The sequence below is a fragment of the Thunnus albacares genome, chromosome 2 (assembly GCF_914725855.1).
Source record: "Thunnus albacares chromosome 2, fThuAlb1.1, whole genome shotgun sequence".
Taxonomy (NCBI): Eukaryota; Metazoa; Chordata; class Actinopteri; order Scombriformes; family Scombridae; genus Thunnus; species Thunnus albacares.
Window position 1 is genome coordinate 24581056 of NC_058107.1, and position 228799 is coordinate 24809854.

The window sequence follows — 228799 nt, forward strand, 5'->3', positions numbered from 1 at the left end:
AGGGTGTATGCATAGGCTATGTACGGACAGCCGTGTACCTCCAATTTGCTGTGACCGCACGGACTTGTCCGCATCGGTCCGCGTGGTCACAAGGCTGTCTTCCTGTAGATGCCAATCTACTGCACATGTGTGAAACGCGTCCTCCAAGCGGACTCTAGAAGGTAGTATAAACAGAACAACTACGTGTCTGTGGTTTCGTAGCTGTCTGTGTACGCATCCACTTGGGAGTATAAATTAAGCTTCAGTGGTGAGATTTGGGGCCCTCGCAGTATTGCTAAAAAGGACAAGAAACATGAGTATTCAGACAATCATAGAGGTTTTATACAAACCTCCAGGTTGGCCAAATGTCTTTGGAAGAGAAAACAAAAATAAATTATTACCCAAACTGTCCTTAGTAAACATCAACAAATGACAACTTCCTGGTTCACTGTTGACCTACAGGACTTACCGAAGCCTCACAAAAGTTCAATCAGGAGGACTTTCTTCATGCTTACTGATTTAGATTTTCTCCTATCCAACTCTAATCACCTGACTGAGGGTGTTCACACTGTCACGTCAATCAGATTTTTCCAATCACCTGTCAGCCAATCACATTGTTGATGTCAAACTTTAAACACTGTTCTTTCGTGTCAGATTGATCCATTTCCAACCCATTCACCTCCAGTTTCATAAGAACCAGTTGTCCAAAAGGTCCTTCCTCTGAGCTCATATGGAATCCCACTCCACATCATGTCCATCCAGATTCTCAGCTATTGTTCTTCACTCCTTCATTACAACCAGTGTATATACTCAGGACACGGGGGAGGAGGGGATTCCGCTACCACTGTTGATATGAGTATAGCTGTGTAATATGACATCACAGTTGGGTCTAATCACCAAAGACTCCTCACATATCTCTTTAACTTTTTCCTGTATTGCACAGTTTTCCTGTGGAAACATTTAAGATGCACTCATTCTATGTTTTACCTCAAAATAAAATGGTTTAGAGAATCTGGTTAGATGGCTGGCTTGTTTAGAACATGCTACAACTTTATTGTAGCAATGTTGCATTGTTCCCAGATCTCAGCAATTATTATAGTGAGTACAATATAATTATAACTCACAGAAATGATTGCTAGAAGTACAAAAAAGTAAGAGCCGAGTTGTAATGAACCAGAATTATCCTTTAAGGTGTGTGTCTGTTTATGAGGCAGCACATTCATATAATCACAAGAAAATCTCCCTCTGAGTGCACCTCCACGGTATCCCCCTTTGTAAGCCACATACAGGTACCATTTCCAATATTTCTGCCAAGTCATAAAACTATCCCCTCCTCCTCAATCTTGACCCAGCTGTTGGCTCCCCTTGGTCCATCATGGCTGCCTGTGAAGCAGTAGGGACTGAGCATGCAAGGGGAGTGCCTGCTGGGATGTTTATGTTCCAGCTCAAGGTTGTCTTCAATCATACACAGAGCTGTTTGACAGCTTGCAGCACCGCCTGGCCTCTGTTTACGTCTCCCAATTTCCGACTGGCTTTGTGTGCACAATCAGAGCAGCTCAGAGGGGATCCAAGAGGGCAATTCCACCTTTCTCCAACCAGCAGCAAGACTCTCCGTCTTGCTGCTAGTGGACCAAAGGCATCATAACATGATGCAGAAATGCTTTCTGGCTTAATCAGAGTAGGTAAACAGTCCAGTGAAAAAAGCAGCCCGCGGTCATTTACAAAACATGTTTGAAGTTATTTTAGTTGATTTTGTGTGAAAACTGTTCAGTTCAGTACACAAATCCATGGAAATTATATTCTTACAGCAAAGAAATGCAGATGTATTGAGAGTAAGTACTCAGTATTTTAAGTAGCAGTTAAAGGATTTGATTTTTCAGGGCTTCAGATATGTGTGTGTGTATGTGTATGTTTCATATGATATATTGTAACATATTTGTGATATATATATATATATATATACCTTGTGGCCATGTTTCACAAAAAAAGTAAGTTGGCAGTGTAAGTGAAAATGGAGAGATGAGGGGAAAAGTTGGCTGGAAAGGTTATGGATAAATATTAATTTTGATTTGAGGGCATTTGAGCACTTTTAAGTCCTATTAGTCTCAATTGGACTCTGTGTAGCTGTCCACTTCTCTGTTTGGCCGATATTTACTTTGAGATCTGGGATAGACAATGTTGGAACTGGTTGATATTTAGACAAGGCAGTGGTCTGTTCTGCAGAACTGGCCTGAGAAGATGTAATTTTTGGAAGTGAGTTCAGCCTCCAACGTTAACAGGAAACGTGTGCTGCTCTGAATGTATACACATGGCCTCAACAAATAAGCAGTATAATACAATATCAACGCTGTGGCTCCACAGTAAGACAGGCGAAAAGAAAGAAAGTCAGAAAACCTGAAATAAGCAAAGAGAGTGGTCAAGCAGATGGAGCTGAAAATTTAACCAATTCCTTTTCATAAATTCTTATAAAAGTTTTTTAAAAAAATGAAACTTTGACTCAGACATAAACTCACAAACAAATATATTTGTTATATCTGCAGTGTTGTACAGTTTGATAGCACACGCTCACCTAGGGAGAAGGTTTGCCTACTTCCATTTGAACTGAGGTGGGTCTCTGTGGGAGGCCCACTGGAAAAAGTGACACATTTAAAGGTAAGAACCTCATAAGCTGTCCAGACCTCTGTTTACTCACCCAGACCTCCTGTTCAGTTGATTCTTAACAACAGCGGGAACTGTTACCTGTCTCAATGGAATTCAAGCCCATAAACAAGCAGCATCAAACATCATTAAGAGAAATTATTCTAACAGCACAGAGAACAGACCCATACTCCTGTAATGAATAAACAAAGTATCTACCACATCATAATAATGTTCCACATTAACTGTCATTTATCATAACTTTCTTACAAACAAAGCTGTAGTCTGGTGTGTGAAAAAGGAACCGTCTCTTTTCATGGGTGGATGTTTGCATTTTTGGAGTAAGACCTGTATTAATGGGGATGAAATGGCATTAAGTGCTGTTTGGAATACCAGACCTATTCTGAGGTGTGCCTAATAGCGCAATAAACCTATAATCACAGGATTTTGTGCCTGTTCAAACGTTTGTCTGATGAAAATGAGGTGCACGTTGAAATTAAAATTCCATCCCCAGTAAAAGTGATACTTTGAATCCCTCAATACATAAAAAAGCTACATGAGATTATTATTTAAAACGATATAAACACCTTTAAAAAAGCTGCCATATTTGTATTTGACAAAGTCCTTTGAAACTAACCCCAAAACCCTGAATAAAAGTGTAACAAATGAAAATCACATTTTCTTCACCAAGACACAAGAAAATACACAGTGGACTAAATCAGACAGATGGACATAAACACTCTCATTCATTACAGAGATGTAATATGTTTTAATTATGATGCCTTTTCATCAGTTGTGATGGAATTTGGGCATCCTGACAGTATGACATTATTATGTGCTGGAAAATGCACTTTTGTGCGGCCACAGTGGACTCTGGATTTGTGGGTTGTTTTGACCATCTCCTGACATTACAAACAAAAGCTAACGAGGACACATCAGCCTTGAAATAATGGAACTTGGATCAGATTTTGTTTTATAAATTGTTGCTCCCTGGTTGAAATATTTAAATACAAAAGGGGAACATTAATTTTCACAGTTATGGCTCTTCTCCAAGTAATGTTTGGGCCTCATATTCACAAGTGTTGTGCATCTTTATAACTCCCTAATGGAGTAGAGGAAAAACAGGGAATGAATAAGTTAGTGGGTGAAACAGAAGAGAAGGAGGGTGGCGAAGAGAAGGATTCATTAATTTCAATATCACTTGATGTGTTGACAGCACCTGCAGCCAAACCGCTGCGTTTACATCAATTCTCCTCTGGCTCATCAATGTACCGTCACAGTCATCATCTGCTTGTTTTCCCCACAGTACAATGAGGTCATAGCTTAAGTGGCCAATTAACCCAAACACAGCTCAATCTGGGGCATCTCCAGAGATAGCAAGAGCGGGATGACAAATGGAATTTATGGTTGGTTTACAGGACATACTGTAAGTGAATGGAGGATTGTGAAGCTTACCTAGCAATACCCCTGTCATCTCACTATCACACCTACATTTCTGTGTGTGTGTGACTGCATTTCTGATTCACGTCTGCAGGTGTCTGGGCTTTTTTGGTTAAACGTCTGGTGGGCTTACTGTGAGGTCTGACTTGAGCAGCGGAACATAGCTGTCATAATTACCCACGCCTGTATCTTTCAGCTAAAATCCCTGTTTTCTAATTACCGCCTGCTAACAATCTTCTTGCCTAATTTAGGCTTGTTGGTCAAGATGTGTGCACCCACTGCACTCGCACAGTCCAGCCAAAATTGTTAGTGGTGAATATTCAACCATAATCTCTGCTGAAAACTCGAAACAACTACGCATTGGGCCACAGTATCGCAGATGATGTGCAACAGGGTTTCTCTGTTGTTCAGAAAGAGGAAGAGGGGACCATTTCTTAGCCAGGTGTGCATGAATGTGGAAACAGGTGATAGAGATAAAATGAGATTAAAGAAGGGGAAGAAGTGGTGACAGTGAGAAAGTCAGTAGAAGAGAGAGACTGACTTGATATTTCCAAATGGGATGGTTGAATGTAAACACAGCTGGATGTAATAGAAGAGCATTGGCTGCATTTTAATTATTGCTTTGACTTTCCATAGACTGCCAAGGACTATTGTGTATACACAGAATGTACCGTTGACAGCTTATCTGAATCCAGCCTCGCTTTTCACAGAGAAGGTGCTAGCTCAGAAGTCTTGGCAATGCAGAGAAATGTGTCTGCTGAATTCAAAAGCGGCATTGTTTGAGATTTTCGAGGTGAAGTCAAGTGTGATGTAATTGGTGCCGGGTACATGTCTTTCCAACATATCATTTCATGATATGCTGGAAAAATAATGAGAAGAGACTGATTATGAGTTGAAGGATGAAAAGGTTAGATCTCAGATAATAGCAGATATAATAGCTGATTGTTGAAATAAAAGAATGAAATTGTCTTTTAATGATGTGGTTAGTGTTTTTAGGTTCAAGTTTGGCTGGGGGCATCAGACGAACACACACAAACACAGCACATTCATCCGTCACCATCTGTCACCACCATGCTGGTGCGAAGCAAAGCAATGTCAATTGAATGAATAATAATATGATAATGAAATGAAACAAAGTCACTGGTGTTTGTATACTGAACAGTTCTTTTAAACACACTTACAAATCTTTGTGGATAATGGAAGACTGAAAAGTGTTCCCGGTTTTATCTGTAGTTACAAAACATGCAGACTCAGAAACACTTCAGAAAGTACAGTTTAGGAACTTTAATTACTTCATTCAAATGAAAAATGTTGCAGCTTTCATTTCTGTCCTCATATCATAACATTTTGATGAAAAAGTGGAGACGCCCTGATCCTGATACACACTGTGGAACCCTAGGCCTATGTGTAAACAAGCTTTAAAGACACAAAAACCCAAGAATATTCTGTTTGGTGAAATCCAACCAAGATGAATGGTTTCCCTCAAACATTTGGACATAAATGTCATGTCCAAATGTCATGAAGTCATTTGGAAAAAAAAAAACAAACAAAAAACAAAAAACAGAAATTAGCTGATGTGTGGGTCTGGATTGAGCTGTAAACTAAATAGAACTATGTGTGTGTATACATTCTTGCATCTGTATGTGTATATGCATGTGTGGTCATGTAACAACATAAATCGCCTTTGGACTAATAGTAACATTCATCAAAAAAATGTAGCCCAATACACATGACAAAATTTCCATGGGTTTTGTTCAAGGGCTTGAGTCAAAGGAACAGATAATCAGTCATAAACCCAGAATAATATGGTTGTACTTCAATACCTCAGAGCTCTTGCTAACAATTAAGAACCAACCCTTAAAATAGCCTGATTTTTGAATGGAGATTGGTGACGCACCCATTTATCCATTCATCTTATGAATGATGGTGTGTGATATGGTTAACAATGAATTGTAGGGGTGCCCTGGTGGCCTAATGGTTAAGACGCATACCACATAACCACAATGTCCACGGCTCAACTCCCAGCCAGCATCATGTCTTTACCCCCCCTGTCTCTCTCTCCCTGCATTGTCTCTCTACACTGTTTGTCAAATAATGGCAAAAAAGACAGAAAAAATGATCATAAAAAAAAAAACAGAATTGTGGCATCATTTCAGTGTCACCTAATGGGAATTAGTGGCATTGTCATTTTTCTGGCTTCCCTTTTTGCACAGAGTGGATACCTGTTAAGTCTGTGTTTTTATCTCAGGTTGTGAGGTGTGTCATAGGCAGGTTAAATTCACAATGTTTCTACTGTTTTGCATCAGAATAATAAACACTGTTTCTCATTAAACCTGGCATAAATGCTCAGATGGCTATTTTTGGCAAGACGCTAGGTTGATGAAAGATAAAAGAAAAAATCATGCTTATTCCCAGAATCAACAGTTAGTTATACTGTATAAAGTTACTCAATTGTTCTCAGACACACACATGCACTCTAAAGAGAGGGGGAAAGAAAGGCACATCCGTTTTGAAGGCAAGGTCTTCCAGTAACTATCAGTGACTGGATGAATGAAGTGGCCTCGCTCCGTCCTTGTTTTGAGTGGTCATTCCAAACAAGGTCATGCGTGACTTTAAAGGAAATGCGGAAGGTCTAATCACACACTCAAAACCCGTACCCCCTCCAGCACACACACACACACACACAGACACCGAGTCACACAACACAGACCAATGATCAAAAGTGTACTGATGTCTCCACCTGCCCAAGGAGATACACACACGCTTTAAAAACAAAACATATTTGCACACACACAGTTTTACATGCCTGACATACCACAGAATCACTCACACAAATACATGAGTCGCTCAAACTGTCCACCACTGACAATTGATCAGAGACTTCCCTCACGCATATTTCAAACACACACATTCTGACTCCCTCATGACTCCGTTGACCTTTGACCTGAGGTGAAGGGGGTTGTTGTCTTGATGGTGTGGGTTCATTCTCTGTGTGTGAGGTCATTTCCTGCTGGAGTGACTGTGAGGGGTGAAAGGGGCCATATTGGTTGACAAATGGGGGGCACAGTGAGGGGGGGCTGACAATATAGGATTGACCCAGCAAGGCAACACAGTATTTTGATTTTGTAAGAAAGATATAAATATGCATAAACTCCTATTCATAAATCTCTATAAATCTCTAGGGTATCACCACATGTCATCAAATTTAAACACAAAAATTGAGAAATACATACATATATAAAACTTTTAAGAGGTATACCACTTAGTGTAGATGACTAAAGTACAAACATAGAAAGTTCAGCTTGATTTTATCAACTTGTCTCCTCTCTGCCTCCTTACTTGTGAAATGACCTTAAACTCAGGAATTTGTGTCTCTCTGTCCTCTTGGGAGTAGATGACATTATGGGAAATAGTGTCATCTCCACTTTTAACTGTCACTCAGAGATTTCTGGAGCACTTTTTCTCCCGAGTAAACAAGAGATATGAGCAGGCTAACACAAGCATCCCTTTTGCTGCACTGATGCCATGAGCCGTGGCCCTGAGCGACATTTTCTAACAAACAGAACCTCTTATACGACTGAACCAAAATGCTCTTTGTTTGCACTTTATGTCAGAGTGAGAGCCTGTGTATATAGATCCGAGGAAGAGAAAAAAAAAAGCAAGAAAATGAGGAATCTGCTTTGAGCTGCGTTTGTAAACAAGACAAACATAATCAGCATCTCGAGAGCCACATCTGGCTCTGGTCGAGCAGAGCCTGGACTCTGATTGAGGGGCCCGGCAGGCTCCATTGTTTCCTCAGAGTTGTTTTGTAGCATGTCACAGGAGAAAAACAAAACGGATGGTATGTAAAACATTGCCATTCTGTGGAACAAAGACTTAAACACAGAAACCGTCATCAGCTGTCTAAAGGCCACGTTAAAACATCATTATCATGTTCATATTACAGTCCATATGTAATGTTTAATAACGTGCCTGAGGATATTGGCAAAGACGGATTTGTAGTTTCAATTTCCTGCACTCACAGATATGTGTATCAGGTCTATTGTTTTCCTGGCGGTTTGATTTGTAGACCATTATGGTAATGTCATAGATTTAAGCAGTTATAAAGATTTTTTTTAAAAAAAAAAAAGCAAAGATGAGTCGATTATTTAGAGTACATTTGACATCAGATCACAATATAAAAATGACCATAGTATAAGATATGCTGACCAGAGCGTTAATATATCTTTTAATCTCTAAGACCAATCACATTCATCCATAATGCAAGCATTTGTGGACTGTTGCAGTAAATTACTTTTAGATTTAAATGTTTAAAGAAATTATCATCTCACCAAAACACATTGTCTGTGTTGTCACTAAACAGACAGTTTCCCAACAATTATTCATTGGCATAACTTTTGGAGTATAGAGAAGAGAATATTGATGAATGTTTTTTTATTTTATTTTAATTTTGAATATTTTAATTTTTCACTCGCTGGTCACTTTGAATGACAAGAATTAAATTCAAGGTGTCACTAATCTCTCTAAAATGATGGCAAAGCTGGCAAAACACAGAGATCTCTTACACCGCTTAATATTAAACTGAGTTAAAAAAAAAAAAAAAAAGAAAAAGGGCAAATGCAGTTATCAATGACCGCACACATGTTCTTTATGACTACTTTAAACTAATGCCATCAGGAACATGCTTTAGACTGCCTGTACTGTATATAAAACAAACAGAAGAAAGTTTCCAGAAGCCGTATGACTTGTGAACAGCCGAGGCAAAAGAGACAGTCAGTTTACACTGTGTATAAATTGTTAAAAGCCGTTAGCTCTTTTTGACATAGTTCTGTGGTGCTGGATGCTGGAGGCCAGTTATGGATTATTAGTCACTGCCATTATCCCTGGTGTGTTTAAAAACTTTGATCTTTATCATATTTTGTATTTTTAGATTGTCACGTGTGAATTAATTGTGTTTTTATGTTTGCAAACCTACTCGCCTAAGATTGCCCCGTAAAAGACTAATGAAGTATTTTAAATTGAATTTAATTAAGGGGGAGTAACACAATGTGAATCAGTGATGTCAATTCATTTGTCCAACAGTGGAGTTTCATGCATCTGTTGAGAAACATGCATACTGTGTAGTAACATGTTTGTACAATCAGTCATGGTGAGACAGGAGTAACTTTTACTGTCTTCTGTTATTTTCAGAAGCATGGTTGTACAAAAACCCGCCACCACGCCCTTTTAAAGAGAAATGAAGCAGAACAGAACCAGTATTTAAACTTTTTACAATAAAAGACCTAGCAAATGTGTGACTTGTATTTAGCAGACAGTGTGAAGTCACAGCATATATGCAGAGCACAGTTATTGCTCTCCAGAACTGTGTGTAAAAGCCATTGTGCTGCAAGAAGAGAGCCCCAAACATGCCCCAGGGGAACCCTCCTTTTCTTCTTTTTATAGGAAAGGCCTTAATTCATGGAGACAAACCGAGCCATCATTATATTTAACAGAGTATCATAAACATTCCTGCCTGCTGGATGTAAATGGTAAATGTGTCTGGTTAGATGGACGGGTGGGTAAACACAGGGACGTGACCTTACAACACACATACACATGGGTCTCCCACGCAGACACACCTGTATGAATCATAGTCATAGGTGGGAATGTACCTTGGGCTATGACCTAGCCTTGTAAAACAACACTCTCTGTTTATCTATGATGATTTGTTCAAAACACAACCATAGTGGTACAGTATTTGGCACAGCATGAGTCAGACAACCAACTTTATCTTGTCTGACTGATATTTCATAATCAAGAAGTCAAGTTCAGGATCATTTCAAGATTGACTGAGTCCAAATGGGCTCAAGATAGTGTTAAGACCAAGACCAACATGAATCCAGTTCTCTCTCCATGAGGTCTGAATTAGGATTTAACCAACACCCATTCAATATTCATTAATGTCATTTGAGACTCAAATAAAATATTACCTCAATATTTGGATTTACATGTAGGATCAGGAAAACAGTTGTGGTGTAGTCTATTTTAAAGCAGTGGTAGTGGGCAGACTGTAAATGACATTACTCTAAATTACATACTTTAAAAAGTTAGAAAATAACAGTAAATCACACACTTAGATAGTTTAGCTCAGTGGTTAAGGACATATTTCCACAAGCCATTCTTGCATTTTAACTGTCCATGAAACCTACAGGCTACAGCAGCTTAGTGGTCTGCAATTTCAAAAGTCTGCTCCCCATTTAAAACAGCAGCAAAATGTACTACAATCTAATAAATTACCTGAGATTTGAATCAAAACTTCTCTGACACGGTGTGAACAAAACTGAATATTACAGGATTTATTGCAGTGCTTTTTTGCTGGACTAAATTAGTTACAGGTGTACCTAATAAACTGATAACTGTTACCACAGAACTGTCACCTAGTGAGATGATGTTGCCAATGTTTAAGAGCTAGTTGAGTGAACAACAGCACCCATGCAGATCAACTCACTGACCCATCACTACCCTGTACATCTCCATGGGTTACTGCAGTAAAGGTGAGGCCCTGCAGGAGCTTGTGTGTGTGTGTGTGTGTGTGTGTGTGTGTGTGTGTGTGTGTGTGTGTGTATGTGTGTGTGTGTGTGTGTGTGTGTGTATAACTGTGATATGTGTTTTCAACAAGAGCATGTGTGGATGTTTATGTTTGTCACAGAATGGCACAGCATCCATAGCTCTTTTAACATTCCAGACAGCCACTTCGTAGTCGCTCTCTTCTCCTTTTAGCAAATACTGGCTTAACCAACTAAAGGGAAGTCACAAAAATGAACATTTTCTAAAACACATTTTGTGCACAGCTCCTGCAAACAAAACCTCATCATCAGGTTTATATACTTGCGGGAATTGGAGGGAAAAGAGGAAGGCTGAAGGCTTGGTTTTGGATTGAAAAATAAATAGAGCATGTGTGGTATAAAAAAGTAGGCTTTGTCTGAAGGGAAGGGGAAATTGAAGGGTATTGACCCAGAGCATTTGTACAAGTGTGTGTGTAGTCATTCTGGTGTCTTTTCCTCTGGTGGGTGTATGTGTGCCTGTTTCTTTGCAGCTTTGTGTGTCTTTGAGGCAGATTGACTAATGAAGCTGATTATTTTTAGCTGTCAGACAGGACATCCTGCTTGCTCTAAGGGCCATGTGGGCTGCTGCTGATGACCTCAACACATGCTGCAATTCTTAAGAAAAATTCTAACTTAATAAACACTTCATGCAAGGTCTGGCTGCAGATGCATGTCAACTTAATGTGTTTCAATCCACCCACTGTTGAAAGAGGCTGATATATGCAATATAGAATACATGTATATGGTAAATGATCTGTAAGTGTTGCAAGTGCATTCATCTGACTATGAAACCAAACCATTAGAAATACAGTCATTTGTGAACATTTGAAGCTATAGAAAATATCCAAGGAAACTACAGTAATACTTCAGGTGCACCACTAACACCAGACAAACTCGTTAAAGTGGTAAAACAGATGCCAAATAAGAAATTAGCCACATCCCAAAGTTTCCTTCCTGAATTCTACAAATTTTGGGACATATTATCTTCTCCATTTTACAGACTGACAGCACAAATAAGAAATATAACCCAAATCCTTCACACAAAAATAAAGCTATTATATCAGTTCAACCAAAACTACAGAAAGACCTAACACAACCCTCCAGCTGCCACCCTCTTCAAAATTATTGCTCAGGCCCTGCTTACCACTTTAGAAATAGTCACTCCTATTTAAATGTATTCCAATCAGACAGATTTTATCAAGAGAACGTATGCATCTCATAACGTTCACAGAATATTTCATCTTTTTACTTCGATAACAGACTCAGACGAGACAATAATCACATCAATGATTGCTGAGTCATTTCAGCATTGGATAAGAATCAGGTCAGGTCACATAGGCTACTTTCTATGTTAGCAGAAGCACTCTTTCTAAGCAATACAACTAAAAATTAAAAGGAATTCATATCACAAGTTCATAGAATAAAAAATTACTTTTATGCAGATGACTTCTTTCTATACTTGCAAGATCATCTCAGATACTCTTACATCAAGAAAACAACTCAACAATTAAATAATAATAATAATGAAATAATAATAATTGTTTATTCATTAGATTCACTAACCTGTGTTTGATTCTTCTGCAATTGATAGTAAAAAGTTTTTAATTTTGTCATATTAACAACTAGTGCACTATGCCTGGATTTTATTTGGGGGAGGGGGGTGTGAATGTATCTATTTTCAAAGAGGGCTTAAAATAAGAGTTAAGCTTAATGATCCTAAATGCTCAATAATGCTCTAATCTACTCCTGAAGTGGTTTGTGTGAGTGTGCATGTGTATGTGTGTGTGTGTGTGTGTGTGTGTGTGTGTGTGTGTGTGTGTGTGTGTGTGTGTGTGTGTGTGTGTGTGTGTGTGTGTGTGTATTGTGTATGTATGCTGACATCTGTTCCACTCTAGGTTGAAGGTGGAAAAACCTCTGCTTCAACCCCAACAGATGACTGATGGAGTCCAATCAGAGTCATTTATTTGAAGAAAGGTATATGGGTCTCTGTATTTGGGGCACACAGCAGTGGACTCATATGTAACCCTGCCTGTTCAAGACCAGACTTCCCCATTCCTTGGCTCTGCAGTCCCCTACACTGAGACACACCCCACATTTCACTGGTGGGGCACAAAATGTCTCTGGAAATGGTTTCAGGGTTTGAGGCCTCACTGAGTGTTGATTTTAATTGAGCACAAATATGTGTGTCTTTGATGTAAATGGGTGTGTGCACTCCGTTTGGGTTTGTGAGCCAGTATGTATGTGTGAATGTGTGTGTATTTCTACAAATGTTGTAGCTTTCTATCCAACAGTCTCATCGTCACATTAGGATTATGTACTCCAGCTCTCTCCTAACTTGCATGCTGTTAAATAATGTATTAAACAGTTCATTGATATATTAATCTGTGACAGAAAATGTTCATTGTAGTGTTGTTGCAGATTAATTACAAAGTTGCAAGATACATTGGTGAAAGTTTCACTTACTGATTGATAATAACAAGACTTTCCCAAAGGTAAATCATGAAAAAATCAGTGCATTTTGTAAGCATAGTTCATATAATAGACAATAGTTATACTATGGAACCACTTCCATTAACAACATTGTAAACAATGCAATATATAATTGTATAAATCTTCTGCTTTCAGAAGTATTCAGTCACGGTTTTGCTCAACACACACCGCCCCAGGTGCAAAAGTGTTTTGAAAATCTTATGACAATATATGTCAAGGAGAAAACTTAGCCTTCATTCTCATTGGATGATGGCCAGTAGGTATACTCTTTGGGGAGCTATCTGATATATTTGCAAATAACATGGTAATCTCCCCATGGCAGGCCAAACATGCCAGTGTTTGCTTGCTTATTCCACATAAAAGAACAGCTCACTCATTTGCTCTCATACACAAGCAAAGGCAAACATTCCCTTTATTGTGCAGACTTCTCTCTTTCTCCTTCTTTTATTTTTCCCCCTTCCTCTCTGAGCCCAGGAAGGGCGCACTCATACACTCACCCCGGAACAAGCCTGGAGGTCTTCAGACCACACACAGAGTAGTGTGAGGATCTCTCATTGACTCTCTTTCTTTTTCCTTTTTCTCCTTCCTTTCCTCCCTCCCTACCTCATATCTTATTCCCACTGTTTATACAGTCACTCTCTCTGTATCACTCCATCTGTCACTTTCTTCCTCCCTATCTCTTTCCACATTTCACCCTCTCTCTGCCCAGCCTGCCCGAGGCAGAGTAGAGGCTGTGTGCCCACTGTTGCATGTCTCTACTGCCACTCTAGCAGTGTGTTCTGCCCCTATGTTTGTTTGAACATGCTGATGTGAACTGTAGAGAGGATGGTCACTTAGTAAGATATTTGTGCCTGTGAGACCACCCAGCCAGCCAGGGCAACGGACATGGGGAGTTTAGGCTTTATTTTTCAACGCCTCCGCTGTTCCCAGGGCCTCAGAGCTGAATGAGATTAATCCCTCTCTGTCACACTATGTGTGATTATGACACTGGATAGTAGTCAGTTGAGCAACATCCAGGTGAAAGACAGGATGTGCTAACACGATCTGTCTTTATATTGATTAAGCAAGGAGAAGGAAAGAAAATTCATATGAGATAGGATTTGTTAAAGTGATTCCCTCTAGTGGCTTTGGATGAAAAGTCAAGGTAAAAAAAAAATCACCTAAGCTCCTTGAGAATTTCTAAGGCAGTGAACCTTAACCAGGAGTTGGCTACCTGTGCCCCCAGGGGTAGCTACTTGCCAGGGGACACATGGAAAACTCAACTCATTTGAAGAAATTAAAATTAGGATTTAAAAAAAGTATATATATATCCACATATTATGAAAATAAACAGCCAAATAGGATTAACCAGTAGGCTAAGCTACCAGTCACACAGGTGAACTGCACAGTAGGCTACATACCTCCATCAACCCAAGTCACACAACGTTGCTGCCAATGGAAAAATGGTTGAAATAGATACAGTAGTTAAAAGTAACAGGTAAAGTGATAATAGCTAAATGTAGGCTAATGGATAAACAATTGAAATAATTAGCTAAAAGTATGTAAATGCTTGAAATAGATTGTTAGAAGTAATGGACATACAGTTGAAAAAAAGTAAAAAAAAGTTGAGTAAAAAAGTTGAAATACAGTTTGCTTAATGTAGCTAATGAATGAACAGCTGAAATAGTTAGCTAAAAGTAATGGATAAATAGTTGAAAGTTGAAATTGTTAGCTAAATAACCAATTTAAATAGCTAATCTAAATGCAAAAAAGTCAAACTTCTGCCACTCCAAGTGGCAGCATGTCTATACTTGACCATGGTAACTCAGTTCAACTGTATAAAAAAAATGTATAAAAACTTTGTACAATACCTACTTTTAGTGTTAAATAACATTCAAAAATCTACTCAAAGGAAGATATCTGGAATATTATGGGCAGAGTCAAATGGGTACTTCAGCTTATTTGATAGAATGGTGGGGTACTTGAGAGGATCACAACAAAGGCTGGGGACCACTGGCGGACTCCCTAATTTCAACAGTATCTCTTATGCTACTTTACAATCCACAGTCAATTCAGGACAGCCACAAACCACTTGAAGATAGAGCATCAGTTTCACAAAGGGTGGGAATACATAAGTTAATAGTTATCACATATCAAAGTGGTTAGATATTGTCTTTTTATGTGGAAAGAGTTCATTAAGGCTTCTTTGAGGAAGTATAAAGGCATAAATGGCCTTGACCCGGTTGGGCTGACATGGTAGCTGATACTGTGGATAAGGAGGACTGAGCATCGCGTTGGGTGGCACCATGTGTGAGCTGGCGATTTACAGTGTCTCCGGACCACACACAGACAGAGAGGGAGGGATGGACGAAGGGAGGGAGGATATGGAGAATTGAAGCAAAAATGAAGAAGAGAAAGAGGGAGATGGAAGGAGAGCGATGGGGGAGTTATGGGGAGCTGCTGATATACTGTGACTGAAGGTCAGGATTATAACTTGTGTATGTGTGGGTGTGTGTATGTGTAGGTACTCATAACCGAGACCCTTATTCCAGCTAAATTATACTTCATTTTCTCTAGAAAAGCCTACATTTTCTGACCTAATTTATTTTGTGTCGTGCATCACTAGCATATGGAGCTCTCATTTTTTCAAAAAACAAAGTTCAAACAAATGAGAACAAGCATGTAATTTGTTCACATTATTTCAAACAAAACACAACTAGGCTGTTGTTTCGTTCATTCTCTGTGCCTCGGTGCCTCACTTGAGTAACAAGCTAATGTTACTGTAAGGCAAAGTCAATAAACAGCCTTACTATTATCTACAATTTATCTATCTATGGTGTAGAATCCAAGATGCTTCCTAACATTACGTCTGGTTTAGTGTCATGGTTACCTGTTCAGCGTGGCTTGTCAGTTTTCTGTATTTTGTGTTAGCAAAGACAACAACAGCCAAGCCTTGTTTAAATGGTAGTTTGAATTTCAAATAGAAACAGCCTATTGCTGATGACCTGCTGGGTGGTCACATTTTCAGCTGAACATGTTGACATAAAATATCAACAGTACTCAAATTAAATGAGTTGCAGCAGTTCAAATACTCTAAATATATCTGATGACTGAAAGTCAAAAAGTCTTGTCACTTGGATGTTTACATTTTAGTAAAAAAGATGCATAGCTGAATAGTACCCACTCACATCAGTTGTGGGATCATGTACAGTGTATGTAGAACTGGAGTAGCAGGACAAAATAAGAGTGTACAGAGGGAGACAAAGTATGTGATAGATAGTATTATCAATGTACATTATTCAGCAAGAACTCTGAGTTAAAACATGCAGCTACGTCTATTTAGAAGCCATATTTCTCTAAACTGAATGTATGGTTGTATTTCACAATAGTGTATTTTGACAGGCCACAATACACACTGCAATACCACTGACAGATTCAAATAGATTATATCGTGCAATATCAAAGAAATAACATAATGGAAAATGGAAAAATGGACCAAAATGCCAATAAACACAGATTTGTATATCCTTCGAGTTAGATCCTCTGTGCCTTGTGGGGCCTTTTCTCAGTAACTCACTGTAAAGTTTTCCAGCTCAGACTTGTGTATAAGGGGGAGCATAGTACAGCCATGAAGGAGAAAGCAATGTGTGCTAAATGGTCCATAAGCATGGCTTGGCCTGGCCCTGTAAGCCCCTCTGGACCCCATATGGTGAATGTGTGTGCACTACATGCATGGACGCATGGCCTAGCCCTCAGCAGGACTGCTCCCCACTGGATAACATCCCATAAAACACAGACACACATATGCAAACACACACACATATGAGGAGCATCAAGCATACCAGTGGTGAAAAAAAAGCTCCATATACATTTCAGCAACTTACTGTATGTGGCATCTATCAGCATATTGTCAGGTTTTTTATTCTGGTTCCTGTGTTTTTTCTTAACGCACTTCATGAGTGGCGTTAAAATGTACGCATGCAAAAACACACCTGTGCATGGAATTGTAGGGTCACACACAAACACAGTATCATCTCCAAGCCTAACAAATACACGCTCTCATGCTATCTACACATTCACCCATGCACACACATTCAACTTTTATCTCCCCTCACTCACAACAACTCCTGCAAACAAAATCCTTCCAAACTAGACAGCAATGTACCCTTGTCTCCACATCTCCCCCGTAGGAGCTGAACTACTACAGACACCATGTTGTACTCCCCCGATCCTGATTGTGAAGTGGGGAGTGGAGGGGAACATAATTGCATGCTTAAACGCCTGAGAAACGGACGTCCAGTTCTGCTGAGTTGGTGCTTTTTGTGTGGCCTCATTGTTGGGACGTGCAGTCATGCAGCTCTTTGAGTCCCTGTCGGTGTTCGTGTTGGGTTAGGGGTGGTTCAGAAGAGTGGAAGAAGGGGAAATATTGTCTAGCGGCCAGATATTTCAATCCAAGACCAAGCACTTTGTGCCTATCCACCATGCCTGTTAGGAGGAGGGTGGCTGTATCCAGAATGGAGTAAAACAGACAGAAATCAGAGGCTCTTTATGTTGCATTTCTGTTCCATGGTCTAACACTTATGTTGTCAGCCATTTAATCAGATGTTATAAAGGGCCTGTGGAGCCTTTGATAAAAAGACACAAACTATACAAACACAAGGATGCACACATCGTATGCACATACACACGCATGCTCAGACGCCACAGTCAGTTACACTTTCTGGTTGATGTGCTTAGTATGGCCCAAGTAGACAAACAAAAGGCTCCTCTATGGGGTTGCAGTGTAATGAGAGGCGGTTTGATCGTAAATATGTTGCTCTACAGAGTTTTCCATCTCACTGCAGGACAAAAAAGACAAGCCATCAAATTCGGGTCATCAGAGGCTTCTACGTTGTAACTCAATTCAGTGAGCAGAATCAGTTGTGTCATCATGACTGTCTGTGGCCCCAAAGTGGTCAACAGAGGCAGCAGGATTCCCCGATCACAGGTGACAGTTGCAGCAACAATAGTGACAGAAATGAGCGAGCGATAATCATGTCACAGGGCTCTGTGACATTTAGAGAGAATTCAAGCATCAATACTTGGAGGTTATCTTTAAAGTACACCTTGTGTGTAACTGGGTACACAGAGAGCATGTGATAGAAAGAGGTGCGGGGGGTGAGACAAACTGATTAATGTTCAAAGCTGCTTGGAAGAGATTCATGGTTTGTACAACTTGAGGCATTGCAGCACTTATACTGTCTTGCTAAATAGACAGTATAGCAGATATTTACAGTAACTACCATTTCCTTTAACGTCCCTTGAATTGTTGAGGATGATATATTACACAACTTTAAGACAATACTTGCCTTTTACTAATTATTAATCTTCCAGCAAAAGTCAAAGGGATTTACACTGTTTCTCTGTGTGGCTTGTGCTTCACTGGGCTTGAACTGGCCTGATCTCTTAGTAGAGATATGATGCAAGATACTCTAATTATGGCATTAAAAGGTTTATAGATACTCATTAAATTGTTAAAAAAATAGGAGGACATGCCTTTAAAATCTACATCATGTCTCAAAATTAATCTCAAGCCAGCATGATACCTCAAATACAGCAGATTCAATTGCAGTGAACTGAAAGCAGTTAATCCTATAAAGGAAATATCGTTAGGTGCATAAATTAGATAAAACATTAAAGAAACCACCTAATTGCTTCTTTTGTAACTCACTTCAAAATCATCACATTTAATCAAATCCAATTTAGTACAGTGACTACTGTAGTTGAGTCAGATGGCGAGAGATGAGAGGAGGTACAAGAAGCCAAAAAGTCATGACTTATATGATTTAGCCCTTTTGATTAAAAACCATGAGGGATATGTTGATTTTTGACATGTGACATCATATTTGTCCAACTGTTTTCCATTTCTTTAAGTGGAGACACACTCACACCATGAATGAATTATTAAGAAACTAATGAAGTGGATAAGAAAGCAAGTGAATGGGAAAACCAGAGAAGACAAATGAGAAACAAAAGAAAGCATGAATTATCAACCTAATTTTCCATCTCTGCAATCAATGCTTATGAAGCTGAAACTGTCATTTTTGGCATGGTTGTAAATTGCTTTTGGCCCGTGGTAGACCCTCTGGCTCAAGAGAGAGGTGGTGGAAGACAGATGGAGTGTTTCCTAAGCTCCTGAGAACACGACAAGACCTCCATTCAGGTCTTCCTCTCCAACCACTGATTATGACCAACAACAGAAGTTTGGTAAACGTCTGGGCCAACACTTTGTTTTATTCAAATCAAACCTTGATTCAGCCAAGTTAATCTGGTTGAGATGAAAGCTGTAGCCGCAGGAAACACCTAGTCCAGAGAATAAGTTTGTTTAAATCAATCCACGTGGGTTTCAGGAAAGCCAGTGGGGAAATTCCATCACTGATGCAAGAGAAAGCACCTTCCTGACCTGATTAGAATAAATTATGAAACGGGTCCCTTTCAGTCTTTAGAGATTATGTGATGTATGTGGTATAAAACGTGATGATATTGCCCTTAGTTAAAGAGGCACCTCAAAAACTACAAAGCTAATATAGCTTTTATGTACACTGTCTTTTGTATCACATTACTAAATAGCAGTGGTGGAAAGTAACTAAGTACATTTACTTATGTATTGTACTTCAAAGATTCTTGTAATATGTCCATTTTATATCACTCTATATATCTACTCCACCACATTTAAGAGGAAACTAATATATATATATAAAACAAATAAATCAACACAAACAAATAAGGTATGGCGAATTGTTAGAGTATTAATTACCCAACAGTATATATAGTAGTTAACTCCACCTCAACCAGCTAAAACATTAAAATGCTGCTTACATATTAATATATCAATTACAACAAAAATGTGACATATATACAATAATATATCACTCTGACTGGGGCTATTCTGCATCATGAGTACTTTTACTTTTGACACTTTAAGTACATTTTGCTGATAATACTTATAATGTACTTTTACTTAAAATTCTGAATGCAGGACTTTTACTTATGAGAGTATTTTTACATAGTGATGTTACTAAGATCTTTCTTCCACCACTTTAAAGAGTTTATGAAAACTTTTGAATGGTGTATTATTTTATTGATCTTTACTCATTAAAAACAACAGGGGGAAAAATCAATATAGTTTTATTCAAATTCTGGGTCTGTTGTAGGTGTTTCATGGTTTATGAGACAGAGAGCAGTCAGTCTTGCGTCACTTCATCAATCAAAAATCAAAAATGCTTTACATTTTTAATAACATGCCTCATATTAGTCATTCTCTTTCAACCTAACACTTCATTTCAGAAAATAAAACCACAGCCCAATATGGCCCACTTGACACAGTCACTCAACAAAATCAAATAGTCATGTATGAAAATGACTGTTGATGAGAACATCTTATCTGAAGCCAATGATCTATTTATCCCAACTCCATCTGCTTGAGTGGTAATGTAAGTAAATGAGGCCAGGGAAGGCCCTTGCGGTTCAGTGAGAGAACAAGTGTGTGTGAGATCTTGTGCAGTATGTAAACCCTTTGACATCAGTGTTTGGGCTTTCTTTATGAGAACATCTGCGGCAGCTGCCCTATAAATTCCCAGTGTTGAGAAAACATGAACAAAAAGTTCCATTTTTGTATGGCAGTGTACCATGGCGAGAAGCGGACCTAGTCGTGCCTCATCTGGAGCGCCACGGTCAACGTTTAGGGAAAGTCAAATCGGGGATGGAGAACTGAGACAGTGTTACTGTGTGTTTACAATTCTGTTCTACATAGCAACAGACATGCTTAAAGTGAGCTTAATCATGGCCATCGTATCAATCCCAGAGGACAGACAAACATACTGTATCTCTTCTTCTTGATTTTATTGCATTTGTAAAGACCACCAAGTCTAAGGTCTTTCATGTGTGTTTACGGAACTCCTCCCTTACTTTCATGCTCTGTCAAGGCTTGATTCTTGGATTATTCTCTTGACTATTAGATAAAAATATGCCACTGTTTTTCCACTCTAAAAAAAAAAAAAAATGTCAGCATGCTGTTACAGCATTCACACTTGTCTTTACATTTTTTTTTTTTTTTTTTTACAGAAGTCAGATTATTAAAACTTGCCTCAGGTTTGTGGGTAAATATAACAACCACTTGAATATTCTTGCTACCAGATTTCTGTTTGAACTTTTAGATAATCATCTTAGCATTTCTGAAAGTCCCAAAGTCAAGTAAAATGTAAAATAGTGTCTTTATGAGACCAGGCATTATGCACATATATTGATTGACAGCCTATTTTATTCAATGACAAAGTTTTAAGTTCAAAAGGGCATTATTTGTTATCTACTCAGAGTAACAACTGTACAATTAAATTCTTGCGACAAGACTAACTGCTATCCATAATAAACACAACAGCAATGATTGCATTGTATAAGACTGAATATATAAATTAACAATATAAAAATAAATACAAAATAAATAAACACTTAAAGGTATAAAAAGTACAAAAGCACTATGTGTAAAAATTGAAATATGCAAATGGCACCAGTATTGTACAGCTCCCATATGGTGAAGCATGAAAGTACCAAAGAAAGTATTGTATTTGGATATATTTTAGCTCCTGATCAGAGCACTGACTAGTCACAGACCATTTCACATTTTATATTATTGAAAAAAAAGTATTCAATATGTTCTGAGGGGCAGACATAATTTAATTCAGCCGAATGCCCATTAGACTTTATTTCATTTTTTTAAAGATTAAATTAAATTAACTTTCATTTCATTTTATATTATTTATTATTATATTTTTTTCTTCAACAAAATTAATTTAAATCCGGTGCGGCACTTTCAACACAATCCCCCGACAGTGAGAACTGTGTGGCGAAAAATCGATCCAAATAATGGAGACATCATTATTTAAAAATATGTATTATACCGGTTTGTAATTTTTAAAGCAGCTTTTCTATAATTTATTTGAACTCGGTGAAATGTGTGGAAAGTGCCGGAGTCTTTGTGAAAATAGATAAACATGCAGCAAGCTAACGTTACAGTGGAGCTGCTGCTGGTCATGTTTAGTGTCTTGTCGACAGATAACTGTCCACTAACGGAAGACAAAATATGAGGGATTTAACATAACTCAGGACGACGCTATACGAGAGCAGTATTTTGTTACTTCTGTTGCACTAACTTTGTTGTAAATGTTAGATAAGCTAATCAAGCTAAGTTAGCTAGCAAGCTACAGTGACTTTTCCTCTAAAAGAAGAAGACGAGAGGAAATACTTGCAATGTATCCTGATGGCTTCAACTTCTGCAGTAGAAAAAGGTTTGTAAGACATGTTTTTACTTATCCCTGCTACATTCCTGTTGGTCACTGAAGTTTACAAAACCATAGTTATGTAAAGCTCTGCACTGCAGCTGGCAGTAACGTTAAAAGTTAACGTTACTGTTTAGTGTGATGTATGCTGATGAATGATACGATTATTAGTTATTAGATGGGAAAAGGATTTAATATTAGAGCATAATAGAGGGAAAACCGTCCTTGATTCTCACCTGAAAGAATATTTCCTCTATATAAGACAAAAGACAGGACAAGAACACATTTAGATGCCTTTTAAACTCCACTAATATCCCTACTATCTGTTTACCTTTGGTAAACTATGTATCAGTATTGATTAAAAAAGCACAGTTCCCTAATAAAATGTTGACATTTCACAGCAACATGGCATGAAGGTGACAGGTGTCTAGCTTCTGACCCTAGAGATGGCACCCTGCGAGAAGCCACCATCCAAAGACTGACCTCCACCTCTTGCAGTAATGATACCACCGCATGGGTGGTGTTCACTGATCGTAGTAAAGATGTGGAGAGGGAAGAAGAAGAGGAGGAAGAAGAGGAAGCTGTGCCTGTTTCAAAACTCATGAGATCAGGCTTAAATCACTTTAACCGGGAGAAACCTGTGTTTGCCAGAAGCGTCACACATTCCAGGGCATGTGTCCCTTTAGAGCTGGGTGATGGGGACAAAGTCCCCTACACCATCAACAGATACCTGAGGGATTACCAGAGAGAAGGTATCAGGTTTATTTACAAGAACTTCATCCATTCCAGAGGTTGTATCCTGGGGGATGACATGGGCCTGGGCAAGACTGTACAGGTAAAAAGTATAAACAGCTGTGAGACCATTGTTTTCAGCAATTGCTAAAATGCGTGCTGTTTATTTATTCTTCATATTGCTGTCTCTTTCTCCTTCTCTGTCCTGTGTGCTGTTTATATATTCTTCATATTGCTGTCTCTTTCTCCTTGTCTTTCTTCACTTCTTTTATCTTATCTTAGGTCATTGGCTTCCTTGCTGCAGTGTTGCACAAAACAGGAACGTGGGAGGACATTGAGAACAACAAACCTCAGTTTCTGCAGAGTCAGATTCCCTCCAAGCAGAGTAAACCCAAGAAAGTGGGTACTGAAATAAGATGCTAACATAAAGCATTAAAAAAGTTTTAAAAAATCCTATAATGTCTTGATAGGAGAAATAGATTTTAAGGTGGTGCAGGTGTGTTCATTCAGACTAAGACTGCAACAGTGAAAAGCTGCAAGTATCAGAATGAACATGTCATCAATATGATTTTGGTATATTTTGTGATCAACTCTAGGTATTCCTGATTGTAGCCCCGCTGTCAGTGCTTTATAACTGGAAAGATGAACTGGACACATGGGGTCACTTCCAGTGTGTGGTGGTCCACGGGCTGAGGAAAGAGGAGGAGCTGGCTCGCATCAAGAAGGGACGCATTGAGATCGCTCTCACCACCTACGAGACTCTTCGACTTTGTCTGGACCAGTTTAATAAGTAAGAAGAAACATTCTCAGCACACAAAAGCATCATATATCATAAATGATACATTTTCTGTGTGTATGCATGTTAAACCATGATGTTATTTTGCTAAAGTCTTGATGAATTAGTTTCTGTTGTAGTAATGGATTTTTGTTACCTCTGCCCTCCTCGCAGCATAGACTGGTCTGCTGTGATTGTGGACGAGGCTCACAAGATAAAGAATCCAAATTCCCAGATCACTCAGGCCATGAAGGATCTGAAATGTCAGGTCTGAGAGCTTTGTGTTTATGTTTGTATTGTAGGGGGGACACTATAACTAGTGTGTAACTAGTAATGACTAGAGTGTGTGGATCTTCTGGAGTGTGCTGATGATGGAGGAAGGAAGTCAACAAGACTGGCGCCCTTTTCTCTGCGATTTCTTTCAAGTGTAGAGTCTGTACTCAGGCTCTTCTTATTTTCACTGTATTGAAAAGGAATTGAAATATGCCACCATTATAGTGTATTCAACTGCTCACTGCTTATTTTTACATTTAGGCTTTGGTTTTCATGGTAGCTTCTTACTTATATTTCTGTCAGATCAGAGTTGGCCTCACTGGTACCATCTTACAGAACAACCTTGAGGAACTGTGGTGCGTCATGGACTGGTGAGTCCAGAGACTTTTGCTTCAATTGTACATTTAAAAGCATATTTCAGACATGTCTTTCTCTGCTATGGAAGCAATGTTCAAAGCCAAATCATCCCTATTAGCTTTTAATGTATATATATTTTTTTTATTTGTTAAGCATTGTGTTTGTTATTCTGTGCAGGGCCATACCTAGTTGTCTTGGCAGCTTAGGACATTTTAAGAGCAAGTTTTCAGATCCCATTGAACAAGGGCAGAGACACAATGCAACAAAACGTGCCCTAGCCATAGGGAGGAAGACTGTCAAAGCCCTGGTGAAGAAGATTTCTCACAGGTTCCTCAGAAGGACTAAATCTCTGATCAAGGAACAACTGCCTAAGAAGGATGACAGGGTAGGATTGGTTGTTCTCTGGAAACATTCACCATCTACTTTATAGTATTCCATAATGACAATAATCAGGTGAAGGTTTATGTTGCTCTGTTGGGTTTTGTCCTAGGTGGTGTATTGCTCTTTGACCAACTTTCAGCGCACAGTATATCAGACGGTGCTGGACACTGAAGATGTGACATTGCTGCTGAGGTCTTCAGAGAAATGTGACTGTCAAAGTGGACGTACCCGAAGAAGCTGTTGCTATAAAGTTAGTTCACCCCTATTTACCATTTTACAGTCGCAACAGTAGCAACAGAGTAGGCTATGGCGTAGCCTACGATGTAAGGTGTTGACAGTGTTTTTGTAATTACTTTCACTGCCAGAAGGGGGAGACAAAAGTCCTGCACTCCAGCTTTAAGGGTCAAATTACCTAAATCAGACAAAATATACAAAGTATATTCTATACTAATTTACCTAACTTAATTATTTTGTTAATGTTTTGAGCAAGGTAAATAAGGGGGGAATATGCTTTACTGAATTTAGGTGAACTGACCCTTTAAATATCTACTGTACTTGTACTTTTTATACACCAGGTACTATAGTGAAATTCAAAACCCAACACAGGAGTCTGCTACAGTTTCTTTCATTTCATTGCAGGGAGGAACCCATCCAATATCCATTTGAATTTATATCAAAATTATGAGGTAATAGAATAAGGATTGGGCCTTTTTAAATAATACTTTCTTCTCTTCCAGACAAACTCAGAAGGTGTAAAAATTAAGGAGCTATACTTTAGTTACTTGGCCATATTGAGGAAGGTTGCCAACCATGCAGCACTGCTACAGTCCACTGCAGGAACCAGCAAGAAACAGGTATGAACATGTAGTCCTGCAACTCATTTTGTCTTCTAAATCATCAGATCTACAGTATCTCGTTCACTGACACGACTCATTTATTCTTATAGGAAAAGTATGTGAGTGCCATTTGTCAAAAAGTATTCCAGAAGTTTCCAGACTTTGTGCAAAGATGCAAAGATGAAGCATTTGAGGCCCTGTCTGACCCGATGTACAGTGGGAAAATGAAGGTACAGCACAAGAACAAAGGCTCCGTCACCAGTTCTTTACAAGCTGTTTTAGTGTAGATTACCATGTTTATCTTTCTTTTCAGGTTTTGCAGAAGCTGCTCAAATTTTATCTGCAAAAGAGAGATAAAGTGCTTCTTTTTTCTCTCTCAACTAAGGTGAGAGCTGTCTCTGGGTGTTTTGCGTGCATTGGAATCTGAATTTCTTGTGTCAATGAGTTTGCATGTATGATTGCAGAGATATGTTGTTTGAGAGTTGGATGGACAATAGGGTGAGATGTTTTCCCACAGTAAAATGGTTTGATGCTCACAGTGATGTAATCTAAAAGGGATTTTAGATGGTGTCAGAGTTGGAGTATGCTCGTTGGTCTTAGAGCTTTACGCCCATTCACATCCATTTGGCTTTTCAGCAACAGGCTTGATCACACGCACTAGAGCAGATGACATGTTTACAGAAAAAATGGTAGCAGGAGACATGGTTTTCTCACGACATGGATTAATAGGTAAGCCTTTGGGTTTACAAGTGAAAGCAATTGGGAGTTTTTGAGATAATTAGACTTGGCAGTGCAGAGTCTAATGGTTGCTGTCACCTGAGACAGTATGATAACATTTCACACTTCTGAGGTCATATGTTTTGCTTTTCGGGAATCATAGAATCCATACAGTATTGATTGCACGAGGTTCAATGTTAGCTCTGTAATATACCTACAAACCAAGAACATTATGTTGTATGTTTTCAATTCGACTTGTTTGTCTAGCATCTATATTTTATCTTTCATACAAACCATTCAGCCTTGGCGATGACTACATTCACATTATAGATTTACAGAGGATAGACATTGTCAGTTTTTTACACGGTTGATTCATATGTTTTGAACCCTTCAAAACTGTTTGTTTGTGTTTTCAACCTGACAGCTGTTAGATGTACTGGAGAGCTACTGCATGGCTGAAGGGCTAGACTACAGCAGGTTGGATGGAACCACCAAATCCAAAGAGAGAGTCCAGATTGTCAAAGAGTTCAACAGCTCCTCTCACATCAACCTCTGCCTGGTTTCCACCATGTTAGTATGCAAACCAATAATAAATATTTTTTTTTATAAAAGAAATAGCCTTTTGTTGTGCTTTATATGTACATTACAAACCTTAAATGGTGCTTTAATGCAGAATTAAGGCCTTGCAATACCAATTAGGGCTGCTACATTTATTTATATTCCAACAGTAACTGCTTATTTTAATATATTCAAAACCTGCTAACAACTGACTCTTTGTCTTGTCAGGGCGGGTGGTCTTGGTCTAAACTTTGTAGGGGCCAATGTGGTAGTACTGTTTGACCCAACATGGAACCCAGCCAATGATCTCCAGGCTATTGACAGGTACGTTGTTAGCCATGTCTGAACTAACAGTTTTTAATGTTTTAATGTACTGTATCTTCCCTCAGCTAGCTTCAAGAAGCACCAAAGCTGCTAGTATTGCCTTTCTATTCATATTCTTTGCTGATTGTTGTCACATACAGTGTATATCAAAATGTCCAGTCATTGTAATAATAATATTTACGTGTATATGTTTGTGTGTCTTTTCAGGGCTTATCGTATTGGCCAGTGTAAGGATGTGACTGTTCTCAGACTGATCTCACTGGGGACTGTAGAGGAAGTTATCTACCTCAGACAAGTTTACAAACAGGTACCAGACAATTATGACAATTACAATTATGGAAACTGTCTCTGTCTGCATTTGAGTGGCACCTTGAGTTGATTCCACATGTTAGCATGTGACTATTATATGACACAAGATCATTTTATTTTCGGTTAGGCTCAATAATATGCATTCAGTGCTCAGTAATCTTTCTAACTACTTCTTTATGTTTTCCCCCAGCAATTGCAGTGCTCAGTTATGGGCAAGGAGAGTGCGCGGCGGTACTTTGAGGCAGTGCAGGGGCACGGTGTCCATAAGGGGGAGCTGTTTGGGATCAAAAACCTCTTCAGGCTGCAGACCCAAGGGACATGCCTTACTCGCAAGATTTTAGAGGTTAGATTGCCTGTGGGCCTTTTACTACTGCAGGTTTAGGGATTAATGATGTGTTCGACTGAAGTGTACTGCCTCAACTCACAATACAATGTTTCACAAAACAGCCAACAAAACTTTATTTTTATTGTTTAGAATTTACTCTTATGTTGTCATGGTATTTGTCAAGATTATGAGCTGGAGGCCCTTAAATACTAAAAGAAAAAAAAAAGTTTTTTTGGAAAGCATATTGCACTTACTGTTATTTCTGATATTAATACTTCAGATACATGCCTAAAACGCCAAAAATAATGTTTTGTCTCCTCAGAAAGATGAAAACTGAAAGATAAAGTCTGTTGTTGATGATTCTGACATCATTTGTTTGATGTTGTATGATGAAATGTTAATATTTTGTGTGGCTCACTTTGGTTCTTCCTGTTAGCGAGAAGGACAAGTGGAGGCTGGTGTAATGACAACCAGCACACACACAGGCGAGGAGAAGGAGGAGGAGACGAAGAGAGTTAGCGTGAGTAACTCTGCCGTTCTCAGAGACCCAGAACATGGGGCACTCATCTTTCCCATCCCTCACTCCATCTGCCTTCCCAGGCGGCCCACTCATCCTCCCATTCCCACGTGAAAGAGGGGATACCTCAAACTGGGGGCCTTCCTGTCTGTCAGTCAAACAACCCACACACCACCACAATCTCATTTAACTTTGTCTGCCTTAGCTCTGCATTTTCTGATTGTTACTTTCCCCCATAATTCTTCACCCTACAGTCCTCCTACTCTCTTAAAGTGGTCTTTTCCAAAATAGATATGCTCCATTTATAAGAAAAAACAGCTCCTACTCTAAAAAAAATTGTGAAAATTAGATAAATGATGTTACTTTGAAAGAAAGAATAAGTAGAATCTATCTTGTCAATAGTAAATACCCCACTGTAGGCTTTAAAGGTGGCTATAAAGTTTTTAGTTTCCTCAACAGCTGTGGTTAGTTCGAGTTCAGTCAGTTATAATAAATTTATATGGTGAACAAAAAGACCCACAGAAACCTTTTAAACCACTGCTCCTCATTATTTTTCAGCAGTGAAACTAGAAGTGGTGTATTTACTTAAAGTATGAGTATTTGCAACATGCTGAGCGTATGGATGGACAGCGGATTGTTTTCAAAAGTTTCAGTGGACATTTTGATTATTTTTTTCCTGTCATGATAACTTCACATCATTGGAATCTATTGTAACTGACTGACCATGGCTCCTGTTCTCTATCAGTGAGAAAACGTTTTACAACCACCTTCCAAGCTGACAGCAGATGGGTATTTAATACTCTCAAAAGAAAAGAGTATCACTTAAAGGACTTGGCTTAAAAAGAACATTTTTACACTAAACTCTGTATTTTTGTGAAACTCAAGGAAGAGGTTCTCTTTGTCTGCCTCTCTTTTTCTCTCCGATGCCGTGTAAAACAGCTGGATATAATTACCTAGTGTCCTGATGGAAGGAGCAGACCACACTGAAGTCTATCTTCTGCTTTTCAGCTATTTATTTACACAGCGATACCCCTTATCATCCTGTTCCCAGCCAGGGCTGCACTGTGCTGCACACTGTCCTTTTTTACAGGGCTGCTGCTCCACTGAGGCCATTTAGAGTTTTGAAAACATACAGAATACACTGGGGTGTCTTATCACGCACAGAAAGAAGCTTGAGGCGTGTAAGCACCCACTCGCACACAACCTCTGCAGAATTGGGTTGTGAGTCGTGTAGTTCGCAATTTTTGTAAAATTTGGATCTCTGGTGGTGGTCGCTCCCATAAAGACTCATTCATATAACTCCAGGAAATGTTATGACCCATTTGTCTTCTTCATATTACATCATAATGGAGGGCATGTGTCACATTGATGTTTATTATGATTTATTGTTGCAAACATCTGTTTTCTATTACACAATGAATTCTCTCATAGGCTGGTCAATTTAGAGATGGCACGAACAAAGGAGCTGCAAAATTTGTTGCTTTTTGTAGCAATTTCATAGCTAAATGTTTTTTAAACATATTCATTTTTCAATGTAATTTACCTGTTTGTTTATGCTATTTTATTAAAGGAACCTGGAGATTCTTCAACTACAAATGCCGCTACACTGAATAATGAACCAATCAAGGAGAACAGAGATGCATCAAAGATCCCTAGAGGGGTGCTTGACTTCAGCAGTGGTAGCGAAGAGGATGAGGAGCAGCAGGGGCTTAGGAGGAAAGCCTCAGACCATAGTGCAGCGGATGGCACAAGGGGTGGGAACGCTGCCACTGGTCCTGGTCGAATGACTCTCCTCCAGCACGGTTTCTCTAGACTGCTCCAAGCGGTCAAAGAAAAACCAGAGTCAGGAGAAGGGGACAGTAGTCCAGATGTTGAAGAAATCACCTCTGACGAAGACAATAAAGATCAAGGGAACTCAAGAAATAAGGACAGTACCTCCACTGGCACCAATAAGAACTCCAGTGCAAGGAATGGTGCGGTTTGTCTGCCTAAATTGGGAACAAGGGTGGGAGAAAACGGAGATGGTGGGAGACAAGAGAGGATTTCTCTGTTGAAAGAGACTGATGATGCTGTAAGAAAGAGTCTGGTCCAGAAAGGTTGGACATGTAAGAAAATTATAGTGGATGAGGAGAGTGATGAAAACTCCTCACCAGACAGAAAGAAACGTAACAAGCTCAAAACTCTAGTTCCCAAAGTGCACCAATTCAAGGGTTACTCAGATGAATCTGAGGATTTGGACATAGATGCAGTGACATGCCCTAAGAAGGATGCTTTAAGTTCACACAGTAGAGGAGGAAGAGAAGACCACAGCAGAAAGAGGCCAAGTGCTAGTGTGAGGCACAAAGCCAGATCCAAACACACAGAGGACATAGAGACTTTTACATCTTCAGAGGATGAGTACACTCCTATTAAGAAAGGGAGATATAGAGGATGTCACTTTACATCTCCACAGACGGATAGATCCAGATCTGCAACAATAGACAGGACAAGAACAAGGAAGCAAGCAGAGGCGTCCAAAGCTGTTTCATTTACACATCTGAGAAGTCAGAAATCCCCTGCATCCAAAGGAGTGGATGGAACCATTGACAGTGTGCTAGGTCAGATTCAGTGCTTATTTGTCACTTTCATATATGCCAGAAAGTTTTAATGAATCTACTTGCATGCTAATGGTACGTATTTTGGTTTAAAGGCGGTGTACAAGAGGTGGTGTATACCCACTCTAACCAACGTGTTGTGGGCGGGAGCAAAGCGGAGGAACGGATCAGTAGAGCCGCTGTACGAGATGTGTTTGAACGAAAGATGTATTCTCAGCTCCCAGCTAATCACCTTCTCAGCACCCAGGAGGTACAGTTCACACTCATAACACTGGTTTAGCACACTGCTTCTCCAAACATATGATATTGTGGTTATACTGTATCTGTCATCTGTCAGTATTACAATAATCCACAGATCTCACTGTAAACAGTGTCATTAAGACCTGTTTTCTACGCCTATGCCTGGCAACTGGATATGACCGTGCAGAATCAGCTTGCAGTTGAGTAGGTTGCCTATATCAGCATCATAATGCTGCATGATTTCATCCACTTTCATGTCATCACAAGCCTGCAAAGAATGCAACATAACAGAAATACAAAAAGTTCATAGTGAGGTCTGTGGCTTACTGTGAATAACTTCATTAGATTTCTGGGATAGATGTGTTTGAAGTAAATTTTATTTATTTATTTATTTTAAATGTAATTATTTGGTGAGGTACAAATCAAATATCACTCTGCTCTGTTTTATTGAGCTGTTTGCTTACATCTCCACAAAACACATGTCTAAACTCAGCAATCATTATACATTTTGAATGATAACTCCATATAAGAGAAATTAATAGGTTATCGGGTGATTATGGGTAAACAGCCCTTTATGTAATAATGTTTGATGTGTTTTTGCCACTCCTACTGTAAGTTCATCAACATCAGCTGTATGTAAAACAAATTGATTTAGATATTTGATTTTCTTAAAGCAGCTATATATATATTTTTTTCAATCATATATTTTTAAAATAATTTATCAAACCTATAAAGAATTATCACTCGACTGAGCAGCTCCACTCCGTTCCCGAGCTTTATAGCGAGTTGTTCATCGTTAAGCTGTCTGGCCCACAACATGACATGTTTTAGTTCACTCTCACCGCTCTCATTGCGTCATTTTCAGTCGCAGCAGGCAGCTGTTTTCAGAGAAAAAGCTCTAAAAACTAACTCACTGTATGTTCCCTGCTCAGCACCAAAGGCAAATGGACAAAATTAGGGACTAGGGGGTGAACATAAAGTGGGGTATCTAGCTGCTAAAGAGCCAGATGTGTTGTTCAGGACCAAAAACTGAGCCAAAAGAGTGAATATTGGACATACATTTGCCAGGTGTCCAGGAACACAACCCATAATGAATGTTAATGTTGCCTCATAACTGCTGGATGTATAAATGAGCAACTGTTTGCTAAAAGTTCACCATATCAACCTAGAAGGTGATATTGTGTCATTGTTGTGTTCTCAACTTGTTTCCACTGCTATGTCCCAACTATGACACAGAAGACTTTTTCAGAAAAAAAGAAAGAATGCTTTGTGATTATGGAATTTTAGTTTCTCCATGATTAGCTAAGAGGTGTTGTAATGCATAGCCTGAGGTAGAAATAACTCAAACTCACGCTCACTTTTAATAAAACTTGTTTGATTGTACCAGAGCTTGTCGTCAAGCCTGCCAGACAGTCCACCCTGCCCTGCTACTGTCAAACCGGAGGAACCAAGTGTGGACCATTCGATAACCTTCACCAACAAGAGCGTACACCACACCAGACAAACCACTTTCATCATTGGAGAAACTCCCGAGGCCATACGCAGGTACTGAAAGCGTGTCAGAGAGGATGAAGTTAAGAGACAAGAACAGAGCAGAGAAGCTTATAGCAGTGAAGATAAAACAAACAAGCAGAGAGGAAGACAGAAAGGAAAAAAAAGTGTGGTAGTTGAGGATGAAATATGATGGATATCCAATGAGAGAATAAAGCAAAGCTACAAGAGGGTTGGATGGAAAATAATTAAGTGATGGGTAGACTTGGAGAAGTAAAAGGACTTTAGATAAAAGAGTGTGCAACAAAAGATGAAAGAAGAAAAAGTTTGGATCGGAATAAAGTGGGCAAGTGGATGAAAGGAGGAGAAAGTGGTGTAACGAGTGGAGTTGTGGGGAGGGAAGGAAAGAAGAGAGGAATTCCTGGCAGTGTAGGGAAGTGGGCCAAAACTCACCGCAGATATGATGTTGAGCGCCCCCACCTGGGCGTCAAGAGTTGTGTGTTTCCGTGTGTGTGTGTGTTGTGTGTTTAGAGAGAGAGAGACAGACCACCTCTGAGCTCTCCCTTCCACCTATTTCCCAGCATCATGCCAAAGATTACCCAGTTGTGTTCAGGCTCAACAGTGCAGGAGTTTTCCCCTCCACAACCACAGCCCTCCTGAGACGAACCAAAAATGATTGCCCGAGGACTTCCAAACCCACACTGATACACACACACACACACGTCCTAACAAGCATTTACGCACACATACGGACACACTGTACTCAAATACACAGCTCTGTCATGCTGCATCACCTCCGCCCCCTACTTCTCAAAATACACTCATAAACAGACACCTTTGTGTCTCCAATCTCACACCCCAAGGGGAAGACTGTATCTCTGCCCAGAGGCTCACCAGGGAGCGAAAATACACACTAGTTATATTGATATCCCCTCAATTAACCTTGCTGTTTAATGATTTAAATCCACATGCACGTCGGGTTTTACTGCCGTTACTTTTATTTATTGTTTTTCCAGTGAAAGCCACAAATGGTAATAACACCACCATAATGCTCCTGCACCACCAGTGACTTTGAAGTATTTCTGTCCCTGAGTCTGGTTAGACCAAAGTTTTAATGACTGCCTAGGAGCTCAGGAAAAACACCTCATACTGCATGACTGTCTGGATATGAGCCTGAATATGTGGAGAACTATTCATCTTAGGCTAAGCTTGACAGACCCACAGAATATCTGATTAATAGTATGGGCCTTGTGGCTTTTTAAAGACGGTGTAAGTAAGTAGCTTACAGTGCGCTCACATGTGCCAAATTCTAGCCTCAGACTAACTGAACGTGTTGAATAGTTCACAGGATTTTAGCAGGTGATATTAGTTATAAAAACATCTTGTTATCTTCATTATTTGAGAATTTTTCTATGCATTTATGTGTTTTCACATCCCTTTATGTGTCCTTTGTGTGCTTGTGTGTAGGCAGCAGCTGGAGGAGATGGCGGCAAAATTAAAATTTCCCTCAGTCCATCAATTTGCATCGGAGGTTCTGAGAAGCAACTCAACCCAGAGACTGGCCTGGTTACGGCTGTATTACACCTCACTGAACCATCCAGAACTGGCCAACACAGTCACAAACAACTTCCCACATCATGATTCAGCGCTGACTTCCTCTTCTTCAACTGCTACCTCCACACCATCCACCAAAGCAGCACCTCAGACAGCTGCCACAAAGTCTCACACAGAGACCAGAACCCTACAAAAGGATGGTCCTAAACCCAAGAAGAGGTCTAAATACCCTCAGAAGTATCTGGAACCCCAGACCAAGCCTGGAACCCTACAAAGCAATGTTTCTCTGCCTCAGAAAAAGCCAAAAATCCCACAAAATGATGTTCCGGAACCCAAGATAAAGCCTAAAAAAGGTGGTTCAGAACCCCAGAAAAAGCAAACGAACCCACACAAGAATGTTCTAGAAGCTCTAAGTGATGTTCCAAGTCCTGAGTCAGAGGAGCAGGAGGAGACGGTCTGCAGTGCCAGAGGACACAAGAGGACAAAGAGGGGTAGTGTTTCTAGTTCTGGAGCCTTCAGAGCTGGTGGTGGTCTTGGCGTGGATCGGGCCGGCAGCAGTGGTCTGGGGCCCGGGGAGGCTGCTGCTTTCCTGATCCACGAAGACACAGATACTCCTTCTTCTCTGGACCTCAGCCATGACTGGTCCACCACATTGTCTAAACCCACAGCACAGGGAGCGGAGCGAGAGCAAAAATCGTCTTCCACAACTAGTGAAACTTTTCAAGGGAAGAAAGTAAATGTTCAAGCCCTTTCCCCTCCAGAACAGGCCCCATCTATCTCCAGTCACCGTTCCCTCCTCACAGATCTGTTAGGAGACACCTCAATCCTCGACGACTTGTTAAAACCCAAGCTCAGGGGTGCACAGCAGAGCAGATCCCCAAAAACACCAGCTACATCCTCCTCAGTGTCAGCAAACACATGTCTTGCCACACCTCCATCCAGAAATGCTGTTAATACTGATCCTGGTGCACGAGACTCTCTGTCCTCTCAAAGTTCACACACATCACCGCCACCACCTACACACCAGACGGCATCAAAGGGAAGCCGCAAAGACTTCTGGGACATCCTGAATGAGGGTAATGAAGAGAGTATCAACAGGTTGACAGATCTGGCAGAAGTGCAGAGGGTTTGCATCAACACAAACTTTGCAGCTAGAACTCGGTCTATAGGGGAGGGGAGCAAGAGTCTGTGGAAGACTAACGAGAAGTTTCTGTGGAAGAAATAATACAGAAGACATTTTAGATTGTGTTAAATTTGTTCTTAGATGTCTTCTAGTTTTGCAGTTCTAAATGAACGGTTTATAAAGACAAATACTATGAAATAAGATTTTATACTATCATCTGTACCTTTTTAAATGTTTTTTTAAAAAAAGTTTTATTTCTACCATTAATGAAATAATGAAAACATTCTGTGTTAACCCAATTAGTGAGTTACTGGCATAATGTCGAGTGTTACTTGAATAAACAACATGTTCATCACTCTTGGAATGTAAACCTGTGTAGATTGTATGGAAATTATTACCACACACAACCCCTGGTGAAAGACTGTAATTTCTCATCACAGAGACATTTATACATATAAAAATAAGTAGAAACAAGCCAGATGAATCACAGCAGTAAATTCTGAATAAGTAACATATCAGTGTTACAAGAGTGTAACAAATAATTGATATAAATGTGTTCAGGCCTCTTGTGCGCATATGTAGTAAAAGGTCAGTGTCACCGTCTCAACTTCTGCCTCTGATACGATGTTAAGTGGATGTTTTGACAAAGAAAACCCAACCCGCTGTGGGCATTAGCCATTACTGTTATCCGATACCATGTGTGCCACCCCGGGACTGTTGGTGGCCCTGCAGAGTTATCACTTAATACTTCTTAATGGCTGTTACGTCTCCGTCACTCTGAACCCCCTCACTGCCTCCCTCTCCCCACAACAGTGTGTATAGATATTGTGTAGATGGACTACACAGTTCTCTGTGCAGTAATCTGATAGTCTGCGGTGCGGCTCAGTTGTGCCTTAAACGCCCCTCAGAGTGGGAGCTGCTGCGCTATTAGTGAAATAACAACAAGCTTGGAGAGGAGGGAGTAGTAATTACACCCACCTATCCATCCATCCAGTGTCTCAAACTCTGATATGTTGACGGAATTATTTGCACAACCCCAAAAAACCCCCAAAAAAGTAATTAAAATATAAAACTCATAGCTTAGCTCTTAAGTGAAAACAAAGTAAGCTCTTACTGTGTGTGTGTGTGTGTGTGTGCTTGCACATGAGTGCGCATGTGTGCTGAACCCCACAGCTGTGTTTGACCTCTTTCAGCTGTTGCACTGAAGTAAGCAGAACCCCAAAGAGAGCTGCTCTGTTTAAGTGTTATGTTTTGTTTAGCAGAAATGAGAAAGTGCTGATAGCTATCAAAAAACAAGAGAAAGAGTGCATGCCTCAACAGGGCATGCAGCTAGGCAATACTATGTATGTGTGTGTGTGTGGGGATGGGGGTAGGGGGGGGCATGTATTCCTTCTGGGTGGTAGATCATGACTATCTTCACACACACACACACACACACACACACACACATTCAGGCCACACATCCGTCACACCTGTTCAAATCGCAGACAGAAGAGAATAATAAGCCCTTTCTCTCTTCCCTACCCCAAACCCTTCCCTCTCTGTCTTTCTCTTTCTGTTTCACCCGCAACCGAGATTTGCAGATCCCTATCGGCCTTTTTGTAGTCATAGTCTGGTTCAAGTGAGATAGCAGAGAGGCTTAGCGTTTGACTGACAATAGAAAGGCTCACCAACTGACTGACGGTGGTTGGAGGCTAATGGAGGCCAGCTAACATGGCTCAGTGGCAAACAAAGCTCTCTTATCCTTAACTCTTAACTGCAGCATTCTGCTAAGGATCTGGAGTGAGACGTACAACCGCCATGAGTGATCTGTGACAATGTCTGAAGTCAGTCTGATAATTGTATTATTTATATTTCATTACATGCCGTGTGGTGCGGTTTCCCCACACCTAGAAGGGGTCGTGTGAAATACCACCAAAGAGACGTGCGTGTTTTTCCAGGTCTCCCATTAGCGTCTTGTCTCTTTTTGTCAAGGCCAGGGTGAGAAGTCTGTTTACATTTCCTGCCACAATAACGTGGGTGTCTGTGAGTCTGTTATAAACTAGACGTTAAGAAGGAGCGGCAGAGAGACAGCCCTGGCCTTGCGGGTTTATTTGCAGAAGTCAGACTGTGACACCTAGTTTGATTTGATTAGTAAAAAGCTGTGAATGAGTGCTGACCCATGCTGACCTGGAGCCTGTATGGGCCTCGTTTTGTCTCTGGCTCAGGTTTCCATACGATGACTCTGCAACGTGTTAAGAAAATCTGCAAACTGTCACTTATGGAGAACTCCAGTTTTGTGCAAATGCATACATAACATAACAACTCAGGAAACATGTATCATTAGTGTGTAATGATCTCAGGTCATTAAAAAGTTGTATGTAACTCGGCATCATAGGTGTTTATGAGAGAACAGAGTAAATGGTTTGTATCTAAGGCCTGTGAAAAAAAACTTTTAGGTGACTCAGCAAGCAAACAATTATGATAGGGGGGCTCTGAGTCCTCCTGTTGTTACGGTAACAGGCTGAGGAGGTCTCTAAATGCGAAAAAGAAGAACCCCCCCCCATCACCACCACCTTCATTAGGAAATTACACACCATTTGCCCCTCATTCCTATCCAGTTACCCAGGCAACTGTTAGCTGTAATTTGGGTTAATTCACTGGCTCCTGGGCCCTTCCGTTCCCCATTGTGCCCCATCATAAAAGAGATATAACACAGATGCACACACACACACACACACACACACACACAAACTAAGTTTCTAATGCACAAACGCACACAGTAAGAGAGACTAATCCTCATTTTGTTTCCCTCGCAACACGGCTGGAAATAGACCGTGCGTGTGAATTTCAATGAAGGAGAGGCTGTGCAAAACTCACTACTTAAATCTATTCATTCCCAACACCTGTACAGAGCTGTAGGAGTGAGTAAGTGATCGAATTCAACACAGAGTAGATGAAAATAGGAGTCACATTTCCAAATTTTGCTCAAAAAGACACTTGTCCTCTCTGACCCTCTCCTGTCTTGAAGGTGGGAGAGAGAGAGAGAGAGAGATAGAGGGAGGTCCATTCTTTTACTCCTTTCAGAACAAAAGGAATGGAAAATTGTGTGTTTTCCCATGGGGTAAATATTGAGAGAGCAGAGATAAACGTACGGAAGAAAGGCTTTTCTGAGCCGCCTGAGTCTCTGTTGCACTGCCAAAGGCCCGTGCGTCACTTGATCCATTGTTTAGTGTAGAGAGGTCTCAGTAAGCAAGCGGCTGCCTCCCTGCTCCAGCTGCAGCCTCTCTACTGTTTATGTTTGCAGGGCCCTTCGCCTTGAAGTGAGGCTATACAAGCAAAGCCTAGCCATATGTGAGCACTGGGCTGTCGGAGAAGTCACTGGCCTTTTCTTTTCCCCTTTTCGATCCATCTCTCCCCCTGAACCTCTTCTTCTCTTACCTCTCTCTCTCTTCCCTACCTTCCATTCTCCATTCACCTCTCTGCCTCTTCCTCTGTCTTGTTTGCTTTCCCTTGCTGACAGTGCAGCCCGTCCCTGACAGCCAGCTCTTTTGGAGAAGATGAAGGGTCGGAATTATCTTCTTGAGTTTCAAAGACCTCCGTCCTGCATAGGAGAGTGGTGGGTATTATTACTCCTGTGAGAAATAATTACCCCTAAAACTCCTATGTGAGAATGAATCTCCATGTGTTGAGGGACAAAGTTTGAGAGACAAGGTGGTAATTATGTCACATGCATATGTCTGCTAGTATAAATATTGAAATATTTATAGGAGTATATCATAAGGACAAGCACAGCACATTCTTGAGATGGAAAACATTCAGAGAGAGAAAGCCACTGAAGGGAATATGGAAACAAAAATGTGCACTATATGTAATTGGCAATTGGGGTTTTATAGCTTTTAGATGATTAACTCAAATATTTTCATTGGGAGTTCAGCCTTATCCAGTGATGGGGGTAAAATTGCTATCTTGATTTATCATGTTAGATTAGATTTTTTTTTTAAGCATTAAGGTGAATAAGTTCCAGTCTTAAACTCCAACTCCTGGGTCAACCTGGAAAATTATTTGCAGGGCAGGTTCAGTGTACTAGAGTGTGTATGTATCTGAAGGTTAGTGGTCCTGACCTTGGCTCCTGGGTGGGCTGCGGTGGCTGTGTGCTTGTCTTGGATCATCTCTGGACCCTTCTGTTTACTGAAACAACAAGCAAGCAGTGTCCGGGGAGGAGAGAGGAGTCACACAGGGAGCATCCTCAAAGGCAGCACCTCTCTCCTTTTCTTTCCCCTACTCAAACACACACACACACACACACACACACACACACACACACGCAATCTGCATATGGAGACCGTCCTCGGAGCCCTGACCACCCACATGATCCATGGTCATCCAGTGAAATGAAAACGATGACTTTCCATTGACCCCTTCTTTAATGAATCTCTCATCTGCTAGAGGCGTTAGACATGTTGAAGCCACTTTCACTGAATATTTGTGCTAAAATATGATCCCATTGATGGTAAAACCATTATTCTGTGAATGTAGAAGAGAAGCTCTCCCACATTGATGCTCTGTAAAAGAGGAGAGCCCTCTTGGCTGTATAACCTGCTATTATGAAAGAGGTAATATTAACTTACCAACTCTGAGAACCTCATTTGATGTCAGGGAGGCTTTGAAAATAGTAAATTAAAAGGTGTCATAATGTGTTTGCACCACTAAATTGAAGAGCACCCCAGGTGAGGAAAGTCCCAGCTCTTGTGCAACAAGGATAAACAACTTTTAATTTCGGCTGCAGGTGACACACACACACACACACACACACACACACACACACACACACACACACACACACACAAACACAGAGACTGAGGAGGTGCAGCTATACGAACATCACAGACACCTCCTGGAAATTCCCAGTGGTGGAGAGTAGTGACATCACATTAAATTAAACTGGTATTTTTAACACATTTCTCCTTTGTTCAGTGTGATGTAAAGATGTCCCATCAGCTCTACAGGAATATGTTCAGTGCTTGGTCATTAAGTCTCTTCACTTACCAAAGCACAGGGACAGTTTTTGATAGGGTACAGACTTACATCATGAATTGGAAATAGCCTGGTTAAATACAGTGCATGTGTGTGTGTGTGTGTGTGTGTTCTGCCTGCTGCAGATCCAATCCTCTATCAAAAAGAGCTATGAAACCTTTGCATTTTGTGCCCTCTAGTGGCCATATTGAGTGTTAAACTGATTGCAGGAATATAAGAAACCACACAGTGAACATGTATAATTGCATACATGAATACATTTTAATGTCATCATAAACCATGTTTTTATATTATGTTACACAAATTGTATGGACAATTTAAGCTACTCTAGATCTAATTCTAAATCACAGCTGCAATGGCGATACTTACACTACTGATAGCAATTCCAAAAGTAGGTGTTTCAGTTACCTTTGAAAAAGACAATAAAACCATGTTATTTTATGTTAGAGACACAAATAGGAGCTGCTCATGTCAACATCTCAAGTTGAACAGAATGTGAGCACACAGTCTGCTCCATGAAATGTTCAAATACTGATGTTTTCCCAACATATGAGTTTTACAGGTATCAGGCATACACATGCTGTGTACACACACTAACTGACTGAATTATTGGAAGGTCAAACATTAAGCACTTACAGATAAACATTCATCAATTTTAAAAATATATTTGATTTACAATTCACATAAATATCAGTGCCAAAAGACTAAAATAGCTTAGTTAACTTGCCTAAAGAAGGTGAAATATTTAAGTTCACAATTCCATAATACAAACAAACATAAATTATAGTCTTTTTCTTAACTTTAATAAGATCCATGTGTCCATTTATATCTTATTACACCTACAGTGTTACAATAGACTATGATGGTTTGTTGTTTCATTTCTTGTCTATACTTTTGTTTTTATTTTTGCAGGGTTTTAATTGTTGCAAAAGTGCTGTAACTGTTTTATTAGGTATCATATGAGGTAAATAAAAGCTTATCCTCATGTGAAATTAATTCTTTTTTGCATTTAACAAAGTCAGGCCAAGCATGGATCATCTAAGCTCACGGTGACTCTGACCTCCCTCCTTTTTTCTCTCTTTCTCAAGCCACATTTCCTATTCCCTGCACTATCTCTCATGGGGAGGATCATTCATCACGGCTGTCTAAACAGTCCGGTCACCCCATGATTAGTGACTCTTTTAGGTCAGATGTCTCGGTAGCACATACTAATTCAAACGGTCTGTGTGTGTCTGCATCTGCATATGTACTGTACATGGACGGATCTTTATCAGGGAAAGTTTGTGCATGCTTTAAACACTGTACATCATCCTGTAAGCAGCCGGCTATCAAACCCAGGTCTCCTGTGTGTGTATTCCCATTTCTCAGGACCCAGGTAGGAACTCATCAATTCTCTTCCGCCCCAACTGGTTTTGTGGATATCAGAATGGTGACAGACACCACAACTAAGTCGTCTGGTGGTGTATTCATCTGATCAAATGTTTCCTCCATCTGAGAGGGGAGAGGCAGGTTCTAATGAGAGTTACAGGTGTGTTTGTGTTACAGTGGTGTGTGTGTGTGTGGAGGTGAGTAGCAGAACAGGACGGTTCCTCCAGTTAAGCAGATAAGACGCCAGACTCATTATCATTCATATTCTCCTACAAGATCTATGACTATGGGGAACACATTTGTCAGCCAGGGTGTGTAATTTTCATTTCATTGAAGGACAAAAGAATTGAGGCTAATATTAATGAAAATGTATTTTGAAAACATTAACTAGTTTATTACATGTAATACCTGTTGAAAGATGTGGTTTGGAATGTTTATAGTAGTAAAGGTTTGAGGGTGTTTATATATTATTATTATTATTATATATTTGGATATATTTTTTTAATTTTGTATCTGATGTGGGTGTGGTTGGTGAATGAAATTTCAAGATGTGTTATGATCTCATAATTTTTGTCTATCACCAAGAGAAAAAAAAGTTGAAGATGTACCAACATGAAAAACATCTCACAAGCAACTACAGTTGCATTTGACCTAATATTTTCTACTTATTCAACATCTAAATATGTTGAGGGACATACTGTATTCACAAATATATAAAATGACAAAAAGCCAATGATTCATAGCAAAATTCAAAGTAAATCAAACAAAACAACATTTGAGACAAAATTTGCACCTCACTGCCAAGAAGTTGCGATACTGTGCTCTTCTGGGTCTATGATGCCCCTGAATGGGAAATTTCTGTTTCTCTAATGTCAGACAATACTTTATATATATTTGGAATAAAGCAGAGGTTTAAAGAGGAAGCTGAACATTTTTAAAAATAGTGGAGGAGGAAGTATCAATCACTCTAAACCTTAATAATTGCAAAAAAGAATGTTATTCATAAAGGTGCTTCCCTGAGGGTGGCTTACCCAAAACAGAACAAAAAAAACCACATAAAACATAGTACTGTATACTACACTATCTAATAATAATACTATACATTCACAAGTTACAATATTCAGTTCATTACAAAATTTAAATGAGAGAAAACATTTGTCAACAGCTTCAAAATCATAACTTTATTTAAAGACAGATGTTTTTTGAGAAGAAATGTCTTTACATTGCTACTCCAGGTTGTTGATGTGTTGCACTTTCAAAACCTGCACTTCATGCGGAGGTGTATATTTGCTCTGCAGCTTGTTCTTGACATAGTCATGTAGGCCATTTTGCATAGAGTCTGCACAGAGAATCTTGAGAGGAATGCACTGTAGTAACCAGCCCTGTATGCACATAACCATATTAACAAGGACAAATCAGACTTTTGCCATGTTAATTGGCGTCATCAGATGGTTGTGCCATTGAGTCTTACCAGGACTGTGTGACAGATGCTGCCGTGTATTTTGTCTCCAGCTCTGAGATACTGCAGGGAGCTCTTCACAAAGTCCTCCGGTGACAGGGTCAACATGTTGGTTGGCTGGAAACCTGCCATTCGAGTGGAGACCCCAAATGGAGCCACTGCCTGAGAAAACAAGAAGGACAGAGAGAAAGAGAACATTATGAAAAGATTTTGTCAAGATTTTTCTTTTTGATCACTTTTAGGTTAATAAGAAAGCATTTCTTCTTCCTGTGATTTCAAAGACTTAGAGGTGGAGTCTCAAAGAGAAGGAAAGTACCTGTACAATAATTCCTTTATCTTTGTACTCTGCTTGAAGACCTTGAGAAAATCTCTCCACAAACACCTATAAGGAGTAAGGTGATGATGCACACAGTCATAAACAAATGCACATTGCACACACGTCAATATGTGCGTGCTCAAAAGCACTGACACACATTGACAAATTAGAGCATCAGTAATCATACAAAGTGAACCAGGGGAATAAGAGGTGTAATGGTGACTCTCTACTCACCTTAGATGCAGAGTACAGAGAGTACAGGGGGCAAGGAAAAGAAGCAATTCCAGACGAAATATTTACAATCACTCCTTTCCCCCTGTAGAGGAAGAACACACCATTGCACTCACATACCCACAACCAAGAAAGAATTATGTCTTACATTTGTGACTAGAAACCCCTGAAACATGTTTGTAAGATAATTTTTTTGCCTTTATTTGACTGTGGAAAGTACAGAGAGACAGGAAACAGCTAGAAAGACAGGTATGACATGCAACAAGGGTCCATGGCTGGATTCAAGCGGCAGACATTGTGGTTCTGTGGTATATGTTCCAGACAGTATGCTACTGGGGTATCCCACTGATTAACATGTAATGGTTTTATTGTATTATATGTAACAGTTAATGAAAAAAAACATGAGTAGGAAACCTGTTCACCATGCCTGGAAGGATTATTTTGCACATCTGTGGAAAAAAAGAGCATTTTCCGATTTGAGGCAAACATATGGGTTGAGTTAATTTGTTAAAAAAAAGTTTAAGTAAATACAAACTCTTACCCTGACTATAGTTTTCACATTGCAGTTTATCATCCTTGTAATTGTCTGAAAGGATAGATAAACATGAATCACTCTTACAGGAAAGCTGTTTTCATTGATAAGGGAAAGGACATGTTAAAGAGCAGATAAAAAGTAAGATTTAAAAAAAAGGGTTCCTTAACTTCCTAAAAGGTTAAGAGAGTGAAGAGTTTAATTATCTGTGAGCCCTCTGAGGATCAACATTTAGGTGAGGAAACTAGCATTCAGAGTAATTTATTGCTAATGCAAACAGAACAAGTACATATGGGAACAACCCATAGGTTAGTGGTTCTTTATCTATAGTATAAGCTGCTGAGACACTACTGACCTGGTCCAACTCTGTACTCTCAAGGAATTTGCAGGGGATGAAGCTGGGCAGCATGCCTACATTGTTGACTGGAGCAGAAAAGCAAGAAAATCCAGGTTTATTGGGGGACAGACTACAGCGGTAAAGCAGCCGCTATCACTACCCTAAATACTGACTGTTTTCTTGTGTTCAGTCTCTTTGGAGCAAATAATGTTTTGAACATTGCATGAAAGAATGGAAAAATGTCCAACCTAAAACTCCAATGTTCAGGTCCTTCAGCTGATCCTCAACTTCGCTGAAGACATTTTCCTTTGTGAAGTCTGTTACTACCACTTTCACCGTCTGCCCTGTAGCATCACCTATGAAGAACGAGTAAGTGTGAAGTCAGCTGCATACAGTACAGCACTCTTACACACGACAAACAGCACAGTTGTAAATGTAGTTACATATTTAAAAGCAGGCTCAACAAAATAGGTAAATATAGAGAGTAATTATCTTACGTATGTCCTTTGCTACCTGATCCAATGTCACTTTGGTTCGACTCATGATAACCACGTTCATGCCTTGCTCTGCCAGCTACAGGAAGCAGTAGTGACATGGTGGACAGGAGGAGAGAAAAAAAACATACAAATTGCCAAAGAGAGAAATTAGCAGACTTGTACCAAATAAAAGACATTTAAAGGATAGGTTCACAATTTTTCAAGTCTGTCTTAAAGTCAGCAGCCCATGTGAAGACTGGAAGAGGTTTCGCTTGGTGTAATCATTCCTCCCGTTAATAATTTAAGGCTTAAGCCATCCAGGTTAGTCAAATCAAGTGGGTATCTTTCAAAGCAGTTTTTTTAGTACTAAATTCCCTCTCTGTCTTTTCTTGGACAGTGTTTACCTGTTGAGCAGTAGTCGAGGAATACTATCAAAAAGAGGCCTCACTTTAGCTTCAGATAAACATCTGAATACATTTTTGCAAAGAAAATGTTTGTCCCCCATGACTTACACGGAAATCACATTTTGAAGAGATCTCTTGATGGCCAACATGAACAGGAGGAATGATAACAGCAAGAAAAACATGTGTCAGTGTTCATTTGGGAACCTGACTTTTGTTTCAGGAAATACTTGAAAAATGGTGAACCTGTGCTTTAAGCATATGACAATTTATTAAACAAACAACATGAGCCTAGATGATAAACAAACTAAAGTTATTTGCCATATGCTGCCAAGTGCAGAAATGTTTGTCATAAATGCAAAAAAACAACAACAATGACTTACTGCAAATGCATATGCTCTTCCTATGCCCTCTGAAGCACCAGTCACCACTGAAACAGGGATGCAGAATGTTGTAAATTAATGTCATTAGTGCTTACATTTTCCTGCAGTTTCTATTCTAAACACCGGGAGCACTGTGAATCGGTGCTGCACTAGGTCATCCGCTCCTCCTCTGCTGTCAGACTACGTGTCGGACAAATCCCTTGTGTTTACTTGTTTACACTACACCCATCCTGTTCTAACAGACTGTACCGATACATCATGTTCCCCAGTCTTGGTAAATAATTTGCAGAGAACAGGAACTGCTTGTTTCTGAGTGCTCACTACTATCCCATTTCCCCATGACCCTGATTATCAAGATCACAGGCATTTTTCTTCACTGTGTTCAAATAGAAAGTGATGGGCATACATGTTCACCTGAGCTTGCTTTTATGTTTAGCCTCTTTTCATGTGTTCAGTTGAAAAAATAAAATTAATGCTCTTTACAAATGTGTTCACAATCCTTTTTCCTGACATGAGAACAGTGTCAGACTGCAGATCTCTTGGCTCTGCTGTTCTTTTTTTTTTCTTCTTATTTTCCTGTAAAACACTTTGTAACTTTGTTAATTGCTGTATAAACAAAGTTTATTATATTATTATAAAATATTTATAAGGCCCTACATACTAAGAATCCCTTTACATTCTGCATTCACACCAACATGGTGCAGTGTTTTTTCATTCTGGCACTGCACATATATCATTTACAATGACAACTTTGGCAGATTTACCACTCAAAATGTGTGGTAATGTTTTAAACAATGGATCTTTGAATTCAGACAGAAGTAGACAAAAGCTGGTGTTGTGTCTTCCCCCATCAATTGTTTCCCTAATCAATTGGTGTTTTCTCTTTCTCTTATAAATGCCTACCTAATCCCAACCAGATGTTTTACCATAACCCCAAGACACCTATGTAATCATGGCCACACTTAAGACCCCATCTGTGAAGAGCAATGGTACAGGAAACAATATTTGAAGGGGAAACAGACACAAGACCAGCGGCTGGTGATTTTGCCTGCTGAGAATCACTGGCAGATTTTATTAGCTGTAGCTACTAGCTAGCTAATTAACATCAACCCTGTACATTGGTTAAAAATTACATCTCTAGCTGACATTTTAATGCAAAATGGTCTTAAATATGCATTTCATGGCTTTATACATGGACAATTTGACAATTTTTTGAACATTGTAGGACATTTTGGAATATACTGGACATAAAGGGTCAGTTTACCCCAAATTACCAAATAAAATCATATTTTCTCACTTACCTCTAGCAGTACGTAGACATGCTGATAATTTTGGTTTTATTTGCCAAGGTGCTGAGATATATGTTCCTGAGATTTCTAGTGCTATCATCATATCTGCAACAATTAAAAAATTCAACAACAACATGCCTTTCCAGAGTCAATGTCTGAGAGACTGGGACAGTGTTTATAGTCTCTATCCAAGCTGTTGACAGTGTGTTCTTTGGATTGTCCAGAGTAATGGGGACTCTGGTTCTGGAAAGAGAGGTTTCTGTTGATATTTAAGTTGATATTTCTTAAATGCTTGAACACCGCAAAACAATATTACATCCATCCCCACTGAAATGTGTTGGGGTGTTGGCAGAAATCTCCTCCTGTCTATATGGGTAGACACCACCATGAATACAATAACTGAGGTAATACATATATATTTTGTTTGTGATTTGTATGAAACAACCACTTAATTTCCCTGTGACTGTCTCAACAGACCTACAAATCATTCAGCAACATCCACCTCTTGTGTGGCCCCTCAGAATATCAAATAGGTGTGTATTTAGCCTTTTTTAAATGAACCTGGCCTTGATCCAACATTACCTCATAATCCACTTATCCTTTATTCCAAACACTATTGAAAAGTTAAGTTGGTTGCCAAGCAGCTGCAAGTGAGCACTTAAGTATTGGGGACACATTTCACTCTTGTGTTTGCTAACAGTAGAGTAGTGAAACTGCTCCCCTAAGGGTTGCAACAGTGTAGTTTCTCTATTGTAATATTTATATACTATGAGTGCTGCCAGTGATACCACTGATAATACTTTATTGGTGAGGCATTGGATTGGCATACTTGGGACTAGGCCTGCAAGGATTAGTCGATTAATCGATCAGTCAATTGACAAAAAATTAATCAGGCACTATTTTGATAATGGCTTAATCATTTAAATCATTACTCAAGTGAAAATTCCCTAAAACTAGCTTCTCCAATATGATGATTTGCTGCTTTTTTCCTGTTTCATTGTAAATTGAATTTAGAGACATTTGATGATGTCACCTTGGGCTCTGGGAAATTGTGATGGGCATTTCCCCCAATTTTCTGACATTTTATTGGCAAAACAATTAATTGATAAATTGAGAAAATAATAAACAGCATGTGAAGTGGTTGCAATGATGGTCAGTATCTCAAAATCTGAGGCAACTTGAGATTGACAAGCATCTCTGTGTGACATATGAAGTGATATGGATTTACAGGACTGTGATGGTGAAGAGAGAGCTGATTATTATATAGACATTCCTTGGGTATCTTTCTGAAGATTGTTGTGTTGTGTGTAAGTACACACTAAGCCACTAAACCGGAGTCAAATTCCTTTTAATGCGAAAACATAATTGGCCGATAAAGGTGATTCTGATTCTGAAGACTAAGCTCTTAATTCACCAGGTGATCCATGTTCCAACCCTCATGTATGGTCAAGATCTCTGGTCACCAAAAGAATGAAAAATGTGCTTCTTTCACATATTATTTTGGCTCACCCTCAGGGTCAGAGTGAGGAAGTAGTAGCAAAATTGCTTCTCCTTCACATTGAAAAGTTTAACTGTTTGGGCATCCAATCAGGATGCCTCCCCGTGGATGTATGTCCAACTGGAGGGAGATTCTGTGACACACACATAACACAGTGGAGGAATATTCCTTCTGACCCAAAAACACTTCAGTGTTCCCCTGGAAAAGGTTGAAGAAGTGGCTGGGAAGAGGAATATCTGGGTCACTTACTGCCATCAATTCAGACTTAGATAGGAAAAATCTTTCTGGGATTCTTTAGCTGAGACACTAACATAGCTCATAAAGTGTAGCAACTGTTGAGCTTTACTCCTGTACCACCCGTACATCCATCATTTCTGACGTCTGTGGTTAAATATCATTGGAATCAGTAACAAAGATCAAGGCTGCTCAGTAACCAAACAATGCCTCTAATCTTTGTACAATTTGGAGTAATCAGTCCAAACCTCGGGGAGGTTTTCAGTGGCCTCAAATGTTTTTACATTTTCACTCTTCAGACTCTTACACCCAGAGGTCTGAATCAAGAATATGAGATTAAACATTTGTCTCTAAAATATAAAAAATGTTGATAGCTTCATGATGGATTTATAGTTTCATATTTCTAGATCTTGACACACACATTTAAAAATGTTAAAATTTGTAAATTTAACAGGTGTGTCATGTCCTTTATGTTATTTGATCTAACTAACATTTTATAGAAGGGTGTTAAGACCCCATCTCAGTACAAGAATTAAAAGACGTTGATTCTGATATACATGATGATGAATATGATGTAATGTTTATATATAAGAGGTATGTTGTGATATTTGTGATATTTTTGATGTATTGTTTTTTGAAGTATGGCCTTTGTACTCCTGCTTTTTTCTAGGTACTTTGTTGAATTAGTAATTGCTCTGAGGCGTTTATCACATGGACGGTTAACCGCACCCCAACCATCACCTTGGATGGTTAATAATACCTGTCGTCATAGAGCTTATCAGCTTATTGGTGTGCATGAAATATAAATATGGGTGTGTTTTCCATTTGTACAAACATTCTGACCTGATGAAGATCAGAGTAGGATCAAAGTGTTGTCCAGATTAAACTTTTATGGCTTGGAGTAAGTGTGCAGGCACTCCCTTTTTTCATTGATACTGCTTTCTAATAGCCTTGCACCTACATGATATGCATATAATTACTCTCCATGAACTGGTCTTCAATGGCTGCCATTGACAGCTAATGTTGTGCTAATCATGTTTAACAATAACCAGAGCAAATGACCTATTATCACATATTGGGGTTAGAAAAAGACTCATTACTCATCAAATGCTCTTGTGTCAATAGATAAACAGAAAGTATTACAGGAAAAAGTATAATCTGATGATATTAGATTACATAATATTGGGATCTTCTGTGTCAAACAAATAAACAAGTTGATAGCAATAGTCTTCATTCATTGAAAAGAATCTCAGACATGGCTCTGGCATTTTCTCCTACGCAAATGAGTTCTGTGAATAACTACTACAAATCTGTGCACCGACTTGTGTATGCCTGCAGTAACACAAAGATTCATACAGACAACGTTAAGTAAAACTAGCCTTTACCAAGTCTTTACCAAAACCTCAATCTATTTTCTATTTTTTGTTTTAAACAGTGCTTGTTACTTTCCTGTTTATCTAGAACGTCCACAGTGTGCCAGAAAACAGTTTTCATTGTTCCCATGGAAACCATCTTGTATGCTGATCCACAGAGAGATGATTGAGCTCCATTAACAGAATCTTATGATTTCGAGAAGTTTGGAGGGAAATGTGTTAAAAAAGTAAAAAAGATAAAGAAGCTAAGATTGGGATGTGTTGCTGTTTACTGTCTATTTTTTTTTTTGTCCCTCCAGTGGGTGAGACAAAGCAAAACACTTTGAAAATACTCAACATTGAAAGAGATGCAAATGTGGTTTCACATTGTCTAATGAGAAATTAATGGAGAGGGACGGGGTTTATGCAACCCAGAACATACTGTTCTGATGGCTGTTTTTCCTGAATGCTGGAATGGAATGAAAATGGACTTTGGAGTGAGAGGAAAGATTGACTCAGTATTCTATATTTTTTATGAAGCTTTCTTTAGTACCATGGAGGATTGAATCACCTCTTCAGAAGATGCTAATGTAAATACTGTAAACTGATCATTGATCACATTGACACTGTTTATTGGAAGCTTACAAGTTTGAATCATGCACTAGCTGGATAACATCCTTTCCTCATCATCCTTAGTCATTTCTGAGGATTTACCCTGAAGGCACTTTATTGCGCATGTTTTATGATTTGATAGTTCATTCTGTGGATAGTGTTATCTTCTTTGACCAGTGATACTGGTTTTCCCCTCTTGTCATAAATCAATTATTATAATTTAACCCTAACCTCATCTGCAGTGGATATTTTGCAGATCTAAACAGCTGTTCAATATACTTTAAAAGGACAGTCAAAATTTGACACCTAAGGTTCATACATTACACAAGTATACGGTTGCGTAACAGTGAAAAGTCTTAACAAGTCCAGAACAGGAAAAACGAATCCAAAACTTGTCTTCACACAACAGTAAGCTCAGACATGAAAACTATTATAACATTTGTTTTCCTTTCTTGAATGCACAGACACATTCTGACGAGTGAACTTTGACACATATTAATGTAATGTATGTAGCTCAGTAATAATTTAACATACATACAGTATAGAGTATATACGCATATATACACATATAAATACACCGATGTAGTTTTCTATCACAAAAGTATTAAAATAATACCGATTGTGACTGACATATAAATTGATTGTCCTGATGTTTCATATCCCACGCATATAATATTAGTCACAGTGTGATCTACTGTTGGTTTGGCATACAGTACACGCACACACACACACACAGATGTGTTTCCATCACTTCAGAGGACATTATATTGACTTATATTAATTTCCTGGAGACTTACCCTAACCCTAACCATAACCACTACTTCCTTACTTACCTTAACTTTAAACCAAGTCTCCCCCCTAAAATGAATGATTTACATTATGAGGACTTTCTTTTGGTGCCCAAAAGGGAGACGAGTCGCCACATGTGAATGTGTAAATAGATTTATGTCCCCGCAACATGAGGACTACACACATACACACACACATACACAAACACAGAGCTTACCTGCCCACTCTCCCATGAATGTGAAGAAACATTTTGGCAGTGGAAACCACTTCTTTGGATAAAGCATCTTACTGAAAAGCAGCAGTTTCACTCCATAGTAGACAACAACTGCAGCACCGAGGGAAGTGAAAAACAATTCCATTAAATCCATACTTGTCTGGTACAACAAGTTCAGGCTTTAAGATTCTCTGTGTCTGTGTCTGTGGTAGTGATTCTCTAAAATAAAGAATGACAGAAAGTGAGTATAACTCTGCGAGAGGACACTCCCATTTCAAGAACACACACACACACACACACACACACACACACACACACACACTCTCTCACATACCCGCACTCAGACTCTCTCACTACCTCTGACTTGCATGCAAACACACACACACACACACACACACGTACACATACCCGCACTCAGACTCTCACACTATCTCTGACTTGCATACAAACACAGACACACACACACACACACACACACACACACACACACACACACACACACACTCACATACCCGCACTCAGACTCTCTCACTACCTCTGATTTGCATGCAAACACACACACACACACACACACACGTACACATACCCACACTCAGACTCTCACACTATCTCTGACTTGCATACAAACACAGACACACACACACACACACACACACACACACACAAATAGTGGTGCTACTCATATGATTCCTTATAGAGTATGGTCTAGACTTGCTCTATGTGAAAAGTGACCTGAGATAACTTTTGTTATGATTTGGTGCTATATAATTAAAACTGAAATGAAAAATTTAATTGAATTAGAAACTCAACCATTAGAAATTCAGGGGTGATCATTGATGGTCGAGTGAAGTCAATTTCATTTGTAAAGCCCAATCAATCACAAATCACAAATTTCCCTCAAGGGGCTTTACAATCTATACAGAAATACAACATCCTGCGTCCTTAGACCCTTGATTGAAATAAAGAAAAATTCCCTAAAAAACCCTTTAATGGAGAAAAAAAATGGAAGAAACCTCATGAAGGGCAACAGAGGAGAGATCCCTCTCCCAGGACGGACAGACATGAACTATATGTTGTGTGTACAGAATAGAACAAGAAAGACAAAATACAGCATGGAAAACAAGATGGCAAAATTAAAATGGATTTATAATATACATGAAGAATGTGATCAGGAGTGATGCCGAGCAACTTCCAGGTGCTGCCAGAATAGGACCTGAGCCATGACTTTCATCACCATGGAGACCTTGGCAGAGGACAGACTACACATGCACACAGGGAAGACTCACATCACACTATTCAGGCGTGAGAAGACAAGAAACCACATACACAGGAGAGAGTTTGAAAAGAAAGACTCAGCCCAGTTAAAAGCTTCTTTGATAAATGAACGGTTATTTGTCACAAGGTTATTGACCCAGTTGACTCAGCAATTTTATGAGCTGACTTCAGTCCCTTCACTTTGGCCACTTTGTTCCACTGGTGAACTGCAAAGTTTTTGTGTCTTTATTTATTGACCTACCTGGTTAACACTCTATCCCCCTACACTGCAGAGGATATAAAAAAAGAAATTAGATAAAAACTTAATCATAAATAAAAGAAGTGATGTTTCTGCAACCACTGCCCACGGATACATTGAATCTCGACATTTCTGAACCAGAAATACTTTTCATATCAACATTTCTAGATACGCGTATATTAATGTTAGTGTTTTAACCGTTCAGTTCTAATATGTATCTTGATGTGGATGATTTTGCATCGATTCACAAATGATTTTACTTAGCTTTTACTCCAAAGCCAAAGGTACTCATTGCCATAATGACACTGCATCCTGGCAGCAGCTGTAACTTGTTTTGTTTTGTTTTTAGTATAAACTGGGTCCCGCTGGCTAGAGAAAAGCCACTATGACATAATCGTTTCCGTAATGTTTACAGAGCCTCTTTATTGATTTTTGAAGCCAAACTGCAATTGATGCAGTTTAGTTTTAATTAATAAAATACCTATGTAGTTTTGGTAGCCCGGGCAGATTTGGCAGTGACACAGATGATAACTTTGGGTTACGAAATTAAGCTCGGTCCTCTGAAACATGAGTGAGGTATCTCACTATGGGACATGCTCCCTGCGCTGTCCCCAGAAGCTATTTTACAGTTATTAGTTAGTTAGTTACATATAGGTTTTTTTGTATGTGAAATGTTAATGTATATAATGTCATGGTAAACTATTCTTTCTTTATGTTTTTCAATAGATTCTTATATGTCGGCCAATGAAAATTACCATAGCAGTATAAAAAAAAAAAGTAGTACTAAAAAAAGTACTATTTTATATGAATTTATACTGTTTCATATGAGTTTCTATAGTCAAAAACATATGAATCACATATTACAGTGACATGACTTCATTTTTCCCCATACTGATACTGTCTGCAATTGGATCAAACTGAGTTCTGGGTTTTCCCTGGATTTTTCTGAGACAAAAGTGGCAAAGTCTGGAGAACGTGTGTGGTGCTGCGAACAGTTTGTGCGCACACCATTAGAGTGTTGTGCACCTAAGTGAAAAAATCACGATTTGACAGATGAAAGTGTCCACAGGGATTTAAGTTCTATATCAAGATGGAACAAGAAGATGAAGAATAAAGGTTGTGACAAATGACTGATTATTTTGTAGGCCTGGAACGATATGCTTATCTCCTGATTCAATTCTTGGATGCTGATTCGAAACAAAATGATTCTCAATTCAAAACCAATGCTTGATTGAATGAATAGATAAGGGGGCACTATTTTCAGTCTCTTGTTCCAGTATACTATGTGCCAACCATTCACTGGTGTCAATACAATATGAAACATATATAACAGACAAGATAAATGGTCCACAGCCTTTTCATTTTAAAATGTTAATTGCATTAATGAATGAATTAATTCATTTGAAAGCATCTTATAGTCTCCTGCCTGTATGAGAATAAAAAACTGGGGGTGGCAGAGCACTCGGCTGTGTTGTTATTCAAGAGGTACTGCAGGCCAAAACATGTTTTTTGAGCTTTAAACTAAATTATATGACTGGGTGTATGTGATGTGCTGTTGGGTGTAGCTTTGTATTTTATATTTTGTATGGTGTGTTCTGTGTGTTTTTTGCTTTTTACCGTTTGTTGTTGTGCTGTCGTATGTTTTGATTGTGGGGGACTGCAGATGCAAATTAGCTTTGAGCTAACTCCGGTGCAGTGCATCTTTAATGTTTAAAAACTGCAAACTGTCCCAATCAATAAATCAAATCAAATCTGAAATCTTACTGTAATGAATCACATCAATGCTGGTGTTAATATTGACATTGACACCAAATTTATTTAAAAAAAAAAAAAAATCAGCATTTCATGGATTGAAAATGTCTCAACCTGTCATCTGCTGTGTAAAATCAGCCCTGAATAGGCAGGGCCAATGCTGACGTATAGTTGACCGTTTGGTAGTTCTCTACATCATGAAATTTATATAAATGGTAGAATGATAGTGCCCATCTCGCCCAGCCCTGCACTTTAAATATACGCTGATCGAGAGAGACAGTTAAACACATCAGGAGCTAAGCAGCTACAGCAGTGCTGGCCTGTTTGAGGTGATCTCTCTGTCTGTGGCTGTCTGTGGGAGGAAGCTGCTGGCAGCCACAAAAACAACAGAAATCCTCCTTGCATCTCGCCTTGTAGCTCCTCAGCTCTCTGGCTGTCTGTTCCTTTGGTTATCATCTTGTTTTAAACTATTAAATCATGGTGTGACTGGAGTTCTGCCAAAACTGTCTGTCCTGTCTGTCAGCTGAACCTGTCCACTGCAGAGCAGCTACTCCGAAACTGGACATGTCCACTGTGGAGCAGAGCCGCAGTCGGACAGGTTCAGTAACGACTCTGGTTACACCGCAATTTAATGTTTGCCCAGCAAACCCAGAGGCTGACTTGGCTAAGTGACGTCTCCAAGAATCTACTGTGACCTAACTTCAAAGACAGGATGGCCAACTCATGGACAGCCAAATAGTGCATCAGCCTTGTTTCTGCTATTATGTAGACTGTCTAGGTCTTAAAATGTAAATAGAATCTATTTTAGGCTTAAATCTGAAATCACTTCTTTGTTAAATTGTCATAATTTATACATCAGCATATTCAAACAAGGGGCAGGCAAAAGTGGTTTTGCATGTTTGGAGTGTGTTCTTGTTGTAAACAAAGGAGACGTGGACCTCATAACTCCTATAGATTAGCATTTCAACACATCTTACTTTGTTCAGGATGTTTGAGCTGTGAAAATAAATTAACTGAGACCAGCAAATATCCATCTGTTTACATCCAGTCCAGTCAACAAACAGCCAGTAGAATTCACTTTTTTGCAAATCCAACATTTAAAAAAACCCTCTACGCTACAAAATGAATATAAAACATTAATGACTGAGCTTTAAAGTGACATTGTCTGTATAGTAATGTCTATCAAGATGGCTGATGTCAGATCAGCTATAATCATCTTAGCAGGCTGGAAATATATTTGGCAGCTAACCAGCAATGTTGTAGTCACTTCTGGTCAGAGTGACCTGGTACAGTAAGCTGGTCACTCACAATCAACTGCAAACCAGCCAAAGATAAAGTTGGCGCCATGGAATCTGTGTTTGTCCTGACTGTGATGACTTTGGCTACCCTTGGTGCATCTGGTTGGATACTTGCCCACTTGGATCATTATAAAACCCACAACTGATGGATGAAGCTCTGCACGGAAGAGTCACCTACACTTATTAAAACCAGTATGCCTGCTGTTATAACAGTTTTGTTAAAACAATAAACTTAAATTTCTTAAACTCACCTTGTCACTTTTAACTCCTTGGTGTATTTGTTTCTTTGTATGTTACTGTGTTTTTTATGTCAACAAGCTGTTAAAAACTAATTGCCCCTGGTGGGATTAATAACGTTGTTTGTTTATTTATTTATTTAATTATTTGTAGATACTGGTCTCAGATACTGGTACCAGCTCATTGACTCTTTGTTGTGGCTGAAAGTGGAATTGTAGCTCATTTTTGTGAGTGATAATGAGGGTTAAATACCATGTCATCAAGGGTGACCTTGGAAAATAACAAGAGCTTGAAACAACCTGACGGATTTTGTTTCAAACAGAAAAAAAAAAAGTAAACACTACTGGGTGCAGGGCAGCTTCTCTGGATTTCCTCTGTGCCAGACTGACCCTCCAAAATCCATCTCAGAGATTGCTACTAGGATGTAGTACAAGATTCTGATCGAGCAGGCCAGCAAACTGCCCACGTGTGAGGTCAAATTTCCCACTTAAAACATTCATTCTTTATGGAAAAACATTCAGCTGAAATTTGGTCGGGCTGTGTTGAACACAGATTCCAAAATCTGGCACAGAAGGATATTCACGGAGAATGTCCTGCAATAGATAAACAAGGAAGCGTACAACAGGTCATGCACTGTTTGTAATAGCCAGGATGAAACTACAGAGCATATTGTTCCGGAGTGTCCTGCTCTTCGCTGTTCTGGCAGAGAGTCGCAGGACTACTTAAAAGCCACTGCAAAGCCAGCCTGGCACATTGTGCAGGATGGAAACAAGGACTAGACTTTGTTATTTGTCATCACAAGAGCTTGTGCATCTGTGAATGTACGGCTCATTAACACTGTTCTTGCATTCATGAGGCACGATGTGTTTACTTCAAGGAACTTTGAATTACGTGAACAGAAAAACACAAATACCAAGGAGATTCAACTGAACTTTAATTTTTGAACAATTAAGAATGAAGTCAGATTCATATCTTGTGTATTTAAGTTTGAGCTATTTTTATTGGTTTATGAAAAGTGTTATTTATTTTTTTGAATATTATCATCACTTGTACAGGGGTATGGTTTTTCTTTTTGATTTTTGCCTATAATGTACATATGATTTTGTTGTAATTAGGTCTTGTTTTATTTTGTCATACACATGGGGAGTGATTATTTTTGATTTTATTTACACCTGGCATGTCGTGCTAGAGGTTTTTGGATTTTGATTTTAGACATAAGTTTTTGTTTAGGGAGTTTTGATTAGTCAGTTCATACACTGGTGATAACATTCTTAGTCTGTTCATTTTGGATGTATACCTTAGCAATGGTGTAAGCAAACACTGCAGAATAAATCCTGCAGTCGGGCTGAACGCAAGCTAAAGTTTTCTGCCTCTTTGTTTTTACATAAAGGTGGGTTAATATTCCTCAAAATCACATGCATGTACCATGTATAAGGGATAAGAGTGTTGTGAATCATTTGTGATGACATGCAACGTTAGAGTTGGGTGGGTTTGCAGTAATGTGTCGAAATATCGAGATGTTTAGCTATACCTGTTGTTAATGAGTAAGGTAGAATACACAGTACAATAGAAATGCTAATGAAACACGTAAAAGGGGTTTGTTTTGGCTTGTAGTAATAGTTGCTCACTGTGAGGTTGTATATTATTTTTTTATGTGCAATGTGACGAAAGTGTCGAACTTGGGAAAATCTAAGTTGCAGTGACCAAATGAGAACAAATAGTTTTTTTGTGTTCTATTGGTTAATATGTAATTTAAGCGCAACTGCACTGCAGGTAGGGTTATGTCTCCTGCCTGTGGTACTGTGTGGGGCTGCACAGCCATGTTCCTCTTTTATTTTCATTGTTTTTATTGTTTTCATTAATAAATGTGGCTGTGCCCTCGGTTTGGGACCTAGATACGCGCCAGAAAATAATTTTATTAATGATTTCCTTTGGGGGAAGGGACACTGGTGTGGTGGTGGTCCCCTTGCATCTGACAGCACCTTTCTGGGGACACACAGCTGTAGTGCTTTATCTTCTTCTTTTCCTCACAACACCTCTGCATGGTGGCTACTGCTGGGCTGAACAAGCCTTTCGGGTCCACAGGGACGTTGAGGAGCTGAGTCGTCTCCTTCTGGGAAAGACTGGATAGGGGTGGGTGAGATTGACATGTAATTCAGCCTGGTCAGCAGCAGCGACAATGTGTTCAGTGCTGTCACTGACATGGCCACTGCCTTGTAGCCTTTTTCAGTCAGTGATGACTGAAAACACATGGCTTTGGAAGGCAGGAAAGGGCCTGCCAAAATCATGGTGGACTTCTGTGTTGGGTGGAGGTGGGATGCCAGCAAAGGTTCAACCGGAGGCAGGTGGGAGAAACCTTTTTCCTCCATGTTGTCCCAGTCCAGCACCAACCCTCCGTGGATGTTGGTGGAGGGGGGATTACGTCTTCTTCAGACCCAAGGCTAATGGACTATTCACCTGATTCGGAGTCCCCTGCTACATCAATGTGCTCCACCATCAGGTTGGTCTAGAGCTAACTGGGGTCAGCTAGTGGGGGACCAGCATTGAGCTGCTTACTCTAGCTGGCCCCAATTATAGGGGCCAGCTGACCCCTATAATTGCATCCCACACATGTTGTAAGTGACAGTTTCTATATATAAAGAGATAAAAGAAAACAAAAAGATAATGGGTGTGCTTCTCAGTCTGCCATAATATCTAAAAACAGAGTTGTAGACTCTGTTTAAAAGTGATCCATTTTAATTATAGACTGTATTGAACAAAAAAACAATAATGAACGCAGTAAGGCCACTTATAATCTGAGTAACTGTTTCATCTCAGTCTCTGATTTAACTCACCATACAAGTGTATTACCAATAGATGCCCAACAGATGTCGCCATTTTGACTGTATCAAATGCTTTGAAACAGTGAATCACTGTCAGTGCAATTGTTTCATATTGACTCAGTGTTTCAGAAAGCTTTGTTTCCCCCATCACTACTATCTACACCATGCAACCAAAAATACATGTGTATCACCACAAAGATGAAAAGAGAAACAAACTCAAACAAACTTTGCTTACCTGAGGAAAACTTCACTCACAAAACTTGCAGCATGCTCACATGAACACAGTTACACAGACATCACTCCCTCTCCTTCCTTAAATAGGTCCTACGAGCAGTTTAGTCAGAACTATCTCTCTCTCAGGGGTGTCTCTCAGATGTACAACAAGTAAATGACAATATTACTTTTATCAGTAGACACTGTATCTGTACAAACATGACTTTAAATATTCCTCTCCAACTTGCCAAGACACTAATCATATCACAAATAAACAAATTATAATCAACAAAACATTAAACCCACAATAAACCCCTCCTCATGCTTTGTTTAACCCATTGCATCATTAATGATGTCATTAAGAGCATTAAGTGTTTGGTTGCCACCCATGAATGTATGTTGCCACCTACTTTCACTCTTCGGGAAGCATGGTGAGAATTTTAACAAACCAAAGAAAGCCAATGTTTAAATTCAGAGGCTGTACACTAAATCAATAAATAACTAAACTGAACAATACTTGACTGTCTTGAGTTAAGTAGTATATGTAATGTTATGTGATGTAACAATAACAAAACATAATGCTAAACACAGACAGACTCTAGTATGCACTAGCAATGCTACAGATAAAGATTTTATACTGGCTAAACAAACAAATTACATGCATGGTTAGAAATATGTCAAAGTGTAAATGGAGCAAATGACGTGGTATTTGTCAAATTATATGCCGTATACACCATATACAACCATTAGATTTGCCATTGGTCAGTAATGGGTGGTATGGACAGTAAATAGGTAACTGCTAGATACAGTTAAAAAAAGTATTGCTGACGTAGAGATATGCACTTACACACAAATACATGAAAGTTTATTTAGCTGATATTTACCATATTTGTTTGCGGTAAGCAACCAAATCACTGTGATAAACTTTAAATACTTTGTGGGAGAAGACAAAAATTAATCTGACAGTCAGTGTTATCAGATCATGTACTCTGTATCTCCCACAACAGCGCCTCTGGATATGAAGGTGAAAATGAAGCTGCAGAGGAACCCGCAGCTCGGTTTCAATCAGCTAGTTGTAAGTGGGAGATGTGCCAGTGTCTGTATCCAGCTTGAGGGTTGGATTCATTCCACAGACTGGTGGATGTGTGGGATCATCCCTCTGAGAATAAATATATCCTAAGACTTTATTTCTTCTTCTACACTTTCTGCACTTTCTGTCTTGTGCTGTGGACAATGAGAAAGCATGAATAAAAACAAATGGCAGATGCATCTTGTCTGATAATATTTTAGCTTTTCATATAATAATCTTGTCAATCAGGGACCATGCTTAGAACTAAGCATATATAGAATCATGGAGTTGGGTTTAAGGGTGGTACAAGAGCTTTCTAGACATTAAATGTTGTCATGGCTCAGTATAAGAACAATGATGTTAATACCTGAAGTAAAGTTGTTCAACTGAATGAATTTCAAGACCAGGACCCCCTTTCCCAAAAGTATCTTTAGGCTAAGGTAACAGTGAAATGTATCTTACAACTTTTTTGAGAGGTGTCTCCCAAAAGCAACATAATTTAGATGCGAAATGAGAGAGAGAGAGAGAGAGAGAGAGAGAGAGAGAGAGAGAGAGAGAGAGAGAGAGAGAGAGAGAGAGAGAGAGAGAGAGAGAGAGAGTGTGTGTGTGTGTGTGTGTGTGTGTGTGTGAGAATGTGGGAACAGGGTGGATGTTTGTGGTTATTTGTACATTTGTGACAAGTGTATGCATATGTATTTGTATCATGGTACAAGCTTGTGAAATCACTGTGCTTAAGCAGAGGAGATGGCAGGGCCAGAGGAAAAAAAACACATTCATCCTATGTTTTTACTGAAAGCACATGATGGAAAGAAAGAATGAGAAAGCGGCTCTACATATCACACAGCCAGTGGATGTTCACAGTGAAATGCATTGGATTCAGCTGACTATAATTACTGTATGTCTAAGGCTCAGAGAGAGAAACTGGTCACAAAACTGAATTCTCAAGGAATTACCCAAAGCCTATAGGCTAGCAAACTAATCTCTGTCATCTTTGACACTGACTTTAAGACTCGTGGGGTTTGTCACCAAAGAAGTTTTTTTTTAATCATCTCAAATATACAACCAAATTGTGACCATTTTGCTCTCTGAGCAATGAAAAGAGATTAAGGGCACACATTAATATCCAGCAGGCTGGACTACTGTAATGCACTCTCATCTGGTGTACCCAAAAAAGTTAGAAATCACTCACAATTAAGTCAGAACTCTGCTGACTGAGTGCTGACTGGGACCAGAAGTAGAGAAAACATTACATCTGTTTTAAAGTCCTTGCCTGTTAGTTTCTGTATTGATTTAAGAGTTCTTTTACTTCATGGTCTTGCACAAGCCTACTTGTCTGACATGCTCGCAATGTGTGAGCCATTACAGTCCCTCGTGTCCTGTGGCACGAGTCTTCTACTTGTTCCAAAGTGCATAATAAAAACCTTTGGTGAAACAGCTTCAAGGTTCTATGCTCAGAGCTGTTGGAACAGTCTGCCTGAGGATCTGAAAGCAGCTGAAAATGTTGATGTCTTAAAACTTAAAACTAACCTTTTTGCCTGACTTTTGATTAGAATATTTTATTACCATTATTTTTTTATTTAATCATTTATTTTATTGTATTCATGTTTAATCCCCATTATCTATTTTAATTGCCATTGTCTTTTATCATTTCAATCTAATTCTCATTTTATGTCTTTTTAGATCTGTTGTATTGTTTATTATTATTCTTTTTTCCACATGTGCATTAGTCTCAATTAGTCTGTTATATTAGTCCCAATTGTTTGTACTGTTTACATTTTATTATCAACTCGTCAGTCATATGTAAAGCACTTTGAACTGCACTAACCTGTATGAAAGGTGCCATATAAATAGTTCGATTGATTGAGTTTCTATGATTTAGCGGGGTAATTGTGTTAGTGATGATTTGTTTTGACACTATGACTACTTTTTAAAACAAAACAAAAATCAAATATTATACAATCAAAAAATATTAATAATAGAGTAAATTTTCTAAAACATTAAAACCAACCACAGAGGATTTATTTCAATACATTTTAATTCAATTAATAATCAAGCGGGATAAGAGGGCGATGAGGATGAGGTGGGAGGGAGGAGGACTAGATTCTCTGACGTCATCAACACGCGCCTGGTGTGTTGCTCGCGCCATTCCTACAAGCGTGTGTTTCCATCATCTCCCATTACATTACCACAGGCAGAGCTTTAGCAGCCAGTGTTACAAGCACAGATTCAGTTTTTTCCTCCGTCATTCTTTTAGGTGAGTCCAGTTTTATTCTCCTCTTGTGCGGTTATTTGCTTAATTACCAGAGGAAATACGTTATTCTGCATCACTGACACTGTCGGCCCTTCGTTTCGCATTGAATAAGTTTAGCTTGCTAGCTAGCCCAAAGTTAGCTTTGGTGTTTGGGGTATGTTACGATTTGGAGTTTAGTGTCGCCGTTCATTAGTGAATGGGGCGTTTGCTGTGCTTTCACAGTAGGTGACACGCAAAGAGGGCCAATAAGGTACCCTGGCCTCCACTGCGAATCAATAATCACTAATGAAACTCAAGTGTGAATGAAAATAACTTGAATGTAACTAATGATGCTGTAGCCGCTGCCTCCTGACACCTTTACCATTGAGCTTGTTTTGGGTTTCTCTGCGCTTCAAAAACAAACTAACCCACTTCATACACACGTTTCATAGCAGCTATGATTGTCTTGATGTTGTAATCTTTATAATAGCAGCGTTTATAAGGTTTGCTGTGATAGAATCGTGTAGGACGCGTATAGCTGGATATTGTAAAAGGCCCAGGTACGGGATAACTTTGCTTTAGTCTAACAAATCTCAGCCACTTTGTTGAAAACGTTTTAGTTAGTAGAGCTAACGCTATCAGCATTTAGCGTTTCTCAGCTGACTTGTTCACTCAGCCAGCATTTGACAGCTAGCTAGCGGTGGTGGCAGAGGCCATGGCATGTGCAAAACACAGTTAGCTGGCTAACGTTGGATAAAACGGAGTTTGTTGACACAGGTGTAGCTACGTTACAACAATACTGAACGGTCAGTGTCAACGCTACCCCGTATGTTACCAAGCTACCTGTTACAAAATTAGCACATCTTCTCTGCGACTTGAAAACGGCAGACAGTCAACAACCAAGTTTCGTGTTGTGAATTTTGAGCATTCGTGCTGAGAGTGCATGCATTGCTAGCTTGGTCAAAGAAGAGAATGGAATAGGATGAACAGGTGCACAGGTGTGAGAATGTTATGCTTTTGATTAGACAGCACAGCCTGTATGAATTCAGGCAATAGGCCCTTTTCACAGAGGACATTTTTGCATGTCATACCAGGAAAAGCACAAGTGTAAATAATCAAATTAATGATGACTGAGTTCTGGTACCGTGCATGTTGACTTGCTGTCACACTGTCATGGCTTACTGACACACTTGAATAGAACAGAGCCATTGTTAATGTTATTAGTAACACCTGCATTTTTCCTACTATGACAAGTCAAATGTCTGCTGTAAAAAAAGCATATAATTCCACCGATCTAGTGGACTGTGGGAGAAGCAAGACCAAAATGACCTGACTACATGTATGGATGGTGTACAAGCATGGATATCCTATTTTGCCAGAAAGACATTGTTTGACACAATTTTAAACTGACAATACTACCATGCACATGAATTCTGGGCAGACTGTTACAGTTGACTGGAGGCATCTTAAACTGACTGCATGCCCATAGGAGGGTGAGCTCACTTAGTGGCATCAGCAGGTAGTTATGGCACAGCTGCTGCTGCTGCTGTTTGTGGCAGCAGCCAGTGAGATGCCATGGCAGCTCTCAGCGTTTGTGGCAAAAAAAATAGACTGTAGACTAACTTCCAGTTACTAGGAGAAGTCTTTGGTATTGAAAATCTATATTCTGAAGCATTTTGTAACCATGGTTTCAGCCATTACGTCAGCAGCGTGATATAACAGTGGTGTTCCTATTGCTTAACCATATAGGCTATAGCCTACAAATGCTGCAAACACCTGCGGCTACTGTGGCATGTCTCCGGTAGCTGCCACAGCGGCCACTGTGTTGGCATGTCTCTGGCAGCTGCTGGTGCCACCACAAGTGCCAAAAACAGGCAACATGTCACAATCACTCAGGTCAGTATTTTACAATGGCATCCTTCAAAACTGCTTGGCATCTGCCAGCTGCCACAAACACCGGCAGCTAACATGGCATTTCACTAGCGGCTGCCCCAAACACCGGCAGCTAACGTGGCACCTCACTGGCAGCTGATGTGGCAGCTGAGGATGCCACCGGAAGTGCTATTGCTAGCTGCCACTGCCACTCTTTCAAAAAGGCCTGGCTCCCTAAGGCCCTGATCAGACAGAGCACTTTTTTTCAGGTTGCAAGATGCGAGGCGCCCAGCACTGCCTTTCTTGTGGAGCCTGCAATTTCAAAAAAAGAGCAGCTTACTGCACCTTTTTCTAAATTGTTGCTAAGCAACCATCGAATCACCTGCCCTTTGCCTAATGGTTATTTTGCTGTGAAGTAAACTCACTTCAGGCCTGCTGTTTTCTGTTCAAATCATGGTGACTATGGTTAGTAAAGTCATATAGCTCTGCGTTTCCAGCAACAGCCACCACTAGTTTGTCCTCCATGACTGGTATCTCCACTTGGTGTCGTCACCACCACAGAAGCCTCGCCTCTCAATTCATCTGAATGTACAATGGGGAAAAACACTTCTCTGCTCTTAGTTGAAGTTTTTTTTCAACTTGAGGCGTTCAGGGCACTCCTGCAAAAATGCAAGGCGCCCATCAAAGCAAAACCATCACGCAAAATGCTTCACTCTCATTGAAAACAATTAGAAAAAGCCGCCCCAGGCTACTAAAAAGCGCTCTGCTAGATTGGGGACTTATGGATCACCTTGAGAGTCTTGCAGTGACAGTGTCAGCACTGAGAATTTCTACCCAAGGCAGATGAGTGAGTCTTAGAAATAAGACCAGTGCTTGCACACAAACTTGAATGTATTAATGTGTCACACAGCCATGGTTGACACTAGCAAAAAACACACTGTATTTTGGTTTATCGAGTGACATTTTGCAGGTGTAACCCACCTATAAGGATGGGTATTGTTAGGATTTCATCAATACTACCATTCTTATTCTCCTTGTTGGTTAGCTTCTTAATCAATACTCTTATAAGTTCTTTTCATTACTGAAGAATTGCTTTTTAAAAAATATATTATTTTAAAAAAGAATAAATTCATAACAAGATTAGAATAGATTTATATATCAGATATAACTAAATATTGTTTTCAGAGGAGCAAAAGTAATTTTTACAACAGCAAAGTTAATATATAAAATCAATAATATCTCACTGGAAACTAAAAATGTCAATAAAATAAATAATACTCCGGACATCAAAATACTGAGTGAAGTTTAGAAAGGGAGGGGGAGGGAGGTGCGGTCTCAGCCTGTAGCTGAATTTACAAGAGTTTGCCAAATTTAATGATGCATGGCAAACTAAGATAAACAGTTAGGCTACATACACACAACTTTTGTTTTAGTTTGTTCATAACAATTCGCAATTAGCTTAACTAGCGTGCTGTGGATGTGTAAAACGGTGGATGGGAGAGGGCAAAGCAGTGAAAATATGGCATTTTTACATGTGTATGCTTGTTGAACAGGTGCTTTGATAAACTGTTGTTTTTTTTTACTTGCAAAGGTTTTATTGCACTTACAGTAATGAGTGTTATTGTCGCTAACTCGAGTAAAATATTATCTTTTACTTCACCTGATTCGCTGTCTCTTCCGGCCTCTCTGCCCTGCTGTTCGCTTTGTGTGTGTGGAGGAGTTGAGCCCAGCCCTCGGTCAAACACCGTCACAGAGAGGAGACCAGAACTGACACCAAAATATAAAAGAATTGACCTTAAAAATACCCCGGGTTCTCTCTCAATTCAGAACCGGGTTTTGGGTGGGCAACCTTACCAACCTATAAAGTTAAGTTTGAAAACTGATCTTGTTGGTTTGGTGGGGGGCATTTTGTTGGCATGGTTTGGGTCCACTTGTCCTCTTAGAGGGAAGGGTCACTGCAAATCAATACAAAGTTGTTCTAAGTGATCACCTTTATTCTATGATGAAACACTTTATCCTGATGGGAATGGTCTCTTCCAGGATGAGAGTCCTCCATCCATAGGGCACGAGGGGTCACTGAATGATTTAATGAGTATGAATGATGTGAATCATATGCTGTGGCCTTCACAGTCATCACATTTCAACCCCATTGAACACCTATGGGAGATTTTGGACCGACGTGTAAGACAGTGCTCTTCACCACCATCATCAAAACACCAAATGAGGGAATATCTTTTAGAAGAATGGTGTTCATCCCTCCAGTAGAGTTCCCAACACCTAACTAAGACACCTTTTATATTGTTTTTTGTTTTTTAATTTGTCACCCGTCTATATGCATGCAATGGAGGCAGGATATTTTACAGTTTAACAATACACTTTATTGTCTAAAATTATATCAGTGCACTGAAATGGTAAACTTTGCTGGGAATTTAATAATTATAAATAACCAAGAATAAAAAAAACACAAATAGAACAAAAAAATAAAACTTGAATAAAGGAAAAAGGATCAAATATACATAAAATGCTGCCTATATAACTGCTGTTAACTGCTCAGCGTAATTCTGCTGTTACTGAACACCGTCCCACTTGTAAAATACTATTACAGATTGTCTGCTACAAGGTAGAAACTGTAATACTTGTCAATGTGATAACAAAAATCACAGAACTGAGTAGTAATAGAAAGAAACATGTCATGGTCTGTCCATCCCTTCTATGCAGTTATCTGTTGCATCTGCTGGGTAATTATTTTTTTCTGGATCAATTGCAAATGTAGTGAAATAGGTGAATTTGCATTCTTGTTTGACACAAAGTCAGCAATCGATTTTACTGTGGTTTGATTTGGATTTTCCTCTTGTTTTAATTAACTATTTAATGAAATACAGTCTAGCAAGTTGGGGACACTGTTACCATATGTAATAACTTTTTTTGTGATTGTGATGCCAAAATCACAAAAATGTTAAAATCACTCTGCCCACTTCAGGAACGTTATCATCACTGAGTATATCAGCTACTGTCCTGATTTTGATTGTATTTGCGGTATAATGTTTACATGGAACATGGTCATTCATATCTCTGCATACATGATTATAATATTATACAGGTTTCTGATCACTTACATCAGTGTAAGTGATGTAAGTGATCCCCACATCCAGCTCCTGTCTGTCATTTCTGTACCAACTAAGTTACATCAGCAGTTGATGATGAATCCAGTTTGGTGTCTGGCTTTCTGCTGCATTTATAACACCCTCTGCTGGATTTAACCGCTCCATTCTATCACCAATAATGGAGGATGCAAGAAACAATTGCGTACACATGGCAGACTATTCAGAAACCCTCAGTAGGTGTTAACATGCAACAGTATCACACCTCCTTTTTTTTTTTTTTGAAACACCTCTTTATTGTCTTTTACAAAAAAGGATAATAAGATGAATAACACTGACAACCAAACATAATCCAAACAATTACAATGCAAAGCACTGCGATTAACACACATATAAAAGTAAGAGAAAAAAACAAACTAACACAGTCCTATTAGCAGTCAGATCCGTTCATCATTCCAATTATCATTTTTTGTGTCATTATGTTCCAGGAAATTGTAAAAAACTCCACAGGTTGTTTGTTTCTGCAATGAGCAAGCAATGCACCGCTTACATTGTTTAGTATCACAGCTGCTATCTTGTTTCTCAAACATGGATAAAGGCTTATGCTTGATTGCATCTTTATGTTGAAAAGGTTGGATGGTCATCTTTAACCAGCAGAAGGAAGTAGCATTGTATGTTGTTTATCTGAAAGGTATCTAGTGCAAAAACTGATTCGGTCACATAAATAAACTGGTCACAGGACATTTTAACTTTAGCTGTACCTCATGTTCAGACAGAGCTCGGAAGAACTGGTTTCAAACATCATGCTCTGTACAGATGGAATGAGCTACAAAAAAAATTGAAATGAAACTCTCTCTTTTTACTTCAATTTTAAAAGGCTATACTTAAGTATTTGCAATTACAGTTTTTTTTTTTAACATGAAAATAATGTGAAATGTGTGTTTGTCCATGTTTAAACTATATATGTTTATTCATGTATACAGATAAGTCTTGAAAAAGAGATCATAATCTCAACGATTCTACCTATTTACATAAAGTATTAAATAAAATAAAATAAAATTCGGCATTGTGTGTAAAGACGCTCAACTGATATATTACAGTTTGCAGATGGATTTTCTCTCTGCTGTTTTACTGTGGAAATAATCCTGATAGAGGCTCCCTCACAGTAAGGGTTAGCTTTCATTAATCTCATCAGTCAACTCAAGAGTAGACTGGTACCGCTCTTGCTACGAACACACCTAATAACAGGAGCACACCTTCACAGAGAGTCTCCTGAATAGATTTGTTTCAGAATTAATAATTTATGGACTGTTCATTAAAAGAATCAGTCACAGTTATGTGACAACAGTTGTGGCCAAAGTACTATTATTGAAAGCTTGTATGAAGATGGCCAGAATGCCTGTGCAGTTACTGAAACACACAACGGATCAGGCTGCTGAATATTTGGCTCTGGACTGTAGATGGCAGTGTTGCTCAGTCTTTTCATGTTGTAGCTCACTAGTGAAAGCTCAATTCCACTACACTACCTCTGCTGGTCTCTCCCTGCAGTCAGTTGCTCAGGAGAATTCATAATCTGCCTGGTTTGTGAATATAGTTTGTACATATCTGGAATGAACTGCCTATTAGGGTTTCTGACTGCAGAATCTTGACATGATTAGCTGGTAAATAATGTATATCTCTTGTAGTTTTCAAAGCTTTTCATTTCATGCTTGACAGACATTCTCTGCAACTATTGGGAATGCTCTCAAAGCTGAAGAAGAGGAGTTAGCTATGTTTTTTTTTTGTGGGGGGAAAAAAATGGAAAGAAGAAAAAGAATTTTCATCAGTTATCCTATTATTGACAAGCGCCTCCGGAAATGTGAAATATGACCTCGTAAGAAAGTATTCATGATCCCAAGTAGGTCTGGTTAGGCAATAGTTTATTATTCTATCTGAGAATCCCTTATTTGAGGCACAGAGGCGACTGACTCAGGTATTTCCTTTGAAAATGAAAAACACCTTTTGGACCTGTGAAACTGGGTTGCTTGAATACTATCTGGGACAGAGTTCTCGAGTGGTAGAGACGACTGCCAGTGTTTCAATCAGGTGTGCTTACTTTTATTGAGAAGGATTTGTTTCTTTCTCACTATGGCTGACAGTGATTTCAGCACCGCTTGATCTACAGTAAAAATCAGGGATAAAGGGATAAAGCCAGACGGAGCAAAAAAGAAGAATCCTTGTTCTGACATTTTTTTGTAGATGTAATTTGACTGCCTCAGCTCCCAGTTGATGTTTTATTATACTGTTTTTTCCCTGCGGTGCAACTATTTTAAGTTCAAGTTGTTGTTTTTTTGTTTTTTTTACCCCTGAAAGATTCAACTCCAGAACTTTTCACAACACGAGCAATGAAACTCTTCTCTTGTCTTTTTCTTTCTCCTCTCCCTCCCCCGCCTTGTATTTCTCTCCAGATATATCCAGCTATGGATATGGACAGTGCCAGTTCAGTGGTGCTGCAGGCCTTAACCCAAGCAACCAGTCAGGACACAGCTGTGCTGAAGCCTGCGGAGGAGCAGCTCCGACAGTGGGAGACCCAGCCAGGCTTCTACTCTGTCCTTCTGGTGAGGGAAGATATCAAATAATGAGAATAAATCCACCGCAGTTAAAACTATTTGAGATTTAATTAATTGAAATCTTAATGAACGTGATGATTTTACAGAGAAGCGGGATGCCATTGGGTTTGTGCAGATTTTTAATGCACTGTAAGTTTTGAAGTAACTTAATTGAAGCAGATAGAGGAGTATGTCTTTGTAGATTAGTCATTAATAGAAGGGGGATATCTTGTAATCTGCCTAACAGTTGCAGATTTTAAGGTTTATGTATTTTGTGTTCATGTGTGACAGTGCATCCTGGCAATTTTACACAATATATGTAATCACAGCAACAAAGCATAGGATTGTGTGAGAGGTAGGGAAATGGGATGAAAGCAGGCAGCTGGGGATTTGATGTGTTAAAGGAAATCTCAAAGCTCTGTTGAATACTTTTTATTCTCATTTATTCACAGATATTTCAACAAAACTTGGTCTCTCAAGGTCTAGGACCAAGTGTGATCAAAATGTTGGCTATACAATAAATGAATTCACCAGAGCTTAGAGTGCAGTCAGTCTCTCTGCCCTGACCTGCAACTAACTTTTATGTGGTGTGTATGCACCATACAGCCCATATTGATTCTTAAAGGAATACTGAGACATCTTTGGAAATATGCTGGCTTTGCTGTCTCGCACGGACTGAAATGAGAAGATGGATTTCAGCTTCCAGGTCTCTGTACATTCAGCAGAGAAATTGCTCCAGGATTTGTTCAGCCTTTGAGCCAGAAAGACCTTTTCCATGTACAAGAAAGCTGTTTTCCATATGTTGTGTTTACATGCTCATGAATATATTATAGATAGAAAGATCCTGTATAAGGCAAAAGTACATCTTAGAAGAAACATTATAAGCAATCCATATATATGGCTCATGTAGCATTGAATGTCTGAGGGATTGTGTGTATGTGAGTTGTGTTGGTATGCCTGGCCTCAGGTCAGGATACAAACTCAACTGAAGTTATGTTCCACAATAGGAGATTCCAGGTGCATCTGTTAAGATGGAGAAATACATTTTATTTAAATCATTAAAGGATAAATCCAGCAGTATTTTATATTTTTCTTTTCAACAAATCCCATGAAAAGATCAAAACCAGCAATGAATTCATCCTAACAAGTACTATCTGTGTATCCAAAGCCCTGATGAAACCATAGACCGTCATTATTTTCCAAAAAACTATTAAAACACATGAATGAACCACATTGTTGCACCAGAAGACATGTTCCTTCATTATAATGGACATATTTACTATAAATCTGACATTTTTATCCTTCTCGTCACATTTGCGATTTAGTCACAGAGCATGCAAACAAATAAATGTGAAACATGACATTTTTGTCTTGCTTTGACGTAGCAGTAGATGTTGTTCCTGGTAATATTTTTGCTGTAGTTGCCTGTTATGGTCAATATCAGTTTGCCCAAAGTGCACAATGTGCTCTATCTCACGCAATTTAGAGGAATTATGTATCTGTACGTTACTCCAAAGATGGTACTGGAAGGGCAGCATCAATAAATCAAATGTCAGTCAGCTAAATTTCAGTCGTACTGATTCATCTAATAGTTTAGTGACATCGGGCAGATTTTTACTTGCATATCTTCTGTTCCCTTAATACAACAGAGGGATGTTTTATGTCTGTATTAAAGCAAAAAATTTAATTGAAAACCTGTTTCATTTAACTGATTTGTTCTCACACCTCCTGAATCTGAAAAGACTGGAGCCAAGATTCCAATTTCTGATACTACTGTGCTGCTCTTTATAGAGCTCCTGCCTTTGCAGCGAGGAGGAGAATGACTTTGAGAGCACTGTGACAGCACTCAGCTAGATTTTCTAGGGCTATTATGGCTGCATTTTACCCCTCAGAAATGTTAGCACTTAAAAGAAATAGAACTACACGAGTGTGTATAACTTCGACACTCTAGATCACAAAGTCAGCGTGTCCTGTATTTTAATGGGGAAACCTCTGAAAATGTGGCTTGATGGTATCACACATCTAAGTCGTTATTCTTCAGTTTTATGAGTTATATTTCTTTAGTATAGCTTGAGCTGTCATGCATCATTAAACTGAGTTCGTTCTTAAATTGCCTGGCGTTACCCATTTGAACAAAAATTATCTTAACTAAGCAAATGTATTTTTGTTTTCTTTTTCATAGAATATCTTCAATAACCACATGCTGGATGTGAACGTCAGGTGGTTGGCTGTGCTGTACTTCAAAAATGGCATTGACAGATACTGGAGGAGAGTAGCGCCTCAGTAAGTGCCTGCTTGCCGTTTTTGTTCCCTATTGCTATCAGCCTTCCTCTAACTTTTTCATCTCAGGCTTTTATTGTTTTTGTCTTCTCCCTTCCACTGCTCGTCTTTATTCTCTCCTTCGTTGTCTCATTAACTTGTGCTCTGTCTCTATTCATCAGTCTTAATCTCTCTGCCTGTTATCGAGGCTTTGTCATTCCATTCAGATCTGTTTTTGTCACAGATTTCTAGTTGGTCTCTATTACTCATTGCCTCCATTTTTCCCATTGTCTTGTCTTTAAACAGTTATAGCTTATGTCTGCAGTTCTCTCTTCAACACTTTTCCAAACTTTCTTCTTTCTCTTTTTTACCCTCCACCCTGATTATTCATATCATTGTGCACTGGTTTTATACTCAGTTTTTGCTTTTGTGTCTCTTTTGTCTGTCAGTTTATTGGCTTTGAGCATTCAAAGCCTACAATCTGTCTTTGGGTGATGGACTAGCTGGCTTTTGTTGGATTTGAATTGTTCTTAAATTCACAGGACAGAGGCTGGCCGTAGGTAATCAGTTCTGTCTCAGCATTCTGTGGACACTCTTTGACCACTTCCAGTTTTTTTATTGTCTTCTTTCTTTCTTGATTTTCCTCCTCTAACAAATGAAATTCAGTTTACTGAACTACTGAGAAGAGCAAAACAACTTTGGCAAGAGTGCCGTGCAAAGGGTTTTGGGTTATTTATCTGATTACCTCTGGACCACTGCCATTAATCTAAGAAGTGGGTACTACGTGGGACAGCACAATGCATGTAGTGTCACAATATAAATCGTAGGCCACATTACATGGTATTTTATTCTGTAATTACAGTGATTCACAGTAATGTAGCGCAACTGAGTTTATGGAATTTTTTAAATGTAAAAACAAAATAACAAAACAATAAATACATATGTTCATTAAATACATTCTGAAATATTGTTAAAAATGTAATGTAAATTGAATTTGTCTGTCCATTTTGATATATGGAATGGTGCTTCTTGTATTTCTGTGTGAGAACCTGGCCAAACGCACAGTAGATGATATGACGTAATGTTAAGATATGTCTAGTGCAAGTAAAATAAAATGTGCAATTATTTTGAGAAATATGCAGCATCACTGGTTAACATTAGATCTTGCATCAGTCCCTCAATGAGCAAGAATAAAACAGCAAAGGCCTTCTTTTTAGTCTCAATGTTTTGAATTGACTATACTGTTGCAATACTGGGAGAAACCAGTATAGACCTTTTTAATGACATTTGACAACATAAAAAATGCTTTATTCCATTATGATTGCCGGTTTCACAGCCATGGTATTGTGCATACTGGCACACTGGAATGGCTTACTGGGTTACTGTGTTTTTTCTGCTTTGAACAATAAAACGTTTTTCTGTGAAAAAGGCCAATTGATTTTTCATAACTTGAAAAACTCACTTATACCTTTTTTATTAATGATATCTAGGGCTTTACTCAGTCCTGCTAGTTGTCCATTATGATGGAATTATGAGATGGGAATGTATTTTAATGTAATATACGTATAAACGGCAGTAGCAGATTTCAGTTGCATACTGAATTTAATACCTCCCATTTCCCCTTTAATGATCAATAAAGTATAATCTCATTTTTATTTTAAAGCATAAAAAGAATCAACAAAAGACATTTATGAAGGCTATTTATATTACATATGTGCAGTTTAAGTTGATATCTTTGGATGTTTGGTTTTTGTGAATATGTTTTTTTTGATGTTGTTGCACTTGTGTTATCATATACTTTAATATGCAGCATATACATTGACTTTAGACTATTTAGATATTGTGTCATGCAATAGTATGTTCCCAGCCTACACAGGCTTATTGGACAATATGGGTTTATGTAAGCTGGATCCACAATGCATACATGCGTTTTTATAGTTTTGTCAAAATGCTGACAAGTAAAGTGTTCTGTTTGCTGAGATGCCTTTTTCTTGAAAGGGTTTTAAAATATTTTTATTACACTGCTTAGGAAGACCTGAAAAACGCTGAACATATTTAATGAAGTAAAACCAAAATGCATCCTTAAAAAAGTAACGTTGTGGTAACTGAAATAAAGTAATTTACAGCAGAAATGCTGGCTCAGCCTGCTCAGTGTATTGTGTTGCTATTTGTGTTGTGGGTGGATTTTGGGGCAAAAAATGGCCCATCAGAACAAACAGATGTTTGAGATCGAAAACAGTTGCAACTTTTAAATGAATGGTTTCTACTGAGAAACTCACCTGAGATAACCAAAGTTGCACACCAAATCTACTGTTTTCATATAGGTTTGTAAAACAGTCATTCGAAAAAAATCACTAAGTAATAAAAACTGATTTAGTTGAAAAATTAAGACAATCTCTCTGAGATGTAGGTAAACTATAACACTTCAAATTTGAATCACAAATTTTAAATGTATCTAAACCAATACACCTTATAGATGAACTGAAATAAGACATCTAAAGCAGCCAAAAACATTTTGGGTTTGTTTTTTATCTCTCTGGTGTCAGGGTAACTCCTAAAGTAAAAGTTTTCTCTCCGCCTTGCTTCATTTTTTTTCTTCTGTCATCTCTGGTTTCCTCTCGCTCACGAACACTCAGCAAGACTCAGACACTCACTCGCTTGTATTAATATATATTTTAATCACTCATCCCATATTTCTTTAAACTTTGCCTCACCTCTCAGATTTCCAAAATATGTGTGTATGGTAAATCTTGTTTCACTAATTCACACTCTTCCCCTCAAGTAATTCGTCTTCCACCCATATTTTTCCTCTCTCCGTCCAAGGTTGCAGCTTGATTCATTCACTCTTCCTCTCATCAAACACTCTCCCACTCTGTTTAGCTTCAGCTGCAGTTGAAGTAGACAGCATATTATTTTTTCTTTTTACAGATTCACACTGTCACTCTTTTGCACACATCCCATACCGTTTGCAAAAATGTAGTGTATAGGCATATTGCAGACTGCAAGATGGGAGTCAGAGGAAATCAAATCTTATCCAAAGCTTACTGATTAAATCAGGCAGCTGGCAGATCCTGTGCTATATAGAGTGTTATACAGGGATTTAATTGATCCCATAACAAGTTGGCAGATTGATGTTATATTCATATCTTCACCATATTAAAGTTTGTGTTTTTCATTTCTAGAATTTGAAGTGAAATTATAAGGAGTCTCTTAGGATATGAGCTGCGTTCAACGATGCCAGGATGGCTGGCACCCTTTCATCATAATACGACATTGCGGATCAGTGTTTAGGACTCCCGCCTCACAGACAGAAGGTCCAGGGTTTAAACCTTGGCACTGTTGTTTTTTTTTTCTGTCAAGCATTTGCATGGATCTCCTTGTCTCCTTGTATTTCTCTCTCCTTGCTTTGTGTGTATTAAGTTTCAAATCAATTTATTAAAGTGGCATCAAGTGGAAATTGCATTAACTAGACAGAGAGGCAAAGCTTGAAAAATGTGTTTTACTGTTATTTGGCGACTCACGCTTCAGTTCAGTTAGGGTAAATGTGAGAGATGTCTTCCTAATTAACTGCACACATCAGTGTATGTGCTGTATGGTTATTTGTCCTGGAGCAAGATTGTATTTCTCTCACTCTCGTTTCTTTACTTCTTCTGAACATCTTTTTGGTTGGTTTGTTCACAGTGCTTTGTCAGAGGAGGAGAAGACATCATTGCGTGCTGGTCTCATCACAAACTTCAATGAGCCTGTCAATCAGGTTAGTAGGAAAACATGGGGTGTTCTATAACAAAAAAATGAATGTTTAGCATTATATACAGGTTCAATGAAACTCACTGATTTGGGCAGTTTTTAAAAGTTTGGTACACAAAACATATATCACATGTATGCACAAGGAAATTAACTTGAATCATCATACCAGCATTTTTGCATACCAGTGTTTTTTTTCCATTTTATGCACAATTAACATTACTTTTTTAAACTTATTTCTTTTTTTTTGCTGTAGTGTACTCACTTCACTACAGTATGAAAATCTATGGTATGGTTATCCATCATAATACATAGCGCTGCAATATATGGTTTGTAGTGATGAAGTGGTTTAAAGCCAGAGAAGAACTAAGAGCGAATGAAATTTGTGTCATACTTAATTTCCACACATACTTAGTGTTTTATTCAATTTCAAATCACTTGATGGCATCAAACTGTTGTGGTTTTCAGATGGCATCAAGAATTAGCTTGATCAGACCAGCTGTTCCATTTGAACAAACAGACTTGATCACAGACCAAATGGTGGGAACTTCAATTGGTAGACTTTTATTCTTGTTTTTAGGTGATTAAAAATGCAACAATACAGGCAAAAATCACTGTAAACTGTCTGGGCCCATTGGAAGACTATGGTGATTATGGTAATGAAGAGTTTAAATATGTTCTAAAATGCAATATAAAAGCTCTAGCAGTAAACATAAGTAAATTCCGACTAAGAAAGTTAGAGAAGTGCAAACAGGGACTTTATTTGAGGGTCCATAAGTTTGACAAACCATGCTTTTTACAGTTCTTGGGGGAACGCTGAAAGAAGCAAATAATTCAGAAAGCAAGCAGTGTGTAATACGTCTGTCTGACGGGACATGGAAGTTGGCCCTGAATGCTGGCCATCCATCCTGGTTTCTACAGCTTACATATCCCTGAGGGACAGCTCTCCAACATCAGGACTGATAGGGTCCGTATGGCAAGCAGTGAATGCCATTTAAACACCATATGTCTCACCAGTCACAGTCTCTCTTTGTCAAACTCCAGAAGGGCTTGTGTGTGTTTTTGCACGTGACTGTGGGTGTTCCAGTGTTGTTTGGGCAGTTTACATGTAGAAGTTATATAATCCTGGTAAATTTTCTGACCTCAGTTAGCTTTCTTTGAAAAGTAATGACTTAATGATACATGAAAGTTAAATTTGCATGCATGCTGTTTATTTACCACTTGGTTGAATTATATTGCTAAAGTTGATAAGTGTGCAGATAAGTTTTTTTATCAAAGCATGCTGTAGACATTACACTAAATAAATGACTGAGTTTGGTACTGATTGTGTGTTATATAGTAAAACAACAATCAGGTCAGAAGAGCAAAAAGTGGGCAACTTGCCAATTCACTGCTTTAATATTTGTTATATAAATTTAAACATGGACTAAAGTTATGCGTTTGGGAATCAAAGATGAAACTGCCATCACTGAAAATATTTGGTCAGATCAAACATGTCATGTAATTAAAACAGCACCTCACCGGAACAGTTTCAACAAAAACTGAACAATATAACCTTCATGAGATTTATTGCACGGCTTTCATATTACACTACATTATTTTATAAATGATCATCACAACATATATAAATAAACAACACCTGCTGACATAATAAGATGTTTATGTTAATATATTTACTACGGAACTGTGAAAAGGTAATTACAGAGAGAATGTGTGTATCACAGCTGTAATATCAAACTCAGCGTACGCTCATCATGTGAAAAAAAGTCTGGACAATTGACCTACTTTCGTGTTGTGTCAAGAAATATTTTGACACTTGATTAGTGCTTTCAGTTCAGCAAAAGTGAAGGTGTGATAATGTCATGTGACACACAGTTCAGACATAATATCATCCCAATGCAAAGCCTGCACTTGTAGAAGCACTGTGAATATCAGTTTAATCTGTGTGACTGATATCTGTAACAGGGGAGGGATATGGGATACATTATAGTTATATAATAGGATAGTTTAATATTTCATGCCCCATTTGTCCACATCATTCATTTCAAATTACTGTACTATATTTATGAGTGATTAAGATGTTCTATATGATTCTCATCATGTTGTTTTGGCATGACCATCTCGTGCTGTATTTATGTTTTTCCTCTGGTCATTCTTTTTTCGTCTCTTGTTTTCCAACAGATAGCGACCCAGATCGCAGTACTGATAGCCAAGGTAGCCCGTCTGGATTGCCCCAGGCAATGGCCAGAGCTCATCCCCATTCTGCTCGAGTCCGTGAAGGGTCAGGATGGCCTGCAGCAGCACAGAGCGCTGCTAACTTTCTATCATGTCACCAAAACCCTAGCGTCCAAGCGTCTGGCGCAGGACAGGCGGCTTTTCCAGGATGTAAGTCTACACTTTCAATGATTTGTTTTATCATTACTCTCAGCTCAACATCTTAACAGCCTTATTTTTCGTCTCTTTGCTTCTCATTCTTGGTTGTATACTATCCTTCTCTGGCTTTTTGTTTTTAACACATGAAGCAGTACTTAATCACAACAGAATACCAGGTCACTGTAGGTTGTCAAGTAAAGAAAAATAAAACTTTTACTCTGTCTACTGAACTTTGCTACTTTTGTAGTTTGATTTCTTTCTTTTCTTGTGTTCTGCTCTCTGACTTTGTCATGTTTATTTGTCTATTACTCCCATTTTTCTTTCAAACTTTTAATTTGAATAGGTGAATAGTACAACTATCTTGCAGTTTTTGCACTCTCATATTTTGCCTGTAGGAGATGCTGTTTAGCTGCTTTATGAGACATTTCGACTACAACATTCTCTGTGCAAGTGTCTGTTTCCATGCATGACTCGAGCATGATTGATGCGTTTGGGAATAGATTTGTCTGTGTGTGTGGTTGTGTTACGGGGAAGGTTGTGCAACTCAGTGTTTCTTTCAAAGAGGCTGTGAATCAGAGCAAATCCTCATTTTTCACCATCCATGGTTTTAAAGAACATAAGACTTGGGCAGAAAGATAGTCGTTAAGAGAAGGGGTTTAAGGGAATGAGATGATCAAACAGACTAACAGAGAGAAGACAGGGACCAACGGAGGGAGAAAGAGATTGAAGGCGCCAGTATCCTCCATTAGAACCGCTTGTTGGTCGGTCGAACTGCTTCGGAAAATGCCCTGCCCCCCCACACTTTCCCGATGTTGGAATTGGAATTTCTGTAACTTTCTATAACTTTCTGAAACCAACGATCAGACATTCGCACCCTCCTCATGCAGTGATTGGTCAGGCGTGGAGGTGAGAAAGTAAGCAGGGCTTAAACTTCTTTCTCAAGCTCTCTCCTTTCATTCGTTACACAGCTATTTCTGGCATTTTTTTTGTGTGTGCAACCCAGTACAACCCTACGAATGCCTTCCAGAGGAGACGGTCTGAAAGTGTGCACTGTTATCCCCATATGTAAAATGTATCGTGTATCATCTCTCTGCGCCCATTATTTCACCCTGCCTTCGAGTGCGGCTTTTTGGAACAACTATAAATATTTTGCCTATTGAAGTTGTCAGACAACATGTACAAAGTTGTTCTTTTTACTAGCATAACCCAACCCTGACGGAGACAGACCACTGCATGTCAGAGGCAGTGACTGAGATCAAATAGTTGGATATCGTGCAGAGGCATGCTCTATGCCAAAATGTGTGCCCTTAGGCAAAATGAGGAACAAAGACAGCCAGAGCCCCATTTAACTGCAGATTTTAAATGATTCACTGATGACTTTGACACTAAATGGCCCATGCGGTGCTCCCCCTTCTCACGAAATAGTTGGGTCGGAGGCCAATATGTGTGCGCACACACCAGAGATTGTGAAATAGTGACATGACACAGGATAATGCAACACTCAGCTCCTTAGTCAGTATTTGCTTTATGTGTAGTCAGAATATAAGATGAGTGACCTTTTTTATATGACCTCAGTTTATGAGGTGTGAATGTTTAATGTTAGTTATTTGTATACACTGCTACACCTGTCAATACCATCCTTGTCTTGTTGGAAGGTGCTGTTCACCACTCCAAATCTCACACCTGACTGCTCAAGTGAAGGCTAAACAGTAGCAAGTGAAGCTCATGAGGACTCATGTTTTTATTACCAAAGGAAACTATGAGACTTTAAAACAAGGAGAATTGCACTTCCATGGGAGGTTTGTAGTTACTGAATAGAGCTGCGTTGATTAATCTACAAGTCGATCAACACAAAATTAATCAGCAACAATTTTGACAGTAAAATCATCGTCTTTTTTTAAGCAAAAATGCTGAAAATTTGCTGGTTGCAGCTTCTCAAATGTGAGGATTTAAAGCTTTTCTTTGTCATACATGATGGTAAACTGAATATCTTTGGTTTTTGGACCGTTGATCAGACAAAACAAGACATTTGAAGACGTCACCTTGGGCTCTAAGGAAATATAATGGGCATTTTTCACTACTTTCTGACATTTTATAGACAAAATGATTAATCAAGAAAATAATCATCAGATTAATCAATAATGACACAGCTCTACTTACAGCTCTGATTCAGAAAGAACAAAATTATAACTGGTTCACTGGTTTCCTGAATGTTACCTTTGACATTTATTAATTCACAGAAACATATAGAAACGCTTCACTTTTAACAAAGCCTGCATTGGACAGTTAAATATCTCTTCATCTTTTATGATTACACTGGATTTTTTTTCTCTCTATTTAGTTTCGACAAAATGTGTAGATAAGTACAGTTACATGAGCGTGTGGGTGTTTGAGCCCATCTCCTTGACTAAGTCCCAGCAGTCGGTTCCACATGTTGACTGCATCTCAGGAGATGATGCACTGACAGCAGTATATAAACTAGCTCTTTGTTTTACTGGTCATCTTGCTGAGGCTTGTTCTGGGAACTCTAACACTTCACCAGATACACAGCTAGACAGATGGTGAGAGAAAGAAGGGGAGATAAATAGGCAGGGTGTGGGCGAACGTGAGGAAAAAAGGAATGATTGAAGAAACCAAGGGCTGCTGGTGACAGGAGGAGGGATCACATTAGAAGAAGTTATGGAGTAATAAAGAAAATGGTGAGGCTGAATTCAAGGAGGATCAAACTGGGTCACTTTTAGAAGCATTATGTTGAGAAAGTGAGCAGGAGAGGACTGGGTGAAGGAGATTGCCTGCTGCCTTTTTAAAAATAACAGTGTTGGATTAAAAAAATAAAAATGTAATTGACACTACAAATTTGCAGAGAATCATAATATTCTTTTCTGCTCCTTATATGATAGAAAAGTAGAGGGACTAAAGCGACGGGTGAATAATAAGCACAGAAAACATTCATTTTGAAAACAGAGCAGGCACCCCAAGTTGTGAGTACTTAATAGGCCATGTCTGAATGGGAATGGATCTTAATTCAGTTGTACAGTTGAAAATGATATTGTTGAGTAATAGATTCTTGTTGCCACCAAACAGGATGATAATGCATTCACAATCTTGCAGTTTAACAGTGGATGATATTGCCCTGAGCAATAACACGGAGATGACATATCAAGATGGATATAGCTCAAAGACATGCATATCAAAATGGGTGTAAACACATGTGTCGAGCCTGATCCCACCAGGCTGGTAGATGTCAGTTGCTTTCATTCATCTAGTGTACAAACTGTATATCCAGAGATTCCCAGAGGCCAGTGGGGTTGTATGTGTGGCAGATGTACTGTAATGCTCAAACACCCACATAGGCTGTGTGTTACTTTACTGAATTAAACAGCATAGGAACTTCTTTAAAATCACACTGAGATGTAACATAGACCTCCGACTTCTTTGTGTTGTTCTCTTCACTTCCCTATATGGTAAACTGTACATAGATTACGTGAAATTGCATTCTTTTATCATAGTGGTTCGTTATGGTGGTAATAGATTGTAGAATGTTTTCTCCTTAAAAGGCAATATTTCATTAAATGGAAATTGCTATTTCTGAAAAAAATGAAAGTTTTAGTGGTGCTTTGTGGTGCATTGTTTTACAGGAGCATTTCTTGTCATAAAGGCATATCATCGACACTATGTTTTCCTTGTTTGCCTTTTGCGACTCTCAAATATGCGGTAAGTTGAGAGAGGAATGGGACAGGTGATAACCAGCATCTTGTTTTGTGCTTTTGAATAGCAATAGAGAGGCAATATCCCACAGGATTGGCTTTCATAAACGAATTGTCAAACAAAATGAACTGCACTTTCCTTTAGATGGCTTTTGTTTGTGAGTTCTCCCTGCTGGAATGGAGAATCAGCTTGCAGATGGAGGAAATGAAATGGTTTGCTTTTATTGAAATTTGCCTCTATTGTCTCTTTCTGCAGTTGTGAAAAGGAGCAGAGACACAATGCACACATTTGCACATACACACATGATTTGCAACTGAAAAAGCTTCATGCACATGCGTACACACATGTACATCAGAAAAACGGTTGATTCTCGGATGCGTTGGAATCCTTTCTTGAATGATTCAACAACAATTGACAAAACTATAATTGAAATTCAGATTGTTCCCCAATTGCTGGCTGGTGACTAGTCAACTGTTTCTGTCTGGCCGGATTCTTATTTGTACTGTGATGCAAAAAAATTGGAAATTGGAGAGTTAATTGACAAAGTTTTTGTTTTCAGGAGAGTGGAGTGAAGCTGTCAGTCTACTGTTATGAGTAGCATGTTAAAGTGTTGAGGGCTACTTTTTCAGGTGTTGCAAGCTGTGCCTTCAGCTCTTGTTGTGTTGTTTCATAATGCTTTTCAGTGTAGTGTGCCACCCGGGGTTAAGATGGAGTTGAAAACCCTTACCTTCAGCCATGCAGTCTTTTTCATTTGTTAGGAAAACACTATTGTGTGATTGTCTGTTTTGTGCTCAGCGGCAAACATTGCAGGTGTGATTGAGAGAGAAATAAATCACACACTTTCATCAAGTCCCCTTATGACAATTTTATGACATTGACCTTTGACCGACCCTGTGTGAGTGTGTGTAGGAGAGGCGTTTAAAAATTCTTATTCTCCATTCTCCACATCTTCCCACCATTTTTGAAGGTCAAGGTCAAAGTCGTAAAACTGTCACAAGGGGATTCAATGGAAGCGTGTGATTATTATGTTTCTGTCGAAAATTGTCAAAAGCATGATTGTGGCACAATTGTTGGTTCTTTGCTCTTGTAAATGTTATAATAAAAGAAAGGATTATAGTTTAAATAAGACTTATTTACTGGGATGATGGTTAAGATATTGTAGATGTAAAATGTACTTGAATACTAGAACAATGTAGTTTTAGAAGTAATTTCAAGGAACTTGTGTGGGTGGAGCTTTAATTACAGTCACCAGTTGGAGGATGACTGTAATTTTTCATGGCCCCTGTATTTCACAGTATAATCACTGTGTCACTTATGTAACATATTTATTTTCTTGGGCTATATATAAACTTGTGTTTAGTCTGCAAGCGTGAAAGACTGGCAGTGTCTTTGTGGTGTGAGAGAAGCATTATGGAGGTCAAAACTACTTCAGAAATTGGTCATAACGATTACACAGGCTTGGTCTTAAAGGTACCCTTTGTTCTTACAGCTGTTGCCATTGTTTTATGAGGTAGCAGATGCGTTCAACATTTAAATCTTGTTGTCTTGTACAAATAAATGCACAAGTCGCAAATGAGGCATAACGAGCTGAACAGCAGGGGGATGATAAATCTGAAAGTGGCACCATAGCACACCTGGTGACTGATTACCTCATCACCTCAGATGGTGGTTGGCATACAAACACAACTTAGTAGGTCCCATAGCATTTGGAAAATGTTTTATACTGACCATCCGTCTGTCATTTTCAGGTACAGTTTATCTAGTTGTGCAGTCAGACCTGCTTTTGGCCATGTAGAGTACTGTTAAAATGTCCTTTGATCCCATAGAAAAGCCTTAAGACAGATGCATATCCTCAAACAATACCTGATTTCCTGAAAACGGAGAAACAAAAGTGATAAAGTCAAAAGAAGACTTTGAGATTGTTTCCTTAATTTGGGTCATCACTTTTAGGTTACATGCATTGGATTAGTCTCTGAGGAACGGCAAACTCTAGAGTAATCTCCCCTAAGAGGAAACTTGCTGGTCTTGCAGTTTTATGTAAAGAATCTAACAAAGTCTATGCTGTGCTGTCAAAGTAGGGATTTCTCGTTCCGCAGGTATATGTTAACAACCTAACTATTGATTTTTCAGATTTTCCCCACCTAACACTTCAGCGTTGCCCACATTGGAAGCGACACATAGTTCTTGTGTCAATGAGTTCAGCTTCTTTTTTTTTCTTTTTGAGATGTATAATCATTGAATCTTTTTGGGTATTTACCTTAATCGAGAAGCAAGAATCTCTTTAAACCATGATATTTCACAGTGTAACAATATCTGATGTGTAGTTTTCCTTCAGCAGCAGCGTACTGAAATGCTCTAATATTGAACCACTATGTTTGAATAGTCACTGAGATGTAATGTTTATGAAAACACCCACCGAAGCATAATACAAAGCTCATTATTGTGCTATGGCAGATTTATTATTTTTCTGCGCTACTGTGCTAGACTACACACTGAACACTTGATTGGACAGGGGGCACTTTTCTCTACCTATGATGATCTTGTTTTGTCTCTATGAGAGGATGCCTTCATAACTAAGAAAGTAATTGGTTCGCGCTCAAATAATGTTATGGCAGAGAATGTAATAGAAAGTTCATTTAGAGCTGTGACTCAGAGGTCCTTCTTTGCTCTGTGTATGTTTGTCTTATGTGAGTTTATTATGTGGAAGCACGCTCATATTTGTGTAGATATCAGTAACTAACTTTGACTCTGTGATGTCCATAGGTGCAATTTACATGTAAATATAATGTGCAGATATATTTTTGATTAATTTCATGTGCTCACTAGAATGGCCTTTTGTTGAAACCGATAACTGATCCAGAATAAATTTATCTGACTGTGACTGACTGTACTGTTTGTGTGTGTGTGTGTGTCGGCAGCTTGCGTCAGGCATTTACAGCTTCGCATGCTCCCTGTGGAGCCACCACACCGACTGCTTCCTCCAGCAGATCTGTGCCACAGATGAGGCGGCAGCGCTCAGCTCACTGGAGAGGACACTGCTCTCTCTTAAAGGTAGCAAAATATGCATCACTCACATTCATTGTGCGCACACACAGACGCATATATACTTTCATAACTGCAGTCTCATGTAATCATATCATGTAAATAAATATGATTTGTATCACTTGATTCCACCTGTTGACACAAACTCTATCAGGCAGAGAAGTTGTACACTTGTGAAAATATTAGTATGTGCTGCTACTTTGTGAAACACCAATTAAATGGAGTTTGCTATATGGTGAAATTACAATTAGTGACAATCCTGCATACTTATTTTTTCTCTCTCTGCCCTTCTCAGTGCTTCGTAAGTTGACAGTCCATGGATTCCAAGAGCCACAACAGAATATGGAAGTGATGGTGAGTCTGAGGAAAATCAGCTAGTAGATAAAATTTATTTTTGCTTTGGCTGCTATAGAGACTCTCATTTTAAGGAAAAAGCTGATATTTTTCTGTTGGTGTTTTGAGCTGAAAATGACTCCAATCACAGTGTGCAAAATGTGGATGGCCGCGGTGATTGAAAGGGCCTTAAGTCATGTCTCGGTTCAAAGAGTCAAGAGTTCTGTGTGAGCTCTTCTTCCACTTTCAGGGTGAAGAAAGTCCAAATCCATGAAACTGAATTCAATTTAGTCAAAATCTGGTTTTAAAAAAATCTCTAGCATCTGTCAGGGTAGGGTTTTGGTTCCCCCATGGCTCAGAGATAATGAAATCAGTCGCACAAAATGTCCTGGTCCTTTGAACTCGAGCTGCAGATTCTAGCTACTTCCTGTTTTGCCAATCAAGGTTTGGTGAAAGAATAGCAGTAACTTTAGAGAATAATGGAAAGAATGATAGCCTACAGTGACTATGTAATTTCATAGACATTTAAAAAGAGGTAACATTTATTTTTACACTCAAATTTTAAAAAAACTACTCAAAGATTCCCACTCTTAACAGTCCTGAGAAAAAAAACTAGTGAGGTCTCTGACTTCATTCAGAGAAATATAATATTGCTGTCCATATCATCACAAATATTGGAGAGCCATTGGTAGGATGATGTTATTGTGTGGGTTTTACACTTGTGTCAAATAGAGATTTCATTAGTGCAGAAGTAATCACTCACTTTATTGATTAGTATTAGTAATAATAGATGGTTACGGCTTAAAATTTGGAGTTTGCTTGCTTTTTTTCAGTTTCTCTTCATCATATATTGAATACTTGTTTGTATTTTTGACCACGGTGAGAAAATATTTTATAAAATATAAAGAGAGATTGTGGCAGCATCGCTTGGTATAACTTCATATTATTTCATTTCCTGCCAAAAGCTGCCAGGAAATTAAAAAACTGCCAAAAGGACATTCAATTTATCTTTTGGCTACAAGTAGCCTTGAGATACAGTATATACACGCATAGAAGGTCACCATGTCGTTAATATCATGGGCCTGCTCAGTCACTTTGTATTGTGCTTTCTCTGTCTGTCTTTCTATTGTAGTGTTTCCAATTTTTTTCTTCTACTGGTTCATTTGTTGTTTTTTTTTCTCTCTTTCTCTCTCTCTTTCAACCGGGGGGTGCCAAGGACATTTTATGACAGAAATAATTCTGTTGAATTTTCTATTATAGCACTAATGAGACAACTTTTAGCTTACAGGCTGAAGGTTGTGTAATGGCTGAAATACTCACATTGAGTGTGTCCATGCGCACGTGCACATGCATGTACCAAACACACACATACTGAAGTTATCTGCGTCTGGGTAATACTGATGAAGCAATCATGAGCGATTCAACTGCAGAAATGTCAAAGAGATTAAACTTTATCTCACCCTCTCCTCATCTGCTTCTTTTCAGGGTTTCCTGAATGCAGTGTTTGAAAGGCTAAAACAGTTCTTGGAATGCTGTGAGTACTTGTCTTCCTTCTCTGTCATGAGTCTCTAATTCTGGGCTTCTCCTTTCAGTAAGGAACTCAGTTACTGGTGCTTGATCTAATGCATGAAGAAGGCACCTACTTAAAATTCAAAGGTACTTTTATGATATCAAAAGTCTAGGCATCTCATAATGGCATAGCATAATGAGGGTGTCAAATTGATAGTTCTAGCAAAGTCATCACAAGGGGCATTGTTTCTTCTCCAAACAAAACAGAGAAAACAAAGGACCTCCAAGACCAACTTGTGCTCACTGTGCCATTATAGCGTAATGAGGGTGTCAAATTAATAGTTCTGGCAAATCATCACAAGGGGCATCTTTTCTTCTCTAAACAAAACAGAGAAAACAGAGGACCTCTAAGACCAACTTGTTCTCACTGTACCATTATTTAAAATAAGTCTGAATCTTAATCTGTAGGTATGAAAATCTCTGTATTTGTCGGCTCTTGAAAATGTAGGTTAAAGCCACCATCAAATGCATCTTCCTGGAAAATCTTTGATGGTGACCTCACACTGCACTAGTTGGTGTGACCATAAAATCTAAGCAATAAAGTTATGAGAAATTATTAAGTAATTTCACCCTTCCACCCCTCCTATCAAATCAAACAGAGTTTGCCTTCTTTCTCTAATATTCCATTTGTTGTGTTACATGTGAGAATAATCCTTCAATGTGTTGTCTCTGCTCAACATCTTGCTTTAACAGGAATAACCTTATATTTTTGTCTTGATGAATGAATGTTTTGACAGTTAATTCTGCATGGATGACATGTTTCTGCACGTGCGCTAGCAACTACATGGAAGGGTGTGAGGGAACATGGTGAACTAGGATCGAACCATATTTTACTCAGTGACAGCTTGTTTTTTTCTTTTTTTTTTTTTAAACCCTTTTGAGTGGTAACTACCCCAGCTTTATCTCACTTCAACTATGTGATGTCACCATCAGTAAGAGATAAACCTCAGACAAAACTCCATGAGCTGCAATAGCAGCAGATGCAGGTAAATCATATAATTTGAGATATCAGCCACAACTATCACTTCCAATATTTACTTGGTGATGGCAGCAGAGACAGGGTCATAGGTCCTGTCGGTATTTTGGTCTGGCAGACAGGCGAAAGGGGAGGCAGCTCACTGCTGGGCTTGGGAGAAATATCAGCTCTGCACAGCCTGATAAGGTCAGCTATATAAACTGGTGTTTTTGGGACAGTATTTGTGGTCCACTCAGATGTTTGGCTCTTCCTGTTAGATTTTTGTCCTCCAACTAAGGTCACCTGTCTGTTACTGTTTGTCACTTAATCGTTGAAACTTTTTTGCCAGACTACATATCATGTCAGAAATAGTGAATATCCTTTTGTTTCAGTGTAGCTGTGTTATGTCTTCAAGGGGAAAATTTTCTGTCTTCCTTAATTTTCTATCTTTTTATCTCTGTCATTGGATTTTACTGGGGGGAGGCTTTTGGTTCAGATCTATGACCTCTGCGGCTTTGAGACACAACATCTGCTCACATTACGAGCTGTTGTACACCTGCAAACAAGGAAATAAAGCAAGGACACAAAGTCAATAAAATGCACTGGTGTTTTGATCTACATAATCCCTTATCTGTGCAAAATCTGAAAGTAGAGACAAAGCAATTGTGGAGCCATTTGACCTTTTTAGTCGATCTAGTGTCACTTTAGATCAGTGAATGTGTATGTATTAGGGCAGAGGAAATGATGACCCTGGCAAATAATTGGAGGTATGCCAGAGACTGTTATTGTCTCGGCCGATTTCATCTATGAGGCTGATGAAGAAGTAAACTACATGGGACATCTTTATTGGCTCTAGCATCATGAGCGGTTTTATGGAGCTGAAATTTACCTCAGAGGGACTCACTCATGTTCATTTTTGGGCTCTTTTATTACTGTACTTTATTATATACACAGAAGCTTGTAATGGGTTCATGGGACTCTCACAAGGCAGCAGGGTGAAGTGGGCATTTGACCTTGAAGAAAAGTGAAAAGTTTCTTTTACTGACCTTCCTGTAATCTCGCTCCCACTTATGTTGGGTCCAGACTACACAATATTAGCCTGGTAATAACATCAGGCATGACAATCGATAGTTTATCCCGTGTAGTGTATCATAGTGGACAACAACCGATGCGGCATCTGGGCTGCTTCACAACGTCCCAACAAAAAGACTAGCATGTCAGTTTTTTTTTTTTTACCTTCTCTCACTGAGTACAACCTCCACAACTTGTTCCATGACGTTGACCAATAGGTGCGCAGAACGCTCTTCCAAGCTGAACTGTAAGCATGCCAAAGTGAAAGAGGAATGATGATGATGTTGCTAGGTGGAACTGTGAAACAGAGGAAAAGGTTCATGGTGCTATGGCAACCAGACAGCCAATATCATACACACCACTTCAGACACCATTTTTTGTTTACATTCTTGTTCCTGGAAGTCGGTCTCTGGCACCTTCTTCAATTGTCATCACACAGGTCGTGAAAGACGGCAAGCTTTGATTGGTCTGGTACCAACGTGTGGTCTGTCGTTTTTCTTGGCCAAGCCACAGCAAGAATTTATGACACTATAATCTCCTAATTTGACAGTGACATCTTATCAGACAAAAATTATGTGCAGTTTGAACCCGGCATTAATCACACTTTTACACAAGGTTGGTCATTTTGATTGATTGAACTGAATAGCAAAGATCAGACCCCAGTTAATAAAAGATTCTCATTTAACGTCCTTTGTCATGCTGAAAAGTTTTCTCTGAATTAATTGTGACTCAGTTTAAAATCTCATTAACAATTGATGCAGTTGTTATATATGTTGGCTTTGTGCAGTGAACCTTTTTAGAATTTCAACACAACATGCTATAGTGCTGCCAGCGTGTCAGCATTAACGTTGTTAACATGCTACTATCACATTTGACAGTCCACCCCTCATTTTCTTTAATGAGTTTCAATGGGGCCAAACATATTTACTCCTCTAAGGCATAATATTTTATTTGTATATTCATGCTTTTATTACTATTAATTGAAATCTATTGGATGTAAAAGCAAAAAATGTTGTCATTCTACTTGTCTATGACCATAGAAAGAACGCTATAACCATGTTTAAGTCAGGATCTACTTTTAGGGTCAAGACATGATTATTATTATGTGCAGTGTCATCTTGGATATAAATATTTTTTTATATGATGGTTGGAAAAAATAATGTAGTAATCTCATTACTCATTAGCATACTTTTGCTGTCTACTAAATCACATTATCGTCAAGCTGAATTAGTTGGATTTAAATGTAATAACTATGGACCATCTCTATATTGGCTAATTATGATAATAGCCCAAGGAAACAAAAATCAGTATAATACAAAAATACACACAATGAACTGTGATGCTGTATTTTATCAAGTATCATGCTGCTGTTAAGTGACATTGCTGTGTGATTGTGTTTCAGGTCGGCAAGTTGGTCCAGATAGCACATGCAGAGAAAAACTGGAGAAGACGATCATTCTGTACACTAAAGTTGTGAGTTGTGAGACGCCATGTGGTGCGATGATAATAAATGACAAATGTCTGCTTTTTAAAATAATAAATATGTTGTAGATATTGGTGTACAGTTATAGAATCTAACAAATTTTCATCTTTCTCATTTCCACTTTCCCCATGTCTCTCCTCTTTTGTATTCCTCTCCTGTCTATGCAGTTGTTAGATTTCCTAGAGTACCATCCGTGTGCATTTATACCCCTTATCCAGCGTTCCCTGGAATTTGCTGTCAGCTACGTGTTCACACCTGCTGGGGAGGGAGTGACCTTTGAACGCTTCATTGTCCAGTGCATGAACCTCATCAAGATGATCGTTAAGAATGATGCCTACAAACCTGCCAAGAACATAGATGGTAGGATATGAGGGCTTGGATGAGAAAGGATTAAGGGAGTTGGAGAGTAAAGGAAGCATGAAGTGATAAGAGTTAACATAAGAAAATAAAAAAGTAAGGAAGTAATAAGAATTGCAGACATGGATGAGAAAGAAGATTGAAAGGAAATCTGAATTGAAGGTCTGTGATTCAGAGGCCAACAAAAAATGCCACTAGCTTTTCAAAGCAGATCATTGACAGTGTTTTGAAAAGCATAACACAGTTATACCATCAGCTTCATTGTATGTCACTATGGCTCATGTTTATTTCAATCTATCAGAGGCCTCCAGTGCTTCATTAGCACACTGCTCAGCCTTTGTTCTGGCAACTATTATGGTCTTTGGTGTGCCTTTTATTGTGTGCCTCTTTTTCCTAAGTAATTGCTAGTTGGTAGTGGTTCTTGTGTTAATGCCTTTGTTTCTTCCCAGTGTATTAGTATGCTCTGACATCGGTCTCACTCTGAGTCGAGTCCGTTTGCTTATATTCCTCGTTCTAGATACACCAGTATTTCGAGTAGCAAGGTTACATAGCTCAAGAGCAAGTTAAGCCTTGACTGACACAGCTCAGTGCAGAGCAGCCATCTGACTTATTTATTAGGCTCATGCTGTCAGTCAGATAGACAGACAGTAAGTGTCTGAGAGTAATACAACAGGGCCCTTTGCACTGAACCAGTAATGACATGGGGGTCGGGGCCACAGGTAAAGTGAAGGTTTTACCACCGGAAAAAACTAGTAATCTGTCCGGTTGGGTATTGGCTCAGAATTAACTGCTTTTGCCTTACCTGAATATTCCTCCTAAAATGCTTGATGCACTTTGGCTGTTAAAATAAACATTCCTCACTTTTTTTCATAACAAATTGGAGTAAAATAGTTTCATTTTAAAGTTGGTAAGGAGACTAGAGAAGATGACTCACACCAGATGATTAGTTAAACTACTCCTTTTGCTATCTTGATCACCATTACTCTTCTCTTCTTCCCAGGCCTCCATCAGCCAGTTTAGTTTTTGTTTGCACGCATCACACACCACACTCATCCACACATACTGTAATCACTACTGACCTAGCTGAGTAACATTACATTATTTTATCTTAAGTTGACAAGAAATGTTACTTTATTCATGTGTGATTCCCTTTTTTGTCACTGACTGAGCCAGTTTTTGGCACTATATACAGTATGCTCCAACATAAGGCAGTTTTAATGCACACATGGATGAAGTGTTCTAAAACATGGTGCTAAGATTTAGAGAAATCTGCAATGTGTGTACATTAGATAGAGGGTGATAACAAATTGATATTGGACCAGGCTTTATATAACTTCAAATAAGTTTTCATTGAGCTTTTTCCCTGCCTCTTATGGATTTATGGGTTTTCACAAGAAAATAGGATTTAATTCAGTCTAACACAAGTCTAAAAACGAAGACACTGGGCAGACTAAGTGGCTTAGGGACTTTGAACATGGTAAAATGGCCATTATACCTACTTTTATCTTTAGAAATCCTATATAACTAATGTACTTTGTGCTGATTGATCATTTTGGTATTACTCTGAATTCCACCATAAATTAGATTTAAAGCTGAGGAGCACAGAGAAGTACAAATAGAAGACTGCACTGTGGTGTTGTATGAACTGTATTCGACTCGGCGTTTGACAGATTAATAGTAAATCAAAATGTCATTCCTTCTTAGTCTTTCTTTTTCTTTATTTCACTGTCACTCCTCTCTTCCTACATCTCCCTTCTTCCAGACAGTAAACCAGAGAGTCTTGAGGCCCACAAGATCAAGACAGCATTCTTCACACACCCCACGCTGACTGAGATCGGACGCCGGCTGGTCTCACACTACTTCCTTCTCACAGAGGAAGAGCTGGCAATGTGGGAAGAGGACCCTGAGAGCTTTGGTAAATAGCACATCCCCAGATACACAGGCTGAATCCAAATGTCCAGACTTATCTGAACTCACGGACTGACAGACTTAACAGGCATGTTCTCAGGAAGTCCAGAGCAGTGAGGGTTAGCCAGTTCTACAGTTCATGAAGTCAGCAATATGGCTTTTGGTGCAGACTTCACCAGAGTTCATTGTTTATTTTATTGATGCACTGACGTAGTGGTGATGCTGTATTGACGCAGTAAGGTGAGGCACTGAACATAAAAATATCAGACCATATAATTTCTTGAATTGTGTTATCTGCAGACAAAAATAAAACATTATCAGTGTTATTGTGCTGTTGTAATGGAGTATTACGGTATGCATTTATCTCAGAGATTTATCTCAAGCAGCAACACTCCACACAACTGCACTTTTTAATAAATTGCTTATGCGGATTCCTCTTAGAAAAATGCTCAACGAGATAGATTACAGGGAAAAGATTTTAGTGATGGTTATTGCTATGGCAGCCGGTGAGAACTCATCCCTCTCAGTAACAGATTTTATTTTCCTTGCAGCCCAGTGCCCTCTCAGACGTGATGTAATGACACTGACCACTCAGACACAACTCTGTGTAAACGACCGAGCCAAGAGCCCCGTGCACAAATTCAGCATGTTGACATTTTGATTCAGGTCCTTTTAAAAATACTTCTGCTCAGACAAGATGGAAAAGTGTTCCGGTTGTGTAGCCTCAGCTATAATCTCCAGACGAGCATTTCCTAATGGATAACCTTTTGTCATATAAGAATATAGTGTGGGCCCCTTTCCCTTGATCATGCTCTCTGTAGGACACCAATAGTCAGCTCTGACATTGTTGTCTTCTCTTGTCTTGTCTTCTCTTCTCTTGTCTTGTCGTCTTTTGTCTTGTCTTCTCTTCTCTAGCTGTCGAGGAAACAGGTGGTGACTCTTGGAAATACAGTCTACGGGTAAGTAAAAACACAGTCGCACAAACACACAAAGGAATAAACCTGTTATATCTTCATCTGAGAGGTGGGGAAACACAAACTCCACAAGCTGTCCTCCATATCTATGTTGAAGAGGCACCACTCCCTGATCATATTAACATACCTCTGTGTAATAACTATGAGCAAAATAACACACACACTGTCATATCCACTGTTCTTGTGTATATATGTGGCAAATGGTGATGGGTGGTTATAACACAACAGACTTGCTATCATAAAGAAGAAAAACTCAACCTTTCCCACATAATATCATTGCAATAACTACACCATGGGCCTTTGACAGCATCTAAGAAAAGTGAGAGGAAAGTTGTTTAAAAAACTCTTTCCCCTTTGTATAAAAGAGGATAAAACTGTGCGAGGTTGCCTGGACTAAAGTGGGGAAAAAAACAACAGAAGTTGATTTTTAAGTCTGTCCTTGAAACCATAAAAACGTAGATTAAAAGAACCATAACATCAGAAGATTCTATTTCAGTGGGACTGGTGTGAAACATATTGTCATATGTATTATTTTAGTGTGTGCTACGTTTTAAAAAAAAAAAAAAATTTAAAAGCAGTATTTTATATGGCGGCCCTGAGCAGAGAGTATACATTGCAGCATCATAAAACAGTTAGTGGTCTCCAGGGCTTTAGAGCATCTCTCTGTGGCTGAGCCTAGTTAGTTGGCAGTGTCTTATCTTCAGCTGTTCTTCTGACTCACTACATAATCTCTTATCCAATGTCTTATTTTTTCAGTCTACACATCATTTTTCTTCCCGCTTTGTGCTGAGCCCCATTCTGTTTACTTTCATCACTCCAGATGACAAAGCTCTGCCTTCCTGTTTCTTTTGAACTACAAAAGAGCATTCAGACATTGAATCCTGAGGTCTTGCTGTAAAAGTTCACATTCATTTAAAACCCACCGCAACAGAAACATGTGACATTACAGTCTATGAAAACTAATTACTAATTAATGATTAAGATTTCTCTGATAGGTCAGCAATATATTTTTGATAAAATGCATCCACTGATAAACACTTTTAAAGGTATTAACACCAGTTGCCCAACTAAAAGGGGTTTAATTATACATTGTAGAGTGGACTAAGAGTTTTAATCAGCATTGCGAATTTTTTTTTTTTTTTTTTTTAAGTTTTGATTTCTCATACCTCTTCTCTCACTGGAGTACATACAGAAGGGTTACTGTAGGTGGCAGGGGATAGCTCATATTTTGTACTAAAGTAGCATCTTAATACACATACATTCCTGCATTTGTATGTCTTGATTACTCAGAGGTCTGTCACTTTTCACTACAGTCCATGCCCTATTTTGACCTTAGTATCAGCACATTGTGGTGAAGGGATTTGCTCAGGATGGTTAATTGATGAAATGTCACTGTTCATCTATTCCTTCCATGATCACCAATTGCAATTGCTGATTATAGATGAGCTTCACCTACAGTATCAATATTACCACCTGTCTATATTTTCCCAACATAACAAGTGTTTTGTTTTTGTCTTAATCTCATCACGGTGGATTGGCTTTTTAGAAGTGTCATCTGACCTTTGACCTTTTGCCACCAGGGTGTAAATGTTACACCTACATGCTGTGAGATGTCACAGGCACACAGGATACAGGATATAGCTTGTCATCATAATGGGTTCAGTACACGTTCTCAGATTTCTTACACCTTTACTCAGTATTGATTGTTTTTGTGACATCTAAAACCAATAAACCACTGGGTGGTCTATCATTTCTCTGTTTGACGACACAAGCACAAAAATCCCCTGAAAATGTCACATTGACTTTCTATTGAACTGAGGCATTGTTGCCATTGTTTGTGTGTGTTTGTGCATGCCTACTTTAATTTGTGTTTATAGAGGGTATGCACTGATTTCCGTTTTACAATTTTAGAGCTCCCTACCCACCACCACCACTTAGTGCCCACCAAAACCACAGGTGGCTGCTATGATTGAACCAGGAGAAAAACAAATCAATGACTGTGGTGGCTTCCATATACAATGAAAGCTTGTACGTTGCACACCATCTATTTTGCTATTTAATTGTCTTTCTTTTGGTCTGCTCTTCTCTCTTCTTCTATTCAGCCTTGTACTGAAGTATTGTTCCTGGATATCTTCCACAACTACAGCCAGACCCTGACGCCAGTGCTTCTGGATATGGTTCAGAATCTCCAGGGTCAGTTAAATGTCCATTCAAGAACAATTACATGCAAAATAAAACATGTTCTGCTCTTTTACTCAGCAGACTTTTTTATCACCCTTTCAATGGGGGAAAATGTATGCTAATTTGTCAGTTTATTAGGTACACCTAACTAAGAGTGATGCAGTCTAATGCAGCTCTGCAATAATTTTGGAGGATGTAGTTTATGGTGCTGTTGAATTTTATTGCTTTATACTGAGAGGTGTTTCTCATAGTTTTCCACCCCATTGATATCATAAAGATCCATTTTAAATCTATTTGATCTTACTTATACATTACTTATACATTTTAATGTTGTCTGAATGCATTCAAGTACCTTTATGTAAAGCATTTTAAATTGCCTTTGTGTTTTAGAGATTCTATATAGATAAAATTGCCTTACTTTGCATATGTTATGTCTCAGTTTCCCTGCAATACAAAATAGGCCTCAGTGCTCATGGCATATTTTCCTTAATGGAATATAGTTTTGTTTTCTCAGAGGAAGTGATACATATTTTATATATCACAAAACAGCAAAGCATGTAGTTTAGTTCATGTTGCCTTCAGCAATCACAGTATATGTAACATGGAAGCCTTTTCATCACCCTCAAGTTCCCTTGTGACAACCTCCACCGAGTGGTCACATACACACATACACAAACCACACTGCTTCTTGTCTCCTGGTGGTTCTGGTAGTGCAGTCTTGTTCTCTCGCTTAGTTAGCAGCGCCGTTGCTCAAATGGGTGGATTACAGGGTTTGCTTACAGCCTGGGTGCTTTCATTTTCAAGTGACAGAGTGGAAATTGGTTCAGTTGGAGCAAGGAAGAAGCCAGATTGGGTAATTCTATGGTTGAACGCAGTCAGCTATTGATTTTGAGATCTAAGTACACAACAAAGACTAATAGAGGGAGAAAGCAGACCAGTGAAATGGCTGAGACAAGACTGATATAGTGGAGTGAATGAAAATAGTAGCTGTGTTATGATTTGTTCACCTTAAATCCTCCAATTCTTTTTCATCATTGACAAACAGTATGAACATGGCTCAAACACACATCCTCCAAATGCAGTCTGTCTTGTCACTGAAATGAGACACAGTGTATGTATGTCTTTGCAGGCCCAACCAATGTGGAAGACCCTGTTCAGCTGCTAATGAAGGATGCAGGTGAGTTAAATGCTTCACTTTCTCCTGGTGGTTCAGTAACTATTATCATCTGCCAGGGGCATTAAATGACATGTCTTTGAATCTCAAAGTCTGATATTGTTAACATTACTCTATCTTACTTATTCTCTATCTCCAGCACAAATTGTGAATGTTGGCAAATGAATTAAGACGACTACAGATGCAAAATATTCACTGTTGTCAAAGTGTGAATAAAATAAGATTCAAAATATGAACTTTTAAGGCTGATCTCAAAAATTTCCATTAAAATGATAATTGTAACCATAGCTTCCTTTCTTTGGTTGCATTCACATTAGGTGACCCCTTCTTGCCATACTGCTCGCTCACTCTTTTCCTTTCCTTCTGGACTTCAAAGCCGTCTCCCCCCCCCTCTATCTCCTTGCAATATTTATAACTCTCTGGCAGGTTGGGGCTGCCGTTCGCGGGTTTGTTTATATGGCATACACAACTAAATCACAGACACTTGGGATTGCCTGCTAAGAGGGCCTATGTTAAAACTGGATGCCTGTAGAGATCTCAGCAGTCTGTTGACAGTGTTGATGAAATAGCAGACATAACTAGATGATGAAGCTGTATTGTGGCAGCAGCAGCATCAGATAATTGTGTCTGTGAGAGCTAAAACCGGTTGAAGAGCAAAGAGGCACTTAATAACAGCATGTGTTGATTTCTTCACAAACAGAATAAATTAAATCATTGTAATAGCAATTATAATAGTGCTAATAATATTATACTGTGACATTAATTATACTTCTGCGAAAAGAGAATCTGTGTTTCCCAACCCAATATTGTATGCCTGAGCTTGCTTAAGTGAGCTGAAGAGAAACATGCACGTTAGTCCATCCTATGTGCTATAAATACATTTATTATATGTAAAAGACAGTGTTGTGTATTAACCATATTTGCTGTAAAAAAATGACCACCTGCTGAGGCCATTGTTATAGCTGACAAATGCTGCTAACTGGCATTCAAAAGGTATGAACCATCCTTGTAGCAGGGATATAATTGTTGTTACTCCAGACATCCATGAGGTGTTAACATACATTTTTTTTAGCCCCTCTATCTGTTCCACCTTTGTTATTTTAATACTGCATTGGCAGGGTGTTGACTGCCTCTTTCCAAAATATTGCACATTAGAACTGAGTTAATATATTTTATTAGCCATCTGAGATCATTTTTTGGACCACTAAAAACAATTGGAAACGTATGAACAACTCATATAAAGCAGTGTTGTAGACGAATAAATAAATAAACTTTACTCCAAAGGAAAGTTAAACTGTCAGTAATCAAAGCGCTAATATAGAATTAAGAATAATAAGGAACCACACACTACAGAGGTCTCTTCCTATTCTTGCCATTTTTTCCTCTGCTTCTCTCTCTGTCTTTCAGATTCTTTTTTGCCATTACGAAATGTATCACTTTTTAAATTTTGTTTGTGTTACTAAATAGTGTGAATGCTAAATGAACCGATGCATTGCCAAATTATGTACAATAAATGCTGTTAAAAATATGAACTAATAACAGTAAACATGTATTTCACTTGTATGATTTCTCCCTCTCTTTGTTTTCACTGTCTGCTGTTTTCATCTTCTATTGTTTTATTCTTTTTAGTGCCCTGTTCTACATTTTTGCCACTATTACTCCACTTTCTGTCTGAAGTGCCCCTTTTTGTGCTTCTGTTATATCCCTGTTACTGATGTACTTGCCAGCAATGTACTGTGGCCAAATTTCTCCCCATATTTTGTGATATGTTGACTATGGTGGGCATATTTATAGGACGGAATTATAGCAGATTCAGCTGAGTTTGTGAGTCTGTCACTGTTTTGTTGCAAGAGTTGAGCCTACATAAAAAAATCGAATTAAAAACATTGAAATAATAAAACCTAACAAGCGATGAATGGTGTAGTGTGATTAAAAATTATACAATGAAACTAGAAAATGTTTCAGTGACAATATCCAGTAACTTCCTTTTAAAACTGTCCAATAACATGAATGACTCCAGCTTTAGTGTTCTACAGCTCATTTTAGGACCATGAGCTTGTTTTGAATGGTCTGTATGTCCTTTTCTTGATAACTTTCTTTATAAGTCAGACTGCTAATGTCCTTTTTGTGTGTTTCACTTTTTAATCGACTGAATTATAACGATTTCCTGGTTCTTTTGTCTGTAGTATACAACGCAGTGGGACTGGCAGCCTATGAGCTGTTTGACAACGTGGACTTTGACCAGTGGTTCAAGAATCAGCTTCTTGGAGAGTTACAAGTCAGCCATCACAGGTATTGTGTGATGCATGCGAAGTGTACCATTTCTGTTGAAAATTCAACTAATTTTTCTTAACATCTTTTATTCTTTTTCCTTCAACATGGTATTCTACAGTATCATGAGTCACGCAAAGTAATGGATAATAATGATAAAACCATTTCCTATACACAAAACAATACAATGGATGAAAATACATGTGCTGGCGCTCTAATACCAGTGTTTTCCCTACAATAGTACTGGGAACAAGAACCCTTGCCAGGCCAAAAAATATTTTTTTTAAATGCCAAAAATGTGTCGTTGCCTGGGGAACTCCAGGTAGCGTAACTCCTTTTTTAAGGAATAGGGCAGTGCGTAAGCGAGTGAGTGGTTAAGCAAGAGAGCAAGCGTCAGAAAAATGATGATGGTGAATGCAAGCGGAGCAGAGGAAAAGGTTAGCAGTAAGTTGTCAATATGGCAGTAACTGTACGGTACAGACTACATTGTGTCAGTTAATAAATGCTGCAGCTTGTCAAGACCGAAAAAAGTCATGTCTGTTGTTTCCCCAACTGTTGGAAAAGTGAAGGGGGTTAGCTCCAAAGTTAGCAACAATGGGTTAGCCTAACCTGACGATGCTAAACAGGTGTGGCTGCTAACCACCCCCCCCCCACTGAATAGTATTAAACACTATTTGTGAAACTCATAATATTGTTTAATGTGAGTTTTTGGTTGGATATTGGTAGTGTATTGCATCAGATTTCCCTCATAACCTCACATTGAAAAATAATAAGTTAACAAAATTATTCTCTAATCCAAAACACCACTCTGGTTTCAAAAATTACTGCAGAGTTGAGTCACTTTCTGTCTGACAAAATCTCAACAAAAGTTGACTGTAATAGACTTCCCAAAGGAAGTTTTTATTGCTTTGGTAGTACTGGTGTTTGTATTGTTATCAAATTGAATTGCAATGTATTGTACAGGTGTATATAATTTCCTTTGGGATCTTTGTGTGCAATATTATATTTTTAATGCATCACCGTGACACAGGCGATGATACTTGTTTGCCACATTTTGCCATGCCTGTGTCAAACAGACTTAAACATACAATACACATACAAACATACAAAACAACAATAATACTGAATACTGAAGAAGCTAAGCAGTTCTTTTTAAATGGGTGTTTGTTTTACTGTATGTGTGCTCATTATCAGACATTACTGGCGTCTTAAACTCAAACTAATTGACTATTAACCTCTGTCCAGCTATTGATTAGGATCAGCTGCACAGTCAATATATGCCAAAAGGTTCATAAGTAGCCTGATGTCTTGTGGTCATATTCACTTAGTCGCTCTACAACAGCAGCACTCTTAACAGGCAGATGAAACGAGAGGAACAGTAGCACAACCTGAGAATCTACCTCGTCATGGCTCTGCTGACAGCTGGACGCAGTAACAATAAACAGTGTGCTGGGAGATACATTTAAAAAGTGATGGAAAAGAGGGAGAGTGGCTAGAGCTGTTGCGAGTGATATGAAGAACAAAGAAGCGCTCTGCTCACACAGACCCCAAGACAGTCAAAACAAAAAGCCGGCAGCACTCAAAAGGTCAGCCACTCAGGTCGATGCTGCTGACGTCAGAGTGCAGACGTTCTGATGTCACAGTGACTCTGCTAGCACTCAGTGCAGGTGCAAGTAACCTCTCCACTTTCTACATGGGTCCTTATTTCTTTTTTCTTTTTTTAGCCATAGTAGTGGCGTGGCTCTAGGGATGGTATTGTCGCTTGAGCCCAGTTCAGTTTTTCTGCTGGATGACCCTGCGTGTTTTTTGCTGAAACTCTGTGTTGGCACTGCCGGACTGCGTCTTTGCATGTTAGGCTGATGTCATTCTGAACGCAGCCTTAGTCTTGTTTGATTCACTTTCCCCGGATTTTCCTTTTGATATTCAAAGTTGTATTTGATTTTCTGTATTTGAACATGTGAGCTCATAAAAGCACAGTGTGAAATGACTAGTGATGTCAGTCTGTACTAATACAAACAAACATGTACACTAATAATCTCTTCTCCCCACCAACAGATGAAAAGTACAGAGAGAAACTCACAGTGTAAGGGTCATTATGTGTCAAATCAGACAGAATCCAGGAAAGTGGTTGCAGCACCATCTCAGATTTTGTTCAGAGTTTGACTATATAAAATTTGGGTCCCAAAACTAAAGCCTGTAAAATATTTCAATAAATGTTCAATTACAATGTTTTTTATAACTTTTTGGCCCTTGATATTTTTTTCTTTTTTACACTCTCAGAAACTCCTTATCTGGGAAGCCATGTTTGGGCATTAATATCTTAAAGTATTGTTCATAACCACATCAAACTTTGTAGGATGGAAGACAAACATGTTCTTAGTATGACTGAACCATTGAAAGTTTGTACTGCATGCCTATTGATTTTCTATAAGGCCCTTTGGAAAAAAGTGCAAAATTCCTAAACAAGAGTGATATGAGGGGTATTATAAACCCATTTTTTTTGCAACCATATGGTACAATCTTTCACTAATTTTGCGCCAATATTTGAGGTCTCTACCACTAATAGACATGAAGAAATTATGAATAAAACAAGGCGAGGTAGCATTTTCCTCTCATTTTCATAGGACCAAAATGGTATGTGGGGTAGCTAGTATGAAGATAAAAATGTATGTGGAATTAGCTTAATGTATGGTCATTTAATGTACAAAGTGCCAATGTCCTTCCATGTTCCCTTCATAGATAAAGGCATTGTTTTAACTCTAGAAAATGTCCATAATGAAGAAGCAGGGTCTTCTCTTATTATCTTGTGTGTGTCCCAGCCTCTGAAATATTGATTGAAGTAATGAAAATGACCAAAATATGCCACCAAGGCTTGTTTTATTCATAATATCTTCATGTCCATTGGTGGTAGAGACCTCAAATATTGGCACAAAATGAATAGAAGATTGTATTTGCAGAGAAAATAACGATTGATGTCATATTGGTTCGAAAATGTGGGTTTGTAGTACCCTTATTCAGTCTTGTTTAGGAATTGTGCACTTTTTGTCCAAATCTAGGGCCTTATGAAAATAAAATGACATGCAGTACAGGCTTTTTAATGGTTTTGTCATACAGAACACGCTTGTTCTTCATTCTACAAAGTTTGGTGAGGCTAGGAACAATACTTGTCAAGATATAGGTGTTTTTGAGGCTAAAAAATTAATATAAAGGGCTGAAAAAATATGAAACTATAGGATTTGAACAGAAATATTTTACAGGCCTTGGTTTTGGGACCCATTCATGATATAGACAAGGTCTGAACAAAATCTGAGTCGGTGCTGCAACAACCTCATCTGATTTGACATGGACTGACCTGTAAATGAATTTTGGAAAGTAGAAATGTAGCACAATAATAACTGATTATGAATCAAAATGTTTTTTTTGGGTTGGTTTAAAAATAAAATACATGTGCTTTGTGGCTCATAATGAAGAAATGTTACAAAAATCTGTCTTTTTCATGTGTTTTTAATAGTTTTTAAATGACAGTAGAGTTCTGTGGCACAGAGGCATGAGTGATTATAAAGCAGAGGCTACGCATTTAATTGTTTGTAAGATAAATTCATTGCTGGTTTTAGTGGAATTGTTCATCAAGCCTTATCCTTTCACTGTAAAAAATGTATATTTTTAAGACAACAGAGGTATTAGATAATCTGTTGCATTGTACAAGGGTTATTTTTTAACTTTTAGTAAAGCCAAGATGAGTTGTATGAATTATAGCCGTTGAACTTTTCCCCTCCCATTGATTTTTCTGTTCTGGGGTGCTGAATCAGACTGTCAGACTTTAGATGTTCCCAGAGTCTTTTGAAGAGGCCTCTTCAATAAGAATGTAGATTCAGCATGCATATTAAAGCATGGACGTTTTTGATGGTCTCCCTCACTGAGTGGAGTCTCTTCCTTCTGTAGCAATGAGAGGCTTGTGTTGTTTTTTTTTTTCTTCTTGTGCGTGCATGTGTGCATTTGCTTACGAACACATGCTTGAATGCTTGTTTGCCCAACTGTGCCTGTCCTCATGTTGTCAGTGTGTCATCAAATCCTGTCTCGATTCAGTACCTCATTCCCAACTGCCAGTGGACTGCATTAGTCATGAGAATAAACTTTCTCAAACATCTGAAAAGTCAGAAAATAAACCTGCAAGTCTAGTTTATAAAGCCACCACATAGAAAATCATTTCATCTCCAGTCACTGTCTCAAATAGGTAAACAGTAAGTCACATAAAGAGGAACTGTAGCTTATCATCAGCAGGGCTAGTATCATGTATATGTATTCATGGTTGTAACCTTATCTTACCAAAATTAAGTTATTATACATCAGTGCACCTTCACCCGGTAGCTTAGTTCATTTCTAAAGCAGCATATTTTCAGTGTCAGAACCCTTTAACACCTCATTGACCCTCCACATTCCATTCGCTCTAAAATGATCTGTATACACAGTCTTAGTTGATATGGTGGGCAAGTGTGCATGCTGGGGAATTGATCTGCACATTATTTACACATTTTCCACAGTCAGTGATCAGAATGATACAATTCAATTCCAGTTCATTACTGTGTTGGCCCACCTTTTTTAACAGCTATTACATTTTGTGGCAGAGACTTAAAAGGGACCTGTAGTGCCTTGGTATCAGAGCTCACCATGTACTCTTCAGTACTTTGTACAACTGCCTAAGGCTGATGGGTGGAGGTTCCTTTCTACAAATGCTGCTTTCAAGGTCATTCTAAACTAAATTCCATTCAGTAGGATTGATATCAGGGACTTGTCGGGACCAGGACATTAACTGTGAAATGGTAGATCTGTGATTACTTGTTATGGCCTTAGCCACCTCACCTATCTCATGTCACATGTCATCACCCCAATTTAAGTGTTTAAGTGCTTGTGCTGTGTTACAGCCCCACCATTCTGCAGTACCGTATTGGTAACATGATTTGTTGTTAGATGTAGGGGATTTAATTACCACTAAGCCTTTCAACTGTACCATCTGCTAACCAGCCTACACATATATTGAATGCCAATACTTGTGTCCAGTACTTTGGTTTATGACCAAATACCTGCAAAACAAATGGACAAAATGGCTTCTTGTTAAATTAAATCTTGTTTTAATGTGGCACACAAGGTTGTTACAAAAATTTGTGTTGATCTGTTGACAGAGAAGAAAAGACCAGCTGTTCAGATTCTAAGGGTATATTTCAGCACCACTACTTTAGAGTATAGATTGCATCTAGGTCTTAAAGTACTACCAGTCTGCTCTAATGCCAAATAAAAAAAAAAGTCTTGTTTTAGGGTTACTTTTTGTCTCTGAATTTTAGTTTCGCAACACTAGGTAAAGAATAAGAGCAGTTAAAACATAGAAATACCATGGCTGAAATATGTCCTCAACTCGGCATATATATGATATGAGAGGCAGAAGGACAATACCTGCATTGGCATCTGCCAGGAGCCACATTCAAAGCAGGTTTTCTGGCTGACACACTTTTTCTATAATTGTCTTCTTTGTCTGTAACTGTCGTCTGTCTTTGTGTCCTGCAACAATATGTGATTTTACACTCATAATACTGCCTGGTGCACATTTGTCATAGCTACGACAGCATTCCCACATCATGCTGTGTCGTCTGCATTCTTTAGCCCTCTGGGTATTGGCTGTTGGAGCATTTAGTACAGCTTGTCTTCTTGATCGACATTACAAAGACACTAAACTAAATACATGCAAATGCATTTGGCATGTTATGGCTTGCTAATACTGTAAATGGCTACACAGTCTACACTGCAAGTGTCTGGTCATACCTGCCCACAGCCTTGAGGAGAGAGGGGGGGAAAAAAAGAGAAAATGTCACCAACATCTGCTGTGGGTCTTGTGGGACCTGTGGGCCATAATGCCCCATGCAGACCTGTAGTTGGACCGCCAGTGAGACAATGACATAAACAAATGTACGTCCAGATGAGAAGCCAGGTGCTCTATGTGACATTAACTGTCTGTGGAGCCTCTATATTGACAAGCTGGTTGATGTCTAGGTGTCCTTAGTCTGGTGCTCAAGGGTGGAGTCTGCATATTAGACTGATAGACTGAGTCAAGGTAATTAATTCTTAGTAATATCGACCCGCACTTGACTGTGTCTGAAAAGTCAGCTATGTACAAGACAGATATGTGTTTACCTCTGTATTTGCAGATTTAGTAAACTTTGCTCTTCTGAGCTTTGGTGATGCCTTTTTGCCTGTATGTTTCACTGATTTAACTTTAAGCTGTGCAAAAGTCTGTACTTATTATGAAGAAGAGAACATCTAATTTTAATAACCATATTCATCAGCAAAACTATTGTGTGTGTGACTTACACCTGTGGCTGAGCCTCAGGTTGCCAGTAAGTTCCCTTGTATAAAAAAATGACTTCACAAAAAAAACATACTGACTGCACACTTATGTACTTATTGCTGCACACACTGAGATTTTGACTTTGCTTCCATTCTGCTGACATTTTCCTAGTTTAGGGGAATACGTTTTAAGAAAAACACCAAGCACCATTTCCAACTACCTAAGGCCTTCATGTGGTGCTTCTTCTGTTTTATATTCAGTGTGTTTACATGCGATTACAAAGCATTGGAATTGTCATGTTTCTGTCATAACCTCATTTTATAAACATCATATAAATTAGAAAGCCAGTTTCCTTAATAGAGTAAAATAATAGTTTTCAGACTGTGTGAGGAAACTCCCTCACAGTCCTTGGTAATAGCTATGTATAAATTATCAGTGCACAAATCATACCACTTATCTGCACATTTATGCACTCACTGCCGCACACACTGAGATTTTGTCTTGCTGTCAATCTCTTCCTCCTACCTCTGCCTCAGCCAAAACAGTAGTCATACCTGTGATGAATCGTAACATCTGAGTGTTCAGAGATGACAGCGAGTTATCTTTGTGCACATATACACACATACACACAAACAAGAAGAATATACGACTCCTACTTGGACACAACCAACGCCCGTAATATCACTCACACTGACATCTCTGAATAGCCAGAAGGAGCTTTTGTGTCACCTAGACAGACAGTGACACAGAGATACTGAGTGTGTTCCATCATTCTACTGTCAGACTTAACAGCATACAATACTGTGGAATACTGGCATTTTGACATTGCCTTTTGTAGCTTGACCTTTCATCTGGAGTTTTGTTAGAAAGGTCATGCTCACCCCTGGGTGACCACTAGATGCTCTAAAATGATTCTGTGCTCTGGTTCTCTTAAACTTCATTCCTTCTTTATGACTTGTTTTCGCAATCATGGATATATTTCTGTTTGTTTTTATCCTCCTAACAAAATTGACACAAGTAAAATGGTTGGAATATGAGCAAAAACAAAAGTCACAATGGGCTTTTATTACTGAAGTATGTGCAAGCTAGTTTGCTGAATTAGAGATCTCACACAGCTGTGCCTATGAGTCATGACCCCTAATAAACTGTTGCCTGATTATAAATGTTGTCTGGTTGAGGTCTGCATTTTTGTGGTTTCCTTCCTTACAGTTATACTCATTTTAGTGTTATTTTCCTCTTGTATCTGCTCCCTTTGTGACTTGCAAGGTCTTTCACCTGGTGTTGACACCATTAAATAAACAGCCTTGTAATCCCAGTGAGTGCACTGACATTTGTTCGCAGCACTGTAACTAAAAGGCTACAATTAAGTGTTGATGTGGATTAAGCCGCATGAATACCTATCTGATGAACAAAATATTACACCCTGTTCGAACCACCTGTTTAACCCAATACAAAAATACTATTCTAAGCAGACATTTTTGGTGCAAAGTAAACCACTGGTAGCACAGATGACATGGTAAAAATGAATGAAATAAATGTTTTTCATTAGTGGTATGATTTATGTACTGATAATAATTCGCTCAGACTGAAGGAGATTCTTCACGCAGTCTGAAAACTATAACCTTATTTTATTAAGGAAACTGGCTTTCTCGTGTATATGATGTTTATACAATAAAAATATAAGTTAGGAAAATGTCAGCAGAATAGAAGCAAAGTGTCGGAAAATGTGAAATTGGGATACTGCTTTTTTTTATTTTCTATTTTTCGTACATGTTTTGTCCATGTGGGTATCCCATGTGTTTGCCAGAAGAATGAGCAGCATTGTGAAGTTATGTAGGAGGAGACAGTTGTAGTGTGGATGAGTCGTGTCTAACCTTGACCAGACTGATGGACAACTACTCCTGTCAACCTGCCTGTCCTTCTGCCTTTCCATGCTTTTCCTCCACTTCGCCAGCACACTGTTAAAGTCCACGTAAAGCAATAATAAATATGTGCTCCGAGTTTGTCACACCACAGAAAAATGTGTTATTAACCACCCTGCCAAATTTGAATGATTAAACAAAGTCACCAGGTATATAAAATTAGGTTTCAAAATCGTGAAAAAATAAGCAGTATTCTGAGCTCTGAAACGCTGGCCCAACTGAGCAGCCTGTGAGTCAACAACGCTCCTACCAAACTCCTGTATAAAAATACACAATGTTAAAATAGGCCCTGTTTGTGGGTGTAAAGCAAGCAACATGGATGATATTTTAAAAATAAAGTAATGTTAGGAGCCACTGTTTAATTTAGCACATATTTTGTAGGTAAATCTGGACTTGTTTCAGTAAAAATGTAACTTAAATGACTAGTTAACAAGCGAACCATCACCAGTCATTGGTATGTTATATTGTTTTTTTCAATGGAATTTGGTGTACTTAACATTACTCACTTATCTGCTGAAAAGTAGCTTCATTGTGGCTATTACCTTTGGAGCAATTGCCTCTCACAGTGCCTCATGCCACTTTTTGGTGAACCGCTGCCCAGCAAATGCTCTCCCTGTGGCCGGGGACCTCCCATCCAGTGCTGAAGCTGAAGCTGCGGGTGGCAGCTTCGCCACAGAGCCACCATTTCAGGCCCATCCAAAAAGTCCTGAAAAGTCAGAAATGGTGAAAAACAGTTTAACGCTCGAATTCCACAATTCAGTACTACAAAGTTCAGTCTTTTCACGTGTTTTCAGCAATTATTTTTTAACACGTATAATGTGTTTAAAAAGAAATCTCTGATTTTCCTTTACATAGACTTAAATAGTCTCTCCAGCTCAAGCAAATAGTCTGTATTTGTCATTTGCAGACACACACAATTCTTGATATTGTATACAGAATTGGGAACACTAATCTTTTAGTCACTCCAACAAATGCCATGAAAGAATAATAAACATATGGATTATAATGTTGTCAGAAATAATGCTAACAATTGTCAGGATTTATTTTGTTTATGTTCAAATTTAAACTAGCAGTAACATTCAAATATACTGTGTTTTGTTTTCTACTGCATATATAAAAAGGATGTTTAAAATACACCAGAATACACCAAATAGGGTCAGAGTCCTAGATTTTCCTTTGTATGAGTGTCAGTGTGACAGCAGATAATCATCTGTAATTTGATTATTTATTCGTGATGCCACTGAGTGTTATTGTGCTGGTGCCAAGCTGTTGTTTGGAACCTGATTATAGAGAGAGCTCTGGGAATGTGCCCATGGCCATTGTCCACTGGCACTGCCATCACCATCATGTTGGAACCATCCCATATGTTTCAGCCTCCATAAAAGCTTGTAGGAAATCAGAATGCTCTGGCTGCCTTTTGTTTTTCTTTAAAAGTAATTAGATGCTAGTTTATTCTCCTCGCATGCTCCACTGTTTCTTAGCAGTTTATCCCAGGAGTGTCAATGTGCCATCTTGTGTTTGTATGATGATGAGAAATTAATTCCAAATGGCATTTAGCTTGATGTTGTTAGTGATGGTAATCTATAAGTAAAATCTTAGATTTCAAAATGCTTTTGGCAAATGTTTATTTGAAATATATTTGGAAATCAATCAAACCAATTTTCAAGTGACAAAACACACATCTGCTCACTCACACAAGCAAACTTCCACTCTTACACACACACACACACACACACAGACATGCACACAGCGTTGTTTGCCATCTCCAAGTCTTGAGTCATGCTGTTGTTTAGTACCTTCTGGCTACTGGCCCAGTCTTCGGTCTCTGGATCCCTGTGGATATTTGACAAGAAGCCAACAAGACTGTCACCCCCCCCAACCCCATCCTTTATTCTCTCATGTCTCCATTCCTTGATCCCTCCATCCGCTCATTTCTGTCAAGGCGGTCCTTAGACACAATGTCTGCTTTGGATACTAACAGAGGTAGATGCTGAGAGACACTTCTTGCCTGCCTGACTCAATTGTTGAAAAACCATCACTTCCCAACATGCAGTGCCTCACATTTGGCACATGCAGTGTGGGACATTTTAATTCATATCACACACTACTAGGGGTGTGAATCTTTGGGAATCTCACGATTCGATTCTCGATTCAAAACCGATTCTTAATTAAATGAGTAGAAAATGAGGCACAATTTTCAGTCTCTTGCTCCAGTATACTGTGTGCCAAAACATTCACTAGTGTCCATATTCCTCTAAAGTCCTATATGAAACATAACTGGCAATTAGGATAAATGGTCAGCAGCCTTTTTGTTTTAAAAAGTTAACTGCATTAATTAATGTATGTATTCATTTTTAAGCATCTGCATTAATGAATAAATTAATTAATTTGAACACATCTTACAGTCACCTGCCTGTATGAGAATAACAACATGAGGGGAAGGCAAAGTGCTCTGCTGTGTTGTTATTAATGCCATGTCTCCAGCAATGGAGAGCGGCCTCTCTGTTGCACTGTTAGCTCTGGTGAAAGCCATCATTGTACAAGACGCTGAGCAGGTTCAGAGTTTTTGAGGTGATACAGACTGAACACCAAATTATTTTCTTCACCTCAGAGTTGGTTTAAGTCGTGTAAGTGCTGCAGTGTGTGTTGATCAGTCAGTCTCGTTTGTTACTGCTACTGTCTCTGGGTGATAGTGTAGAAAGTTCACAATATACTTAATGTTCATCCTGCAAAGGTAATTATTTAGTCATTAAATCAAAAAATGCTTGCAACCGCTGTCTTTTGATGAACTACAAGAGAACTCTATTGTGTGTGTGTGCTGTAGACTGTCCGGGTGCTGCACTGCCCACGCAGTTGATTTCTGCCTTTTTTGTTCTGTCAACATCACATTATTAACTAACATTTAGAATTTTTGACATTTGTGAGTCAATGCAGAATCGTCCATGTCTGCATCACGGTGCAACTTTGAATCAAGGAATTTCCACACCTCTAATTTTTTTCATCACTTTAGTTTTCTAAATAGGATATTTCCTTTATTTAGTTTTTCTCATTCACTGGTCCCATGTCCCTTTTTTTTCTCCTGATTGCATGCATTAATTTCAGCAAATACATACATATACACACTCATTCTTGACGCTTTCTTCACCTGGTTCTCTGTTTTTCTCTCAATTTCTCCACGGGGTTGTGTTTTGAGCGAGTTTTATGTGTAACAAATCTTACCGCCGTGTTCTCCAATATCCTGTGTAACAGAGCCTCTATCTCTCTGGGGACTCTAATCTAGTGCCATGCACACAGAAAAAGACACAAGCAGAGTGTGAGTTAAATTAGACATAGCCGTGGATCCGAATACGTGTTATAAAGGGACGGTGATATGGCCCTTCTCCCCAGAGCACAAATTACGCTGCATTCCCCGCATTCGTAAGCCACTGATAAAAGAGGGGAAAAAAATTTTCATCATTTGAGTAGCTGGCCCAAGTGTTGTTATGGATCCGTAAGTGCTATAGCTACATTGTGCTGATAAGATTAGAAAGTCATTGGTTTCATTTCTTCAAAGTATGATATGGATAAAGAGTGCAGAGAAGAAGTCTCTAAGTTTTTCTCTCCAAACAACTAACTCCTCTCCTCTCTCCTCTAGGTACAAGTTAATTCGCCGACGAGTCATCTGGCTAATAGGACAGTGGATCTCTGTCAAGTTCAAATCTGACCTTCGGCCTTTACTCTACGAGGTCATCCTCAGTCTCATGCAGGATCCTGACTTGGTGGTAAGGCAGATACAGACACAAAGTCAAGTTTATTTTTTTTTCCTTTTTGTCTGCTTATTATGACTGTGGATAATCAGCTTCCCCAGAAAACACTTCGCCAGATTCGTAATGACTGAAATGGGCCATTAGAGAAAGTGCACAGTCAGCCACACAAACAGCTATTATGCTGCCACATTTCTACAAACAAAGCCAAACACTGTTAGTGAAGTTTTTATCATCTGATTTCTCAACACGCTATTTAAGATTTTCTAATTTCTTAATCTAGTTTTGATTAGAAAACTAAACCTTTTATTCACACATTGATGTTTTTATTCATCCGTGGCCTTTGTAAACTCCTTTGTTATCCTATTTTGGGAAAATATTATTATGCCACAGTCATCCACAATTCAAATTACATTTCTTGCCTCATGAGTTGTGCATTTGATTGATGTGTTATTTGAACATAATTTATAGAATAGGAATGTGAAAAATTCTATCCATTATTTATAATGCAATTCATGATAATCTCACCATTAGAAAACCAACCCTGATGAAAGACTGGGTTCAGTCTCTCTGCTTTACTTCAAGTCCATCTTTTTGTGCAGGAACTTTTTAATGTGTGTTTATTTGCATCCCTCCTGCCATGTTTAACTTAAGATAAAATGTAATTAGGATTATAATGTAATTATCATTATAATAAGACGCATAAGGCAGAGCCCACGCAAACTCTATGCTCTGACAATATTAATGCCATGGAAGGAAGTCTAATCTCTAACATTTGTGCAGCACTCTAATAATAGTTGCATGTCCCCTGCTATATGAAATGTATGATGCATCATTCATTTTGGGTGGACCCAGAGAATTTTAGCAAATTTTCAATAGTTACTGATCAGTTTTATGTCGATCAATTAATCAACTAATCGTTTCAGGTCTAGATTATTCCATGAAATACATTTGGCATTGTTTTTTCCAAATCTTACTTAATTACTTAATCTTAATTATTACCCAGCTACAGTTGTAATATGAAAAACTAGATTTAGTAGATTCAGGTCACGCTGCTTTCATAATCCAGTGCTGTAAATTGGAATTTGCTTCAAGGTTTACGAGGGGGAATGATGGCTCTTACAGTTTCAATGGTCTTTCTTCACACCAGCTTGCTGTTACATCACTTCCCAGCTCATCAATCATGTTGTGACTCCTCATCAATATTGTCTGGGCCAATTAGAGCCTTTTGGGTGGAATTAATTATTGATCATAAACTTTTAATGGGCTAATGGAGAAAACTGCCCTCTATCAATCAGTCCAATTGCTTATCAATATCTCTATTGCTATTCTTTGGTCCTTGTTGTTCAGATGGAAAGTGAATCACTCATGATAACGGTTATATTTATCTCTGACATTTCAGTTTCTGTACTTCTCTGAAAAGAGTAATCGACATGAGAGAGTCTTATTGATTTGTTCCTATGAACACAATTCAGCTCAGCCACTTAGCTTGTAGCTTTATTGTCTTACTTGCTTTATTGTCTTATGAGGTGTTTTTTTTTAAACAAGACAAGTGGGGAACATGAGAGGCAGAAATCATCTTTATTATGTAGTCCTAATAAACAGTTGTTATTGCAAAGGTTTATATTAGATTTGATACATTATAGATAGATATATCAAAAGTTAAAAGATAATAATTTAAATGACATAAACTAAGGATTAGAATAACGTTTAGGACTATTTTAAAAAACATATTGAAGGACTAACCAGATATCCCCAGGAAGATCATTTCAGAGCTCAGCAACTTTTATAATGAAAGCACAGTCACCCATTGTAAAACACAATTTTACAACTGATTTATATGGTTACATAATTTCAGTTTCTTATCAAAGATGATGCTAATATTTTATATTTAATGTGTTAGAGAAGTGTAGATATATATATTTTTTTCTTTTTGGCAATGTTACACACTGGGAGCTTTGAAAGCAAAACAAAGACATACGTGCACAGTTTATTGGCACCTGTCAATGAGACGCGTCAATGAGCTTAATCACAGATCACAGATGCCTGTTGCTTACAGCCTTCCATTGTGCCACATATTCCTCTCCCCATTTCCTCCAATACATTCTCCTCTTCTCTCTAACAGCTGCATTCTTCTCTGATATTTACTCACAGATTCTGAGTAAAGGCTAAAAATAACATTGGTGGCAAGTTTAACTCCTTCTGTTTTCAGGTTATTTGCATTCCCAGTAGGAGGTAATAATGTTTTCTATATGTCGTTAAGCCAGCTTTGACGACATCAAGCTGTGACGTTTCAGTCAACAGTTTGTCCTATTTCTGTTCACTTTTCCTCAACTGCAGGAGGGCTTAGAAGCATTGTAAATATGGATTTGTGCTACATGGCTATAATCCCACTCAGTCATGTCTTGGTTACTCTACACGAAATGCACTGTACCAACTGACATCAGTTTTGAACCACAAATAATTACTGGCATTGAAGATTATAACCTGACAGTAAGGAGAGAACATAGCAAATATGTATTTATGCCTTTCTTAGGACCAAAATTTGTCTCAGGTATCCATATTATATCAAGTGACTTTTTTCAATGCAAAATGTAAATATATGTCATCAGTATAACTCGTACAGTTAGAGTAAAATGATACATCATGTGAGAGATGCAAGTAAATCTAAAAAAAAAACTAATCATTAATCTGCTGCTCTCTATGTCCAGTGATTTCAGTGATAGCGGCTGCTTCAATTTTTTAAAGTATTGTTGTTTATCAGTCGAATGGTAATTCCCAGATACTACTTGTTTATTGCTTTTGTTTTTGCTTGGTGATTGGTGTCTATGAGGCCACAATGGAACTTTGACCCAATCCTGGGGTGTTTTATCACAGGTACAGCTAATAACTGCTATTCATTTATACCAAGTATCAGTTGAGCACTGGAATTATTTCTCTAAAGGAGGGGAGTGGGCATTCATGGTAGTTTACACATGGCAGTTTACATGCATGCAGTTTGGCTGGAAGCAGCAGCATCAGTGATTTCCTGTTACTGTTACTTTTTTTGGATCTGGTGTTGCTTTTTAATACGTAGTTGCCAAGTTGAAGCTTTTCCATGTCGTTTGTAGATTCATTGAGTTGGGTAAATGTAATTTTTACTGATTAAACTTTTAATCACTTTTAAATTCAGTTTGAACCTGCTGTTTTTAGCATCCCTCAAAGACAGTTTGAGACTGAATAATAATGTGAAGCAAATGTTTTGACCGAATCATTGTCAGACACTATGTTTGTGTGTTTATGAGACCCATCTGAGTATTTCACTAAGCAGTCTACTATCTTTTGCGCTTTGCAGTAAAATTGAAATGCAGTTTCTCTCATTAGTGTTTGAATTGCCAACAAGGCCAGTGCTGATGGCGACTGATGGGCCTCGTTCATCAACATACTCCTTTTGTTGCTTGTTAATATATGCAGCATTACTAAAACATTATTCTGTATTTTATCATCTTGCAGACACAGGGGGTGGATTTGTAATCTCTAAATCCAACTACTGCATGTCTTAAATTCAACTTAAAGCAATTTCAAATCTTGATTATGAGTTCTACAGTGGTTTTAACTTATCTTCACGTTTTGAACATAGGATCAGTCTTTGAAATTCTTGTAAATGGAGGACAGCTACACCAGCTTGTCTGTTTTTAAATCTATTTAATACATTCACAATGACATGGAATAGCTTTCATGTCTTTCTGATTGAATCTGGCAATTTTCTGTCATGCTGTTCTTAGAGAGAAGATTAAATTTTGTGTCTGCCTTGTTGTGACCACCATAACTCCACAGCTTGTTAAATATTTGATAGAAAGGAGATGATTTAGATAATTTCATTAATGTTAATATGACAAATGTTGTCTTTTTAGTGACTCGATTTCATGCTGTGTTCCATGGAACAGTGGTTATATTTTTATTTTTGGTCTCCAGATATTCCAATTAATTCACCACAAGGGAAATTGATGCTATTGTTGCATTTGTTAAATATTGATGACATACACTCCTTAAACAAAACCATCATAAATCATGCTTATTGCAGTATCATAGACAGAAAGCATAATTGCAGCTTCAAAATCTGTTTGTTTCTTAGTGTTTCAAAAACACTAAACATATATATACATCGATCAGCCACAACATAAAAACCACCTGCATAATATTGTATAGGTCCCCCTTGTGCCACCAAAATAGCTCTGACCCATCAAGGCAGGGACTCCACAGGACCTCTGAGGGTGTCCTCTGGTATCTGGCAGCCCCTTGTTAGCAGCAGATCCTTTAAATCCTGTAAGTTGAGAGGCAGGGCCTCCATGGATCTGACTTGTTTTTCCAGCACATCCCACAGATGCTCAATCGGATTGAGATCTGGGGAATTTGGAAGCCAAGCCAACACCTTGAACTCTTTGTCATGTTCCTCAAACCATTCCTGAACAATTTTGTGGTGTGGCAGGGCCACTGCCCGTAGGGAAAACCGTTGTCATGAAGGGGTGTACTTGGTCTGCAACAGTGTTTAGGTAGGTGGTACGTGTAGGTACGTGTCAAAGTAACATCCACATGATTGCCAGGACTCAAGGTTTCCCAGCAAACCATTGCCCAGAGCATCACACTGCCCCTGGCAACTTGCCTTCTTCCCATAGTGCATCTTGTTGCCATCTCTTCCCCAGGTAAATGACGCTCACGCACCTGGCCATCCACATGATGTAAAAGACCACGTTTCATTGCTCCTTGATCCAGTTCTGATGTTCACATGCCCATTGTAGGCACTTTTGGTGGCGGACAGCGGTCAGCATGGGCACTCTGACTGGTCTGCGGCTACGCTGGTCACTTTCAAGGACTGACTGTTCACTTGCTGCCTAATATATATCCCACCCCTTGACAGGTGCCACTGTAACAAAATAATCAGTGTTAATCATGTCACCTGTCAGTGGTTTTAATGTTGTGGCTGATGGATGGTGCACTACATACACCAGAGTTTGTCATAGAAAATATAAATGTCAGCGTGTAGTTTAAAGCTCGAAGGGTAACTTTGCTGTTATCATCCTCTGCAGCAGTGACAGGTCTACACCAAAGATAGGGAAGTTGTTTTTGTGGGAGGCTTTATGAAATCGGGCTGCTTATTAATTCAAAATCTGGAAAATACACCAGCCAGTGAAGTGTGATGCTACTGGGCTTATGCTTTGGATTTTATGCACAAAAACATAAGCATGGTGCAAAATAAGTAACTTCCAGAAAGCTGACTTACCTTTGAAGTGAATTGATTGGCATGAAAAGTATAAAAAGTAGAGAGTATAAAAAGAGAAACTCCAACTACTTCAGTTGAGACGGTTTGTGTTTTTCGAAAAGACTCCATCACAAATATGGATATATTAATCATTCATGGACTGAAAAATAAAATATTTAACTAACACATTTTCTTCCTACAAATGTATGCAGTCATCCAAAGTTACATAATAGAAGTCCACATTTTACCATATTTAATAGATATGAAATCATGCACATAGAGAAAATGGAAAAGGATTCATCTGTTTTATTGTTCCAGTTATCATTACAGCTGATGTGTTATGTTATACAGCTAACTAATATGGGTAAAATATACACAGAAGGTAGCTTTTTTAGTGCCACATGCTGTGGTTAGTACATAGAGGAACACAGGCCAAAACTGTTTTATTTAAAGCATGATTGCTGCAATCAAGACTGTAAAAACTGTGTCTCTACAATTAGTTATCCAAATGAACTCTAACTTAGTTTCCCAAACTCTTATCTCTGGACTCATATTATTGGCTTAAGCAAAGCTCGTTCACTTTAACTCATTCACATTTTGTGTCATTAGATCTTAAGACTGAAGAAATAATGTAGCTGTAGCACAGGAGGTTATTTAATCTAAAAATACATTACAAAGCTCGCAAAAACATAGCTTCAATAGTTTTGATAGTATTTGTCTGCAACACTGCTGACACAGACACACACTCAAACACCCTTCTCGACCCTTTTGAGACTGATGCCTGTTGTACTTTCAATGTGTTGTGAAATTGTTGAGAGCAAAGACCAGCTGTAATTGAGTTCTCAGTCACTCACCTTTCTCTTCACTCGTTTGCCTTCTTTAATCTTCTCCCCTCTATCTGATCACTCCATCACTCTGACAATGCTAGATTACACTGCCAGAGTAAGGGACCGCTTCGCTATATAACAGAGGACAGCCTCATTTTAATTTGCTATAGACACACTCAGAGAGTGTTCAGTTATGAAAAGCTTTTCTTATACCGAGAGCTAGTTGTAGTCTTTATGAGACTTTCATTATAGGAAAATGTAATTTGTTTCTGTGTTGTTCTGTTGCTGCATGTGTAGATGTGGCAGTCTTTTTCTGTTTATGTTTATCATCTCTAAATTTCTTTTGCGCTGTTCATTTTTACTAGCCGTGCTAGTGGCAAGACTCTAGGGATGGCGGTGTTGATCTATCTGTCTGACGGTTGGTTGATCAGTCCAACACTTAAGTCCAGACTGAAAAAACTCAACAACTACTAGATATATTGCTATGATTTGAATTTGGTAGAGATATCCATAGTGCCCAGAAGATTAATCCTAATGACTGGTCCTCTGACTTTTCCCCCTAGCGCCAACAGCAGGTCAAATTTTTCACGTATCCTGTAAAATAAATGAACATTTTAGACATTCACGGTTCCATTGACTTTTCATAGCACCGCCATGAGGTTGACATTTGCGGTTTTTAGTGAAATGTCTTGACAACTTTTGGATGTATTTCCTTTACATCTAGCACCATCATCAGGTCAGGTTGAATGTGCCCAATATTTTGGTTATGAGCATATTCCTGCAAACTAATGACATTCCCATCAGCCTCAGTTGTACTTTTTGCGTAATGCTAATTAACAGATGTTAGCATGCTAACATGTACTAATATGAACTAAGATGGTGAACACGGTAAACATTAACTGATGCTTAACATCAGCATGTTAGTATTGTCATTGTGAGCATGTTAATATTAGCATTTAGTTCAAAGCTCTCTGTGCCCAAGTGCAAGTCACAGAGCTGCCAGCATGGCTGTAGACTCTTAGTCTTGTTCTTAGCTTAGTTCACTACAAAAACTATGTCTTCACACTACAGCCTTGATTAGTTAACAATTTGGAAAAAAAATGTGAAACTATGAAATACTTTTCATAATGTACTATGTGCTTATGTTTTTGTTTTTTTGTCCCCCCCCCCCCCCCACAGGTACGGATTGAGACAGCAACAACTCTGAAGCTCAATATCCTTAATATATTATTTCTCAGGCATGGTTGTAACAACTGAATTGGTAATGCTATTATTACTATACTTGCCTCACTGCATCTAACAGGATCCAAGCTTTTTGGTCCTTAGTTATGCCAGGGTAACTGAAAATTGTTTATTTAGAGCAAGCTGCTGAACTGCTTGCGTACCTCCTTTTATTCAGTTTTATTTCATCCTTAACTCTGCACCACCTGTTGATGACTTTGAGTTCCGGACGGAACAGTTTCTCCCAGTGAGTACATTTTTCACTTCTGTTGAAATTATGTTCTTTTAATTCAGTCAAGATAAAATCTAAATTTCACAATAATCAATGATTAAATTAGCTTCTTCAGATGTCAATTTTCCAATTTTCTAACTCTCTAACTCTCTACACTCTGTACAGTACCTCGAGTCTATCTTTGGGCTGCTCTTCCAGTTGTTGCAGCAGGTGACAGAGTGTGACACTAAAATGCAGGTGCTCCATGTCATCTCCTGTGTTATCGAGAGAGTAAACATCCAGGTGAGATTTGAGATGTCAAACAAGGAAGTGCTTATTTCATATCACTTATACCACTGATTTATTCATATCAGTTATTTTAAGTGAAGTTGAGACAAGCTCAGAAATGTCTTTGAAGGAGTCCCTGTGTTGGATTTCTGGGAAGATGTATTTTGCTGCTGAAGAGTAGCGCTGGTACTCACTGATTCTGACTCTGCAGGGAACTTGTGAAGCTGTGAAGAAAAAACAAAACAAAACATTGTAACACAGATATAAAACATCTGTCTCCCTGTACAAGCCACAGACCACCAAGGTGAAACAACCATCTGTCTTCAAAAGATAGCTGTACATTAAAGATTTTCACTTTCTTGAGACACTGGCACTGGCGAAGCGTCCAATTCTTGACTTTTGTAAATTGAAAGGCCTCAGGCAGCTGTTACTCTGATGTCTACTCTCATGTAACATGATGATACAGTTTCCCCTCTGCCGCCGTAGTGGTTTTGTGGCCATATGGATTTTATTATTTTTTTTTAGTATCCAATAAGTTGCTCTAATCCACTTAACTGCCAATCCTTAAAAAATTGACCCTATTCTTGACACCCCCCAAGGCTTTTTCAGATCCGTTAAAAGCACCTTCCCTTAAACGATCCCTTGACATAAATCTGTCACAGAAATGGCTTTCATCCTTGTGAACTGTCAGTCTGGTTAAGTCCTCCCCAGTCCCTGACCCTGGCTAAACTTTTAGAGTCAGTGGAAGTCACATTAATATTCTAACCTTTCTCACAAGGGATTTTGAAGCCACAAAGAGAGGCAGGAGCTGAGAAAACTATGCAGTGAAACCATGAGTGCAGCTTCAGTTGAAATGAACATGATGACAGATATGAGATTTTTCTCTTTTTGCTGTCAGTCTCACAGGTGTCATCCTAGGCTGGTTTGTGGGCCTGTTTTTGTCACTTTTTATCATTCGCCTCAAGGCAATATGTCGTGTTTCTTTTTTACTGTTCCCTGTACTCCTAGCCAGCTCCTTATATTGGTGTAATCGAGCAAAAAATCTCAATATGGTGTCTGCAGCCCAGCCACACAGTCACTACAGGGAATACAAAAGGTTAGCACAAGTCTGCACAAGGAAAATGACAGAATACTTTTCAAAGTACGTAATTCAGTGCCATGCTTGCTAGGATGTCAGGGGAGTGTTAAGAGTTGGGTGGCTGCGCAGCAACTGCACCTAAATTACAGTGTGCCATCACATTTTCCAATTTCACAGAGGAATGAGGTGATGGCATCTGCTTGGCTTCCCACCACCCATATTTTTATAACATTTAAAAGAAAAGGACTTGATTTAAAACACAAAAGTTAAGATATTTCAGCAATACTGTATGTGATTCAGGATAGCGAGAAACATGACAAACCCAGGCCCATTTTATAATCGAAACAATGACACGGAGAGTTGTGGATATGGCTGCAATCAGAAGAAGGGTTCAGTGTCGGATCTTCTATGGTTTAGTCAATTGCTTATTTTTTTATTTTACATTATAAACTACTTGAGATGGGTAAAATTTAAAAACACAGTTACGGCCATCCCTTCAACTAGCCACTGCCAATGTATTTGCCCATTGTATCATCCAGGGTGAAAAGCAAGGATGATAGAACGGGCTTACTGTATATGTGACACTGGTAAATTTTCACAATACAGACTGAAGAATCTGAAAATCATTAGGCTACTCTAGAAAAAAAAAAAGAAAGAAAAAAAAAGTTACAACTGTCATACATGTGTTTGTGCGAATACTGTGTGATATACAGTAATACAGTGGAGACTTAGGAGGCGACGTGATGGATGTATTATAAGAGCTGGACAGGGCTCCGCCACTCAGCCTTGCAGCTAGTTTTCCCAGTGGTCATTTGCGGTATTGCAGTGAAAAATACCCCTGTGGCTCAAAAAGCAATTTCCCCATAGACCACCATTGTAAGAGGGATGTTGCTTTAGAGAGAGACGTTACTAACTCATATCATATGTCAGCCAGTGTTGTTTTTCTTGAGCGCTTCACCTCAGTTACCTAACATGCAAAGCTTTGAGGGGGAAGTGTTACTTTAAATGCATAGTTGCCTGTATGCTGCATATTAAAACTTTCAAGGCCAAATATGTAACTACTTGATTGGTTTTTAGGTGTGTTTAGGCATCTAATTAATACTGTATATATCATACTTTGCGGAGACAGCAATAATTCTAGAAAACGTCATTGTCCCTGCTCCTAAATAAGGCCTAATTTCTGAATCATCCACAGAAGACTCTAACATAAGTTTCATAGAAGTTAGGCATATTAGTTGTTGTTTAAAATGCAGGTTAAATTGCATTCTGTTATGCAGTTTGCTTCTTGTTTTTCATTTATTTTTCTGCTTTAGATACGGCCGTATGTAGGCTGTCTGGTTCAGTACCTGCCCCTGCTTTGGAAGCAATCTGAAGAACACAACATGCTCCGATGTGCCATACTCACTACTCTCATCCACCTGGTACAGGTATGTTGCATCCCCAACTTCCAATGCTTGTGCATCATGTTCATATTGGCACACATATGCTCAATGGTCATGCATGGCACAGAGACTTCTGGATCAGTCAGCCTGAACTTGGTAAGTGTTTTATGTTAGCCTGTGTCTTCTTTTTCAGATGCAAAGCATCTCATTGAACTGCCACAAACTTAAGACACAGTTTCTTTGATGTGTAGGAGGGTGTAGATTATGCAAAAAAGGAGGGTTTTTTGTCATTGCCAGGCCCTGTTCGACACATGCCAAACTGTACCACCCACAGGAAAGTAGCAGCAGGAGTTTCAACATGCAGATGTAGCTGTGTTAACGTTGCTTCCCATAGGCAAAGGAAGTAGTAGCTGTTGCACTTTTTTATTTTTTTACATTTGAGCTGCCTGCAGGCAATGAGCATTACAGCAGTGTTTTTTCTACGTTAAGCTGCTGTTCTTTCTGTGCTTGTATGTGTTTGATTTGAAGTTTTACATTTTACATTTTTATCACCTGTCGGCTAAGTAATAATGGTTAAAATAATGAATTAAAATTAAATTGTGTCACAATAAACTCCAGAAGATATCAACCACTTAAATGAAATTATTCAGCTAGTGGCTATAAAACACCAAGTGTTAGCTTGTGATTAATTTGTTAATGAATGTTGGATTTATTATTAGTCTAATCATCTATTAACGGGGCCTAACATCAAGCTTTCCTTGAATAGACTATACAAGAGCACTGATGAGCAGTTTGCTTGTCTGTGCCAGTCTTTTTATAAGGCTGCTGGATATTTATTGCCTTAGTCAGCTGCCTTACCAAACTCACCACTCATGATTTTGTCTTATAGCACAAATTTGGCTGGCATACCTTTGTTTTGCAGTGAGCCAGCTCTTGTCTCTCCCAGGATCACTGGAACAGTGCCCATTAACAAAAGTATTGGAATTAAAATAAGCAAATCAATGACACAAAGTTATCACAGAGAAAACTTATGTTTAATTTAATTAATCACTCTCTGGGTTAGATTGCTCCTTTTTGTTTAATTTCGTTTATTATGCTTATTGGTAATTGTGAGTGGTATTACCAGGTGCTGTAGTGTGACAGGTGGTACTGTTTAGTGGATCTGGCAATAAGGTTGGTTTCATGTGTCTGGCCACATGTCACTGGTACTGAGTTCTAAAATGTCTCCTCAAGAGACCTAGGTCAGGTGCATTGACCCAGAATGGCTGGGTTTCTGTAATACATTTTCCCCACCCTCTCACCTCAGAACATCACATCAGAAATTGTGGTTGGATTGGATCAAGGCCACCTAGAGAATAACTGTCTGTATTTCTGCTTAGCTTTTCTTGCACTCACTTGCTCACACAAATACATATGATTTACACCAGTAATATTTAGATTTACTATTTAGCAGTGTGAATTATATGAATATATACGTCAATCATTAGCCCCAATATCAATCAGGTTAATCACTGACTGCAGTCACAAAAATAGCCTGAGACAGAAGTTCAGTTCCCTAAAGCATTTAAGCAGTCCGTCTCCTCATTTGGACCCCCATGTTCCTGTTGCTGCATTACTTCATACTGCTATGCACTGCACTGAGGGTATAAAGCAGAAGGGGCTTGGATTAGCAAATTGTGTTGCCGCATACCAATTAAAAACTCAACCAGGTTTAGGTGGCCATACAGGCACCAAAAATGGATAAGGTCATGGCATAGACCTGTCCAGATGGAAGAACTACACAATAGGACCATCTAACAGAAGGCCACAGTAAGAGGAGATGGAGGTTGAAAAGAGCATATAGAGCACATTGTATCAGCATGTACCCTTGAGGATGTATGTGTACACGTTGGAGTAAAGCGGTCTATTGGATAATTAAGCATGATCTATTGTAGGGAGAGCAAGAAATGTAGAAAAACCCTAGGTTTTAGAGAAGTTGTGTGCAATTATCAACTGCTTGGGGGCACTGCTTCACTCTGAACACAAGTTGAGACAAGGGAACAGAACTTGGTGCACAGAGACCATGCTGTGAGGCAAAGGGGCCTAGCCTTGGGGATACAGCTGCATTGCAGGAGCCCGGATGCAACGTGACTAAAAGACAATCTTTCCTGATAGGCCAGGGGGCCTTGACTCGGCTGTTAACAAATTTGTTGAAAAGAGCCACCAAAATGCCTAAACCCGCTGCAGTGTTGGAAAAGCTCAAAGGAATAGCCCAGGCCAGAAAGCAGAAAAATAAAGAGGGCCAGCAACTCCACCACCTCGCACAATTGGGAAGCGACATGAGCAGCACCCTTAATCTACCAAGAGGAAGAGATTGAACAAGCTGAGGGCTCAGACCAAGCGGCAACTGAGCTGTAAAATGAAGCCAATGCAGAAGTGCCAAAAACTGCAGTTCCTTGAATGGCCATTTGAGGCTGGCTCCAAAAGCGAATCATTCCCCATAGACCCCCATGTTAAAATGCCTAACTTTACAGCAGAAATAAACATGTTTACAGCCTGGTACAAGAAACGGTTTTGGTCTCTACAGCTAATTTCCCCTTTCATGACAACTGTATGGGGGGTGAATTTTCACACGTTTAAATTTTATCAAGCCGTAAAGTTATGCATAATGAAGGACATGGCTGCTTTGAATGACAGGTCTGCCAGCCGCTAGGTGGCTTGTTTCAGCCATTCGGCCCGCCTTTTTGCCCATTTTTGATTGGCTGCGAGTTAGGCAGCGTCACGCACTGCCAAGATGGCGACAGCCGGAACAGCTCACTTTGAGCTTCAAAACGCTCTTCAGAAACCAACGGGTGACATCACGGTAACTACGTCCATATTTTTACACAGTCTATGGCTCAGACTCGAGTGGAGTTTTTGGCCGCAACAAGCCTTCAGCAGAGAACACAGATGAGGAGCTTTATGAACATGAGCAAACCCCTCTTGGACAAGAACCCATGGTGAGGGGCTTAGTTGCCCTTCAACGAGCCAAGTGCGTGCCACAGATCTACTACCATGTAAGTAAAAAGTCCCTGGGAGTGCAGAGTGGCAAAAGAAAAGAGTGGCGATAGAGAAACGCACAGAGCATGCAGGGACAATCATGGACATTCTTGATCTCAACACAGTAAGGTTAAGAGACAATGGTGTTCATCCCTCCAGAAGAGATCCAGAGACTTGTAGAATCAATGCCAAGGCTGAGGAACACCATTCTCCAAAAAGATATTCCCTTATTTGGTGTTTTGATGATGGTGGTGGAGAGCGCTGTCAAACACATCAGTCCAAAATCTCCTATACGTGTTCAATTGGGTTGAGATCTGGTGACTGCCAAGGCCATAGCATATGATTCACATAATTTTCATAATCATCAAACCATTCAGTGACCCCTTGTGCCCTATGAATTTGGGCATTGCTATGCTGGAAGAGACCACTCCCATCAGGATAGAAATGTTTCATCATAGGATAAAGGAGATGACTCAGAACAACTTTGTATTGATTTGCAGTGACCCTTCCCTCTAAGGGGACAAGTGGACCCAAACCATGCCAGCAAAATGCCCCCCAAAGCATAACAGAGCCACTGGATCCCCTCACTGTAGGGGTCAAGCATTCAGGCCTGTACCAGTTTTTTCTTTAATTTGCCACCTGTCTGTATATGTACAGAGACTACCTACCCCTGACGAACTGTGGGTAGTGCTGAAGGGAGATTTTGCTGAGATTGACGAATGTGCTGTTGCCAGAATGTTCAAAGATCTTAATGGTACAGAGTATGAGTTTGGCGCAGGGTCAAGGTACAGCTGGTTTCCCCTAGATGTGACACTGACCAGGTGGGTGACACTCGTGTAAGAAAGAATCTCACAAGAACAACTCTCATTCACCAAATTTGGTAAAGGTCAACTGCGCCCTTGTCCCAAGGATGTGCTAAGGCCATTCTAGGACAGATGGCACACAGACGCCAAGCCACCAGCCAAATCATCACTTTTGTGACTACAGCAGAGCCAAGTTAAATGGAGGGGTATGCCTTCAGAAAGGGTTTGTGTGAGGGCAAAGAGATAAAAGGCTATTAGAATTTTTTTTTCCAGTCTGCATATACAAATTCATTCTTTATACATACATAAACACAGGGAAAAGAGACATATACTTAAGTAGAGCAGCTCAAAACAGCACAATAACCCAACTTTACAGTTTTGTTTTCTGCAGTCCTTAAAAAAAGATGTACGCTGAAGCTGCAGCTTTTAATGCCTACCCTTTAAACATACATTATATTTGACCTTGAAAGGTAACTTCAAACAACAAAAACAAAACAATCAAGACAAAATAATCTGAATAGAACAAAATTATGAGCTATGAGTGGCTGGTCTGAACAGAATGTACAGTAATGGAACCTGTGAGCAGACTCATGAGATATGGCTCCAGTGTAGAGATCATAATTAAAAGTCGCTGAGTTGCGGGGTCGAACAATTCTAGAAGGAATGGAAGAAGTACCCAAAGGAGTCTTCGGTAAGATAGGAGCATCCATGCTATGTGACCAACTAACTGACGTCATGAGTGAGCTGTATGCTGTATCTGCTCATGGGATTGGGGATCTTGGTCCTCATCCTTGTCAGACAGGGAAGTCTCAAGACAACGATACAATCGGCATGCCGTGAGAGGCTTGGTGAAATCACTCCCCTAATAAAGGAGGAGTTGATGCTCCTCCTACAAGAGGAGGGGCTCGACCATATATGAAAAAGCAGGTGCCTCAGCACTAGCCTCACTTCAAGCTTTGACTTTTAAGAAACCACATCACTAGCGAGGATAAGGACAGCTCAATCATACCATCTACTCCACCAGCTGTAACGGCAGCCACAATGCCTGCATCCACCAATTTCACTGGTGACTGGACAACCAGGGCGTCTGCATTCATGGAGTTGCCCTTACCCACCCAGTGGTTCACGTCTTGGACAAGCCCAAACTGGATTGGCACCCCCATATTACTTAAGCTTCAAGTATACTTTTGCTGCTAGGGAAATGTTAATTTCAGAGTTTTTCAAGAGAATTTTGACCGGCCAATAAAAGCCTTCATTTATGAACCTGACTTAGTCACACACAGTCTGTACTTTTACATCATTGAGGAGAGGCTATTGACACTTCAAAGAAACCCTTATGTTATTTATAAGAAACTCTGGAAACCTTTACTTTAAATGCAGATGTTACTTTATTTAGTACTTGCAGAGGCTAACAGCAGTAAATGGTAAAAAATTGTTCAAAAGTTTAAAATACAACAATAATTATTTCAATAATCAATTTCAAATTATTCTTTCCCTAACATTTTAAACTGTCTGCTCTACTCACAACCCCTATGGATTCTGAGTAGAGAGACTGTGAAGAATAAGCCCAACAATCTCAAAAATCGCTATCAGTTCTTGTAGGAGTTGTCTGATCTTGAAGATGATTGATGACAGCTGTTGAAGTCCCATAGTTGAGGCCCCCTGGCCTATCAGGAAAGATTGTCTTTTGGTCACAGTGCAGCCGGGCTCCTGCGACGCAGCTGTATCCTCGAGACTGGGCTCCTTTGCCTCGCAACCGGGTCTCTGCACAGGTAGTCGATTCTTACCAAGTTCTGTTACCTTGTCTCAATTCTTGTTCAGAGTGACTCTGTGTCCCCATGCAGTTAATAATTGCACATAACTATATTAGATCATGCTTAGTCATCCAATAGGCCATGCAGAGTCGTGATCAATTTGTGACTTGTCTTGATAAAGCATCTTCAAATTTGGTCAACATGTCACTTAAAGTTGAGGCCACAGGGCCCCTAAACTTCTACAGTTTCGCTCACTTGCTGATTCAACACCCTGTTAGTTCGTCATTCCCCCAGGTTAGCTAAATCTGCTCAGTCCCTTTGGAACCATGCACAACACTTTCACTTCCTCATGGTATTCTAGGATAATCTTTCCGTGCATGCTGGTATTCTGGTTAATACATTGTCTCATCATGAACATAATCACTTCAACATGTTTACATACGTCCTCGAGGCTATATGCTGATACAATGAATTATGCATTATTCTTAGCTCATCAAATCATCTCTTTTCAACCTCTATCTCCTCTTACTGTGGTCTTCTGTTAGATGGTCTTCCTCCTCTGGGTCTGGTCATTTTATTGGAGCTGACAGGTTGGGTATAAGTGACATGCAGGCAGAATAATTGTCAATCAACTCAGACTCTGCCTGGCCTTCTGGCTCCTCTGTTGTTGAATAGGCCTCTGGGGCTCCTGTGTCCGAGCGGTCTTGCTGGGGTTCTTTCTCCTTGTTTTTGGCCTCCTCTATCAGGCTTTTATTGTGTAGTTCTTCCATCTGGACAGGTCTATGCCATGACCTTGTCCATTTTGGAGCCTGTACAACCACCTAAATCTGATCTCAAGAGTCCTATTATGTTTCCAGAATCAAGCATCGATGTCTGTTTTTCTGGCCTTTTTGACAAAGGGCACTGACCTTGCCACAGCAGGGGTATTTGGGTTGTTTGACTTGAGTCTGTCTAGGACTGGCATAAACCAGTCACACCTGTAAATGTTCAGTCAGCATGAAGTCAGTTCTTTAAGAATGGGCACATTGTTTTCAAACTTAGAAAATTAATTTTGTCTACAATAGACTAGTTACTTGTTGTTAGGGATGAGGAGACAAGGTTGTGCCAAATGGGTATCGGGCTCTGCTCTCTCTCCTTCACTCCCACATACTGTAGATGCAGGAAGGAGCATATTTAGACCAAATGAATGTCATGTCATCGGTAAAACAATGTTGGCAATTCTGAAACACTGCTTTGGATCCTCTGTGCCTTCAGGCAGATTAATTCCCCCACTACTACTATCTCTCACACACACTCAAACTACTAGCACTTTTTTCTCAATACCCTTTCCCACGTTCTTTTGTCAGTGTTTTCTGTGAATACACAAAGTGGCTAAGTAAAAGTCAAAGCAAGAGGATGCTTTGAAAAGGCATGGTGTCAGACAGTGGTTAAGTTTTCATTGACAGACTAGAGTTTGAGGGTATGTATGAAGAAGATGGAAATGATGTTTCAAGGGGAAATAGTATTTCAGAGGGCATACTTCATAAGTTAGGCTAAACATGGTTGTCAATGCTACAGTTTTGGACAGAAATATGTGTGTTTATACAAGTGTGTATTTGTGTTTGCAAGTGTATATGTGTTGTCAGTAACTGTTCTGACAGTTTTGCTCAAGGGTAGGTTATCCTTAGCCTCAGAGCAACTCAGTCATGGTGGTTGATTCCAGTCATTCCAAATAAATCTGCAACTGATCAAGAAAAAGTATTTCAAAATAAACAAGCTGCAAAACTAGAAAAATTAATAAGTAAATAAATGACTAAACTAATTGTAATAACTGCACAAGGAAATACATTGAGAGGTCTCCTCTACAAAGAAGCTTAATGTATAGTAAGCTATGGATGCATACAGCATCTTCCACAAGAGCACAGAATAGTAGTGGTGAAGATGACTTCAGAGGTAAAGCAAACACACCAGTGATCAGTATTGCTGTAAGAATATACATAACATGTCCTCATTTTGGCTCTTCTGTAAATTACTGTGCTTAGGGAAGCTTCAAATCATCTATTAAGATGTAAATAGTACCTCTGTATGTAATAAAGTCATTACAGATACAGATAAGCATGGAATAAAATTTCCTCTCACTCACAGCCCTTCATCATTACTTAAAGTCACCAACTGGGCAGAGGGAACAGCAGTAGCCAGAATATAAAACATGTATAGGCACAGAAGAGAGAATAACCGTCTGTGTTGCACTTTATAACAAATGACCCTGTAAGAAAGTGAAACTATGTTAAATAAAGGCCAAATAAATCTGTTGTCCTCTGAGCTCACAGTGTTTTGTCTATTGTAAAGGCTATGTCTGGTATAATAGCCTGTATTGTCTAATTAAGTTATCATAGGCCCATGTTGGTAGCATTAAATGTGGTGTCTAATTACAACATAATTTGATAGTAAGCGTAGAATAGTGTCTAAATGTAGCATATTTTGGATCTGATATGGCATTAGATTTGATTTCTAATGAGACTATGATCTTGTAAAATGGTGTCTAATAGTGTGTTAAGATCTCCTATTTGGTTTTTAATTAGACTATAATTTGGTATAAAAGTGTCAAAATATAGTATATTTTGGGTCTCATACAGCATTATATTTCAGCATTGGTTTCTAATTACAGCATAATTTAGGTGTTTGGTGTCTAATTAGGGTATTACTGTGTTTGTTTACTGTCTAATAAAGAACATTATATCTAGTTTTTGTCTAATTTGATATCAAGTAGAGCTTATTACGTCTCATTAGTGTACTGTAAAATAAAGTGCGACCACAGTCTGAATGAAATGAGATGCCCCGATATGTGTTCTCTTTAATAGCTGTGTTTCCCCACACTTAAAATCAATTTTGAACAGGGCAATAAAATTGCAAATTGTCACTTGTGGTGTGTTTGGTGTGAACTACAGTCTGTTTCAACTGGATATAGACAGGATCCAGTGTAATAGAGGACCAGAGAATATTTCAAGAACTAATGTCTCCAATAATAAATTAGGGCATTTTATTCAGGCTTTCAGCATCCAGTGTGAGGACTAAAGCAGTGGAATCTATTGTTATGTTCGATGTAATGGGTTTTTGAAATTGGTTTGGTTTTTAAAGTGATCCACTGTGTTCCCAGAAGTATTGTATTGGACCATGGCCCTCCATGAGTTTAAAGCCATGTGGTAGAGGTCAAGATGACACACTGCTCAGCTGCTCATTTCCCCTTCTCCAATTTACAGTATGGACACATATGTCTAATGCATGTCCATGTGCATTAGACTGTAAGGAGCAAATATTCCCAAAGGAAAATTCCATCATTTCCTACTTACCCCTGTGTCTTTTGAAATGTCATTAAAATGTATATGACCACTAAACGGACAGTGAGCTAGATCCTTTAGTTCTACCTAAACCTTTTCTCAGCCATTGGAAGTAAATTGGCCCACACTGGGCATAAAAACCCTACAACAAAACCCTATACAACTCTTACACCTCAAAGTAAGTATTTTGCTGTCAAACACAACTCGTTAGAGTGCAAAAGCCACCATCCATGACACCTTCTTAAAAGTGGGAACAGTGCACACACCCTGCAGTGTGTTGCCTTGGCTATATGCATCTTATCTATTGTAAGAGGGAGTTACACTCTTGCACCAGTAGTGGAGATTGGAGACGGTGTGGTCTGGCCTGCAAGCAGCAGAGTGCACTGACAAAGTGCTGGGAATAGGTGAGCCAGATTACTGACTGAGCTTTTCTTTACGTTTGTCCTGCTTCACTCTGTTCAGATAGTCTACGAGGAACATCCATTAACTTAAAGCACATAAGGCACAGTTTTTAAGCTCCCTGTCTACATTCTTTGTCAGGTTATGTTAATTTGGTATTGACTTTCTGTATTTGTGTGTTCTTACAGGGCCTGGGGGCAGAGAGTAAGAACCTGTACCCTTTCCTTCTTCCTGTCATCCAGCTGAGCACCGATGTTTCCCAGCCGCCTCATGTGTATTTGCTGGAGGATGGACTGGAGCTTTGGTACGAATACAAACATACCATGTGCACATACACTAACATTTATAAGTTACAGAGGAAAAAAAACTCCCAAAGGCAGACATTTATGAAGCATTTAGTGATCTCACACTTGTACACACAAACCTACACATGCATACTATGACTATCTTTTAACTCTTTCCCTTTGCCCCTCTTGTCTGTCACTCAATTCACTCATGAGTCCATTTTTGTCAGATTAGTCATCAGCCTCATTTACTGACTCAAGTTGAGTACATATATGGGGACCAAATGCAAACACTTTTCAGATAAGTAGTGGTAAATGGGCTGACTGTGTCATCTTGTTTGAATTTGCGTTTTCACAGGCAATCACTCTAGGTGAGTGATGGAGCTGTTGATGAGATATGTGGCTCGCAGTCTCTCTGTTATTGTTTTGTACACATGCCATTTTAAAGCTGTCAAAAATCTGAAAAAAGAAACAGTACATTAATTTTTGCATATGTACAACACTCACAAAAGGTTTACTTTAGTATAAGAGACTTTTCTGGGGATAACTTTTGTTCCTCTCCTGTCATCTCTTGGCTTTTTAACTGTCTCCTTAATCTCTTTTTTCTGTCTATCTCCGAGGAGAGCTGCAGAGTTCAGTCTGCTCTGTGTGCTTGTAGCTCAAAGCCACAGTGTTATGTCCTGTCTTTCATCCCTTTTGATAAACAGCAGTGCCCTAAATATTTGCTTTGTTTATAAAGTCAATGTCATTTTCTCTTGTTTTTATCTTCTGTGTCCCTCTCATTATATGTTTATCTTCTATTCATTTATGAAACATAGATCAAATTAGTCAATCATGTCTCATCTACTCTAGTAGTAATACACGTAGGTGAAATCCACCTGCCTGTGTCAAAGGTTTTTGATTAAAAAAAAAATTCTTACAAGGATTAATTATAACATCTCAAAGGTTTTTTCGAATTTACAGGAATACACTTACAGAAGCTTTACGCATGTTAAAAGATGTTATTGAATAAATTACTTTGACAGAACATTTCCATATGCTGAGTAGAGATTAGAAGCGAGGCCTTGTGAATTAATTTCATCACCATATTTCATTTATTTGTAAATGCTCTGCTTTCCATTAGACAAAGGTTGCTTAGAGTGACTCAGAGTGGTTAAAGAACAAGTACAACTGAAGGTTATTTTCTTTTATCAGTTAATGTCTTTTTGATTAGTCTAGTTAATTATTTTCAATGTAAAATGTTAAAAATAAAGACAAAAAGCCATTACTGTTACCAGAGCATCCCTGACTTAAAATTTCTTAGTCCGACCAGCAGCCTAAAATCACCCCACACTGAATTTGCTTGTCTTGTGTCAAACTGTCAACATGCTGTCAATATACACACAAATCAAACAAGTATTTGCTTTATGTAACATATTTATTTTTATCAGATGTGGCTTGAGATTGAGCAGACTACCACAGTGATTGCTTTCTTCTATATGCTCCTTTTTTTATTTCTTTTACTCCCACTTCACCATGTATTATTTTTTCCCACCTTTTTGATGCCCATGTTCTCTTCTTTCTGCCTCTGTAATTTGTCCTACTGTATTTCTCATCCCACTTTCTTTTCCATCTCTAATCTATGTCTTCTGCACTCCTTTCTCAAAACTCCATTTCATCTTTCATATCTTTTATTTTTACTCCCCCTTCGGTCTGCTTTACTCTGTCCCTTCCTCTCTTCTTGTAGGTTGGTGACTTTGGAGAACAGCCCAGCCATCACACCGGAGCTGCTCAGAATTTTCCAAAATATGTCAGCTTTGCTGGGTGAGCCCACATAAAATTTCTTTGTTTGCTGGTCTGTCAGTCTGTGTGTGTGTGTGTGTGTGTGTGTGTGTGTGTGTGTGTGTGCGCTTGTGCTTGATATGTGTGCAAATTAGTTTGGGTGTTTTTTTCCCTCTCAAGTAACTTCATGGCATTTTGCATTGACAAAAATTGATTTAGTAGTAGGAAAGGAAGGTATCGCAATAACAATAGAATGATGCTGCTCTGATGCATTTGGACAGTCTGATTTACCATGAGATCAAATTATGGCTTATTGTGTAATAGGAATATGTGTTTGAGTGTAAAACTGTCTGTGAGGTGGAAAAAAATCAGCACAGTCTGAGAGAATAAACCACCATTATATGTCCAAATACTTTTAAGTCGCAGAGATATGAAGAAAAGGAGGAAAGAAAATCAATGCAATCCATGTACGTAAACCTAATTATCATAGTTTTATTACTTCAGATTATAGTAGCTTGTGAAGTTTTGGCTTTGTAATAGCCTCGAGCCATGAGGGCCTCCTCTCTGGGTCTAGTAGGCAGCTGTGACTGGTGGCAGATTGAATGGAGCTGGCTGGGTGATTTATCACAGGCCTGGAGCACTGGGACACTGCACTTGCTAAAGTGTGTTGAGATGTGTGTGTGTGTGTGTGTGTGGGCCTTCAGTGTGATGAGGAACAGTATTGATTTGCTGCTTCTGCACATAACGAGCGAGTCAAAGTAATATGAACACCAGCGTAGCCTGATTGGCTTACTCGAGCATTTGATCATTGATAGTGTGGATGGAGAATCAACGGGACACAGAAAGGTAAAGCACTCAGGAAGACAGTCACGGATGGATTGAATGGAGGAGGGACGGATTAGGAGGAATGAAGAAAAAGCAGAGATTTGTGAAAACTAACAAGGAGGTGGCGGATGGAAATTAATGATTTGAGAAGGGACGACAGGAAAATTAATGACGAGGAAGTGACATAAAAAGAGATTATACTTTGGATGTGTACTCTAAGGAGCTTGGATATAGATGGATTGAAAGATAGCAGCAACCCTCCTTACTGTTATCTAGTGCTGAACAAAAAATAAACCAAGGCGATGCACCATAACAAAAAAAGTCATGTCAAATTTTAGACCAATCACAGACAATTAGGAGGCTAGAAAGTGACAAAACAACTACTGCAGCCAACAAGCCTTTTGCACAAAGACATGCAAAAGCCCAGCTTTGGCAAACCTCAAAGAAATTATGTGAACTGCCTTTTTATTCATGCATCTAGGAAAGAGTTGTCACACTGTGATTCCACAACAACAATGCTGAAGTATTTTGGAGAACTCATCTGTTTCTACAAGCAAGGAAGATAAAAAATTGCAAAGTTAAAGCAGGCACAATTAATATTTTCATATCACGCTGGATCGCATGACACTCCATAGAGAATTACCATGTTTCTGTCAGCTCTACATAACTTGGCAACATCTCTCAGCTCATTGTTATTTATGGCCCACAACCGAAGTGTTTTGGTTCAGTCTCGCCAATCTCATCAGTGTAATTTCCAGCAGTAGCAGGCAGTGTTTTTTTCATGTCACAGTATTTTTTGGTTCTGGTGTGATCTCTCCTTTTTATCCTCCCATAATACGATTAAAAGCCTCACTACCTCATTACAAGAGTATCAAAGTGAAACTCAACAGAAACCAAAACACAGTACTTGTTCTGTATTTCATTGTGGTTACTGAATAAATAAAAAAAATATATATACAGATGAAACTCTCAGCAACACTCAGGTAGTGGTCACACAACAGATTTCATGTACTGCTGAATAGGCCTGTTACGATAACTACATTTGTCGGACAATATATATTGCCCCAGAAATAATTGCGATAAATGATATTATTGTCATTTTAAGACCATTTTATGCCACAGTTGACATTAACATGGTAACACCAGCTCAAATAAAATAGCTTCATGTTATAATACTGTTATAATAAAGTTAAATAAAGTACTGTTATAATGAAATGAATCAAAGCAGAACCACTCGTGGCTCGTCTTGGGCCAGAAGTGTTGTTGTAGTTGCTGTGAACTTGAAGCTTCCGGTCAACAGACGGTCAGACAGCAACAGTTAGCGGTTAACGGAAAATTTAACTGTTACCGGTCGCTTACTGGTCAGTGGTGCCGCTAAAATGTCAAGATTTGTTCGCTGTGAGTGGGAAAGCAGTGATTTCCAGCTGCTGTTTGAACAAACCAAAAAAGCAGTTAATGCAGGTAAATAGTAAATGGACTGGTCTTATATAGCGACTTTCTAGTCTTCCGACCACTCAAAGTGCTTTACAGTACATGTCAACATTCACGCATTCACACACACATTCACACGCTGATGGCAGAGATGCCGAGCAAGGTGCAAACCTGCTCATCAGGATCCAATCTAATGCACATTCACTTAATTTGAGGTTCAGTATCTTGCCCAAAGACACTTCAACGTGCTGAGTGGAGGGATCGAACTGCCGATCTTCCGATTAGTGGACGACCCGCTCTTCCTCCTTAGCCACAGCCGCCCACACTGATAGGTTTAATTGATAGCATGAATAACATGTATATACACTTGGAAGTCTGTCAGAAGCACCGAGAAAAGTCAGTCCTCATTCCCCTAACATGATTGATGGAGATCTGTCAAGGAATTAGAGCACACTGATCAGCTGCCATTTTACTGGCGTAGGTGGCTTTAATGATGGATTAAAGGAGGTGAGAGGGAATGTGAACTTGGCAAGAGGGTGCAAGATTGAAAAACGGAGAAAATGTAAGGTTGGATGGAGAGAAATGAAAGATGGCATTATATGAATGGATCAACATAATAGGGAAAGATGATGCAGAGTATGAGATTGACTTCCAGGATGGAAGGATGCATTGAGAAGATTAGTTGAGATGAAGGTTGTACAGGCGTATATGATTAATGATTGACACTTTAAAAGATACTTTGGATTCTGTACATGAGCTCATTGGTTTACCTGCAGATTTACACTGTAGGTATATCTATAAAACCTCAAATATAAAATAATTCTTAGCATTCAGTGTTTGTTGTTGTAATATGTCTAAATATATAGGACCTTTTATAACCCATCTTTCCTCTCAGTGATCCAACAACAGCCTCATGTTTTATGACTATCAGACTGTAAAAATAAACAGTTGTTTCTCGTCAAACCTGAAAACAGGGACAAATATTTCTCTGCCTGTCAAAGATAACCTGTTGTGCCCTCATCCATCTTTGGTCTACATCTCATCATGGAAAAGGCTCATTTTGTGATCTGAGTTTGCCTATTATTATTATCATTTCTTGTGCTTACTACAGAGACTAATGACAGACACATTAAAGCAAAGAAAAGGAAAAAGCTTTCACATCTCTCCAGGTACAGGAATAGCATTACATCAGTAAAATAAAAATACAAAATGATCAGCAAATGCAAGCACACATTTTGTCCCTTTTCTCAAACAGTTTTTTTTGCAAAGCAAATTTGTACATTCATGAGAAAAGCTCCATTTTAGCAGTTTTCATTGCAGCATCATCCAGAGCTTGAAAACGTAATTTATATCATGCTGACTTACTCACTAATACTGTTTGCCAGTGTCATGTCAACCTTACAAACTTGTCATCTCATGTTAAATATGCTCTTGTGTCCGAGATAGATTTAAGCTCCTTAATGTATTTTAAACCATGTTGGTGGTCCACACATCATTAACTACGTATCTGATGCAAGTTGTATCAGACTTCGGAATACAATCTCACCAGAAAGTCCATATCGTTGCTGTTCCTTAGCTTTTGATCGTGTCACATAATCTTCATCAGCAGATGGAGTGTGCCCAGTTGTCATTTAGATATTTAAATTTCCTTTTTTTTTCTGAGCACCTATGGACCTCTTGGCTCCGTGTTGGCTTGAAAGCTGAAGTTCAAAATTAATTCTTGCAGTTGAGAACACCAATGTTGCAGTGACAATGTTTTCACAACTGCTGTTTCAAAGGACAAGAATGCACTTTTAAACTCTGTGAATCAGAGTTGTATAACACCTCCTTCCATCTCAGCCACTACTGTGTCACATCTTCAATCTTCGTCAATGTCTCCTCATTTGCACCATCACATGTGTAGTGACACCAGTAATAAACAGACTTTAATGAACCAAAGCCCTTGTTCTCCCTCAACACCTCTTTCAGAAACTCCAGAGGGGGTGTTCATCATCATCATGCTTCTGTCTTTCACTGAGCTCAGTCCTTATTTATAATCACTCATTTTAACATCTTCCTTTACCATCAATGTTGGCACCTGTTTGCAGCATTTATTATTTATATTATTTGCAAGGAGCAGTTATTTTTAACATTAACAGGATGTTTGCTGCCATGTTAATAGATAAAACCCAGCCCAAAAGACTTTGAAATTACAGTCATTTGCCAGCACTTAGTACTCTCTCCACCCCTCACCTCCCCTCTCTCTGTCTCTGTTGTTATTGTAAAAAAAAATCCCTTTTTTCTTGAGGTTACATTAGCACATTTAAATCGCATTAATCACATCGCAAGTCTTAGAGGGGAAATTCAAAGCTGCTCAGATGAAAGATGATACCTCAGAGGTATGGTCTCAGGTCAGAACAAATTAGCACTCAGTTTTAAAAACATTTATCCCTTTTAATACTGTGAACATGAAAATGAATAGAGCAAAATTTTGCGTTCAACTCCCATGCATTTATTTACATATAGTGATGAACAATTTCATAGAGGAAATTAACTTGGCTTTTTGTTTATAGTCTTTTGGTCAGTCGTCATCTTTGGCTGGTTTTCATCAGAACATCCGGTGGTTCATTTATTTAGTCCGTGGAGAGCAGTGGAGGGATGCGGGCCATTGAGGGAGTCTGGCTTGGTTTGGTGTCACGGCTTGCCAGGTATATGGCCTGGCCTGCCTGATAAAGAGCCCCGCTTCATCACTGCTAAACTAGAGCAGCAAATTCCCTAATTAGAATGTCAAGAGCCTTGCCTTTGCTAAATTGTTAGACTAGCACTAAGCTCTGTATCACTGCCACCATGCAGCTCTGTGTGGTGCACTGACTAGTGATGATGGCGAGTGAGCACAACAGTTTTTTTTTTCCTCTTGTTGGCGTAACACTGATCAGTGTGAGCAAGACATAGAGCTTAAATATTCATTCATCTCCACGTAAATTTATTTTACACTGCTGGTCTTTCTTGATGTGAAGAACTAGTAATGAAACTCAATACTTTCAGAGAAAAGAAGGCAATAGTTGGGATTCACTGCATTAAACAGCGTAGGGGGCTTTGTTGGTGGGGGCATGTTGTTTAAGGTCCCCATGAGGCAAATAAACAAACACAAATAAATGTTTAAAGGCTTATCAGGCACGAAAACATAGCACAGCAGTTTGTAATACTAACACAGGGTTTTACAACTGGAACATTATCATCGTAGCAACTATTTAGTCTTTTGTGGTGACGATCACAAGGTAAACCGACAAAATACAGTGTTCACGTTACAAAGTAATCCACCAGGAACGTGTGCTTGCAAATATGTGATTGGTCAACGCATTGACTTGCTGGATGACGTCACGTTGCATTGCAGGAAAAGTTGAACCGGATTCAACTTTTTTGCAGGACGACCTACGTTGTTTTCCAGAGCTCTCTGCGTTGGCGCCCCCAACATACTGCCCCCATTCAAATGAGTAAGAGGGCTGATGTCGGTCTGAACACGGCCTTATGCCAACTGTTAGATGGCTTTAACCTGAAACAGCTGGAAAACAGTTTAAGTTTGTTTTAAAAGTCAAGAGCAGCAACAATGAATTAACAGAACAGTAAAAGAAGAGTGGAAAATAAAGACTTCTTACTAAAATTTGATAAAATATATTTTTAATTCTACAGTGGTGATGTGCTGCTGCAGAATGAATATAGGGGAAACACTGGGTTAGCATTTACTGTCGTAGCCAGAGATATTACAGACCATCCTCTAAAAGATCAATGATACTGTGTTAAGAAAGCTTTTAACCTCATCTTTTGCCTGTGAAAGCTCTGTGAGGGGAATTGCTAACTTTTCTCAGAATGTAGTCTCACATTTAACTGCTCAACTAATGTGCTCCATGGATCAATCTGGACATCCCCATCAGAGGACAACCTTCTACAGGCTTCTCACCTAGAAGTAATGACTTTCTTGAGGTATCGCAGATGTTAGGCGTATTTGGCCATATTTTAATGCAGGGATGAAAAGGAAAGATCACAAGATTGAGTAGCATATTCCGAGGTTATATATATATGATATCTGTAGGATTTTATTTATTGTAATTGTAGCATTAATCTTTTCCAACATTTTTTTCCTGCAGTCTGATATTATAATGATCAATGATCGTGTCCTTTTTCTTTGTAGTGTAAATCTATTATTATTATTATTATTTTATTTTATTTTGCTCTTTTCAATATTGAGCTGCTATTGCCTTAACTATATTAAATTGTTTCAGATTTCTACTGGACATACTGCTGGGAGCTTTCTGCTTTCTCATCTTTGCTGCCATCTTATTCATCGAGGTCTCCTTGTAAAGTAGTTTTTTGCCACTTCATTGAATCTCTTTCTAAGCTCTTCTGGCTTCTTTCAAGCATGATTACTCATCCATGACTTTTCAAAGACTTACTCACTCAAGCACCAAAGAGAGCTTCTCATCTTGCAACTGTAGCTCAGGCTCCTGTTGGCCATGTTGTTTTCATGTTTTTGCAGAAAGTCTTTTCTTGTACAGTAAAACCTGATAAAGCAAGCTGTCTCTGTAGAGCTGCAGGCGTATTTTTTACTCCTAAGAAAGTCTTTGAGGAGTTAAGCTTTAATAAGGTAGCTATGCAGCAAGCTACCATCAGCAGTTTACAATAACATGGTTTCACCTCTCTGTAGAGGTCGTCCACTTTACATTTTCTTCATTTCAGGTCTATATTTCAAAAAGAATAAACAATGAAATCGAGACACACTGGCTTGAATGTTCCCAACAAACACTGTCCTTGTACCACATCAGAACAAGTTTTGGCAAACGTTTTTTGTATCTGTTCCTCGCTGAGCAAACATTGTCAACCCCGTCACGTTCTGTAAAGCAAAAACTGAATTGGGAAATGACCCAAGTTTTAGCAGTGTCCCCAACAACCATTAGAAGCATTTCAGAGGGCGTTATCACAGTCAGATGTGAGGCTCATTTTCTTGTTAATGTTGATAACTGAAGCGGATTGTGCAGCATATGCCCAGGGCTAAGAAGGATATACTGACTAAAGCTTTATCAGTGCTTTAGCAGCTGTTTTTGTCACTATTTGATTATAGCAAATGATGGCGTGAGTGTGTAAGGGGGTGATTGCGCCCTCACATGCTGTGTCTTTGTGAAAATTTAATTGCATTAATAGTAGTTACTTTGCCTCCTCTGTTTCATAGTTTTAATATTCATATGACGTTTCTAATATTTTGGCCAGGGCCATTTACATGCATATAGCACAAAATATTAATTACTTTCAATATAATTAAATCCTGTCCAAATCCCACTAATACCTCACTAAAACGGGCCTCGAAGCCCACTTTTCTATTTAATTGGTGTGAATGAGCAGAGAATTTAGAAATAAATTTGAAATTAACACCTAAAATCCCAATTTTCCATTAATTGTATCAACTGTATATTAATTATGAAGATTTAAAGACCTGTCACAACATTGAGTCCAGTACAGATTCTTGAAAAGCAGTCTTAAGAACAGCATTCATCAGACTATGTTATGTTGCTGCAGGAAAAGTCGCAGTACATCCACCTTCCTATTGTCCCTGTCATATTAGTGTCACACTGAAATAGTGCGGAGAAGCTGTGTGGAATGGAAGTGAATTTACTTCCAATAACCAGATGTAGTGTTTTTTTTTGTTAAGCTGTTTGTATTCATACATGGACACCTGTGGTGCCCTGGGTTCATTTGCAATAGTGAGGGGGGGGAGATGATGAAAGTCATATCAATTCCAGGCCTCAGTGCTCTGAGCTGTCTGACCTACCTCAAGCCCAGAATGAGAATTTAATTCATGTTTCACTCTTTTATATGAACACTACCTCGCCCTCCTTTTGTGTTGATATTCATACAAAACTCTCTTTCAGAGGTTATTGCCACTCTACAGTATGTGCACAGCTTATCAGCAAGGCAAATAATGACAATGATTGTGTTGGTAGTATTATGGAAGGACAGAGATTGGAAAGCTGTCAAAAGCATGTATTTACTTCCTCTAAAAAAGCAATTGGAGCATGTACTTTCAGCTAAAAGATTATGTAGTTTTGAATGTAATCATGTCGTCTCACTTTGAGTGTGGTTTGTAATAAGATTGGTAAAAAGCAGCACTGAGAACGGTGTGCTCTCTGATCCATGTTTGCATTAGAGTCATACTGTCTTCCTGGAGGTTATATACTTGCAGAAACAGTTATTACATGATTGGGAGCTATTTTGTCGTTGAGTGCACCTTTGACTTTTAAATTGCCTGTGAAAGTTAAGAACCTGAGCCATTATAGTGTAGTATCCACCTCTTTGTTGTTAAACAAACCCTACTAGTCTATTATGTGTACTTGTTGAGATGCCAAATTCTATTTACTTTGTATTCTTGGATTTTCCACTATGTGTTAATAACCTGTGATAAACTGTCACTGCCACGGTGTGTCCATGAGTATGTGTGTTCAAACTGGTGTGGTGTCTCCATTTGTCTGCATGATGGATAAAGACTCATTATTTTTCATTGTTGCAAAACATCTTTAAGTGGAGATATGCTTTTCGCTTTGTGAAGAAATGACTCAATAACAGATATTTCCTTATTTCATATGCTGCCCTGTTTATTTCTATAACAATCTTTTGTAACCAATAAAATCTCACCAACTAAAAAGAAGTTGTTGATTTCACCTATTCCTAGTTTACTCATCATCCCCATCCAACTTTTAGGATTAATTTTTTCATCCTCTTGAGAAAACTCAATGTAGCTATGTAGCTAATCCAGTATAGTATGTAACAGACAGATGCTTTTTTTATGTAACAGCAACACTCACTACTAGGTTTTCTCTCAGGGCTCTTCATCTCAAGGTCAACCTTTCTTTCCAGATGTATCCTTTTGTCACATTTGACATTATTTTTCCTGCCATCTGAACAGGAGCAGCCTTCTACTGTGCCTTAGGTGTTGGCTTTTAGTTCATTCATAAACATTCCCTTTCATGTTGGTGTCATTCTGGGCTTTTGGAGATGCACTGGTGGCTTATCAGCTCAAATCAATGTTATAAGATGCTGATCAGCTGTTGCTGGAGGGTTGCTGTGAGAGCTGTTCGGGTATGTGTCATCAGCCTGAGGTTACTGGTGGTTTAAAGCCTCTTCCTCTTGTAGACTCAATTTGTTTCAGTTACTCAGTCTGGATCAAGGCAGAATTTCATTTGTATACGAATGAGCTTCTCATGCTATAGCCAACCTCTGCCAACAATGGCTCATTGGCCAGAACTATTACCGAAACAGTTTAGTTGTGCTGCAGTGGAAAATATTACTGAAACTGCAGGGTTTTACCTGGATTTTTTTGAGACAAAGGTGGCAAAGTTTGGAGAATGTGCATGGTGTGGCATACACAGTCACCTTTGGAGTGTTGTGCGCTTGAAAGTGTCCATAGGGATTCAGATTTTCCTCTGTGATAGAACAAAAAAAAAAGAAAAATAAAGGTTGTGACAGATGACGGTGTTGATTTTGTAGGCCTGGGACAATATGCTTATCTCCGGATTTGATACTATCACGATGATTGGGTGTCGATTCTCAATTCAAAAATGATTCACCATTGAATGAATAGAAAAGGGGGTACTATTTTCAGTCTCTTGCTCCAGTATACTGTGTGCCAAACCATTCACTGATGTCCTTATTTCACCGAAATACAATATGAAACAGAACTGTCAGAGAAGATAAATTGTCCGCAGCCTTTTTATTTTAAAAAGTTAACTGCATTAATGAATAAATTATTTAATTTGAACTCATCTTACAGTCTCCTGTCTGTATGAGAATAACAAACTGAGGGGGAGGCGGAGTGGTCCACTGCGTTGTTATTAATGTCATGTCTCCAGCAGTGGAGAGCAGCCTGAACGTCCAACACGCTGAACGGGTGCAGGGTTTTTGAGGTGAAACATACTGAGCACAGAGTTATTTTCTTCACCTCAGAGTGGGTTTAAATTGCTTAATGCTGCGATGTGTGTTGGTCAGCTGCTCTCGTTTGTTACTGCTGGAGTTTGCTGCTCCGCTAACGTTAGTCTCTGAGCGATGGCATAGATATTCACAATATACTTCATGTTGTTCTCGCAAAAGTAATTATTTAGTCATTAAATCAAAACATGCTTGCAACCGCTGCCAGAAGTGGTACTAAATAAAGATCTGTTTGAGAGCCTGGTTAGTTGCTTAGGAATACCTCAGTATTGTTTGGGTTACTGTAGTGTACACTGCAGTTTCATGTCTTAAATGAAGATTATCTATGAGTCTATTATTGCCATTTCCAAAGGATGTAATGACAATAATAGGCTCATACATGAGTCTATTCCTGTTTGTGGGTTTGTGTTTGTGTAAATAAGCATGTATGTAGTATTTTTCTTGTTGCTGTAAACTATAATTAGCCTATGCTTTGTGTGCATTGTATTGTGAGGCTAATGGGAATTCTTCAGTTGAAATTGATCTAATACTGTTTGATAATTGAGTGTCATTCTGCTGTCAGTATACCTGCATAGAACTCAGCCATTCACCTGCCTTGTGTACCTTTAGGTCCCCTGAAGAGTAAAATGCATAGGACACAACAAAGGGCTTTCAGTTCCTGTTCAATCAATTTTAATACATGTAATTTTCTTGGGCACAACAGAAAATGTTGAATGCGCCTGTGAGTATATGAGAAGCACTGTTGACTTGAGCTGGAGTATTGAGGTTATACCCTTTAGCTTAATAAATCAACTCAAGTTAATGGGATATCTGTTTCAAAATGTCTGTACATTATAAATCTCAAGTACACCAAAGTCTCAGGTATCCACCAATATGCACAGTAGATCCCAAATGTCCCATTTTCACTTGGATTTTGTAAATAAATGGCTTTCAGAAATCTTCTTTAGCCTGCCCCAGGTTGTTTGGCAAAATGTTTTCCCCTTTTTTGCCATTTCTTTCCAGAAAACGCATTTTTATTAGATATGGGGTAACTATACACTTATAGGTGATTGTTTTCTGCTCTGAGGATATTTTTTACTTAATTTTACAGTAAAAAAAAAAGTCTAATTCCAACAAAGGCAGGTTGGTAGATGCCTCTGGTAATATTAAGGTGATGACTATGCAGCCTCTATATAAGTAAAAAAAAAAAACCTCTATACTGTGGACCTATTGTGCTTTTCTTAACAAATGACACTGTCCTTTTTCACTGCTATCTGTTGCCTGTGCTTTATTCTGTAGGAAAATGAATGCCTTTTCAGTGTGGCCTGTCCTGATCAGACCACAGGAAAGCATTGGTTGTCGCAGAGCTTTCATCTTTTGCCTGTCTGTATTCCCATGATGCTCTACATTCCAGCACCCATCCTTTACTATACAAAACGACAGTGCAAACAGCTAAAGAATTGTTTTACTACACATTTGACATCACTCATGTCTTTTTGACCATCAGTCCTTGTTGTTTCTGCTTATTCCTGTCTTTGCATACATATTTGTCTTGAAATGAATGGTTTTGAAATGAATCACGGTTTTCTCTTGACGTGCGCTCACACACCTTGCATGTACACCGCATGTGTTTAGCTTAATGTTGCTCCGTACTGCTTTTGTAGAGGTGAATATTCATGTGGGCTAATGTGCTGACTAAATAGGCCCCTAGAATACATTATGTACCCGTACAAATAACAGATGGCAGCATACATTATCTTCATTACTTTACTGTGGCCGGCAGATGGCTAGAGGAAACATATTGCATCTATCAGCATTAATATCACCAGTGTGAATCAGCATGGTCAGACTGGACCACCTCTACTACAGCTCACCACTCACTTGCTGGCTTCTCCCATACAAACCACGCTCTGTGTATACAAAGTTTGATAAGGTTTGGGTACTTAATGAACCACAGCTTTGGAGAGACATATGACATGGTTTACAATAGCATGTACCTGCATACCCCTTACCTACGCCTAATTTGAAACTGCAAATCCTACCTAAGTTCCCATTTTAGTTTAAACAACGTGTGTTTTATTGAACGTTTACGTTTAGATGTCGGAGATGCCAGCGTAGATGTCGGACGGCAGAGCAACTGTGGAAAGTTCAGTTCAGTTCAAAGACCTTTTAACTGAACTAAACAACATGATTAAAGATGCAAGGGCTTCTTATTTTTCCAACCTTATCTCCACCAGTAAATACAACCCCAAAGACCTGTTTGACACTATTAACAGCATCATCACTCTGGCACTTCTGGATGTGCCTGTCTGGTCAAATAAGGACTGCAAATTCCGTGCTCAAAAATGCACCTGAGTGTATTGGGCCATGCCTGGTTTCTATTATAAACAGCTCCCTGCAATCTGGTTGTGTCCCAGCTTACTTCAAACATGCAGTTGTTCGGCCCCTCCTGAAAAAACAAACCCAAACAGTCCCAATATATAACAGGCCTACATTCAAGCTGCCTTTTATTTCTAAAATTTTAGAGAAAGTTGTTGCCAAACAGCTCACTGCTGTCTTGACTGCACACAACATTTTTGATAAATTCCAATCAGGTTTCCATCAGAAGCATTCCACCGAAATTGCTCTTCTCAGAGTTTCCAACGACATAATGATGTCTTCTGATGTGGGTGCGTGCTCCGTTTTAGTGACACTTTTTGACACTGTGGATCACAGACTAATGATTGAAAGGCTCAGGCAATGTGTGGGTGTCTCAGGGAGTGCCCTGGACTGGTTCTCCTCCTAACTCGCAGATAGGAGTTTTTCTGTCTCTCTTGGTCCTTACACGTCCGAAACTGCTTCTATTTCCTGTTGTGTGCTGCAAGGCTCAGTTTTGGGTCCTATTCTCTTTGCTTTATATATGCTCCCCCTAGGTCAGGTTATCAGCAAATTTAGTGATGTTTCCTATCACTGTTACGCTGACGATATTCAGCCCTATGTATCTTTTAAGCCCGATAACCCTGATAAACTGTCTGTCCTGCACAACTGTCTGACTGCCATTAAGGACTGGATGTCAAACAACTTCCTACAGCTTAATACTGACAAGACAGGTTCTCATTATTGCTTCTGACAGTATAGCTCCCAAGGTAGCAAAGAGTATTGGGTCCCTTTCATCAGCTGTTCGGTCTAACCTAAGAAATATTGGTGTCATATTTGACCAGGCTATGCATTTTTATCAGCATATTAAATCATTGACCCATACATGTTTTTTCCATTTATGAAATATCGCAAAACTCAAGTCCATCGTATCACAACCGGAACTCAAAATGATCATTCATGCTTTTATATCATCCCGTCTGGACTATTGTAATTCCATCTTCACTTGTCTCAGCAAAGCATCTCTGAACCATCTACAACTGGTCCAAAATGCTGCTGCAAGGCTGTTAACCAGGTCCTATTTTAAGTTCTTTGCATTGGCTTCCCATCCATTTTAGTTTCATTTTAAGGTTCTTGTTATTACATATAGAGCCCTGCATGTACAGGCACCTGAATAAATCATTGATCTTATCCATCCCTACATCGCCAGTAGGTCACTTAGGTCATCCAACGAGGACCTACTGGCTGTCCCTCGCTCTTGGCTCAAAACTAAAGGTGATCATGCCTTTGCAATTGTGACTCCAACACTATGGAACTCTCTTCTTGTACAAATACGGTCAGCAGTCTCTATAGAAGCTTTTAAAGAAGAAGATCCATCTTTTTAAATCGGATTTCGTGTCATGATCATTTGTTCATGTGTTTCTTCTTGAGGTACCCTGCTGCCTGTGTTTTTGTTTTTTATATTAATTTTAATTTGTGGCATATGTTTTTATTGTACGTATGTTATTATGGTCTTATTTTTAACTTCTATTCTTGTGAAGCGCTTTGTGAGTTTAATTTTTGTGAAAGGTTCTATACTAAATAAACTTATTATTATTATTATTATTATTATTATTATTATTATTTATTATTAAAAAGCTAGTTGGTTGACATTAAAACCCCTTTGAATCTTTTTAAGGGGTCACAAAATTAAGCAATGTCTACTTGTGACCCCTCATCGCAGGTTATGGCCTTGTGAGTTGAGTTGTGAGTGTAACACTAACTCAGAAAAAATAAGGATTTTTTTAATATATATTTTATGTAGGTCAGGAACCACTGCTTTAAAAGACAGAGTTAAGAGTTACTACAAAATTAATACTGCTACCCCATTTATATATATATATATATATATATATATATATATGCATGCAATGAAATGTTCTGAGATTTAACAGTTATGACTTTACCCCACTTTAAAGTGATGTTTTTATTTTATATATTTATATATGTCTGCTACATCTGGCCCCTTTATGCGTGCAGAGAAGTAACTGCTATTGTAGGTAATCACACTAGCTCCCTCGTCAACTTGTATGAAGTAAACAACTATTCTAGATGTTAGCGTTAGCTGCCTTGTCAGTCTGTATTACTTTCATAAAGGACACATGTAGATGTTAGTCTCAGTATGTATGTTGCTGCTGTGTGGGTGACTGTTGGGGGTGTTTTTGTCTGCATGTAGTTGTGTGTTTGTGTTTCAGTTCCTGTCAGTCCATCTTTCCAAGGAACTGCCACGTCTCAGTCTCCTCTTTTCTTTCTCACCTCTCCCTCACCTGTGTGTGTATGTGTGTCATACGTAAGTGTTTATCTGTACTGTGTTTCTAAGTGCCACATGGATGCTATTCTAGGCATTAAGGTCCGTTACCCTGCCAGCTTATATTACTGTCAACCTTATATCCTACTGTGTGTGTTAGTTGTGGTGTATGTTTAGGTATTGTGTGTGTGTGTCTGTGTGTATGCGCGCAAGTGCTTGTGTGCACATGCACGTGTTTCCATACTCACAGAATAGTGTCCATGTTCTCCCAGTCCAAAATTAATTTTGCATGCCTTTGTGAAACCTTTCTTACTCCTTTCCTTCCCATTTTCCTTCTCCCTCTTCTGTCCCTCAGTCTAGTCTGTTTTCTTCTAGGTTTTGTCTGTACAGTCTGTACTTCACTAACTCAAACACTTCTCTTAGTATTCCTTTGGCCACCTCTTTCTGCTCTTAGTCTCTTAATCTACAGATGCACACCAGACTTGACTGATTATTAGTATTTCCTCTATCATGACTCCATCACTCCCTCCTCTCCTCTTCTCCTCTTTAATCTGTTTAACTCCACTTTTACTAGGCAGCCTGACAGGTGATTGCAATCACTTAAAAAACTGGCTTAATTAGCAAAGCTGTTTTTCCTCCCTCTCAACACATTTGCACATGTGAGCATGTAAACACACTTGTGTACAGTACATAACTACATCACACAGCACACCGCATTGTACTTCTGAGTGGCAAATCGTTCACTCAACTTCCACTTCTGATCGTAACAGCAAACCTATTACAAAACTGATTGTGTCAGTGAGGGTTCTTTTCTTTCTGCTCCATGGTTCAAGAGTCCATTAACAGTTAAAGCCACGGCACTATATTGGCTTTGGACTCAAATGTGTGCACAGGCTTACTGGCCTAAAGTACATTTTTTGCACACCGCCCTCCAGTGTTTAATTGTCTGTAAGTGGTCCAAAATACAATGTTTTTGGTAGTGCTACCTTGCAGGCATTTTCCTTCTTGATGCATTAGCATCTGTCCAAAATGCCTCATAGTCAACTTTTTCCAGATTGAATTGTTTTTAAGGTTACACTTGCTGAGCTTGTAGCATATGTTCTTTTATGATTACAGCGGCTATTGTTTGTCTCTAACTAGTTTATGGTTCAATTTTAATCCTGTTTGAATGTAGCTGCATAATTTATAACCTCTTTGCCAGATGTTAAGTATAAATAAACACAACTTATTTAAGTCTGTAACACAAATGTGAAAAATATTGTAGATGGTTCTTTATATTTTCCATAAACACTTTACATACAGCAAATCCTCAAGTCTCACCCATCCTGATCTGTGAGGCTTCACTCTCTGTGTTAATGTGAACTTAAACAACAAAGGTCAGAAAGACATCAGAGACAGAGAGAAAATATTTAATGAAGGCATAATGATGTTACAGAGGCAGCATGCTTAATAATTTAGATGGAGTCATTCTTAATAGATCCTCACAACCTCTATCATTAATTCTGCCAGATAAACTGCTGCTTGAAATTATAAACCTTAAGCTGCTAAGAAAGCTCTTTGTTTATTACAGTTATTCTTCCACTTAATCTTGGTGTAATACTGAAGTATTATTTTCCTGTAATTTATGTTTTTGTCATCCAAATTATTTATTTGAGGTATTTCTTCTGTGAGCTTTAGTTTGTTTGACACTAAATATAAAGAAACAATGAAAATACTGTTAATAATAATCCCCTTTCAACATTTTTCATCTTTTTCATCTTATTTTTTACAATTGCGAGTCGCAAGGGATATAACTGGGATTTTTTGAGACTTAATTGATTTGATAACCAAACACAGTAAATACAAGTAAACCAAAGTGAGACATGTTAAAACGATTGTTCCCAGTGAACAAAACCGGTAAGACTGTTGATCTAGTATGCATTGCAGTCCGAAGAGACCACTAAACAGCATTTTCCAGCAGGGTTATTTATCAACGAATGCCTTTGTCCTCCTTCTCTGCCTGCTTTCTCTGTCCCTGCCCGCATCCATCGATTCAACTTTTATGTGCAGTTTGGTAAAGTTTAACTTTTGATGTTCTGTTTCAGAGTTGAGCTCCGAGAACCTGCGCACCTGCTTTCAGATCGTTAACGCCTACATATATTTGTCTGCAACAGAGTTCCTGCAGGTGAGATGTACACACAGACACAAACGTACTATATGTCAATTGATAAACATGAATATAAAGAATCAAAAACACAAAATATATAACCTCCACACATATGAATTTGTTTATTTCCAGAACTATGCAGAATCATTGTGTCGATCCTTCTGTGATCTGCTGAAAGACATCACAAATGAGGGACAGGTTCAAGTGCTTAAGGTACTGTCACTCTTAACACAAACATATTACTTATTACTTCTGATTATTTCTTTGGGTTTGTTTTTTTCATCTTCCCTTCTTAAGTTCCACCACAGTCTGTGTTTGTTTTTGCCTTTGTGGCCTAATAAAGAGCAGGTGCACTGGAAATAGCATAAAATGCTGATCACACTGACACAAACATAGATAAACAGAGAGAGAGAGAGATGGCTGCAAACAACGATGAACGGGCCCTCACGCCTCCATGCACGTCCGGCCACGACGCAATCGAAGGTTTTCTGTCACAGGCATGTAGATGTCTTCAGACCCGGGCTGTTTTCAGACAATGCAAGAAGGAGATAAACATCACTTCCTTTGTCCACTGTTTTGCCTGCTGCTGGGGCTGCTTTGCTGAAATTTCGTACGGAGCGCTATTCAGCCAGTTTGCATCACTGATGGAATATTGTCATGTAGACGTGTTCAGGCCGGGACTCTTATCAAACATGTAAAGTTTGGTGCAGACTGGAGCATGTACAATAAAGTTCTAGCAACTTCCTTTATCACGGTGAAGCATCAAAACTCAACGGTGCGAGGATGAGAATTTTCTGCAGGGTGAGACATGTCTGTCTTGCTCACACCTGTGGCATCAAAATTATGCAAGTTTTGGGCCAATTCACTTGAATTTCAATTAGTAAACAAAACTCTTGATGAGTTTGTGTGTAAAACAAATTCATTTCCTAATATTCATCAAGTTTATTTTTTAGAAAAGTAAAGACTTTTAACCCACATGACCTGCTCAAAGTTTGATTGAAATGTGTACTGTCAGGTGTGTAGAGACAATAAGTGTGTGTAAGAGTGTGAGCGAACAGCTAGGTGCTTGGGCCCTAATAAAGGAAAAACTGCAGTACAGAGCTACAAATTTTAGTTTTGATTTTATTTTTCTGCAGCACTTTTTCACTAAACTGTCACTCTCACTCAATGAGCTCCATTCAACCCCCACACCCATCCCCCCCCTCCTATTCTCTCTCTCTCCCTCTCAGTTGGAGAGGAGAATGTCACTCTTCTTGTGAAATATCCTCATAAATCCCATGACTCTGGCCAAATCCTACATTGAAAATCATTTTTTTGCAGGAAATTTCATCGGGAATCCATTGTTACAGGTTTCAAAGTGGTCAGACTTACACTTTAGACATCAGAACCATTTGTTTGACACAAAGTCCATGCCTAGAGATTGCCTCCCCATCGGTTTACATTGTAAGGTGTGATCTGGCACTACAACTTTCAGGGCTTACAATATCTAAACCGTTTGAGTTATTACAAAGTTTTTAATAACTTTTGTTCAGCACAGTGTAATAAGACATGTATTAAAGTTTGAAGCCGATACCATTAACACCCTAGGAAGAGAGACAAAATAATGGACAAAGGAAGTGATGTTTATCTCCTTCTTGAACTGTCTGAAAACAGCCCGGGTCTGAAAACATCTACATGCCCGTCACAGAAGCCCTTTGATTGCGCCGCGGCCCAACGTGCACAGAGGCGTGAGGGCCCGTTCAACGCTGCTTGCAGCTTTAATATTATATATTATAATGCAAAAGGAGCCTCAATATTCTCACAGCAAATTAATTATTTGAGATGTGTAACAAAGGCTTCCTCAAACAGCCGATTGCTTATCACTGTCTGGCCAGCTACCTTTATATCTGATCATCAAAATAAAGGATTTGGGAGAGAGTCATACAAGGCTGCTTACTCAACAGTGTAATTAACCAAATGGTAAGCGTGCCTTGCTAAGTCAGAATTAAACTCTTTAAACTCATGTATGTAAATGAGTTTTATCACAATTTTGAATTTTGAGTTGAGTTTGAGTTTGGTCCATACAATGTCAGCAAATAGTGAAAAATGGCCGTTATAATTTTCCAGAGTCAAAAGTGATGTTTTCTGATTGTTTTATTTTGTCTGATCAATAGTCCAAAAAACAAAGATTTTCAGTTCACTGTCATGTTTGACAAAAAAAAGTATTTTATTATCACATGATAAGAAGCTGAAACCAGCAAATTTTTTGCATTTTTGCTTTGAAATGACTAAAACAATAAATGTATTATCAAATTAGTTGCAGATTAATTTTCTGTCGATCGACTCATCGGCTAGTCGACTAATAGTTGCAGCTCTAGGCAATATGATAGTGGTGACATGATGGGATTAAATAGGCAAGGCCATCCGTTCTAAAGGATGATTTCTCGTCTTGGGTTTCACTCAGATTTGCAGAATGTGTGTGCACATCAGTATGTGCACATACGTATGTCTGTATGTGTCATCTTATTGTGATATTTGATGTATGTGATAGTTGTGCTGCTTGAGAAGCTTAATATATGCAGAAAGGCCATGAAACGTTAAAGCTTTAGCTTAGTAAAGCTCTGTGGCATTACTGCACATCTGGCTCCTTCTAATCCTTTGTTCTGAGGAAAAGAAAAACCAGCAGACAACAAACCTGTCAACCTATACACAAGAGCAGCTCACCACACATGGGCACCCTGAGAACAGCAGGATCAGAGTAATCAGCGTGTGTTTCTTTGAAAAGTTCATTTGCATGCACACTTTGATAAACTGACATGGGAATGTCACTGTCTGTCTCTGTGTTTTGTATGGTCTCTTACCTTTGAAGTAATTGCTTCCATTTGAGGCTTAGATGGATAAACGCCATTTGTTAATATTACAGTGTCGTAGCAACTGTGTTGGTTTGATCATGATTTATTTTATGTTCTAATCATGGCAGCCTAATGAGGGTGGAATGATTACTGCTTTGGATCCAGGCCCCGTCCTTTCAGATTAGCTTTCTGTGCCCGAGTTTGGTCATTATACAGACATATTCGCAGTACAAGGTGAATGCACATAACTGTAATTATCGATGTCACAAGACAGAAAATCAGCAGTACTGTGGCTTCCCTGGACTAGGGGTGAAAACTGTCACTCAAGCTTTTAGAAAATTCTTGTCATCGCTCCCTTGCTGGCTTGTTTTCTACAACATATGAGGTACCAGTCAGTTTTCAGGAAAGCAAAGCAAGTACATGTATTATCATAATCAAATACCATTTAAACACAGCTCTCATATTCAGGTTGTGGCTACTGATTTTATACATTAATTTTGCTTGGACGTTTGTAGTGCCCTTGCTAGTGATCAAAATTATTATATTGGACTTGAAACATAGGTTGAAACACCTTAAGAGATTTCACCATCTGCAAATACTAAATCAAATATTAGTGTTGTTGAGATGCCAATATAATGCTAATGAATTCTATCTCCTGAATTCTCTCAACTCCCCTGCATATGGCACATCTCCCAACACTCTTTGCTGTTATTGCTAACAGTGGAACACCGTATGTCAGCTGTCTTTATGCATATGCACACAAAGGTACCTTAGGGTTTAGATTAGGCTTGTTGGCTATTAATTTGGAGTGACTTTTCCTTGAGGGGAACACTGAGGTAACCTGACGCGCCAGATGGTTTCTTACACAGAACCATCTGAGAAGTCGTCCCTGGCAACTGTTTGGAAAAGGGCAGGAACTTTCAAAAAAATGCTTGACAGGGGGATGGATGAACCATCCGTCTTACATCTTATCACCGTCTTACCTTGCGAGGCAGCTTGATTCGCGAGATCATGTGAGAATCCCCATAGAATACTGACTGGTTCGATGGTTCAGACACAAGCGCATATCTTGAAGCCTGACAAGAAGGATTCTTGTGTGATCTTGTGATGTCGTGATCTTGCAAATTCAGCTCTCTCGCAAGGTAATCACTGAGGTGAATACCACTTTGTGTCAGTCACTTTATCTTTTTTTCTTTTGTCATATTATGGCCTTGCTTTTTGTTGCTCTACTTAAACTTTTAATTTTTGAGTTCAAGTATTCTCTTTATTTCAACTTTAATTTCTCACACAGCTCATTCAAACTTCTTAGGAAACTAAAACTTAAGGGACTAACCTTGCTTGACTCATACTGCAGGTCAGACCCTCAATTAAAGAAAGGATTTTCTGCACTCTTCTACTATCTCTCAGAAAAGACGCTCCCAATAACTCCCTTTTACCTCCTACACTTTACTCTGTCTTTACATTATCCTGTGTCCCCTTACTGTCTCTCTTTTTGCACACTTCGTTTTTTGCTCCCTTTCTGGAGCCCTTTGTGTTCTTTTTCGGTTTCTCCTTGCTAATGTTCCCCCACCCCCCTCTCTGTCTAAGTCTTGTTCTTCATCCTCCCTCTCACTGTGTCTTTGCAGGTGGTAGAGATAGCTTTAAAGGTTAGCCCCATACTAGGAGCCCACATGTTCCAGCCCCTGCTGCCAGCTGTCTTCAGAGGTATTGTGGACGGTGAGGTGAGTTTTACCTTTACATCTTGGAGCTCTGGACGGGGATTATGTAAAAGTACAAACCTGTAAAGATATCAAATCTTTTACTTGTGGTGGATTTTCACTCACTTCACATCTTCTTTTAGTGAACGTTCTGATATTTAACCTTGTTCACGTGTGTTCTTTCAGTTTGTCCTTTTCTGTCACATAAAAGTATTTCGTATGGAGACTATATAGTGGCATTTATTGATCACTCAGCTCAATTAAAGGTCATATGCTGCCTTTCCAGGATTGTGCTGTGTCAGTGGGCCTATCTTCTTCCCCCTTATCACACTTAATGACCTGTGCTTTATGTAAAAGCATTTGTGTGTGTGTGTGTATGTTCTGCATCCGCTGCTGAGGTTCTGTATTCACAGTTTCTTTGCTCGTTTGTTGTTGTGTACAGAGATACCCCGTGGTGATGTCAACTTACCTAGGCATTATGGGCCGCGTCCTGCTCCAGAACTCCAGTTTCTTCTCTTCTCTGCTCACTCAGATGGCCTCTGAGTGCAGCCAGGAGGTGAGATTCAATGTCTGCCCTTCATTTTTGTCTCCTCAGCACAATCGCTTTGAATGTCTGTTAGGGACATAACTGCAAAGCGCATGTTAAAAGGGAATCATACTGAACGAGGCTGAAAGTAATGAGCCACGGAATTGCAAATGGTAACATTTTCAAGCCCCAAAGTTTTAAGATCAACCCCCTTTACTTTAAAACTCTGTGAAATTGTTGTTTTTGCCAGAACCAGAGCAAAATTAATTTTGCCCTCTGATGACATTGCTGCCTTAAACAAATTAAATGAAAAAATAAATGAAAGGCCTCGAAAAGGCTGTTTGAGAAATCACGGAGTTGTTACTCCACCATGCTGAGCTTCTCTTTTGACGATAAAGAACAAGGCAGGGAGGTAAATGAGGCAGAACAACAAGGGAAGGTGAGTTTTACTGACTCCTATTACAATAGCAAAACCATATTCTTATACATAAACAAAATAAATCAGTAATTCAGTAGGTGTCAAATACTGTCATCGCATTTTCTGTATTTTATCGCTGCTCTTTTGTTATCCTACTGTTTCATTCTTTATATTAAACCCTCCTCTCTTCCATTTCTCTCTTCATCATTCTCTTTCCTCATCAGGTGGACCAGTTGTTGGGCAGTGTGATAGAGATGTGGGTAGACCGCATGGACAACATCACTCAGCCTGAAAGGAGGAAGCTGTCGTCACTGGCTCTGCTTTCCCTCTTACCATCTGACAACAGGTGAGATTCATGTATGTGCCGATGAGGTTTTGAGCTGGTGAGAAGTGGATGGCCTCCACCTTGTTAGCCCAGCTGACAGAGGCACATAAGGGGAAAGTGAAGAGGCATTCTGTACTTGACAAATCTTTATTCAGGTCCTGCTTATCTTTATAGACTGTAGCTGGTGGAATTTCTCAGGAAGGTCTGAGATCTTGAATGGGTTGTCACTAGGGATGCAACTAATGATTATTTTCATTATGGATTAATCTGCAGTTTATTTTCTCGATTCTTGATCGCTATTTTCCAGAGCTGAAGGTGACGCCAGTAAATGTTTTGTTTGCAAGCAACAGTCTAGAACTCAAAGATAATCAGCTTACTATCAGTTTACTGTTATTATAAGTTCACTGTCAGACAACAAAAAGCAGCAAATTCTCTCATTTGAGAGGCTTAGACCATCAAATTTGCTTAAAAAAAGTACTTAAACCATTAATCAGTCATCGAAGCACTTGTCATCGTCCTCAAGTTATGGTTGCAGCTTTATTATGATAAAGATAACTTTGATTTTTACCGCAAGCAATAATATACAGCAACATCAACAACTTAATCACTGTCTCCTTATCACCATATGGATGTCAGTAATACCTGACAGCTTCACAGCACACATGCATATCCATATATGCAATACAGGGATACATAAAGTAGGGTTTCCAGGCATACTGGTTAACAGGAGCTTGAGAGTGACAGTGAGGGAGACAATTTGATCTACTACAGAGTGTGAAGCACATGTAGATACATGAATGGCCATACACACACATCCCTATAGAAACACTTTATATGAGTTTATATTCTGTCTCAATTACTACCTCTCTCTTGCTGAGATGCCATGCTCTATAGTTGAGCATATGAATATCAGGCTATACAAAGGGCACAAGACATCTGTCTGTGCTTGCTTACACCTTACCTCTCTGTGTTGAATTTGTGCATCACTTTGTGCTCGTGTATTAATGTGTGGGATCACAAGTTGTTGAGTATAGTGGATTGTTGTGCTGAGAGGCAACACCGTCTGTGCCAACATGTCCTCAGTATGCCAGTCATGGTGCCAACATGTACAAACACAAACAAACCAATCCCTCTTAGATAAAAACTTTTGATGTAGGCTGTTGACTCTACTGCTTGGAAGTTTCTGCCAGAGTAGTTGCATTCCCTAACAGATGTTCAAGATACAGCACTCTTTTTTTATATCCGGAGGTGAAAATAACCAGAGAACCTTTGGCATTCGTGGAGGAGGATAATAATTTGTGCAGAGTCTTACGTGATGTCAAAAAAATTGATTGTACTCCCCACATTTGTTTTCTGATAGTAAAAAACCGATTTACCAAAAATCCAACAATATTTTATACTTGAGAGAGGTGGAATGAGTTTGCTGTGTGAAATAAGGTTGTTCTCTTGCCTGAGTCATTACATATTAGGCTGTTTTCTAAAGTAAAGTGTGACAAGTGCACAGGAAGCTGAGTACCAAACGTTAAAAAAAAAAAAAATGTTCTGCTCTTCTTCACTTGCCATCAAATAAGTTTTTTTTCATTCAATTTTCCAAGTGAAACTTCTCTTGAAGTGCTTCAAAGAAGTCACTGTGGGATTTAATGCATGTTTTTATCAAGATTAGGAAGCTGACTTTTCTGCCATCCAGATATGATAATCACAGACAGGCATGAATTCCTTTGTTACACCCACCATCCTGGGTTGGCATCAGCAATTGAATATGACAGTCTTGGCTGGTTGGTGCTGCATGACAAATCAACTTTCCAAACATAAAATCACAGCTAAAATCAGAAAAGGTCCACATCTTGTCCATAGCTGCCCGCAATACATCGAATTATCTTCTGTGTTTTGTAAGAGATTCACAAAGTATCTCACTTAAGCTGAGATAGTGGGAAACCTAAATCATCAGTTTCTCTGGTATCGAACATTGAAATGACTTGCTGATAGTTTTTTTTAATTAATAGGACAAATAAAATAAAACGTGCTATTTAGAAATTAATAATCACAAAAAATTGAACTTTTACAAAGTTTTCCTACTTCTGTTATTCATGATTATAGTGCTAATTGCTACTAAATGCCATCACATGAATTGGGCAGAATAGTGAATGAGAGGAGCGATCATTTAGCACCACAAATTAGCTGTTACGTGTAGTAGACGGGAGATAAGAGCTTGTTAAAGCACAATGTTGCCTAAATATGTGATTAAATGCAGCTGACTGATAAGTATGGCCAGTCACTTGATAATCTATTATTACTGCCATTTTTGTACCGAACATACACTTTTGTGTGAGTGGGATGTTTGCTATCAGTTTCTGGAATGTGCCTTATCAGTGGTTTCTACCAATGTCATTGGAAAAACATCAGGAAGGTTATCAGGAAGTCAGAATATCAAATGGGAATCACTGACCGTAAGTAGACCAGTAGAGGATTTGTATCGTATGAATTTGATGCATAAAAGTATTTCTGACATCACAGAATGACAAAGAGCTTTTCTTGTTTCCAAATTTTACCCTGTTAGGTAGGTATTAAATATATGTACCTATTTATTTTTGATTTCTAAAAGAGAAAATGTGAACCAGTATTACATACTCAGTTTAACTGGGAATTTGCTTCAAGGCATAAAGTAAAGAGGCACGTCTAGAGGGCTGTGAAGCAGTTTCATGGATGTGATACATCGGAAAGGGTTCAGTGAAGCAATCCTTATTACTTTGCAATATATCATGGAACAGTATCATGCAGAGATGCTGTCATTGTTTATCACTTAAGATGAACTGTGATAGAGTGTTTTTTTTAGTTTTTTCACTTTTTCATTTGAACAGATTTGTTTTTATTGAATCTGTCAACCAGTGTTTTGTTTGTGTATGATAGGTTCCACTCCTTACATGCACCAATGCCCCTTTTGTCCTTTTTGATTAGCTGCACTTTGGAAAGGCTGATATCCAAGTCGACTAACTTTTGTGTAATATGATTTTCAGTCAGTCTAAGTTTCATATTGTATTTAACATGCATAGCCATGAGGTCATTTTCATGGAAGACTGCCTACTTATTAGAACCTCCCATTCAGCTTATTTTTTTCCAGTATCAGTTCATCATCACTGACAGTTTGTTTTTCACTGGCCTCTGTTAAGAAATGTCAATACTAAACAAGAACAGGGACCTTATTTAATCAGTATGCATATTTTTATTGCCTAGATCTGCTGTGCTCACATTTGCTCTAATCATGATTATAACAGTGTCTCCCCTAAGTTGTGTCTCCCCAGAGACTGAATACTTTCTCATCTGAGTTTTGATTGGTTTTGACTGCTTTGTTGACTTGTGCATTTGTTTGGAAATGAAGCTCTGGGACCATGAATATTGGCTATAATTAAACAAAGTCATGCAGCCCATATGTATGGTGTTGAAGCACACTTGGCCGTAGTTTGTATACATGTGTATAAAAAGCATGCATTTTTCTGTGTATGTGCCTCATTTTCACATTATGCAGTTCTCAGGAATTAATTGGTAATTGTTTGTCCGTAAGGGTCATTTCTCATTACTGTTATAAGGATATTGCCTTATAGAATTAGTAGCTGTGGTATGAATTGCATTCCCAATGAGTTTCAGCTTGTTGATGCATAAGCTGTAGCAAAATTGATGAACTTTCACACCATCTTTAGAATGGTGTGAAAGTTCATGAGATCTGCACTCGCCACTTTCACCACCAAAGCATTTGGGCTATTCGGGGTCTACTTTAATGAATCAAAATCAGTGATGCTCAACAGCATCAAATGTAATCGGTCATGCTTATTTGAAATCCATTTGCAACCAGCTCCGCAATCATTTTGCGATAACAAACTGTGCGGCAGACCCTCACACAGGTTAAAAAAAAACAAAAAAAAAACCTTTTCTGTATGCACGTCAGCCTTCACAGGTCACTGTCTCCTGCCTCTCTGCAACCTCATTTTCTGTATGGAGGGAGGACAACACTGAGACAGTTCTGATGAGGACTTAGTCACTGAGACTAGTTTGTCTTTGCACACAGTCTGTCAGCTTTCAGATCATGTTTCCATTTACATTGATTTGAATGGCAGGCACGAGCCAGCAGCACTAGTCAACCGTTACAAAGTAATCACTGGAGAGGTGTTGGGTTGGATAGAATTAGAATTGACAGACATGTTTAAATGTGTGATAAGGGATCTTTAATACAACGCCTGCATCCAGTTGTTACCGTGGTTGCCAGTTTGAGCCCATTAATAGATAATTGGGGACAGAGGTGTTCAGTGATGTCTTTTACACTCCTAGAATATTTGTAGTTGAATTTTACTACTACCTTGAAATTCACCTTCTTTTAAGTTAATCAAAAATTGTCTATTTATATACGTGTGTGTGTGTGTGCGCTTTCACATTATTCCAGTCTCAATGGCAATATTTACGAACCTGTTCTTACTTCAGTGGTGTAGATGGAAAAGATCCTCACAGATAAGAAATAGAGACAGATCTATACAGTATTTACAGGCTGACTATGTGTCTGTTATGCACTGATTTTTCCATTTTTTGTCAGACTTCATGCTCAGTGAACTTAACGCAGCATTGCCTGGGGTCTAGCTAGCCAAGTACTTGAACTGACAGAACTGTTGATGCATCAGTGCCCATACCCACACACACTCAGTCTTTGTATTCTTTTCCCTCCCTGCTTTTTATTCCTATTGACATGGGAAAACCCACTTTCTTCCCAGTGCTTTCAAAGAATAACTCAAATAATTCATCAATGGCTGCTGCTTGTCTCCAAGCATGGGCGGTGGGTGTTGTGAGCCGGCATATTTTAAAGATCTTAGGTTCAGCAAGCAGGCAAGCTGTGGCCCTATAATGCCTGTTCTCTTGAAGAATCACCATACAGTAGTTACAACGGAAAAATTAGAGATCCAATGACTTATAGATTTTTATTTTTCACACTTGAATGTTTGCTTTGTGACAAAAAACGCATTTACACCTGGAAAATTACCCTTACCCCTTACCCAATTTGCTAATGTTTTTGTTTTGTTTGGATCATGAAAATATAGTAATGTCTTTGCTGCACTGTTCCCTATGTGATGGTTTGAGATACTTTTTGATCGCCCTTTGTCTTCCTTTCTCTTTGAACTCTGGTCAAATGTTCCTCCGAGTGTACACGCAGGAAATAGAAATACGAATGTTAATTTCAAAAGCCAAAGGTGAAATGTTGAGAGTGAGATAAATAAAAACTGCAAAATCTGGACATGTGTGCTATGATGTGAGTTGATGGATGGCATAAATCACCTTTTCTCTGGACGGCCATATGTTGTTTTTTTTTTTTGACAGCCACTCCATCACTTTCAGTGTTTCCAGGGTTTAACATTGACAGTGGTTCTCTGTTGTGATGTTGCTCTTGATGACTCTTTGCTTCATTGGACAAGAACCCATCTCTCTTTGAGTAATGACCCCATGTTGTCTGTGTGTTATCAGTGTGATCCAGGACAAGTTCTGTGGCATCATCAACATCTGTGTTGAAGCGCTGCATGACGTGATGACAGAAGAGCCCGAAACAGGCACCTTCAAAGAGTAAGTGTGCTTTTTTTTTTCCTCTCAATCTCTAATCAAAGGAGGAGTAGAAAACAAAGAGAAAAAAAATGCAGTTATTCTTTTCACAAGTGACTGAACTTAGTAATTTTGACAAAGCTCATGCCTGATGATTGAAGACAGTAGAAGTTTTTTTTTTTTTTAATTGTTTTAAGCAGTGCAACAGCAAATGTGTTGTTTGAAGCTTGACCTCATCAAAAACAAACCTGAAGAAAGATTTTAAATGAATGAGATAAAAGCAAGGTCATGGATCATGACTGAACGAGCTGAAGGAGGGTGAGTGGCAGTGTTTGGACAGCAACGGCCTGTTAAATGGCCAAGAAAACACCAGCCCACTACGGGAGGAGACACTATGGGCAGCCACCCTTTGACTCTGAATCTGCTCTAGCCCTAGCACTCTCCCCTCTGGCTGGAGCATAGCGCTCATTTCGTAGATGTTAACCTACATACAGGCACTGCTTTTCTCTGCTGTCAGAATGCTCAGCACCCTCGTAAGATGTGCCAGGGTGTAATGTACTGAAAACTTGGGTAGAAAGGTTAGTGTAAATGTTTCTGTATTTGATGTGTGGAATTGTTTTGGTTCCCTGATGCATTTCATATCAAACCAAAATATTTGTGGATGCAAGCTTCTTCTGAGCTTTATTCACTGTTTGTAAATGCAATCAACTGAGACAGACTGTGCTGGGTATTGTAGTCTTCCTGTCTGTATTCAGGATTTAAGTGAAGTTTCAAAAAAACAGACTTCCCTTTCATTCCTCTGCTGTTATAAGTAGTTTGAAATTGTTCTTGCGTGGTGTGGGATATGAATGAAAGTCCTCGCTGCCATGCATAAATTCAGCAAAATGAAATGCCAATTGGCAGAGCCAATCCAGCATTCTCCAAGGTTATTGTTGTCACTTGATTATTTAAAAAAAAAAAGATTAAAAGTTTGAATTTGTTTGTACTGTACTGCACTGTATGCAACCCACATGTTACCTTGGATTACATCATCGCAAGAATTTGTAAAACCTAATAAATGAAAAATAGACTGAGTTAAATTGCAATTGCAGTTTATCAAAGTTGAAACTCTGCAGAAGATTTATAAGAGGAATTTTGAAATGTGGCCATACTTGTCAGAGCATTGGGTTTCTCTTGGTCACACATGCTACCACATTTGTTTGTGAAATGCATTGTCACTCGGATTGTAGTTACTAAGCAGTATTTCTTAAAATATTTCCAATACTTTCTGCACTTACTTAGTTTTATTAAGTTGTTTTTTTACATTGAATTTGTTAGAGTTCAGGTATATTTTAGTAAGAATTTCTGATCACAAGTAATGAAATGCCACATGTTAAAGTCAAGATATGTGACATTCAAGACCACACTACCTTATCTCTACTCACAGCAAGGATTAAGTTACAAGGACAAAGGAAATGAAAGACCATACACAGACTTTTGACTGAGCACATACCGAAGATTTCTCTTGTAATTCTCTCTGCATGCAGATGAAGCAATATGAATACCAGGCAGAGCTGTGTGCTAAAGTGCCAGAGGTTTCAGCCTTTGTGTGTGTGTTTGCATACTGCATACTTCTACAGTGCAGGTTTATGTGTGGTTATCAATGCTGAGTTGAATATTATTGTGTTTGCAGCTGCATGCTGATGAGCCATTTTGAAGAGCCCAAGCTGAGTGATGACGAGGAGCCACCAACTGAGCAGGACAAGAGGAAGAAACTGGTGAGTCAAACAGAACACACACACACACAATAACACAATTGCAATCACTAAAACCTTTTTTCTCTTGTTCTGTTCTCATTTTAGATTTTAAACAAATAGCTTCAATAATGTCATGCTTCATGTTCATTTTAGTGAAGTGTCCTTCTCTCTGTCCTCTGATCACAAAAATAGTCCTCTCCCCTGTTGATATCCTTTATGCTCCACTGGCACTGGTACTAAAAACATAAAAACACTCAACAAAAATGAACCCCATAATTTAGAGCCCAGAAAATTATGCATTGCTCCAGTAAGCAGAGAGGGAGGTTGTCACTTCTCTCACTCGTTAGTCAGGTACCAATTCAGAGCCACCTCTTATCAACTTCAATAGCTGCTACAGCTTCTCATGCAGAGCACCACATAATCACTTTTAAGTACAACCCCCACATATGTAAACACCGACACAGATAGTGAAAGCTGTCCAGCGGCTGTCCGGCTGAGCTGAGCCGCATTTAGTGTCTCAGACAGCAGGGAGAGCGGCAGCTCATCTCCGCCTCCTCCACAGGCTGATTCAGACAGGAAAACCTGCTGTTAGTCATTTCTTGATTTCAGTCACATATATATATATCATTATATAGCTTTTCAGTTATAACTGAAATCAAGAATACAGTCACTGATGACTGACAGCAAGTTTTCCTGCCTGACAATTTCTCGACCCTCCTCCCTGACGACCTGTGAACTTGCACAAGGTCGTGAACGATGATTGGTCGGGGTCATACTTGTAATGTTGCCAGTCTCCCGACTAAGACACAGCAAGAATTCATGACACTAATCTGACATGGTGAATCGTGAAAGACAAAAATATCATGTTGTTGAGTACGTATAAATAAAATAAATGGCCCCTTGCTGGGAGATATATACCAATTAAACAGCACAGTGATGCAGTATGCATGAGCATGCATGCTGTATGAAGAGGCATTCCTCTGCTACTCTGTCACATTGTGGAAGCTCAGAAATTTTAACACTGTATCACTTTGTAAAAATATTTGTTTCATTATGATGTTGGTGTCAGCGTGTGTGGTCTTCTCCAAATGACTGCCCGAGCAAAACGTTATTTATGTACAAATTTAATTTCATTGCTTTTTGAATGAAGAAATACATGTTTGTTGTTTATTTTCTAATGTGACTTTATGTGACTTTCTCTTTGTGAGTGTTTGCGTTTGCTGGGCAGTATCCCAGTGCACCCTGACTTTTTTCTCCAGGGAATAGAAAAGAGACATAAAAGTCGCACCCCTCTTTGCTTCTTAAAGCGTGTGTTTGGGGGTGTGCATGTGTGCAAGTGATGGGTGTGCCCATGTGAGAAATTTCTTTAGTTTGAGAAGAAAGTTAATGAGGAAAGAGACCAGTGACATTCTTGAACATTTATTGACTCCAGTTTGGCAGGTGTACACATAACTGTTTAAAAGCATTCATGTGCATAATAATGTGTATTATTGAGCTAGTCTGAAATAGCAGGTGAGAGACAGGGGATATTGTTTGTTCTAGCATTTATCTCATAAGGATTAATCTCAAACTATCACGTTTGTGCATCAATGCCTCACTTAAGAAATTATTCAGACAATAGACAGACAGTGCACTATCTGTGATAAATCAAGCAACACAACATGTAATTTTGGCTAAAATGTAAAGCAATCCCATCCATTTTGCATAATACTGTATTTTAGGTGTACTTGCAACTTGAGTTTAGATGACTTTCAGTAGAAGCTGCCATGCCAGGCAGCAGGTACAAGCGGGGGGTACTGACTCTGAAAGCTGGCACTTGGGATGTGAAATGTCATCTCTCTGGGGATGAAGGAGCTGAAGGTAGTGGGGGTGGTGGAGCAATATCAAAAAGATATAGTTGGGCTCACCTCAATGCACTGCACTGGTCTTAGAATCAAACTCCTGGATAGAGACTGGACTCTCTCCCTCCTCCTTCTGTGGACAGATGTGTGGATGGTCACGATTCCCTGACTGAGAAGTGCATATGAATGATAAAGCATGCTCTAGAGTCACTTGCTAGATGAATATTAAAGTTACTTTGAGTTAAGACAAACATCTATTATGCTATTTGTTTGAGAAATACAGTGTTCTTCTGAAGCTCTATATGCGTGTAGACAGTCTACACAAATGTACAAGTTTTCCTCGGGAAAAAAGACAAGAAAACTGAAATCTCTATATGTGTACTCACAAATTGTCCATTCAGTAGATTACCCACCCTGACTAGCGTCCCCATGCTTTCTGGTATTCCACCTCCCTCCTCCTTTCCTTTCATCTGTCCTTATCTTACTTATTTACTTTTTACCTCTGCAGCCTCCCCTCATCAAACAGTCTCATCACAGGCTCTCTGCCTGTAGGTGATATTTGTATGATTGTGCTGTTTTGTCTCATTGAATTAGATTAGCTGCTTCCTTGCAGGCAGCTGCAATCCTGCATAAGGGATGAATAGAGTGGAAGAAAGGAGAAATTACTTAAATCACTGGTTCTCCTATATGGTTCTATCCACTCTGTCACTTGTATACAGTTCTTGCAATGGCTCTTTTTATGTTAGAGTTGTTGGCTTTGTATGTGTTTTTTTTCCCCCTTGTATGATGTCTTGGACCTTTTCCCCACTGGTACTTTTTCTGGCTTCTCTCATGAGACACCTGTACCAGATACTTTGCTTTTAAGATGGCAGTGACTGTACTGCAATTTATAACACTGTGGCAAACCATTTGTTCTTTTTTATAGACTGAAACATGGATGTTTCCAGGGCAAAGCTCTTTAAAGACTGTGACTTTCAAAGTTGCAAATAGAGCTTATTGCATATTCATGTGCTTTGTAGTCAGAAACTAGAAAATGGAACCTGGAAACTCTTGCTGACTTTGTTAGAAACTAAGTGGTCTCTTAAAGTTGTTTCTCGCTGCATAGGCAGAAATAAAAAGGAGCAATTTACATTTGTAATTAATATTTTATCTCCGTTTACTGGCTAAAAGGTGTTTTGTGTGATGCCTCAAAGTTAAACAATGAGCGAATGTTACTTCTTAGGTCATGTAAACTTCACTTTCCCATTTGTAGCGAATATTTTATCAGGTCATTCAGACATAAACAAACTATAATTTAAATATTTACAATAGGATTATAGTTTTTACTTGAGCTGGTAAACAGTGACTCATGTTGTTTTTTCTCAGGCTGTTGGATCAACAACAATTTTAGCTGAGAGCCTTTGGTTAGAGCTTAAGACTCAAATCTGTCAAAATCTCATACAGTTCTCAAAATTGGCAAGTGAGCGCTTGTAATTCAAAGTAAACTCTAGTTAAAACTTCTTCTTGTACGTTAGTGTCGCACTAGACATTCATTTTATCAAAAAAAATTAGCCTGTTAAAATTGACATAAGCTTTATTTATTGATGACACATTAACATTGTCCACTTCTGGTAATGGTGACAAACTACCAGTGACTTACATGTGACTGCATTAAAGCTAATGATGCCTGACATCCACTAAATGAAACTGGCAGCCTTGTACTAAAGCTGTTTAGCTAATGTTAGCTCCGCAGACTGAAGCCTACACATTTAGTGCTCACATACGGTACTGTATGTGAAGAAAGACGATATGGGTTTCGAATATCCAAGAGAAAACTGTCTGTAGGACACCCTAAAGTAGAAGTCACATGTCATTTATGTTGGATAACAACCATGGCCAAGATTGGAATCAAGCAGAACTATACAACAATGCATAACACTGACACAGCATTCATTTGGCTCAAACTTCTGTGCGAGTTTTACTTCACTTTCCCTAATAATACAGGATGAAGTGAAAAACGTGATTTTTGTTGTCCCTAATTAATCTGCTCAAAAGTCTTAAAAGGGGAGAGTATTCCCTATAAATTGCATGCGTGTGAATGTGTGCGTTCATGTATGTTTTCCATATGTGTCCAAGTTTGGCGTTATCAGGCACATAGAGTTGACCTTTTTATCTACTTTTCAAGTTTCCAAACTTTTGCTTAAATCAGTGCAGCACTCATGGGCTACGTTTTAACAAGTTTGGCTCTTAAAGTGGTTTATTGTCCAATATGAAATGCACCCCTGATCATTTATAATCCAAGTGAAACCTCTGAATCAAACCAAAGCTGTTATCAAGGGTCTTATAAAATATTATTTAGAGGGCAAAATATCCTTTTGGTTCCATGCCCAGCAGTGCTGAAGTCATTTAACTGTTTTCTCTGGTGCAGATAATGGTAGAAAAAAGGAATGGCTGTAAAAAGCCTATTGAATTTAGAGGTGTTAGTCACTCTCTCTCCAGATCATAATATGGGATGTGTGTTCCTCTGTGTGCGTACATGCATGTATAATCGCCTCTGTTGTCTCTTCAACAATGTTGTAGAGATTGAATTTTAAGAAATGACGAACCCTTTGAATAATACATACAATATTTTATTAATACATCTTAACTATTATTTACCGTATGTAGGTCATTCAGGGACACTGCATGGAAAGTGTGGTTTGTGTGTTCAGCTGTTTGGGCCATGGCATGAAACATGCAAAAATTATTCTTCCTCCAAGCTACGTTCATAGTTTTTTTGAACATAAATAATAATTCTAACTGGGCCATAACAAGTAATGTTCTTTGAAATGCTGAGACTCAAAATTACCAGCTTCCAGAACTAAAACTAATGAATTATTCATTACTAAAATCTGAATGGAATAAGTGTTACTGACCTAGACTGAAATTACAATGAAATTCCCAACTTAACACCATGTTCCCGCATTCACTTCCACTCCTCTACTACACCTCCCGACATTCCCAACCAAAATGGACAGATTATTGTGTCTATGTTTGTGTCTGTGGAAGAGACTGATATTGTCAGAGTATCTGGTCTGTCACTGCCCAAATAAACATACACTTGTCTTTAATATCTCAAAAATTGGAATGAGAGAAAACAGAGAAAGTCTGAATAGTCCACCTTCATATATTTGGATTTGGTTTATCTTGAGATGTCCTGAGTTGTTCTTACAGCTTCACATTTCCCTCCATCTATCATCCCATTCAGAGGCTGTCTTCATTGGTGCAGCTGTAAGATTTATAGCCCTTGTGGGAAGAAAGGCTGCCTCACTACTGCTGCCGTCTCCTGATTTACCCCTAACTCTGACTTGCTATGTATTTCTCAGTATGAAGGGGGAGTTTGTTTTGTGTTTTGGAAGCTGTTGACCGTTCCACCCCATCTTGTCTGGGATTTGTAAGGGTCCTTCAGTTTGATCTAAGTGTTCCAGGCAAGTAGACTAGGCTAACTGATGCTGTCTTTGGGCCTCAGTACATAATGCATCATTTGATTCTTGTGCTTCATCTACAAGGCCAGCGCCATCAAACAAGAATAAGGATGGGCAACATCAAAGACTTACTCCACTGGGTACTAATGACATGGGCTCCGTCTGTTGTGCTGTGGTGGCACACATACACTTGAATCCATTCGGGGTTTTTTTTACTACACACTAATGTACATGCACACACAGGCACAGAACCCATGCAGGTTATTCGGATGCATTTGTATGAGTACTTACCAATGACTGATGAGGCTCCAACATAAAAATAGAGGAGTGAGGTCCTCTGGTATACACAATTGGGCAGAAAAAACTGGGATATAATGAGTAAGGGGTTGTTAAACTTGATCACTTAATAGTGGTAGAGGCCAGATATGGTGTCATGTATTGAATCATGGCCAAACATGGACCATGATGCAAGCTATTTTACATGCTATTGCAGCATTTTTCAATGCTTTGACCATCACAAAAAATAATTTGATGCAATTTAGTTTATTTTTTTGTGCACTGGTCTTAAATTTCTATTTATTCAGGGAAAGTCAACTAATCAACTTTTTCTTGATTTAATAGCTGCACAGAGTTATCAATTCACTCTAAGGTTTTCAATTCGTCAATACGCCCAACCCAGTCCCTTTGAGACTTTGTACAACCAACAAAGTACGGTTCAGATTGTGCCACTGCATTGGCCACACATGTACCAGTTTGATGTCCCAGTATCTACTGTAACTGAAAGTCTGCTCCAAAGTGGAGAGTTGGTTTATTGAGGGCAATTTCTGTGACAGCTCTACAAAGTGGAAGAATCACCCTGCATCCTTCTCATGTCTTACATGAGGAGTACTGATCACTTCTCTCTGTAAAACACCGCAGGGTGCCAGGCTGCAGAAAGAATATGTATTGGAACTCTTTTGTACCATATTCACTCACCCTCACTTAACTGACATCAGAGTTTATTGAGTGGTACACACACTGTTACATCAATATCACACACACACACAGATTACAGAACAGTCTTCATCATCTTTTGTTGTAACCTTACTAGCTTGTTCATACTGAGTGAAGGATGGGAATGCTGCATGTACAGTAATCTTAAACTCATGTTATCCATTTTGAGAAAGCAAACTCAACTCCAATGGAGTTAGAAAAACATTAAACAAGTGAGCAAAAGAAATTACTAATTTGCAAGTTATCTCAACTGAAGGAGATAGGAGAGAAAGGAAAGAAGGGGGAACAATATAAATTTGATGGAGTCGGGCCACACATCTGCTGAGGATAGCATCAGGTCCTCTTTGGAAGTTCACACTTTTTCTGTCTTCACAATGAGTTGCTTCTTTTTACACTATTTCCCTTCATTTAACAAACTCCTATATAGGAAACTCTTTGCCCAAAAAGTTACACTCACACAGAAGTGCCATCACATGGCTTTAAACTTCATGCTGATCCGAAGTTTTGTAGCATTACAGGTGCAGATGAACTACACAGTCCTACTCTGTTTATTGTTTAATGTAGTTTCGATTTATTTGAACATAATGCTTGGTTTAGTCATTTATAGCATCTACTCAGGATGTGTAACTGATGAGTTTCTTGTTCCAGACTATTAAGCTAATGAGAAGTAAGTCTTTCTATGATTGGTATTGGTAATGGTGGATACATGATAGTATAATGAACAGTAGTCTCACAGTTAGAACAGTTGTTTTCAGATGTAAGGTGATCATGCAAAGTTTAAAATTAACAAATCCCTGCACTTTTTATGGTGATTCTTATGGTGATAGTTACAAGAATGAGTGTGTGTGATTGATTTTGCGTGTAACAGGGACATAATCTGACGACAGCATAATAAAGAGGAGGGTTTTATGTTTTTTAGGTTATTAATAGCCTGCGAACATTAGTGTTTACCAGCATTTAAGTATATAGTGTGCACTGTCCATGCGTTGACATTGGACTGTGTTCATACTAGAGTTGACTGTAACTCTCTTTTGTCCGTATTTGAGACATTCAGTACCATTTTAGTGACTTTTTTTTTTGTTTTTTGTTTTTTCCTCCTTAACAAAAGTTGATAAAGTGAAACAAAACAGTTTCTCCTTGAGTCCTGAAACAGTGTCCTGTAGCACAGAGTCAGTCAGACAGTTGAGACCTACTGGACCTCCAATCTTCCAGTTATGATTGAATGAGTCCATATGTATAGTGTTTACAACATGGCAACACCAGCGCAAGCACTTACAAGTGTGGTCTTTCACGAAAGACTGTAGTTATACCCCAAAATTGAGTCAGTGTAGGAAAACTATTTCATGAATGGAGGTTCTGTTTAATATGAAGAAGCATTTATTTTTCAAAATTCCAGTTTATTTCAACGTTACTTATTCCCCATAAAAGTGGTCATTGTGGCTCTATGGCTCTGTTGTACAGATTCAGGGAAACGGGGACACGTGCAAAACAATATATATATCTATATATATGTAGCTGTGCAAACTTTGAACTAGGTTTAGCTTAGAATCAGAAATGGACTTGTCAAATTTAAACAATACTCAACTCTGCTGTGGAGCATGGAGTATGACACATTTTGTCACCGACCTCTCCCGGTAATTTGAATGGAGCTTAGGTAAAAATTCCAATTACAGGTTCTCCTCCAGTAAAAATTTTGCTGATGGATTGGGGCTTTGAAATGGCATCCCATTAAATGTGCATGCTTTGAAATTTGAGAGGAGGGAAGATAAAGAATTATATCAATTATGTTATTGCCCCATGGCTGTTATTGCTCAAAGCAAATGGAAAATATTTTTCCAGCACATGTTAATTAGTCATGAATTTGTCTCGTCATTTTCATTATTTTGTGTAGATTAGCAATAGAACTGATTTAATTCCCTTAAATGGCAATCCTATGTGCAAGCTTTGATGTTTAAGAAAGGAAATGATAGAAAATGATAACTATTACATTATTTCCCAATGGCTGCCATTACTCAGAGTGAGCAGTAACTGTTTTGTAAAACTTTGATGAATTACAGATTATCATGACATTGTTTTTTTTTCCATTCAACAGTTTTTCATTATTTCATTTTAATGAACAATCAAACTGTCTCCAGAGGTCCTGTAGAGGTATATATTTATAGGAAATGAGTTTGAGTGCATTATCAATTCACTGTGGGCTACACAAAGCATTAGTAATGAAGACTTGCCATTCTTGCTTTATTATAGCTCCTAGTCTCAAGCAGACCATCAGTGTCAGCATAATTTGGTTTTGTTGAATAACAGATCTCTCTGACAGTGTTATTTTGCCACACCAGATATAAAGATTCTCCTTTGTGCTGCCCAAGGCATACAGAGCCATCAAAATTAGTTTCCATCCCCGTCGCTTCTCAGCTAAACAATCATTTGTCCATGAGAGTACTGGGAGTTGTAGGTTCTCACAGTGTGGCAGGATTGCAAATATGTTACTATGGACCACCTTTTGAATTAACCAGAACTGAAGTATAAAAATGTGTGTCCTAATAGGGTTAAACAGGGAGATATTACATGGATAGACTTTGAGAAACCTGTATCCTGTACATCTGTTATTGAGGTTTTACCAAGGCTGACAGTGTTTACCTTTAAAACATCTGCTGTATGACAACAGTGTTGGATTTTTCTCTGCTCTGTAAAGGAATGGGACTGGTGTGCCAAAATTACCGCCCATTCAAAGTTGATGACCCATCTTGGTGTTTTTCTATGTTTTATTTTTTAACAGAGGATGTAATTTTGATGCATTTTGACCTTCCAAAAGGAGTAGGAAATATGTGTTGATGGCAAAGTTAAAAATACACCTATAGATTAATTCTATTTAAATATAAGTATAAAATAGAAAATAATTGATACTAGTGGTACTCTGACACACTCACATGTGATTTTTTATCTTAAATATGCATGTGTTTGAAAGGTCCAACTGCAGTTAGATCAGTTTCTTGGCAGAAACTATATTATGAGGTATGTGGCAAGTTTATTTGATATGTGTGACAAGTCCCAATTAGGCAAAGAATGTAACAAAATTGCCAAGCCACTGAATGTCCCTTCGAGTACAATAAGGGCAGTCATGATAAAAATGAAAAAATAGGGCATGGCTGCTTGGAGCAAATTGTCCTCAAAAATGTAGTGTCCTTGTTCACTAGAGCACTGGTGAGGGGGGTAAACAATAGTGATGGTTAGAGCAGTCCTAAACATTTATAATTAATGTGGCCATACTGTGCAAGTCTTTATTATCTACATATAATATAAAGACCTCTTAGATTAAACAATTCCATGGAGGCATCTTCTCTGTTTGTCTGTGATCATATAAAGAATTTCTACCTTCTCTTTGTGTGAATGTTGCAGCTGAGCAGACATGATGTCTCAGCTCTTTGGATTTATTGGGAATTAATTAGTCTGATTCAAATAATGAGAATAATTGATCTCTGGTCTGACAATACACAGTTGATCCTAATACATATTAAATACCAGTGCAGTATATTCATCCTGCTTGTGGCTCATTACAGATCCTGATTGTGATTTCACTGGGAGGGCTAAAAATCTGTCTGATTCACAATGCCACTTATATCTTGCATTTTACCCTCCGACCTATTCACTTAAATTTATTGTCAGATCAGTGACACAATGTATGACTGATTGGCTTCGCTGAAGACATGTGGATTAATTAATTAAATGTTTGATCAACACAACATCCGCTGGCATTTCAACAGTAGTGTCCAATGAGGGGTTCCAAACATGCATTGTTCCCTTGATGCTGGTTAAAAGACTTGTTCTGCCTTTATGGGTAAGTGTGGGATTGGGGCATAAACTGGCCTATTTAAATCATTGTTTTAGTATTCAGCTGTAAGTGTAAGTCTGGCAGTTGGCGCAACAAATGCTGTTAAAATAGTAAGTCCACCGAGTATGAAGTGTTCAGCACAATGTAGAAAATTCTCACTGGATAGTTGCAGGTGACAAAACTTTTTGTAACTTTCAGCTCAACTTGGACAATCATTTGTCAAACTTAAGAATATTGTATTCTCTAATTGAATGCCTGACTGTTTCAGACTTGGAACTGTACTGAAGTTATGTATTGTAAACAACTGTGTCCAAAATATCAAAGCTACGGAACGAAAGCTCTAATTTTTGTTATGATATGATAGTAAGCAATAGTAAATGATGAAAGTAAGTTATACTGACTCAGTTGCTTGCTTGTGTTGTACATACAGTTTACATAGCCATGGTCATAGTCTCCATTTCTGTCAAAAAACAGTTGTAACAGTGACCTAGTGGTCCAAGACGACTTCACTGACCACTTGGTCACCGATTGGAATCCCTCTGGAGACCTCCTCTTTCTCTCCTGTCCTTTTGTGAACTCTGTTGACAGGGTTGTTGTTTTGGTTAATTTGTTTTGGATTTCAATGTGCTTGGCATCCATATGACTCTGCTTGCAGCTTCAATTATAATGTTCTTTTTCCTTCAGATTCTCATGCATAAAAACAGTCACGTTTATTTGTTTAGGTTATTTGTCAGTCTGTGTCGTGACTTGAGATTTGGCAATGTCTGTGCAGGCCCATGAGAGTTGCACACATTCTCTGTCTGACTTGCTCTGTGGTGTTTGTGCACCTGCATTGTTGGATCATCAGTGTAATGTGTCTTTGACAAGAAATGAGCCTTAAAAAGCACACAGCTTATGAACCAGTTGTACAGATTTTACTAGGACTGGCTCTTGGCATTTGTTGTACCAAAATATAGTGGAGGGAGTTTCTGTTTGTATCATTAAGGAATGTTTTACTAAGCAATCTCATTTATATATAGCTGTCAGTAGAGGGTGAGATTCCCCCTGGGAAGTGAGCTGGCAGAATAACAAAGAAGATATCTCATTGATATTGTCAACGGAAGAGAATCCTAATCTTAATTCTGATCCCTTTGTCTCTCTGTTTAAACAGTGATAAAAATAAATTGATCTTAACATCTCCCTTACAGATATATTCTTATTGACTTTTTTTGACTGTTTAAATTTATTCAGATTCTATTTCCAAAAGGTAAACATTTCCAACTTAGCGTTTAAGATTGGATGTCAAAATCTCCTTTCATTGGAAATTCATGAAGTTGATTAATTTCTCTTGCCTGAAACATACATGAGCACTCAGTGCCTTGAGGCAGCATCTTCTTGACATAATTCATAATTTATGAATATGCATGTGTCTTTTCATGTATTCCATGTTAAATCTCAAACATCTAAAGTAGACGTAAATAACAGTTCTTTCTGCCCATGGCAATCTATGCATACGATCTATTCACTTGTACACTTTGAAGCAAGAACATTAGTTTGCCAGAGTGTCTAGCGTGTGATGAAAAAGAACTAGTAAGAGTAAGAGATGTTATGCTATGCAAAGAACCTCTCTAAGGGTAACAAATATATTACATATATGTGTTATATATTAATATTCCACAGTGATGTCCCAGAACTTCACAAGCTTCTTGAAAATTCGGATAACTTTTCATAGAGACCTGTATTGGGTCAACATTTTGGTGTCATTTTGAAAGAATGTGTACAAGCATGCCTAGATTTTCAATATATTTAAAAGGCACAAAGAATTAATTAAATGAAATAATAAAGCAACCTTTTGGTTATACTTGATTTGGTTGAACTTTATATTCACTATATGCCATGGCACATTCTTGTTTTGATACTAATTAATGAAATGAAAGCCATTGCATAAATAAGTATTCCAAGTAAAGTCATGAATTTCATGAAGGTTATTTAGGCTGTGGAAGTCATTCTCCAAAACAATTAGTAAGTTATTCATTTGCAAATTTAGTCCTCTAAAAGCCCTACCTCTGGGCACACTCAGTGGGAGTATAAAATCAGACAATGTCTTGGTCCCAAAATTAAAAAAATGCACACACTTTAAATGTAGTTTGACTTTTAAAGGATATTGTAGAAATCCCAGGATATAAACTGAAGTGAATTGATTCTTTCAGCCAAATCTATTGACATCTATTATAATAAATCTTAATTTTAAAGTTTATGTCACATTAACATAAGAAGAAATTGAAAATGTCCTTGTGAGACTCTTTCTCAGTCTGAGTGGGTTTTTTTTCTGTGCTTTCCTTCTTTATGACATTTTTAAAAAGTTCCAAACTGCAAAAGTCACTGACTACCAGCTCCCAGACTACCAGCTTACTACACCCCCAGCTTACAAATGCAGAAATTGGTCAGTGCCTGTGAGATGGCACAGCAGATTTGAGACTAAATGTCACACATAACAGTTTGACCCAGGTGCATGAGTCCTCCAAATCATTCGCTCTGCACCAGCAAGATTTGTACCAAAAGAAAAAGGTGTATTAAAGTGCCAAAATTACAGAAATTACAGACCTTTATTACAGAAATCCAAGACCATCTTCCTGGTTTCTTCATCTTGAGACTCATTTTGTTTCTATTTTATTTGTGGTTAAGGGATAATGATACATTGAGCAGTTTCAGAGGATCACAGATCTTAGGGCTCCACACATTAGTATTACAGTACACACATACTGTAATCTATGTACACTGGACCACAAATGTATTAACATTACCTTTAAACATATGCTACTTCCTTTATATTGTATTGTTTTACAATATTGATACATTCAAGACATATGGAAAGTAATACTTATAGATGACATGAATTCATACATGGTTAATGGAAAAATGTGAATGGAGAAAAACAGAAGTAAATCCACTCTTTGTACCACAAATTAATTAGTTTTTATGAGAGACAAAAGCAGAAAGTAAATGGTCTGAAGGAAAGAAGTATATTTGGAAATCAGTCTGAGCTGTGGCACTCAGAGTTATTTTTGTCTGTTTATTTTTTTTTCTTTTGGGGATGGTGAATAAGAAATAAAATGGGGGGAAAAATCTGGGTTTTATTAAGTCAACTACAGTTTGGAACATCAAGAACACTATGAAGGTAAGTTAACTTTATAAATTAACAGTAAGTAAACAAAAATAAATAAACGATTCTCTTAAGACCAGTCTACATATTACATAAGTAAACAAAATTACTGTGTTTCCTCTAATAATGTTTGGGGCCTTTATTTACCTCAACTGCAGAGGGACCAGGCCTTTATTAGAAGCAGGCTTATATTAGAGAGAGGCCTTTATTTCTAATTCCCTCTGTTTGATAAGTAAATTTGCTCATATTTTAGTACAAAGCCTTCTTGTTTTCTGACCTGTTTCCGTTTGCTCTGTTAATTTTTCATTATTGTATTACTGGTAATTACGATAATCCGCAGCTGGCTAACTTCCAGTTAGCCCTCTGCTAACATGAATGGGGATAAAATAATTTAATCGTGCCACTCTTCCAGACTTTCCAAATGTTATCAGGCCGGATGGATCAAATTATGATTGTGTGAGTTTTGTTACATTAGTATTGTGACAAGAGTGCAACAGGCTGCACCTGCAGCAGCAGCATCGGGTTGGTGGGGGTGTGGGGGGTGGTGACCGCAACACGTAGGATAGAACCACGCCTTGAGACCGTGATGTTTGCATCACAGCTTTGGTCTTGGCTTCAGAACTGTTACACCCCTAGTTTGCACAGCAAACATCAGTCAGGGAACACATCTGTTTTTAGCCAGTTGACACAGAAAAGCAGGTCAAATGGTAATTTGACTTCGTATCATAATGCTAATGCTGTGTCGTGGCACAACACCCCTACTTTGTAGCTTTGGCTTTGTGTTTTACATCTTTATTCATTTAACCCACTCGCTTTCCAGGAATCGTCCAGGAAGGAGAAGCAACCCTGCAGCATGTTGCTGCTTCACAGCGGGGATGGTGTGTTTCTGCAGTGTGGTGTTTCACTTATAATATAAATGTACAGTAGCATGCAGGATTATGGCTAAAAAGCTCAGTTTTGGTAAAATCAGAACATAAAGCCTTCTTCCACTGTGACAAAAGGCATGTGAGATTCTGTAACAAACCATTACACTGCTAACCATGATGTCATGTGAGAGGGGGTTTTTTTTGTTTGTTTTTTCTGCCACAAAGCTGTGACTGTAGCACCTGGACAACAGTTGCATCCACAGTGTCTGCATCTCAGCCATGGAACACTAATCTTTTCATAGATTATACAGCTTCTTATACAGCTTCACGACTTTCATTTTCAACAAAGACTGTTTTTGAGAATGACCAGCTCCTGGCAAATTCACAGCTCTGCCATGTCTTTTCCCTTTTCTTCATATTTGCGTGGGTGTGTATGTGTGTACATGTATGCACACACTCCTACTCTTAAAGGTATGTGTTTGGTGATATGCACCCTTATGACATACTACTGGAGGGCTCTTACATTTATGCCCTCTAGTACAATACTAATTAGAGTATTACAATTTGTGCTGCCTCATTTGGTGAGGAAATTACTGCAATCAAGTTCTAATCCTCCCTAGACCATGAACTAATGAAACCTCAAAAAAGGAGAGAGAGTGGTGTGTTTTGGGGGGCACTTATGCAATCTGTCTCGTTTTTATCTTTGTTCTTGGTGTCGGGGTTTTTTTTTGTTACTGTTGCTCTGACCTCTCTTGTCTTATACTTTGTAAATTCCACTTGTGTCTTTCTTGAGTGCTACTTAATGGTACTGTCTTTTTTCCTGTGTGGTTTATTAGTCTTTGTCCCTGAATATAATCCCACTGAAAAATGTACACGGTCTTATCTCTCAGCTCAGTTTACCACACTTCTTCTTCTGAAATGTTTGCCATCCATACTTATATACCACAACAATAGAAACATTGTTAGATCTCTGCTTCTTACTCAGTATTACTGCTACCATCTGGTAAAGAGCATGGTTGGGAAGACCAGAGAGGGCAGTAAAACACAGCTTTTTAACCTGGTATTAATGTATTCCTCAAAACCCTCTCAGACTGGGAAGTGTGAAGTTTCCACTTCTTGTATCAGGGACATTCTGTGGTAGTGTGGCAGTAGTGGACACAGGAGTGGAGATGCAAATGCAGCCAAACAGCAATTTTCCCATTTTCTTATGTCAAACTTGTAGTACGGCAATAGTGGTCCTGTTCTGAGGAGTTCTAAGTGTGTATGTAGTTTTGGAGTAAGGTCCCCAAACCTACTTGCTACCAGCATTCCCCACACTTACACCTGCAGATGAGCTAAGCCATTGATTGGTTCTAGACACAGTCATTAAAGATTGTGACTGTATTGATCATTTAAGGCATTTACGTCAACACGTCACTGTACAGCTAAATACACACGTATCTCGCTCTCCCTGTCTAGCAGTGTTTTAATAGAAAAACACACATTCCGTTCAGTCTTAATTATCCACAGAGAAATAGTTACATACACACAAGCACACGCACTCTCATTTAGCAAAAATGAGTCTGTGCTGCCAAATTAATTTAAATTGCAATAATTTAAAATGAACATGGACATGGAAATGTTAATCTAAGTTGTAATTGGGACAATTTGGAAGCCTTGTAATGCAGTCAATTTAAACAGAAATCCTGTTACAACATGAGGATGTGGGGTTTGAAAGATCTGGGCATTTGCCAGACATAAAGGGTCTAACAAAGCTATCAAGATGTGTAACGGGAAGTGTAGCATTATACTTTTTTGTAGCTTGATCCATACTAGAGACTAAAGGTCAAGATATCTTGTCCTCACTGCATGAGTCATTTGTTTGTAAATATGCCTCTTATGAATGCCCCAATTTTATGGAAGCATAAATTACTATAATACTACTATAATACTATAAATAAAATACTATATGTAAGTGCTGCTGAGTGTTCGCACACATTAGTGTGCATGTGTGAGTGTGTATCAGTGGTGTGTAAGTAAGTGATTGCAGAATGTAAGTAATGAGTGGGTCTTGTATGTAAGAGAGATGGAAGGAAGTGATAGCCTTAGTCTTCTTTTAGGTATACAAAAGATTTAGACCTTCAAAAAATAAGGAACTACGCAAATGGTGGATAGGATATGTCTGTATATAAGAATATGTGGGTGTTCTTCAATCAGGGAAATGTATGTGGGGATAACAGTAGATAGCTGTTATCTGCACAAGTTGGAGTAGGAGAAGCCTGAGGTAATAGGATTAGTGTCAGACTCGGATATTCAGCTTGCCCATTCCCACCAGGCCAGCACAGCCCTGCCAACTAAGCATACACAGATATAAAGAGACTTTCACTCTCTTGCATAATATCCATTAGCCACACTTTCACATACAGTATGCTTCCATAAATACTGGCATGCACGCACACAAACAATCATTTGCATCCCTTATTCTTTGACATGTATTATCATAGAGAGACATCCCTCTGAAGTTGTATTCTGACACTCGCCCTCAAATTTTGTTCTAATGGCTTTAGAGAGTATTGAAAGAATAAAGCTGGCAGTGTTCTTCATTTTTGATTTTAACAAATCCCATCAAAAGAGCAACACCAACAAATCCCTACCTTTGTGGCACTCACCCCCAAGCCCATTCATTCCTACAGAAGATATAAGTCTTTAAAACGGGTCACTAATACTTTTATTTTTTTTAAAAAGAGTAAAAGACTAAAACAACTGGGCAATAACATTACAAACTGAAATAAATAGTGCATTTGTTGGGGAGTGTTTTCAGCGATGGATTTGGTGTGCTCAGTGGCTGCAGCAGGGCGGTGTATAAGGGATTTAATCAAAATAAACTACAGTGCCCATGTTTATCTTGATAAAGGAGCATGTCACTCTGTGTAACAGTGTGGCTCATTCATGTGTTTTAAAAGTTTCTGGGCAACAGTGAAGGTCTGTGGTGCACAAGAATAAGATATCAGGCTTTGGATATACAGACAATACTTGTTAGTAGGATCAGTAGATTGTTGGTTCATTTGATTTGTTAATTAGAAAAATCTAGAATCATTAGACATATCCTTTACACTGTTTTGTGAAGTGCTCTTGATAACATTTTTTCTTATTTTGGAACAAGTATCCACATTTCTCTTATTTTTTATAGTATCTAACCAAAAGAACAAGTGTAAGTAATAACACTAATTAGGTCTCTTCCATCTTGGAGCCTTTCTCAACTGTCAGATTTGGCATCTTTAGGAGTTTGAACTTGGGAAGTTGAACTCGGGACTTCGGACTCAACATGCATTTTCACTGTTGTGTGCTGGGGTACTTGGCTACCCCAAGTTCACACACGTTAGCTCCCAAAGCAACCAATAGGTTTAATTTACAGACAATAGGACATGTTTAGCTTGCAAGTAAAATTTAAGCTGAGGCAAAATTGCACATTATTGGCATACAGCTGTGAAAGTGTGCTGCTCCAAAACAACCCGTCATAGAAAAAATTTAAGCACCAAAACAAAAACTCAGGATAATCTCAGTGTATGTCAGTATCGAATGACATATAAAACCTGTCTTTTTTTAATGGACATTTTACACGAGGTAAGAGCGATAAGAATTTTACCTCTGTGGGCGTGCAGCATCATTATTACCATCATTGTCGTGATTACAGTTTTTATATTCAGCGTATGTCGCCTACTTTTCTATTCTGTATCCTCTGCTTTTTTTTTTTCTTTCTTCATCTGCTCACTAGGCAACTACCAAACCCCTTCCACTCTCTTCACATCTCATATGTCTTTCTTCTTTTCATCCTGTCTCCCACTTATCTTCTGCTCTTTCAAAGGTATGAAGACCATTGCTTCTTTATCAGTGAGCCGCAGCAGGGGGCATGCCACTTTCCCTCTATCCTGTCCTCTCATCATTGCTCCATTCGCTTCTTCTTCAAGCCTCCGCTGGTCTCATCTTTTCTCCCCCTGCCTTTTGCCTTGACAGAAAAATTTGGTTTGTGCTCCATCACATTGGACGTGCCCCTTATCTTCATGCAGATTGCTTTTGGCTCTCTCAGTTCATCACTTGGGCATGTTTCCTCTCCCTTATTTTCACTCCACTTAGTATGTTGTTGTAGCTGCCCTTCTCCACAGAGCAAAGCACTCCTTTCTTCTTGTTGTTCTATGCATCTCTACTCCTCCCCCTACCTTTCTGTTGCCTTTATCTTCTCCGCACATATCCACAAGCCCAGATTACCCTACCGTTTCACCTTCCCGACAGTCCAAACTCCAAAATCTTTGTAAAACTGTTACTTCTCTAGTCGATGACTCGCCTCAAATAACCAAATAAAAAATAAAACAAACTAAATAAAATTTGTATGAGGTTATTCCTGTATTTAGCTGCCTTCTGACCTAGAAAAAATGTATACAGTGCAAAGAAAAGCTGTGTTTGTAGGTCTGAACACCATGGTGTGCACCACATTTACCACATTTATCAGCTGTCCAAGAGAGTAAATTACTAAGATCCACCTCATGCCCCAGGAGAGGAGCAAGAAAACTAAGTCCAACCTGACCCAGTATCTGGTCAGTGTGACGTAACACTCTAGGAATGGCTGGAAACCTTGATAAACATGGTGGCCATCTGTGGCCGCAGTCATTTTTATAGGTCACAGTGTCATTCAATTAGGCTATTGATTAATTGATTTGAGTGTGGGAGAGACAAGTGCAGCTTTTAGACATAAATAGAAATGCAGGGCAGCATCACACTGGCTCTTTGAAACATTATTGATCCAATTTAATGAGTGCTTTGCGTGCGTAGAGTTTTGTAAGATTTGTAATCATACCAAATACATATAAATCTACTGAGTAATGAAGAACATTTGTTCACCAGAAGCTGTCAGTTTGATATTGCTGTTCCATTACATTAATCCCAAGAGTATTTACACAGCTACATGTAAGAGTAGCTGATTATTCAACCTATCCATATACAGTAGTGTCACTGGGGCTCTAATATTTATCTAATGATTTTTGATTTTATTTTAAAACATTAAGGGAATATATCTATTTATACCTGCTATAATTGGGGCATGGGGATTATCCTCTTAACATTGACATATCACCTTATAAAGTTTATATGGCACCTTTGTGGCTTATTTATTTTGAACTCCGATATACCATCTCCTTTAAGCGCTTTTTTTTTCTCTCCACAAAGCCCTGAGGGAAATATCTGTCATTTTAGCAGTGAAATGCTCCACTGTGTTCACCAGCTAATTGCTAATTTTGTCTGTCTTTTATGGCAGGTAGCGTTCAGCTGGTTTTTAGAGCTTTTTTTAAATTTTATTTTATTTTTGTACATAAAACATCTCCCACTGAGATGAGAGCAGTGACACTGAACCAAACACTAAAGTTACCAGCTTTACAACCAAAACAATGAACTGAAGACACTAAAACACTCTACAGAGCTGAGGATAACTGCCTTTTTTAAATTCTTTGTGGATTGGTGACTTCCAGCAACACCTTTCACATTACACATAGTCATTTGAGTCATTTTAAATTTAAAGATATTAAGCACATATTAAGCATTTCTTTAAAAGAAATAGAAGATGTAAATAATACAAAAATCTAGCAATACAGATACTTTAAAGTCTTTGTTACAAGATGACCTAATTTATCGTAAACTGCAGTGAAACACAACAACTACGACTTTTGGACAGGGGCATAAAATTCGGGGGGGGGATTTCTCGTGTTTTCAAGCAGCAATTGGATTTATTGTGTGTTACATAAGTGTGACGACATAAACCGTGTGTTGAGAATCACTTGTCTTGAAGGATATGATGCTTTTAGTCAAATTTGACCGCTTGAGAGCAGCTTGTAAGTCTAGTCAGTGTTGCTCAAGGCGACTGGCTGACAAGGTCTGTAGACGATGTGTCATAAATTAGCAGATGAAATTCACATCTGCCTGCAGTGTAATCCACTAAACCTCATACTGTCAGCATCCCCTTACACGCTACAGTTTTTACTTTACACTTCAATACATCGCACAGCCGCACAGCTCATTACATCACACTGCAGTGAGAATATACTGTATTTGGTGTGTGTGTGTGTGCTTAGACATGAGGCGCCACAGGATATGAGAATAGTGCAGATTGTTGCATCATTACTGTAACTCCGGTTTGTAATTGTCTGCCTGACTTTGTTTCCCCGCTACAAACATTATTTTCACTGAATAGAGCAGCCTATTGTGGTAAAACAATGACTGTGAGAAGAATGGAGTGATGAGGAGATAAATGAGAACAGATATGAGAGGTCAGAAGGTTAAAAAAAAATAGATTCCTAATAGGCCCACTTGTGGTAATTTTGTAAGTTGATTGTCAGTGAGTTTGTGGCTGCTGGTTAATCCTAGATTTCCTACTGCAACTGTAATGTGCTTGCCTTTGTGTGGGCCAGTCATTCAGAGAGCTTAGAGCAGTAAACATATTCACGTTGTCGGCGCTCACCTGCTCGCACACCTGTGCATGCGTGTATGTGTGTGATTGTTGTAATGGAGAAGTTTAACATCCCTGGTGCAGGCCGATTTTGAACAACACTGATGTTTTTGCAGTAATAGCATTGCACCCTTTACATTGCTTACTTTGGAAAAGGGCAGCAGTAGTTCAGGGATTACATTAGAGATGAGGGCTTTTACAGGCCCTGTCATTTCATCTGTCTCTCTCCATCTCTCTCTGCCTCCTCTAATGTTGCCCACTCCTCTCTTTCCTCCTCCTCTCTGTCTGTCCTGAACAATGAGGTGCAGCTGTGATAGCCCACTCTCCCCGCATCCCACGTCATCTTGTTTCCATCACTCGCTTTCTTTTGGGGATTCTCTATTACAGCATCATCGTACCAATTCCTGCTAACCTAATTCCTTGCATAACAATACTCCATTCTCTCATTGCATTTGTTTCCTTATTGCCACTTTCTTTCCTCTCCTTTTTTCACCTTTATTCCCTGCAATCACATTCTCACCTCTCCTTCCTCCTTTGTTCTTTCTCATTTTGTTCTCTTGTCTTCTCATCTCCTGCTTTTGTTTTTCCCCACGGATGACGGAGGATCATGCTTATTGTTCTTATTCGTAGCTTCCGCTCTTCAGATTGGTTTGTATCAGTGCTGTTTTGTGCGCATAGTCTGTTGTTGATTATCTGAAGTATTCCGCCTTTAAGCTCATGCCTGCTCATTGCATCCTATTTACATGCTGCTGCTCTCAATTTGACTGTCTCTTCATCTGTTGTATCTTCATCTCCTATTATCCTTTTCAATTTACACTACTTTTGCAAACACTCTTAGAGGTGTTCGTTCATGCACATACTGTCACAGACATGCAGACTTTATATCTTTATACACAAACACACACACACACACCTCCCGCAGGTCCTTATGCAAAAGGTAATTATGCAGGTTTGATGACAGCTTTTCCATTAAGCCACTCTCCAACAGCCACTCCTCACTAGTTTATTTGCACTGTAATGACAAAGAACTAATGAGTATGATAAGTATTATTTCCAGTGAATGGCTAGAGACCAAGAGTCGCCATTACAGTATTTTGTTTCTCAAAGGACCCAAAGTTTTGTTTAGTTTTTATTTTCTGCGGAGGTTGTGGAGCTCTTCTAGGGCTGCTCGAGTAAAAATGCACGAGTTCGCCCAAATGTCAAGTTTGTGTATGTTAGGTGGTGAGGGAGATTCAGTTTTTGTTTCTGTAGTTCAGTATACTGACCTGCTTTCAAAAGGTCAGAGGAGGGGAGGGTCAAGCAATATCAGATGATAACAATAATTAGTTTGAGGGGAAATCAAATTCAGAGACAGAGCAGGAGGACCAGAATCAAGCTGCACACATACATGTGCACAAATGCACATAGAAATGCATACGCTGATGCAAATATTACTGTAAGCTGTAAGCGCATGTTGACAAGACAGATTCAGCTCAGAGAAATTTGCATGATGCCAAAAACGTATAAATTATTTTTAAAAAAGAATCAGTTTTGTTACAAAAGTATTTAAAAAGTAATTATATACATTATAATAAAACATTCATATGATTACTTTTTACAAGTATTTTTGTAACAAATGAAACAAAGTTGGCCATACTGGCTTTAGAAAACCGTACAGCAAGCACACGTTTGCTCAGTTTTGGTGGTGAACTGGTGTTGTCAGCGCTCATATACCTCTCTACATCATTTAAAAACACACTGCAGCCAAACTTTTCTTTTCTGCTGTGTTTGCCTCTGTCATTTCTTCAGTCCGCAGAAAACAAATGACAGTGTGCCTGCCCACAGAAATGTCGGCTCTAGTCAGCCATCCAACTTTTCTTTTCTTTTTTACTCTATTGTCAAAGATTACTTTTCCAGCGCTGTCTTCAGCGTAAGATGAATGGCAGGGGCTACATACACTGAATCATTTTCTCCAATGCAAGTTTTGTGTTAGATGTATACGTCAAAAGTTGGAAACGGTAACATGTCTGAGTTGCTTTTTCCTTTCATTTTTGTCAAAACATTGCAAAAGCATTCTGAAGGTGTTGCAGGTATGTTGTATTGCCACGCCAGGCAGAAATTGATAGAATTAAGAATGATTTGTGGATTCGCTGTTTTGCTGTCTAATTATATAATTATGTTTCTTTTTTTAAACCATGAACTGGATATTTAGTGTCTTTATTTGCTTTATTGCTCAGGTAAAGCACCTCTGTGTGGACCAGGCTTTATGCTTTTGTTCCTCTCAGACACTTTGTGTATACTGTAGGGCTTGGGTTCATCTCTGTATCCAGAAGGCCAAGAACCCTGCATAATGGAAATGTAATGTGTAGTAGTCAAACAAGCATAGACAGCATCTGGCTGCTGAAGGCTTATGCGCTGTGAAATTGTCCAATAAGTCTTGCAATAATTCATGAGTGCATCAATAGCAGCACAGCAACCACAGGTCGTAGTTTCAATGTTGATGTTACTTACACCCTTTCCTCCCCTCCTAGTCATCAATCATTTAATTGAAGAGTAGTTCACCCAAAAATGTTTCTCAGTGTGTGCTATGCACACCCTCCTGTCAGTTGATCTACCAGTGTTCAATGTGAGATCTCAGTGGATTGACAACAGTCTGTGGAGTGTAAATCTGGCCTCAAACTTCAGAGTTTTTAAAAATGTGTAAAAGACTGGCCTCACAGCTAATCAGCCATTTAACATATCTAGTCTGTGAGGTATGAGAGAGACAACACAACTAAGCTATTATAACCTACAATATCAAAGCCGGAATGCGTAAAGCACAATAATTTGAAATTTGCAAAGAAGAATGTGAGAAAAGGAAATCCACCAATTCAGATGTGCTGTGACATTACACACACAATTCAAGAAGAATTAAACCTGCTAAAATATTTGGCATATTTAGACAGGAGAGGATTTGTTTTTTCAAGAAATTACAAAACTTATAATGGGATTCATTTGAAATTCAGTATTCAGGACCACAAATTAAATTTTAATTTGATTAAATACTTTCTGAAGGCACTTCCTCGGCCCACATTCTAACCGTCTTTTTCCCCTCTCTGTTTTCTTTGTCATATTTCAGTTGGCCCTAGAGGACCCGGTGCACAGCGTCTCTCTCCAACAGTTTGTCTATGAGAAGCTGAAGGCGCAGCAGGCTCTGATGGGGGACCAGGGCTTTGGGGCCCTGATGGAGACCGTGGACACAGAGCTCGTCAGGCAGCTCCAGGAGTTCCTCCAAGGCCTCTGAATCACAACTACAATCCTTCACTACCTTACACAAACATCTTTGCCTAATGCTACCCTCTCCCCCTGTTTTTTGAAAATGTACTGAAAAGGCTAACAATCTGCCCAACGTGTGGACTCCTATTCCTAACCTTCCCAACCTCTACCCATGCTATGCCTTATCTATATTCAGACCTAGCCTTGTTGACTGCCCTCTGCTAAAACTCCTTGTCCCTTTCTCTATTATCTAGATTCTTTTACATCCTTTTTTTATCAAGATGGGGTCTATGTCAGTGCTTAAAAATGTGAAATCACCTTTCCATTTTTAAAACACCCACATAGAATCATCACCACACTAGAGCTTCCACTCAATTCTTCTAGTTTCTTCTCTTTCTGTGGTTTTAACGTGGGATGGGTAGAATATTGGAGAGATAAGTAAGAGGGGGTTGAGGAGTATATAGCAAAAATCATCTGCAGGTGCCAGAGCAGGAGCCTCGGACTATTTTCTATGGAACAACATACAGATTGTAGCAGAAATGTGGATAAAACAAACCTGAAGGACCTAAAGCAGTGTTTACAAAATCTATTCTTAAAAGAGAAAAAAAATAAATGTAATTTTGTATGTATGTAAGTATGGATGATATTCTGCATGGTGATATTTTACTTTTTAGTTTGTTTTTACTTTGTTTTTTTCTCTTCCATTTTTTTAAAGAGATAATTTTGTCATAACCAGAGGTCAACTACTGAGAGAACTCGAAAGTGTTTTTCTTTCTTTTTGAGTTTGGCTGGAGGGAATTTTCTTGACTGTAAAATGGGTGATTTTTAAATGGTTGATTTGTAAGAGTGCTGAACCACATACATACTGCTGCTAATTGATGGTGTGTCGGAGCACTTTAATAACCAAAAACTGTTTTCACATCTTTTTCGTCGATGGTACATCTCACATCATTGTACTTAAACACAGTGGCAGAAGGCCTTGGAGCAGTGCAGCAGGATTGTGCATATTAGGCTGAAGTTGCATTAAGACCCTCATCTTGTATTGTTGCTATTTATCATTTCTCAGTGTTAACTAATACAACATTCAGATTAACTGCAAACATGACATGACATCAAGTTGTACAAATCTTAATTTGAAAGAATTTGATTATTCCTGGTATAAGCCGCTTTCTAAAAGTCACACTGTGAGCCGCTGTGACTTTGTCATGAGTTAAACATCATCATTGTTAGGGAATTTTGTGTGTACCTGTCTTGCTGCCCTGCTAGTTTTTTCTGATTTGACCAATCGTTACTGACTCTTTAGTGGTAGAGACGAAGCTATAGATTTGACAGAGGAACCATTTTTTTTCCAAAAGGTTTTCTCAGAATAATTGATTATTTGGAGGTTGGATAAACCTATGTTATGAAGAAAAATAAATAATGACTGCATAATGGCATCTAGATTCTGTAACATGTGGACCCATTTCATGCAGAACCCAAAAACTGAAAATATGGTCTAAAGATATAGTTTGTCATTTTTGGAGCTCATATAAAAATAAACTTGTGTTTAAATTTGAGTTGTGTCTTAAAGCCTACACCCTGACTTTATAATCTATTCTTCTGAAATGTATGGTTTAATTTTGTTTTCTTATGTTGGTCAACGTTCCTGTGAAGGAGATAATCCTGACACTAGCTCCTTTGAGACTGTGATAGAGTTGAGTAGCAGTCAGAGTTACGGCCTTATGCTTTCAGCCTTACCTATGCTTGAAACTCAAAAGACCTTTCTTAATATTATGTTCATTTCTTATCTAGTTTAACAGTAGACAAATTCTGTACTTATCTTCTGTTAATATGGCAATTATGACTTTTTGAACACAACACGCAGTAGATGGATGTTTCTGGGTTATAAACTTATGCTTTGATGGGAAATAATCCTTGTTGCTTTTTCCAAAGCCTTCAATAAAATGCAGTAATCAGCCAAAATATTAGTCTGTGTATTTCCATCACTGATTCTAAGATGTAATGTTTAAGGAATCTCAAATATTGTATTTTTTGTTGCCAGACATGTGAGAGGGTATTTATTCCAACCAGAAACCAACAAGAAAATAGCCCTGTATGCTGCACCACTGAAGACTTAAACTTTTTTGGCAGTGAGGAGAAGGAGGAGCATCTCTGTGACTTTAAAGAGTGGTGTGATGCAATTTTGGCAGCAGCCTCAGAAAACAGTTGGTTAGATGACAAGGGGATTACCATAGAAAAAGAAATTGCACTAATTGGGGGGAAAAATGACAAATTGTAAGGCAGTCTGTCTAATAATTGTCAAGACATAACACTAAAAAATAAATCCTGTGGTGGTGTTAAGATGCCAAGTCAGGGATCATCAAAATAATTAGGCTCCATCCTCTGGAGACCATGAATGTCTGTACCCAATTTCATTACAATCCATCCAATAGTTGTGGCGACAACACTTTCCTATCGGACTATCTCAGTTTGTATCCATAAAAGATGCTGTGCATTTATTCACCCCTAACAACTCTTGAGCACAGTAGGAATCGATGTATTGTTAAACAAAAGCTAACCCAAAGAGCAAAATTGCTCTCGGGGAATTCTACAAATGAGTGCAGTAAGCAAATGAACAAATAAGTTTTGCTACAAACTGCTTTTTCTTGCCAAAAGACAAGGAAAGCAAAAGTGGCCCATTTGTCTTAAATGCTACAGAGTTAATGTACTTCTGGCAACTGGTCACTTGAGTGGCTTATAGAGTGCAAAGAGACTTAAGGATTCTACACTCATCCTCACTTCCCTCCGTGCCTTTTCTTCTCCCCAAACACTATTAATCCAAGGAACTCAGTCATTCATCTTTCCTCTCCTGCTCTCTTTCATCCTTACTTCTATTCAATTGACTAACAATATAGTCCTTCAGAGACAGATAAGAGCTACGGGTAGACTATTAGCGAGGCTTTGTGTTAATTATCCCTCGGAATGCATGACAGAGGGGAACGGTAGGATTTGCTATCTATAACTTGCATTCTTCATCAGATTAGTTCCCTTAGTTTCAATTCAGAGATTTTCATTACACTCTCTAAAACATTGGCTAATTGTTAGTTTTCTTATTTATGCACCTGCATTTATAGACATTTGTCAATGCATTTTCCAGGATGATTTTTGAATCTTTAAATATTTTCTGCATCTGGAAAGCAATGTATAAAATCAGTGATGAGGTAAGCTGAAAACCGTTGCATTATTCTTTGGCTTTCTCCAAGTTTTCCCCTTAACCACCTTTGGTTTCTAGTGGCCCTAAAAAAGAAAGAGCTACAATTTATAGTGTTAAAATAAATAAGTTTACACTATGTTTGTCGTTAGGTTGACAAGCAACTAATCATATAGAATTTGAAAACTTCCTGGAACCATTGCACCACCATCAGCACCATGTGGAAGAAAACAGCAGTTTTCAATTAGGAACATCTTAATAGTTCTTGATTCTTGTCTTTGAATTTGATGAATGTAGGGCTGCAACAAATGATTATTTTCATTATTGAGTAATCTTCTCAAATAATAATTTTGTCTATAAAATGTCAGGAAATGGTTAAAAAAAAAAAAAAAAGTTATTTCCCAGACCCCAAAGTGACATATTCACATTATTTGTTTTATACAAGCAACATTCCAAACACAAATATTTTACTTTTAATAGGACAAAGAAAATTCTCACAGTTTAGAAGCTGATTAATCAATTTTCTGAACAGTTGCAGATTGATTTGATCAACTAATCCTTTCAGCTCTAAATGAATGTGGTGCTCACATCTGAATAAAAAGCAGCTTGCCACTCACTTTTATTGTACATAAATACAGTGTTTTAACATCAAAACAATCCTGTTGAATTAATGCCGTCGCCATATACACAATCAATATCGGAGACATCTGTATGAGCTGAACTTTTAATCGATAATGTGCCTGTTCCAGTACTTGAGGTTCTTTATGCTGTTCATAGGAAACCTTTGAATCCTGTTTGTCTTTACATGTTTAACCAGTGCAGACATGTGCAGTTCTGTGCACAGACGCCTGTTTTTGTCTTTCCCTCTGACATCCACGGCAATGTCTGTCTCCTCAACAACTGTTTCATGAGTAGCATCAGCAAGTCTACCCATTTTGATCAGTGAGACTCCTGTCACACATTATGAAAACATCATCTTTCCATGGCACTGAAATCTTTTCATTTAGCCATGGAGGTAAAAACTGGATTGTGCGTATTTGTTCCTGGCTATAAAATATATATAAGAGTAAAAGGCCTTTTTGTCTTTTAACTGCGTAATATGTCTTGCTTTAAGACTTTGAATCTGTCCTACCTTTCCTGTGCTTTGACAGTTACCTGTCATTCTGATTGTGTATGTGCTTTTGTAGCTGGAAAGTATCAGTGAGTGTGTGGGTGAGTGCCTAATTGTCTGTGTATTGATTCTGATTAGAAGTGGCAGTTCTTGTCTGCCTGTGGAAGTCTATAATTAAAACCTGAAGTTCCAAGCATGTGCGATCATTATGTGGCCATACCGCATGCCTTTTAAGTAGGTGTATAGGTACCAGTGGTATTCAAGCGTCAATGCCCCCTTGTGCCACCCATGTGTGCTCATGTTCGTCAATAAACAGGAACGTGAAAAGTCCACTGATTAAAGTGTCGCACTTTGGACCCCTGATTAATGAATTTTATAGGCTAAGTGAGACAGTTATATGGAAGCAACTAACAATGGCATTTTAACTCCTTAACTCATGTTCACTCTATTCAAATAGCATCGACAAGAGTGTTGTGGAGATGGTTGACCACATGCTATGCATAAATGGCACCATGTCTACTGTGAGGATGTTTAATGTTGACAGACAAAGCCAGGTGTTACTCATTGTTAATGAAGGGGTTTTGTTTAGTGTGTCACATCAAAACTGCACATAAAGCTATGTCCAATCCTAAAGTGTCCACTCTCTTTGACTCACATAATTGCACTCAGTGCTGTAACATTTTCATGTCCTTAAGGGCTATTTGGCAAGTATCTGGCAGTCATCTAATGCTCTCATATGTCACCATCATAACAAGTGAAAACAATGTTACACAACTTGTTCTTTGTACTAGTCATCAGCAGTTTGTCAGCATAATTGACTGCAAATACATATTTGATGAAAAGTAAAGCTACTGGGTGATGAGCATGTACAACAAAAATAAAATGTTATATTCTGTTCAATAACAGAGACAGGAACACGGAAAATTGAGACACTTTCTGAGTCTACTTTTCATCTCAATTTATTACAGTATTTATTATGCTGCAGGCTGTGGGGAGTGCAGCCAATACAAATCAGACCCGTGGGTACTCGGTGTTCCTCTGGTATAATGCAGTCTGTTTGTCTGCCTCGTGTCTCTCTCCTGCTCATATAGCATATAGGGAATAGTAGTAGTTGCAGCCTGATCAGAATACTGCCACATTCCCGTTTACCACCACAATATCAGATATCCTCGTATCTGACTCATTAATTTCTGAGGTGATGCAGAGGGCTGAGTATCAACCCTCAATACATTTTGAGTATCAACTAAATTGCGTCTGTGGCATCAAGTGTGAAAAACTGCCAATTTGCCGAGTTCTGTGAATATTTCTTGATCTGAATCAGGACATCAAGAAACTTTGCATCTTAGCTGCTTGTGTGATTATATATAATAGTAAACACTGACGCGTTGGCTTTTTTTTTGTTATATAAAAAAGTGTTTTGCAGAAAAACATTTTCACAACCCTTGATTGAAGGTAGTAGAAAAAATATAGTCTTTGGCATAGGAACTGGTTATTGATAAAAATTTCAAAAAACAATCAGTTGTAGTGATGCCTAAAGGCGTGTTCTCTATTGAATTAGTACATTTACTACTTAATTAGAGGTCACAACCTTGCAAGTTAAAAATTAATTCTGTCAAGAATAGTGTGTTTAGAGTCATGTGTAAATGTTTTCTTGGCATTGGACATAGGTGATGTATTGAATTGAGCATTGTATTGATCATATGTGAGGGCGAAGGGCCCTGGTGACCTATAGGATTGCTATTTCCATCTGACTGCTGATGCCTTTAAATGGTTGATATGTTCCTGAGCAGAAACCAACAACTATCCCTTTGTTCTGCAGAACTAGATGTCAAGTCTTTTTCTTTTCTTTCAAATTGACTTGCTTATTTTCTGTGCTGTTTTTGAGCACCAGCGCAGATCTCAGCTTTGAGCGCTTTAATCCCCTTTCTTTTGTTCCAGTGTCAAACTCTGTAATGCACTGTAATGAGTCCCATTACACAGCTTTCAGTTCAGTGAATTACAAAGTAGTCAGTCTTCATTAATCTTGACAAGTCCTCGTCTATCGGACGAGCAGACTTTGAAGGTATCAAAACTGTTTTACATACAGTGGTCGTGACGCACAGTGAACACACAAATGATCATCATACATACATATAAAATCCTAGCATGGTAAGTCAAATCTATAAAATGCAAGCACACATGTTGGCCAATGTCATGTCCTAAGAAGAAATAAATACATTTTCACAAAAATGTATGACACTCTTATCAAACATAGATTTTTTTTCCTTGTTTTGACTATTTCAAAGATTATAAATCTTAGAACTATCATAGTTTAAAGTTGCCCACCATATGTATTCTTTGGATTTACATGACAGTCACATTAAAAGCATTTAGGAGATTGTGAAAGTAAATATTGACCTTAGAAACCCCTTAGAGTAAGTAAGACTGAGCAACCAAGGATGCAGTGTGTTGCAACAAAGTGACTGTCCATGCAAGGCAGTGTAATTGTCAGTTGATGCTAATTTGATGGAAACACCAGTCTTGAGTGAAATCTGTCTCTCCAAGCAGACCAATCCTCTACTGAATGCCAGTGTCCACATGTTCTTTTATTAGAAAAAACACTACAATTTAGCCAATTGACATAATGAGGTGTATGGATTGTTTTTGCAGGATAGTTGTTGCTTTTTGGTGGTATCATATAAAGAGTGTAGCCAAGAAGGCGTTCATTTCCAGACTAGTACAAAACAATTTCTTTACATTACATTACATCAATTTGGCAGATGCTTTTGTCCAAAGTGGCTCACAATAAGTGCATTCAAATTTGAACAAAGAACAACTACAACAAGAAAAAGAAAACTGGAAGTGCAACCTTCAAGAAAAAAACAACTAAAAGCCTGTTCAGAGCACTTAGTGTCTGTGTTGCCACTGACACTATGGATCATGCTCAGTCAGTTATGTCACAGATTAACCATTATCCCTGTTTTAAAGGGTTAAATCGGTTTTATTGTACATGAGAAATTGAATGGCTGAGTGTCTGCCTTAAGAGGAATTCCTTTAAACTTAATTTCCCCAAAAATAGATGTTTCAGGCTGTCAGTGTTATCATATTGTCCCTGACATAATAGTGTAAACGGATGGCATTCTGGAAGAGAAATAATCCTAAAGTAAATCTGGCCTAATCCCCTGAAATGTCTGGAAAGGAATCATTGATAAGCGGTAGCCATAAAGGAAAGTAGATAAGGCCTGTATCTAAAAAGACTGCAACAGCCCCTTATCAGCAGTATTATAAAACTAAAATATCCTCTTATCAGTTAGTCACTGTTCAATGGCACTCAGTGCAAGGTGAATAAAGAAAAAAAGGCACAGAGAAGGCAGAGCAATCTTAGTCTAGCGAACAATGAATGTGAAGGACACAGAAAGACTGATTCTGTGAGTGTTGAGCGTGCATGTGAGTAGTCACTTTATGTGTGCATGTCTGCATGGTCAGGTATTAATGTAAATTCAATCCTGAGTGGCTATTAGTAAAGGGAAGAATTAAGAGAGAAGGTGCTTGAATTAAGTGAGCATAAACACAGGAAAATGGAAGGAGAATCACAATCCTGCATGCAAATGTGAGGAAGTTGTTGGCACAGGATTAACAACCCTTCTCTCTACCGTCTGGTCTGTTCAGTTCCAGCTGAAGCAGTCAAGTACAACAGCAAACATACAGTACATGTGCTATAAGCTCTCAGTCAGTCAGAGTCAATACGACAGCGCTGTCTGAGAAACACATTTTGTAACTGCCATTGAGTCATTTTCTCATCACACATGCACACATACATACATATACAACAATTCTTATCTTACAGTGAGACAAACATTGAAACAAGATCTGTGTGTTTGTGCAATTTTCTGTGTTTGGATACAGATATTGGCAGCGGAATGAAATCTCATATAATAACGTAATCCAAAATACAATCCTGGCAGTATTCCCTGCCCATGTTTACACCAACAGAGAAATTTCCCGCAAGCATTTGGTTATCTTCAGGTCTTAGAGACAGACACAGTAATGAATAACACCTTACATCACACCTCAAATCCAACCTTTGCAATGGAAAAAATCATCATAAAGTTGAATCAATATGTCTTTGACACAATCTCAACAAAAATGGAATGTTATAAGCTTTGCAAAGGTGCAAAGGTGCGCTCCTGTTATTGTGCTCACTCAGTGTTGAAAACAGTGGGTCAGCAAAGGGATAATTTGCTTTCTAGTTTCGACTCAGTTGCTGCAGCTGTTGCTAAAAGACTTTGCTGGCAATATTCCACATAATAACTGAAAGAGAGTTTGCAGTTAAAATGTGGCTGTTCTCTCCACCTCATTATCCATGTATGTGTTGATGGTAATTAGCTCAATGACAACCACCAAAGCCCGCGATAAAAATGGGCACTGGTTCATTTCACAACCCCTAATAGGCTGCAAGTTTAACCATGACACGACAGTGATGACGGCTGTTAGTTTTTGTTTGATTCAGCTCGCGATAATCATGCTGTCAGCCTCTTGACAGATGTTTGACAGTGTGGTTACAGGTTCACAGAAGTACCTGTAACTGGAGTGCGTGATCAGAGAGCGGAGTAAGTGGAGCGTAAAATCACCATCACCCACACACACACACACAGTATACACACACACACAAAGGCACGCTCACCACGTCCTCCCTCTTCCAACCCTCCTTTCAACCCCTCTATCGTCCTCAATCTCTGTCTCTCTCTGCTGGTGGCTGATTAATATTGGATAACAAAGCTTTTCTATCAGGGAAAGAGATTATAAAGTTGCATATATGAATAATATGCCTGTATTTCTCTACAAAGGCACGTCTCAATCCAGGTCCACAATGACACTAATGACATGGTAGAACTTATACATTATAATTCCTGTCGAATCACTGCAGCTTGAAGAAAGAAATGTGCTCACTGTGGTGAAACAACTCACAGTTACCTCATTTCAATATCAAAAACAGCATGGTAACCTACCATTTTTCTCCTCAGTGAAGTGAACAGCACTCCAAAAACTGTTGGCTGTCTCCAAATCCTACATGTCAGTTGTCAGACTCCCACAACAAGAGGAATCCTCAACAAGAGATTTATGGGTGCCCTGGAGGCCCAGACACCTTGCTGGATTACGTGATTACTCATGGTTTCATTTTTGTATTAGGATTTAGAAGTTGCGGAAAGGATTTGATGAGTGACAGCATTTGCTCATAATATTATGGCTCTGTGTGTATGCTGCCTGTTTGATATACATGTCATTGAGAAGGGATGTCGTAATGCTTGAATATATTTGTCATAATTTCTTTGCAAAGTATAGTCTCACGTCACTATGAGCTCTTTATCACTGTGTTTTTTTTTTATGCATAAAGGTGGATTATGCTTAGAATACTAACATGCAGGTTTCTGTACAGCCCTCTCTTTGCACATTGTTCCCTTCAGAGATTTGTCAATCCTTTAATTTTAGGAGTTTTGGGCTTTAACTTAGAGCTGTGCGTCAGAAATCCTGGATCTGGTCTAGAACGAAAGAGTCTCATTTTAGCTTCACTACCACTGAGGCTACAGGGATGACAATGTCTGCATGATGGTCATTTCTTTCACTACTTTGGTCCAGACTGAAATACCTCAAAAGCTGATGTATTTCTATGAAATGTTGTTCATGCATTCATGAGAGAACAGAGAATGAAGCCCATTGACTTTGGTGATCCCCTGACTTTTCTGCTACCTCTACATGACTTTTGCCACCGGACAATTTGTTTTGTGTGAAATGGTTGCACAACTATGGATCATCTATGGATGTACTACCATGGATATTCACACAGATGTTACCATTTAGCTCAAAGCACTGCAGTGCCAACGTTAAGCCTCACAGAGCTGGCAGCATGGCTGTAGACTCTCATATTGTATGTTGGTAGGTTTCATTTTTATACTTATCTAGCCCAGTCTTTAATCTGACACATCCTTGTTCAATGCAAAACAACTTCAGAAGTCTGTCATAGTGCACAGGAGTGGTTATTACATTTGCTGTCATTTGTAACATGATAATGAGATGGAATATGTGGATGAGGAAGTGTAACAGATGTTGGGAGGTAAAAAGAAAAAATAATAGCCAAATTTAAGGATGAAATGGTGTGGTTTATTCAAATAACCACTTGAATTTGGTTTGACAGACTTGACTGTGTTAACTGAACCGTGGAGCTTTGTTGTAGAATTGTGAATTCGTCCCCCATTAAGTGCGTTAGTCATGATAGCAAGCTTGGCTGCATGTCTAGCATAAATAGAGGAATGAATGACTGTGAAAATGAAATCCCACCTACCGTATTTACTTACTTTAGGTGAGCAGTGAGGACAAAATAGGGAAAGATTTAGAAACTACTCAGCTATTCCTTTCAATTTATCACCCTGCAGAGATGTCCCTTTTTGGAAATACACCTCTGATTTACAATAGACTGCTGTGACCTGATCCTCTGAACCCTTTTCAAGTTCAAGTGTGACGCCATCATGAAATATCGTTGCTTTTTATCAAGATGAACAGGGTTACGGTAGATCAAACTTAAACTGATGATACCTTTTGACATTTAGTATATTGTAACAGATCTCAGAGGAGTCCTCTGTCACTGTTACTACTTTTTCTGCTTGTACTTGTCTGTACTTAATCATCTTTTAAATGTGTGTGTGCATGCTTACCCACATGTTGAATACTAATATTATTTTCTTCTGTTCTTCCCACCTCAGTCCTGTACTTATCCGCCCTTTTTTTCATTGTCTTCCTCCCTATTCCTCTGTGTATCCGCCTTTCATTTTGAAGCCTTTTGATAGCAGAAATGTTAATTCTGTATACAGCTCTTGGCCACCCACCTCCTAGAAAAGTGAGCGTGACAAGTTTGGAGGATTACTGCAGTGGAGTTTCTTCTAAAACTTAAACAACATACCAAAGTCCTTTCTCTGAATACATTGTGTGTGAAAGAATTCATCATCACACCTTAACCTGTCTTCTTCCTCCTCCTCCTCCTCCTCCTCCTCCTCTTTCTTCTCCTCCTCCTCCTCCTCTTCTACTACTGACAGGAGGGTAAAAGCTAAAATGATATGACAGTGCTCTGCAAAGCGAGGGCAGAGGGTAAAGAAAGTTTTTGGTGGGGAGTTCATTGACAGTCATCTGTGATTCTGTGGTAAGATGCGGGCGGGGGAAGAAGAAAGAGTGTAAGAGAATCACTCTCAGAAGGGAATACATTAAAAGTTGAAACACTTTGATGAAAGTTATCAGTGCTATGAAATACATAACAATGAAATAGCTGCAGCTCTTTGTCCCACTTATCACAGTGGATTAACAAACAAAACTAAGGTGATTGTTAATTGTGTTATTTGGTGCAACATTTCTGTGAAGCTTTTTTTTTGAGTGTTAAAACACATATTCCTGCTGAGGGATTTCTGTATTTTTGGAGAAGTGTACCTGACCTGCTGTTGCAATTTTGATGAAATAATAATACATATTTTGCTTGTTACAAATACAGGAAAACTGCTTTTCATTGAACTCCAGGCATATGGATGCAGGCTCAACTGTTTAAAGAAGCTCTGTGTCCATGTGACTGCTAGTATTAGTCTCAGTGATGCAGGAAGCTATATGACATCTTCACAAGGAATCTAGACAGATGTGCAGCATCCTCTGACTCTCTTTTTCTCTTCCTCTCTCCTTCGCTTACACCCTGTTTGCCTAGGGAACACATAATCCCCTGCATTGACGTTCTCATTTGATACTTAAACACTCGTGCACACAGGAAGGTTAACAGCAGTTGGTCTTTCTTGGGCAACATGGGGTCAAATCAGCTTTAGAGGATTTAAGGAACAATCACAAACTAAGCCTTTGAGAAAAACAAGACTTTAGTTCACAGACATGCATGAACGTTATTTGTTGTCTCTCTTTGTGTGTGTGTGTGTGTGTGTGCTTGTGTGCGTGTTTTTTCTTTTTGCTATTTATATGTTCTGCAAGAGTGTATATGCACTATGAGTAAGAGGATGATGGGGAAAGTGGGTGTCTCACTATAGTCCTCATATAATTTTCAGTAAAAGATCAATGTAAGGCATTTGAACCAAGTAGTGGCTACTCATTACACCATATAAATGTCCACACTCAGTTGCCTCAGGCACTTGTGTTGTTGCTTTATATATGTGTGTGTGTGTGTGTGTGTGTACGCAGTCTAAACCTGGTATGAAATTTGCTATTAATATTGAACAGGGCCTGTTTTGAGGTTGTGGGCGTTAAGAGAAAGTGAAATTTCCAATCATCATGCTTAACAGGGGTGGAAATAATTTGTTATGCTTTATATCGGCTACCTATACAGTAGCATGCACACACACTCATTGCATACACTCCGATTCCATATCTACATTCCTAACATGGTGTGACAGAGCTCAAATTTGCACAGCATGTATGCCTCAGCAGGAAGCACTGGAATGATTGGGAGGTAGATGTACTCTTTCCAGAAAAATCCATTTGGCATTGAGCGCTGTATAGACTACTGTAAACAACAAAACCACCGCATTCAAAAGAAATTACACAATTCAGCCTGATGGTGGCGCAATGACAAGGCTAGTAACTCTTGGAGTGCATGGAATATTTTAACTCCACCTGATTTTACACACCATACTGCCTAAATCATGGGTACCATTTCCGCTGAGAGGACAAACAAATTAAGCTGACAGCAAATCTGAAAACTGTGAAAGTACTTACTCAGCATTTCACATTCATAATTACATTTGTTGTGGTGTTATTGCTACAAAGAAATGGCAATTCTGCAAATTGTTATAGCTCAGTTGTGCATGTTTTAGTCCACAGCCTGGATTATGCCACAGGCTACAGTTCATAATTTATTTCATTATGCTGCTGTTTTTTGTTTTTTTTTTTAAAACATGTTTATTTATGCCACTGCTTTGTAATGATCTCAAGATATTTCTTTCTTTGATAATGTAAAGAAGCAACATATGTGAATCCACATGCATGTGGTATGTGCTAGATATGCAGTATGTGTGCATGCATGTGTCCCAGTGTTTCCCAGGATACCAGTGTTATGCGTATAATGCGCCAATGCCTGCAATAATCAGTTTACACAAGCCAAGGTTTAGGAAGAGAGCCATTTCAGATGAATCATTGCCTAATATTAGTTGGCTTGATATTTGCTGCTGGCCTGTGGATGCATTATTTCTCTCTTGGGATTTTCCTGTTACAGTAATTCTTTGTTCTTTGTGAGGATACAGACAAAATTACTAGAATTTCACTATCCACGGACACAGGCTATATTAAAGCTGAGATAATCAGGTGCTATTCTCAGGTAATGAATATGGGCTGTTTGACAGAAATATCCTGTCTCATGATGTGTTCATTTCATAAGGTTTTCTAGGTTTCCTACATAAGTAGAAGTATCCCAGTCAGTGGTCTTCACTAACAATGAAAGATAAATACTCATCTGTGGTACCTTCTATACTTGTTCTTTACCTTGCTCTTTAATGGACAAGCACACAATATGTTAACAGAGTTTGCGTGTTTTGTAACAGTTGGTTTTGTAGCCCATTTGATGAGCTTTTAACAAAAAAGTATACTGCTGGTCATCTCAAAGTCTCTACTCATGTGAAACCACAATATCTACTCTGTGAACGGGGTGAATAATATTTTACCTTAACAGACAGCCTTGTTAGAAGAAACATTGACATTGAGAAGAAGCAAAGAGGAGAGAAGAAGAAACACTTTAAGAGATTAATGTTCTGTACTGATCAACGGCTATTCGGCCATCTGACAAGCTCTTCTGATGAAGTATAGTAGCGTGTTAAGAATCCCTGGCAGACAAACAGCTCAGAAGTGCTATTACAAGGGTTGGGTGCAAAAAAATCAAAACTCAAACTGTTTGTTAATCAAGACGCTGCTTTTGGCTAAGGTCACATTACACCAGGAGTTTCTCCAGGACATCATCTCAAAGTCTGGCTAAACAAAACTGGCAAAACAGACAAATGATCACAAAGCTCATGGATGGAGTATAGCAGTGATTTCAAAGGATGTGTTTTCAGCTTTTTGAAGGGTTTGGTCACCACACGTACATGTTTCCTCTAGACGATACTCCTGACTGTTACTTGAGCCACCTCAGATTGCTGAATGACAGTTGAATCATAGAATTCTGTTTGTTTGACACAGCTGCACTTTGTATTTGAGCAGCTGAGACATGTTTCCTGTGTGAACATTGCCAGGGGGTTTACATGTAAGTGTCTTATGAACTATACCAGAGGAAACCTAGTATTTTCTTTCTCAAAACTCACTTACCTGCTGATGTCCCTGACAAGCATACCTGCAGGGTGGAAACCAAAAAGAGTGTCGTTTTTTAGAGTTCTTGATGGAAAATGAAAATTATATTTTAATACATTTTAAAAGGAATTAGGTTCCTTATATCATACCAAACACCTATGATTGCCGCTGTAATTTTTATATGTAAACATTTTAGTGTTTAGATTATTTTTAGCCCAGAGTCTAAAAGACTGGCCTAAGGGACATCCCCCTCTGCTTTGAATCAGTCTCCCTATACAACTTTACTTCCTAGAGAGGCAAGGAGCCACCATAATCATGGTAGGCTCCAATGGATAGCATATTGCAGCATCTAAAGCCACTGCATATGTTCAGTGTGAGATCATCTTGTCCTCTAACAAGAGGAACAGTGCAAATTTTCACTTCAAATCAGCAGATCAATATGGGCTTTGCTTTGTAATCTCAGTTCTCTCACTGGCTGATTCTTCCTTGAAAGTGGATCAATTATCGAAGCTGGGATATGTGTAGCCTTGAGTGGCAGCAGGTGCATTTACTGCACTACCATGACAGCAGGGTGTGAATGAGTGAGTGAAGAGGCCTTGAAAGTCCGGCTAGTCTGTGTTTACTCTTCATCTTCTTCTTCTGGTCTGAAGAGGCCACCTGAGGCGTATATGGACATCTAATCATCATCACAGTCATGGTGACTGATGGTAATAGAGAGGCTGGCTCTGTCATTATCATTATCAACGTATAGCTGAGGTGGGAACTTGAGCCGGTCCTTCTGGTATCCCCACACATGTCTCCATCTAGGTTGTTTTCAGAGAGGATGGTGTAATTATCAAAGGAAAATCTCACAATATTTTAGACAGAAAAGCCACGTTAATCGTGTTGACCTTCAGTGAGGGAAGAGACGTAAAGCATCTTTACTCTCTGAGGTGATTGAGGAGTTTGTTCCCAATCAGTCTGGCTAGATGCAATTCCAGTCCACTGTGTTGTGCCACACTGTAACTACTGTCTGATAGATGGCGGCAAACAGCTGTACATCACAGGAAATGTCCCATCACTTATAGACAGTAAACGAAATGGTTTCTTTATGTTTCACGGTTATGCTTGTATGCCTGTGTGCTGCTCTTTGAATGATGTGTTACTTCCTTCTATCAACAAAGAGCTATTCTGTTAGATTACAGCATGCGGATGATGTTTTGGGATGTATGGAGTAAAAAAAAAAAAAAAAAAAAAAAATCCAAATCAAGAAGCTGAAGATGGTGGATATGAAAGTGATGAGGACTGTGTCTCCATTTTCCAGGCTCAAATATTTTCTTGTAGTTAGTAGAGCCCCATAGTAAAGGACAGTTTTAGGAACTTTCCAGATAAACATGCTGACAGTGCTCATCTATCTCTCTTGGTCTAGGGGACCTGGAGTCATTTATAATCTGCGATGCCTGGTTCCTCTCTGATGCACTGTTTGCTCTAAATGTTTTCACATGTGTGTGTGAAACTGATGCTCACCATCAGTCTCACACTGGGACCCGATTCATCTGAGTCACTCACACACGCACACACACACACACCCATACACCATATACATTTAAAAATCCCATTCAAAGGTGTGGCACTCAGTATCAATCTACAATGATGAATCAGGTCCCTGCTTTTCTATATGGTGTGTGTGCAGAAATATATATACATCCCTGTTTGTACACATAAATATAGTATCTGCACCTGCTGCCTGTAAAACAAGGTTTTCTTCATTTAAAGTGTTTCTTCCTAATATGATTCCTATTAACTCATCCTGTATATTTCCTAAATTATATTTATTATCACCTCTACATGGCACACAGCACCGATCGCATATTATAAATTAGACCTAACTTATTGGAAACACCACAAAAATGTACAGTACAGTATGCAGGAAAGGACTATTATTACAGCCAAAAAATTCTGCAGTACCAACACAAGATATGACTATGGCTGATCAGTGTATATCTGTTTTAAGTGATTGTGTATCTGATTTTAGTGATTTTTAGTGGTGTCTCATGACGTATATGTTGCACTGTGGAGAACAATATTTTGCTCCCATGTATGCCGAGTGGGTACTACGGAAGTAACAAAGAATGTGATCTTGAACTTGTTAATGTACTCACAGTGCCACTTATACTGTGCCGTATGTGCTTGCGCCTGTTTGGTAATTTCTGGGCTCAAAACAATCCTGCTTGTATTGAGCAAAGTTTCGATGAGATCAGGTGGTGCAGTGCAATTCTGGTGCTTGGTTTGCCTTAACAATTGCAATTTTTATTCTGTCTGGTCAAACCATCTTTTATGCAAATGGAAAAGCAAAAGGTGCAAAAGCAGATCTCTCCACCTAATATAAGCATAAATTATGTTTTGACTTTTTGTCAACTTGTTTCTGATGCATTTATTAAAATGTGCAGTTCTTGCCTATACTTCAGTCCACAATCTCTTGTAGAGTCCTCTTATACACTTACTGAGGACTTTATAGGAACACTTGAGCAATTTAATGCAATCCAATACATCAGCTCTGCCATAAATTCTACTTTTACAAAGCTTATACATTTTTAGTTTTTGTCCACATTGTCAGAAAGGTGATAAGTCTATGCTTTGTTTATATTTGTCATAGTGGGTGGTTGTGGTTAGGAACATGGTTCAAGCAAGAACAAAGCGTTTGAGAGACAGAGAGATACCAGAGATCTTACAAAAACTTACTTATGGATATGTACACTATGGGGTTCTATGTCTCATTTTGATGACAGAAATCACCTACAGATCATAGTTATGACATAACACAAGACTCTGAAATTTGACAGAGGGAGAAGGAATTTGAAATTTGAAAATGCATTTTCAGTATAAATCAATGTTTTGTTTTCCTGCATGTTTTTATTTTAGCAACAAATGCATTAAAATAAATATTTGCATTTCATTTTTAATACACTGTAACTATTCTGATTTTGCGAGATTAGAAGGTTTTGAACCACTGCACTAATCTACCCACTTAAATACACCTCATATAATGACACCTGCTCAAGGGTAGAGAAATAATTTCAGTTTCAAGAGCAGATGATCGAAGCCAAAAGACCATTGTGATGTCACCATTAGTGAACACTTTTTCCTACCTTAGAATTAAAATTAAATTTTAAGTATAGATTAGTGACCTTGGCTTTTGACACTGTAAATCACATTGGTCATTTCAGTTATTAGATAGATTTATAATTGGGATAACATTTTGGAATTAGCTCCTGATAGTTTTCGATCTTACCTTTCCCACAGTATCTCCCCCTTGGTCCCCTGTCCTGTGGCATTCCACAGGGGTCAATCCTTGGCCATTTGTTTGTTGTTTTCAAAATCATGTTGCCTTTGAGACACACTAGTTGTACATGTAACCTGATGAGGGGTTGTCTAAAAACTCAAGTTAGACCAAGTTAAAAAATCTGACGCCACCCTGGGAATTCCGCCCAGGGAATACATCAAATGAGTTCCTACTTCGATCACACAGGTAAGTTTCACAAAAAGAATTAACAGAGACGTGTTTTTTTTTTAAGGTATTAAAAAGAGTTGTTTTTAATCTTCTTCAATGATGCAGCATATAATAAATGGCAGTAAAAATAGAGGATGTAAAAAAACATCAAACTGAAGAACATTAGTAAGTGTCTAGCCTTCAGTGATCCTAAAATAATTTAAAAAAAAACAAACATAAAATAGGGAGGTGGAGGAATTGACTAAAAAAAGGAAACATACAAAAGGTGTTACAGTTTAGGTTGGCATTAACACTACAAACAAATCACAAAATATATGTGCACACAAGAAGTATAAATAAATAAAAGCACAAAGCCACCTTTTAAATGTTAGCACCACCTCTGTATGAATCAGCTAGTTAAAAACAATAAATAAGTTACACCAAGTAAACTTCACAACCACCACAAAATGTAAAACAAATTAAGAATATACTAAAAGAAATAAAAACATAAATACACTAAGATCACTGAATAAAACCTAGCACTTAAAACTCAATAAAAGAAATTAAAAATCAAGTGAGTTTCAGGTATAAAAAAGCAGTGGCAGTCACGGCTACAGAGACAAAAAAAAGAAACACAGGTAGTCCAATCTTCTTTTTTTTTTTTTTTACATTTACCGAAACACACAATGATAAAATAAGGTTACCTTGGCTGTATGACTCCAATCAATACCATCAGGCCGTGGGGGACACAAAGTGTGAAAGTATGGCACCAAAGAGAGCAGCAGCAGCAAGAGGAAGACAATGGATAACAGTGCTACTCCCTGTGTTAATGTGCCACTGATTGGGGAAACTTGGTTCAGGTGTGTGGGGCAGGAAGGGACTGGGATACTACAGCTATGTAGCGACCCCAAATGGTGGGGAGGACTCAACCTGTCGGTTACATACACATGAATTAAAACACAAAATACATTTTCATTGTTATGCCAGTGACACTCTATATGCCATGCTATTCAGCCCTGCAAATTCCATCAACCACCAAAATCAAAATTGTTGCCTACGTATTACACAAAATGATGCTGCCAAACCGTTAAGCAAATCCAGAAGCAATGACCATATTACACATATTCTTATGTTCCTTCATTGGCTAGCTGTGAGGTTTAGCATTGACTTAAAGATTTCAGAGGCCACCAGCTACATATCTGAGCCTAAATGCAGCCTCAATTGTCGATAAGAGCTTCCATGAAAACTTGATCAATTACCAAGGATGAATATCTCAGCTATGTATCTGAGGAACTTTTATTATCATCAAATAATGTTCCATGGATAGAGTTCTCATCTTAGGGACTTCTTTCAGTCAGTAAAATCTAATAACTTCTTTTGAACTTTTTCAATGTTTCACCTTTGCTCCCCCAAACTATAATTGAGGCTTTAAGCCAGAACTGCTGAGTTATCTAATGGTAGCAGCTCCTGTGTTAGGCAGACAGCCAAAGGGACACTTATTATTAAATCCTGTCTTAGGCATTTCATTTGTATTCAGGAAAGAGAACACCTTCCAAAAGTTTGCCTCAGGTGCTGTGAAAACACAGTGTGTGTCCACACTTGACTGCAATTGATCCTCATTGATTTTACCAAGGCCTCTTGTATGGTGGGATCCTCTTTTCCAGGCTGATTTAATGTCAAAGCTGTTATTATGGGTTTAAAGTAGGGCGGATGAGATTTGGATATGGGCCCCCATGGAGCTTTGTGAGCTCTGCATACAGTGATTTGCTGTGTGGGTCAGTAAGAGAACCAAACCTGTCAGTCATTTCACTGCCTACCTTCTGTTTCTCCTACTGGATGATTGTCTGTGTTATTACATGCTGAGCTTAGCATATCTGTCTCCTGTTTGTGTGTGACCTCTGTCCTGTGTGTGTGTGTGTGTGTGAGAGAGTGTGAATAATTGACCAGTATGTGTGTCTCCCTAGATAACATACAGAAGTGGGCCATTTCAGGCAATGATGCGGCACTGCTGGCCTTCTTCTGGCCTGGATAAAATGGATGTGAGCCTGAAATGACCCACATGTAAATAACAAATATGGCCCAAATATCCCAAAACAACCTTTTTTGGTAAAGATGCAGTGCTCTCAGGTATGTGTATTCTGGATGTGGGCCAGTTCTGGTTTATCTGGTTTGTTCTTGGTTGACATATGGCTTGCTTGTGGCCCAGATCTGGGAAACAGGAGCGGACTGCCCAAGTGCCATCATTCCACGCGATACGTAGGCCAGATGAAAGTGCCAAAAGTGTCGGGTGTGGGCTGGATCTGGGCCACAGCAATTGCTATCTGGGTCTTTTACCTGTATGGGAATATGTGTGCACTGCTGCTGCTTGGCAGTGGTGCCATTCACTTGAAATGATAAACCCGGAAGCCTTGCCTGACAGACTGACAGACGGAAATGATGTGATAAAAACTGCATTTGACCGCCTTTGTTTCTTGCCCACCTCCATCACCAAATGATGGACCATGATAGACAAACAGCCATCGGTGGCTGCTAGATGCTGCTGACTTTTAAATGGCCTCTCTGTTGCAACAAAGGTTAATCATGAGTAGTATTTGAGAATACTAACTTTGTATTTTAGGCCTGTTTTTGCATAATCACACCTTTTCTGTAAAGAAGATTTCTGAACTAGAAACATAATTAGCTCTTGATAATGTGATGAAAAATGTGAAGTCTGTTTATTATTAGATAGTCAGACTTGTGGAAGTCTGTAAAATAGTCATATTTACAGTAAGAAAAACAAAACTGGCCATGAAAGAAACTTGCATAACAGCAATGTCATTACCTCAGAGATAGAAAGATACATTTAACCAAACTGATAATTAATCTCATCTCTGCAGATTCTGACTTGTCTCCCAGCCAAGGCATTAAATCTTAATTTCAGACTGCATTTTAAGCACATACGTTTGAGCACTGACACAGAGCCATTACTAATGTATTTTGTGGCTTGGCCGCCTATAAATTATGGACCATCAAAAATTGGCAAATCTAACACTACCACAGCATGATGTATTTTTTAACCTCTCTGTTCTACTTTCAGATTTACAGCCTGTCTCTTGAGTGCAATTCCAAATGATTAAGACTGTTTATTAGTTCCAGACCCCTGACTGTCATCCAGTAATCACACTCTGACAAAGTAAATTACACTTCTGATTTCTCATTCTCATGTTAATATCTCTCATAAATCACATTGAAGGGAAGAGCCAGCAATTGTAGCCCTTGTAAAAGTAATATTGCCAACATTTTAAGTGGAAAAGATTCCTTGAAACTGTACATATCAATATATGGAATCAAATTTTTAGTTCTGTTAAATTAACAGATATGGCTAAAAGTGAAAATTGTCTAACAGCTGGATTTACAAATCCAAAGCAACATCACTTGTGTGTCAACCAAATTAAATGGGAATACATATTTTTCAGATATTGTGCTGACAGACATATTAATAGATAACACAATTACAAGCTCCAATTTGAGCACCATCCCTGCTGCATTTATCAATGTTAACTATGTCAAATAGAATAGTTTATTCCAGCAGCGCTGAACATCTGCTTTTAGAGAGGAATAAGGCAAAAAAAGAGAAAATGTGCTGTGCATACATTTAAGTAATACTTCTGATAAAAGGGGTTTTAGTTACTTGTCTGTAGAATACTGATGCATGGACTGTAAACTCAGGAGTGGCTGCTTGTGTCTGTGAGCGAAAATCACCAAAATCATGAGAGAATGCATAATTCCTCAAATTTTTGCACACTCAATTCTCCTCTTAGATGTCTCATTCACACATCTTGCCACCTACCTACCCTGTTGGTGTGATATGCAGATGAGCCCTGGTTTGCTCATTAACCGCACAGAGGTGAACTTTATTGGTGTGCTGTGATGCTTTTTTCTTTTGCATCGTACAATAAAAGCCAGTCACTGGCAATTTTACAAAGTGTAAATAAATTATGTGTTCCCTCCCAGTCCCTAGCTTTTATAAGACCATAAAGCAGTGAGTTTTATTTCAACCTCAGCCATCCCTTTGTGTCCATCCTTATCACTTGCACCCGTGATCCCTGATTTGCAAATGACTCATCCTGTTCTCTGAAGCTTTTGGGTTCAACACATTTGGGTACTCCCAATTTTTGTGCTGCAGATGAATATGCAAATGAGCAAATTCCTAATTGCACAGCATAGGATGTAATTGTGCAATTTAAATTCTGAATCCGAAGCTATTCTTTTAGTCTGTTCATTTAAATTCTCTTAATAAAGACAGAAGGCTGATTGGAAACTCTTAAGGCACAGATAGAGAAGTATTTTCATAAAAAGATACTGATCAAAGAGCAGGTCCTGCTGTTTGAAGCTTGATGCAGTCACTGTTCCTGTTTTAGAAAATTATAGCACACTCTCACTAAAAGCATCGGCTGAGGGAAGCAGCAGTGCCCCCTCCTCATCTCTGTCCATCTCTGCATCTCTGTCGCAATGTCTGTGTCTGAATTTCTCAACAACAAAGATACAGCTTTTATATCGAATGCTTGCACCCAGAGGTGTGTAAGAAGGAAACTGGCATTTCTTGATGACGTATTTTGAAGTTAATACTCTTCAAAAATAGCAGAATTTTTAATTTCTTTGATTTGTTCTGCTCTGCTCTGTTCGGTTTGAATCCCTTGATCAAGCGGAGTGCCCTCAGTCTACCCTGAAATAAATCGAAGTGGATGGAGACACAGAGCAGAGTGGGAGCTCTTGAGTCATAGAGAGACTTTTCATAAAAAGCTTCCAGTGCAGGGACTATGGCACAGAACAAAGAACAGACCCTGTCGTTTGAAGCTTGGCACAGTCCCTCTTCCGTTTTTTTGGAAAATTGCAAAGACACACATACACTCCATCTCTCATACTCCCATTACCCTTTCTCTCTGACTTTCTGTACAGATACACAATTCATTATAATAAGAGCTTCACTGGAGGAAATAACACTTAAATGTTTTGCATTTTGCCACAACACTTATTTTAAAAAAATAATAAAAAGAAGAACTTTAAAATTAGACAACAGCTTTGTCCTTTCTATGTTTTACCATGTCCAAATATAGTAGCAGCTTTGACATGGCTCACCCTTCTATCTTTGGATGAAAGACAAAGAAAAATGTTTCATCGGGTTAGATAAAATGTGTGACTTACAGGTAATGCCTTTGATTATGACCCACAACGTACCCTGTAATATTAGAATAGATTCCTAGTACAGTATAAAATCTTTCTATGTTCCCTGATTGTTACCACCTCATTCTCCAACCTCAAATCTTGTTCCTTTTTACCTACATATATGTATTGGTACATACTGTATTAACTACACCCTTACTGCAAAAAATGACACTGTAAGATGGGAATAATAGGTTGTACATTGTGGGCTGTAATCTAAAGAATTGGCAACTTTCACTGTCATAGAAATACATGTAGTCTCAGTTCATCACATCTATATGTTATAGATACTTTGTGTTTAGCCCATCTAGCCACTTTGGGAGCAGCGGTTTTTCTATGGTGATCAACTGCAACTCTAAAAGTCAGTACCTTGGTTTAGGGCACTGGCAGGCATATGGCAATAACTTGCTTTTGTTTTTATGTGGGAGTGAACTGATGCACTGGGGGGAAACACACAGGAACACAGGGAGATAGATAGAGTTCACCAAGACTTTAAAGGGGACCTATTATGCTTTTCCTTACTTTCACCTATATATATATATACAATGTTACAATGTCAAATGTCATGACCAATGTGTCAAATGTTGTAACTGAGGTAAACATATGTAGATGTAATCCCTGTGAGCAAAAAGCACCAGCCTCAGGCTGCTCTGAACATTTGCTTTCCAACATTTTTTTCTACTTTCAGCCCAAGTTGATGTCGGATCGTGAAGGATTTCTTTATATGATCATCTGTGCAGCTAACATTATGGCATTTTTCCATTGTTTTGAGGGCAGTCACAATGAGCCATGACTTGAGTTGAGCTGGCATGCTGTGAGTATTTTTCCATTACACAGCAGGGCAAAGTAAAATCAGTAGTTTAGCTGTTGGAGGTGTGCTGGTCGTCTGCAGCTCTTCCTCAAACATCATCATCAGTGTGGTTGTTTCTGCTTGTATCATTCCTCCCTGCATTATTTCTAACTGAGCTGCTGAACAAATAGCTCCAAATATGTCCATATGTTGTTGTTTTTTGTTTGTTTTTTTTAGCGCTGCTAACAAAGCTCTGCTAATTTGGTGAGGAACACATTTCATTTCCTGTAAATGCTTCACAAAAAATCATTCAAAAGGCAGACTGGTGTGTCACAGAATTACTCTTTTGGTAAATAATCTTGAGGGCTATACTAAATTGCCTCAATTTGGTGAGGCAATTTGAGGCACCGTTGGATATCTGAAATTCTGTACAATGCAAAGATTCTGGGAGACAGCGTTGGATTACTTTCAAAATTAAATCCCAAACTCTATAGTTTGTGCTTATAATGACACATATAACACATTTTTGAGGAACTTGAGTCAGCTAATTGTAAGCTCTTTAAAATTTCATTTGGCAGTAAATAATAGATTAAAGCATCAGTTTTCATAACCCAGTTCAATACCAAATACCTTAATATGAGCACATAAAACACAGTCTGCGGGTGAGGTGATTCAGCATGAATGATGGTAATGTAGTTAGAGACTGTGATGTCTTGTCCACTGAGTCGTGTATGTTGTAAATATGGATGAAGAAAGATCATTATAAAAAGAGCAAGGACAGCATTTGTTTAGATCTTGGTATTGGTTGCCATGTAAAGATTCTTCAAAGCCAGTAACTGTTTATTGGTTGCTTGCCACAGACCAACTGTAGCTGCCGTTAAATTTAGAGATGCGTGTCTTTGGTAGAATAAACATAAGAAGAAGATCCATTGAGGCCACATATCAATTATGGAAAATAAAACAGGTCACCAGAGATTAAAAACCACTATAAATTACATGGTATGCTCTACTATAATTACTGTCTTTACTTTATCACATTTTCTGAATATTCTGTATGATGTGATACCTAAAGTTTGAGTTCAGCAAGTCTTTGCTGAACATGCTGAAACTGCACTTTTCTTATCAATACAGTCCAGTCTGCATATCCAATGAAAAAAGTTTTTACTTTATAGTTAAAGTATTTGGTTTCACATTTAATTAAGGTCACAGAGAGGATACTTTAATTAAACGTGTGAGTTAAGGGAATCCCCCTTTCTCTGTAGATATTGACTGTCACTTTCTGAAGCTATTCAGCTCGAAGGTATTTATGTACAGACTGAAATCTAAAGGTTAAAACATGTGTATGTTACTGGAGGGTTATTGATCTGATGGAAAAGTTCAGAAATTCTGTAGCAGTTAAATTAAGTTTTGAAGTTATTGAAGTTGGAGCTGCCAACATCAGTAATAAGTGATTTAGAGGCCAACAGTAGAAGATTGTGCTTGTACTTGTTGGTCCCAGGTCTGTTAGTGTGAAGGAATAAATGGTGAAAGAAGTATTCAGATCCATTAAAAAACACCAATACCATGACCTTTGAAATACTCAGTTACAAGTAAATGTCTTAATTTTAAAGTTTTACTCAGGTAAAGGGACCTTCTTTTGGCAGCAAAATGTACTTCAACCTTTTTGTCCACTTGGGGCAGCAAAAAGCTGCAATCTTATAACCTTACATTTGGAACTGTGTTTCTGGCTACCTGGCAGATGTAAGTCCAATATTCTCCAATATTCTCCAATATACTCTCCTTTTAGCTCTGGTCTGGTCTCCACCAACTCTGGCTCTAAACTCTGGCTGCTAAATTCTCCACTATGTTCACCAGCTATAATTGCTAAATATTTTTGTCTTGTTCCACAAATAGTGGCTGGGGCCTTTATTTACCTCAACGGCAGAGGGTACCAGGCCTTTATTAGAAGCAGGCTTATATTAGATAGAGGACTTTATTTCTAATTCCCTCTGATTGACAAGTATATTTGTTCATATTCTAGTACGAAGCCCCCTTGTTTTCTGATCTGCTTCCATTTGCCCTGTAAAATTTTTGTTACTGCATCACTGATAATCCACTTACTCCGATGTGCGGAACAATAAAATTCCAATATTTGAGTTCCATCTGGACTGTTTTGGCAGTGCGCCACTTAGCTATAGCATGCAAGTAGCTCGGCAGCATGCTTGGCTGAGCCTATGCCAAAAAAAGTTATATACTTCCAGATTTGCTTCTGCGTTGTGCGGCCCACTGAATATGTGCAGTAGTATTTCCCCTGCTGGCCCCGCCTACGAGTTCCCACTTGGCCCATAGACTTTACATTGTGATGACATCACAGATTTTTAAATTGCTTTTCTCAGCTCGAGGAAATGATATTGCGTCTCCCTCATCCCCCTCCCCTCTCTGTGATGGTCGGCTAGAGGGTTACACATGTACTCATAGAACTGGAGTTGCATCCAGGTAATTACTATTTATGCTTGACTGGTATGCACATTATGTAACAGACACCAGAAGTTTATCCACCCTTGTTTTCTCCCTGGCCTGTTTTTGGGGCCAGTCTTCATTTGTTTGTGTTGACCACACCCCCAACCATTATTGGAGACCTGGCTTTTAAATGACTACTGTCTTTTATTTGAGAAAATATGGTAAATGACTGAGAGGTGAGAGGAAGCTGAGAGGAACTCACTGCTCTCTCTCTTGGGTGTGGTCAGACATGTGATCTGTTGCACCTATAATCAAACCCATCAATATCACTGTGCATGGACAGACACACCCTGGAGAACATATATATCATTGCAGCAAGGTGAGAAGTTACACAGATTGTAGTCAGACAAAAAAAACAAGATTTAAACCAGAAATGATTTCCCACTTACACATGGAAGAGACACAGTAAGTAATCTGTGTTGATGTGTTAAATGCCCTCTGTCACCTTATCATGTTTGTTTATGTAGGCAGAATAATGAAATCAAAGCCAGCACATCTTTGGAAACAACTAAAGAAGTAACTCCTCTGCTTGTGTGTCCTGAAAGATGCATGTATTCTCTCTGTTCTGGTCCATTCCTTCTTTTTTTTGTTCCTCCTCCTCTCTCCAGCCTCCCAACAGCTTTTTCTCATTTGCCCTACTGTGACCCCTCTTGACCCTCCATCTCTAACCCACCCCATCATTCCTCCTCACGGTTCAAGAGCATCTCTTCTTCTCCTCTTCCTCACTCTTCCCTCCTGCTCCTCCTTCTCTTTCTCCTTTTTCCATTTGCCATCAAGTGTGAAATGAGAGCGCAATGGGTTGACTTTGAGAGCAGAGAGGATGAGAGCGATTGGCCTGTCACAGAAGAATGATCTTAACAGGCCTGTGCACTCCCAAATCCCCAACCCCTCCACCACCATTACACACACGCACCCAAACACCTCGGTTCATAACTCACAGAAAACTCTGCAGTGACACAGGGGCTGTGGATTTGTTAGGTATTGATGACAATCAAACCAACCATCCAGGCAGCTGAAGTGGTCACCAGTATAGTAGGCCACGCATCTGACCTAGAGTGCCTGATAAAGACTGTAGTGAGCAATGCATAAGCACACACACAAACACACACACACACACACACAAAGTCAGCATGGAATCATCCGCGCATGCACACACACATCAACAATTCCATCAAGGCCTCTCTCCATTTTCAAATTGGTTTACCCTCCAGACTAAAACTCTAATACGCTCAAACAAAATGATAACTACGAGAAGTAATTGGATTTTAAGGAGAAACACTTTCCTCCAAGGCTGTTGCTGTGAAGCAATTTATGAATCTAAAGCAGTAATAAATATTGATATAAAGTGCTGACATACTATAAAAAGTCATAAGATGTGAATAATGAGGGATGACAGCAGAATCCAAGGAAAAGCTAATGCAAACAAGCTTGGTTCTAGTTTCATGCTTGCCAACTGCTGTTTCCGCGAGGCTAATCAATATACCTGCTTCACACATGCATGCACACTCGCACACACACACACAAGTGACATATCACAGAGGACAGATGCATTTATCATCGCTGACATGGCACTAGAGTTAAAAGGCTAATTCACTTTTAAAAGGAAGAAAGAAATAAAGAAAGAGAGTCACAAGAGATTTGCAGGTAATTTTAGTCATTTTTACCTTACACTAATTAAACTACTGACATTTAATTGGGTATGTTAGGTGACTAACATTAGATATGACATTAAATAACAGATGAAGGATGGATGATAATTCTGCAGTTGATTGTGATAAATGATTTGTACAGAGTCCTCTTTTTGTACACAGTATTAATAGAAGTTCATGGCTCAGCGACATCATTTAGACAGATAAAATTACCTAGTGAGAAATGGTTATCAAACTTTTGTGGTATCTTTTGTCTTTGGCTCAAATTACATCATATAGTATATAATTGTCCATTTTGTAGTTAACATATATGTATATAGCACTCTAATACAGTTTGTAGTTACTTTGCAACAAATACCGTCAGAATGTGGCCCAGAAATTCCTCTTTTGACATGGCTATTGGTATCATGGTGACCTTAAATCAGACTGCAAACCTCGGCCATGATAATATTCTCCTACAAACAAAAACAATCAATGTGACAAACGTCATTCATCCCTCAGTGGAATTCCTCTCTTCGCCCTCTGACAGACAGGCTGGTGACCTCTGAAGCAAGTAGGGGGTTAAATGTCAGAGGGATATCTTGACATTTACAGTATGATCATGAATTGCATTAAATCCTTGTCGATGTGGTGGAGAAACCCTAAACGCTGGCTCTCCTGTCTAAATAATGAAGATAAAGTGTCATTTGTAATTGTCTAAAAGAGCCTATAAGTGGCAATCAACAGTATTACAGAGAAAGACAAGATGCTGAAAGGTGCTATTTGTAACTAATTGTAGCAATTATTATTCCATAAAATATCAGTTTAAAATAAAATCTACATTTTTAGACCAAAGAATCTATTTTTGATTAAACTTCAATTTTTCCTCAAACCTGTCACCCTTTTGACTCTGTCTAGGGAGCCAGTATAAAAATACTTTACATCTCTTTTGTTTCTTTCAAGCCTTTGTCTTCTTACTTTTTTCCTCTCAGTCCCTTATGATTTTGGCAGGACTTTGATAATCTGAATAATCAGAAGCGCTGAGCTTGTGAGCCAGCCTTAAATCAGACTGTGACAATTCAACCAGAAAATCATTTTCGCGCAGCTGTAAAAAGGGACAACTCAGCGCTGGGTGATCTGAAGAATGTGAAAAAAGAAAACAGAGATTGAACTGTGTTATGAATATGAAACAACACAATTCAATCTCGTTATTTTTACTTGATAACAGACATCTGCAAAGTCACTCTGACATGATCTGGTTTGCTGAGTCACTCATACTACAGTGCACTATGCCTGCAGTGTCTTGACTTCACAAAGAGACACTTGTTGATGCTTGAAGCTTGTTGAAGCTTGGAAAGCTGGCATGAGGAGTCTCAAACTGCTTGCGGTGTCTGTAAAACTGTTAATGAGGAAGGTTCATTCTTGACCTTGGGAACAATGTGACAAAATCCAAAAGTCCAATTAAGCTTTTTCAGAGCTGTCAACGGGACGTCTGATCCATTTGCTGATAAAGAAGCTTCATCTTCCTGAACTTTTGCCACAATTTCTAGCACTATAGTCTCAGTCTTATGGACCGACAAAGAACTGAGCATGTTATGATGAATTTAAACTAGAAACCTGGACCTGGACAGTCAGTGGAGGAGAGAATTGAAAACATTTTACACTTTTAAATGTTGCCTGGTGTGTGAGTGATTGTACTGACTTAAGGTGATGCATTCAAATTGTAGTTTCAAGATGATTTTTAAAGCCTTATCTGACAGGAACAACAGTGGGAGCACACTGTAAAGCTGTTTATGATACATGTATCCATATTGTGAAAGAAATGTGTTGAGAGCATTCGAGCTCTGGCTACTCTCCCCCTTTTTCTTCCAGATCTGGTGGGGACAAGAAGAAAATATAAAATGTGATATGCAATTTGAGCCAAGAGTATAAAAGCAATCTGGAATTACAGATGGGAGAAAAAGGTGAAGAAGACTGAGTCATGGAAAAGATAAAAATAATTGTTAAAGAAGCATTCTCCTGATGATATGCAGGGAGAGAAAGAGGAATTGTGATGGTGGATGGGATTGGAGTAAGAAACAAACAGAGTAATGAATAAAGCCCTTACGCAAAAGAGGTTTAAGAGCTAATATGTGTTATTTGAATGTTTGGATATTGCATGTCGAATATGTACTGTATATGCAATCTTATACTGTGTTTGTGTGGATGTGAGCCTTTATACATGTGCATACAATACTGTGCATGTGTCCCACACAGACACACAATATACAGTCTCTGCATGTGTATATAAAATGGTGTGTGTGTGTGCGTGTGTGTGTGTGTGTGTATGTGTGTTTGTGTGTGCACATTTTTGTTACCTCTTTGAAACCTTTTCTGGTATAAACACTGACCTTGTCAGGACCAGTAATCCTCATAGGGACCAAATCCTGGTCCTAATCAGGAAAAAAGTCATTTCTGAGGTCCTGGTTAAGGTTAGTATGTGAACTGAGGTTAGGTTATGGTTAGGTTATGGTTAGGGTTTGGGTTAGGCTGTCCACAATGAATGGAAGTCAATGCAACATGTGCAACAAGGATAGCTGTGCAAACTTGTGTGTGTGTAAGCACACATACTTTTCCATATCCAATAACACAGGTGAAGAACAACGCTATTATTTTTCCACTGATTTATTTTCTTATTGCCATCCCACCTAGATCCACTTTATGAATACAGATTACAGCTGATTTCACTTCCAAGTTTTAGTCCTTATGAAAAAGTAGGCATGCACACAAAGAGATTCAGTCATAAAGAAGATATATTCATAGACAGAAGCACCAGGGTGGAGAATATTTACTGAATAATACTTATGAGGGAATAGAGTGTGAAGTAGTTGAGAAAATTGGAGCAGAATGGCTTGTTTTTATTTACTCTCCTATTTTTCTAACATCTACAGTATATCATGAATTCATTAGCATGTATGAAAAGTGGGGAGATGCTATCTGGAGAACAACTGTATGTACTTGAAATGTATAGAACACAGTCAAAAATCCCCAAGAGCTTTCCGAAGGTCTGAGCTTCCTGCTCTCTGCTGTACAGTTCCTTATCAAAGGAAGGTTGATATTTATATGAGCCTTCAACATGGATCATTCACAGTTGTGTATCTGTTTCCAAATACACAATGGCATACAGGTGTACTCTTCTGTGAATAAAATATACAAAATCCCATAGTATGTACTTTTAAATGTGTGTGTGCTGAGACTTTCTCCTCACCAGAACACATCTAAGGATACAGAAAAGTGCTCACTGTTGAAGAATTTTCTTTCATTTTGCAGGTGCTTCTGCACATCTATAATTTACTTTTAACCCTGAGGTTCAGAGTAAAATGCAAAATTACTTATTACAGTATCTACAAAGGCAAACCAGAAAGAAATGGCATTTCAATTACAGAGCCAGAACACATAGGCATCTCACATGCTCATCCTTAGGACACCAAATTATTAATGCATTTGTGTTTACAGGAAAGAGTATAAATGGGATGGTGGTGGGTTGAGATTTTTTTGTCGACAAGGGGCTTAACGAACAGCAGGGGTGTAGATGAAGTTGGAGCACAGTAGTAGATGGTTAGTTGCATGTGTGCATGTCTGTGCAAGTAGCCTAAAAGTGTGTATTACAAGTAGCCTTCATGAACAAGCCGTGGATTAAACATCAAAGAGCAGCAGGATTAGCGCACAGCAGCGGTCCACTCACAGCACAATCAGTGTAGTAACTGCAGCAAGTGCCTCATGGCAACTGTAGCAATTTAAACATGTAATACTTGGATTTTTGTTGCCTGCATTTGTGCGTGGAGGAGATCACATACATTAATCATTAATCAGATATAGCCTCTTACTGTGAGGAAGCTGGAGTGAAAAGGGCTTCTTGGGGGAAAAAAAAGGAAAACTCCAGAAGGTGAAAATGACTTGAACAGAGTATAGCTGACAAAACAATCTGACCACAATATCCAGAAAAAATGTAAATTTGAACTTCCAAAATTCAATGATGACTGCAACTCCATCTGCTGATGAAGATCGTGCGATACGATCAAAAGCTCTAGAACAGCTACTAAGTGGACCTTGTGGTGAGATTGTTTTCTCAACTGCTGTCAGGAATAAACTTTCAATCTCAATTTGAAAATGATATATGCAATATCTCCTATTTGTATGAGGATCTTAATAACATAACAATATGATATATTTTTCTCTTCTCTATGAATCTTTTTATCATTGCCTTATCTTATTTATCTCTTCAGATCCATCTATTTTAAAGTCTATCTATATATCCCCATCTCTTAATGTCTTTTTTAGCCATTACCCTTTTAACTTTTATAACCAGTCTGCCTTTATGTTGTCAGTATGTTTTTTCTTTTTTTAATGACCATGAGTGTTTCTTTTCTTCCCCTTGTATAATACCTATAAAAAGGCAACAATGACAACAACAGAAAAATAACATAAAGAGAGAAATAAGATAGAAAAGCAGCATCAGAAGAAGCAACTGCATTTTCTCGAAACCTCACCTAGAACAAGAGAAAGAACAAGGAAAAATATGATGATTATGAACACTATACAGACAAGATGGAAGAGTAAGAGGAGCTAAATGAGATGTAGAGAAGCAAACCATCAGTCAGATTATATTACTATCCAGCTGAAAATATCTTGCTTTGAAAGGCCTGAACATGCCAAGCCTGTGCCATCATTTACAAGCTGTGATGTGTGTGTGTGTCCATCCAAAGTCTTCTCTAACAGAGTCCGCAGCAGGAGCCCTGTCAGTCTGTAAATCGCCACAGGCAGCTTATGTGTGTGGTGTCAGATCTCAAACTCAAAGAGGCACTGGACCTCTGAGCAGAATTCAAGCCTGTCAGTCCCGTACTTGAGGCCAATTGAGCTGGAAGTACATCTTCAGATGTAATATGCTCTGCCTTTGTGCACACACTGCGACTATTAAGTTGTTCTGCAGGTGCCTCATTTACATCTGCTTTATCTTCTGTTTCATGGGAGTTGTAGGGGCCTTCCATCGATGAATCATTTTTATAACTGTTTTAAATGTGTTTGCCAGAAAGCCAATGGCAAAATGAGACAAACAACCCAACGCAGATGAATAACAAATAATATCTGAGCAGAACTAATTAGGCTGGTTTGCTTGAATATCAAACACAACAGCCCTTTGAGAACAGATGTAAATCACTACAGTGCACTGATGCTAAATGCTGTCTTTTGAACTGTAAAGATGAATAACTCTGAACATAATTTGTTCTTGAGTTTTGTTTTAAATAGTTCAGGTTTGTGCAAATAAAAATTATCATGACCACCTGCCTTCTCAATGTTTTATTGTTCTGTAAGTTGTAAGTGGACTCATAGAGTTATGTGATCAATAAAAATGTTTTATGAGACAAGAAAGGCATAGAGCTCTTGATATTATTCATGCAAAATTTGATTTAAGAATGATCAAATGATCAATGCTTTTTAACACGCCTATAAATTCCATCTGTTTCTTTCTTTTTTAACATATTCACAAACTTGAATTTCTTGTGCACACTTTTTTTAACATAGGCTTACAGAGGGTGATATACAACAGCAGGTAGCTGAACATCATGTCACTGGCTCAGAATCCTAATTATCTATAATTAAGTTTTATGGTGTGACAGTGCTGTGATTAAGGTCTGGTTAGGTTTAAGCAAAAAAAATCACTTAGTTAGGGTTAGGGAAAGATCATGGTTGGGTTAAAATGATCACTTAAAATGTGATTACTACTTCTTTAAAGTTAGACAACCTTTGTAGTCATGGCAAAAGTAAAAACCACGTTTCATTTCTTAAAAAATGTCCCCACTTGCGGTTGAGAACATGACTCTCTTGGTTGGAAATGTGAAGCACACAGAGTTTGAAATGGGAAACAAACAGCGATCTATCTCGCCATTCACCCAACCATCCACCCAACCTGCCTCCTCACCTTATACTGACATCATCTGAACTGTGTCACTTCCATGGGTCATAATTACTACGGCTGCTGGATGGCGTCTGTCACTCAAACGTAACTATACGTTGTTTTTGGCAACTGACTTTAGGACCTATAGGGTTGTTTTTCTTGGAAGGATAGGCTTGTAATAAACCTTACTTCTGTCAACATTTATTACCATGCCATTTGTCATTACCTGAGCAGTTATTGCCCACACTTGAAAATCTACAGTATTTGCCCAACCCTGTGAGCTTCAGACCTTGCACTATATGACACTTCTCTTAGACAAAAATACGAGATATCAAACCCTCCTAATTTATCCCACGAGTTTCATTCCAGTGTCCTCAGTGTACCAGACCAAAGCGCAATATATCACACTCTACACATCCAACAACAGCATGAACTATAATATATACGCTGCTACTAACACCCTGCTATAAAAATCTGAATGTAAATATTCAACATCTGCCAAAACTTTGCTGTACTGTTCCGCAAGGTCCACTTTGCTGCTACTGCTCATTCCATTAAATCTGCTTTCATCTATCTGTACAGCCCGTCCTAACAAGAAAAACAGTTTAGGTTGAAAATTCAGCCAGCAAACTGAGTGGAATGAAACTTGTGGAATAAATTAGGAGGGTTTGATATCTTGTATTTTTGTCTCTGAAAAGTGTCATACAGTGCAAGGTCTGAAGCTCACAGGGTTGTGCATAAACTGTGGGCAATAACTGCTCAGGTAATGACAAATGGCATGGTAATAAATGCTGACAGAAGTCAGGTTTATTATGAGCCTGTCCTTGCAAGAAAAACAACCCTATAGGTAGTAAATTCAGTTGCCAAAAATGACCTATAGTTACATTTCAGTGACATTTTGAGAAAAAAATATTGATTTCCTTGAAGATTTGACTACACTATAAGGTTGATTTCCAATTTGTACCAAGTATTTAGTATAAAGATGGCTAAGTACATATCTAGCTAACCAGCTACTATCTATCTATCTAACATATTGTTTAGCATGTTATACAGTTTTGGACAGGCCTAAACATAAAACTATCTTAGAAAATACTTTGTGCATACATTTAAAATGCATGCCCCTGAGTCCGCCAGTGAATTAATGTGTTAAGTGCAAAAAAACATTTTGAATTCACCCTACTCTCTGGCCTCCACACTGCACTCAGCTATTCCTGGTTGAATGTCTCTTCTTCCCCTTCCACCACACTCAGCCCAGCCCTGACTCATCTCGCCCTTCACAATCCAGTGGGAAAATCTTTTACACTTTATCCAGAACTACAAGCTCTGTAGTCTGACTGATTCCGCCTGAGCCCTGCCCTGCTTATCCTTTACATACTACCATCCATAGTGTGCCTACTATATTTGAGGTTTTTCTTTTCCTTTACCCCTGAAACTGAAAATTCGACGTGGTTATCAATAATTCCCTAAACCAGTGTCACTGTGTCACTTTCCAACGCATTTTTCACGCATGTAAAATGATTCTGATTCTGGAAATGTCTTCGGGGAGCCAAATTACAATTCATTTCTCATGTTGAACTTTGCCAAAGATCAACATCTCTTGGTTATAATGAAATTGCATCTCCACGGACTATAAATTATTTCTGAGAGTTTTCAGCTTCAATGATATGAAAATGCCAACATAGCTCTTAAGGGAGCAACATTGCAATCAATTTCCTAATGCTTAAGTGAAAATGTCAAGAACATTCAATGTTGATTTGCCCAAAGGCCCTTGTGATTCAATTAAAGCTCATTATAATGTATATAGTAAAACTTTGGTATGTAACAATGCTGTCTGAACTTCTTGTAAAGTGTTTTTTTCCCTTCCACAAATAAAAGCATTGCTCCTCCATAAGGCTGCATAAGACGGGATGACCCAGCAGGCTTCCTATGGATGTGAATTTATGTTTAATTTTATAATGGACCAAAGGACCAATTTAACACAGAGAATAGGAGGGTTATCAGTTAAGTCTATAGTAGCATAGATGTGAGTATGGCTATTCAAAGATTGATTTAAAAGTAATAGTAAATTTAAGTAGATTTAAAAGTAAATTGTGGCCATTGGTGATACATGTACAGTGTCTGTAAACACAGAGAGGTGCATTACATGATATGCTTTAGTGCAAAAATCCACAGGGCAATCTTAAGTGTAAATTCTTGGTGTTACAGTATGGTAGCCTATGCGTGCAACCATTATTTTACAATGTTTTTTTTATATTTTATTTTACAGTAATTAGCCCAAGATCACTTTATTCATTTTTATCTTGAAACATATTAGGACTTTATGTAGATTATTTGTGATTATCTTGACAGTGTGCAATAATATAATGATAAATATTTTTAATCCTAAAATGCAGTTAAAATACACGGTACTTCCCTGGCTTTAAAATTAATTCATATTTAACAGAAAAGGAAACTTTCTTCAGGCACTCTTAGGCAGAGCAAGGAGAGGAGTAATATTAAAACGCTGACTGGTTTCAACCTCACTGGGTTTTCATCAGGGTGGAATCAGTGAAAACAGATTGTTTACATCTTTTATTCTGAGTAGACAATAAACAATATTGCATCACATGATTAAGCAGTCATTACATGTACATATTACACATCCATAATTTATCAAGAAATATTGATAAGTGAACAAACATACAGTAAGAAGTTCCCCCTCTTATACCCAAAACTACTTGTTGTGGTTGTGTGGTTGTATTCATTGCAAAAAAATGTACAGCAGTTGCAGTGTGTTCTATCTTGTTAATGTTTTTATCGAGATAAACAGTTACAGCAGTTATCCCTCCACTCCTGTCCTACATTTATAGCATACACTGGAGCTGCAGGTCTTACTTGTTCTATTTCATGAAATCCAAAACATTTCAAGCAGAATGATTGTGTTTATGTGACTGCCTTGGGCCCTTCAAGGAGAATGGTTGTAGCCCGAGCTGGTTGTCCCATGTGAATAAGGCGAACAAGACCACTTCCCCACCTGTCTGATAAATGGCTTGGGCCCAATTCCCTCGCTTTGCCTTTTTATGTCGTCGCCTGTCTTTGATGTCATCAGATAATTGCTCCTTTTAGAACTCGGAAAGGGCCACTCAGCGTTCATGGGATGGAAGAGTATCCATGGTGACAATCTTTGTTATTCCACACTGCAAACAACTGTTTATTGTACCCAGTGAGAGGAAAACGCTTTTGAGTGGAGATATAGCACATCTGGGGGCAGTGGAGAGAGGGAGAGGGAGAGAGACAGACAGAAATAAAAAGAAGAAATTGTGACAGAGATATGATGAGAGTTAAACTAGAAAAAATAGATTTGTGTGTGAGAGTTAATGATGGATGGAAAGACAGACAGATACTTAAGGGACTGCAATAGATCAGGGAAAGAAAAGTGAGCTGGGTGTGGGCTCAATGAAGTGCCGAGGGAAAAACAAATCCACATGATTTTCTTTCGTTTTCTTCACAAATGATCTTTAACAGCATCGATTCTAACCAGACAGGAGAGATATTGACACACACACACACACACACTGGAAAGATGGAAGGATACAAAGACGATACTTGTAGATGACAGATGCAGTTATGTCTTAAAATGAACACAACATATTTCATAATATCTGCCATTATTACCCTGTACTGCTATTAGTGCACTCCTTCTGTACCCCTTTCCTCATATATTATTATTAATGACCGCACACCCACAGTGTGTTCAGCTCAGCCATTTGTAAGGCTGTCATCCGGCTGTATCCCTCAGCCCCATCAGTGCCCCTCTTTTCCTATATTAGACTTGATGACTGAGCTAAACTCCACTATACGTCAAAGCACTTTAAATTACAATCCTCTTCACACTCCAGTGCAACAATGAAATTGGCCATCTCACATTTTGCAGTTATTACCACTGGATATTACCAAATGCAATTATGGCAGAAAATGCATGGCATTGACTTTGACTGACTGCTGTATCAACCTTATTGTATCTCTACAAGGTGATGAGAGTCAGGCTGGAATATTTATGCACTTTAAAGCACATAGCTTCCAGTGGAACACATCAGCCAAATAATTCTCTAGACTGGGACTTTACAGAACTAGACTTCTGTACGTGCCATGATTTTGCAAAACTTTTCTCATTTCCTTACACTGGTGTAGAATATTTATACCTGTATTACAAAACGTACATAAGACAGAAGATGAATTACTGATGGACTGGGAATGTTGACTGCAGTTCATAGCAGGTTCAGATTTAGGGGAGTGTTAGCTTTTGATGGATTTGAAAAAAATTACTTTTTCAGGGGAAAAAAACACACTGTGTAGAGGGGGATGGATTACATATTTTCTGTAAACAAGTTGGAAGCCATAACGTGTGAAATTGCTCCCTGTCTACAGCCATCTGCAAATGTTCTGCCCACATCACATCATATTTCTTGTTGTGTATGCTGAACCATTTCCAGCAGCACTTATTTCAGTGGATCCTCAAAGATATCTCTGGGGTCTGGAGCGGCAATCACTTCACTGCACTGCATCTTAATGACAGAGATGACAGGAGAGGAGTCTTACCAGTTGTGGTGGCACCTTGAAGTTGCTTGATGTTTTCCAGGATTCATATTCTTCATACTGTATGTTTGCTTACTACTGTATCTACATAATACTGTCATTCTGTTTCTTCATAGCATAAACTTCACTATTGTTATTTCTCTGTACACACAATATCTATTGCATGTTTTTACATCATGGAAGGGCAATCCCTCCACTGCTGCTGTACACTTCCTTTTTTCTCTTATAAGAACTAAAGGTGTAATGATAGAGGATGCTGTGTGTTGTACAGGTTGAAAATAAAAAAGGAAAGAATTAGTGATAAAGGGAAAAAGTGACGATTACTGTGACGTGAAGCACTGCACACTATGGACATGGACAAAAAGAGAATACAAGAGGGAGAAAGAGAATAAGTAAAAGATAGTGATTATAGCGTGAAAGAGTCGGGGACAAAAAAGGAAGGGATGATAAGAAGAAAAGAGAATTCCTGGGATGCCTGACTAACAACTCACATGTTATGTGTATGCATGTAATTGTTTCTTAGTGTTGGGACGGGCAGGAGTGCGTTTGGTTATTAGTAATAATTCATAATTATCATAGATAATTGTGAATTATGAAATCAAGATATTGTTAACCTTAATAATTCGGGCACCTACTGTTGGATCTGTGAGGAACACAGTTGATTATTTGCAATAATTATCAATTATCAAAGATAATTAACTAATTATAACAATTAATAGAATTATTAATATGAATTAACAAATACGGGGCACCATCCGGAAACCAGGACCAATAACCAAACAAGGTAGTCTCATAAAAGGAGTTCACCCAGAATGTTAATATCTGAGATATCAACACTCATGGATGAACAAAGAAGGATGAATTCGAGCTCTGACTCCTTCAGTCAGTCACTTTTAACAATATGTTACACACAATAATGACAAAAGATCTTCTTTAAAGATATAACAGTGTTTATTAAACTTAGTGAAATTAACAAAGTCATTCAATAAACAACTATTCTAAAATCTAATTCTACCAAACAAAACAAACAGCTATATACAGGGTTGAGCACATGCAGGGGAATGCCTGTGTGTGTGTGTGTGTGTATGTGCCAAGATGGCGACTTGGCCTGACGTGATGACATTGTTGGTCTGCGACGTGCCTATGGGAGGAAGTCACGTCACGCGAGACCCGAATGGCGGAAGAACGGCGGTGTCTTGGTTAGACAAACAGCAAGATGACGCTGCTTGTTGGTCGGCGTCTTGCACTCACCCAATTACGTGAAAACACACGTGTCTGATGGCGGATAAGGAAAGACAAAGCAAAGCTTTGTCCGACGTTATCTGACCATCAGATGTGCAAAAAGATGTTGGTGTGTGTGCGCGCGCGTGTGTGTATGTGTTAGTCAAGAGAGGGAAGAAGGAGAGAAAGCGATCATGAGAGGGAGAGAAGCAGTTCCTTTGTCGTATGGACAGCAGTCTGTGACACACATTGTCTTGTTTCTGATCGACAAAGCAACTTACTTTCTCACTCACGGTGGCACAAACACAGCGGTTGTACCGAGCGGGACAAACTCAAAACAGTCTAGCGTGGTGAACACAACTAAACAGGCAGCAAACTTAAAATACTCCTAAGAGTAAACAGAGAAAAATGGGCTCGGCGGTCCGTCAACTCACACAACAAAACAATAGCAATAAAGCTAAAAGTTAAATGCTAAACAACAGCAACTGATGCTGAAAAGAACACACAACTAACACTGCCTCTGCCCAGACTTGTGCCTTTTACTTGGTCGCTTCAGAAAGCGAGCAGGGTGTGTGTGTAGTCCACCTTTCCGTCCGGCTCTGTCCTTGGCACGGATGCAGACAGTGGCCACTCTCGCACGGTCGGCTAAAAGCATGGCAGCTGGCTCTCAAGGCGTGGCAGAGAGAACAGCAGAGTTGACTTGGTGAAGAAGAGAGAAGTTCCATGTCTTCCTGAAGAAACTTCATTTCTTCCTTCTCAAGGGAATTTGAGGACGCTGGTTGCAGCAGCGGTCTCTCTCGGATCCAGGAATGTGTTTGGGTGAACACGGGCGAAGTCTCGTCTCGTCCGGCGAGGGGAGTCTTCGATGAGTGGAAAACACGTGCGTGGGGTACCCCCTTTAGTCAAGCTGATTCACAGAGGAACAGAAGTTACCCCTAGCTCAGCGACATGGGAAAGGCCTGTTCTTCAGGGCACGTTCAGTTTTTAAAGGGGCGGTGATGTGCATGGCCGCTGTGCAGGAGCGTCTCCACCAATGAGAGACTGTATTTTTACTGTTCCCTGCTGAGGTGTTACAAATCACAAAGCATCCTTGGAAAAGGAGTTTGCAATGGACTCCCATTGTCTGTAAGCAGCATTTTGGCGCTATTCCTTTGTCTCTGGGGAAACAAAGGAAAAAGCACCTCGTGGTCAGACTTCACAGGTTACATGTGGGCCTTCTCTGTGTGACCTCGTGGTTTGAGGCCCAACGTTAGCATATGCATAACTTGCATAATG

General features: G+C 38.7%; 3 protein-coding genes across 4 annotated transcripts; 2 read left to right on the forward strand and 1 right to left on the reverse strand.

Annotated features, from left to right (window-relative positions):
• Window positions 1-22008: 22008 nt before the first annotated feature.
• Window positions 22009-35899, forward strand: ercc6l2 (excision repair cross-complementation group 6-like 2). The gene is made up of 20 exons (XM_044374482.1): window positions 22009-22432; window positions 22825-23258; window positions 23438-23554; window positions 23752-23945; window positions 24105-24198; window positions 24507-24574; window positions 24738-24945; window positions 25051-25191; window positions 25679-25795; window positions 25888-26007; window positions 26091-26162; window positions 26919-27064; window positions 27281-27376; window positions 27584-27683; window positions 27876-28028; window positions 28447-28530; window positions 30098-31124; window positions 31217-31371; window positions 32749-32906; window positions 34320-35899. The coding sequence occupies exons 1-20, from the start codon at window positions 22405-22407 to the stop codon at window positions 35629-35631; spliced, it is 4824 nt and encodes a 1607-aa protein (XP_044230417.1). The 5' UTR covers window positions 22009-22404; the 3' UTR covers window positions 35632-35899.
• A 4885-nt stretch (window positions 35900-40784) lies between these two features.
• hsd17b3 (hydroxysteroid (17-beta) dehydrogenase 3) lies at window positions 40785-52254 on the reverse strand. 2 transcript variants are annotated; one of them, XM_044374495.1, is made up of 11 exons: window positions 52040-52254; window positions 46049-46095; window positions 45286-45361; window positions 45037-45144; window positions 44807-44874; window positions 44461-44505; window positions 44334-44368; window positions 43923-44004; window positions 43689-43754; window positions 43385-43534; window positions 40785-43295 (listed from the first exon to the last, which is right to left on the reverse strand). In XM_044374495.1, exons 1-11 carry the CDS (start codon window positions 52188-52190, stop codon window positions 43140-43142), a joined length of 984 nt encoding a protein of 327 aa, XP_044230430.1. In that variant the 5' UTR covers window positions 52191-52254; the 3' UTR covers window positions 40785-43139. The 2 variants fall into 2 exon arrangements, with proteins under 2 accessions (XP_044230430.1, XP_044230439.1); XM_044374504.1 differs by lacking the exons at window positions 43689-43754; window positions 43923-44004; window positions 44334-44368.
• Window positions 52255-63042: 10788 nt separating this feature from the next.
• Window positions 63043-189088, forward strand: ipo11 (importin 11). Its single transcript, XM_044374512.1, has 30 exons — window positions 63043-63194; window positions 70591-70740; window positions 72914-73014; window positions 76672-76744; window positions 78916-79119; window positions 85734-85866; window positions 86153-86211; window positions 87676-87724; window positions 91188-91258; window positions 91436-91628; window positions 93388-93540; window positions 94449-94492; window positions 96610-96700; window positions 97818-97865; window positions 100049-100154; window positions 112027-112153; window positions 119381-119414; window positions 119629-119669; window positions 119820-119936; window positions 122313-122426; window positions 131861-131976; window positions 133683-133759; window positions 150629-150708; window positions 150823-150903; window positions 155147-155242; window positions 155661-155774; window positions 156387-156508; window positions 161987-162082; window positions 163731-163815; window positions 187478-189088. Exons 2-30 carry the CDS (start codon window positions 70603-70605, stop codon window positions 187640-187642), a joined length of 2928 nt encoding a protein of 975 aa, XP_044230447.1. The 5' UTR covers window positions 63043-63194; window positions 70591-70602; the 3' UTR covers window positions 187643-189088.
• The last annotated feature ends 39711 nt before the right edge of the window (window positions 189089-228799 follow it).

Coding starts and splice junctions, on each gene's coding strand:
- hsd17b3 (XM_044374495.1), bottom strand. CDS start 52,190: ATGGATTTAATGGAATTGTTTTTCACTTCCCTCGGTGCTGCAGTTGTT. Junction 46,096..52,039: donor ATTCATGGGAGAGTGGGCAG/GTAAGCTCTGTG, acceptor TCCCTGTTTCAG/TGGTGACTGGTGCTTCAGAG. Junction 43,535..43,688: donor ATAAAGGAATTATTGTACAG/GTACTTTCCTTC, acceptor TTGTTTTCTCAG/GCAGTGGCTCCATTTGGGGT.
- ercc6l2 (XM_044374482.1), top strand. CDS start 22,405: ATGGCTTCAACTTCTGCAGTAGAAAAAG. Junction 24,946..25,050: donor TGCCTAAGAAGGATGACAGG/GTAGGATTGGTT, acceptor GTTTTGTCCTAG/GTGGTGTATTGCTCTTTGAC. Junction 25,796..25,887: donor CAGGAACCAGCAAGAAACAG/GTATGAACATGT, acceptor TTATTCTTATAG/GAAAAGTATGTGAGTGCCAT.
- ipo11 (XM_044374512.1), top strand. CDS start 70,603: ATGGATATGGACAGTGCCAGTTCAGTGGTGCTGCAGGCCTTAACCCAA. Junction 119,937..122,312: donor TCGAGAGAGTAAACATCCAG/GTGAGATTTGAG, acceptor TTTCTGCTTTAG/ATACGGCCGTATGTAGGCTG. Junction 162,083..163,730: donor GAAACAGGCACCTTCAAAGA/GTAAGTGTGCTT, acceptor TTGTGTTTGCAG/CTGCATGCTGATGAGCCATT.